Consider the following 265890-nt stretch of genomic DNA (forward strand, 5'->3'; position numbering starts at 1 on the left):
AGTATCTCGAAATATTTTGTTGTATAATTTTTTTAAATTCTTGGCGGGAATGGGCTTCCATACCTTGAGTATCAATTATAGACTATGGGCTACTAGAGATTGTGAAACCTTGGAGACTGAAATCATTGATAAATTAAATTATTTAGTAGTCTTTGGGTCACTTTTGAATGAAGCTATAGTTCCTCTGTGTTATAGAAGGCTTGCTTGCCAGGCTTATGTTTCCTTTGTACTGTGATGAATAGTGCCACCATGTGCCCATTAAGTGTTGCATCACCCTCCCTGAGACCTAAAGTAACTTGTGCTTCTGACATTCACAGAAGCCTGTTTACCTCTGCCATCTGAGTGCTGGCTTTTAAAGGAGGCTCTGTTTGTAAAGATAAGGGAATGTGTTTTCTCACCTGTCTTAGTTGAACACACATACTGTAAGTCAGGTTAAGCATTTAAAAAAAATGTTTACCTTTATTTAACTAGGCAAGTCAGTTAAGAACAAATTCTCTGGTTCAGGACAACATATTTTTATCTTGTCAGCTCAAGGATTTGACCTTGCAACCTTTCGATTACTAATGAAACACTCTAACCACTGGGCTACCTCTAATCACTGGTAAATCACTGGTAAACAATTACCACTGAAGAATTATTTTGTAATATTGTTAGGCCTGGTTTCCAGACACAGATCAAGCCTTAGTCCTAGACTAAAATCATGTTCAATGGAGAACCTTCATTGAACATGCTTTTTAAACAACTAAGAATTTTTTTCTATCTGTAACCTAAAGGGTTCTTTGGCTGTTTTTTATTTTTATTTTATTTTATTTCAGGTTTATTTAACCAGGTAGGCTAGTTGAGAACAAGTTCTCATTTGCAACTGCGACTCTGGCCAAGATAAAGCATAGCAGTGTGAACAGACAACACAGAGTTACACATGGAGTAAACAATTAGCAAGTCAATAACACAGTAGAAAAAAATTAATCTCTATATACAATGTGTGCAAAAGGCTTCTGATTGAGGTAGGCGAATAATACAATTTTGTCTGGCAGATTAACACTGGAGTGATAAATGATCAGATGGGCATGTACAGGTAGATATATTGGTGTGCAAAACGGTTGAGCAGAAAAGTAAATAAATAAAAAAAACAGTATAAAAACAGTATGGGAATGAGGTAGGTGAAAAGGGTGAGCTCCCTATAGACTATGTACAGCTGCAGCGATCCAGGCACTTTAGCTGCTCGGATTACTGCAGCTGATGTTTGAAGTTGGTGAGGGAGATAAAAGTCTTTCAGGGTTTTGCAATTCCCAGTCTGTCCCCATAGGAGATCCATTTGAAGAACCCTTTTGGGTTCCATGTACAACTTTTTCCACAGAGAGTTCTATATGGAACCCAAAACGGTTTACCGAGAACCAAAAATAGTTATCCTATGGGGAGAACCGTTTTGAATCCTTTTTTTTATAACAGTGTAGGCTTAATCTCTGTCCGGGCAAACCGTCCCTAAATGTTAAGCAAAGTGAAATATAAATAATAGGATGAGTAACAGGGTGCTCTCCAACCAGTTTCTGAGAAGAGAAGTGTGAGTAGGGGAAGTCTGAGTAATACCAAGAACAGGCTGCTCTGAAAATAGCTATATTGAATCAATTGTTGGTTTTCTTTCACCATAGTTATGGCAACTAGAATATGGGCCTACAGTACTAAGAGTATTATCGAGCATATAATATGCATCTCTCTCAACAGGTAGACCGATATTCAGTTGCTCAACATTCAGAGCCACAAGGCACAAATATATTTTTTATTTTATTAGAAATGTAATGCAAAGATTCAAAGATAGTAAGTTCCTGAAGCAAATCAAATGTACACTTTTCTTGATTTAAAATGTCATTTGTATTGTAACTTACAATTCAGCAACAAATGTTGAGTACATCAAGTCAGAAGCAAAAGTACACATAATTGTAATTGCATATACACATTGTGTTGCGCTGAAATTCCATGAGAACATTAACATAAAACCCTCCTCAAAGCAAACAGAGCTAAACATCATGGAAAACATGTACCTTATCAGACATCTTGTACATCATTTAAAAATCATATCAACAGTTTGTCCTCTGTAGCTCAACCTGGTAGAGCCTGACACTTCCAATGCCAGGATTGTGGGTTCAACTCCTAGGACCACCCATATGTGGAATGTATGCATGCATAAGTCACTTTGGATAAAAGTGTCTGCTAAATGGCATGTTTTTGACCTGGCAGGAGCTCACGAGAGCTACTGTAAGTACCAGCACAAAATGTTCTACTGCTTGAGCTCCTGTTCCTCTTGTAGAATATTAACTCAAGGGGCCTCCTGAGTGATGCAGCCATATAAGGCATTGCATCGCAGTGCTTGAGGTGTCACTACAGACCTGGGTTTGACCCCAGGCTGTGTCGTGACAGGGAGTCACATAGTGCGGCGCACAATTGGCCATCTGGGTGAGGGGAGAGTTTGGCTGGGATCTTCAGATGAGCTGTGTTTCCTCCGAACATATTGGTACAGCCGGGTTAAGGAGCGCGGTTTGGCGGGTCATGTTTCGGAGGAGGTATGACTCTACCGAGCCCGTTGGGCAGCTGCAGCAATGAGACAAGATCGTAATTGAAAAAGGGGGTAAAAAAAAAAGAATATTAGCTCAAAAGTATTGTGGAGATCCTGCACCTAAATTTAAACAGTACCGGCACCCTAAATGGGTACCGGAACCTGTGCTCTGGCTTGAAGACCGGTTCCTTTCTCATATTCATACATTGTATGTGGACTTTTCTGAGAAGTTATTCTACTGTTGCCACTTTGGCTAGTCATGATATGTCTCTTCAGACATGGGATGCGCTTTGCGAGTAGTTGCCAGAAGTGACTCTGAAACTTTTTCCCAACAAACGTGTAAAAGACAGGGCTCACACAACAGTAGAGGTATGCTATATTCCTAGTGACATACACAGCATGGTTAAGCACTTCAGAACACGGCTCAGAATCATCACTGGTGGAGATCTGGAGGGCCCTCAACAGAATTACAACATTGTATGGGGTCCAGCACACAAAAAACGTGAATATAATCACGGAAATCAGCTTGACTGCCCTGCGCTTCCCTCTCATCTGGGTTGACATGATTCGGACCGTGATTCTAACATAGCAGTACATGACCATAGCCAAGGGAAACAGGAAGAAGATCACAAACTGCTGATAGTAACCAACCAGCTGCCATTTTATCATGATCGCATTGGAGAAGCCCGTCTCCTCACAAAGGTATCCGTCACGAGGATCCTCCCGGACATTGTATAGAACCAACTCCTTGACACTGGCCAGCAGGCTGATACACCACACGACTGCCGAGGAGACACAGGCGTAGATCTTCCTCCTCCATTTGGGGGCGTTGATGGCATGGACCACAGCCAGGTACCGGTCAAAGGTCATGAGAGTGAGGAAGAGGATGGAGCTGTAGAATCCTATGAAGTACAAGCTACCCACTAGCTTGCACATGATCGAGTCAAAGATCCACCCATAGAGGTGGTACAAGGCCCAGAAGGGCAAACTGGAGGCGAACAGCAGGTCAGAGATGACCAGGTTGAGGAGGAAGATGTTGGTGATGGAAGTGAGCTTCTCGTATTTGTACATAATGCACAGAACCAGCCCATTCCCAATGATGCTTAGCAGGAAATTGATGGTGTACAATATTGGTGTGAACTTGGCTCCAAATCTGTTCACATCAGCTGTGGCACAAAGATTCACCAGTTTATCCACAACAAAGATGGGGTCTGTGTAGTTATAATCCATGTCATTTTCATCGCTGAACAAATCCAAGAAGTCTTTGTACTCCGCCATGGTTGTCAGTCTCTTAACCTGTTTAAAGGTTGTAAATATGTTTTATTTTCTGGTCTGCTATTATTAGTATTTGCAGATTGCAAGATAAACAGGTAGTTACACAATATTTAGCTGGTAAATATGCATTCATTTCTTTAATAAAATTAAGTAAATACAGAGAAACTACTAATTTTAACTACTTAATTTCTCAGTAAATACCCTACAATCTGCAAGTGGACTGTATACTTAAAGCGATACTTTAACAACTTACCAGTGTGACTTTTCTAGGTCCTGGTGTTGTGATTGTCAGAAAGGAAGTGTTGTTTTCCTGTTAAAGTGTCAATGCTAGTATAGTAGGTTGAAGCTTTGTGTGCGAGAGGTCTTGGTACTGCTAGAGATATGTGATCTACTCCAGCCTAAGAACCTCCCAAACAAGTGGCTGTCTTGACACTGTTCAATAGAGGAACCATATTCAAATGAGTAATAAATCGATTGTAACAGAGGATTCAACTACAAGACTACAACAGAAGTTTATTCAAAAAAGACTTCACAGTCAACAGTGTTTTCTCTGATAAGAAAATACATGGAGAAATGTATACATTTGTTTAGAAAATGTGGAAATCAAAATAAGAAAGTCAATTGAAACAGGCCAACAATATTTGAAAAGTATACTACAAACTGTATCAAAATAGCCCATTTGATATATTAAAACATATTGTGGGGAATAATAATAATAAGATAGATGGAAGTTAAATCAGGAAAAACTGTTCACTACAGACAGACAACGCATACTGACAGTAAACATGCTCGTTTCCATCCAGCAGGAGGTTCACTGAACACTGAGAGGAAAATGCAGAAGTTGTGTAACAATAAGCATATCTATGATGACTAGGACAATAAATATGTTTATACCCGTAGAAGTGAAGCAAATTAATGACTGACAAGCTTGATTGAAAAGGAAAATAAATTACTTATAAAAGTAATTTCTACATATAAAAAATATAGTACTTTGTAGTGAAGAGCTAGTAGTTTTAAAGTGAAAGACTTCTGATGCAGAGTCGTATGTTCCAAGTGTTGCTCTTGAACATACAGTAAATCATTTGGGAGAAAACTTTTTCACAATTGCTACCTGTCACTCCAGATCATGTTTAATGCTTTGGATCCAACAAAGAGGTAGTTTAACTAAGGCAGTGCAATTCTCATTGTAAGTTTCTATACCTCCTCGACACTGATAGACAGTAAAAACAACATTGTCACTCGGATATTATGAGCCAGTGATGGGGTAATAATATCCCTAATCCCCACTTGTCCTCATCACTTCTGCCTGTTCACTGAATTACCCCTGGCCTGAAGACAGTGTCAAACAACCCTGTTTGGCTGGATACCAATTTACGTCACTTTGTTGCCCTATATCCTCTGTTTCTTTATCTCAAGTTTGAGTGGATCATCCCACATGAAACAAAGGGTTAACTCACTCACTCCAGCAGCCCTTGATTTTTCAGTGAGCAGTCCTTGACTTAGTTAGTCTCAAAATGTCAAATTAAAATGTCCTGCTTTCCTTGTGAGGCCTAGAAGTTGGGTCCTTTGCTGTAGCGTTCCTCTCTGAGAATAGCCTGGTAGCAGGAGGTGGGGTCACATACGCCATTGGCCCCAGGAGGGCCACGCTTCCCTGGGATGCCGGGGATTCCTGACTTCCCTGGTTCACCTGGAGGCCCTGAGACACCGTGTCCGTCACTGCCTCTGGGCCCCTGGAGACCTGCAGAGGTGGAAGATAAAGACACAAAGAGTATAATTGTTTATCACATATCCCTGACAGCCACAGGGACAATCTACAGACTCCTACACATGTTGATCAATTGGTCAGACAGTATGTTGGTCAGTATTCAATTGGTCAGACAGTATGTTGGTCAGTATTCAATTGGTCAGACAGTATGTTGGTCAGTATTCAATTGTAGATGACTGGTATAAATTTGTTTGTGAAAACATGAATAGCATCACTCAACATTCCTACAAGAAGTGGGGGATTCTTACCTGCTGGGCCGGGAGGACCTGTCAACCCTGTGTCTCCATCTCCTTTGGACCCCTTTAACCCCATTGGTCCAATATCACCTGCACATAAGAGCATAGCAAAAACAGCTAGCAAGGTTACTTAATCCCAAAACCATGGAATTGCAATTTACATCAACAGCACTACATAGACTGAAGTCAAATTCTTTGACCGTCAATCCCTATAACCTACTGTGTTACCTTTGTGCCCATGAGGCCCCATCCGGCCTGGCTGTCCTGGGTAACCCTGTAAACCGAGCGTGCCAGGGTACCCTGGCGTTCCACTGTGGCCCTTGGGTCCGGCCGGGCCTGGCTCACCAGGTGGCCCCTTCACTGTCTCACACTGCCCACATTGACTTTTTGGTGCCATCATCGCCAGGAGCTGCGGCAGCTGATCTGGATAGGGAAAATTAGCATTTGTTGTGTATGCAGCACACAATACTAACTAGTCTTGTTTCTGTATTGACACAAAGTACATTGTTGCAATGACCAGTAAGCCAATGACATTTCTTTAGTTTGGAGCCAGATCCTAATTTTCAGGACTACTGTCGGTCTGTTATTGTGTAATCTCTCCAAGAGTGTTACGTGTCAAAAATAGCAACTTGTTCTGACACATGCCCAGACACAGTGATTAGGAAACCATGCACATTGCAGAGGATGCGCTTTTGTCACCAAATTGCAGAAATGAAATCTGCATTGGTGCGCTAGATCGAGGCGTGCTGCTGTACACATAGTTCAACAGGATACTACTGTATGCATATACCTACAGTTACCAACATAGTCACTATTTTGGAACGGCATAGATATGTGCACTTGGTGAAAAAACAAAACAATGGACGATTGCCTAAATTCCTAGCAAGCATTTAGAAGTTTATCATTTTTAACAGCTGAAAATCTTCAAGAATCCATACAACAGATAATGGTCATGCTCATGCCTCAAATAAAATAGCAGGAAACATACTCCGAAGAACATTAGCGCAAAGCGTCATCAAGTGGTCATCAGTTGGTGGCTTCCCCTGAAAGACAATACATTCACATCAGTATGCTGGTAGTTAATGAGCTGGTAATGACTCTATTGACATTTTTGGGCAAATGGCTTTGACTCGAGTCTAGAGGAACAGATGTGGTCAACTTACAGGTTTGCCTGGGTATCCCAGCTCTCCTGGTCGCCCTGGTAACCCATCTTGTCCAGGAGAGCCGCGAGGTCCAGCAGCTCCCATCAGACCCACGTCCCCCTTCCTCCCCTCCGCCCCTCTGGCTCCAGTATCTCCTGATAGGCCTTTCTAGTGGGGGACAACATCACAGCTAATTCAGTTGGTGTATTGTTGTATGTTTGCAATTGAATTCACTTGACTTTTGAAAGCAATGTCTGCATAGGATGGTGTCATTCTGTTTAATTGAATATGTTCAATGTGAAGACGAAGGGAGAATTTCCAAACCACATACACTACCATTCAAAAGTTTGGGGTCACTTAGAAATGTCCTTGTTTTCAATTAAAACATACATGAAATTAGTTGCAAAGGGAATAGGAAATATAGTCAAGATGATGACAAGGTTATAAATAATGATTTTTTATTTAAATAATAATTGTGTCCCAAAACATTCCTCTATTTGCAGAAATTACAGCCTTGCAGACCTTTGGCATTCTAGTTGTCAATTTGTTGAGGTAATCTGAAGAGATTTCACCCCACACAAGTTGGATTGGCTTGATGGGCATTTACGTACCATACGGTCAAGCTGCTCCCATAACTGCTCAATAGGGTTGAGATCCAGAGACTGTGCTGGCCACTCCATTATAGACAGAATGAATACAAGTTTACTGCTTCTTCCCTAAATAGTTCTTGCATAGTTTGTCACTGTGCTTTGGGTCATTGTCCTGTTGTGGGAGGAAATTGGCTCCAATTAAGCGCTGTCCATGGGGTATGGCATGGCGTTGCAAAATGGAGTATTAGCCCTCCATCTTCGAGATCCCTTTTACTCTGTACAAATCTCCCACTTTACTACCACCAAAGCACCCCCAGACCACCACATTGCCTCCACCATGCTTGGCAGATGGTGTCAAACACTCCTCCAGCATCTTTTTATTTTTTCTGTGTCTCACAAATGTTCTTCTTTGTGATCCGAACACCTCAAACTTCGATTCGTCTGTCCATAACACTTTCTTTTTCCAATCTTCCTCTGTTCAGTGTCTGTGTTCTTTTGCCCATCTTAATATTTTATTTTTATTGGCCAGTCTGAGATATGGCTTTGTCTTTGCAACTCTGCCCAGAATCCCAGAGTCACCTCTTCACTGTTGATGTTGAGACTGGTGTTTTGCGGGTATTATTTAATGAAGCTGCCAGTTGAGGACCTGTGAGGTGTCTGTTTCTCAAACTAGATACTCTAATGTACTTGTCCTCTTGCTCAGTTGTGCACCGGGGCCTCCCACTCTTTCTATTCTGGTTAGAGGCAGTTTGCGCTGTTCTGTGAAGGGAGTAGTTCACAGCGTTGTATCAGATCTTCAGTTTCTTGGCAATTTCTTGCATGGTATAGCGTTAATTTCTCAGAACAAGAATAGACTGGCGAGTTTCAGAAGAAAGGTCTTTGTTTCTGACCATTTTGAGCATGTAATCGAACCCACAAATGCTGATGCTCCAGTCTAATGAAGGGCAGTTTTATTACTTCTTTAATCCGAACAACAGTTTTCAGCTATGCTAACATAATTGTAAACGGGTTTTCTAATAATCAATTAGCCTTTTAAAATGATAAACTTGGATTAGCTAACACTACGTGCCATTGGAACACAGGAGTGATGGTTGTTGATAATGGGCCTCTGTACGCCTTTGTAGATATTCCATTAAAAAAACAATTAAAAAAATAAATAAAATCAGCCTTTTCCATCTACAATAGTAATTTACAACATTAACAATGTCGACACTGTATTTCAGATCAATTTGATGTTATTTTAAATGGACAAAAAAAAGGTGCTTTTCTTTCAAAAACAAGGACATTTCTTTTTATTTATTTATTTAAATTTTACCCCTTTTTCGTGGTATCCAATTGTTAGTAGCTACTATCTTGTCTCATCGCTACACTCCCGTACGGGCTCGGGAGAGACAAAGGTTGAAAGTCATGCGTCCTCTGATACACAACCCAAAGAAGTCACACTGCTTCTTAACACAGCGCACATCCAACCCGGAAGCCAGCCGCACCAATGTGTCGGAGGGAACACCGTGCACCTGGCAATCTTGGTTAGCGTGCACTGCGCCCGGCCCGCCACAGGAGTCGCTGGTGCGCGATGAGACAAGGATATCCCTACCGGCCAAACGCTCCCTAACCCGGACGACGCTAGGCCAATTGTGCGTCGCCCCATGGACATCCCGGTCGCGGCCGGTTACGACAGAGCCTGGGCGCGAACCCAGAGTCTCTGGTAGCACAGCTGGCGTCCAGCAGTACAGCGCCCATAACCACTGCCCCACCCGGGAGGCCACAAGGACATTTCTAAGTGACCCCAAATTTTTGAACGGCAGTGTATGTCTGTTTGTTTTCATAGATCATGAGGTTCTCATGAGAGAGTAGAGAATGCAGAACTGACTACCAGATACATTTCCCTTCCCTTCATCAGAATGTGTTTCTATTTGTTAGCATGATAGGACAAATCGTCTTTTAAATACACCTTCTGTACCATAGGTGCACTTTTCAATTGCTCATTGTACAACTGAGAAGTTACATTTGTAAATTGAACTTCGACCTATGTCAAATGAAAGGATAAAGTAGAACATGAACTCTCTAAGATGAAATGAATCCGATCAAACTAGTTAAACTCACCTCTCCTTTGCTTCCTTTGAGTCCAGTTTCTCCCTGCAGTGGCAATCATTCACAACATGAGGATGAAAACACTGAAATAAATGGATGGTCTAAAAGGCAGTATGAATATCCTTTAGTTACAGTATCATTGATGCATGCCTCCAAAAACAGAGTTAAGAGGTGAAAGGTTAAATGTTACATACATTTGCCCCAGTGTTCCCAGGAACTCCATTGTTACCTCTCTCACCCTGGAGATATAGGAGGGTAAGGGTGGTGATGAAAAACACCATTCAATGCTGTTGCTCATAATATAACATACATTTCAGATTTCTTGTATTGTATTATACCTGGCTTCCTTTGAGACCAGGTTCACCAGTTTCCCCCTGAAAACCATGACAGATATGTTATCTCGAGTCAGTCATATTATTATTTTTTATTATATGTATTTGTTTACAAATTTAACCTTTATTTAACTAGGCAAGTCAGTTAAGAACAAAATCTTATTTCACAATGATGGCCTACACCGGCCAAACCCGGACGAGGCTGGGCCAACTCTGCGCTGCCCTATGGGACTCCCAATCATGGCCGGTTGTGATACAGCCTGGATTTGAACCAGGGTGTCTGTAGTGACGCCTCTAGCACTGAGATGCAGGGCTTGTAAGTAAGCATTTCACTGTAACATGTGCACATGTGACAAATACAATTTGATTTGATTTAGACCGCTGCGCCAATTGATAACAGTTAATAAACCAAAAAGCCATACTCTACTCTAGTTAAGTTACTTTTGTAATGTAGTTTATACATAAGTACTTACTGAATCAAGCATATGTGAAAGTGTTTATCATTTTGTAATTCATTACCTTGTGACCTTTGAACCCTGGCAGTCCTCGGTCACCAGGTAACCCTTGAACCCCCTGCTCCCCCTCCAGTCCCTGGAGAATCAACAGGAAACCCATTCTTCATAATGGCTCCAACAAAACATAACAGTTCCACTACTGTATAACAATCATACATGTACAGTGGCTTCTGAAAGTATTATCCCTTGGCATTTTTCCTATTTTGTTGCCTTACAACCTGGAGTTGGGGGGATTAGTATCATTATTTGATGTACACAATATGCCTACTACTTTGAAGATGCAAAATAGTTTTTATTGTGAACCAAACAAGAAATAAGACAAAAAACAGAACTTGAGCGTGCATAACTATTACCCCTCCAAAGTCAATACTTTGTAGAGCCACCTTATGCAGCAATTACAGCTGCAAGTCTCTTGGGGTATGTCTCTATAAGCTTGGCACATCTAGCCACTGGGACTTTTGCCCTTTCTTCAAGGCAAAACTGCTCCAACTTCTTCAAGTTGGATGGGTTCCGCTGGTGTACAGCAATGTTTAAGTCATAAATTCTCAATTGGATTGAGGTCTGGGCTTTGACTAGACCATTCCAAGACATTTAAATGTTTCCCCTTAAACCAGTTAAGTGTTGCTTAGGGTCATTGTCCCACTGGAAGGAGAACCTCCGTTCCAGTCTCAAATCTCTGAAAGACTGAAGTGGGTTTCTCTCCAGAATTTCCCTGTATTTAGCGCCATCCATCATTCCTTAAATTCTGACCAGTTTTCCAGTCCCTGCAGATGAAAAACATCACCACAGCATGATGCTGCCATCCCTAGGCTTCACTGTGGGGATGGTGTTCTCGGGGTGATGGGAGGTGTTGGGTTTGCGCCAGACATAACGTTTTCCTTGATGGCCAAAAAGCTCAATTATAGTCTCATCTGACCAGAGTACCTTCTTCCATATGTTTCCATATGTTTGGGGAGTCTCCCACATGCCTTTTGTTTTCTTTAAGCAATGGCTTTTGTTCTGGCCACTCTTCCTTAAAGCCCAGCTCTGTGGATTGTAGGGTTTAAAGTGGTCCTATGGACAGATACTCCCATCTGCACTGTGGAGATTTGCAGCTCCATCTTTGGTCTCTTTGTTGCCTCTCTGATTAATGTCCTTATTGCCTGGTCCGTGAGTTTTGGTGGGCGGCCCTCTCTTGGCAGGTTTGTTGTGGTGCCATATTCTTTACATTTTTTAACAATGGATTTAATGGTGCTCCGTGGGATGTTTAAAGTTTCTGACATTTTTTTAGAACCGACCCCTGATCTGTACTTCTCCACAACTTTGCCCCTGACCTGTTTGGAGAGCTCCTTGGTCTTCATGGTGTCGCTTGCTTGGTGGTGCCCCTTGCTTAGTGGTGTTGCAGACTCAGGGCTCTTTCAGAACAGGTGTATATATACTGAGATCATGCACACAGGTTGACTTTATTTAACTAATTATGTGACTTCTGAAGGTAACTGGTTGCACCAGATCTTAATTAGGGACTTCATAGCAAAGGGGGTGAATACATATGCACACACCACTTTTCTGTTTAAAAATGTTTTGAATATTTTGAAACAAGTACATTTTTTCATTTCACTTCACCAATTTGGACTATTTTGTGTATGTCCATTACATGAAATCCAAATAAATGTCTATTTATATTACAGGTTGTAATGAAACAAAATAGGAAAAACGGCAAGGGGGATGAATACTTTTTCAAGGCACTGTACAGTCAAGTAGTTAGATTCCATCTTTGTGACAGAGAGCAAAATGAGCCACACACACAGAACATTACTTATTTCCTTTCCATGTACAGTAGTGCAATTTGTATGTTATTCTTCGGGGACTTCTACTTGTTAGTACTGAATGGCACAAGGCCAAAAGCACATGACCCATAGGTTTACAGCAGTAAAACATAACGATATGTATTGTGAGTTATAATGATGCTGAGAGATATGTCCCAATTCGAAGGCTTCTGCCCGAGGTGAATCCTGTATGGAAAAACCCAATTTGCAGCCACCAGTACTGAAATACTGTATATAGAGTTGAAGTCAGAAGTTCACATATACTTAGGTTGGAGTCATTAAAACTTGTTTTTAACCACTCAAAAAATGTATTGTTAACAATCTATAGTTTTGGCAAGTCAGATAGGACATCTACTTTCTGCATGACACAAGTAATTTTTCCAACAATTGTTTACAGACAGATTATTTCACTATATTACAATTCCAGTTGGTCAGAAGTTTACATACACTAAGTTGACTGTGCCTTTAAACAGCTTGGAAAATTCCAGAAAATGATGTCATGGCTTTAGAAGCTTCTCAAAGGCTCATTAACATAATTTGAGTCAATTGGAGATGTATCAGTGGATGTATTTCAAGGCCTACTTTCAAACCCAGTGCCTCTTTGCTTGACATCAAGGGAAAATCAAAAGAAATCCACCAAGACCTCAGAAAAAAAATTCTAGACCTCCACAAGTCTGGTTCATCCTTAGGAGCAATTTCCAAATGCCTGAAGGTACCACGTTCATCTGTACAGAAACAGGTACAAAAGTATTTATATCCACAGTAAAACGAGTCGACATAACCTGAAAGGCCGCTATAAAAAAAGCCAGACTACAGTTTGCAACTGCACATGGAGACAAAGATCGTACTTTTTGGAGAAATATCCTCTGGTCTGATGAAACAAAAATAGAACTGTTTGGCCATAAGGACCATCGTTATGTTTGGAGGACAAAGGGGGAGGTTTGCAAGCCGAAGAACACCATGCCAACCGTGAAGCACAGGGGTGGCAGCATCATGTTGTGGGGGTGCTTTGCTGCAGGAGGGACTGGTGCTTCATAAAATAGATGGCATCAGGAGGAAGGGAAATTATGCGGATATATTGAAGCAACATCTCAAGACATCAGTCAGGAAGTTAAATCTTGGTTGCAAATGGGTCTTCCAAATGGACAATGACCCCAAGCATACTTCCAAAGTTGTGGCAAAATGGCCTAAGGACAACAAAGTCAAGGTATTGGAGTGGCCATCACAAAGCCCTGACCTCAATCCCATAGAAAATTTGTGGGCAGAACTGAAAAAGCATGTGCGAGCAAGGAGGCCTATAAAACTGATTCAGTTACACCAGCTCTGTTCGGAGGAATGGGCCAAAATTCACCCAACTTATTGTGGGAAGCTTGTGGAAGGCTACCCAAAACGTTTGACCCAAGTTAAACAATTTAAAGGCAATGCTGCCAAATACTAATTGAGTGTATGTAAACTTCTGACCCACTGGGAATGTGATGAAATAAATCACTCTCTACTATTATTCTCTCTACTTAAAATAAAGTGGTGGTCCTAACTGACCTAAGACAGGGAATTTTACTGACTTTAAATGTATTTGGCTAAGGCGTATTTAAACTTCCGACTTCAACTGTATAGCATCTTTCACCTATCCCCAAACAGCTGAAAAATACCTACATTCAGTCCAGGTGTCCCAGGATGTCCTTCGGATCCACGTGCACCTTGGGCCCCCTACACATGTAGAGATGTGTTAACACACACATTAACACTCCCAGAACACACACAAACTACATCACGAAAAGCACATGTACATAACAGAATACATACACAGACAAAGTATATGCAGCTCAGACACACACCACACACACTCACTAAGGATAGGGGAAATGCAGTAGCGGCAAGAATTCACTAGTTACCTTTGAACCTTCAAGTCCGTAAGTTCCAGGTGGACCAATCGGACCCTGAAGACCCTGTACATGAGTGAAAATTCAGTTTTTAAAACAATGGCTTAATCATCTGTAAGGCATAATGAAATGAACCTCATGAAAATAATGTGATTTTAAATCATGTTAAATTCTGAGGACTAGACTTTATTATAGACCAAAGGCGAGGCAAATAGTTACTTTTATCACACCAAATGGTATAGGGACAAAAACAAATTGAAAGATACACAGAAAATAATTGGTGAAGAAAATGGTGAAAATGTGAGAATGATTTGAAATCACATGACAATACAATACGATGTCCTCATTGGCTTTTCAGTTCTTCTAAAGTGGTCATGTAAGCCACAAGTCGGATAGAAGAACCTCAGTTTAATTCAAGCATAGAGTTGCAATATCTTGACATTCCAATTGAGGGCAGCAAAGTTGAGGTTCAGCAATGACACTTAAATGTGCTGTACAGTTCCTACTTACACGTACATTCCTATTTTGTGGAGGATCTCACTCTGAATTTTGCAGAGGAGCGTTATGGAGCAGCAAAATAATTATTTAATTTTCAATAGAGTGAAAAGAAAAGAGAAGAAAATATGTAATGAACATCAAGCATACTGTACTTTCAGGTCCGATCCCTCACCTACCTCAGGTCCTTTTGGTCCAACCAGCCCCTCTTGTCCGGGTGGGCCTCTCTCCCCCTTGTAAAAACAAGGTCAAATCAAATGTATTAAAAAGGCATTTTATATTGTTTTCAACACACAGGGTTTTACATTTACTCTTTCACCGAATATTTCATTAGTCATTTGCTGTCTTAGGAGGCAAAGAGAATGTCATAATGACACAGAGGGTGAGCCAACCAAGTCATTGATTGCGCCATGGCCAACTACTGGATTATATTGTCTAAGTTTGATCTGTTTATTACCCGAGGTCCAGCAGGCCCCATCTGCCCGGGAAGGCCTCGGATTCCCTATGACGATTATGAAAAAACAGAGATATCACACTCAGGAGAACTATGAAAAAACAAAGGCAAATATCTACAGTCCCAGTCAAAAGTTTGGACACAGCTACTCATTCAAGGGTTTTTCTTTATTTTTACTATTTTCTACATTGTAGAATAATAGTGAAGACACCTAAACTATTAAATAACACATATGGAATCATGTAGTAACCAAAAAAGTGTTAAAGAAATATAAATATATTTCATATATTTGAGATTCTTCAAAGTAGCTACCCTTTTCCTTAATGACAGCATTGCAAACTCTTGGCATTCTCTCAACCAGCATCACCTGGAATGCTTTTCCAACAGTCTTGAAGCAGTTTCCACATATGCTGAACACTTGTTGACTGCTTTTCCTTCACTCTTCGGTCCAACTCATCCCAAACCATATCAATTGGGTTGAGGTTGGGTGATTGTGGAGGTCATCTGATGCTGCACTCCATCTCCTTCTTGGTCAAATAGCCCTTGGACTCATCAGACCAAAGGACAGATTTCCACTGGTCTAGTGTTCATTGCTCGTGTTTCTTGTCCTCCTGAAAGTCTCTTCTTCTTATTGGTGTCAATTAGTCGTTGTTTTCTTGCAGCAATTAAACAATGAAGGCCTGATTCACAAAGTCTCCTCTGAACAGTTGAATTGTGTCTGTTACTTGAACTCTGTGAAGCGTTTATTTGGGCTGCAATTTCTGAGGCTGGTAACTTGCAGCAGAGGTAATGCTGGGTCTTCCATTCCTGTGGTGGTACTCATGAGAGCCAGTTTCATCATAGCGCTTGATGTTTTTTGCAACTACACTTGAAACGTTTAAAGTTCTTGACAATTTCCGGATTGACTGACATTCATGTCTTAAAGTAATGATGGACTGTCATTTCTCTGTGCTTATTTGAGCGGATCTTGCCATAATATGGAATTGGTATTTTACCAAATTGGGCTATCTTCTGTATACTTCCCCTAGCTTGTCACAGCACAACTGATTGGCTCAAACGCATTAAGGAAAGAAATTCCACAAAGGAACTTTTAACAAGGCACACCTCTTAATTGAAATGCATTCCAGGTGACTACCACATGAAGCTGGTTGAGAGAATGCCAAGAGTGTACAAAGCTGTCATCAAGGCAAAGAGTGTCTACTTTGAAGAATCTCAAATATAAAATATATTTTGATTTGTTTAACACTTTTTTCGTTACTACATGATTCCATATGTGTTATTTCATAGTTTGTCTTCACTATTATTCTACAATGTAGAAAATAGTAAAAAATAAAGAAAAACCCTGTAATGAGTAGGTGTGTCAAAACTTTTGACTGGTACTGTATATCAATAAACATGTACAGTATCATTTCTACAGCTCAATTTCAGCACAGCTGAGGGTCTCTTACTGCTCTTGAAATATCCTGGAAACTGGAAGAAAGCTGTATCATGATGATGATGATATTGTGCACATGAAATTAGAGGCCCACTTTCTATTTCCAGTTCCCATGTTTACCCGGCTGGCAATGACCACAATATCAACCTAGTTTACAGCCAGTCAGAGCTTTCACCCATTATCTACAGTAAGTAATGACACTCATGGGACTTAGGGAGGGAGCCATGATGATGATTAAAGTTAGCAGAGAGGACAAAATAAACTGTTAGTTCCACTCCTCGTGATGCATTGCAGGATTTTACAGTTGTAGGATGGCTTGGCTGACTGGCTCATTAGGACTTTCATTCATTTTTCAATATAGTTAGATTTTACTTGATTTCCCCATAAACAGGAACATTGTAATTATGGGCAAAGTGGCACAGCAGAATGGCATCTGAGGGCACTGGCCACCACACCTAAGTTCAAATAGTATTTGTTTTCTTTCAAATACTTTGAGCTTGATTGGAGAATGGCATGCGAGGGCACTGGCTACATTAGCTACATGTCGAGCCACAGGGTTTCATGTTGTGCGAGAGCCAGACTACAGGCTCATACATTTTTGGGGAGTCAATATTTCATGGTATAATATTTATCAAACTCCTCTTGCTATTTTTGGTAAGCACATTAGTTGCTGTATCCATTTTCAAACAGAACAGCTTAAATTCAATGTTGTCTGTGAAATGCTAAAAAAAAACAAAAACAGGCTTGCATTGCATTAGACAGAGACCAGATAGACAAATACAGTTGTCAATATAATCGTCTATCTCCACCTGGTGGCCTTTCAGTGGTCTCTTTAAATAGGTGAAAAACAGGAAAGAACGTCCCAATGTTTACCTCATCCACCTCATTGAGGTGAGAGCTGGTAGTTACTAAAGTATTTTTGATTAGCCTCTAGGACTAGGTGTACTTCTGCATTAATCATTCATTTGATCCCACATAACCCTTGTTTACTCAATGGAGCAGTGGAGACTGGTGGGAGGAGCTATTGGATGACGGGCTCATAGTAATGGCTGGAATGGAAAAAATAGAATGGAGACCTCCCTGACCAAGGCCCTTCTCCCCCGATTACTCAGTTTGTCCAGGCAGCCAGTTCTAGGAAGAGTCTTGGTGGTTCCATACTTCTTCAATTTAAGAATGATGGAGGTCACTGTGTTCCTGGGGACCTTCAATGCTGAAGAAATGTTTTGGTACCCTTCCCCAGATCTGTGCCTCGACACAATCCTGTCTCGGAGCTCTACGGACAATTCCTTTGATCTCGTGGCTTGGTTTTTGCTCTGACATGCACTGTCAACTGTAGGACCTTACATAGACAGATATGTGCCTTCCCAAATCATGTCCAATCAATTGAATTTACCACAGGCGGACTCCAATCAAGTTGTAGAAACATCTCAAGGGTGATCAATGGAAACAGGTTGCACCTGAGCTCAATTTCGAGTCTCATAGCAAAGGGTCTGAATACTTAATTAAGTAAATAAGGTCATCTCCGTTTAAAAAAATATATATTTACAAAAATAAAAATAAATGTTTTTGCTTTGTCATTATAGGTTATTGTGTGTAGATTGATGAGGGGGGGAAAACAATTTTGTCCATTTTAGAATAAGGCAAAACGTGGAAAAAGTCAAGGGGTCTGAATACTTTCCGAAGGCACTGTACGCAGTATTTCCAAAGACTATGAAAGAGGAGACTGAATATTACATCATAGTGGTTCTCATAATATTTCTATGGTTTGGGATAAGGAAATTAAGGTTGTTAGAGATTAGCACTTAATCTTCTTTAGTAGAAACAAGGTAGTTAGTGGATGTAGGCTACATATGGATTACACACAGATGCTATCAGGTCTTTTTAGCAATTGGTCAAAATTATTTTTAGTGAAAGGTTTAACCCAAAGACAGATTCTGCCAAGATGGGTGTGGTTATTGGTGCTCCCTCAGCCAGCTGGTTCAGATTCTGGCCAGGGGCCACAGTACCACACTAAAACCGTAGCTGTATATATTACTCAAGGTTTTCATGCTCCTATTGTAGACAAGGAGGAAATGTGGCTTAAATATTTTTTTTGGGGTGGACAAGGTAGGGACAATGTTTATTATTTTGTGTTATATCAATGTGTATTTAAATGTTTCTGACAGGTGATAAGCATAGACAAATAAGCTTAGACATGTTTTTATGTTTAATCATATAAATAGTTTTCTATACACCAAGTGGGCGGCAGCGTAGCCTAGTGGTTAGAGCGTTGGACTAGTAACCGGAAGGTTGCGAGTTCAAACTCCTGAGCTGACAAGGTACAAATCTGTCGTTCTGCCCCTGAACAGGCAGTTAACCCACTGTTCCCAGGCCGTCATTGAAAATAAGAATATGTTCTTAACTGACTTGCCTGGTTAAATAAAGGTAAATAATAAAGGTAAAATAAATAAAATAAAAGTGTGGATCCTGGGGTCATGTAGCAAACATTGTGGTTGGATGAACACCACATTTGGAGACAAATCTACGCAAACACCATGACTATTTTGATCTAAAAGTCCTTAATGTCATTTTAGGTGACTTTATAAACGATCCATGGTTTTAGTGTATATTGGAAAAACAGAGTTGCTATGATCATTTAAAGGGAGCAGGGAGTGGATGAGGATGATGAGTAAATGGACTGGCTTAGTGAATGGTTCCAGCTTTTATTAAGAAATAACGTTTCATTTGAACAATGAAGACTCACCGGAACTCCAATCTGTCCATCACCACCATGAACCCCAACGTCTCCTTTCTCACCCTAAACATAATAAAACAGAAGTATGATATTCGCATACTTGATATACTCTGAAATAGCTACTGTAACATGTGAAAATATCCATTGAGCTTTGAGACAGATGACCGCCTCAAGTTGGGGGGTTTCCATACCCCGTCAGTGAGGTTTAAAACTATCACTCTTAACAAAAAATGTAACAAAAAAATGTATTCCAAATCCTCACTAACACAACATACACACTATTCATTTTCCAAGGTGAGTGTAGAGTGCAGCAGTAGAACAGAGTGCACGAGAGAAGAGATGCTCCTTCTCAAACTCATACACCTCCAACATAGGTTTATGATATAAACCACAGACCACAGTACACGCTGCTCAGTCAGGTTTTCAATAATAAAGGAGGTAAAGCAGGGAAAGCTGTGGGTTTATAGGTCCTGACACACAGAGGGCGGCTTTTGAAGTGCTTTGCCTTCCTGAACATCTAACAGGCACACGTGCGACAAAGAGCCTATCATTAGCAACATAAGAGGTCTGTATGATCTTATAAAAAGACATGGTAAAACTGTAATGGCTGTAAATATTGAGGATGACAAGTGTTGATTATGGCTTTCAAAATGTGTAACCAACACAGTGTGGGAGATGTTATCCAGAAAAGGAGTATCTACCGTCAAACTTATTGAATGCTCTTCAGTTTTAGCCATGCTAACTACATCTCTGCAATAATGCATGTTCAATTACATAAAAGCTCAGAAATTAAAACTGCAGCCAAGGCATGAAATCAAGAAAAACCCTGTTATCAAAATCTCAAATTACATAGCACCCAAAAATGCTATAATGAATACTGTATACTATATCACAATTACTCATGTGATTTGCCAAATTACAAGACATTAGTTAAATTTTTAAGACACTGGAATCCTATTTTGGAACACTCTTAGTAAAAAGGGTGTTGGATGTTGAATTGTGTTCTTGTCTTGTGTGTTTTAAATATAGCATTGATTACTGTACTCACATACAGAATGAACATGTTCTGGACAAGTTCACACAAGTCAGTCATCAAATTAACCTTTCATGTCAATACACGGAATCTATCTATTTTAATCTAAAATGTTGGTTATGCAAAATGAAAGTCTGCAAGACTGTTGAAAATGCTAAAGTGTATCACATCAATCACACATCATGGTCAAAACTTGATTGAGTATGATTCACTTACAGTGGGGAGAACAAGTATTTGATACACTGCCGAATATGCAGGTTTTCCTAATTACAAAGCATGTAGAGGTCTGTAATTTTTATCATAGCTACACTTCAACTGTGAGAGACGGAATCTAAAACAAAAATCCAGAAAATCACATTGTATGATTTTTAAGTAATGAATTTGCATTTTATTGCATGACATAAGTATTTGATCACCTACCAACCAGTGAGAATTCCGGCTCTCACAGACCTGTTAGTTTTTCTTTTAAGAAGCCCTCCTGTTCTCCACTCATTACCTGTATTAACTGCACTTGTTTGAACTCGTTACCTGTATAAAAAACACCTGTATACACACTCAATCAAACAGACTACAACCTCTCCACAATGGCCAAGACCAGAGAGCTGTGGAAGGACATCAGGGTTAAATTGTAGACCTGCACAAGGCTGGGATGGGCTACAGGACAATAGGCAAGCAGCTTGGTGAGAAGGCAACAACTGTTGGCGCAATTATTAGAAAATGGAAGAAGTTCAAGGTGAAGATCAATCACCCTCGGTCTGGGGCTCCATGCAAGATCTCACCTCGCGGGGCATCGATGATCATGAGGAAGGTGATGGATCAGCCCAGAACTACCCGGCAGGACCTGGTCAATGACCTGAAGAAAGCTGGGACCACAGTCTCAAAGAAAACCATTAATAGCACACTACGCCATCATGGATTAAAATCCTGCAGCACACACAAGGCCCCCCTGCTCAAGCCAGCGCATGTCCAGGCCCGTCTGAAGTTTGCCAACGACCATCTGGATGATCCAGAGGAGGAATTGGAGAAGGCCATGTGGTCTGATAAGACAAAAATAGAGCTTTTTGGTCTAAACTCCACTCGCCGTGTTTGGAGGAAGACGAAGGATGAGTACAACCCAGAGAACACCATCCCAACCGTGAAGCATGGAGGTGGAAACATCATTCTTTGGGGATGCTTTTCTGCAAAGGGGACAGGATGACTGCAGGATGGATGGGGCCATGTATCGCAAGATCTTGGCCAACAACCTCCTTCCCTCAGTAAGAGCATTGAAGATGGGTCGTGGCTGGGTCTTCCAGCATGACAACGACCCGAAACACACAGCCAGGGCAACTAAGGAGTGGCTCCGTAAGAAGCATCTCAAGGTCCTGGAGTGGCCTAGCCAGTCTCCAGACCTGAACCCAATAGAACATCTTTGGAGGGAGCTGAAAGTCCGTGTTGCCCAGCGATAGCCCCGAAACCTGAAGGATCTGGAGAAGGTCTGTATGGAGGAGTGGGCCAAAATCCCTGCTGCAGTGTGTACAAACCTGGTCAAGAACTACAGGAAACGTATGATCTCTGTAGTTGCAAACAATGGTTTCCGTACCAAATATTATGTTCTGCTTTTCTGATGTATCAAATACAGTACTTATGTCATGAAATAAAATGCAAATTAATGACTTAAAAATCATACAATGTGATTTGTAAGTAGGAAAACCGGCAAATTCGGCAGTGTATCAAATACTTGTTCTCCCCACTGTAGGTACTCCTTCCAAGATTTCTAATCTCTTCAAAGTATTGTGATTTTTCATGCACAGGAAGGAACAATGTTTCTCCCCGTGTGGAACGAAGCATTCTATTTGACATGGATGTTTAGGCAAGATTGTGCAAAAATTTGTATTCTTCTCTTGCTTTTGAGGCTGTGGCTTACTCTAAAGCAGGGCTCTCTAGCCATGTTCCTGGAGAGCTGGCCTCTTGTAGATTTTCAATCCAACCCTAATCTAGCGCACTTGATTCCATTATATTAACCAGATACTCCAGTGACCGCTCTATCAATTTAAACAAATATCTTCAAAAATGGAAAGCAGTCGGGAGGAGGCAAGACCATTCTAGCAAATGAGAGGGCAGAGACGCGTGGGAACAACAGGCACAACTCCAATATAAAGTGTTTTTTCTCAAAGTTGCCAGGATGTCACGTGACCTACTTATATCAGTACATTCATAACAACCTAAGCATTACGAAACATCTATTCAATCAAATAAGCCACACGTAGCAAATAAACCATTACATTTTTTGTTAACCAAAGTCAACACTCTCATTGAACTCCGTACAAAACCTCCTTAAGTGAAACAAACAAAAAAACTGCACCTGCTAGAGAAAACATATTTTGGGCCCAGTTATCCCTCACGCCTTGCCTCTTCCTCTCTGCTGATTCTAATAATTAGCTGGTTGATAATCTGAATCATGTTAGTTACAACTGAGTTTGGATTGAAAGCCTACAGGAGGGCCAGCTCTCCAGTGACAGGATTGGAGAGCCATGTTTTAGAGTTGGGAACAGCCTCAAAAGCAAGAGCAGAAAACCCATCTTTGCACAAACTTGCTTCATTCTTCATTCTACATGTGCGTGAAAAATCACAAGAACTTATTTGATACAGGACCTCACACCAAGCTGTTTTCTGAATTACAACAGGAATCCTTTGTAACTTAAAACTATGACATTATTTCCACACAACCATTTTTACTCATCTAGGATAGCAATTACCCAAAACTTTATGAGACTTCATCTGACATGTAACTTTCATTCAAGTTTTACATGGAATTTTATGCAAGCGTCTCAAAACATTCCTGTGCATTTTGATCCAAGTGTAGCCTGGTACTGATAGACTTTTTTTCCTATTGTTGTCAATGCAAGTACACTGGCTGGTTAAACCAAACCTCTCCGACATCTAAAGTATGGTGTGTCTGGTTTTTACAGCTGCTGTGTCCTGTGAGCTTCAGGACCGTGATTACAGACTGCAGCAGCCAAGCCCGCTGCAGAGCCATGCCGCACTGTGAAAACCCAACCCAATGAACAGGCTTTCATCTGGGCCACCACATCAAACCAGTCGGTTAGCTGATCATGCACTGGATCCAGACCAGCAGGCTAGAACTGGGGGTGGGACTGGGGATGGGGAGCTGGGCTGGAATAGCTGGGGTTTTGCTTGAAGAATTATTTGGGGACCTTGGCTTCTAATCCAAAATGAGAGGGAAGGTTGGGAAAAAATGTATATAAAAAAATACATATTTAGGACACATTTAGCTGATAATAAGCCAAGGAATTCAAAAAAAAGTATTTATTCAATGAATTTGAGCGAGAGGATGACCATTAGCCATGACAGTGACTCACTGCAATTACAAACTACACTCAAAATAATATGTCACTCCACCAAGATAAATATTATCTGTGTACAGAAGATTTTTACAGTTAAATCAAATGTTGGCATCCCTGGTGTTTTACAATTTCAGCAAACCAGTTTGAGGTTTCACTTGTACTTTTCATGGTTACAGTGCGCAAATGTCACATCCCTCACAAAACCGTTCCTTCTCCAATTGCCAGACGACACAAACATCTTACTAAGCCAAGACCTTTATCAAAGCTACTTTACGGGTAAGTGTGCATAGTTTAATAAGCCGGTAAATGGTAGGGTGTCACTAATTTACACCACTCCAAAAGGAAGGGACATGTTCCCTGGGCGATAAACAGATGCTGGGGCAGATGCAGAGCTCTGGAAATAGATTGCAGGAACAGAAGCCACGCTCCGCTCTGCAGCGCTCACCCCTCATTATAGAACACCAAACTCACGCCAGGCAGCGAGCCAGGTTACATATACTACTACTGGAAGCTGAAACGATCCTTTGTGTCCCTGGATCTCCTAGATCCACTACAGATCCAGCGCACACACCACAAAGTTCCCTCAGGAAAAATATACCTTTTAAGTCTAAGGCTAGTTTACTAGGTACTGATGGGCATATGAGTATTCATTGAATATAGCCTGCATTACAGTATGTAGTTGAAAGCATCATCAGTTCAACATCTAATTAAACACAGGGTTATAGGGTTTAGCTAAAAAAAGTAATTATCCACAAATGGGGTAATGAAATTATCCCCATTCATTAAAAAAATACAAAATAACTGAACATATATACAGTTCAAATCTGGGTAACCTGCTTCCTGTTCTTCCCAACCAAAGCAAAGAACATCAAATATACTTTAGTCAATGTTTACAAGTGAACTAACAATGTTCCTACCTCCCGCACGCACCACCTCAACTCTAGAAATAGCTTATGCAGACTTTCCGCCACCTAGACTAGCTTGTGGAAGTGTCTTTATATAGAACTCTGAGTGAAACTCTAACATTTCAAACCTCCTCCTATGGAACCACCAACTCCATAGGAAAAGGAAAGATTAACCACGAATATTCCCTCTGAACCCCCCCCCCCCAAAAAAAAAAAAACACAGATATCATCTCTAACAAGATGTCACATGGCTCGCAGTCCCTTGCATGTCACATCTGCCATCGCCTACAGACTATTCCATGTCACTTGTTTATGAAGGAATGTGAAATGAAATCTCAGCTCACCTTCACTCCAGCTGGTCCAACAAAACCATCCTTTCCTACTGGCCCTGTGTCCCCCTGCACAGAAAACAACATCATTTCAGTTATAAAATGCTGTATAGTAACCCCCGACTTCCCTCTGACCAACAAGCAAACTGATACGGTACTGTTGTCATTGGATGTTTTGTTGTACAGAATAGGGTTGGGCCAACATGATTAAATCAAATATTGTGATGTTTTATATTGCCGTTAAGTGCAAGACTACTCTATTTGAACTTTACAAATCAAAAAACTGTTCAGTTTTATACGTTAGGGCGTTGTGTTGAAAATGAAAATATGAAGTCTAAATGAATCAACTAAGCTTTATTTTTTTCGCCATACTGAGGTTATTTAATGAGAATGTGACTTTAATATAAATATAAGCATAAAAATTGCAGTCTGGAAGTATCTAGTCATTAACGGTGCAAAGTTATTAACAACGGATATCACAATATATTGTAGAAGAGGTCTCCTTAGATATCGCCCAACCCTAGTACAGGATAAATAGCACTTCTCATACAGCGAAGAAGAAAATGCTGTTGAATACCAGACAGTTCCACACCGTACACAGATATGAACATGAAGGTCAACATACATAATAGGTGTATACAAGCTTACATGTGGTCCATGCTCTCCTGGTGGTCCCTGAGCTCCTGCTTCACCTGGACTTCCCTGTACATATGAAAATGTTGGAGAAAAAAATGTCTGCATTAAAGAGTCAACAAAATATAGCACCACATTCAATTGCCATAAAATATTTCTGACAAAGTTTGTCTCTTACCTTTTCTCCTGCAATTCCTGTGGCCTCCAATTGAAGTTGTCTCTCAGGTCCCTACAATGGAAACAGTGTTTTAAAACCCTTGTCCATTTGCACCGCCACCATTATATGGTCTTTAAGACCTGACTCCCTCGGAGTATGTAGTGTGTTATTAACGTAGTCTGAGAATACGTCTATCGTCTACAAACACTAAATTAAACTGGATATTGGCATTTTGTTTTCATCATTCATGTCTACACTACTTGCACCTGCTTAGTAGTCTGCCTATTATGCTGGGCTGCTCCCACAGCCGTGTGTGTGTGTGTGTGTCTCTCTATAATTACACTTTATTAAAGGGTCATGACTCACTGTAGGTCCTGGAGGGCCAGGTCTGCCTTCAAGGCCTGGTGCTCCCGTGTCACCCTGCAGCCAGGATGAATCAGCTCAATCACAAAGACATGACCTCAATTCAAAACTACAGTAACATAAAGGCCCGGGGCCTTTAGATCTAATAGCGAAATCAAATCAAATTCTATTTGTCACATACACATGGTTAGCAGATGTTAATGCGAGTGTAGAGAAATGCTTGTGCTTCTAGTTCCAATCATGCAGTAATATATAACAAGTAATCTAACCTAACATGATGAGCCATACAAAGAACTATGTGATATGAAAATGATTTGTTACAGTATATTGTGAACCTATCTCATGATGCTTACTTTGGCACCATTGAGTCCTGCTTCACCCTTATGCCCTGGTATGCCCGCTTTGCCCTAAGTTGAATAATGAAACCAACATTACAAACACAGTAGCAGTAAGTATAATCAGCAAAATGCAGAAATTGTAGTGACATATATTTCACTCACATTGTTCCCATTCTTCCCGAGTTCTCCTGCCATTCCACGTTCACCTGGCTTCCCCTTCACGAAGAAAATTAGCAACAATTCATCAGAATCACCATACTGTATGATTGATCCTCATGTTTTGAAATGAGATATATTTAAGATAGATAGCCAGTACTCACAGGCTTACCGTCAGGACCAGGTGGCCCCTCCCTCCCCTTCTCACCTCGGAAGCCCTACAGGGTTCAAACAGACAAGCTATGAACTAGAGATTTACATATAGTCATCCATCTGATGGAGTTGTCATTTTGTTCTGTACAGCTGTTTTGTCATAAATCTCTCAATCAATTTATGATTTAATTATTTATGATTGAATTATCACCATAGGCCCAGGAAGACCAGGAAGCCCAGGTTTCCCCAGAGGGCAGTTACAGCTCTCCACTGCTGCAGGTTGTCTGTCCAGAGGACACTGGGAGCAGAAAACTATTTCATATAACAGGAACAACCCAACAAGTCTACAAATGTAATGTAATAATTACAATGTAATGTAAAGACAGACAACCAACAAACATACTCACCCTGTCATCCTCCTGTATAGAAATAAATAGAGAACGATAATGATATGAAGATGAAATTATCTTTGCCCACCCCCCCCGCCTTCAATAGAAACCTTCAGTGACATGTGGAAGTAAATTATGAGTCTCGTAGTTACAGTATCATTACACTCACCACAGAGTATATTTCACACGCTGTCTCTTTCTCACTTTGCTCTGGATCGCAGTAAAGCCTCAGTTTTTGTATCTCAATCTAAAGAAGGATTACAAGACGAACATAGTCATGTTACTGTGTCATTATAGTAAAAAAAGTTCATCTAAATATAGAAGCTCCCTTAAAATGAAAGCAAACCATTATTTATAAATTTTTGGTTGTTGCATTTCTTTAAGTTTCCACAACACCCATTGTTACTCACAGGAACAGTTGCTTCCATCTTGACCTTCTTGGCGACCTGTATCTTTCCTTTGATGTAGATGGGAAATACAGGTTCTAGTAGCTGCTCCTCTATCTGCATGTCGTCCAGGTAACAGATGATACGTCTGGGTTTAACAAGCAGCTTCAACTGGTGCCACTCTGAGTCAAAGAGTTTCTGTAGAAAAAGTTAAACTTGCTGAGTAGGTAACTACTATTTCAAAACATAAAGAACTGGTTTCCCCAGACATATTTAACATGCGTTTTAGTCCAGCACTAGGATTAATATGTGTCCAGGAAACCAGTCCAAAGGTGTTGGGGGTCGTTATGTCAGTGTGTTTCTATAGACCTTAATTCCTCTGTCATTGAAAATGACACACTGTTCTTTCTTGTTGACACTTGTGGTTGTGCTGGTGAAGATGACAGACTTGTCCAATCCATTGAGGGTCACAGCGAACTGTTTCAGCCCGTCCTGAGAGAGCACTCTGATCAGGTCCAACTTCAAATGGTTGGTGGGGCTCTTCAGGCGTAGAGTGGCCACAAACACATAGGAGGGAGGCAGACCCTCGGGGAAGATGGCCCTGGAGGATCAATAAAAATGGGTTATACTGTATGTAGAAGTGTGTTACAGAAATCTTATGTGAGCTTAAGGAGTTTACTGTCAGAGTGTGTGTGTGTGTGTGTGTGTGTGTGTGTGTGTGTGTGTGTGTGTGTGTGTGTGTGTGTGTGTGTGTGTGTGTGTGTGTGTGTGTGTGTGTGTGTGTGTGTGTGTGTGTGTGTGTGTGTGTGTGTGTGTGTGTGTGTGTGTGTGTGTGTGTGTAAACGGTCGGTCCCCCTACCTGGTGCTGTCGGTGAGGTCCAGTCGGGGGCTAAGCAAGTAGGAAGTCTCTGACATCAGCGAGCCCTGGACTTTCTTTGCTTTCATGTCGATCTGCATTCTGGACAGCAGCTCAAATCCCTTTACATTGGCTGTTCCAGGGATCTGCATTGGGCACACAGACTCTGAGAGAGAGACAGACAGACGTAGAGAGCAAGTCAGTTTAGACCACAGTTATTTCATCTTGGAGGTTTATGACACATGCACTGTGTATTATGGAAATGTCTCAAAATAAGCTATCTAAGCTATCATTAGCCTCAGGATCCCAGACTCACCCTCACACAGCTTCTGCTCCATGGCGTCTCGGATGTTAGCGATAGAGCTGTAGTCCTCAGCGTAGAGAACATATGTAGAGGGGGGATTGTTGGCCATGGACACCAGTTCGGTGTTGGTGATCTCGTTGCCCACGCCCACAGCGAACAGGATAATATTCTGGGCCTTGGCTTCCACGGCCGCGTCCACCACGTCGTCCTGGCTACGGCCATCTGTCAGCACCACAGCAATGCGGTTCCTGGCAGGCTGTGTGCGGTTGGAGGACGGGAAGACGTGCTGCGTGGCAAATTTGATGGCCCTGCCCGTCTGGGTGTTGCCCCCCAGGTACCCGATGGTGTTGATGGCGCTGACCAGTTCCTGGCTGCTCAGGTGTTTGCCCAGCGGAATCTCCAGACGGGGCGTGTCGCTGTACTGGACCACGCCCACCTGGGTGTGACGGGAGCTCACGTCAAAGCCTCTGGTGATATTGACCAGCCATCGTTTGGCCAAGTCAAAGTCTGGAGTGCCCACGCTGGAGGAACCGTCGATTATGTAAACCAGGTCGTTTGATGCTGTGCTACAGCCTGGAATCAAGGAAAGAAGAAATCTTACCCACCTCGCTGGCTAACGACATCAAAACCAGTCTTTATAAATATGTATTAATATGACAATATTGACATTATAGGCCTGTGTACAGTAGTAATATTAGTTAGAAATTGCAGGCACAATGTTAATCATTATCATTAATTGCAATACATAAAAATGTATTTACCCGCTTGAACGTCAACATCTTCCACTAAATGATCTCCCCTCAGATGTGGAAGGAACATCCATGTTAATACGGATCCTAATATCCATTTCTTCATTGTTGATCAACAGTACTGCAAAGTTCTCCTTGAATTAAATGAAGATGGAGGATACAAACTAAATGGCAAAATACATATTTTAGTAAATATGTAATAAGCTAGCAAAACATGATTAAGCCAATAATAGCAAAACATGTCAAAATGACTTTCAAAGTCCTATGCGATAAATTAATGTTATACCCAAAACTGCACATTATTTGTACATGTTTTGCAGGAATATCCATTTGACTTTTGCCCATTACTCCAGTACATTTTTAAGAGAAACTTTAACAATTGTTAAGACAGTTATCTTACCTTCACTCTTTACTCATCAGCTGCCAATATACCACTCATCAATGTAAATGCAAACAGTCCTGCAGTAACACAGCGCGTCTAGATTTACTGAAACAGGCTACTTACTCCCTGCTGTACAAGATGACAGGCTGTAACATAGCTAGCAGACATGAATAGATGTTCCTGGAAGCCTTTTTATACCAAACCAAACTGTGACGTGGACCTGAGAGTTCTCAATGAGAACCTAGTGGCTTTGGGTTGGGATGTGGATTATAGGGGAGTGGTTACACCCAGCCTCTGAAGCATGCTTGTCTGCAGCCACCTGAGAGAGGGACTGTAGCGTCAAATCTGTTGCTGAAATCATATGCTGCTTTATAGGTCAAATATACTTTCTTGTTTATCTGGTTCCATTTTGTGGAACAGACGGTCAAAAGCCCTTGCTGCTCAATCCAAAGCTCCCATTGTACATTGTGGTAGTTTAGCAGACACTCTTATCCAGAGCGACTTGGAAATGCTTTTTGGGGGATTCAGTTCATTTGCATGGCAAAGAGGGACTTTGGAATTAATTGCAATTCATCTGATCACTCTTCATCACATTCTGGAGTATATGCAAATTGCCATCATACAAACTGAGGCAGCAGACTTGGTGAAAATTAATATTTGTGTCATTTTCAAAACTTTTGGCCAAGACTGTACATATGGACGAGCAATGTCAGAGCAATACGGACTAAGATACAGTACACTAGTATAGAAAACAGTATATAGACATGAGATGAGTAATGCCAGTATGTAAACATTAAGTGACTAAGATACAGTAGAATAGTATAGAATACAGCATATACATATGAGTTGAGTAATGCCAGATATGTAAACATTATTAAAGTGAGTAGTGTTCCATTCCTTAAAGTGGCATGTGATTCTTAGTCTATACCAATTGATCACATTTTGGCTGAAATTTGTGAGTTACCTGGTAGTGTTTCATAACGCATTTATTCAAGACAAGAGTAGGTCTATACAGTGTTTGGTGTAATCTACTGAAGCAAACTACAGGGCCTGGTGGATTGTAATGAAATACTGCCATCTGTCGACAAAGATAAGAAAACTCATACAGAATAATTACAACCCAATTTATTTACATGACCTTTATCTGAGATATTGAATGTGAAAACTACATTGTGAGCAATATTGTGTGAATATATTTCAGTGAACTGCGCGTTTAACAGTTTCATGCCACATATAGCAAATATAATTAAATAAAATGTTATAGAACGGAATAATAATGTATTGAAACATTTATTTAAAAAAAAAACATGTTGTTAGCGTTCATGAGCGAATATAACTCGGGTGCAATGAGTTATCACCATTATCACCAGCTAATGAAAGTTGGGAGGGGTCAGCGATGCAATTTCGAGTGGTATAGTCATGAGCGCTCGTAAATATTACCGTTCTCCTAAACAGCAGGATATTGTTGGCAGCACGATCGCTGATTTTTGTTAAAACATTTTTTTTAAAGAGTCCCCCTGCAAAGACATGCTAGACTGGCAATAACAAATTTATTTTTTTACTTTCTAAAGAAATGCTGATATAAATAATACTTTTTATATTGTATGTCAAATTACCCATTTATTTGTTCAAAGGTGATTGCAGCCACCTTTGAAAAACGTCATTGATAATTTGATATTGTATTAATTTATACCAGAATTTCTTTAGAAAGTTTACACCAATACTGGTATGTTGACAGCTATCTTGTAAGCTATATTTAAATAAATATACGTTTAATAAAATACAATTATATGTCATTGAAATAACTCAATAGAGCCTGCAAAACTTAAATGAGTCACTTGTGCTGGGCATTGGGTTTAATACAATGTGCTGGTGACTCATTACTCCACCCACTCCATTCACTGCAATAGAATGTATATAGAATTACATATTTGTTTATAGAGAAAAATAATAATTCGTTGCAGCGGTAAAAGTGGGGTTGGGAATAATCAGTAGTATGGTCTGTAGAGTCCATATATGGTTTTATTTCTTGGGCAACTGATGTCTAAATAGCCAGCAGTACTTTTCACTCCACTCATTCCATTGGTCCCATGGTGTATTGCATTAGGACCAATGGTATGGCTGGAGTAGAAAGTGCTGCTGGGTATTTAGACCTCAGTCCCATAAGAAATGACACCATCTATAGATTCCATAGACCCAACTGAGTGATCCCAACGCCACTTTTACCTTGGCACATAGAATTGTTTTTCTCTATAAGCCTATATGTAATTTATAGGCCTGTAATGTATTGCATTGCAGTGAATGGAACTGGTGGAGGAGAAAGTGCTATTGGGCATTTAGACCTCAGTCCCCCAAGTAATAACACCACATATAGTAGATTCTACAGATCCTACTGAGTATTTCCAAAACCACTTTTACCTCAGCACATAGAATAGTTCTCTCTACAGCCCAATGTTGTGAACATAACAATATGAACATTGTATTTTCGATAGTGATCTTAAATGTTTTTAGAAGCATATTTGTAAATGCTTCCATAAAGTAATTATTGCATTTGCTTATAAGCACAATAAAAACAGACATTGATAAAAATGTAATATATAATGTGCTGGCTCCATGTTTCATGAGCTGAAATAAAATATCCCAGAAATGTTCCATACGCACAAAAAGGTGACTTCCCTCAAATTGTATGGACAAATTAGTTTACATCCCTGTTAGTGAGCATTTTATCCTTTGTTAAGATAATCCATCCAGCTGATATGCCTGGCATATCAAGAAGCTGATTAAACAGCATGATCATTACACAGGTGCACCTTGTGCTGGGTACAATAAAAGGCCACTCTAAAATGTGCAGTTTGGGGTAACACAATGCCACAAATCAATTCAAATTGTATTTGTCACATGCGCCAAATACAACAGTTTACCTTACAGTGAAATTATTACTTACAAGCCCTTAACCAACAATTATTTTAGAAGTTAAGAAAAACAGGAGCGTGCAAATTGGCATAATGACTGCAGGAATGTCCACCAGAACTGTTGCCAGAGAATTGAACGTTCATTCCTCTACCATAAGCGGCCTCCAAGTTCGTTTTAGATCATTTGGCAGTACATCCAACCGGCCTCACAACCGCAGACCACGTATTACCATGCCAGCCCAGGACCTCCACATCCGGCTTCTTCACCTGTGGGATTGTCAGACGCGGAGGCAGGTGGGTGCTCAGGAGTATTTCTGTAATAAAGCCCTTTTTGTAGGGAAAAACGAATTCTGATTGGATGCAGCTGGCTCCCCAGTGGGTCAGCCTGCCCCACCTATGGCTGTGCCCCTGCCCAGTCATGTGAAATCCATAGATTAGGTCCTAATTCCTTTATTTCAATTGACTGATTTCCTTATATGAACTGTAACTCAGTAATATCTTTGAAATTGTTGCATATTGTTTATATTTTTTATCAGTATAATGAGCTACATTGTAATGTTTAGAAATGAGGGCCTTTAATCTGAAGGTTTTCAATAAAGTACACCGTGACGTCATCGTTTATGCTGCTGGCAGAATACTGAAAGATTATGTAAAGTTCTGACACATTTGAATGAATTGATAATTGCTAACAAGTCCTGCCGAAAAGTTGATCATGCTGAGAATGAAGATTCCCATTCGAACGGCGGAAGGAGACCATACCGTCGAAGACGAGCAGGAAAATACCGATTGCAGCAGTCACACTATTGATTCGGTTCCATATTGTGGTGTGAGGTTCAAAAATTCAAACGGGGGAGTCATATCGCCAGTGGCAAATTGACAAGAAGGCCGTGTTTGAGTGGTTCGGCTTGCACCTCAGCCCAGCGAAGCGGATAGAGTTTATGTACGGACTACTTCATATGTGTCAACCACTTGAGATTCGCTTTTTGGGATCATGTCTTGAGGATCTTGCACGGAAAGATGTCCACGTTTTCCGGGACTTTATTTAGAGTTTATAGTCTCCGGGTTACGGCGTATTCCCGTGATTGACTGAAGTGCAGCTCGAGAGTGGAATTTAAGGTGGCTTCCTCATTTTACCACGTCTTCTTAGATTAGCTTCTTACCTACCTCACTCCTTATGGTCACAGGGCAGGTGAAAGTAGCTAACTCCTCTCATTGGCTTCCACCACATTTACTATCCAGTGTCATTAGATCATTACAGGTGAGGAAACGACAAGAAAGCCAGTGAAGGCACTGGTACTGTGATGAGATGAGATGCATCCCCTGGGGGCCTCAATAAGACTTTCTCGAGAGTTACTTTGACAAGAAGTATTATTAAACCACCCCTTTTTCTAAAATGTTACTGGCCACCTTAGCCATAGGAATGAACAGATGACGTTTTAATCAAAGTCTATATAGAATCAAATATTCTCAATTTCAGCCATCTTAGTTTAGATGGCATAATGTAGCAATTTATTTCTGGTAAATTGGGGCCAAATAATTGATGTAGGAATATGCTGTAATAACATGTACTGTGAATAGGCTTGTGGGGTCAGTAAAGAGGTTCAAACCTTTCATGCCAAGTAGTAATGCAAAGCACTGTTTCATTTCCAAGAACAGTCTTGAATGCCATGGCCATATGACTACAGACTACAGACTACAGACTGTGTTCATTGCGCTGTCACAAAAGGACAGACACCATAGACTTTGAATGAAGATCACTTTCTCAATTTGCCTTTAGGGCAATTCCACATTAATGAAATTATGCTGAGACTCTGATTTTTCAATTTAAAATGTATGCCAAACCAAAAACATTGATTTCAAAGTTTCACAAACCATACAACTCTATGCGCAATGACTAATTTGAACAATTTACACAGTAAAACGAACAAAAACATTTACTGGGAAACTGTGCAGATGCAAAGTTTGTTTACAGAATTGCAGTAAAATTTCCCTCTGTTATTCTGTTACCAAAGTTTGTATCACAGTTCTTTCTGTAACTGTGTTTTTGTAAAATGGTCAGTGGAAATTGTCAAAAGTAGTCCTTGTGTGTTGTATGGTTGGCTAAACGTTGAAATCAATGGTGTTGGTTTGGTATACATTTTAAAGTGAAACATCTGACTCTGTAATTCCGTTACCATGGAATTGCCCCTTGTGCACCAGGAGAATAGAGAGAGAGAGTTTATCTGGCTTTAGCAGACATTCTGGCCATGGCTACTGTGTCTTCTGTCATCTTGTCCACAGCAGCTAGCTACAGTAGCCTATATGAATGGGAACACCCAGCATTCTTGTTTATGATTGCATTGTGATCTAACTTTGCATTGTGTTGGCGAAACCTCTCTCTCTCTCTCTCTCTCTGTGATCCAGTGAAAAAGCCAAGCGTTTTAATGAGACACACCCTCTTGCTCATGTCTGGCTGGCTGACTGCTCTCTTACAGGGGCATTCTGTAATTCCGTCTTTTTATTTATCCGTTATTTTACCAGGTAAATTGACTGAGAAGACATTCTCATTTGCAGCAACGACCTGGGGAATAGTTACAGAGGAGAGGGGGACGAATGATCCAATTGTAAACTGTCTCTCCACATAATGGCTTGTCTTGGCTGGCTCTCAGCATAATAACTTGTCTCATTCAGACAGTTAGTTAGCCTACACTTTCCTGTGGATTGGCAGTATTTCTAATCCAAATGGAGATGATTTATGAATAGAAATGAAACTGAAAAGAGAGTTATTCTCAAAGCATGCTGTTAATGGAATTTCTAAATTCCTATATGGTTTATAGCCAAAATAAATTTCACACTCTCTCTAGTTCATTAATGAGGTGTAAGTTCATTAATTATGCATGAAGTAGATCGAGACCAGTCTTAAAAGCCAGGTAAGAGCGTTTAATTCCAGAGAGTACTAACCACATACACATATTTCCACAGGTTATAAACAGAAAATGACATCATCAGTTTCCCACACTCTCTCCGATTCTCACAATAGCCCAGTGTTTTTCAGGTCCAGAGATGTCTTCTACTCCTCTCATAAACCAGACATTCCAATCTGTCTAAAATATATCTTCTCCTCCACAAATGGTACATCAAGGACCATTCTTATCTGTCAGAAAAGATACATCATCTCTCTCCCTTAAACTGCCCGCAAGGTACAGACAATTAATTTGTTTTCCTTACATTTTCAGTAACAGCTTAACCAAGAGCCCATAGTATTAGAATAAATGGTTCTAATTAGAAATGTATACATAATTAATCATTTCAACTATAATTTCCTCCAACACATGCGGAGAGGAGAAAATTAGTATTTGTTCCAGTTGTTCAGTGCTGTAAGGGGGCAGTTGTTTGAAAGGTATTTGACTGTACTTGTGCAGGTGACATTGCAACTTGATTGGGGGAGAAAGCACAAATGCATACTAAACCATCAATCTCGTCACTTTCCTGGTTGCAGCAGAAGCAGCATGCCCTTCGAAGGGAGGATCTCAGCCCCAGGAGCACTGACATGGGTCAGTCGGCCTGCTGTATTCCCAATCGGCTCCCCAACAGGACATCATCCCAGAGAGAAGGTAGTCTCAATCCGGTTTGTCATTGTGTCCTCTGAGGACTCTCATTCCCATGTTGAGAGGAGTGTTCAAAGCAAGATGTATTTTATCCTAGTGCATTTGAGGTGAAACGAGACCCAAACTATCAGATATGATACAATAGACAGGATATATTTTAAATGATCTGTATTTTCTGTTCTACACATTTTTGTCATGGGGCAAAGAGACACATTTGCAAAATGTTTGTTTTTAAAGCAAATTTCCTGCAAAAAAATGTTTTTTTTTGTTCATGCAATATTTTATGCCCCATTGGCAATCTGTAGCTCAGGACCCCAAAATGTCAGTTTTATAGCTATTCTCATGCTATTTTACACATTTTGCCATGAGGCTGAGAGAATATTTTGCAGGTCGTTTTAAAGATAATTTCTATTGCTTATGATATGTTAATATACTATCTGGGGAGGGGAGTGCAGGGGAACAGCAATTAATTGCTCAAAAAAATAACCCTGGTCTTCTCTCTTCTTGCAGAAGTTCACATGGACAAGATTGTGCTAAAGACGATATCTTGGAACCGAGTAAACAGTGAATACGGTATTGAGGTATGTACTGTAGGTTCATGTTTGGACTCTGTGCCTTGGTATGTTATTTTCCTGTGTATTTTATTCTTATACATTTTGAGGCATACCTGCTGAAGGATCTAGATATACTTTATTTTTTATTAGGTGCATGTATGGTGGGCCACCAGATTACTTCGTGCTTCCTCCCATTCAAATGATGGCACTGACAAAACGTTTGTCCTGAGCTTCAGATTGTTCATGCAATATTGTATTTTTTTTCTCTGTAAATCATGCAACGTTCTCTTACAACATCTGGACAGGCAGAGTTCTAAGACTTTGCCTGTCCCTTAATCAATTGGCCCAGCGTCGTCCGCATTAGGGTTTGGCCGGGATAGGCCGTCATTGTAAATCAGAAATTGTTCTTAACTGACTTGCTTAGTTAAATAAAGGTCAAATAAAAATCAACAGTCAGGACTGTATGGCCAGGCATCATTATGACAGGCAGGACTGTGCTGAGGATGAGAGCAAGACAGAGAGCCAGGTTAAATAGGACAGCAGGAAGGATTGCGCCCTCCTAATCGCATGCTGTCCTCCGTTGCATGAGAACACAATCTGGTGGAAATATGTCCTAGCTCGTTTGCCACTCCAAAACATCTGCCGTGACTGTTTTTACAAGCCTGCGGCGGCAACATATCAGCCTGTAAAAACGTACGGTCTTCAATTTAGACTAGAGGGTTGAAGGACTTGAGGTTAGCTCCAGGATTTTACAGCACTGAGATGATAAGAGGGGTCATCTTGACTGCTTTCGCTCAGATAGCCGTAGTAGTAATAAAATAGACCAACATCTGACCAAGGTTGTCCTTATCTGTGGACTAGTCATGTAGCTTGTTGAGTAGCTAGAACAAACTATACGGTTCAAATCAGATCTGCGTTATGTGGATAGCAAGATGGGCTGTAATTGAGACGTCTGAATAACATCAGTTAAAGGAAAAGGACACAAACTATATTTTGGTATTTGTTTCATTTGTCCATTTTTGCATGTCACCAATCAAGTCTAAGATGTATGACTTTCAAAATACAGAAATGATCCCTGTATGATGCATTTTGTGTCGTGATGCAAAATAATCATTCATTAAATTTTTCTGCTTAGTCTGCTCTACAGAGACAGTGGTATTGAGTGTGCACTAGTGTGACCTGTGTGGAGGTGTCACTGATATGAATGTCTAGGCTAGATGATGATGGCCTATCTATGATGGATGGGCTGAAAGAAGTGAGGGATTTTTATATTTCCCTTGGTCTATGGGAAAGACATGTCTCAGTCGAGGGGATTGTGTCCAACAGGGCATAGATAGAACCGTGGTAGGGAAGTAGAAGGGTTTAATATGTTATTGAACCCTACTGTCTTAAAGCCTACTTGAAAATGATGCAGTTAAGAGGCACTGTGTTAGAAATCAACTGCCACGCTCTTGGCTGAAATGTGGAAGGGGACAGTGATAGCATGTTGTTGCCAGCCAGTGCTAGAAACACACACTAGAGAGGGGGGTGGCTTGCTGGGCACTGCCATCTGCTCCGCTGGGCATGGTGTATTAGTATGTTAAAGAGACGGGACCATGATCTTCAGCACAGGATGCACGTCACTCTGCCTGCCCTAGATGTCCAGGCTACTCTTCGTTGTGTTGTGAGAGTAGCCTGTACAACTAGGGCTGTGCTGAGGCCTACAGAGTTTTGTGTAAAACAATGCTGTGAGAGGTAGCCTAGGCTTAGTCTGTTTACTATGCCTCGGCTACCTCTCACGGTGCGTGCCACTGGCGATGTACAGCACTTTGCCGGACATGCTAGCTGTTTTCGGCGGCACATCATCACTTCAAACGCATTCCGTCGTGGTGTTATCGGTTGGCCTACTACTACTGGTAGTACCGGTAAAATGTAAGTTATGAATCATAAATCACCTGACACATTTTGATTTCATCAATCATTTTGAGTTCAAGTTGGTTGTCCAAAATACTATCAGCTTGCACTACATATTTCCTGATGAATGTCCTGATCTCTGGCCAGTCAATTGGTTAAATTACATTGTTGTTTCGTCTCTTAATCGCTTCTAATAGATCTGAAAATGATACAATAACCATTCATTCAACCGACTGTTTGTTTATAATGAGGGACGTCCCACGTTTTAACCTGGACACACAAATAGTAGGAATTTGCGCTGACTTCAGCCATGACTGCATGAGAGAGAAATGAAACCTCTGCATGTCGCCTGCAGGTGGGAGTGTGTGTTTCACTGTCCAATCCCAGGTTTGAACATGATCTGAGGCTGTTCGGTCTCTTGGGCATCAACTTGGGAAAGCCTCAAGGGAGAGCAGACAGTGCATTATAAACAAAGAGCCGCATATATTGGCCAAAAAATAACACATCTGATATATATATTTATTTTTTCGGTGTGTAGAGAAAAGTGAGGTGGGGCATCCGACAAATTAAACTTTGTCCGGCCTTACTGTTCTGGCTTGTTAAATTTGACGAAGAGCAACAGATTTGTCATATCCCACTTCAAGTTGTGAGTGCTTTTGCATTCACCTTTGTCAGATCAGGGATCATGATGAAGATGGAATAGGGTGCTGTTTGGGGACTCCACTCAGCCATTTGAACTGTTTCCCCTAGAATTTAGCGAGGGGGGTCTGGGAGTACCAAAACATTTTTGAGGCCCTTGTTGGCTGCAAAGACATTTAGCTTCTTTTTTTTAAGCGAATTTCTTGCAATTATACACATTTTTCCATGGGGCAAAAATGAAAAAAAATTTGAAGATTCACTATGCAGAAATCCCTCAGCCATTTCCTGGTTGCTAAAATTCTAATAGTTTGCCTGATTTCTGTTTATTTGATTAAACAAGCAAGTATAGTGTAGAGAATCATTGTACCATCTAAACTGCTGGGAAATATATTTTCCATAGCCAAAAATATTGTTACTCTGTGATGGACAGGGTAGAGTAGAGACTGCCAGTCTGTGAAAGAGCTGTTTTTAAATTGACACAATACCTCTTAGCAAAGGTGTCAGCTAGAGATTACATGCAGGAGCTTGTAGGGATTTGTAGTTTTGCATAGTCTACTTTGATGCTAATTAGTATTTCCAAATCTGAGAGTAAATAGAGACGACTACATTGATAAAAGTGACCTTGTCTGAGAGATTTACACGCTTATGAAAAAGTCGTGCCAAGGTAAGCCTACATGAAACACAGACTTTACTTTAAGTGGTTCTAAAATCCACTATGGGAAAAATGTATGATTGGAGCCACTTCCATATTTGACCGCTAGGTTATATGGGTATTATGACTCATACAGTGGTACTCTATTGCATCATGCTGTCAAAAGCAATGTATCGGATGTGTGTTTAGTAAAGCATACTTATGAGGTGATGTTGTCTCCTTCTCTTCCCCTCTTCTAGGTCCAGTGGTCTGACTCAACATGGACCAGAGTGACCAAGACTCACCATGAGCTGGGCGACTTCCTGTCCAAGGTACAAGAGAAAAAACACATCCCCATCAATAGATTATAGGCCTAGAATATACTGGATTTAATGTCAGGAGAAATGATGTCAGGAGAAATGAAATCATAAGGTGAATGCACCAATTTGTAAGTCGCTCTGGATAAGAGCGTCTGCTAAATGACTTAAATGTTAATGTAAATGTAAATCACACACTCCTCCATTTGTACAGAGAGGTCTCTAAATGTTGTCTTATAAAGGTCAACCCAGATGCTGTTTTTACTTTCCAAATGTTGTCATGTGTTTTCTAGTCACTGAATGCTCTGTGTGCCGGCTAATAGGACTAATGCTAATACTGTGACTTTCTGTATTCAAATGTATTTCTTCGTCTAGCTTTATGTATACCCCTTAATGTTGTATGTAAACATCATGAATATACAGTGGCAAAAAAAAGTATGTGATCCCTGGAAATACCTGCATTTCTGCATAAATTGGTCTAACATTTGATCTGGTCACAACAATAGACAAACAGTCTGTTTAAACTAATAACTCACAAATAATCATATGTTTTCATGTCTTTATTGAACACACCGTGTAAACACACAGTGCAGGGTGGGAAAAGTATGTGAACCCTTGGATTTAATAACTGGTTGACCCGCCTTTTGGTAGCAAGTGTTCACGTGCTTTTTCTTGCCACTGTATGAAGGTATATGATAACCGCTCATGATTCCCTGAACCCCATACAGAGGTCAACTGAGCCCTTTGATAACGGCCTGGTAAGGTTACTGGCCCAGGGATACCAGTATGAGCCCAGGGACCTGGAGAGGACACTACAGTGAGTTCCCCTCTTTGTTTGATCAGCACAAAGCGTAATTGGAAATCTCAACAGGGTTTTTATACTGTCAATACAAAAATATACACTGCTCAAAAACATAAAGGGAACACTACAATAACACATCCTAGATCTGAATGAATGAAATATTCTTATTAAATACTTTTTTCTTTACATAGTTGAATGTGCTGACAACAAAATCACACACAAATTATCAATGTAAATCAAATTTATCAACCCATGGAGGTCTGGATTTGGAGTCACACTCAAAATTAAAGTGGAAAACCACACTCCAGGCTGATCCAACTTAGATGTAATGTCCTTAAAACAAGTCAAAATGAGGCTCAATAGTGTGTGTGGCCTCCATGTGTCTGTGTGACCTCCCTACAATGCCTGGGCTCCTGATGAGGTGGCGGATGGTCTCCTGAGGGATCTCCTCCCAGACCTGGACTAAAGCATCCGCCAACTCCTGGACAGTCTGTGGTGCAACATGGCATTGGTGGATGGAGCGAGACATGATTTCCCAGATGTGCTCAATTGGATTCAGGTCTGGGGAACGGGCAGGCCAGTCCATAGCATCAATGCCTTCCTCTTCCAGGAACTGCTGACACACTCCAGCCAAATGAGGTCTAGCATTGTCTTGCATTAGGAGGAACCCAGGGCCAACCGCACCAGCATATGGTCTCACAAGGTGTCTGAGGATCTCATCTCGGTACCTAATGGCAGTCAGGCTACCTCTGGCGAGCACATGGAGGGCTGTGCGGCCCCCCAAAGAAATGCCACCCCACACCATGACTGACCCACCGCCAAACCTGTCATGCTGGAGGATGTTGCAGGCAGCAGAACGTTCTCCACGGCGTCTCCAGACTCTGTCACGTGCTCAGTGTGAATCTGCTTTCATCTGTGAAGAGCACAGGGCACCAGTGGTGAATTTGCCAATCTTGGTGTTCTCTGGCAAATGCCAAACGTCCTGCACGGTGTTGGGCTGTAAGCACAACCCCCACCTGTGGACGTCGGGCCCTCATACCACCCTCATGGAGTCTGTTTCTGACCGTTTGAGCAGACACATGCACATTTGTGGCCTGCTGGAGGTCATTTTCCAGGGCTCTGGCAGTGCTCCTCCTGCTCCTCCTTGCACAAAGGCGGAGGTAGCGGTCCTGCTGCTGGGTTGTTGCCCTCCTATGGCCTCCTCCACGTCTCCTGATGTATTGGCCTGTCTCCTGGTAGCGCCTCCATGCTCTGGACACTACACTGACAGACACAGCAAACCTTCTTGCCACAGCTCGCATTGATGTGCCACCCTGGATGAGCTGCACTACCTGAGCCACTTGTGTGTTGAATCAGTGTTGAATCAAGTGTAGTTTTTTTGTACCAATTCATAAACCATGTGCCATGGAATTGGTACATCAAATCTCCTCCCATATATTTTGCAACCTGTATGGTGCAGCTGTCAACAGTTTTGTCCTCAGATGAAACTGGTATATTTTTCTATTTATGCCAATTCCTTTCAGCCAATTTGTATCTTTAATATATGGCAGGCAAACACGTTCCCTAGCTTCTCCCTTGTCCACTTGCCTCGTCCATTGTTGTGGTCGTGCTGCAATCAGTTAGTTGTAAGTTTGTAACTGCATATGTGACATAACTCCTCCATTTCTATTCATAATGTCATTAATAAATATAATACCATGAAATAATGTTTTTGTTATTAATCAATATATTTGAGTTTAACCATAACATTTGTTGTAATATTTGTTATATCTTTTCTGGAGGATAAAACTGAAATTGTAACCAGCTTTGTATGGCTTGTTTAAGAAAGGCCGATACCTTAAGCAAAATTTCATTTTCAATTAGTTGGAAATGAGAAATTAATCTGTATGAGAGCAAAAAAGCCATTTTGAACAAAGGATGAGCTTTTCTTAATAATCTACTGGAGAACCATTTTGCGTTTAAGTATAACTTATGTATGAGTGAAGCTTTAACAGAGAGGTTTAAAGCTTTTAGTATTTAATCATTTTAACCCCCTAAACTCATATTCATTATGCAAATAGGCATGTTTAATTTTGTCTGGCTTAGCATTCCAAAAATAATGAAATATGTTTTGCTCATATGATTTTAAAAACAAATCCTCTGGAGTAGGCAATGCCACAGTAAACTGTGACAGGACCAAATAGTTTATTAATGGAATTATCCATAAATAGGCAAGTATTTACCTCTCCATGGTTGCAAAGTCTCTCTATGTCTGCAAGCTTTCTATTGAAATGAATTGTGGTAAGTTCATTTATCATTTGAGATGTGAAAACCAAGTATGATACTTGAAGCTCAAGCACTTTCCTGTTACCTTTTGTACATGTTGCTTTACTCTGAAGCCTCAATATTGTGCAGAAAGTAGAGTAGTCTACCCTCTAGTTATTGTCACCAACGCTTCCATAAGCTCCAGTGTTGTCAGTTATGGTGAAGAACCTCCGGCTTCACATATGTCAGAACCATAGAACCCAGGCAATGATATCTAGGTCAATGGTGAGGATGTCATTACCAGAGGGATTCGCTGGCCATCCTTTACAGATATGGATGGGATCACTTTTTCCACCCTTCCTCTCCCATTCAAGCCCCACCAGCACTTTGACTTCCCACTCGAAGTGTACTATAACCATACCTTGCTGTTTGATGTACTAGTATACAGCAGGTGATTGTACACATGAAATTTCGATTTCCAAGTCACCTTCTCTCCTTCTATCCCCCCCCCTCTCTACACTGTGACCGGGAGCTGTTTCTGTCAGCCCCAGCAGCCTTCAGGCAGAGACGAGAGGTCTGCAGGTTCCTCCTCCCCCACTGCAGCCACTGTAAGTGTCTGTGCCCCTGTCTCAGCCTTCAGGGAGGTGAGATATCATATGCTCCACTGACCTTTACAGGAATGCATGTCTACATCAACAATCCACATGATTGGTTAGGGATACCTTGGGACTCGGAGCACAATTACCCCTCTCTCTTCTCAAATAATTTGTATGTGGATTGATCTGGTCAGTTCCTAATGACTAATCGTACCAATGAACATCTTCTCAGTCATCCTAACTCCATATTTTTCACTTCCTTTGACAGCGCCCTGAACCATGTTTCAGTAGTGCTACCAGGGGACATGTTTAAATCCTCCAGAAATAAGATGCGCACTGCTTGGTGGCAAGCTTTGAGAATAAACCCAGCTTCACAGAGAACACTTCTCAGCATAGCTGCAGGGCCAGGAGGCTGTTTTACCACATGAAACCCCAGCCATTATAAATTGACTTAGTGAAATTATTATTGAGAAAGTTTCCTCAAGCATCCATTGCTGGTTGGTTTCACACAGCTGCATCAAATTGACCACAGAAATCCATAAACCAAGAGTGTATTTCTTTTGTTAGAGACGTGGAATAGCTGTGATGTTGTGTAGGCAGGAGGTCTCGTCGCTCATTCCCTAATATCTCACCATCCGGTCTCGCCTACCCAGATAACACAGTACCTCCTGGAAAGACCTGTAAGGCACCTGAGCACTTTAAAGAAGACTGCACTGAGCCATCCAGTCAGGACCATGGTGTGTGTGCTGTATGGTATTAGTTATATTGTCTTTAGGCAGAGTAATGATTTATTTAGCATGTCTATCATTCTTTGTGGGGTTGAAATGACACCGTATTTGTAAATGGCTATTTCATAGAGACAGATATTTGTTGCCTGTCGTTGAAGTTCACTAGTACTTCTCTCTCGTCATTCTCCTCTCCCTCACCAGACATAGGTTCTCACCACCTAAGGCATCAGACGGCGTGCAGCAGCAAGAGGCTAGGCCAGGGGTAAGAGCTCTATCTGTTCAGTCCAAGACTTGTGACCTTGTGTCTGATGCACTGATGGGTTATACTAAGAGGATCCGTGCTTTCACTTTACAGCACACTGATGACAAAGAGCAGCCAGAGTGAGAGCCAGAGGCCTGCTGTTCACGCAGAGCACAATGGAGTGATGGAGGAGGAAACCAGGCAACCCACATCAGGTCAGTCACACTGGCCTCTCCTTTCTATCTCTGGCCTGGCCATTAGAAACGCTGGTAGGTTGGCGGTGGAGGACTGTCTATGTCCAATCAAATCAAATCAAATGTATTTATATAGCCCTTCGTACATCAGCTGATATCTCAAAGTGCTGTACAGAAACTATGTGCTGTATACTGCTGACTGGCATTTGTTATTTTTTTAGTTTCGATAATACTCATTTGAATCTGTTTAGGGTGTTAAAAGACCTCCTCTCTCTTCAGAACACAGATGAGAAATGGGCTTTCACTCCAGAAAAAAAGAGCAGAAGAAGACCTGGTGGAAGGAGAAGTGATGGGGCTAAAGGCTACATCCCCAGCAGCTTCATCAGACCACAGTCAACACACATGACCAGACAGGGTGCCAGTAACAGGAAGTAACCAATGGGTGTGGCAATAGCCACCCTATTTGTTTTCCAGCTTAACAATTAACATTATAACAACATGTATGTTGTGTGTTCCTTTACCACTGTAGAGCCGGTCCAGAACAGGTATGGAGACACGTGGTCCGATAGCTCCAGTACTCCCTCCAGTCCCCAGCATGAGGCACATGAGAGCCTGGATAATGAGGACCTGGAGGACGAGAGAGGTGAGTGGCCCCTCTAAACCCTGTCTGCCCCCCTCTCTTTTCTGTCTGGAACTCATGGGGTTTAATCCTAGTCCTAAATAGCACTTTCATTGGAGATTCTCCATTTTAGTCAAGGACAAGGCTTTAACTGGTTCTGGGAAACCGGACCATGACATCGGAGTCTTTAGTGCTGTTGAAACTCAAGATGTCTTTTTAATGATAGCTTCTCTCCCCCAGACACTGCCGAGAGTTACTCAGACCACTCCGTCCAGGAGAAGAAGGCGAGTGATCACAGCAGAGGGGAAGTTGTAGCTACTGTACACGCTATAGTCCCTGTCCCCTACAGAGAAGAGACATCCTACACTGGCAGTCCCCTGAGTGTACACACTCTATCAATGACGGTCCAGAATGGGCGAACCATGCCAGACAGGACGGTCATGGTCACTCCACAGCCGGGGGACGGTTCACCAGCAGATGGGGCACTGACTGGGACCACCTCCGTGGTTCCTCAGGAGTCCATCCCAAGCCAAGCTTCCCTGGGAGACCCTGAGAGGCAGAGGCACGTGTCTGCCCCCCTGAGCTCACCTCAGCTAGCCAATGCAGGATCCAGCATGTACCTAAACCCCCAGTGTTATATGACCCCTACCAGCCCAGAGAGTAGAAGCACTAACCCCCATCACCAGCCCCCAATGAGCGCCATCAGTGTCATCCCCCTGACCTTCCACGTGTGCCCCCTGAGGCCAGCATACACCAGCACTGACCCAGCCTCCACCGCCACCCTACCCCTAGCAGCCTCTCTCCCTGACCCTAGCACCAGGACTCAAGCCCTGGCTGCGCCCACCAGCATACCCACCCCTACCTCCGTGACACCCTCCTCAGTGGCCACTGTCACCCCAGCTGCAATCAGCCAGGTTCAGGCCACTCTGCCCCCAGCCATCCCCACTCACACCCCCGGCCCCGTGGCCAGCCCAGCCCTGACCCTCATCCACAGCACGGCCCAGGGAGATGGTGCCTCTTGCAGCAGCTCTTGGGTGGCAGCAGGGCAGGCCCAGACCCAGCAGCAGGCCCTCCCTCCACAGCAACAGCAGATGAGCTGCAATTCCTGTGGTTGCCGTGGCAGCTGTGGTAATAGCCACTCTACCAGCCCCAACTTCTCCTTCCCTCCCCAGCTGAGGCGCCAGGTCTTCAGCAATGCCCACCTCCCTCTCTTCCACCTCCCATCCATGTGCAGCACTGGATATCCCAGCCACCGCTGCCAGGTCCAACACCAGAGCAACGCCACCACCCAGCTACCTTTCTACTCCCCTCCACCTCACACGGCCAACCCCACCTCCACGCCACCTCCACGCCACTCCCACCACATGCTGGCCACCCAGGCTGGTTACAACCTGCAGCAGATGGCAGCTGCTCCCTTCAACAGCTTCTACACGCCCATGTTCTCCTCGTTGGGACTGGGACTGGGCACGGGCACGATGAAGAGCAGTGCCAATGTCTCTTGCTATAACTGTGGGCTAAGCGGGCATTATGCCCAGGACTGCAAACAGCCCTCCATGGACGCCGGGCAGCAAGGTAATATTGGCCAGGCTAGTGGCAGAGAGAGGAGGTGAAGTCTCTCAGAGATTCCTCATCCTTAGTTTCAGCATAGGAAGGCAAAGCTTTATTTGGTAACCTGTTTGTTTTTTTGTCCACTGTGTTTTGCACTGTCCGACATTTTCACGTCTGAAGCTGGATTGTCTGAATGAGCTCTATTAAATACCCAGGCCAAGTGTTAAAACATGTTTTGATAGGACTGACTCTGAATCTGAAAGACTAGCATAGACTATGGACATCACATTTCTTTAGGTTACTTGTTAGGCACGCGACACTGACACACTCCTTTCGGCTGAAGTACATGGCCCCCCCACTTCTTTGAAGCAGACCAAACTGACTGACATGAGGGGACCAAGGCAATGCTTTGTTTCTCACTACAGTAAAGATTCCAGAAAATGTTTGTGGGTTGAGTTTTTCACCAATTGTATTACTTTGCAAATATCCAGACTTGTTTCTCAGCAGAGAATGGAATCCTGTATCATTCTCAGACTTTTCAGAGGACGGTGGTATTTTTCCCTGGAGACGAGTACAAGACAGGCTCACGTTTCCAGACTAGTCTATTACTTTAAAGAAAGAGAACCACGTCTTTTAAATGGTGTGGTGGTAAACTTGCATTTAATAAGGATTAATGGATTGACTGAAGGTTGTTATACACATTTCAAAGCAGGTCTTTTTAGTACTTTTCAATTAGTTTCTTACTTTTTTGTATTATCTCATAAGTGTTCAAAATGCAAGATACAGTTTCAAAGCAGCTAGTCGTTAACCAGCTAATTTTCATTTTATTCATGTGAGAACAAAATATGTGAAGAACCTAACGCTCTTATTTTTTGGGGATTGTGATAAAGCGGAGAAAAGATGCATGGTTTATAAGATAAAGTATGTATGACATAATTAGGTTTTTGACAGAATATGCTGACTGTACCATAAATACCCTGTATTTGATTTGTTTTACAAGCTAATGGTATTCCATTGGAGGGACATTTTGTACGAAAAAATGTGTTTTATTGCCGTTTGTTACCACTTGATATAATGTGAAGTGTGTATTAAATCAATCATGTCTCATTCATGATGTTAATGCTGCTGTTTGGTTTGTTTCCTGGGGGCAAAAATGCACTCATTTGTGTGTATGTGGGTGGGTCATGTCCCCAATGCTCTCAGGCAATGAGAGGACTCTTGTGGTTGTATCCCTTTAGAGTCTCTCCTCTAGGAAGAGATTTATTGAGGTCCAAATCAACCCCCCCACCACTAGCCACTTTGGAAATCTGAATGCATTGGATAGATTAAATCAATGGTGAAAGCTTTACCTGAGCTTGCCTTCTGATAAGCCAAGTGGAACTCCTGCCATATTGCCTTCACCTATACAATACTTCCTGATCTAAGGTTAGAGTTTTGGATTGGGCTACAGAATCAACGGTCCCTTGTCCTACCGCCATGCATGTACTGTACCTATTGAATGTGTGTCTCCGGCCTGTTTGTGTAGACGTGTCCAGCTCTTTGTTGCCAGAACGTGCCATATTCCTCCTTTCTCATGCAGCAAGGAGGTTGTATTATGCATGCAAGTGTATATTTGTGCACAGCAGTAAGGGGCTCACTTCACACACATACCTTACCTGTATGATTGACGACTATACAGAATAACTTCTGTATTAGAAAAAAGGTAACACGGTTGTTTGTGGGTTTTGAAAGCCACTCGTCTTTCACTGTTCGTTGAGGTGGATTGTTTTGTGTTTTCCACACACAGGCAAAAAATCTGTAAACTATTTGAAATTACATTTGGGTAAAATCACTGTTTTATAAAGTGGAACTTATCCTCTGTTTTTGTGTTAGCAGCTTTTCAGGGTTTTTTAAGCATTTTGTATTGGATTTCTAGTCTAATTTCTAGAGGCCTAGTTGTTGACTTTATTTTAATGAATATCTTTATTTTGATAAAGAACATTTTAACGTTGAGTGGAAAAATAGACTCAAGCTTGAGTTGTATTTGTTTAACTTCTCTATAGTTAAAGATGCTGTGCTGTAGATTAAGGTAGTGTTACCTCTGATGCGATGACTGTGTTACTAAATGTTAACATGTAGTTACTGAAAGGGAAGAATACAATAGTTCCTTCCTGTGCTAAATTAAGCTACCATCATTTTTTTCAGTTAAGTTGGTAGCAATCAAACAGCTAAGTTTATATATTTTTTATATGGGGAGAAACCCATACTATAATGAACAAAAAGAAGTGCAATTTCAAACATTTTAATGAGTTACAGTTCATATGAGGAAATCAGTCTATTTAAATAAATACATTTGGTCCTAATGTATGGATTGTACATGACTGGGAATACCGATATGCAGCCGTTAGTCAGATACCTTAAAAGAAATGGGCCTCAGTATATCGTCACAGTATTTCTGTGCATTCAAATTGACATCGATAAAATGCAGTTGTATTGGTTGTCCGTAGTTTATGCTTGCCCAAACCATAACCCCGTCGTCAACCATGGGGCACTCTGTTCACAACTTTGACATCAGCAAACCGCTCCCCCACACGATGCCATATACGTGGTCTGCGGTTGAGGCTGGTTGGACTCATTGCCAAATTCTCTAAAATGGCGTTGGAGGCGGCTTAAGGTAGAGAAATGAACATGACATTTTCTGACAACCGCTCTATTGGACACTTCTGCAATCAGCATGCCAATTGCATGTGCCCTAAACTTGAGACATCTGTAGCATTGTGACAAAATGGCACATTTTAGAGTGGTCTTTTGTCCCCAGCACAAGGTGTACCTGTGTAATGATCATGCTGTTTAATCAGCTTTTTGATATGTCGCACCTGACATAATCCAAGTGGATGGTTTATCTTGGTAATGGAGAAATGCTCCCTAACAGGAATGTAAAAAAAAATTGTGCACAAAATCTTGAGAAATAAACGTTTTGTGTGTATGGAGCATTTCAGGGATCTTCTATTTCAGCTCAGGAAACATGGGACCAACACTTTACATGGATTAATAATTTTGTTCAGTGTATATCGTGTTGGCAAAATAAATTCTTCAGTGTTTTTATCCTTTGAATATCTAAGGTATTTTCAGTGTTATCTCCATTGAACAATGCTTTTGACTATTTACTATTGTATTAATGTTTTTCACTTTACATTTACATTTACATTTAAGTCATTTAGCAGACGCTCTTATCCAGAGCGACTTACAAATTGGTGCATTCACCTTATGACATCCAGTGGAACAGCCACTTTACAATAGTGCATCTAAATCTTTTAAGGGGGGTGAGAAGGATTACTTTATCCTATCCTAGGTATTCCTTAAAGAGGTGGGGTTTCAGGTGTCTCCGGAAGGTGGTGATTGACTCCGCTGTCCTGGCGTCGTGAGGGAGTGTGTTCCACCATTGGGGAGCCAGAGCAGCGAACAGTTTTGACTGGGCTGAGCGGGAACTGTACTTCCTCAGTGGTAGGGAGGCGAGCAGGCCAGAGGTGGATGAACGCAGTGCCCTTGTTTGGGTGTAGGGCCTGATCAGAGCCTGGAGGTACTGAGGTGCCGTTCCCCTCACAGCTCCGTAGGCAAGCACCATGGTCTTGTAGCGGATGCGAGCTTCAACTGGAAGCCAGTGGAGAGAGCGGAGGAGCGGGGTGACGTGAGAGAACTTGGGAAGGTTGAACACCAGACGGGCTGCAGCGTTCTGGATGAGTTGTAGGGGTTTAATGGCACAGGCAGGGAGCCCAGCCAACAGCGAGTTGCAGTAATCCAGACGGGAGATGACAAGTGCCTGGATTAGGACCTGCGCCGCTTCCTGTGTGAGGCAGGGTCGTACTCTGCGGATGTTGTAGAGCATGAACCTACAGGAACGGGCCACCGCCTTGATGTTAGTTGAGAACGACAGGGTGTTCACTTGTCCCGGGTCAAATCCATTCTGTACTGTACAGTCACCAGCCAGAAGGTGGCAGTGTATGTCAAGTGTAGATATCAATGTTGTACTTGATGAGAACAGTATTTATAGTAGGAGCAGTAAGTTTTTATTTAATTTTTTATTTTGAGTCCAGGTTGAAAATAATACTGATCAGAAAGAGGGGTTTCTGTATTTCAACATTGCATAGAACTATGTCAATGTCGAGGAAGAAATCTTATTTCATCAGCATAGTAAAATGTGTAAGCCAGAGACATCTAGATATAACTAAGGCTATTACTTATTTCACTACATTGACAACAATTCAATGTAACAAGCAGAAAACAGAATCGTCCTGCCAACCATTTAAAAATGTATTCTGCATACCAAATGCATTGAGCATGCTTCCTCTGTCACTTAAATTCATCTGTTGTAGCCTATTTAGATCATGACTGAAGCCAGTGAAACCCTATTGACCAGACACAGTCTGTTAGCATTAGGAGATTTTCTTGTCAAAGCAAGGTTTTAGTAGCCAGCCATTGGCACTGTGTGTAAAGAAGAGTGGTGGATCAGTTGAGTGACTGATGACTCCGTGATAGAGCTGCCAGGGGCGCGTTCAGCAGGATGGAACATTCAGATAGAAATAGGCTATGTAGATCAAACATGCCTCTGACATGTAGAATAAAGAATCACATCAGCTCTATTCATGGCCTTTCTATCTGCAACGTTCGGTCCAGTAGTCTCGTTTGAACCCGGGGTGTATGTCATCCAGGGTTTCGGGTTGATGATGCGTGTGCCATGCAAGAGCACAGGCTTGCGTGCTCCAGTCAGCTGCAGCCCTGCATGGTCTTGTTTCCAGTCACAGCATGGCAAACGCAGCCCTCTCATTGGACCACACAGAAGCATATGGAGAAAACGGAAAGACATGTTTAGTATCCCCATCATACCTGATCCCGTATCAACTGTAAACTTCATGTTAATGTAACAGTATAATTTTAAACCGTCCCCTCGCCAGGGACCTTCTGCACACATCAACAACAGTCACCCACGAAGCATCGTTACCCATCGCTCCACAAAAGCCGCGGCCCTTGCAGAGCAAGGGGAACTACTACTTCAAGGTCTCAGAGCAGGTGACGTAACCGATTGAAACGCTATTTAGCGCGCAACGCTAACTAAGATAGCCGTTTCACATCCGTTACATTAAGTTTGGGACAACCTCATTTTAATTCTAATGGAAGTATACAAATGACACTTAAATCTCAATATCACAAAACTACCCGTTTCAAAACTAACACCAAACACAGGTTGGAGTGGGTGTTTCTAAGCTCACAGAGAGCCAATGGGACAGAGCCCATAATTATGAATGGTCACGCAACATTCTGATGGGATTAAGCAGGCCTCCTAATTGTCCCTAGAATTGTCCCTTTGCTTTGGCAAAGTGGGTGAGGTTATATCCTTCCTGTTTGGCCCTGTCCGGGGGTATCATCAGATGGGGCCACAGTGTCTCCTGACCCCTCCTGTCTCAGCCTCCAGTATTTATGCTGCAGTAGTTTGTGTCGGGGGGCTAGGGTCAGTTTGTTATATCTGGAGTACTTCTCCTGTCTTATCCGGTGTCCTGTGTGAATTTAAGTATGCTCTCTCTAATTCTCTCTTTCTCTCAGAGGATCTGAGTCCAAGGACCATGCCTCAGGACTACCTGGCATGATGACTCCTTGCTGTCCCCCGTCCACCTGGCCGCTGCTCCAGTTTCAACTGTTCTGCCTGTGGTTATTATTATTTGACCATGCTGGTCATTTATGAACATTTGAACATCTTGGCCATGTTCTGTTATAATCTCCACCCGGCACAGCCAGAGGAGGACTGGGCCATCCCTCATAGCCTGGTTCCTCTCTAGGTTTCTTCCTAGATTTGGCCTTTCTAGGGAGTTTTTCCTAGCCACCGTGCTTCTACACCTGCATTGCTTGCTGTTTGGGGTTTTAGCCTGGGTTTCTGTACAGCACTTTGAGATATTAGCTGATGTACGAAGGGCTATATAAATCCATTTGATTGATTGATTACTAACACCACTGAAAAACTGGCCCCACCCCTCCCCTGCAGCTGTCACTGTGGTTCCCCCCTCTCCTTCCACTAGGCTGTGCTACCCTACCCAGGGTGATGTGTCCCCTCTGGCTGTTTGTGCCTTTCCCCTTCCGCTGCTCGGTTAGTCACAACAGATAGCGTGCAGCCTGATTAAACATTTAGAGATATTACACAGGCAGGGAAAGAGGAGAGTACCCATACCTCTTAAATCAAGAGGCAGCATGCTGCAACAGTCACACGCAGAGAGGGAGCAAGATTAATGAAGATCTCGATCGTATTGTTGTGAGGAAGGATGCAGTAGGGCAGGCAGACAGGTGCTTCTGCAAAGTAATGTCTTAACTGAAGCTTTTTCACAGCAGGCCTCAAATGAGCTCGGCCAACCAATTCAGGGTTTCCATGTGTGAGTGCAGTGTACAGTAGTTTGGCATGTTTCAGCATGTTAACACCTCTCCCTGACAGAAGAGTAAATTAGGAAAACAGACTGACAGGGGAAAGGATTTATTTAATAGATGTTCTAACAGACATTCAGCATCACGCACAGACAAAGTTTCTTACTGGAACTATTTCTGTTCATTGTACATGGAGGGGTGGGTGGTGAGTCCCATTTCAGTAACAAAACCGCTTGTTAGTGTTCGACGGTTGTTTCATCAAGTATCATATCCTTACAGATCCTTAAGGACTACAGTCCAAGCCTTTCATTGGATGTCAGTGGAATCGGATTCACAAGTGCAAAAAGTGACAAATCTGGACTCTGTGATTTTCTGCAGTCTCTTTTCTTCGTGCCTTGTGAGCCGGGGTCGTAATCTCTAGGCACCAAACAAAAAACAACTGAAACAGGGAGGGACTATCCGAACTTGTCCAACAAGGAATGCTTGTTTTCGTTTTCTGTTGCAAAACATTTTGCTACGTTGTGCATGAATGTATACGACCCAGGTGTATCTCTCCAGACTGGTTATTTATTTCAGCAGTTTGTTGGCAGTGGCGGCCATAGAGGAGGACATGGAGGTCATGGTCACGGTGGGGACGGTGATGTCCTTGAAGATGGGCTGGGTGATCCCTGAGTAGGTAGGCTTATTCTGGTTCAGTGTCTCCATGATCATCTGCTTCATATCTCGGCTGGCATCCCCTCTCATCGCCAGTAAGGCCACGATGTGCTCCTCCCTATGGGCCAACAGAGGACAGACACAATCAGACACCTATGATAGCAATGGCTATCATAAAAAAATCTATAGTAGTAACGAAACATTGTATACGTCTGGAGTGACTTCTACTGCCAAAATTGTTCTATCTAGCCTGTGTGTTCAGTGAGGTATGATCTGACCTGATGTCAGGGTATTTGGACACCAGCGTGGAGACCTCCAGGTAGAGCAGGGTGGGGTCTGTGAGTTTGAACACCTCGGCTATAGCAGCGATGGCATCACACAGCCGGTCAGTCTCCTCACCCTGGAAGAAGACAGAGACAATAACTTAAAGCATTACAAACACACACTATATATACTTATTACTGTAACAGTGGATGAAATGATCAGAGAAGTAGTCTTCATTACATCAAATGACTGAAGGAATGAAACGTACAGTAAATCAAGAGTCAGGGAATTTAGGACTAATTCAGTGTTTCCCAAACCTGGTCCTACAGTTTCTTTGTAGCCCTTGACAAACACACCTCATTCAGCTCAATGAGTACTTGATGATTATTTGACTAGTTGAATCAGGTGTGGTTGTCCAGGGTTACAAAACACACGTGTACTGTTGGGGTCATGGAGGACCAGGGTTATAATTGACTAAAAAAAGGTATCAAGATGCCAGTGGTTTCTAATCCAGATTTCTTTAGGGGGGAAAAAATCTTCCAGTATCAAGTTGAAATAAAACCACTCACAGCAGTGAGTTTCCTGAAGAGGAACTTGAACTGCTCAGCCTCCTTAATCATCCTGTCCGCTCCCTCCCTCCTCTCATCTGCGTTCTTGAAGGTGATCCGTTTCTGCATCACAGCCTTGATGTACTCCACCACCACCCTGCGATGGGCCTCGCTGGTCATCTCCTAAACATATCACACAACACACTCAGTCACATACACAGGATGTACATGCCAAACTGCTCTCGTTATGGATTTCTCCATATCAATCAATCAATTGGCCAAGCCTTTAATTTGATATGATGATATCAATTGATTGATTTCGCCATGTACCGTATTGAAAGGCTTCTTGATCTTGGCGAAATCGTTGAAGTAATCCTCGACTGTCACACAGATCGTGTCCACTGCATGGGTCCCAGTCAACCACTTCCTGGTCAGCAACTCATTGAGATGATGCTGTAGAAATCAAAACCATGGAATGTTACCACAGAATCTACATTCAACATAACCGGATTCATGGCAAACATTCTGACAGTCTATAAATATTAGACTAAGTTCTGACCTCCAAATCTAGGAAGACTTCATCCAATAGAAACTGGCAGCCATCTTTGGCCACGTCGTTCAGGGTCTTCTCTATGGCAGCGTCATTCTGGGTGGGCTCCGTAGATTTAAAGTATTTCTTCTTTAGACTGTTAATAGACTCCCTAGGGGCAGAGGTATGGTTAGGTACACATTAGCCACATTAGGTTAGAGAGTGAAATATTTACAGAGAAATGTCAACGGGACTCACTTGAATGTATGACAGTTGTTTATAATGGCGATCATGTATTGGACGTAGCACTGAGGGAGCTGCCGGTCTCTCAAGTGGTCCTCCTTGTAGGCAATCGCCTCTTCCCTGTACCTGAACAGAAATACAAAACAATTGTAGATGTCAAATACAGTATATCAGGGATGGAATGCTTTGTAACGCACCTTTACTGCCATCAATGTAAACAACTAAACACGACACAATTACTAACACAACATTACGAAACCCTTGTTACCTGACGAGAAATGAATTCATCTGTTTTAAACAGAGCTTCAGGACCTGCTCTTTGAATGTCTCGTTGATCTGGGCTGCCACTTGGAGATTCTGCTCAAACATCTGATGAGGACAGAAGAACAAACATGTCAGATGATGACCCCCCTCCTCCTCTTCCAATAGACTTAAAGTACAAACTAGTGACTCACTGTAGTATTTATTCAGCCAATTCTAAGATCCCAATTTTGTTATATACACATTGTCTGGTATAGTCACCTTACTATAGTAGCAACTAGTCCACTTAATCTCTAACCCACAACTGGACTCAGGGTGATGTCCCAGAGAGGTGGATACTGGTTATACCTGGAAGACGATGGCAGGGAGGGTGGTCTGGTAGTACCCGTCTTGATCCGCCTCTGGTTCTGTCTCTTTAAACCAGTCCTTCTTGTCTGTCTCCAGAGCCTTGCGCAGCCAGCCAGTGATGTTGGACTGTTGAAGGGTGAGAGAGGGTCAGCCAGAGCCCTGTTAACTTTGTCTTTAACAATTCATGAAACATTTCATTAAAGGCGGATTCCCTTGTAAAGACTTCGAATGGCAAATCCAGGTTTACAGACGCGGAGACTGGGTTGTATATCTGACAAGAGCTGTCGTAGAGTATGTCACTGTAATCATAGTGTGTTGTCTGGACTTACAGTGAAGGTCTGCAGGTATTTGCTGAGCAGCTCATCCACCACCACCTGAGGCAGCAGAGGATCCATCAGGTTGATGTCATACTCTGTCAGCAGCTCTGGGTGACCCATCATCTCCTCACTGGAACAAACACAGTGGGGTGTGGGAATATTGCAAGAGAACCCTGACTGTACTATACTGTTCGTGGAAATTCATATGTTGCATGTGTTTTAACGTAACAGACCGACAGACAGACACACCATGACATGCTCGTACTCATACAGCAGGGTTCCCTAACTGGCAGCTGGCGGTTTTATTTGCCCCCCCAAGTTTTTTGAGCAAAACAATGTGGAATTTTTATTGTCTGACATTTTAAGACTGTAAAAACACCAAGAAATCAGCTCCAAGTGATTTTAATTTAAGACATCTGTTCCTGAGTATTCGCACGCATAATAGAGACGTGATTGTATACAAATGTAAGCAAGGTTTGAAATGACTATGTTTAAATCAAACATTATATCTGTTTGGGCTTCTTGCGGACAAATTGCAGTCTACAAATGTCTTGTAATTATGTTCCGTCCCCCCGACCATCCAGAAAAATATAAAAATTGGCCCGTGGCTGAATCTAGTTGACAATCCCTGACATATGGCAATGCCTGAATATAAATGATATACACAGATACCCAGAAATATAGGCTACTCACAAGCAGTCACACAAACACACGTACTCAGAAACACACACAAATTCACAGAAAATCAGAGTGAATATCTATAATTAAACAGCAGCAGACAAATTGGTGGTTGTGGTTTCCATGGTAGCCTAATGCACAGCAAGCTGATGCTCAAGTCATAATTGGATATAAGGCTAGTTCTTTGTGTTTTGAATGTGCATACATCACATCCCCAAGCTGTTCATTAATCTTTCTCTGTTCAATTCTGTTGTTGCATGCGATGTGCATTCCTTGGATTATCCACACCAGTTTTGCTTAAATCACATGCCATGCCCTACCTCGTGTGCCTGGGGACTTTAGCTTTAAATATTGAGTTAATTGCTCTTTGCAGCACTTACAAGTCCTTCCCATATAAGGAGAGTACAACAGTATTTCCGTGACTATATCCCTCTATATCATTTTAATGATTTTGACAGAGAGTGAAATAAGTTTCCTCTCCACAGACACATGAGGAGAGTGGTTAAAATGGTGCAGGCCAACATTTTTACAATGGGAATACCTCCTCCTCTCTCCTTAGTGTTCAACTCTTCACATTGTAAATTCAAACAAGATATTCCTACAATGGAATGAACGGTATAACTATGACAACAAGGTCTATAAAGATATTCAGCAGCCTAAACTGGTTGCAGCAGCACAGAGCTAAATGTACTACAACTCCTGCATATTGCACTCAGCTATGATTGGACTGGTGCCCAGTTATCACTGATGCGACAGCAGTCACAGAGATGGAAGATCAGAGCATCACCTGTATTCAAAAAGCGTGCTGATCTAGGATCAGGCTCCCCCTGTCAATATAATCTTATTCACTATTATCTAAAAGGCTAAACTGATCCTGTATCAGCACTCCTACTTTGAAACTGAATACGGGCCAAGACAGGATACCTTTTGTATGTGTTGAGGACCCAGGTGAGGAGGGACACAATTTCATTGGCCTCCAGGTCTTCTGCAGCCAGCTCCTGCACCCGCATGGACACGGCATTGTGGTAGAGCTTAAAGAATCTGTCAAAGGTGTTGTAGTGTGGTGGGAAGCACTGCACCATCAGGTTCTTCACCACAATCAGGTCGTCCAGTACGTACTTCCTGGTGATCTCTAGCAGTCTCACCATCCACATCTTGTCTGCCTCGCGCGTCACCGACTGGCTGCCCTCGATGCGTGTGGTGACTGTGCCTTCCAGCATTTCAAACATCTTCTCTTTCCAGCTCTTGGGCCGGCCCGGGGGGATAAAGCCTGTCTGCTTCTTGCGGTCCAGCATGCGCCGGTCGATCTTCTCCTCACGCTCAATGATGCGCACCACTGAGACCAGCATGGTGGGGTCGCGGCGCACCGTGCCCATGGCGCGCTGCAGCACCATCCACAGCTGCTTGGCCAGATCGTCAGATAGGCCCTGCACCTCGCCAAAGTAGTTGCGGATCAGGTTCATGTCGTGAGTGTTTTTGCTGTCCATTCGGTACTGCTCGTACATGAGGTCGTCCCGCGAACACTCCAGATCCATGAGTTTACGGTGGGCCTCTAGCAGCTCGGCCTGCTCAATCAGAACCTGGGTGTCTGCCACTATCTCAGGCACTGCACAGGAAGGTGATGATATACATTAATAATATATTGTAACAATAAAGTCAGTAATTACACAAATGCACAGCGACACAACAATAACAGTTTCTAATTAAGTAGTATCTCTGAGGTATGTAGTTGTGTAGCGTACCTGAAAAGATATTCTTTAAGTTCTCGACGGCTGAGGCAAGCTGACTGTGTTGGACCACGGCGTCTTTTACATCTTTGAGGTTTTCAATAGTGTTGATACTCTGCCTCCAGTCCTTACTAACGTCTGCCAGGGAGTTCTGGATGTCCTTTACATCCCCAAGGGCATTGTGGAGCTGACTGAGCCCTGTGCGAACCCCATCCAACTGGGACTGGATGGCAGCCTGGGGAGAGTGATACAGACCATGTAAGGTGCTTCAGGCCAGAGCCATGTACTTACAATAAATATACAGCTCTCATTCAGACAATAGTTAGGGCTTTATGAATAATAGGGCAGTACAGAATGTATTATATCTTTTTAGAGTCATAATTTTCTACCTTCAGTCGGGCTTCTACTGAAGCTTTCTTGCGGGCCTCTCGCCGGCGATACTGCTCCACTTTGTCCAACTGGTCTGAGCGCTGCAGCATCCCTGCCACTCTCTGCACGGCCGTAGCAACCGCCTCCCTGTTCGTCTCCTCCATGACAACGACGGCAAGTTGTGTCTATCAAAGATCAACATGTTCACGAAACTGAATTTTACAAGTTGTGATTACGACCAAAATGCTGAAAGGCCCTGTTGATAGGTCGACGACGTTATTAATCCGTTGGTACTAACAGTGTGTGGAGAGGGTGCTCATTGCATAGCAGGGTAACGTTAGCTAGACCAACAGTTAGCTAGCCTGCTTGCTCACGCTAGCAGCCTTGGCTACTGCTACTTAATATTGCTATAAAATGTTAGCAAAACGTTAGCTAGCTACTACAAGCTGGAAGCGAAGACAACTGTCTCATAAAATGTATTTTACTGGAGTACAGTAACTATTGACTACCTAGCAAGCAGCGGCCCATTTGCAATCATGGTAGGGTTGCCATCTAGCAGCCAAACTAGCTAAATGTAGCAAGACAACTAAGTTAGCTTGCTAACTAACGTTACCGAGGTCGACGAGAGGAAGGACACATACGGGCCATTAGATAAACACAACGCTATCCCGTGTACAAAACACGGGATAAACATTTTGTACACGGGATAAACACAAAACACAATATCTTACCAACTCCAATAATCGGTTTGAATAAGTAAGAAGTCGTTCGATTAATATGATATTAATTCCAACACTATCAACTGCTTTTCCTGGTTGACAGTTCCCGAGCGCCGCCCAGCTGACTGCAGTGCCCTCGAGAGGATCATCTGTGTGCAATTTTTGGCAGACGACGCAATTTCTCAATACTTCATTTTATGATCCCTTTGCTTTTTATACAAGTCAATCGCTACTATGTGTAGGCGCATACAATTGTTTTTATTTCCCCAACTGTACTAAGCACTAAATGCAGACAACATTATCATAATAAATAGCATTGCTTTCTAGACCGGCATCCAGCATCAATTAAATTCAATAGTCATCTAACATACAATTGTATTTTTTTTGGCACAGTGAAATTATAAAACAGATACTATTTCGTTTATTCTAACACTGATAAGAGTATTATCCGTTTTATGATATTATTGTGCTAAATAGTGTAATATTCTATGTTAGATGCCTATTGAATTGAATTGATATCCGAAACTTGTATGACTGTAATCCTTCCTGAAAAATGTAGCATTCAGTGCAACAAGCAGGCTGTTGTATCGATTCATTGTTACACTGTATTACTACAAATCTTTTATTGTTTCACTCATGTCGGGTTGGACTGGCCATCTGGGCAAATGCCAGAAGGGCTGGTCAATTTTCAGACCAGTAATAAAAAATACACAAATAAAAAGTGTTACCAAAAGTTGTTTAGAAACAAGTCTGCAATTAAAGTATTACAATTTGTAGAATAGCTTTGAAAGAAAGAAATTCATTTACAGATTTTTATTTTAAAAACAGCATAATAGAAATTGTAGAAATGTTGCAGCTATGCAGCTATGGAATATGTAAGGGAACATGTCATAATTTCACATACTGTATTTTTTTCAATCTTTTCAAAACATAATAAAACATTGGCTTCATAAAACAGAACTACAGTTCCTAACATTTCTTTTGAATGTACTACAATTTTACAAAAATGTACAAATATAACAATGGACCACAAACATAAATTAACAGTATTGCTGTGCAATACATTTGGACATTATTATGTTCAGATACCGCCTTAGACATTAATGTGTGTAAATAGCTGTTAAGTGACGCTTTGTTAAATCTCAATTTATAACACAAAAATGACAAACTCACTGTTAAAATAATACATTAATTCAACCTATCAAAGAATAATTCATTTAATTCACTTTTAACAAGCAACACCTGTTAATTGAAATGCAATCCAGGCGACTACCTCATGAAGCTGGTTGAGAGAATGCCAAGAGTGTGCAAAGCTGTCATCAAGGTAAAGGTGGCTACTTTGAAGAATATAAAATCTCAAATCTATTTTGATTTGAACACTTTTTTTGGTTACTACATGATTCCATATGTGTTCTTTCATAGTTTTGATGTCCTCACTATTATTCTACAATGTAAAAAAAAATAAAAGAAAACCCATGGAATTAGTAGGTGTCCAAACTTTTGACTGGTCCTGTAAATCTGAAAAAAAGTTCAATTTATCTTGTGTGTCTTATGTACAAAGTCCTTATTAAAACACCTCTCCTTGCTTCCATATATTTTTGCTTTGTAACACTGCTGATTACCTGAGATTAAATAACTACCCACCCTGCCATATTATGCATCAATACAATAAAGAAGCAAGGTGGTGCCCAGATGGTTTATGAGATTTTCCATTGACCTCATTGCATGTAGATATATGGGTTTTGTTTGTGTACAATATCATTCAATGCACAGTTGCGAATCATATTTCTCTGCAGGGGTATTTGGCTAATGTCATGTCCATTGTCAGACCAAGTAGGGGAGTCCATGGGTTCCCTTTTTATAGAGTGGACCAGATGATTCCTGAACTCGTAGTTCAGTTTGTTGTCTTGCTGTATGTAGCCTTTATGCTCCACAGTACCATTCCCATACACATTGCTGACCATACAGTTTGCTCCCTGACTGCTACACAGAGGGTCTGAGTGAGGTATCCTATGATCCTTCTGAGCCCTGCTCCCCACTGGGTATATGTATTTGTGGTATCCGTTGAGCGTTGGGCTCATGTTGGACTTGTTCCTTTGGCAGGTGGTGTATTGGTCATAGTAGTCAGCCTCCGACTTCACCTGTGGTTCTTCTGAGTAGGCCATGCTGTAGCGCTTCTCATTCCCCACCCAGGCTAGGTTGTGGGGCATGCCGTAGATGTTGCAACCGTTCTCAGAGTCAGAGTCCTGCTCTGTCTTTATGGCTGTTTCAGGCAACACCATGCCATTGTAACAGTCAAGATGGCCGCCCATGTAGTTGTTGTCTGCCTTCATGCCGTCCTCACAGAAGCTCTCCGCCTCTGGGCTGTGGAGGCCTCCGTACAGTTTGTTCTGAGAGGCATCCTGTCTTTTAGCGTGATATCCTGGAGACATCCTGTAAGCTCCAGACTTTCCCAGGTTGTTGTACTTGCCTTGTCTGCATGGTATGTAGCTGCTGCTGGGGCCCTTTCTTATGGTGGACCCGGTGCGGATGTCCCATGGATGATTCACGCTCTGAGCTTTGGGCCCACCACCCATGGAAGACAGGCAGAAGTTGATGGGCTCCTCCTGGGTGTAGTAACCATTGTTCCTATACCTGATGCCGTCTTTGGAGAGGGGTGCCCATGGGGTATAGTGGCAGGGGTCTCTGGTAGAGCTGCTGGACCAATTCAGAAGCAATAAGTCACTGCTGTCACATGAACCTCTGGTGTTTCGATGCCTCTTGTCACTGTGGGAACACAAACAAAGAGATGACAGACAGCATTCCTTTATTTAGGAAAATGGCTAAGGAAAATATATCCATGGTCATGTATGCATTATATAATCTTCTAGTTGTGTACATTTACAGTATGAAGTAGTAATTTGACTGAATTCAGCATACCCAGTGATTGGATTCTGAAACTGATGCTGTAATAAACATGTGTCTTAAATTGTAAATTGATTGTAAGCTGAATGCCTGTACATGCCTGGCTCCTTCAAAAAGTGTTTAGTAAAACCATGATATAGACACAGTATTTAAAAAAGAATGCTCACTGCTCAGCTCTCCCCATGCTCACCACTCCCACAGTACTGCTTACCTGTGCTTATCTGGTGTGGGGATGACGGGGGCCTTGTTCTTGTTCCTGATCGTCGTGTTCTTCATCTTCGGCTCTGTGATGGAGGGAATCATGAGGGGCACGGCCACACAGAACAGGGCCAGCTGGGGGGGCAGCAGTGCCCCGGAGTCTGTTTTTTGCTTCTGGCCCTGCAGGAACTTCAGGCTGCCCTGGAACTGCATGCTCTGCCAAACATTAAAAAATCAAACAATCAAAGTGAACTATAAAGCCCTTTTTATGTCAACAGATATCTTCACAGTATTTGTGCTTTACAGTAACAGTAACCTAACCTAGACCCCCCAAGGAGAAAGTGCACATACATTACTGAATAGACCAATCAGAACTGACTCCATACTGTGTGGAGCATAACGGTTAATGCCGTTTGTAAAAGAGTGGATATTGTCAGGTACTTGTGCGAGCCAAGGTACTCACTCACCAGGAAGCCTGAGGTGCTGTCCAGCAAGCAACGGACTCGGGAAATGAAACAGCGCGTGAGGAAGGAGGTGCGCTCTAGAGGAACACCGTCAGGCTCCTGGGCATGGAAGAGACTGCTCATCACAAGGTCATCACCTACAGGACAGCAACAGCATTTTTGTTAGTACAACCTATGTAATAAACACTCTACTTTAAATTTGTTTTGGTCTCCTAACCACCAATATTACAGTGAGGGGTTTAGGATAGTATTGCAAATTACAAATAAAATACAGTATCCTTTCTTTCTTTCTGTGTCTTGTATACAGCAACTAATGTACTAATCCCTTTGTCCCTCTACAAAATGGTCATGAATGGAAACTAATGTAAATGACAAGTTGCATGTGATCATGAGGGGCTTTCCTGCATCCTTTAGCAGTTCCACAGAGAGACAAAGGTTCTGTTGATGGAAATGACCTACACACCAATTCCTGTGGCTGAGTGCTGGTCCAGGGAGGCCCCCTGGGGCCCGGGGTTCATGGCCCAGTGGAGTTGTCTTCTGAACTCCTGCCGCTCTTCCACATGGATATAATCAAAAACATTCTGGTGCATCACATCCGTCTACGGAGGAGAAGAGGGAGAGGGGAGGAGATGGGAGGAGAGGGGAGGGGGAGGGAGAGGGGGAGGAGACGGGGAGGAGAAGAGGGAGAGGGGAGGAGTTGGGGAGGAGACATGGGAGGAGATGGGGAGGAGAGGGGAGGAGAAGAGGGAGAGGGGAGGAGATTGGGAGGAGAGGGGAGGAGAAGAGGGAGAGGGGAGGAGATGGGGAGGAGACGGGGAGGAGAAGAGGGAGGAGATGAAGATGGGGAGGGGAGGGGAGATGGGGAGGAGAGGGGAGGAGACGGGGAGGAGATGGGGAGGAGAAGAGGGAGGAGATGGGAGGAGAGGGGAGGAGACGAGGGGGAGGAGGGGGGATGGGGAAGAGGGAGGAGAGGGGAAGAGATGGGGAGGAGAGGGGAAGAGATGGGGAGGAGAGGGGAGGAGAGGAGAGGGAGGAGATGGGGAGGAGAGGGGAGGAGATGGGGACCATCAAACATTAACCCCCAGTTACCCGTCCATTGTGGTTGGTCAACGCATTGACCTCCCCACTTAACCTGTGTCACGGTCGGGTGAAACACATCTATAGTCAGACGCAATGGAGGTTTCTAGACAGACACCGCAAGTGTTAGCCTGCAGCGAGCCCACTGAGAACTTAACTCTTCTGTTTTTCGGTTTCCCACCGCTGACCAGAAGGGTGTGGGAGGGAGGGAGGACCTTCTGTGACAGACTCGGTTCAATCAGCATCCCTCCCTCTATGTGGGAGATCTTGATTCTAAACATGGCATAAACTTTTTTTTTCAAATAATTGTTTTTGTAGAGGAAAAGCTTAGATGTGAAACGGAAAGTCAGAATGTATAAAGAGCTTGTAACTGTGCTGTCATCATTACTGAGTGTGTTCAGTCATTTCAAACTGCTTTGTTTAACTGTTTGCCAGTCAAAGATCTATAAATGATGATTTAAATCAATAAAACTGAGGAGTAAATAGTGAAAGCATTAAGTAATGACTTGTATACAATGTGTATCACAGCAGGGTAATTGGTGACAACAGTTGAATCGGTGAGGGATGAGTTATGACTCCCTGCAGTTTGCATGTATAATATAGATTCCGACCTCCCCTCTCCTCAGTTAGTGGGATGATGGGTGGCCCTCCTCGCTGCCTTGTTTGTGCTTTGCGTGACACTAGAGCTGCTTGCATGAGGACAGACGCAACACTATCCTGATGAAATACCCTGCAACCCCAGCCCACACTTGTAATACTCTCTGTTCATAAAACGACAGACTCCCACTAATATATTCAACCTTCCCATAATATCTGCTTCTTTTGCATGCAACGCTTTGAACACTTGCCCTGTGAAGCGCCCCGCTTGTTGAACACACAGCAACACCATCTCAATTCCCATCAGAGGAACGATCACTGTCTCTTTAGTCTCCTTCCCATGTTAAAACCCCAGCTTTAATTAGGCCTTATAGAAAGCTATTCACTCAAAAAGGACAGTTACAAACTTGCAAAGTAAATTAAATGGAAACATTCCAGCTGTTTGCTTCTAGAACAAAATACATGTTGTTAAAATCCAGTGAACTACACAATTGGCTATTTTCAACTTTTGACATGGTTGGTCATATGAATCTTTTTCATTCAACCACAGTTTGATTTCTGTTATGTTTAATTTAATTACTAAAAGGGCATGGCCTTGTATTAAAAAACAATTCTATGTCAATTTTGTTATGTTTTCTATTGTTGGTGGTTTACTATAAAACAGTTTTACAATGCTGTATAATGTTTCCTCAGAATGTAATTTTATATGAAAGGCTTGTACCATGGTACTGTACTTCAACTACATTTATTACGGCTTGATTGATCATTGACCCTCAGTAGCAAAGTGAATTCTGATTTATCATAACTTTGAGAATACAAGGTGTGATTGAAACATACCTGATGAAAGCCCAAGTAGTCCACAATGGAGGTGGAGGTGTAGAAGATCAACCCATCTGTGCTCACCACCAAGGCAAACCCAGTCAGGGACTAGAAGAGACAAGAGACAGACCCACATGTTAATACACAACGGCATTAACAGTCATGTTAAATGTCTGAACATGAATTCAGGATATCATCTCTTTTAATTGAATCAGAAAATGTTCTGTATATTTGTCCTCTGTATTTCTTATACTTTTCCAACACTTTCAGTATTACCAAAGTCAACATTTTGTTTGCCTTAAAACTTAAATAATAAATGTCATTCATATTGTATGTGTGTACTAAGAACACACAGGGGATAAACTTCAGTTGCACTTGATTGATGAGTAGTTTGTTGATAAATGTTTATTTCCGATAATGAATGGATATCGGAATGAAACATACAAAATCTTCTCTTCATGCCTCCTGATTTGAAGATAAAAACAGGGAGAACGGGAGGAAACTACACACAGAGTTCCTCATTGACATCCCTGTGTTGGCTGGTGCTGGAGCTGATGTGTTTGACATTGTCGTGACTCTGGCCTGCTCCTTGGCAGGCCCTGTCACCTCCCGTCTAATTCAAGTCAGCCCAGGTCAGCTGGGCCCTCTTTTCCCACTCACTGGTGTGATACTGACCTAACCGTGTCACCATCTTCATTCAACAGCATCATGGTCGGCTGCTTTGGTGTCACGCTATTGTGGGAGGGGAGGGCGGGAGTTCAGGCAGGGCGGGGGTTTGGGGAGGACGGGTATTCTGAGACACGGAGGGCTGAGGGTAGTTCCGGGCGGAGGGTTGGTCTTACTCATCATCCAACCAGCTCCACTTTTGCCACGATATCATCAAGACATGTTCTAAACCTCAATAATCAATGTGGCTAAATTCAACTTTGTGTCATTTTTTCATTCAACAATTGTATTTATTGTGTCTTTTAAGAAAAAACACAGTCAGGGCATACTGCATTTAATTCTGTTTAATGAACATGTTGTATTTATGGTTTGTTAGTCTTAAGATAGTCTTTCACCAACTGGCATATCCCTCAGTTTACGTGCTTCTACACCTGCATTGCTTGATGTTTGGGGTTTTAGGCTGGGTTTCTGTACAGCACTTTGAGATATCAGCTGATGTACGAAGGGCTATATAAATACATTTGATTTGGACACAAGACTATGATGTCCCATTCCTTTCTGTTTTCCAGCCCTATCAGTACTCTCATCGGTGATCTCTTGGGAGGACAAACCACAACCTGACCCTTCTGCTCCACTTTGTCTCACCTCCAGTAAGAGGTCACTCTCCACCACGCTGCTGCTGGTCCCCGAGGTCCCCATGGACAGGCTCTCTTTCCTGGTATCCTGGTGGTTCACAGGCGACTCCATGATGTGCTTTCTGCATGGCTTCTCTTGGATGGCTGGATGAGAGAAAAAAAGACAACTTTCAAGGGACTAACAGGTTTATTACTGTAGATGTGGAGTGTATGATAAGTAATTAAAAAAAAAAATCCTTTACCTCCCTTACCTCACCTCATTTGCCCACATTGTATATAAACTTATCTTTCTACTGTATTATTGACTGTATGTTTGTTTTACTCCATGTGTAACTCTGTGTTGTTATATGTGTCGAACTGCTTTGCTTTATCTTGGCCAGGTTGCAATTGGATAATGAGAACTTGTTCTCAACTTGCCTACCTGGTTAAATAAAGGTGAAATAAAAATGTAATATATATCAGACGATTAGGGTACATTAAAAAAAGTAACATTCTCCATTCCAAAAGAACAATTCTCACAATTCAGATTTCAATTCATACTGATATGAACTCATTACTGCAATATGCACACACAGAGAGGCAGTACAGTACACACACACTGTGGTGACATGTTCCTAAAGGGTTCATATTTTTTAAAACTTTTTTTTTACAGCATCATTTCCTATCTCCCTTTTTCTTCAAGCTATGATTAAAGGGTGTGTGGATCCTGCATTCTGTGTCCAGAGAGAGGCAGTGTTTACACCTGTCTCCCTGGGAACCACAGAGGAGAGAGAGGCAGTACAGTACCAGGCTGCCCCTGCTCCTGCTCCGCTCTGCTGCTTCCCTGTGCGGTGGCATCTTCCGGACGGCAAGGGAGGGAGAGCACAGAGCAGAAGTGACTGTGGCCAGAGTGCGTGTGAGAGTCCCTGCTGTCTGACAGCCTTTGCGTGTTCACAGCACAAAGATACAGTATATTCACCAATGGCACAAGGGGGTCAGGGAGGAAAATGGGCGGGGAATTGGCCCCAAGCCACCTCATTAGCGTATTCCCACCCTCCTGGCTCCCTGGCTGCCCCCTCCATGACTAAACCAGGAAATCCAGGTCAGGATCACTAGAGAGAGGAAGGAAGAAATGGATAGAGAGAGAGGGGGAGAGAGAGGGAGTAGGAGCAGGCTGGCTGACTGAGGTGACACTGTCACGCAACTAAAACGTCTGTCAATCTCCTCCATATCCCTAACAGTGGTCTGGCGCCTGTTCAAGCCATTGCATGTAAGATGGCAAGCTACATTCGCCTACAAAGAATTTCATAATACCTACAGCTGTTAAATATTGATGACTGCTAACTTACACAGAATTCTCTGCCTAAACATTAGGCCCACAATGCAACTGAAACAACATACCTAGTAGATGGGATAAATAATGCATGCCGTTACATTTATATGTATAGTATTACATACAAACATACGCTGTCAAGGTAATAACTAAGACTGTGGGAAATCCATGGCATTATTCCTTATGGAATTGTGCAAACATCATGTCCTTTAGTTGATATACCTTTTAGCATCAACAGTCTATACTGCATGCCATGACAACTGCATTGGTGAAAGCATGGATAACATGGAAATGCACTCTATCAATTGTATTATTTCTACTTTTAGGAGTGAGCTAATGGAGACACCCACAAACACATGCACGGACATGAGCTAACACACACACGCTTGGTGGCAGGCACGCACACACACACACACACACACACACACACACACACACACACACACACACACACACACACACACACACACACACACCCCTCCGGGGATTATATGAAAAAAAACCTGAATAGTAGTAATAGCAATCCAGCCATCCCCTATTGGTCGGAAACAGCCAGCATATGCTTTGCTGGGAATTACTACAGACAACTTGGTATGTTTCATAGAAGGCACATTCAATATCATTTCCACTCACAATGGATGTTAATGCTCACTTACAACAAAGAGGTCACAACTTATATGAGGGCAATGATGAAGAGCACGCACATCTTTGCCCTTCCTAAGATAATGATACCGCATACAGTACAAAGCATCTGAGCCTCATCTGGAAGAACCAGTGAAAACAAGAGAAAATTGTATGCACAATATATTCCAGTTAGATTACCACTGGTTTGACATTTCCACATTCAGACAAACTGCTTGAACTGACCACAGGAACTCAATGGGAGAGGTGCCATTGTTACAGTCAATGATCATTACGCCTCAATCACAGCGGATCCAGTGAAATGTAAACACAAGCTTCCTTTAATACACATGCCCTCAAACACACAATGAGTCATTCATATTTGCTTCTGTTGTCCTCACAGTCACAGCAAGGGCAAGGCATGAATCATTCAGATGACGTTTCATTCTTTAATCATGTTTACTGTACTCTTCCTTCAGAGGCTTGTGATGAGTGTCTACTGTATCTGTTCTAGATGTTGTTTTATTCAGTAGGTTGTATGAGATGAACACTAAGCACTGCTTGTGACTGTATACAATAAGTATGATCAAATGGATCATATGGAGGGAGTGATCTTTGTCAAAGGTACACACGCATTGTTACACGAGATGGAGAGGAGCCATACTAGTTAACTAGGTATGCCCAAAAATGGACCTATTACCATCAACCGAAGAGTACATGGTGTGCTTGCTAGTTCTTAATACACTGATGTGTTTACAACGGAATCCACTAAAGTGGTTCTGGTTTATAACCACATCACAGCACCAATCACTCTTCATCGGGAGACTGAAGCTTTTGAAAGTACACCCAAATTGACTTTGACATTGAATCGCCTGGATGCTATTCCCTCTACTCCACGTAGTTTATTCTCTCTATAGCTTGTCTCGTGGCGTGATTCAAGCAGATAGAGTTGACTTCATCGGTCTGCCTGTGACACGATTTCTAATGAATGTTCCCTCCACAGTCCATGGAAATCCGACTCATCACAAGGATTCCTCATGGGATCGGTTGCAGGGCAAATCAGCACGCTAATCCAGGCCATGATTTCATTATCACGTGCTCCAGTTGGAGGTTTGGCTCTCCATTATCAATACAAACAGCAGCTTTCATCACGCAAGCCTGAAGGGGGGATCTGGGAGTGGTGCGTGGGGGTTGGGGTAGGAGGGGTAGGGTTGCTGCTGGATGGATCCCAGCATCCACCACACTACACATCACCTTTAAGGCCACAGAATATCCCACCAACCCAGCAATCAGGCAGAGGCATGATGGAGGGAGGGGGAGGGAGAGATATGACGGGGGAGGGAGAGATAGAGGGAAGAAGGGATGTGTAGCTGTGGAGGGGGAGGAACGACCGACTGAAGATAGAGTCAAGCAGTGGCGAGTGGCAAGCCAACAGTTACCTACCACCACTCACATCCCCAGCCATTCCTTGTGTTCTGTCCATCACTCCCAGGCTGTGGGGAGTGGGCACGGGCAGGCAACCACTGCTTAGGACTTCAGAATAGCATGACATATACAGTACCAATCAAAGGTTTGGAGACACCTACTTAAACAAATCTAAATATATTTAACATTTGAGATTCTTCAAAGTAGCCACCCTTTGCCTTGATGACAGCTTTGCACACTCTTGGCATTCTCTCAACCAGCTTCACCTGGAATGCTTTTCCAACAGTATTGAAGGAGTTCCCACATATGCTGAGCACTTGATGGCTGCTTTTCCTTCACTCCGGGGTCCAACTCATCCCAAACCATGTCAATTGGGTTGAGGTCGGGTGATTGTGGAGGCCAGGTCATCTGATGCAGCACTCCATCACTCTCCTTCTTGGTTAAATAGCCTTTACACAGCCTGGAGGTGTGTTCGGTCATTGTCCTGTTTAAAAACAAATGATCAGTTCTTGCAATAATATGGACTTGGTATTTTACCAAATAGGGCTATCTTCTGTATACCACCCCTACCTTGTCACAACACTGATTGGCTCAAACGCAATAAGAAGGAAATAATTTCCACAAATGAACAAGGCACACCTGTTTATTGAAATACATTCCAGGTGACTACCTCATGAAGCTGGTTAAGAGCATGCCAAGAGTGTGCAACGTTGTCATCAAGGCAAAGGGTGGCTACTTTGATGAATCTCAAATATAAAATATATTTTGATTTGTTTAATTAACACTTTTTTGGTTATTACATGATTACATATGTGTTATTTCACAGTTTTGATGTCTTCACTAGTATTCTACAATGTAGAAAAAAATAATGAACATAAAGAAAAACCCTGGAATGAGTAGGTGTGTCCAAACCTTTGACTGGTACTGTAAGTCAAACGACTGTAGCTAGCAATAGCATCCATGTTAATGTTGATGTGATGCTGCCTTGGAGGAAATAGCAGGAAAACGAATTATGCACTTGTGTTAGGAAGTTCCAATATTAACACAGTCTTAAAGAGGTACAGTATCTATGGCTGGATGTTGTACTCTTATTTGGCAAAATGTCCCTCTGGTGACTCTTGACATGGGATGGTCACTGCTGCTATACTGGCAGACTCTCACCAGAAACAAAAGAGGACAAAGTCAATTGTCCACAGACCATAAAAATGAAGGAATTGTTATTAGTGGACCAGACTTAATTCAGCTGAATGTTAACATGGTGAGACTGTTGAGGTCAAACTAGAAAATGTGAGAATACAAACCACCCATTTAAAGATGTTAAAAGCAAGCTTGGATCCCACAGTTTCTGTGCCAGGAATTAGTGACACGTTGACTGTGTCTGAAAAACAATACCATCCTTTATATATGAATATTGAAGCGGTTGTAAGATTGTCTGAGCGGTTTGCTGAGTAGCAGAAGAATCCTATTGTCTACCATCAGACAACGGACCCCTCCCCACTAGCTTCAACTATGTCATTGCTGACCTGAGCCAACACCCCAGAATAGTTCAAAACTACCTGGCGATATAAGAATAGCGGATTTGGAAACTCAAAAGTGTTTTGTTCTTTGGGAATAAGTCAAAGAGGAAAGAAATAGAGAAGAAGAAAAAAGAGATAGCGAGCAACATCATTGCATGACTATTGCCTCTGCTGTACCAGTGTGAGAGAAACAGAAGAATGTGTGGGTGTGATTTCACCTGTTTTGTGTCAGCTGAGTAAATACTTCCTATCAAGAATGGGGAGAGGAACAGAAAATAACAGAGCAGGGAATTAGTAGGTAAAAGGCGGGGAAGAGAGTGTGAAGCTGTGGGACTCCCAAAGCGTGCCGTGTAAATCCTTCCCCTGCACGGAATCCCAGGCGTTGCGTGAGGGGGGTTCCGGCGGCTCCCGCTCCTGCTCTCCTCCCGCCTGGCTCTGAGCGTGCTCTCTTTCAGTAACATCCCAACACTGTTCTGTGGTGTGCAGCATCACTCCACAACAGGCCCTGACAGGGTCACTGAGGCCTGAACACTTCAGGTTAAAAGCCTGCGGTGTGACAGACCCAACAGTGTTCAGACGTTTTAATCTGTCACCCTCATGGCACTCAACGCCTGTGCTGTGTTTCCGAGCCCAAATGGGGAGAATTTCACAGCAGACAATGGCTCATATACTGACACATATACATACTGTAATTTACACGCAATCCACTGACTGGAGCCTGGGCAGCTTTCAGTGCTTGACTGGAAAAACATGGTGGGGAGAATCTTTAAATCTGTGCTCTAAAAGGAAAGCAGATGTCTGCTACTTCACACATTGACACGGAACACATGAAAACAAAAGGTCCATAAACCGAGCTTCATTACCATGAGGGGCATGCTGCACATCCAAATGCCGTATCTTTTTAAATAAAGAGTCTAATACAACAAGAATGTTTTCAGTTATAGAGCCGTTGTTGTAATAGTGAGGACAGGTAGTTGTAAAAATACTCAGAGGACCACTAAGTAATGTCGCTGAACTGAAGAATTGCACAGTTCATTGTTAATTTCAACAATATCTTAATTTGTGGTTGAAAATATTTTTTTCCCACAGAAAAAGTTTTGTTCCAAATACACATTCCTTTCTCATATACTGTATCTGGCCTGATGCAACAGCTGTCCGACTCTGACATGATATATATACCTACAGCATGAAAGCTACAAAACTGTATCTTTATCTTTTGATTTAGTAAAGAATATATTGAAAAGGACCAACTCTCTCTCTCCCTGGGATACACTGCTGGGGCTGTTGTTGATGGGAGATGCCATGCTAATCAAACCCAGACACTCCCCTGACAGACAGTCAACGTTACATTTACAACCAGATGTCTGTTTATGCAGGGGAAATAGTGTCGGTGGGAATGGAATGACAACACTGCCCAAATGCTCTGGTTCACGATCTTTTTATAAAACAACATATTTTTGTAATATTATAAACATGAGAATTACAAACACCAATCTCAGATGTCAGAAACCATGGTGATTGGACTAACATTGACCATCATAATGACTCTTTACCTCCAAACTTTGAAGGGGGAAAAAAACTCTCAATTCTGGATTCAAGGCAATCATTTTAATCCACTGACAATGAATCAAGGAGAGCAACGAACACCTACCCCCAAAATAATGCCTTTGTAAGTTTTGGAACTATTAGTGATCTAATTTGCTTATGTAATCAGCTTTTGAGCTATAGCCAACCAACTATGTGTAGAATTACCCAAATGATATACCCTCAATTCCATTCCACTTTCAAAATCAGTCTTCAGAATTCCAGGCCAGCAGGCCCTCGTAGTTGTTCCATTAACTATATATAATGCCATTGTTATAGGTTTTATGTTTGAGAGACAGCCATTTAGCCAAGGAGCAGATTGCATAAAAGCCAAGTGACATCATGGGAGTCATAAAGAAGAGCCGAAAATAATCTTGGTTTGTGTGTTGTTCTGTATGGTTGCTTGCATGCAAAATAAAACAGAGCACACAAAAAAGAAAGCCGGGGTTGAGTAGAATGTGTTTTCAATAAGTATTTGTAGCGCCTTGCATTAAAGGTCCAATGCAGCAGTTTTCATCTCAACATTAAATCATTCCTGGGTAAGTACCTTGCTGTGATTGTTTTCAATTAAAATTGTTAAAAAGAAACTAAAGTAGCTTCTCAAGCAATTTTGTTTGGACTGTCTGGGAGTGGTCTGAGTGGGGAGGGGGAAACTGAACTAACTGGTGATGTCACCAGGCAGGCCAAATCTCCATCCCACCCAAACAGGCTATAAATTCAGGCCGGGTCTTTTCAAACAGCTTCTTATGCTAAAAGGGCATTATCATAATTTTCACAATATTGTTCCAACCTCTGTTGAGTGAAAAAAAACCCAGCAGCGTTGCAGTTCTTGACACAGTCAAACCGGTACACCTGGCACCTACTACCAAATCCCGTTCAAAGGCACTTACATTTTTTTTGTCTTGCCCGTTCACCCTCTGAATGGCACACAAACACAATCCATGTCTAAATTGTCTCAAGGTTTAAAAATCCTTCTTTAACCTGTCTCCTCTTCATCTACACTGATTGAAGTGGATTTAACAGGTGACATCAATAAGGGATCATAGCTTTCACCTAATCAATTTATGTCATAGAAATAGCAAGTGTTCCTAATGTTTTATACACTCAGTGTATATAAATCACAGGAAAAATCACATTGTTGACTGCACTGGGAATTTAATCAAATCCAACATAAAGCCACTGACCTTTAAAGAGCGACTGCCCCTGAAACCAACTAATCTCTTGAAAATGGCCAATGTGGCATCGATATGAGTCAGAAACCTTTATTCTAGGATCAAAATTGACTAAAAAGTATAAATAAAATAATTTTGGTATAAAGTCAGACTTGTTTAAAACAGTTTGGAACCTCAGTGCGTCACAACGAGTAAATTAAGGATGGGTTTGGATTACAATAATGTCAACAAATCATGCTGCCTTTTGCCTAACTTCACGTGCAATTCGCACCTCCGCCCTCTTTGCGTCCCTTCATTAAGTAGGGCTCTGTTGTTTCATCGCCCCCAACGCATTCAAAGGTCACGGGCGTTTGAGACTGAAAAGCCCTAGCTATACCACAGAAGAAAAGAAAAATACTCAACTGACCACTCTAACAATGAAAATAAATGTTTTCAAAAATGGAAGGCAGTTAGGAGGAGGCAAGATCAGGCGGGGCCATTCTAGACGAAGACAGGGCATATCAGTACACTTGTAACAACTTAAGCATCACAAAACATCTATTTGATCAAATAGGCCACACGCAGCAAATAAGCCATTACATTTTTTGTTAACCAAATTTGACACTCTCATTGATACCTGGGTCTTATTCACATGGGTGCCCTGATTACAGCAATGCAACAATCGAACACAATATGAAACAAAACAGCAATCAAATGACAGCAAATTACCTTTGAATAGGTCAATAGCCTACAGATTAATATGAGCAAAACGCAATTGCTGAATTTATGTAGATATTCTACACTAAGTGTTTTGTTAACTTTCAAATGTAGGAACAGATCCATGTAGAATAAACCCTTTACATAATACCATAGAAGCAGTGTTCTACTAGTACACCGTAGCAATGTGCACCTTTCATTGTCATTGCCAGCCAATACAGATACTGTGCTACCGCCATTTTGTCTGGTGGTAATGGGGCTACCTTTGCAAACATGTCCGAGTGGTGTCCCATATACAACAGGAGTTCCCTGATCCTGGTGCAGAATACACAGGGTTTCTCCCTCCCCATATTGACTGATACCATTACATTGACCTTGTCACGCTGTCTTGTCAGACCCAGTTGTAAGTATAAAACAGCAAGATTTATCTCAAAAGATTGTCATACAAACCAGCAAATGTAGAGGCTAATAACAATTGCCCATGAGCATTTCTCTCTAAAACACATCTGCCAGTATAGTAATGAGGTAGAGAAGTGAATTAGACAAGAGGAATATGCAGCTGCCAAGCATAAGCAATGCCATGACTAATGCATTCAGACCAGAGCCTTTAATTCTTTAATTTCATTGGCTTGGAACATGTATACAGCAGTACTACACAAAGCAAAAAAGTCTGGGTGGCTACGGAGGGGTAAAACGTATACGAAATAATGACATCATGGACACCAAATAAATATATCAACCTTCTAAACGCTGACTTAACTACGCTATAAATGTCATAGAAAGCTTTTAAGAAAGGTACAGTATAATAACTCACATTGAAGTCAATGGAGCTTCCTGCTCCATACCACCTCTAGACTGGGTATGTGAATCAATCTTAATTAACATCTGTAAAAACATATGTCCTGGTCTCTGTGTAGTGCTGTAAAGGCAATAAGGGTCACTCATTTCTGCAGGGCTGGTCTTCTACTCGTTGCACTGATCTACAGATCGTTTTCATAACCGTTTCTGAGGTCAGAACCCAGTCTGCTGCAGTCACGCAACTGCTCGGCTGGTGAGCTTAACTATACCACTACTACACGAAGAGCTTCTTAAAGAGACCGTGTGACAACTTCCTAAGAGGCTAAAAGTCATTACTCAGTCACAAGTAGTTACAGTACTTACCTGTATCAGGAGGGCTCTACTGTTACTAACATTGTGAGGTTTTCCTCCTCAATGGCTCTAAGAGCAAACATTTTCACCTCTCGTCCTTGTATTTTTGAGTGATACCTTTGTATCAATCACTGGGTTTTGTGAGGTGAACTGGATGAGAGGCAGGGAGGAGGTTTTCATTTCTAGGACTGATTTGCAGGTTAGTGTCTTTCGTCATGAATCTTGTTCTGGAGGCAGCTCTGCAGTGGTCACTAGCTGGCACAGACACAAAGTCGTAAAATCTGATTTTAAACCTAAACATAACCTTACATTTTTTTTCCTTCATTTTTACAATATATCCCATTTTTACTTTGCAGTTGGCCCATATAGCAGAAATCACTCAGTTCTGCCTACAGGACTAGACCCATCCCAATAAACGTCAACATGCGACATTTCACCCTTGCTGATTGACATTACTGTGAGTAGCTACTACAGTAATGCGAGTCTTCAGAGGGTCAGTGTAAGGTGCAGAGGAGAGGATAAATAAGCTGCAGAGGAGAGGATAAATCACTGGGAATCTCAAGAAGAGTGGCGCAGCGGTCTAAGGCACTGCATCTCAGTGCTAGAGGCGTCACTACAGACCCTGGTTCGATTCCCGGCTGTACCACAACATTGATTTGGAGTCCCATAGGGAGGTGCACAATTGGCCCGGCATCATCCGGGTTAGGGTTTGGCCGTCATTGTAAATAAGAGTTTGTACTTAACTGACTTGGCTAGTTAAATAAAAGGTTAAATCATTTTTTTTTAATCTAAAAAATAACGAGTAGCCTATATAAACATCAGTAAAGTTACTTGAGGAGCGAAATCTGAAATCTAAATAAGAATACTTACTTTCACAGCCATGTTGAACCTACATCTTATGAAATTATATCATTGTTGTTTACACATTACCGTAACTACCATAATATACCTACCAAATTTAAAAGCTTAATTTAACTAATTAATTCAACTCAATTGTTACTGCCTAAATCCCCAGTCCGAGATCTTATCTTTCAGTTTTCAGGGGTTTGTTCACGTCGAGACATATGGTGCTGTCCTGCAGTCTGCAGATGGACAACGTATCCCTAGTAATGGTAGCTCTTCCAACACCAATTAGGTTACAGGCCAAAGTAACACCCAAGCTGATGGAAGCAATTGTGCGTCTGTCTCACGAGGGCGCCAGAGCTGGTGAGAAGTTTAGCTATCATCTTAGTTCTAACCCCTAGATTAAAAGAGAGAGGGGGGGGTCATTAATAAACACACTGTGTTTTCTTATGGCCCTGTCACGCAGGGCTGTGTGTGCTAGCTATGTTGTGCCATGAAATCATGTCTAGTGCATTGATGATCAACGACAGTACTGCTATAGACAAAGCATGGAGTGTGAGTTCACATTAAAATAATTTGGTGACAATAGCCTTTGTGGGGGTGGGGGGGGGGTCAGAGATTACGTTCTTGAGTCGATAAAGTTGTATATGAAGTGACAAGTGGTAGAGTGACTAGTCCGAAGAGCAGTTGGATTTGTTGTAGAAAAGCATGTCCGTTGAAACACTAGAAGCCCTGAAGATGGTATTCTACTACTGTATGCTATTACAGAGGGTCAACCCCTGTCATCTTCACTTTTGAACATTTGTCTATTTCCATTAACATACATTTGTTGTCGTGCTGCTTCCATTGTTATCATGCCAAAATGCATCACAATATCAGTGGTGAAAATGCTTGTTAAGAGGGTGTGATTAGAGATTAAGCTGATGGAATGTTTTTTTATGATCTGATGTCACATTAAAAATCACAGTTTAGACAAAAGGGCTTGTGCCAAATCAGTTAGCACTGCAGTCTCTGTGCAAGAAGACCAAGAGTAGTGCCCCTGCCTTATGACATATTGGGGTCACTACCTCACGCTATTGCGTGCAGACAAATCAGAATATATTTTCACTCCGTGAATATCGCCTTTGAGCTGATTGAACACTTTAACCGATACTCTGGTGACTGAATATCAGTCAAAAGCAGTAAGAATACAAAAAATACATTCACTGGATCAAACATACTGTACATACTATATGACATAATATGACATCTGTAAAGAATGATACTCATTTTTTATGATAATAATTATGTGGTACAAACAGAACAAGCTAAATTAATTGTACCCTTTTTCTAAAAACAAATGAAGTGAACAATAGCTTTCTGGATTAAGTGTAACAACAAATGGGATTTGAGAAAAGCTATATGATTGTAAATGATCCTGGCCCATATTAGAATCAGGAGTTAATTGCTTGGATCCATTGGAAGGAATGTTTCTGATCCGTATTGAAAAACAGTCTATTCAAACATGATGACTAGAAACAAGAGAGAACTGGAATTTCCCCGATCTGCACGCAAGCTGAAGGGAATCTGCCAGAGAAGCTTTTGCAGCTGCCAAACAGCAGTGTAACACTCTGCCCTCCAGTAAACATGGAGATGGAAGAACTCAAGACCTCTTCTGTTTACTGGTTCCATTTTAGCCCCTTGATGATAAACATGTAACTGGAATGGGAAATAAGGACCTGTAACCAGACTGCAGTGTGAAACACTACAATTCAAAGCATTCACAGTACTTACACCAAAAGGTTTTACATTAAAGTAATGCTTTCTCATTGGTACTTCAAAATGTGCCTCTCTTTGTACCAACTGTATAACATTTCAAAACCCTGTCACTCATCACTCTCAATGGCATTAAATCAAACCTAGGACATTTTCTGCATTTCCCTATGAAGACTATGTACATACAGTGTGTTTCCAGAAGAGCATTTAAAGGTTATGGACGATTACCCAGTCTACCTCTCTTGCTTTCACGTGGTCAAATCCACTCACCTGGCAGCGCCTCAAATACAGATTAGCTTCATTTTAATTACTTAATTTGGCCACATCTGGGATATAATTCCCTGAAAGTCGGATCTGATTCAACAATTTAGGTACAGTATATAATTATTTGATTATAACCAATTCAAATTGTGTTTACAATACGTGATAGATCATAAACAAAATAAAAAAATAATCACATTTGAAAGCCATCATTCATATTCACACACAGCATCCTCCTTGTGTCATGTGAAGGCATCAGATTCCGACCAAGCAAAGCTGATCTATAAAACTCAACATTGTGGCATAGTGCACTTGATGAGCCCTGAGGGCGGCCCCGAGCCTTGCCAGGGAGCAGTCACACGATATACTCAGGAGAAAGTGGAGCATTCATTAACTCTCTGATCTGACTATGCCTTCCCTGACACTTTCACTAGTGCACAATTACTCCCTCATGTGCTGGAGCACATCACAGCTTCCTAATATCTTTCATGATCATTTCCCCCATTACTCTGTATTCCACAGAAATACACTGTCATGTCGGCTCATGGAAATCAAACAGGCAAGTTAGCTGGCGTTGACAAGACGCTCAGCATACATCAAGCTTCAGGTAACACTTTAGGAACAGGCAGCATGGAAAATGACATTATTTCTATGGACTTTGGGGGATTCTTATGAATCCATCACATCCTTTTCTAGTCTGATCAAAGAGAAGCCTTTTCATGATGAATGTGCAACAGGCAGTATCAGAACCATGGTATTATTTACCATTGACACTGTGATCCTACCTGCAAGGACACATACCTGAAACCACAGTGAGCCATGTAGTTTCTACTAGTTCTATCGTTTTATATTGACGATTTAGTCATTTAGCAGGTGCTCTTATCTGGAGCGACTTACAGGAGCATTTAGGTTTAGGTGCCATGCGCAAGGGCACATCCCATGCTCAGTGATTCAAACCAGTGATCTTTCGGTTACTGGCCCAATGCTCTTAACCGCTAGGCTACCTGCCACCCCATCACTTTACCTGCCCTTTTATAATTGAGCTCACTGCAATGAAGTGAAGTGCATGCCTCAATCCCATTACCCACTCTGTGAGCTTATTGCGATCAGCAGTGAAGACCGTACAAGAGTGCGTGATGTCTAAATGGGCCTGATGAATGGAACCTGGCAAGGGGAACCACAGCTGCTGACAAAAAGGAGGAACAGTACATAGCACAACTTGTACTGCACACCCATTCATAAGGCCATAGGGGTTTACAGCGTTATTATGCTCCTGTGTGGCTAAGTTGGTAGAGCATGGTGCTTACAACGATTCCCGCTGGGACCACCCATACATAAAAATGTATGCACACATAATATATATAAATAATATGCACACATGACTAAGTCGCTTTGGATAAAAGCGTCTGCTAAATTGCATATATTTAAGCAATAAGGCCCGGGGGGGTGTGGTATATGGCAAATGTACCACGGCTAAGGGCTGTTCTTAGGCACGTCGCAATTAGGATTGCCTGGATACAGCCCTTAGTCGTGGTATATTGGCCATATAACACAAACCCCGAGGTGCCTTATTGCTATTATAAATTGGTTACTAAAGTAATTTGAACAATAAAAAGAAATGTTTCGTCATTCCCGTGGAATACGGACTGATATACCACGACTGTTAGCCAATCAGCAGTCAGGGCTCGACCCACCCAGTTTATAATATATGATATATCCTTATACAGTATCCTTTAAAAGAACAGCATCGATCCCCTTTACTCACACACTGTGTCAGCTGAATGAGATACGTCATCAAGATTATTCACAAATGTACTAAGCAAATAGCACACAAAATGAGAGATGACTGAAAAACAAGAAAACCACAGTTCTGGCACACATCCTGTGTTAGTGGTGTAACAGCTACAGCATTGTCTCAGGCTGTAGCTGTAAATAACATCTGCTCTAAACTTGAAGGTTTGTAGGGTGCTAAAAACCTATAAAAAAAAACAACCACCTGTTGAAACTGGAATATATTCTTGTGTTTGAGGGTCAAATCTTAACCAATATTTGTAGTGGTTCATTTAGTCTTATCCAGGGGTCATAAAATCAGACTTGGTGATCAACTCGGGGAGTTGAGTACTGGGTGATCAAATTTGAGCATAATTGTGCCCGACAACAGTCCAACAATAGTGTTGGGACAACAAAGGATTTCGCTCTGATGCATGCTGTGCTCTCAGCTTGTCCTTGATGGACCAAAATATTTAGTGGTTTGGGGTCTGCCACTCACGCCTTTTGTTGTGCAGTGCCAATCTACACAATTATTGACATGAGACTATTCATGCAAAGATACCCACCAGCTCCAGCATGTCCACAGAAAGAGACAAGCTCATTACATCCCTAATGAGGGAAAATGCTTTCATATTTGTTTTCTGTTCTGCTGTAACTGTAGATGGGAGATTTAAATTGGACAGTACAATTACTTTAAGTTTGTAGCTATTGATATTAGTGAAAAGAGCAGAGCTACTAATTTCCGTCATTAGATAGCATATCTTTCCTTTTTGTTCAAAACAGGTAAGCTACCTCCAGTATGAGCTTTGCCTTTGATGCAATTCAAACCTTTAAAGATGTACAGTATATTTCAAATAAGTCATAAATAGCTGATGGCTGACACCTCGTTTAACATATATGGCCATTTGAGTCAAAACCTGTTCTGAATCAGATAATACAATTAAATAAACACATGTAGCAACACCACCTTGACCTAACATATTTAATTACAGAAGGGACTGGAAATGACACAGAAAAAAATAAGAAGGTACATTTAACCAACATATAAGTATATTGCAATAGTTCATATAGGCTACCAGGCATGTTAATCCAATACAAACTGGCTGAATGATAAAGGGTGCCACAGTGGCATCATGCATGCATGGGTAAAATATCGGTTTGGTCATGTTTTCCACTTTCATTTTCTCAATGTAGTAAACCTTGTCAAATACGTAGAAAAGTAGGACAGAGGTAGGAGTGTGCATGGTGAAAATATCAAAAGGCTCGTGATGTCTTGTATGCCTGCTGTAGCGGTCCATGAGATAAACAGCAGAGCACATGAAGAACCTAGTTCAGCACTACTTCAGAAACGTCAGCTCTTATCTAATGACCATCTAGCTATCTGAATGTGTTACACCCAGCCTGATGATTCATACCACCCTTCTACTTTGATCCATGTGTGATAAATAACATTCTTTCAGCTGTCTAAATGTTGTCTAAAATGTTGTCTAAATGTTCTCGTTAATAATGTTAACAGAATTATAGCTTCATGACAGGGAAACAGCACTAGGGTAAAGTGGATGTGATGCAACTCAAGTGTACAAAACAATATTTTCATTATAAAAACAAATAAACTTTGTAAGGTTGTGATAATGAATTGCACAGTACTGTATGCATATGATATAGAATGTACACTAGTGCACCATAAAGTGTGACATCTAATAAACAACAGATCCTGCAGTAAAAATAAATAATTTTCATACTACAGTGTAGGTTGTAATCTTAGCATTCAGGGCCAAAACCCGCATGCTCGCTGTCACGATAAGGTGTAACTGCTGTCACGAGAGACTGTATAGGGTGTAACTGCACCACATGGGGACGCTGTGCTGTCTGTACCTTGAAAGAAGCTTTTGACCCGGAGGTAGCTGACGCTGAGGCGCAGCACTGAGAGCTTGTCCAGTTTGGAGATGATGTCTGGGGTGAAGGGTAGGAGACTGGCCAACCGCTCCAGCTCTGCATTCAGACGGTCACGGTGCCTCTTAGACGGGTTGGTCTTCTGGCTGGCCGCTGTCTGTTTTCTGTCGGATATAGAGACAAATCATTTAGCAAGGTTAATTGATGTTATGAAAAAGAAACAATCTAGGAAGTATTAGATCAATCTCCTGAGGGCAAAAATACAGTGCTATTTCCCCAATGATGACTGGTTTATTCAATAAGCAAGCATGCATTAATGACATATAGTCTCCTCTGGTATATTAATCAATAGTTTTTGGAACCTGTATCATGTCTAAGGGGATATTTTGAGAATGGTTAGGGGTGGTCTGTGGGGTCTGAGAAACAGTCAATTCCTTGAGTAAAAAGTAAAAACAACAATGACTAAATAATGAAGAGGGAAAGCCTCTGTAGCTGTAGCTAGCAGGTCCTTCAACAGAATAATGCTGAAGAGACAAATGCTCACAGATGAGCATGAACTATATCAAATAAACTGGTATAACAGGTGTACTGTACCAAATCTTACTCTCCAATGTAATAATGTAAATACATGGTATTAGTACCACAATTCAAAGTGTCACCAAATACCCTTGAAAATAAACACAATATAACAATGAATGCTTTTGGGTTTGGTGCTCTGTTTAAATTGTAGCCTATGTTTGAACATAAATTATTTTTGTCAATTAATTAACAAATGTGTGGAATGTCTATCAATGCCAGACTTTAAACAAGGTTACTGTCATTATAGAATATATTTTTGTTTGCACATGTAACCAACAGGTATGCATTTCATGTGAGATGAACTACTAAGCTCAAATAGGTTGATTCTAAGAACTCATGACTACTATTGTGTTGTCATGTGTTACTGCCATCTTAGGTCTCTCTTTATGTAGTCTTGTCCTGATGTGTGTTATGTCCTATAATTGTATTATATATATATATATATATATATATATATATATATATATATATATTAATCCCATCCCCCATCCCCACAGGAGGCTTTTTGCCTTCTGGCAGGCCATCATTGGAAATAAGAATTTGTTCTTAACTGACTTGCCTAGATTAATACAATTTTTACATTTTTATTGAATGTAGTAACAAGTCACTTTTGTACAATTTTGCACATGTCAATTAGAATCGTTCATTCATGATCAGTAGTGTGCAACAGATGAGAAATAGATGGTTGCATTATTCCAATCATATAGCTGGATAAGATAGGTCAATTATGATTTAATTAATCAAATAAAACATTCAATACATAAGTGACAATATCTGGTAGTGGTACTCAACTGTTTTGGGATGGGCTTCCTTCTCTTCCTCCCAGCATATAAGCAGTCCCCGGGTGGAATCATCATCTGAGTCAATTAACATGAATGCATTACTGGTCTCAAGAAGACAAAACTTACACAAAGGGCATATTATGATAAAGAGGTCGCAAGTCCCCTTCAAGCAACAATACGGATTAGTGTTTCATATTTATTCATTCATCTATCACAATAAACAACGGCAAGAGCTGCCACAATGAAAAAACTAATTTAGCATCCCGTTATTTCACAACACCCGCATACCTTTGTTTACATTCCGGGACCAATGGCATAATAGCGTGGAAAAGTGTTATGCGTAGTAGCCTAAGCGTAGGCATAGTAAACCATCGATTCAAGGGAAATGACCTTTGCTGATAGATTTTTGAAATTAACACATCTACTAGCAAACATATTTTATACAAATGTAACAACTCACCTAAAGGCTGTTCCAATCAATTTACAAATCAAAGTTAATAGGCAGTCCTCAACCGTCTAGAGCCCCGTAAATGTATAATTTGTGAATAAAGTTTAACAAAAAGAACTCAACTAGAGGCATACAATACAGCTCTCAGTAAATGTGCTTTATCAGTCGGCGGTCTTCTTGTCAGGGATGTGGTTGATGTTATATACCCGATTGGGTGGCGTTAAATTCCAGGTGGCGGATTCATCCCAATGACCTGGCATGCCCTTCGCACGCAACTCTCCGGGATGCTCTTCAGGACTGGGACCCACAAGCAGTTTCGCACTTCTCAGAGTTTAAGCCAGTGAGCGAGGGTCTCTTATTGTGGATATTAATTTAATATTTACATATAATGGAATACGTTCATTTACAAACGAAATAGTATTAATGTAGGTTATATCCACCATTAGCATTCATTTTGACGTTTGGAAAGGAATGGAAAGAGCCACAGCAATTTTCCGTGAAGGACAATAGCCAACATTTTCATGTTCTCACATTTAAAAAAGAACATTCACTTTCCTACGTAGCGAAGGGTACAAGACACCAAATTAAAAACAGGGTGAGTAGCCAATTGTTCTGGAATAAATATGTAAAAATTGTCATTGGATGTGCTACTGTAGCCCAATAATGTACTAATGGAGAATAGAGTCTATGGGCTAGTGCTATTGTAGCCAATGTAAACGAACTTTGTTAAACATAACTTATTTAAAATAGTGTGTATGCATCTAGGCTATGCTAAAGTATATTCAATGTATTGCATCGTGGAGATCAAACGAGGGGGAACAGTAGAATTATGCCTAAACACTGCATGAATGGCCCCAGAATTAGGGTCAATGGGTTCTTAATAAGACAAATCCTTCATAAAAAAATAAATACAAAAATAATGTTATTCAGTGTGTAATATTCTGTCATCAATAAGAAAATATAATTTTGTAGTAATACTTCTTTAGAACCAATGGCAATTCATGACAAAAAATGCTAATATTCTTGCATATAATAAAACCGCTCCCCTAAATGTCCCACTGACATGAGCATGAACCATTGGCCTGAACTCTGAGCCACCAGTACAATGATAGGGGAAAGTGCACCATTTAGTGAGCACCACGCACTGCAAAAAATATATTTATTGAAATGCATAGACATGAGCAGTATGACAAGTGTTCAATGTTTTTTTTAATAGAAAGTCAATAGCAACATGCCAGCAAAACAAGTTGACAGTAGGCTACTGTAGCTGCAATCACAAATTACTTACAGATAAGCCTGAGTTCAATTACTTCCACGATATCTATGGCTGAGGTGGACCCTACCTAATCTTCCAGGATGTAATTGGGGTTGACCACTAAGAAGGGGTCCTCTTCGATGACAGGTTCCTCTCCCTCATCACTAACTTTCTTCAGCCCAGTCTTCGTTAACTCTATGATAATGTGGTCCTATAATGAACACAATACAGAGCATGTCACTCACCAATTTGACAAAACACTTTCGTTGTCAGATCAAAATCAGAAATGTTCTTCAAACAGTCAAATATTTTCTGGTCTTGGTGTGTCTTGTTTCCAATGCTTTACTTACATAATGGATTAGTCTGTGAAGCACTTTCTCTATAAGGTTCTTCTTGGCAACCAGCTCAGCTTCTGACTCTATCTCACTCTCCATTTCTTTCAGGTACCAGTTAATCAGCTCGCTCATCTTCAGTGACGACTCATCAACTAAGAATGAAACATTTGTTAAACCTTGGAAAAACTAGTATCTTTTTGAATTCATGACATTAAACAAAACTTTGCAAAGTAACATTTCAGTTTGTTAAAATGGTGAATCTGCAGTTGCTACATCTATTTTTTGACTTAATGATATATACTTCAAGAATCAATGCGTGTATAACTTAGAAATGCCTCATGAGCTTAATTCCATGTCACCCCATAAGAACCCAAAATATAAGCTTGTTTTACTACAATATTTCTAATATATTAGAGTAGACAAACACTATATCCTGAAAACATTGTTAATCTATATTTTTTCTATCTATAGATAATTTCTTAATCTTGGTCGGTCAGTCCTTGCATCCATAGCTATTTCTATGAATTCCGAGAGTGGTTACATTTCTCCAGCCCCATCCCTCAGCCTTTTACCAAAACAGTGGCAGGATGGAGCTTTGTTATTATTTCAACTGTAGATGGCCCCTTTAAGCTCTTACCATCTTCCATCTTCTGCATGTGAAAAACAATGAGGTTGGAGACTCTTCTGTACTCAGCAAAGGTCATCTTGAGGGCAGGCTTGGCAGTGCTGGTCTTCTCTGGTCTGCCTGCCCCATGCTCTGTGTCCATAGCCTCCTCTGCATGATTGCCATTAGTGCCCATCATGTCATTCTGATCTGGAGAGTGAGGGTGGCAATTTAATGTATACGTGTATCACTTTCAATAAATATATTATTGCACAAAGGTGAAAGTGACCATTTCTTACCATTCATTTCCCCATCGTCTTGTTCCTGGTCGAAGTTGATATCTGGGGAGTCGACGCGGATGACAGACTTATTCAATAGCCGGAAGGCCTCCTTAACGTGTTTGGGATGCACCTTTAAATAAGTCCAAATAAAAGGGTGAACATGTGTTGTACAGTCTATTTAACTTCAGATATCAGGCAAGCTTATTCATTACATGAGCAAAATTGCTGAACCACCTCTTACACAAACAACCATAATTATTAGCTATTAGCTATATATATGGGGATGTATACTTCAGTAGTAGGTGTCTGACCAACCTCATCTGAGCAGTAGAGCCTGGCCATGCCCTCAGATAGTCGGAGCATGCTCTCTAGCTGCCTGACGGTGATACGCCAGGCTGACTTGGTGCTGCCGCTGCTGTCCCGCTGACGCAGACGCTTGTACTGGTCCACCACAAACTCTTTTGCCTCTGCTGTGATCTGGGGTCAAAGTGCACCACACCAACGACAGGGAACAGAAAATATGTTACGGTAGGTAGGTCTTACTGAACGCTGCATCTGGGCGGAAGGGTAGCCTAGTGGTTAGAGTGTTGGACTACTAATCGGAAGGTTGAAAGTTCAAACACCCGAGCTGACAAGGTACAAATCTGTCGTTCTGCCCCTGAACAGGCAGTTAACCCACTGTTCCTAGGCTGTCATTGAAAATAAGAATTTGTTCTTAACCGACTTGCCTGGTTAAATAAATAAATACAAATCTAAGCAGCCCAACACGAGGAACACAAACATAGGGAAATAACCTTTGGTTTAAACTGCCGAGCAAACAGTATGTATCTCTGTATCTCATCAGTGGCGTAGACTCGCTCCACAGACTCCATGTTTCTAAAGTGCAGGTCTACGATACGCCTGGCTATGGCATAATCTGTCACCTAGACCACAAGAAAAAAGTGAAAATGCAAAATGTGTCAAGTTTCCAAAACATACATTTCCATTCAATATGGGCTTACTGTAGGAGTTGAAAAAGTTAGTGAAATCCTCCATTTTCTCTCTTACCTCATTGCACTCATCAATCAGAATGAAGAAGAGGTCAAATCTGGACATGATGGGTGCTGACATGTTGACGTTCTGTTTCAGAGACTTAGAGCGGTTGTATCTCCCGTCGATGGGGTTAGCAGCCGCCAGGATGGAGGTGCGAGCATTCAGAGTGGCCTGAACACAACACAGTCAAACAGCTCACAACTCAAACCACTGTTACTCCCTCTGCACTGAGTAGTAATAAGTATTGCAGAATTATAATTATAAGAAATAAATTGTGTACAGCTACAGCCCTATTCCCACATAGCATACCTTCACACCAGCCTTAGTGATGGAGATGGTCTGCTGTTCCATGGCCTCGTGAATGGCTACCTGGTCTTTCAGGTCCATCTTGTCAAACTCATCAATGCAACAGACTCCCTGTGGATGTTGATAACAGGACAAAGTTAGATCAAAGCGCACAGTGCCCCCCAGAGGACATATGAATGAACTGAAACGCATAAGATGGCTGTCCCGTACTAGAACACAATGCTTACGTTATCCGCCAACATGAGGGCCCCAGCCTCGATGACAAACTCATGGGAGTCCTCATCTTTCACTACAGCTGCCGTCAACCCGGCCGCGCTGCTGGCTTTCCCACTGGTGTAGACTGCCCTGGGCGCAAAGTCCTCCACGTGTCTGAGGTAGGGCATACCACACACATCCAGAGTTAAACACCAACCTTTACCCTCAAAACATCCACACCACTCCTGCTTCCATCATGTAGTAGGCTACATTGCTATGAGGAATAATGAGACCTCCAGAGACTAGCAACACAGGCTGTGCAATACTAGTAAACAACTCGAAATGCTTCTGTTAAAGCTTTTTATTTTTCAAACTGGTTTGAGTTCAATTTCAAATACAACATATGTAGGTTATACAAATAGGGTAGTGCTTGGTGATTTACTTTAGGAACTGGCTCTTGGAGGTACTGGGGTCCCCAACGATGCAAACATTAATATCCCCCCTCAGAGAGGTGCCCTCCATGGTCGTCTTGCCAACACCGCCAAAGAGCATCAATAGGATTCCACGCTTGATCTCATTATTCCCTGAAATAGTTTCTCAGGTTAGGCTGTGCATTTCAAAACAGATGTTTTAACAGTTTACAAGACAAATCTATTCAATTTCCACACCATGGATAGTGGGGAAGAGGCTGGTGCAGAGGTTGTGGTAGAGGTTCTTGTCCTGACTCATCTCAAACACTTTCTCCCACTCCTGAACAGTCATCTGGTTCTTCACACTCTCTGCAGTCTGGTCTTCCTGTCGTAGATCTTTACCACCAAACTACACACAGGAACACAGTTTGTGGTTTACAATACATAGTCTCTAGATCCATCTCCCTCGCTAGAGGCATCTTCCCATGTTAAATACATTTTAAATGAATCTAAATAAATGTTTAACTAATGGAGAAACCTGAGGGTTAGTGGGGGCCACGTAGCAGGCTAGGAAGGCCAGTCTGTAGGACAGATCCCTGACACCTAGAGCCTTCAGTCCCTGGATCCCATCTGCATCAAAGCCCTGCCTCCCCCCAGTCACTCTGCTGCTGGTCTCTGCCCTGGTGCCTGCAGCGCATACATGGAGAAAGTACAGGGGAGAATGTTACTATTATGCACCATCGCAATGGTTTTTATTCAGGGTCAGGTATGACTTTGACCCTCAGAAGGCCATCTTGTGTGTATGAAAAGCCATGGTGTGTGGAGGGAAGTTCCTCACCTGACACAGCCAGGGCAGCGACATCTGGTACGACGATCAGTGTGCCGGTGAAGTCACAGCGGTCCCCTGCCTGAGCCATCTCCACAGCCTCTGCCCTCAGGATCACCTCCACACTGCGGGGGATGGAGCCACGAGGCAGCTCCGCCTGGGTCTCCTGGATACGCACCTATATGAACACCCATGCATACACAATTAGAGCCCTGATATATCATGCTATGGTTTCCTTGTCTGCTGGAGGGTCAATCTGGCCTGGTGGACTCATGCAGTCCAACCTCTTCGTACCTTCTGAAAGTCCACAAAACGGGACTTGTTGGGGTCCAGCATGAAGTGACGTCGATTGGCACAGACTGGGTTCTTACAAATGTTGGGCAGGGTGTATTTAAACTGCTGCTCAACATCTTTCATAACGGACTGGCATTCCAGACACAGGAAGGTACCACTGACCAGCTCAGGGTGCACTGGGTGTGTCCTCACCACCTGGCCACTGATACGCAGTAGGGACCCGATCCGGGCCGTGGAGAGCTCTCGGATCCTGTCAAGGGACAATACAATCAATTTAACACTTAAGGTAAGTAATAATGTCATTAAGTGTAATGTATTCAGAGAGATCTGGTTCAGTAGTTTGATCATTACCTTTGTCTTGATGGAAAGTCAGAGAAGGCCACATAGAACTCTTTGGCTACTGGCATGTTCCCATGATCTCTTGCAAAGTAACGGACTGCTCTGCATAGGAATGGGTATACCCTGGGGATGACAAAACATGGACAAGTAGCAGGTAGCCTAGTGGTTAGAGTGTTGGGCCTGTAAATGAAAGGGTCGCTGGTTCAAATAACCAAGCCAACAAGTTAAATTCTGTCAGTGCGCCCTTGACTAAGGCACTTAATCTTAATTTGCTCCAGGGGCACACTACTATGGAAGATACTGTAAAACACAACATTTCACTGCATCCATCTGGTGTGTGAAAATGAAACATCAAATGTATTCCCTTCGTGGATTGATTGGACAAAATTGAAATGTTTAGTAACTTGCTGGTTCAGTGGAGAATTAGAATGAGTTTTTTGGCCAGACCTACCAAATTAGAATTTCAATTACCTGTAATACTCCTCCTGAATAGTGGTAGCTAGTTGCTGATTGAAGTGCTCAATGTTGGTGAAGTTTACAGTCAGTGTGTTTCTCTCTGGTCGAATGAGCTCCTCAGCATCAGGTTGATACAAAATCTCCCCGTTTGTGTCCTGAAACCTGTGTGTAAAAGTGAGGGGTGAGTTTACGCATTGATTATCACTCATATTAAGCACTATTATTGGGCTCGTCCAAACAACTTACTCCTCCAAGAACTCAAGAAATAACTTCTGACATTTTTCTGAAAGGTCATCTTTTACTGAAACTCCTGCAGTGCTGGTCTCAGCTGCAGACTCCATCCTGAAAAATTATGACAGTTCTATCGATGGAAGAGGGTATTTCGTTTGCCAACCTCCCCTGCAAGCTGATGGAGAAACAATGCACACAGGTGTGCCATCGAGTATAATTGGTATTTATCTCCGCCAACAACTGCACCTCTTGAGGAGAAAAAACTCAAGCTGCGTTCACACAGGCAGCCCAATTCTGATCTTTTTTTCACTAATTGATCTTTTCATATCAGATGTTTTTCAGAGCTGATCTGATTGGTCAAAATACTAATTAGTGAAAAAAATATGAGAATTGGGCTGCCTGTCTAAAGCCTTGTTCACACTGGCAGATTGAAGTGACTCAAATACTATTTTCCCATATGAAAAATTATATAATATAATAATAATTTACTCAACTTCTATAGAGCTGTTCATTACAGTGCTTGAAAAAGCAAAACAAACAATAATCAAACAATACAGATATATGATCTGGAGTCGAGACCATGTTTTTCAGACAGAGTTAAACGTTTTGAGTATTTCAAGCCACCAACAGAGAGTCAATACTGACAAATACATTATTTTAACATGTACATGTATTTATGTGTATGTAAATTACAGATATTTAAATATATGTTTGAGCCTTGTGTATGATACCTTCAGAAACTATTCACAACCCTTGGCTTTTTCCACATTTTGTTGTGTTACAGCCTGGATTGGATTACATTTAGATTTTGTGTCAATGGCTTACACACAATACCCCATGATGTGAAAGTGGAATTATGTTCAGAAATCTTTACAAATGAATTAAAAATGAAAAGCTGAAATGTCTTCAGTTAATAAGTATTCAACCCCTTTGTTATGTCATGCCTAAAGTTCCTTAGTAAACATTTGCTTAACAAGTCACATAAGTGGACTCACTCTGTGTGCAATAGTGTTTTAACATGATTTTTGAATGACTACGTCATCTCTGTACCCCTCGCATATGTAAGGTCCCTCACTCGAGCAGTGAATTTCAAACACAGATTCAACCACAAAGACCAGGGAGGTTTTGCAATGCCTTGGTAGATGGGTAAAAAAAATAAAAAGCAGACATTGACTATCCCTTTGAGAATGGTGAAGTTATTGTTTACACTTTGGATGGAGTATCAATACACCTAGTCACTACAAAGATACAGGTGTCTTTCCTAACTCAGTTGCCAGAGGGGAAAAAAACAGCTCAGGGAGTTCACCATGAGGCGAATGGTGACTTTAAAACAGTTACAGGTTTAATGGCTGTGAGAGGAGAAAAATGAGGATGGATCAACAACATTGTATAATGAACAGAAATATAAATGCAACATGCAACAATTTCAAAGATTTTACTGAGTTACGGTTCATATAAGAAAATCAGTCAATTGAAATAAATTCCTTAGGCCCTAATCTATGGATTTCACATGACTGGGAATACAGATCTGTTGGTCACAGGTTCGTAAAGTATTCAGACCCTTCACTTTTTCACATCTTTGTTACGTTACAACTGTCGTGACTTTACTTTCATTAATCTGATGACTGTTATTTATTTAATCCGCTAACTATGTTTAATTGTTAGCTGATTAAATTAATCATGTAACAATAAACTCATTAGCAATTTGGGGCACCACGGAAGAGGTTGTTTAAAGAATTAAACTCTAAAGGTCTTTACCTATCACATCCATAAAACAGTCAAAGTATTAATCATTACCTCTTATCTTATCATTCCGAACAGTCGTAACCATCTTGGATCTGCAAAATCCCCAGTCTCACTCATAATTCAGTATTACACAAATCAGTTAAATGATTTATTTACTAGCTAGGGTGCCAACGAAATAATAACACAGAATACACACACACACACTTACTACATGAGACAAAGGTCCCTAGCGGATTGACACAATATAGCATTTTACCCAACGACATAGAGCGAGAGAGAGAAGAAGACACTTATTGTCGACATTCTATAACTATTCTCACATTAATCATATACTTTGCACACAAACCGTTTGGAAAAAGAAATCATGAATGTATATATGTGTGGTTGGCTTTGTCCGTCGTGTTGTCCTGAACAGAGCTACAGAGTTCACTCTTAAAACTAAATCACGTGGTAAACCGTGGGGTGTTGGGTTGAGCGTGCAGAGATTGACACAGAGATAGGGAGGTTTTTGTCCGCAAAAACAACTTTACTATGACAGACCCCCGCCACCATCCTTTTCCCGTTTCTTCCTACCTCCCATGCATGCCTCCCCAGGTCCCTCCTCCACAGTGCCTGGAAGACAGGGCAGTGTCGACCGAGGAGAATGGACACGAGTAGGTTAGAAACAGCTCCCACATGCATCTGGCACTCCCCATTTATCCAGGACGAACTTGTCGAGCATCGGGAGGGACGTTACTTTCGTCAGTAGCCAGCCCATGGTCAGGCGCACCAGGTCGCTCATCTGAGCACGGGGGGAGAGGTTGGGGTCAAAGGTCCAGTCGTGGACCAGTTGTGCACGGCGAGTGAGATTGAACCCATAACGGCTCAGGATCTCCCATTTGAGTACCTCATAATTCGCGACCTGGTCAGCATTCAAATCAAAGTAGGCCTTCAGGGCCTTCCCAGAGAGGTAGGGTGCCAACAGGCTGGCCCACTTGGACTTGGGCCATCCTTCCTTCCTCTCGAAGGTGTACAAATGCGACTCCATGTTATCTTCCTCCCTTAGCTGAACCAGGAACTGATTCGGGCCAGACTCCTGAGCCCCCCAACCTTCAACTGGGCTACCTCCGCTACCAGTCTGTGGTTATGTTGTTGCTGCTCTTCCAGTGCTTGCTACTGGAGAGCCTGTTGCTTCTGCTGGCTGAGGATAAACTGAGCCACCAACTCCTCCATGGTGATCTCCGTACGCTCGACCCCACGGTACCCAAAGCTACTGAGACGCCCGCATTCTCCGCTATATGTGGTAAACCGTGGGGTGTTGGGTTGAGCTTGCAGATATTGACACAGAGACAGGGTGGTTTAAGTCCGCAAAAACAACTTTACTATGACAGAAAATAAACATAACAAAGAAAATCACTTAAGTTTGGCTCGGTCCTTCTTCTCTACGTTTGCTCGGTGTCAATCTCCCCCCATTCTCCCTTGCAGTGTGCCACAGTGCTCCTTTTATTTGGCCTCCACAGCTGGTTGGCACTTTCCCCTAATTACCTCCATTTGGAGCTGTCCATGTCGGGGTGCCCAGCTCCCGTTCTCCCAGCAGAGAGAGACAACTTTGCCTCACGTACCTCACGTACCATCCCCTGGGGTAGACCTCCTGGGATACCACACACATTACTATCTTAACAAAAATATTCTAATCATTTGTCATATTATATGCACAACATTTTGGATGAAAACTTGACAGATAAAGGGGATTTACTTTTCAAGGGGATACTTTTCAAGTTACAGTATTTCCGTTATACAGTTTTTAATAACATCACAATATGAAAATCAATATTACATTTGTTTTCCATAGTTCCCCACTGACCATTCTCCACATTGTTATGTTAGAAATATTGTTCCGTTATTCAGTTTTTGGATATTAAAGTCTAGTTACATTTACGATCGAGTGTGAGCTGTCAACCCAGCAGTTCCCTCCTTACCCCTCTGCGGGTGGGAGAGGGTTTGGTTATTGTCAACCATTGCCAAGCTGATCTAAGTCATTTGATCCTCACAGGACAGTCATGACACAGCATTATTCTAAAATGGATTAAATTGTTTTTTCCCTCATCAATCTACACACAATACCCCATAATGACAAAGCAAAAGCAGGTTTTTATAAATGTTAGCAAATGTATTACAAATAAACTGAAATATCACATTTACATATTCAGACCCTTTACTCAGTACTATGTTGAAGAACCTTTGGCAGCGATTACAGCCTCAAGTCTTCCTGGGTATGATGATACAAATTTGGCACACCTGTATCTGGGGAGTTTCTCCCATTCTTCTCTGCAGATCCTCTCAAGCTCAGTCAGGTTGGATGGGGAGCTGCACAGCTGCACAGCTGCACAGCTATTTTCAGGTCTCTCCAGAGATTTTTGATTAGATTCAAGTCCGGGCTCTGGCTGGTCCACTCAAGGACTTTCAGAGACTTGCCCCAAAGCCACTCATGCATTGTCTTGGCTGTGTGCTTTGGGTCTTTGTCCTGTTGGAAGGTGAACCTTCACCCCAGCCTGAGGTCCTGAGCGCTCTGGAACAGGTTTTAATCAAGGATCTCTCTATACTTTGCTCCATTCATCTTTCCTTCGATCCTGACTAGTCTCCTAGTCCCTGCCACTGAAAAACATCCCCACAGTAGGATGTGGTTTCCTCCAGATGTGAAGCTTGGCCTTCAGGCCAAATAATTAGTTTATGGTTTTGTTAGACCAGAGAATATTGTTTCTCATGGTCTAAGAGTCCTTTAGGTGCCTTTTGGAAAACTCCAAGTAGGCTGTGTCGTGTCTTTACTATGGATTAAATGATATGACATGCCATTTTATAAAATCAATTCTCTGTAATTAATATTACCTGATTCAACTAATCATGTAAATGTAATTAACTAGGAAGTCAGGGCACCACGGAATAATGTTTATAGAGTTGTCTTCCGAACAAACTCTTAAAGACCTGGTAATCTTTTATGACAATAGCAGTCAAATTAATCGTCACCTTAATCATCACGTCATAATCATCACCTTATTCTCATCTGAACGACGTAAAATTCTTGGTTACCTTCACGAACCCTGGCTAACAAGTTGGATCAGCAATACAAATTTGGTTTAATTATTTATTTACTAAATACCTAAATAGTCACACAGAATTACATATACACAGGATGGAACATTGATGACTAATTATGTCATAAAAGAAAATGTCCCTAGCGGACAAACCCGATATGACAGCTGGTTACACAAAGAAAGGGGGTTGGGTTTGAATGAAAGAGCGGGAAGACTGAGGAACAAAGGGATTGGGTCTCTATCTGACCTTATAAAGCTATGCTATCGTAAATACAGAATCTTATGTATTATAAATAACCGCCCATTCGGAAAAGGAAAATGCAAGAAGTATATTTACTCTGAGCTGCGCTTCGATAGATTGGTCAGAGACGGAAGGCTGGGTTGCTCAGCAAAACTCTCCCTTGTCCTTTGAATAATATTTCTGGGCGGATACGTTGTAGTCTGTCGTCATGTCGTTGAACGGTTACGTTGTAGTACCCTGTCGTCGTGTGGTAGAACGGATACATTGTAGTACCCTGTCATTCTGAAGAGATTGTCCGTCCTTTCCTAGGCCATGCACATTTACAGCTGCTGCTGAAAACTCGACATCTAGGATGTAACACTTCTTTAGTGAATAAGAGTACAACATTCATTCTAAGTTGCCATATTAAGCTCATACTATATTCTGGCTGGTATAGTCAAAATGAATCCTTCCAGCCTGGCGATCGTCACCTCCATGTTGAAATTAGCCCTTTTAAACGTATGGTCACCAGTCCTCACGTCGTCGGGAACACAATGTTAATTACGTAAGGTTGTAGTTGATATTAGCCCTTTTAAATGTATGGACATCAGTCCTCACGTCATCGGGAACACAGTGTTAAATTCGTAAGCTTGTAGTCGTTCAACCATTCGCAAGGCTGAGGTTGGCTTAGTCCACTGTGAATTGGGTCACGGGGGCTCTTATAGAAATGTAGAAAAGGGGTTGGTTCATCATTTCCAACCAATGCCTATTCACGTGAGTGTGGCCACTGAGTGAGCATATTTTACTTATGAAAACAATTCTCTAATTTTAAAAGATAAAATTACTTTTCATTTTTTCACAAATAGTTTCATATTTAAACATTTAAATTGCACAACAATTCCATGTGAATCTGATAACTAGAATGTGTAGACTTTCCACGATACAATTTATGTCGTCCTATCATCAGTAATAATGTCTCCGACGACAACTGATCTGACATCATATTTTTTAAGTACTAACAGATACTTTCAACTGGTTGGATTATCGAAATATTACTCCGTTCCCAAACTTTTGATGTTACCATACTCTCTCTATGTTAACAAAAGGCTTTCCAAGAGTCCATTCTGTGGAGCAGAGAGAGAAAAGGGAGAAAGGTATTTGTCATGACAGCTCTCATGTGCCTTTTACTTAGGAGTGGCTTCTGTCTGGCCACTCTACCATAAAGGCCTGTTTGTTGGAGCGCTGCAGAGATGGTTGTCCCAGCTGAGCAGGTGTCCACATACTTTTGGTTATTCTCACATCAACTCAATGATTAAACTTTTACATGCAAAACATCACTTAGTGAACCTAACACCTCGATCACACCGGCAGTGTCAGTGGGTTTTGGTACACCAGAAGTACATAGATTTCTAATGGAACGCTGCGTTTGCATTGCAGCATTGCTTTGCAGAAGCAGTTGCTGTGTGTTCTCTGTGGTGTATACATTTGATTTATCGAACGTATGCATCAAATTGTATACATAGACGACTTGACAGAAACGGTAGCAGAAGGTGAATTTTGAACTTTTGTTGCACATGCATCCAGATAATGTGTCGTACCCTTTTGCGCAATAACGTAATGCTGTAGGTGTGGTCGAGGTGTAAAAGGCGCTGCATGTTCAATCCAATGTCCTGCATTGGCCGTGCAGCATTTATGGTGATATGGCCACTGCAGAATTCAGGGCATTCATACTTCTTGTGCTTCGCTGAGCAGCGCAGAGCTGTTGTGAAGGAAGTTGTCAAGTAATTGAGTTTGTGTTTATACAGGACCTCCCACCCTCACCTACCGTCAACCAACCTTGTCAATGGAGAGCCATACGGAGCCACCATCCCACCCTCAGCCTGGACTGTCTTCCCGACAATGCACACCTTAACAAAGAGGCAATCCCTACCTTGTCAGGACGTTAAAGGATTGCCAGTCCACCTCACCCCACAGGAGCAACAGAACAGCCACCAACTCTCTGAGACATATCAAACACTCCTTTAGACCTGCATCTGGTGGTGGTCTATCCAGGTCCACCTCAGCACTGATCTACCAGACCAGGCCCGCCTTAGCACAGCTCAACTAGATCCGGCCCATCACAACACATCTCTACCAGACCTGGCCAATCACAGCACTGCTCACCCAGACCCGGCCCATCACAACACAACAGAGCTCAACCAGACCCGGCCCATCACAGCACAGCTCAACTAGATCCGGCCCATCACAACACATCTCTACCAGACCTGGCCAATCACAACACATCTCTACCAGACCCGGCCCATCACAGCACAGCTCTCTCAGATAAGGCCCACCCCAACATTAGGGTCTGGCAAAACACTGTTGAGGGTAGTGCACCACATGATGCAGTCCACCCCATGTATCATTCACATCATCAGCCCTCATATTCTGAGAGTTTGGAGCTTCACCAGCCACACTGCCCTCCACACCACTCTCCTCAAGTCCCCCCACAACCTCCCTCCCAGGCTAATTTTGGTTACTCTCCCTACTCCCATCCCCAGGACAGGCCTGGGACACTCCTTCCCCCTATGGCAGCCCCACCCTGCAACAGGAGCCACACCAAGGCCTCCTGTGCACACTCAGAATAGAGCATTGGCAGCCATTCCGATCCCTTGCAGCAGCTCCACTCCCTTGGCAGGAGCTTCAGCTGGGTGGACAGAGCTCTGCCAACACTGCTCTCCCTGTTCCCGCCCCAGCCACTGCATCCAGCGACTTGAAGGAAGTCTGTCAAATGCTCAGTCTACTCTGCTCTCACGTGGTTGGCATGGACCTTGGCCAAGTCTCAGCTCACTCAACAAATAGCTGCAGATGACCCTATGCTCTTATGGGAATGCGCTGAATACCCCCTCTGACTTTAAATATTGTAGGGGGCTTGGGCTAATGCACATACATGTGCAAAATCTGATTTAAAAATGGATACAATTGACATTTGGTTACAGGACTCATTCTGGTTCTCTCTGAAACATTGTTAAATGGTTCTGTATCTGATGAAGACATTGAAGTAAATGATTCTAATGAATTTAGATGTGACAGATTGCAGAAAGGGGAGGAGTGGCCATACATGTCAAATCTAATTTGATGGTGTTCCAATCTTTAAATATTTCTGTTCGCAAGAAATTTGAGCTCCTGGTTATAGATGTGTTCATAAACAACATTTTGGAAAACAGTAAATGCACAGAAGTGTACAAATTCTTCTTCCCTGCCTAAGAAAGCTCTGTCTGACTCTGGCATCATAACTGAGAAGAATGGAATAAGTGCTGCTTTTAATCATCATTTTATCTTGGCAAGCTATTATTTGAGAGAAATGGTGCTTTAATTGACCCTGGTCATCGAGGGCTCTTCCTTCTGCCAGCCTCTAGCTGACTCAATGGTTAACCTGTCAACTTCCAGTGAATCTTTGTTTTCATTTCTACAATTTACTATCTGTCAACAACCCTCATCAAATATTCAAAAAGGATTACAATAATGACATGTATCCACCAATCCAAAGAAAGGATAGGTGGGGGCTAGACAACCCGCCGTGGCTAACAACTCCCATTGTTAGGCCAGAGGCATGCATCTTGTCAGTATATCCATAATCTTTGGTGATAGTAAGCACGAGCACCACCACTGCACACACACCCGTATTTACTATGACAATAGAATAGCCATGTCAGCAAATGACTACTGTCTGAACAAACAGAAATCTGATTTGGTCACTTGCTGTTTGGATAGTTAGTATTCAAAAACAGGTTTGAAAATAAAAACTGATTTGAGCATTAAGACCTGTGTGAACAAGGCTTTAATGCCGCCAAACAGTCATCCAAATGTATGTTGAAATGGGTCTGCATTCATACAATAATTAAAAACGTAAAAACTAATAGCATTATGATAGGCTAAATTAAAATGTTTATTATTGAAATAGGCAAGAGAACCCCAAGATCCAATCTCATACATTTTCTGCCTGCATCCTGCCTACGATGTGAACGTTTTCAGTGATTTAGGCTGTGTTTAGACAGGCAGCTCAATTCTGATTTTTTCCCCCTTCCCTTTCTCAAAAATGTGTCTGACGAATCAGGAAAAAAAAACCTGATGTGATTGGTCAAAATACCAATTAGTGGCAAAAAAAATCTGAATTGGGCTGCCTGTAAACACAGCCATTAAAGTACATTCTGATTAAAACTGATCATGGGAAAGTAGCAACCTTCGGTTCTAATACCCACACAATACATCTTGTTGACAAGCTTTACAGTTTACAAATGAATGGCAATGAACAGCTAAGTAGGTCATTCATGGATTGTATCATCAAGAAACCAGCAATGATCTATAATATCCAGGGCTGTGTTTAAACAGGCTGCACAGTTCTGATATTTTCTCCCTCTAATTGGTTTTTTGACCAATCACATTAGCTCTTTTTCACGACCAATTAGTGAACATAGATTAGAATTGGGATGAGTGTGTAAACATCTCAGCCCAAAGTTCACATCATCTTTGAAGGAATAAAAACCATCAGAGGGAATACAGAAACCTTTCATTCTTATTTACCATACATTAAAAAAAAGTGAACCACACTATACAAATGTTTTTCTGGTAGCTGGTAACGATGCAGATTACACTTCTAAGGGCCTTTGTCAAACACAGATCGCTTTCTGGAAGTGCAGCTAAAATTGCACTCATCTTTTTTTTTTAAACATACGTTCATAATTTGCTACTGCCACATAAAGCAGCAGTGTCTTAATAGCTTCTCATCTATTACGTCTTTTTGCTTCTTAAATGCAGATAGGCAGTAGCATGCAACCCTCGGTGTGAAGGGTTTTGAAGAGTTTTTTTTGTATGTTATTAACTTTGCAAGATAAAAGTAAAGAGGTAAAGGTCTCTGTCGATATTTACATATCAAAATGTATCTGTCGATCCTGAGCAGTTCAGATGGGATCTTCAAACAAACACTGGGCGAGCAGCTATCCCATAATGTCAGAGTTTAAAGGGAAGTCCAGCTTTCGCAACCACCTTGATGATGATTGACAACTTTTTTCTTCTTTTTCTCCTTCTGTGCTCGCATTCCTGACAACATTGGCCAAATGTCAAAAGGAATGATGTTAATTACTCAAAAGACAACTTTAAAAAAAGAATGGAGGGAGGGTGGAGAACAATGAAAAGGTTTTAAGCCAAGTAGCTGTAAGTGTCTTTCTCTCCGTCGACACGCTCCAGGTACTCCTTCTCAATCAGGATGTCGATACATTTCTGAAAGACAAAAAACATACATGACCATTACTAACATGGCACATGTTGCATACAGAAAGTGGTTTCCATAAACTTACAGGAGTATAGATTTGTTACATTTCTGAAAGACAAAAACAAGCACGTTCCTACCATGGCAGACGTTGCATTTACAGTATGTGGTTCCAAGAAATCCTCTGGGGTAAGGTAAATTTCCATCTAACGTGGCCTAATTTACGGCATAATTTACCTTGATGACGGGAACTCTTGGTTTAAACCTGGATGACAGCTGATTCAGCACCTCTGCCAGGAGTTGCTGATGTTTTAGCACTTTGCGCATCTTCATGATTCTCACAATGGCAGCCTACAGCAGGGTAGAGAAAGAGAGAACACAGCAGGTTTAGACCAAAATGATCCTAGGTGAATATTCTAGACCAGAGAGGTTGTTTGTGACCGCTAGACAATAGACAGATTTTTATAGTGTGAGTTAGATCAGGGGAAAAAATAGAATAGCATGATGTACAGTGTACCTGTATTAACAGTTTCCTGTCCTCCTCTATGTTCTTGTGAGTGGTTTCCTGCTCCTGCTTCTGCTCTGTCTTCATTGGCACGTTAATGTTCACCCGAAGTTTTTTGCTGTATAGATTCAAATCAAAATATATCAGCAACAGTTCATGGAATCTATTAAAGTACAGTAACAGCACGGCAATTTGGAATATCTGGTTCCACAATTTGCAGGTTTGTGACCTATTGAATACATGGTGTGTGTAATGACTCACTTTTTGTATCCCAGGAAGAGTTTTATTAAGGTGTCTGGTTTGAACTCTACTTCATCCACATTTGCATTCTCATCCTCCAGGACCTAGACAACAGAACATTGCTTGGGTCAAAGTTGAAATCCACAGTGCAGAATAGTTAATTGATGGCTCCCCTAGCAACTAGAGTTGTTTGGTAGATTATCTGAAAATAAGAGGCATAAAACCTACCAGCAATTTAGACTTCAACAAGATTTGCAACACCTGCACCAAAATGTCCTGGTGAGAACAAAAACAAAACAGGCAATGTATAAGGCAGATAGTGGGTTGTTGCTTTCAGCTTATACACATAGTATACCAAACATTAGGAACACCTTCCTAATATTGTGTTGCACCCCCACCTCCCCCTCTTTACCCACGGACCAGCCTTAAATTGTTTGGAGCATGGACTGTACAAGGTGTCAAAAGTGTTCCACAGGGATGCTGGGCCATGTTAAGTTGACTGGATGTCCTTTGGGTGGTGGACCATTGTTGATACACACGGGAAACTGTTGTGCGTGAAAAACCGAGCAGCGTTGCAGTTCTTGACTCAATCCGGTGCGCCTGGCATCTCCTACCACACGCCGTTCAAAGGCACTTAAATATTGTCTTGCCCATTCTCGCTCTAAATGGCACGCATACACAATCCAGGTCTCAATTGTCTTAAGGCTGAAAAAAAAAATCCTTCTTTAACACATCTCCTCCCCTTCATCTACAATCAGTGGATTTATCATCAATAAGGGATCATAGCTTTCACTTGGATTCACCTGGTCAGTCTCATGGAAAGAGCAGGTGTTATTAGTGTTTTGTATTCCCATCAGAGCATAAGGTCTTCCTTTGAAAGACCATCCATCAAAGAGAATAGACTCTCTGTCTGTAGCCAACTAGATAGCGTTGAGTTGTCAGTACTCACTATCTTGATCTGTGTGCTGTCTGCGAGCTGCTGCACTGTGTAGACATCCTCAGCATTGTACTGCAATAGGATGGCCATCTGGAAGGTAGAAGCCTGGGAGGACAGGAGGAGCAACAGGGAGTACGTCAAAACCATTCAATAGTAGAGGATACCATGACAACTCCGCTCCATGCATATTGTTGATTCATTATTTTTTTATTGTTAAATAGTCAGCACACACCAGTATGTTTGTTCAACAGTGATGGTTGTGAGAGTCTGAGAGGAAATATTCATATTTTATCTGATCAGACAACACCTATAATCACCTGCAGAGTGTATCTGTTCTTAAAGCAGTTGGTGACCAGCTCTCCTTTGGACAGGTGGTAGAGCCAGGTCAGCTTGCGCCCGCTGTGTCTGCTGGCGTAGAAGGCAGTGAACCTTTGGTAACTCCTCTCCAGCTGAATGAGGGTAGGAGAGAAGAAAAGAGAGAACAGTGAGTAAAACAGTGATCAATGTCAGTAAATTGGGTCACTGTGGAGGGGATCAGTTAGTCTCTCACCTCAGAGGGCAAGGCAAATGTACAGGACTGCTGGAAGGGCCAGGAACCAGAACTGAGGACCTGGATGCTGAAGTCCACTGAGACGCACACACACAGAAAACAGATTAACAATCTTCCTATAATAGTCATTTGTTTCAATGTGATTTTTTAAACGTTTGATTGGGAAAAACCAGGGCCCTACTAAATCAATCCAGGTTTCCGAGATTAAGAAACTCATTTCTGTCATCACATAATGAATCCCAGAATGGGGGACAAGGTACCACCGCATATCAGAGTCACAGACAGATATACTCACAGTCCAAAGGCTCAGAGTTGGTGAGGTGCTTTTTAAATTGTTCATTTAGGTCTTTGCTGACTCCGATGTCCTGGAACATGCGTTGGAGTTTGGAGGTGTACTCGAAGCCGCACGCTTGCTGTTGGGAAAGAAGGCAGGACATGCCATTAGGACAGATTATCCCAGGTAAAACACAGTCCAAAGACTGAGCAACCAGAGAATATCTAACAGATTTGTACAATAAACAAACTGCACAACTCTAGTTACCAATCACAATGTAATGTCAATATCACACTGAAAATGCCAAATTGAAAACATGGTCATGAGTAGGTAAACAGATTTTTTGTGATATAGTACCTTTAGTTTGGAGATCATACTGGCTTCAGCATCATCACTGGCGCTGTTCTGATGGACTAACCGCTTAGCCAGCATCTTGGCATAGAACTTCTGGAACACATCTTTGTCCTCTATGTACTTAAAGACCACCATCTAGGGAAGAGAACACACAAGAGTTAGAGAGTTGTGAATAGAGACTACATCCCGTAAACCAACTAAAATGCAACGCCGGGCTGAAGGAGGGGGAGGAGATTGGGTCTACAATGGAAGGCAGCCAGTGCAGAAGCTCCACTTTTCATCCTGTCGACTCCAGGCAACCAGATAATGTATAAAATGCAGTACCAGTGTGGCAGCTGAGAGAAAAGCAGTCCAACTCACCACTTGGTTTAGTGTGTCTTCTAGCTCTGCCTCCTCTGGGTTCTTTGAGCTGTGCAAAAAAAGAAAGAAAATAATTCAATTTAAAAATCAGACATCCTGCTCTTGTATGTTAGCAGTGTCTATTAAAACCACAAGAAGAGTAGACGTCGTATTGACTCTAGTCAATGTGAACCATTTCAGAACAAATGTCCATAGTAATACTGGAGTGCTGGCTACTGGTCTCAGGCGTACGTAGACTTGAAAATCAAACTGTGGTTCTGAGTTATGCATTAAGTGAATGTGCCAGAGCAGAGGCACACCTCTTCTTCAGCAGAGAGTCACAGTATCTAGCCAGCAGCTCTGGGGATTTGCTGGATGACTGCACCATCTTGGTCACAGCATTGTTGTTTATGAAGCGTCCACAGGCCTGTGAAGACAAAAAAAATGGGTGTTCAAAGTTAACAAAAACAACAACAGTAAGTGTGTGTGTGACAAAATGTCTAACACCACACAATATAGTAAAATATGAACATACCTTGTCCAGAGCAGCAACAAAACCAGCATCGTTGTTGAACGCTGACATTACTAAAGCATTATACTTCTTGTGGACGTCTAAGATGGTCTGGACATACATTTTGGGATCCTGTGGTGAAATAAATGAAAACAAAGTCAAGGAACACTCAAGTGAACTGGAGAAAGGACTGTCTCAGATTATTCTAATAAAGATGTGAACCGGTAAAACCCAACGCGTACATTTAACTATTAAATCCATTGTCGTTCTTACATTGAGAGCTGCTTCTCCACACTTCTCTATCGCAGCAAGGCCCTGGTTGTATATGTGCGTCTCCAGGAGTTTCTTCAGCTCTCCCAATCCATCAGTGATCCGGGACACCAAATTGTACATCCGCCCAAGGTCTACAGACAGAGAATGGTGATGCATGTCACATGCTCCAAACACTACACTGAAATGCTTACATACAAGCCCTTAACCAACAACGCAGTTCAAGAGTTAATGAAATATTGACAATGTATTTATATAAATATATATAAATGTATCAATCAAAAAGTAAAATAAATGTACATAACAATAACAAGGCTATATATAGGGGGTAACGGTACTGAATCAATGTGCGGGGGTAATATGTAAAGTGACTATTGATAGATAATAAAACAGTGAGTAGCAGCAGTGTAAAAACAAAGAGGGGGACGGGTCAATGTAAATAGTTCAGGTGGCCATTTGATTAGTTTAGTTGTTCAGCAGTCTTATAGCTTGGGGGTAGAAGATGTTAAGGAGCCTTTTGGTCCTAGATATGGCGCTCCGGTACTGCTTGCCGTGCAGTAGCAGAGATAACAGTCTATAACTTGGGTGACTGAAATCTTAGAGAATTTTTTGGGCCTTCCTCTGACACCGCCTAATATACAGGTCCTGGATGTCAGGAAGCTCGGCCACAGTGATGTACTGGGCCGTACGGACTACCCTCTGTAGCGCCTTACGGTCAGATGCCGAACAGTTGTCATAACAGGCAGCGATGCAACAGATCAGGATGCTCTCGATGGTGCAGCTGTTGAACATGAGGATCTGGGAACCCATGTCAAATCTTTTCAGTCTCCCGAGGGGGAATAGGCATGGTTGTGCCCTCTTCACAGCTGTGTTGGTGTGTTTGGACCATGATAGTTTGTTGGTGATGTGGACACCAAGGATATTGAAACTCTCGACCCGTTTTACTTCAGTCCCATCAATGAGAATGGGGGCCTGTTCGGCCCTCCTTTTTCTATAGTCCACGATCAGCTCATTTGTCTTGCTCACATTGAGAGAGGTGTTGTTGTCCTGGCACCACACTGCCAGGTCGCTGACCTCCGCCCTATAGGCCGTCTCATCGTTGTCGGTGATCAGGCCTACCACTGTTGTGTTGTCAGCAAACTTGGAGTCATGCTTGGCCACGCAGGCGTGGGTGAACAGAGTACAGGAGGGGACTAAGCACACACCCCTAAGGGGCCTCAGTGTTGAGGATCAGCGTGGCAGATATGTTGTTGCCTACCCTTACCACCTGGGGGCAGCCAGTTAGGAAGTTCAGGATCCATTTGCAGAGGGAAGTGTTTAGTTCCAGGGTCTTAGCTTAGTGATGAACTTTTGTGGGCACATGGTGCTAAATGCTGAGCTGTAGTCAATGAGCAGAAATCTCACATTGGTGTTCCTTTTGTCCAGGTGGGAAAGGGCAGCGTGGAGTGCGATTGAGATTGCGTCATCTGTGGATCTGTTAGGGAAGTATGCAAATTGGAGTGGGATTAGGGTTTCTGACATGGTGTCGATGTGAGCTATGACCAGCCTTTCAAAGCACTTCATGTCTACCGACGAGAGTGCTACAGGGCGGTAATAATTTTAGGCAGGTTACTTTCACTTTCTTGGGCACAGGGACCATGGTGGTCTGTTTGAAACATGTAGGTATTACAGACTCGGCCAGGGAGAGGTTGCAAATGTCAGTGAAGACACTTGCCAGTTGGTCCACGCATGCTTTGAGTACACGTCCTGGTAATCTGTCTGGCCCCACGGCTTTGTGAATGTTAACCTGTTTAAAGGTCTTGCTCACATCGGCTATGGAGAGCGTGATCATACAGTTGTCCGGAACAGCTGGTGCTCTCATGCATGCTTCAGTATTGCTTGCCTCAAAGAGAGTATAAAAAGGCATTTAGCTCATCTGATAGGCTCGCCTCACTGGGCAGCTCGTGGCTGGGTTTCCCTTTGTAGTAATTCATAGTTTTCAAGACCTGCCACATCCGACGAGCATCAAAGCCGGTGTCGTAGGATTCAATCTTAGTCCCGTATTGACGCTTTGCCAGTTTGATGGTTCATCTGAAGGCATAGCGGGATTTCTTATAAGCATCCAACTTAGTGTCCCGCTCCTTGAAGGCGGCAGCTCTAGCCTTTAGCTTGGTGCGGATGTTGCATGTAATCTATGGCTTCTGGTTGGGAAATGTACGTACGGTCACTGTGGGGAGGACGTCATCGATGCAGTTATTGACGAAGCAGGTGACTGAGGTGGTATACTACTCAATGATGAATCCCGGAACACATTCCAGTCTGTGCTAGCAAAACAGTCCTGTAGCGTAGCATCCGCGCCATCTGACCACTTCCGTATTGAGTGAGTCACTGGTACTTCCTGCTTTAGTTTTTGCTTGCAAGCAGGAATCAGGAGGATGGAATTATGGTCAAATTTGCCAAATGGTTGGCGAGGGAAAGCTTTGTATGTGTCTCTCTGTGTGGAGTAAAGGTGGTCTAGGTTAGTTTTTCCTCTAGTTGCAAATGTGACATGCTGGTAGAAATGAGGTAAAACTGATTTAAGTTAGCCTGCATTAAAGTCCCCGGCCACTAGCACCGCTTCTGGATGAGCATTTTCTTGTTTGCTTATGGCCTTATACAGCAGTTGAGTGTGGTCTTAGTGCCAGCATCGGTTTGTGGTGTAAATAGACAGTTACAAATTATACTTATGTGAACTCTCTTGGTCTACAGCTTATCATGAGGTATTCTGCCTTGGGCAAGCATTACCTCGAGACTTTTTAAATATTAGACATCTTGCACCAGCAGTTATTGACAAATAAACACGATCCTCGTCATACCAGAAGCCAGCCAGCTCTATATTATCTGCATCGTCATTCAGCCAAGTCTCGGTGAAACATAAGATATTACAGTTTAATGTCACATTGGTATGATAGTCTTAATCGTAGATCTTCAGTTTGTTTTCCAATGATTGCACGTTGGCCAATAATACAGAGAGTAGTTGTGGTTAGGGTTGCAAAGGGTTGGAAACCTTTCGGGAAATTTCTGGAATTGTTCCAAGCCAAGGAATTTGCGGAATTTTTCTTAAATTCATCAATTTTTTTTTAGCTTATAACAGCGAACCTTTTTTGTGGGATACACAAGGCAATTCTAACTCTTGTGGCATATTTTGCTTAAACTATGGAATTGTAACCCTCTGCATGCACAGTGCACTCTTCCATTCACATGTACAGCTGATTCTCAAGATCTTGCACCCTAATGAGATGCTATGGAGCCCACACTACTACACTGTTTGAGCCAAGCACCACATGCTTTATGGTAAGTTTTGAAACACAATACTGGGTGGGGTGAATTTATTTGATGACATACATGATTTTTTGTGTTAACTAGTAAATAGTAGCCTACAGCAAAGTGTGTTTAAATCATTTCTAACTTGTTAACAATTTCTGCTAGTTAGTTCTTGCTACCATGTGGGTTTTAGCTTGCTTGAGTCTGCCAACTGAGGAAAGTTAATTCACCTGTTTCCAAACGCGTTTCATTTTAAAACATTTATCTTACAAAGGAGTTGTTTAACTTCTTAAGGTATAGGGGGCAGCATTTTCACTTTTGCATAAATAGCTTGCCCAATTTCAACTTCCTGCTACTCATGCCAAGAATAGAAGATATGCATATTATTAGGAGATTTGGATATAAAACACTGACGTTTCTAAAACTGTTTGAATCATGTATGTGAGTATAACAGAACTTATGTAGCAGGCAAAACCACGAGGACTAACCATTCAGAAATATATTTTTTTGAGGTCTTTGTCTGTTCAGTGAGTTCTCATTGAGAAACTATATTTCTTCGGCACTCGTTTGCAGTTCCTACCGCTTCCACTGGATGTCACTAGTCTTTGGAATTTGGTTAAGGTTATTCCTTTGTGCAATGAAGAAGTACGGCCATCTAGGAACTGGGTAACACTGTTGAGAGTTGCCCAAGACTTGAAAAGTAGCGTTGGTTTGTTGTCTTCCTGTATTGAACACAGATAGACCCGTCTTCAATTTGATCGATTAAAAAAATACCTAAAGTTGTATAACAAAAGTAGTTTGAAATGTTTTGGCAAAGTTTACAGGTAACTTTTGAGATATTTTGTACTGATGTTGCGCAAATTGGAAGCTGTTTTTTTCTGGATCAAACGCACCAAATAAATTGACATTTTGGATATATATGGACAGAATTAATCGAACAAAAGGACCGATTGTGATGTTTATGGGACATATTGGAGTGCCAACAAAAGAAGCTCGTCAAAGGTAAGGCATGATTTATATTTTACTTCTGCGTTTTGTGTAGCACCTGCAGGGTTGAAATATGCTACTCTCTTTATTTACTGTTGTGCTATCATCAGATAATAGCTTCTTATGCTTTTGCAGAAAAGCCTTTTTAAAATCTGAAATGTTGGCTGGATTCACAACGAGTGTAGCTTTAATTTAGTATCTTACATGTGTGATTTAATGAAAGTTAGATTTTTATATCATTTTATTTGAATTTGCCACGCTGCATTTTCCCTGGCTTTTGGCCAAGTGGTACGCTACCGTCCCATATCCTAGAGAGGTTCAACTAACTGTATTTACCTGTACATGGAATTGTATTTTTTATTTATTTTTACTCCATATTTTCGTAATCTTTATAGGAAAATGCCTCGGGCACTATCTGATGTATGGAGTCATTTCACTGCAGCTAATGTAGAAGGAAAAGCTGTGTACATTTGCAAAGTCTGTACCAAATCATATGTGAAGAATGCAACAAAGATGCCGAATCATCTGGCCAAGTGCATAAAGTTCCCTCAGTGCTCACAACAAGAAACCTCTGACAAAAGTCCCTCTACTTCTATTCCAGGTAAAAATGATGACTCCGACACGTTATCGATAGCAACAGCTCATGGTCCTCCTGGAATCAGAAGTTTTTTTACTCAATGGAGGAACGTAGTCTGAGAAATGCTGATGAATGTCTTGCTCGAGCTGTGTATGCAATTGGTTCACCTCTGATGCTCACAGGTTTATATATATTGGAAAATAATTCTGAATGTTCCTCGCCCAGCATACCCCTCCAACCAGACATGCTTTATCTACTCATTTGCTGGATGCAGAGTTCAAGTGAAAGTCAAGCAAATCATAGAGAAAGCAGACTGTATTGCAATCATCTCTGATGGGTGGACGAATGTTCGTGGGCAAGGAATTATTAACTACATAATCTCTACTACCTCATCCAGTATTCTACAAGTATTCTACACCGGTAGAGACCAGTGTGTCTGTTGTCCCTTGTGTCTGTGCTCTTGTAGAATACTGGATGAGGTAGTAGAGATTATGTAGTTAATAATTCCTTGCCCACGAACATTCGTCCACCCATCAGAGATGATTGCAAGTCATCAATGACCCATCAGGAGCTGAAGGCAGTCATCAATGACCCTTGGATCACAGAAGGTATTTGCACTGGTGACAGACAATGCTGCGAACATGAAGTCTGCTTGGTCTAAAGTGGAGGAGTCTTACTCTCACATCACACCCATTGGCTGTGCTGCTCATGCATTGAATCTGCTCCTTAAGGACATCATGGCACTGGAAAAAAAAGAAGTGCCTTTCAGCAGCAGGAACAGAGACTGATAAGGATAGAGGGAACAATCAATGAATGGAGCCAAATACAGGCGAATCCTTGATGAGAACCTGCTTCAGAGGCATTTCACTGTACTTGTGCATGTGACATTAAAACTTGAAACCGTCCTCAGACTGGGGTGAAAATGTACTTTCCAACAGGACAATGACCCAAAGCAATGCTTGAATGGCTTCAGAACAAGAATGTGAAAGTCCTTGAGCCAAAGCCCAGACTTAATTCCCATTGAAAATCGTCAGAAAGACTTGCTGTTCACCGCCACTCCCCATCTAACTTAACAAGAGCTTGAGAAAATCTGCAAGGAAGAATGGGAGAAAACCCCCCAAATGCAGATGTGCAAAGCTAATACAGACATACCAAAGACTACTCAAACCTGTAATCACTACCAAAGGTGCTTCTACAAAGTACTGACTCAGTGGTGAAAATATGTATGTAAATGAGATCTGTATTTAATTTTCAATAAATTCTAAAAACATGTTTTCACTTTGTTATTATGGGGTATTGTGTGTAGATGGGTAATTTTTTTATAGATTTTATCAATTTTGAATTAATGATGTGGAATAAATAAGTGGGTATGAATAATTTCTCAAGGCAAAGTATAAATGTACGAAAAGTACATAAAGCACAAATCTAGCAACAGCAAAAAGGCATGTCTGGCTGGCAATTGCCATTTGGACTCTCATCCATACCTTCATTTTTGTCAGCGTCCAGAAGGTTCTGGAACTCTGTGTGGAAGATCTCCAGGTGCTTCTCGATGAGCACCTGCTCACACTTGCGGGCCAGCTCGTCCTGCGTGCTCTCATGCAGGTACACCTGCACCCTCCGCTGCTCCTCCAACAGACGCGCCTCAGCCTGAGACAGAAGGAGAAAGAGAGCCGAGTGAGAGATTCTGTACATTTTTACACTAAACAAAAAGGCTACTGATACATCTATTTGGCTCAATATACTGGTTTCATAACCCACCTTTTTCATGTATTCAGTAACTGGATTTTGTTGCAGGAACTCTGTGCTCTCTCGTGTGTAAAAGCGCTCGGTGTCCGCCAAGAACTGAGTCTCGAAATACTCTTTGTAGACTGACAACGTGGGGCCTTTGGCAAAGGCATCATCCTCATTGAGACCCAACTCAACTGAAAGACACACAACCTCCACTGTCAACCAACATAATTTCAGAACCATGACATCACATATTGGTTGAACAACACACCATTAAAATATGCCAGGACCTACCATAGGACTGGACGACTCCACTGATAAGCCTAGTGTTGATGGTCTCTCCGTTACGTTCCTTCTCAATGAGCTTCAATACAGCATTTGTGACCTTAGTTGGGGGGGTGGGACACATTTAGAATCATGCCTTCAACAAAATGTATCGTAATCAACTAAGACTGGGAATAACTTTTCCACAGCTAATCCGAGCGGATACTCACTTGTTTATTCAAAGGTCTGAAAAGGCATTCTCTCCATGTCACCAACGCCAGCTGAAAGGAGAGGAAAGGATGAGGCAATGCATACAATTGAGAAAACCATTTAAGAATATAAGATTTAGGTTAACACAAAAACCACAAAAAAAGTTGTCTTACGGAATAGATTTCATATATCCCTTTGCGCCCCTCGTCACACTCGCGGCGGACCCAGTGCCGGTTGAGGTAGGCACAGATACCATTCAGCACTTTGCTGGAGAATCTGTAGTCTTCCCACTGCTGTGTGTAGAACTTTAATACACTCTCATCCATCAGGTCTTCTCCGTCCTGCAGATGATGGGGACATGAGTGATATTTCCAGTGGCAAGAAAAAGTATGTGAACCCTTTGGAATTACCTGATTTCTGCATAGATTTGACATAAAAATTCCCCTGATCTTCATCTAAGTCCCAACAATAGACAAGCACAGTGTGCTTAAAGTAATAACACACAAATTATTGTATTTTTCTTGTCTATATTGAATACATCATTTAAACATTCACAGTGTAGGTTGGAAAAAGTATGTGAACCCCTAGGCTAATGACATCTCCAAAAGCTAAATGGAGTGAGGAGTCAGTTAACCTGGAGTCCAATCAATGAAACAAGATTGGAGATGTTGGTTTGAGCTGCCCTGCCTCGTAAAAACACTCAGAATATTTGAGTTCGCTATTCACAAGAAGCATTGCCCGATGTGACCCATGCTTCAAACAAAAGAGATCTCAGAAGACCTAAGATGAAGAATTGTTGTCTTGCATAAAGCTGGAAAGGGTTAGAAAAGTATCTCTAAAAGTCAGTCCACGGTAAGACAAATTGTATAGAAATAGAGGAATTTCAGCACTGTTGCTACTCTCCCTAGGAGTGGCTGCCCTGCAAAGATGACTGCAAGAGCACAGCGCGGAACACTCAATGAAGTTAAGAAGAATCCTAGAGTGTCAGCTAAAGTCTTACAGAAATCTCTGGAGGATGCTAACAGCTCTGTTGACAAGTCTACAATGCATAAAACACTAAACAAGAATGGTGTTCATTAGAGGACAGCATGGAAGAAGCCACTGCTGTCCAAAAGAAACATTGCTGTATAAGTCTGAAGTTCACAAAAGAGCACCTGGATGTTCCAGTAGTAAAACAATTCTGTGGACAGATGAAACTAAAGTTGTGTTGTTTGGAAGGAACACACAACACTGTGTGGAGAAAGAAAGGCACAGCACACAAAAATCAAAACCTCACCCCAACTGTAAAGTATGGTGGAGGGAGCCTCATGGTTTGGGGCTGCTTTGCTGCCTCAGGGCCTGGACAGCTTGCTATCATCAACATAAAAATGAATTCCCAAGTTTATCAAGACATTTTGCAGTAGAATGTTAGGCTGTCTATCCACCAATTGAAGCTCAACAGGAGGTAGTTGATGCAACTGGACAACAACCCAAAAGAAAGAAGTAAATCAACAACATAATGGCTTGAACAGAAGTAAATACACCTTCTGGAGTGGCCCACTCAGTCCTGACCTCAACCCGATTGAGATGCTGTGGCATGACCTCAAGAGAGTGGGTCACACCAGACATACGAAGAATATTGTGGAACTGAAACAGTTTTGTAAAGAGGAATGGTCCAAAATTCCTCCTGACCGTTGTGCAGGTCTGATCCGTAACTACAGAAAACTTTTGGTTGAGCTTATTGCTGCCAAAGAAGGGTCAACCTGTTATTAAATCCAAGGGTTTGCATGCTCTTTCCAAACTGCACTGTGAGTGTTCACACAGTGTGTTCAATAAAGACATGAACAATTATAATTGTTTGTGTGTTATTAGTTTAAGCAGACTGTGTTTGTCTATTGTTGTGACTTAGATGAAGATCAGATAATATTTTATGACCAATTTATGCAGAAATCCAGGTAATTCAAAAGGGTTCACATATCACTGTAGTTAGAGATAAGCATGCAAATGTTGTAGGACATTTGATATGCTTCCTTTTAACATTTACTGGAAGGGCTAATGGAGAATTAACTAGCAGGCCAATTCATTTAATCGATTCATTGACCTCAGTCCATTTAAAAAAGGCACAGAACAGAGCATTACCTTGAGCAGGTTGGTCAGGTAGTTCTTGAGGAACTCCTTGAGTCTCTTGTAGAGCTCCAGGCCCACAAACTGGGCCCCTCCTGGGGTGGGGGCCTTTTTGGAGGGCTTGGATGGAGGGGGCCCTGCCCCACGGGCCTGATTGGACTGATGCACACTGGTACAGTAGTTATAAACATGTCTGGGTGGTGGGTAAAGGCAACAACATAAATGTAGAAACTTAAAATACTGACAATGGATTATCCCAAATATGCTTTAAACTGAGGAAAACCTGTGCTGGTGTCAGCCATAAAAACTGCCCTTAATAAAGAGACACACTTGGAAGCACACAGTCAGAGAAGCCTGGGAGTGTATTTATGTGGAAGGATACGTGTACAGTTCCATATATCGTGATTTGGCCATGCTCTGTCTGGTGTACACCTGCTGTATTCCTGCTCGCAGGTCATCCCAGATCTGGTCCAGGCCAATCTGCTTGAGCCCATGAGGGTTCTGGCTTCTGTTGGATGACATTGTCTCTTTGCTTGTTGTTGCTCTCCTCTCAGATGCTCCGTCTTCTTTTATTGCTTGTAATGAAACCGTCAAGAGCTACTCCTCCATAAGGTGATAAAGAGAGAGGTCACAATGTAACACAGAGACAAGGTGGGGTCTTCTCTTTGGAGTGGCAGACGATCTTGGAAGACCCCCTTCAAGTAGCAATCAGGAGAGCATCCTGCCAAGAAACCTGCAAACAAACACATTGTAAGAAAGGAGAAAACATTGTATAAGTCACATAGCACAGGCCCCGAAGAGTAAGAAAAAATCTTGCATTGTAGAATTTTGGGATTGCAATAATTGATGTTGACATTCAATTGAAAAAGATCATTACCTGGCTAGAAAAAAAAACATGCATTAGGATCTAGCTCATCAATATTTGCACTTGAAACTGCTTCCATTGTAGACTACAGTACACAGCAAAATGATTGGAATAGTTCCCCTGCCATATAAATCTGCTATCCAGGTGATAATGTATGACATATTGTTAGAAATTAGTCTAGTGAGTGTTATATTGACTCCAGCCTCCCCTTGATCAAGACCCAACAGCTGGGCCTGTGATCTGACCTTCACTGGTCCTGAATACTGTAACTACATTAGTGTCAGTGAGTGTCTGCCCACCCCAGTGCAGCCTGGCTGGGGGAATACGGCTGACTGGATTTGGCTTTCCTTCAAGTGGAAACCTAAACCCTACTGCCCTCGGCTTCTGTTGTTAAACCTGTGCAGGGTAGGCAGGGCTGATTTCCGGCATGGAGCAGGAGATCATTCAAGTGATATTGAATAATACATTGAAGGTAGAGAAATCACAAAGAAAAAATATATAATTTAAGAGTAGACAAGAGCGCAGAATTATGTTTTCAAGATGAGGCCTAACCTGACCTTGTTTCATTACATGTTTATATGTAAATATGTTAACTTGGATTCTACTAAGTCTTAGAATACAACCATAGACATAAAATACACAAGGGGTATGCAACCCTGGTCCTGGAGCAGGCACTTCATGTTTTTGATTTAACTGATCTGGAAGACCAGGTGTTTTGAATGTAGGCAATCACTGAACTGATCATTTAGTTAAGTCTAGTCGGGGAAAGAATCCTGCGACACTTCAGGAACAGGTTTGCCTACCCCTGATATGGGCTAACCAAAGTGGATATAACGATATCCTTGGATACTAAAGTAAAAAATATCTTATGCGAATACTGCAAGTATTGTGCATGAATGACAAACATGAGATGGTAAGATAAGTTTGGGGCTAATTGTTAAATAACCAACTGTTCAAGATAATTACCATTTCAGTCCAGGCCCAAGTATTCATCAATTTATCACAGGGACAGTGTTGTCACTAACCAAGGCAAAAGATGCAGATTAAGCAGCAAACACACTGAAAAGAGGAAGCTACAACGATAGGGACAGTATATTTTGCCAAAATGATTGCCACTGAGTTGGTGGCAAACAATCTTTGAGGCACTGTAATGCCTGGCTTGCAATCCGACATTACATACCTATTCTCTGTATATTGCTAGCTAGCTTTTTGTTATTTGCAAAACCTAATATTGATAGCTAACTAGTCCAAGGCAATATCTTGTACATTAAAATATGAACTTTCTGGCAATGCTAGCTACTACACCTGTAGTCCCCTTGCCAAGGAAGCTTCTGAACTTTACATTCCCTATCTAGCTTTGTCATGCCATGGCTAAACGTGAACTATTAACCTGGTTAGTGGTGCAGTGTAAGCAAACGTAGCAGTTAGCAATGTTTTTGACTAGCTGACATTAGCATTACATTTGCTAGGTGTACTGTTAGCTAGCTAGTAACTCAAACCAAATAGTCGATAATACAAACTGCACATTTGGATTGGCAAACGTTATAACCAACTTAGCTAACATGGTATTAGCCAGTGAGCTATCAGGGTAACGTTAGCTAACTACCGTGAGAAATGAGGCCTGTTCAGGCGCAACGCGAGAGCTAACTTAAGCTACCTGACCACAGAAGCCAATTAACGTTACGGATAAACAGCCAGGCAGTGTTCTCTGTATAAATACAACACACAAGTGTTCTGTTTTTTTTATAACTAGCTAGCTAGAATAATATTCAAGTTCACTGGTGATTTCTCGTTATGCTTAGCTAGCCAGTCAGTTTAGCTACTGTACTAGCTAGCTGACGTTAGCTTACCATCGTGTAGTGCTGGTTCTTGGCTCCAAATGAAACAAAACAGTACCAATTAGAACAAAATATTACGTTTTTAATCTGAGTAAAGTATTGGAATACTCCTTTTCAAAGACACATACCCGTTTCCCTCTAAATGATTTACTTTTCACTGCCACAACAATAGCTGCGGCAGTGCATAGAAATAACACTTTACAAATGTGTTTGCAGAAAGATGTCCCATGGAATTTGAGTGGAATTTAAAGTTCCGGACACGCACGGCTGATTATAATGGACATACTGCATGTTGTGCATGGAACAGCACGATTTGTGAGAAGGTCAAGGTTCTAATGAAAACTGATTGATAATCATGTATGCCACTGCAACAAACAATTTGTCGTTACTTTCTGAAACATCCTACAATTAATGATATTAGTATTGGTTTTATGCAGGGCTGGCCCCAGCCAAAAGTGACTTTAGGGCCCCTCATTTTAGGAATTCAGTCAGGTCTTAACTTACTAGTGAGAGTAAGAATGCAAAAAAAATGCAATTCTGACATTTGGTTGTGTATCAGCATTGTTTTGTTGTCAGTCACTCAATGAGCCATGTCGGCTAACACTTTTTAGATTGGTAAATTAGTCTAGTCAGCAATCTAAATTTAGTAATCATAGCCAAATGCACACTGGGCACGTTGGTCACTCTCACTCAGATAATGTATTAACATGGTATAGGTCATGGCAAACTGTGTAGAATTGCAGGAAATTTGCCTTAGAACCGGAAAAAAAACAATTAAAATCCCCTCAATAGTAAAATAGCTAGAATTGTAGGAATTTTTATAAAATTGCAACATTTTCTCATTGCCCCATGGCAAAATGTGTAGAATTGCAGAAAACGTGTTACTTTTAAAGCATGTTTTTCTCCACTGTCAAGAGGGGCCACTAAAATGTTTTACTGTGAGGTGGGGGCCCTCCCAACCAAATCTCACTTAGGGCCCCCAAAAGGCTAGGTCCAGTATAGTTTGACGGACCAGGCTAGTGTCTACCATAAATGTCAGGGAGAGGAAGGTTCTGATGGGGAGGCATCTGATGATAAAGCAACCACACTCTTTGTATGGCAAGGCTTGTTTAATGATTTATATTAAGACAAAATCACATTACGTATGCAATCTCAAGCCTAACATACAATACTGAACATAAGTAACAAATTAAATGCATTTTGGGGGACATGATCTTAAGCCACTGTAAAAGACAATTTTTTACAATTAGTTTTTCACACAGAATTAAAGAGAACTGCCATTTAATTGTAATGAAAAATTAAAATATTATAAAAAGGCTTTTGCACATCATCCCTCAAACATACAAAATATTTCCATGTAATTCATGTAAAATATATTGTACTGCAATGTGGTACTGTTTTAGTTTACATATCATGCTGCTAATGAAAGTAAAAAATTGTAATAAAACGCCAATTGTTAATTTGACAAGTGGTTATCAGCAACATAAAAAGTGTATTATCCATTATCAGTATGCGATAATATTGAAGTGTTAGTCTGATGTGAGCTCATGCTTTGTCATAGTGTTGCTCTACAGTAATTGTCCTCTGATTATTTTAGCTTACAAAATAGTAAGCTTTGATACAGTTGCAACTTGACTATTACCACATATAGTTTGTGATATTCAAATGAGCAAAACTATCTGAAGCACAATAAGCCAAACTGTACCCTTGTGAGATGCAGAGGGTTTTGTGTGGAATCATAATAGCCTACATGACAAAATATCAACAAACAATGAAGCAATTACCAAATAATAAGTGGTGCAAAATTGCTGTGGGCATGTGGAATGCTGACATGTAAGGAGGCATGCCTTCAGTTTGCAGAATGCTGTTACAGCCTTCAGCAGTAACCGCTAATAATTGTATGTTCATTGCAAAGGTTTTCATTACTCTCTCTCATGCTGTCTACATTCCCCTTAGCCTCTCTAATCCCCCAGTTCTTGTCTTCTGCTCAACCCACATGATGTGAATATGAGCATCTTAACGTGGGAAAGGCTGACATAGAAAGCATACTTGAGTCTTGTTGGCACTTGTAAGAGAGAAACGTTTAATATTGTGGGGCATTCTGAAAATAAGAAAATGAAAATTAGTAGACATTAAACCTCACTGTACTCTAACAATCATATACAGTAAAATATTACATAGTACCACATGATGCCAACAAAGCCATACAAGTTCAGGTATTAATTAAGAGCGTGTATACAGTTGTGGCCAAAAGTTAAGAATGACACATTCATTTTCAATGTCTGCTGCCTCAGTTTGTATGAGGGCAATTTGCAGATACTCCAGAATGTTATGAAGAGTGATCAGATGAATTGCAATCAATTGCAAAGCCCCCCAAAAATGTCCACTGCATTTCAGCCCTGCCACAAAGCTGACATCATGTCAGTGATTCTCTCGTTAACACAGGTGTGAGTGTTGACGAGGACAAGGCTGGAGATCAATATGTCATGCTGATTGAGTTCGAATAACAGACTGGAAGCTTCAAAAGGGTGGTGCTTGGAATCATTGTTCTTCCTCTGCCAACCATGGTTACCTGCAAAGAAACATGTGCCGTCATTGCTTTGCACAAAAAGGGCTTCATAGGCAAGGATATTGCTGCCAGTAAGATTGCACCTGAATCAACCATTCATCTGATCATCAAGAACTTCAAGGAGAACGGTTTAAATTGTTGTGAAGAAGGCTTCAGGGCGCCCAAGAAAGTCCAGCAAGCGCCAGGACCGTCTCCTAAAGTTGATTCAGCTGCAAGATCAGGGCACCACCCGTACAGAGCTTGCTCAGGAATGGCAGCAGGTACATGTGAGTGCATCTGCATGCACAGTGAGGTGAAGACTTTGAGGATGGCCTGGTGTCAATAAGGGCAGCAAAGAAGCCACTTCTCTCCAGGAAAAACATCAGGGACAGACTGATATTCTGCTAAATGTACAGGGATTGGACTGCTGTTGACTGGGGTAAAGTCATTTTCTCTGAGGAATCCCTTTTCCGATTGTTTGGGGCATCCGGAAAAAAGCTTGTCCGGAGAAGACAAGGTGAGCGCTACCATCAGTCCTGTGTCATGCCAACAGTAAAGCATCCTGAGACCATCCCTGTGTGGGGTTGCTTCTCAGCCAAGGGAGTGGGCTCACTCACAATTTTGCCTAAAACACAGCCATGAATAAAGAATGGTACCAACACATCCTCCGAGGTCAACTTCTCCCAACCATCCAGGAACAGTTTGGCGATGAACAATGCCTTTTCCAGCATGATGGAGCACCTTGCCATAAGGCAAAAGTGATAACCAAGTGGCTCAGGGAACAAAACATAGATATTTAGGGTCCATGGCCAGGAAACTCCCCAGACCTTAATCCCATTGAGAAATTGTGGTCAATCCTCAAGAGGTGGGTGGACAAACAATACCCACAAATTCTGACAAACTCCAAGCATTGATTATGCAAGAATGGGCTGCCATCAGTCAGGATGTGGCCCAGAAGTTAATTGACAGCATACCAGGGCGGATTGCAGAGGTCTTGAAAAAGAAGGGTCAACACTGCAAATATTGACTCTTTGCATCAACTTCATGTAATTGTCAATAAAAGCCTTTGACACTTGCAATTATAGTTCAGTATTCCATCTGACAAAAATATCTGAAGACACTGAAGCAGCAAACTGTGAAAATTAATGTCATTCTCAACTTTTGGCCATGACTGTAGTGTATCACTGTCCATGGGGACAGCTGAACTTAAGCCATGTTCTTTCATTTTCCTTTTAGCAAATAGCAACCATCATAAATACATCCCTATTGGCCTTAGTGTTTCAAGGGACAGTCAGTGGGCCCATAATGAAATAGTCTAAAACAGAAGGCTAAGTGGCTGAACCCTGAAGGCACATTGGGTTAAGCCAGATATTGTCATTTCTATAACTGATATGCTTGTTTGTGCTATAAACCTTTTCATAACAATATCATAGCAATTCCCTTACAAATGTCCCCAAATGTGAACCTGTCATCTCATACCAGATTACAATCTTTCCAGGAAGAACCATCACGTAGCAAGACTGGGCAAAACAGATAAAGCACGCTGAATAATTTGGTACAAAAAAAATTTGGCGAGATAAGACACATTTGTGAGGAAATACAAGTGCTACTGTGTGGAATGGTGCAATGAAGGGATGCCATAATCTTGAAGCATGCCATTGTATTATACACAAAGGACTGCAGTGCAATCAAATTAGCACATTACAATACAATGTCAATGTCTGACATAAACCTTAGTTTTGTGTTTTTTTAAACTGTGTAGGCATAGTCTTGTCTCATTTGGCAGCAAAGGAAATAAGTATACAGTTTGTGCTTGACCCACTAAATGCAGGCATAAACATCTCTACAATCAAAGCTCAAATCATTAAGACATATCAACTGTAATGCAAAAATAAATAAAAAAGTTAAATAATTTCATCTCCCCCCATTCTCAGTTCAGTGGATGCAGTAATTGAAATAATGGCTCCATGTGAATGACTGATATCATGTTGACAAAACTCCTCACTCAATGTAAATACATTATAGACAAGCCAGCCAAAGCACAAATCTAGTCCAAGGGGACATCTCCCTAGTCCACAATGACGCATCATTCATCCCTCATCAAAGAAAGCCTTGCCTTCACACAGCGAAGAGCAATGGGCACACCTCTGCCCAGTACCAAAATGTGAATGTCCAATTAGATGAACCACTCCTTCTTGCTCTCATCAATGGTTTCTGTGAAGGCGGGGTCATTGACAATGATGGCTGCATCGGCACAGTCCGCAGACTCCGCCCCTTTGGCCTCGTTGGTGTGGTAGGAGCCCTTGTGACGGAACATATGGCGAATCAGGAACACCAGGGTGCAGAGGATGGTGAAGATGACCACAGCAATGATACCTGCAAGTACAACGGACATTGAGGAACATGACCTTTAAAAACATCAACAACCCTGTATAGTCAGCGAGTTGGTTACTGCTCCTACTCACCTCCGATAACTGCAGAGTTCTGATCAACTCCATCCCGGCTGACTCTTTCCTCATTGAATGGGAATACAGCACCAGCTGAAAAAGTAAACAAAAACAAAATCTCAGCTACAAAATATCTCCGCCCCAAAATAATCCAACAATGCTAAAAAAAAAATGTAAATGCTGTCACATGTTTTAGAGACAGAATATGTCAATTGTAAACTGGCACACTTTGACATCTATTAAAACAACTGGACAGGAGATGTACACTGAGTATACTAAACATTTCCATGACCGACTGACCAGGTGAATCCAGTTGAAAGCTAGGATCCCTTATTGATGTCACTTGTTAAATCCACTTCAAATCAGTGTAGATGAAGGGGAGGAGACAGGTTAAAGAAGGATTTTTAAGCCTTGAGAGAATTGAGACATGGATTGTGTGCCATTCAGAAGGTGAATGAGCAAGACAAAAAACACAAGTGCCTTTGAACGGGGTATGGTAGGTTTGTGGCAAGAACTGCAACGCTGCTGGGTTTATCACACTCGATAGTTTCCCGTGTGTATGAAGCATGGTCCACCACCCAAAGGACATCCAGCCAACTTGATACAACTGTGGGAAGCATTGGAGTCAACATCAGCCAGCATCCATTTGGAACACTTGACACCTTGTAGAGTCCATGCCCTGACGAATTGAAGCTGTTCTGAGGGCAAAAGGGGAGGGGTACGCAACGCAATATTAGGAAGGTATAGCATGCAGTATATGCACAGTATGTGAGTCTATGGGGGAAGTAGGAGTGGGCTCAAGAGTCAAAAGTGGCAGTCTACTTTTTTTTCTTTCAGCTGACATCTCTGTGGGCACTAGTCCATTTGAGTGGATCCTGCAGAATCTGTGCAAATGCCCCCCCCAAAAAACAACAACATTTTAGTCATTTAGCAGATGTTCTTATCCAGAGGGACTTTTAAAATTATATTTCTTACATTCAGTCATCTAACAGAGTCCCATCCAGAGAAGCAAACGACAGATCTTCCACAAGGTAAAAAAATGGGGACCTGAACCAGAACTATCAGGTCGACCGATTTTAATTAGGGCCGATTTCAAGTTTTCATAACAATCGGAAATCGTTATTTTTGGGCGCGGATTTGCCGATTATTATTATTTTTTTACACCTTTATTTAATCTTTATTTAACTAGGCAAGTCAGTTAAGAACACATTCTTATTTTCAATGACTGCCTAGGAACGGTGGGTTAACTGCCTCGTTCAGGGGCAGAAAGACAGATTTTCACCTTGGTCAGCTCGGGGATCCAATCTTGCAACCTTACAGGTAACTAGTCCAACGCAATAACGACCTGCCTCTCTCGTTGCACTCCACAAGGAGACTGCCTGTTACACAAATGCAGTAAGCCAAGGTAAGTTGCTAGCTAGCGTTAAACTTACCTTATAAAAAACAATCAATCATAATCACTAGTTAACTACACATGGTTGATATTACTAGATATTATCTAGCGTGTCCTGTGTTGCATGTAATCTGACTAAGCATACTAAGCGTATCTGACTGAGCGGTGGTAGGCAGAAGCAGGCGTAAACATTCATTCAAACAGCACTTTCGTGCGTTTTACCAGCAGCTCTTCGTTGTGCGTCAAGCATTGCGCTGTTTATGACTTCAAACCTATCAACTCCCGAGATGAGGCTGGTGTGACCGAAGTGAAATGGCTGGCTAGTTAGCGCGCGCTAATAGTGTTTCAAACTTCACTCGCTCTGAGCCTTGGGGTGGTTGTTTCCCTTGCTCTGCATGGGTAACGCTGCTTCGATGTGGTGGCTGTTGTCGTTGTGTTGCTGGTTCGAGCCCAGGGAGGAGCGAGGAGAGGGACTGAGGCTATACTGTTACACTGGCAATCCTAAAGTGCCTATAAGAACATCCAATAGTCAAAGGTTAATGAAATACAAATGGTATAGAGGGAAATAGTCCTATGATAACTACAACCTAAAACTTCTTACCTGGGAATATTGTCCTCCAATCGGTATCGGCATTGAAAAATCATAGTCGGTCGACCTCTACTATCAGCCCTCGGACTAAGCCCCCAACTGCCAGGTCAACAGACCACCAGCCCTCCAATTTATTTGTTGTTATTCTGTCTCACTGTTCAAATAAACCTACCATTAAAATTATAGACAGATCATTTCTTTGTCAGTGGAAAAACGTACAAAATCAGCAGGGGATCAAATACTTTTTTCCTCCACTGTATTTCAACTATGCTGTGATGTTTAACATACAATTTGAATCTATCTAATCGAATAGAATCCAGAGTGCGAGTTGAGGATAAATACTTTTACTAAGAGTATTAGTAATTGACTGACCAGATCTCTCAACAATACTATTTCCAAGGTCAATTTTTGATAAATGTTATGCATTTTCAGCCATTCCTGAACCTGAGACCAGAAACAGGTTACCTAAGTGCAATACCAAAACAAATTGTCTATTGATTCTGTATCCTCACAACAAAATCTGCAGGGCTGCGATGATTGATTCTGTGCAATAATTCTGTGCAATAATTTTAGCTGAAAAGCATGAAGTCTTGAATCTTGCATTGTTTTATATATCAACTCATACACCTTGTCCATGGAATCGCTACATAAAAAATATCTTCCCAGCGATTTACAATTAAGAGCTTGGTGGGACAACCACATACAGTGGTGAGAACAAGTATTTGATACACTGCCGAGTTTGCAGGTTTTCCAACTTACAAAGCATGTAGGTCTGTAATTTTTTTTATCATAGGTACACTTCAACTGTGAGAGACGGAACCTAAAACAAAAATCCAGAAAATCACATTGTATGGTTTTTAAGTAATTAATTTGCATTTTATTTTTTATTTTGGTACAGTAACCTTTGTTTGCAATTACAGAGATCACATGTTTCCTGTAGTTCTTGACCAGGTTTGCACACACTGCAGCAGGGATTTTGGCCCAGTCCTCCATACAGACCTTCTCCAGATCCTTCAGGTTTTGGTGCTGTGGCTGGGCAGTACGAACTTTCAGCTCCCTCAAGATTTTCTATTGGGTTCAGGTCTGGAGACTGGCTAGGCCATTCCAGGACCTTGAGATGCTTCTTACAGAGCCACTCCTTAGTTGCCCTGGCTGTGTGTTTCGGGGTGTTGTCATGCTGGAAGACCCAGCCACGACCCATCTTCAATGCTCTTACTGAAGGAAGGAGGTTGTTGGCCAAGATCTCACGATACATGGCCCCATCCATCCTCCCCTCATTACGGTGCAGTCGTCCTGTCCCCTTTGCAGAAAAGCATCCCCAAAAAATGATGTTTCCACCTCCATGCTGCACGGTTGGGATGGTGTTCTTGGGGTTGTACTCATCCTTCTTCTTCCTCCAAACATGGCGAGTGGAGTTTAGACAAACGCTCTGTCTCATCAGACCACATGACCTTCTCCCATTCCTCCTCTGGATCATCCAGATGGTCATTGGCAAACTTCAGACAGGCCTGGACATGCGCTGGCTTGGGCAGGGGGACCTTGCGTGCGCTGCAGGATTTTAATCCATGACGGCGTAGTGTGCTACTAATGGTTTTCTTTGAGACTGTGGTCCCAGCTCTCTTCAGGTCATTGACCAGGTCCTGCCATGTAGTTCTGGGCTGATCCCTCACCTTCCTCATGATCATTGATGCCCCATGAGGTGATCTTGCATGGAGCCCCAGACCGAGGGTGATTGACCGTCATCTTGAACTTCTTCCATTTTCTAATAATTGTGCCAACAGTTGTTGCCTTCTCACCAAGTTGCTTGCCTATTGTCCTGTAGCCCATCCCAGCCTTGTGCAGGTCTACAATTTTATCCCTGATGTCCTTACACAGCTCTCTGGTCTTGGCCATTGTGGAAAGGTTGGAGTCTGTTTGATTGAGTGTGTGGACAGGTGACTTTTATACAGTTAACAAGTTAAAACAGGTGCAGTTAATACAGGTAATGAGTGGAGAACAGGAGGGCTTCTTAAAGAAAAACTAACAGGTCTGTGAGAACCGGAATTCTTACTGGTTGGTAGGTGATCAAATACTTACGTCATGCAATAAAATGCAAATGAATTACTTAAAAATCATACAATGTGATTTTCTGGATTTTTGTTTTAGATTCGGTCTCCCACAGTTGATGCTTTGTAAGTAGGAAAACCTGCAAAATCGGCAGTGTATCAAATACTTGTTCTCCTCACTGTATCTCAGTCATAGTAAGTACATTTTTCTTCAATAAAGTAGCTAATCAGCAAAATCAGAGCTAGGAGGGGAAAAATCAAGTACTGGTTCACGAAATACTTTGTTTTTTGTTATTTTCACAAACACACATGTACACACACACAGTAGTGCAGGGATCGCAGATGCCTCTTACAGGGAGCTTACAAATGCTGATTTCTCACCTTTGGAGCACTATGCAAGGCTAAGATCAAATGATAAAAGGATTGTCACTCTTATTCTAATTTTTCATCTAAAATTCTATTTGTCTTTTACTATCAGTGGTGTAAAAATCAATAACTGAAAAGATCAACCCACTACTACCATTAGGCCTAGCTGTAAGATAATTGAACTTGTTAATATTAATCCTTACCAAAGCAGTAGCACTAAAATGACTTCTGACCTATTGAAACCTCACATATGCCTCCATAGGTTAAACATACAGCATAGTCACTGAGAGATGGAGTTTCATACCCTAGTACAGAGCAGACCATTCTCAGAGCAGGCAGGAGATGGATCTTGTGTTTCCCAGCAATATTTCTCATGTATCTGGAAAAGCTCACCCAGGATCAATACACTGACCCAGTAATAACCACCCTGTAGAGCTATCCGCAGGAGCTAAACAGCACATGGGTTTAAATGGTACAATAGCTGGAGGAGAAGAAAAATACCACCATTAAATATAACGGCTTGACGTTACAATGAAATATCAGATCTCTTTGGAGAACTGAGTGGACCGCTGGTGCTGCCAGTTGACTGCTGACAATTCATCTACTATACACACTAACGGCCTTACCGTAAATACGCAGTATTCAAGATGATGGAACAAGACGTAAAACCACAAGAATAGAATCCCATGACACTGTATGAATAAATGGTTCCATTGGCTGGACAATCAAAGTAGATAGATAAATACACAATGATTTACTGTACCTGAGTCCATGTGCCAGGGATCGTTGGCAGCAGCCATTGGTGAGATGGTGAGAGGAGACGCCCCACAGTTTGACTCCACTAGAATGCCCTGGGTGGTCACCGGGGCGACGATGCCAGACCTCAGTGCTGCCTTCAGAGGGGCGATGTTGTTGAAATGAACTCTGGACAGACAGCCCACAAACCCTGGAGTGTTGTACTTCTCTATGAGGACTGGGTCAATCTGGCCAGTTTCTGATCAAAACCAAGACAAATTAAATTAAAACATAACAGCAGTTCTGGATTAGATAGGAGTTCTTCCTTATGGTATCCCTGTCAACCTAGGTGAAATGTATAGACCTTGAGTGTATCAGTGCACAGTAGAGCCACAGCTCCACTTGTGTGGAGCTGCTGACTGATTCTATCTGACCACTTAATACTGGTCTACCACCACGATGCACTACTACTCAGCACACTGCAATACTGTAAACCTCCCCAGTTTGATTTATGTTCACTGGAATCTAGCCTCTGGTTGGTGATCCTGTATTCCCAATCCCTAGTCTCCCACTACATGACAGACAGGCAGCTACTGTACAAGCTCCTACTGCAGACATAGACTCCCAATAGACCAGGGAAAACAAAGTATCCAATTCTACTGCAATACAGTATTCTCCAAAGGTGGCAAAAGAAGAAGAATTTCACAATTTTAAGGTTACATGTAAGAAGGATGTTTCATATGCCCCCGGGTTAAAAAAAAAATACAAAACACATCCTGTTTGGAACATTAGCCATGCATTGTGCCATTCATGATCCCAATACCTACAGGAAGAAAAGTCACCATCTTAAACCAATGATAAAACTACAGTGGCAAGGTATGTTAAAAGCAACATAGGCCTACCCTACAGTATATCCTGTATAGGAAATGCCAATCTAAAACAAATCTTACAACCACAAATCACAAGGTCAAGGTTTACAATAAGTCTCCCCAATACCTATGTATTTAGTGTAGTTACAGTTATGTTGTTATCCAAAACACTATGCCACCTCAAGTTAGTCAAATACAGAAGAGTAGTACCTTTATGCCCTGTTGTCCTCCCTGAATGTAGTGATGCTTGTTCTGCCTCTACCTTGCAGACCCTCTATCCACAGCACAAGTCCTTGCCTTATACAGTGCTACCACTGGCCGCGGTACACCTGTCCATGATCGTCTGTACACCTGTCCATGTCCATGATTGTCTGTACACCTGTCCATGTCTATGATCGTCTGTCTATGATTGTCTGTCTGTCTATGATCGTCTGTCTGTCTGTCTGTCTGTCTGTCTGTCTGTCTGTCTGTCTGTCTGTCTGTCTGTCTGTCTATGATCGTCTGTCTGTCTGTCTATGATCGTCTGTCTGTCTGTCTATGATCGTCTGTCTGTCTGTCTATGATCGTCTGTCTGTCTGTCTATGATCGTCTGTCTGTCTGTCTATGATCGTCTGTCTGTCTGTCTATGGTCGTCTGTTTGTTTGTCTGTCTGTCTATGGTCGTCTGTCTGTCTGTCTATGGTCGTCTGTCTGTCTGTCTATGGTCGTCTGTCTGTCTGTCTATGGTCGTCTGTCTGTCTGTCTATGGTCGTCTGTCTGTCTGTCTATGGTCGTCTGTCTGTCTGTCTATGGTCGTCTGTCTGTCTGTCTATGGTCGTCTGTCTGTCTGTCTATGGTCGTCTGTCTGTCTGTCTATGGTCGTCTGTCTGTCTGTCTATGGTCGTCTGTCTGTCTGTCTATGGTCGTCTGTCTGTCTATGGTCGTCTGTCTGTCTGTCTGTCTGTCTATGGTCGTCTGTCTGTCTGTCTGTCTATGGTCGTCTGTCTGTCTGTCTATGGTCGTCTGTCTGTCTGTCTATGGTCGTCTGTCTGTCTGTCTATGGTCGTCTGTTTGTTTGTCTGTCTGTCTATGGTCGTCTGTCTGTCTATGGTCGTCTGTCTGTCTATGGTCGTCTGTCTGTCTGTCTATGGTCGTCTGTCTGTCTGTCTATGGTCGTCTGTCTGTCTGTCTATGGTCGTCTGTCTGTCTGTCTATGGTCGTCTGTCTGTCTGTCTATGGTCGTCTGTCTGTCTGTCTATGGTCGTCTGTCTGTCTATGGTCGTCTGTCTGTCTATGGTCGTCTGTCTGTCTGTCTGTCTGTCTATGGTCGTCTGTCTGTCTATGGTCGTCTGTCTGTCTGTCTGTCTGTCTGTCTATGGTCGCCTGTCTATCTGTCTGTCTATGATAGTCTGTCTGTCTGTCTGTCTGTCTGTCTATGTTCGTCTGTCTGTCTATGGTCTGTCTGTCTGTCTATGATCGTCTGTCTGTCTGTCTGTCTGTCTGTCTGTCTGTCTGTCTATGATCGTCTGTCTGTCTATGGTCGTCTGTCTGTCTGTCTGTCTGTCTATGGTCGTCTGTCTGTCTATGATAGTCTGTCTGTCTGTCTATGATCGTCTGTCTGTCTATGGTCGTCTGTCTGTCTGTCTGTCTATGGTCGTCTGTCTGTCTATGGTCGTCTGTCTGTCTGTCTGTCTATGGTCGTCTGTCTGTCTGTCTGTCTGTCTGTCTGTCTATGATAGTCTGTCTGTCTGTCTATGGTCGTCTGTCTGTCTGTCTATGGTCGTCTGTCTGTCTGTCTGTCTATGGTTGTCTGTCTGTCTATGGTCGTCTGTCTGTCTGTCTGTCTGTCTGTCTGTCTGTCTGTCAATGGTCGTCTGTCTGTCTATGGTCGTCTGTCTGTCTGTCTGTCTATGGTCGTCTGTCTGTCTGTCTGTCTATGGTCGTCTGTCTGTCTGTCTGTCTGTCTGTCTGTCTGTCTGTCTGTCTGTCTGTCTGTCTGTCTGTCTGTCTGTCTGTCTATGGTCGTCTGTCTGTCTATGGTCGTCTGTCTGTCTGTCTATGGTCGTCTGTCTGTCTGTCTATGGTTGTCTGTCTGTCTGTCTATGGTCTGTCTGTCTGTCTGTCTATGGTCGTCTGTCTGTCTGTCTATGGTCGTCTGTCTGTCTGTCTATGGTCGTCTGTCTGTCTGTCTATGGTCGTCTGTCTGTCTGTCTATGGTCGTCTGTCTATGGTCGTCTGTCTGTCTGTCTGTCTATGGTCGTCTGTCTGTCTGTCTGTCTGTCTGTCTATGGTCTGTCTGTCTGTCTGTCTGTCTGTCTGTCTGTCTGTCTGTCTGTCTGTCTGTCTATGGTCGTCTGTCTGTCTGTCTGTCTGTCTGTCTATGGTCGTCTGTCTGTCTGTCTGTCTGTCTGTCTGTCTGTCTGTCTGTCTGGTCGTCTGTCTGTCTGTCTGGTCTCTGTCTGTCTCTGTCTGTCTGTCTATGATCGTCTGTCTGTCTGTCTGTCTGTCTGTCTGTCTGTCTGTCTGTCTGTCTGTCTATGATCGTCTGTCTGTCTATGGTCGTCTGTCTGTCTGTCTGTCTGTCTGTCTGTCTGTCTGTCTGTCTGTCTGTCTATGATTGTCTGTCTGTCTGTCTGTCTATGGTCATCTGTCTGTCTGTCTGTCTATGATAGTCTGTCTGTCTGTCTATGATAGTCTGTCTGTCTATGGTCTGTCTGTCTGTCTATGGTCGTCTGTCTGTCTATGGTCGTCTGTCTGTCTGTCTGTCTGTCTATGGTCGTCTGTCTGTCTGTCTGTCTATGATAGTCTGTCTGTCTGTCTATGGTCATCTGTCTGTCTGTCTGTCTGTCTGTCTGTCTGTCTGTCTATGTCTGTGTCTGTCTCTGTCTGTCTGTCTATGGTCGTCTGTCTGTCTGTCTGTCTATGGTCTGTCTGTCTGTCTATGGTCGTCTGTCTGTCTGTCTGTCTGTCTGTCTGTCTGTCTGTCTGTCTGTCTGTCTGTCTGTCTGTCTGTCTGTCTGTCTGTCTGTCTGTCTGTCTGTCTGTCTGTCTGTCTGTCTGTCTGTCTGTCTATGTCGTCTGTCTGTCTATGGTCGTCTGTCTGTCTATGGTCGTCTGTCTGTCTATGGTCGTCTGTCTGTCTGTCTATGGTCGTCTGTCTGTCTGTCTATGGTTGTCTGTCTGTCTGTCTATGGTCGTCTGTCTGTCTGTCTATGGTCGTCTGTCTGTCTGTCTATAGTCGTCTGTCTGTCTGTCTATGGTCGTCTGTCTGTCTGTCTATGGTCGTCTGTCTGTCTGTCTATGGTCGTCTGTCTATGGTCGTCTGTCTGTCTGTCTGTCTATGGTCGTCTGTCTGTCTGTCTGTCTGTCTATGGTCGTCTGTCTGTCTGTCTGTCTGTCTGTCTATGGTCGTCTGTCTGTCTGTCTGTCTGTCTGTCTGTCTGTCTGTCTATGGTCGTCTGTCTGTCTGTCTGTCTGTCTGTCTGTCTGTCTGTCTATGGTCGTCTGTCTGTCTGTCTATGGTCGTCTGTCTGTCTATGGTCTGTCTGTCTATGATCGTCTGTCTGTCTGTCTGTCTGTCTGTCTGTCTGTCTGTCTGTCTGTCTGTCTGTCTGTCTGTCTGTCTGTCTATGATCGTCTGTCTGTCTATGGTCGTCTGTCTGTCTGTCTGTCTATGGTCGTCTGTCTGTCTGTCTGTCTATGATAGTCTGTCTGTCTGTCTGTCTATGGTCATCTGTCTGTCTGTCTGTCTATGATAGTCTGTCTGTCTGTCTATGATCGTCTGTCTGTCTATGGTCGTCTGTCTGTCTATGTCTGTCTGTCTATGGTCGTCTGTCTGTCTGTCTATGGTCGTCTGTCTGTCTGTCTGTCTATGATAGTCTGTCTGTCTGTCTATGGTCATCTGTCTGTCTGTCTATGGTCGTCTGTCTGTCTGTCTGTCTATGGTCGTCTGTCTGTCTGTCTGTCTATGGTCTGTCTGTCTGTCTGTCTATGGTCGTCTGTCTGTCTGTCTGTCTATGATAGTCTGTCTGTCTGTCTGTCTGTCTGTCTGTCTGTCTATGGTCATCTGTCTGTCTGTCTGTCTATGATAGTCTGTCTGTCTGTCTATGATCGTCTGTCTGTCTATGGTCGTCTGTCTGTCTATGGTCGTCTGTCTGTCTATGGTCGTCTGTCTGTCTGTCTGTCTGTCTGTCTATGGTCGTCTGTCTGTCTGTCTGTCTGTCTGTCTGTCTGTCTGTCTGTCTATGATAGTCTGTCTGTCTGTCTATGGTCGTCTGTCTGTCTGTCTATGGTCGTCTGTCTGTGGTCGTCTGTCTGTCTGTCTGTCTGTCTGTCTGTCTGTCTGTCTGTCTGTCAATGGTCGTCTGTCTGTCTGTCTGTCTGTCTGTCTGTCTGTCTGTCTGTCTGTCTGTCAATGGTCGTCTGTCTGTCTATGATAGTCTGTCTGTCTGTCTATGATCGTCTGTCTGTCTATGGTCGTCTGTCTGTCTGTCTGTCTATGGTCGTCTGTCTGTCTATGGTCGTCTGTCTGTCTGTCTGTCTATGGTCGTCTGTCTGTCTGTCTGTCTGTCTATGATAGTCTGTCTGTCTGTCTATGGTCGTCTGTCTGTCTGTCTATGGTCGTCTGTCTGTCTGTCTGTCTATGGTTGTCTGTCTGTCTATGGTCGTCTGTCTGTCTGTCTGTCTGTCTGTCTGTCTGTCTGTCTGTCTGTCAATGTCGTCTGTCTGTCTATGGTCGTCTGTCTGTCTGTCTGTCTATGGTCGTCTGTCTGTCTGTCTGTCTATGGTCGTCTGTCTGTCTGTCTGTCTGTCTGTCTGTCTGTCTGTCTGTCTGTCTGTCTGTCTGTCTGTCTGTCTGTCTGTCTGTCTATGGTCTCTGTCTGTCTATGGTCGTCTGTCTGTCTATGGTCGTCTGTCTGTCTATGGTCGTCTGTCTGTCTGTCTATGGTCGTCTGTCTGTCTGTCTATGGTCGTCTGTCTGTCTGTCGTCTGTCTGTCTGTCTATGGTCGTCTGTCTGTCTGTCTATGGTCGTCTGTCTGTCTGTCTATGGTCGTCTGTCTATGGTCGTCTGTCTGTCTGTCTGTCTGTCTGTCTATGGTCGTCTGTCTGTCTGTCTGTCTGTCTATGGTCGTCTGTCTGTCTGTCTGTCTGTCTGTCTGTCTATGGTCGTCTGTCTGTCTGTCTGTCTATGTATGTCTGTCGCTGTCTGTCTGTCTGTCTGTCTGTCTGTCTGTCTGTCTATGGTCGTCTGTCTGTCTGTCTATGGTCGTCTGTCTGTCTATGGTCGTCTGTCTATGATCGTCTGTCTGTCTGTCTGTCTGTCTGTCTGTCTGTCTGTCTGTCTGTCTGTCTGTCTATGTCGTCTGTCTGTCTGTCTGTCTGTCTGTCTGTCTGTCTGTCTGTCTATGGTCGTCTGTCTGTCTGTCTGTCTATGATAGTCTGTCTGTCTGTCTGTCTGTCTGTCTATGGTCATCTGTCTGTCTGTCTGTCTATGATAGTCTGTCTGTCTGTCTATGATCGTCTGTCTGTCTATGGTCGTCTGTCTGTCTATGGTCGTCTGTCTGTCTATGGTCGTCTGTCTGTCTGTCTGTCTATGGTCGTCTGTCTGTCTGTCTGTCTGTCTGTCTGTCTATGATAGTCTGTCTGTCTGTCTATGGTCAGTCTGTCTGTCTGTCTATGGTCGTCTGTCTGTCTGTCTGTCTATGGTCGTCTGTCTGTCTGTCTGTCTGTATTCTGTCTGTCTGTCTGTCTGTCTGTCTGTCTGTCTGTCGTCTGTCTGTCTCTGTCTGTCTGTCTGTCTGTCTGTCTGTCTGTCTGTCTATGGTCTGTCTGTCTGTCTGTCTATGATCGTCTGTCTGTCTGTCTATGATCGTCTGTCTGTCTGGTCGTCTGTCTGTCTATGGTCGTCTGTCTGTCTGTCTGTCTGTCTGTCTGTCTGTCTATGGTCGTCTGTCTGTCTGTCTGTCTGTCTGTCTGTCTGTCTGTCTGTCTGTCTATGTAGTCTGTCTGTCTGTCTATGGTCGTCTGTCTGTCTGTCTATGGTCGTCTGTCTGTCTGTCTGTCTGTCTATGGTCGTCTGTCTGTCTGTCTGTCTGTCTGTCTGTCTGTCTGTCTGTCTGTCTGTCTGTCTGTCAATGGTCGTCTGTCTGTCTGTCTGTCTGTCTGTCTGTCTGTCAATGGTCGTCTGTCTGTCTATGGTCGTCTGTCTGTCTATGGTCGTCTGTCTGTCTGTCTGTCTATGGTCGTCTGTCTGTCTGTCTGTCTGTCTGTCTGTCTGTCTGTCTATGGTCGTCTGTCTGTCTGTCTGTCTGTCTGTCTATGGTCGTCTGTCTGTCTGTCTGTCTGTCTATGGTCGTCTGTCTGTCTGTCTGTCTGTCTATGGTCGTCTGTCTGTCTGTCTGTCTGTCTGTCTGTCTGTCTGTCTATGGTCGTCTGTCTGTCTGTCTGTCTGTCTGTCTGTCTGTGGTCGTCTGTCTGTCTGTCTATGGTCGTCTGTCTGTCTGTCTGTCTGTCTGTCTGTCTGTCTATGGTCGTCTGTCTGTCTGTCTATGGTCGTCTGTCTGTCTGTCTATGGTCGTCTGTCTGTCTGTCTATGGTCGTCTGTCTGTCTGTCTGTGGTCGTCTGTCTGTCTGTCTGTGGTCGTCTGTCTGTCTGTCTGTGGTCGTCTGTCTGTCTGTCTGTGGTCGTCTGTCTGTCTGTCTGTGGTCGTCTGTCTGTCTGTCTGTCTGTCTGTCTGTCTATGGTCGTCTGTCTGTCTATGGTCATCTGTCTGTCTATGGTCGTCTGTCTGTCTATGGTCGTCTGTCTGTCTGTGGTCGTCTGTCTGTCTGTGGTCTGTCTGTCTGTCTGTGGTCGTCTGTCTGTCTGTGGTCGTCTGTCTGTCTGTGGTCGTCTGTCTGTCTGTCTGTGGTCGTCTGTCTGTCTGTCTGTGGTCGTCTGTCTGTCTGTGGTCGTCTGTCTGTCTGTCTGTGGTCGTCTGTCTGTCTGTCTGTCTGTCTGTCTGTCTGTCTGTCTGTCTATGGTCGTCTGTCTGTCTATGGTCATCTGTCTGTCTATGGTCGTCTGTCTGTCTGTGGTCGTCTGTCTGTCTGTGGTCGTCTGTCTGTCTGTGGTCGTCTGTCTGTCTATGGTCGTCTGTCTGTCTGTCTATGGTCGTCTGTCTGTCTGTCTGTCTGTCTGTCTGTCTATGGTCGTCTGTCTGTCTGTCTGTCTGTCTGTCTGTCTATGGTCGTCTGTCTGTCTATGGTCGTCCGTCTGTCTGTCTATGGTCGTCTGTCTGTGGTCGTCTGTCTGTCTGTGGTCGTCTGTCTGTCTGTGGTCGTCTGTCTGTCTGTGGTCTGTCTGTCTGTGGTCGTCTGTCTGTCTGTGGTCGTCTGTCTGTCTGTGGTCGTCTGTCTGTCTATGGTCGTCTGTCTGTCTATGGTCGTCTGTCTATGGTCGTCTGTCTGTCTGTCTGTCTATGGTCGTCTGTCTGTCTGTCTGTCTATGGTCGTCTGTCTGTCTGTCTATGGTCGTCTGTCTGTCTGTCTATGGTCGTCTGTCTGTCTGTCTATGGTCGTCTGTCTGTCTGTCTGTCTGTCTGTCTATGGTCGTCTGTCTGTCTATGGTCGTCTGTCTGTCTATGTGTCATCTGTCTGTCTGTCTATGGTCGTCTGTCTTTCTGTCTGTCTATGATCGTCTGTCTGTCTGTCTGTCTATGTTAGTCTGTCTGTCTGTCTATGATCGTCTGTCTGTCTGGTCGTCTGTCTGTCTGTCTATGGTCGTCTGTCTGTCTGTCTATGGTCGTCTGTCTGTCTGTCTATGGTCGTCTGTCTGTCTGTCTATGGTCGTCTGTCTGTCTGTGTGTCTATGGTCGTCTGTCTGTCTGTCTGTCTATGGTCGTCTGTCTGTCTGTCTATGGTCGTCTGTCTGTCTGTCTATGGTTGTCTGTCTGTCTATGGTTGTCTGTCTGTCTATGGTTGTCTGTCTGTCTATGGTCGTCTGTCTGTCTGTCTGTCTGTCTGTCTGTCTGTCTGTCTGTCTGTCTGTCTGTCTGTCTGTCTGTCTGTCTATGGTCGTCTGTCTGTCTATGGTCGTCTGTCTGTCTATGGTCGTCTGTCTGTCTGTCTGTCTGTCTGTCTGTCTGTCTGTCTGTCTATGGTAGTCTGTCTGTCTGTCTATGGTCGTCTGTCTGTCTATGATCGTCTGTCTGTCTGTCTATGATAGTCTGTCTGTCTGTCTATGATCGTCTGTCTGTCCATGGTCGTCTGTGTGTCTGTCTGTCTGTCTATGGTCGTCTGTCTGTCTGTCTGTCTGTGGTCGTCTGTCTGTCTGTCTGTCTGTCTATGGTCGTCTGTCTGTCTGTCTGTCTATGGTTGTCTGTCTGTCTGTCTGTCTGGTCTGTCTGTCTGTCTGTGGTCGCTGTCTGTCTGTCTGTCTGTCTGTCTATGGTCGTCTGTCTGTCTGTCTGTCTGTCTGTCTGTCTGTCTGTCTGTCTGTCTGTCTGATCGTCTGTCTGTCTGTCTGTCTATGATAGTCTGTCTGTCTGTCTATAATCGTCTGTCTGTCTGTCTGTCTATGGTCGTCTGTCTGTCTGTCTATGGTCTCTGTCTGTCTGTCTGTCTATGGTCGTCTGTCTGTCTGTCTGTCTATGGTCGTCTGTCTGTCTGTCTGTCTGTCTGTGGTCGTCTGTCTGTCTGTCTCTCTATGATCGTCTGTCTGTCTGTCTATGGTCGTCTGTCTGTCTGTCTATGGTCGTCTGTCTGTCTGTCTGTCTGTCTGTCTGTCTGTCTGTGGTCGTCTGTCTGTCTGTGGTCGTCTGTCTGTCTGTGGTCGTCTGTCTGTCTGTGGTCGTCTGTCTGTCTGTCTGTCTGTCTGTCTGTCTGTGTCTGTCTGTCTGTCTGTCTGTCTATGGTCGTCTGTCTGTCTATGGTCGTCTATCTGTCTGTCTGTCTGTCTGTCTGTCTGTCTGTCTGTCTGTCTGTCTGTCTGTCTGTGGTCGTAGTCTGTCTGTCTGTCTGTCTGTCTGTCTGTCTATGGTCGTCTGTCTGTGGTCGTCTGTCTGTCTGTCTGTCTATGGTCGTCTGTCTGTCTGTCTGTCTATGGTCGTCTGTCTGTCTGTGTCGTCTGTCTGTCTGTCTATGATCGTCTGTCTGTCTGTCTGTCTATGATCGTCTGTCTGTCTGTCTATGATAGTCTGTCTGTCTGTCTATGATAGTCTGTCTGTCTGTCTATGATAGTCTGTCTGTGTCTGTCTGTCTATGATCGTCTGTCTGTCTGTCTGTCTGTCTGTCTGTCTGTCTATGGTCGTCTGTCTGTCTATGGTCGTCTGTCTGTCTGTCTATGGTCGTCTGTCTGTCTGTCTATGATCGTCTGTCTGTCTATGGTCGTCTGGCTGTCTGTCTGTCTATGGTTGTCTGTCTGTCTGTGTGTCTATGGTCGTCTGTCTGTCTATGGTCGTCTGTCTGTCTGTCTGTCTATGGTCGTCTGTCTGTCTGTCTGTCTGTCTGTCTGTGTGTCTATGGTCGTCTGTCTGTCTATGGTCGTCTGTCTGTCTGTCTGTCTGTCTATGGTCGTCTGTCTGTCTATGGTCGTCTGTCTGTCTGTCTGTCTGTCTGTCTGTCTGTCTGTCTGTCTGTGGTAGTCTGTCTGTCTGTCTGTGGTAGTCTGTCTGTCTATGGTCGTCTGTCTGTCTATGGTCGTCTGTCTGTCTGTCTGTCTATGGTCATCTGTCTGTCTGTCTATGGTAGTCTGTCTGTCTGTCTGTCTGTCTGTCTATGATCGTCTGTCTGTCTGTCTATGATAGTCTGTCTGTCTGTCTATGATAGTCTGTCTGTCTGTCTATGATATTCTGTCTGTCTATGATCGTCTGTCTGTCTATGGTCGTCTGTCTGTCTGTCTATGGTCGTCTGTCTGTCTATGGTCGTCTGTCTGTCTATGGTCGTCTGTCTGTCTGTCTGTCTGTCTGTCTATGATAGTCTGTCTGTCTGTCTATGTCTGTCTATGGTCGTCTGTCTGTCTGTGTGTCTATGGTCGTCTGTCTGTCTGTCTGTCTGTCTATGGTCGTCTGTCTGTCTATGGTCGTCTGTCTGTCTATGGTCGTCTGTCTGTCTGTCTGTCTATGATCGTCTGTCTGTCTATGGTCGTCTGTCTATGGTCGTCTGTCTGTCTGTGTGTCTATGGTCGTCTGTCTGTCTGTCTGTCTGTCTGTCTATGGTCGTCTGTCTGTCTATGGTTGTCTGTCTGTCTATGGTTGTCTGTCTGTCTATGGTCGTCTGTCTGTCTGTCTGTCTGTCTATGGTCTGTCTGTCTGTCTGTCTGTCTATGGTCGTCTGTCTGTCTGTCTATGGTCGTCTGTCTGTCTGTCTGTCTATGGTCGTCTGTCTGTCTGTCTGTCTATGGTCGTCTGTCTGTCTGTCTATGGTCGTCTGTCTGTCTATGGTCGTCTGTCTGTCTATGGTCGGTCTGTCTGTCTGTCTGTCTGTCTATGATCTGTCTGTCTGTCTATGGTCGTCTGTCTGTCTGTCTGTCTGTCTATGTCTGTCTGTCTGTCTGTCTGTCTATGTTCGTCTGTCTGTCTGTCTGTCTATGGTCGTCTGTCTGTCTGTCTATGGTCGTCTGTCTGTCTGTCTGTCTGTCTGTCTGTCTGTCTGTCTATGATAGTCTGTCTGTCTGTCTGTCTATAATCGTCTGTCTGTCTGTCTGTCTGTCTATGGTCGTCTGTCTGTCTGTCTGTCTGTCTCTGTCTGTCTGTCTGTCTATGGTCGTCTGTCTGTCTGTCTGTCTATGGTCGTCTGTCTGTCTGTCTGTCTGTCTGTGGTGTCTGTCTGTCTGTCTATGGTCGTCTGTCTGTCTGTCTGTCTGTCTGTCTGGTCGTCTGTCTGTCTGTCTATGGTCGTCTGTCTGTCTGTCTGTCTGTCTGTCTATGGTGTCTGTCTGTCTGTCTGTGGTCGTCTGTCTGTCTGTCTGTGGTCGTCTGTCTGTCTGTCTGTCTGTCTGTGTGTCTGTCTGTCTGTCTGTCTGTCTGTCTGTCTGTCTATGGTCGTCTGTCTGTCTATGGTCGTCTATCTGTCTGTCTGTCTGTCTGTCTGTCTGTCTGTCTGTCTGTCTGTCTATGGTCGTAGTCTGTCTGTCTGTCTGTCTGTCTGTCTGTCTGTCTGTCTGTGGTCGTCTGTCTGTCTGTCTGTCTATGGTCGTCTGTCTGTCTGTCTGTCTATGGTCGTCTGTCTGTCTGTGATCGTCTGTCTGTCTGTCTATGATCGTCTGTCTGTCTGTCTGTCTATGATAGTCTGTCTGTCTGTCTATGATAGTCTGTCTGTCTGTCTATGATAGTCTGTCTGTCTGTCTATGATAGTCTGTCTGTGTCTGTCTGTCTATGATCGTCTGTCTGTCTGTCTGTCTGTCTGTCTATGGTCGTCTGTCTGTCTATGGTCGTCTGTCTGTCTGTCTATGTGTCTGTCTGTCTGTCTGTCTATGGTCGTCTGTCTGTCTATGGTCGTCTGGCTGTCTGTCTGTCTATGGTTGTCTGTCTGTCTGTGTGTCTATGGTCGTCTGTCTGTCTATGGTCGTCTGTCTGTCTGTCTGTCTGTCTGTCTATGGTCGTCTGTCTGTCTGTCTGTCTGTCTGTCTGTCTGTCTGTCTGTCTGTCTGTGTGTCTATGGTCGTCTGTCTGTCTATGGTCGTCTGTCTGTCTGTCTGTCTATGGTCGTCTGTCTGTCTATGGTCGTCTGTCTGTCTGTCTGTGGTAGTCTGTCTGTCTGTCTGTGGTAGTCTGTCTGTCTATGGTCGTCTGTCTGTCTATGGTCGTCTGTCTGTCTGTCTGTCTGTCTATGGTCTGTCTGTCTGTCTATGGTAGTCTGTCTGTCTGTCTGTCTGTCTATGTTTGTCTGTCTGTCTGTCTATCTAGTCTGTCTGTCTGTCTATGATAGTCTGTCTGTCTGTCTATGATATTCTGTCTGTCTATGATCGTCTGTCTGTCTATGGTCGTCTGTCTGTCTGTCTGTCTATGGTCGTCTGTCTGTCTGTCGTCTGTCTGTCTATGGTCGTCTGTCTGTCTGTCTGTCTGTCTATGATAGTCTGTCTGTCTGTCTATGATAGTCTGTCTGTCTGTCTATGATAGTCTGTCTGTCTGTCTATGATAGTCTGTCTGTCTGTCTATGATAGTCTGTCTGTCTGTCTATGATAGTCTGTCTGTGTCTGTCTGTCTATGATCGTCTGTCTGTCTGTCTGTCTATGGTCGTCTGTCTGTCTATGGTCGTCTGTCTGTCTATGGTCGTCTGTCTGTCTGTCTATGGTCATCTGTCTGTCTGTCTATGGTCGTCTGTCTGTCTATGGTCGTCTGGCTGTCTGTCTGTCTATGGTTGTCTGTCTGTCTGTGTGTCTATGGTCGTCTGTCTGTCTATGGTCGTCTGTCTGTCTGTCTGTCTGTCTGTCTGTCTGTCTATGGTCGTCTGTCTGTCTGTCTGTCTGTCTGTCTGTCTGTCTGTGTGTCTATGGTCGTCTGTCTGTCTATGGTCGTCTGTCTGTCTGTCTGTCTGTCTATGGTCGTCTGTCTGTCTATGGTCGTCTGTCTGTCTGTCTGTCTGTCTGTCTGTCTGTCTGTCTGTCTGTCTGTCTGTGGTAGTCTGTCTGTCTGTCTGTGGTAGTCTGTCTGTCTATGGTCGTCTGTCTGTCTATGGTCTGTCTGTCTGTCTGTCTGTCTATGGTCATCTGTCTGTCTGTCTATGGTAGTCTGTCTGTCTGTCTGTCTGTCTATGATCGTCTGTCTGTCTGTCTATGGTAGTCTGTCTGTCTGTCTATGATAGTCTGTCTGTCTGTCTATGATATTCTGTCTGTCTATGATCGTCTGTCTGTCTATGGTCGTCTGTCTGTCTGTCTATGGTCGTCTGTCTGTCTGTCTATGGTCGTCTGTCTGTCTGTCTATGGTCGTCTGTCTGTCTATGGTCGTCTGTCTATGATAGTCTGTCTGTCTGTCTATGATAGTCTGTCTGTCTGTCTATGATAGTCTGTCTGTCTGTCTATGATAGTCTGTCTGTCTGTCTATGATCGTCTGTCTGTCTATGGTCGTCTGTCTGTCTGTGTGTCTATGGTCGTCTGTCTGTCTGTCTGTCTGTCTATGGTCGTCTGTCTGTCTATGGTCGTCTGTCTGTCTATGGTCGTCTGTCTGTCTGTCTGTCTATGATCGTCTGTCTGTCTATGGTCGTCTGTCTATGGTCGTCTGTCTGTCTGTGTGTCTATGGTCGTCTGTCTGTCTGTCTGTCTGTCTATGGTCGTCTGTCTGTCTGTCTCTGTCTGTCTATGGTTGTCTGTCTGTCTATGGTCGTCTGTCTCTGTCTATGGTCTGTCTGTCTGGTCTGTCTGTCTGTCTATGGTCGTCTGTCTGTCTGTCTATGGTCGTCTGTCTGTCTGTCTGTCTATGGTCGTCTGTCTGTCTGTCTGTCTATGGTCGTCTGTCTGTCTGTCTGTCTATGGTCGTCTGTCTGTCTATGGTCGTCTGTCTGTCTATGGTCGTCTGTCTGTCTGTCTGTCTGTCTGTCTGTCTGTCTATGGTCGTCTGTCTGTCTGTCTGTCTGTCTGTCTATGGTCGTCTGTCTGTCTGTCTGTCTGTCTATGGTCGTCTGTCTGTCTGTCTGTCTGTCTGTCTGTCTATGGTCTGTCTGTCTGTCTGTCTGTCTGTCTATGGTTGTCTGTCTGTCTGTCTGTCTGTCTGTCTATGGTCGTCTGTCTGTCTGTCTGTCTATGGTCGTCTGTCTGTCTGTCTATGGTCGTCTGTCTGTCTGTCTATGGTCGTCTGTCTGTCTATGGTCGTCTGTCTGTCTATGGTCTGTCTGTCTGTCTATGGTCGCTGTCTGTCTGTCTATGGTCGTCTGTCTGTCTGTCTGTCTGTCTGTGGTCGTCTGTCTGTCTGTCTGTGGTCGTCTGTCTGTCTGTCTGTCTGTCTGTCTGTCTGTCTGTCTGTCTGTGTCTGTCTGTCTGTCTATGGTCGTCTGTCTGTCTATGGTCGTCTGTCTGTCTGTCTGTCTGTCTGTCTGTCTGTCTGTCTGTCTGTCTGTCTGTCTGTCTATGGTCGTCTGTCTGTCTGTCTGTCTGTCTGTCTATGGTCGTCTGTCTGTCTGTCTGTCTGTGGTCGTCTGTCTGTCTGTCTGTCTATGGTCGTCTGTCTGTCTGTGTTTGTCGTCTGTCTGTCTGTCTATGATCGTCTGTCTGTCTGTCTGTCTATGATCGTCTGTCTGTCTGTCTATGATAGTCTGTCTGTCTGTCTATGATAGTCTGTCTGTCTGTCTATGATAGTCTGTCTGTCTGTCTATGATAGTCTGTCTGTGTCTGTCTGTCTATGATCGTCTGTCTGTCTGTCTGTCTGTCTGTCTGTCTGTCTGTCTGTCTATGATCGTCTGTCTGTCTGTCTATGATCGTCTGTCTGTCTGATCGTCTGTCTATGATCGTCTGTCTGTCTGTCTGTCTGTCTATGGTCGTCTGTCTGTCTATGGTCGTCTGTCTGTCTGTCTATGGTCGTCTGTCTGTCTATGGTCGGCTGTCTGTCTGTCTATGGTTGTCTGTCTGTCTGTGTGTCTATGGTCGTCTGTCTGTCTATGTCTGTCTGTCTGTCTGTCTGTCTGTCTGTCTGTCTATGGTCGTCTGTCTGTCTGTCTGTCTGTCTGTCTGTCTGTCTGTCTATGGTCGTCTGTCTGTCTATGGTCGTCTGTCTGTCTATGGTCGTCTGTCTGTCTGTCTGTCTGTCTATGTTCGTCTGTCTGTCTATGGTCGTCTGTCTGTCTGTCTGTCTGTCTGTCTGTCTGTCTGTGGTAGTCTGTCTGTCTATGGTCGTCTGTCTGTCTATGGTCGTCTGTCTGTCTGTCTGTCTATGGTCATCTGTCTGTCTGTCTATGGTCGTCTGTCTGTCTGTCTATGGTCGTCTGTCTGTCTGTCTATGGTCGTCTGTCTGTCTGTCTATGATCGTCTGTCTGTCTGTCTATGGTCGTCTGTCTGTCTGTCGTCTGTCTGTCTATGGTCGTCTGTCTGTCTGTGGTCTGTCTGTCTGTCTGTCTGTGGTCTGTCTGTCTGTCTGTCTGTCTGGTCGTCTGTCTGTCTGTCTATGATCGTCTGTCTGTCTGTCTATGGTCGTCTGTCTGTCTATGGTCGTCTGTCTGTCTATGGTCGTCTGTCTGTCTGTCTGTCTGTCTGTCTGTCTGTCTGTCTGTCTGTCTGTCTGTCTGTCTGTCTGTCTATGGTCGTAGTCTGTCTGTCTGTCTGTCTGTCTATGGTCGTCTGTCTGTCTGTCTGTGGTCGTCTGTCTGTCTGTCTGTCTATGGTCGTCTGTCTGTCTGTCTATGGTCGTCTGTCTGTCTGTGATCGTCTGTCTGTCTGTCTATGATCGTCTGTCTGTCTGTCTGTCTATGATCGTCTGTCTGTCTGTCTATGATAGTCTGTCTGTCTGTCTATGATAGTCTGTCTGTCTGTCTATGATAGTCTGTCTGTCTGTCTATGTTAGTCTGTCTGTGTCTGTCTGTCTATGATCGTCTGTCTGTCTGTCTGTCTGTCTGTCTATGATCGTCTGTCTGTCTGTCTATGATCGTCTGTCTGTCTGATCGTCTGTCTATGATCGTCTGTCTGTCTGTCTGTCTGTCTGTCTGTCGGCTGTCTGTCTATGGTCGTCTGTCTGTCTATGGTCGTCTGTCTGTCTATGGTCTGTCTGTCTATGGTCGTCTGTCTGTCTATGGTCGTCTGTCTGTCTGTCTGTCTATGGTTGTCTGTCTGTCTGTGTGTCTATGGTCGTCTGTCTGTCTATGGTCGTCTGTCTGTCTGTCTGTCTGTCTGTCTGTCTGTCTGTCTGTCTGTCTGTCTGTCTGTCTATGGTCGTCTGTCTGTCTGTCTATGGTCGTCTGTCTGTCTGTCTATGTCTGTCTGTCTGTCTGTCTATGGTCGTCTGTCTGTCTGTCTGTCTATGGTCGTCTGTCTGTCTGTCTGTCTATGGTCTGTCTGTCTGTCTATGGTCTGTCTGTCTGTCTATGGTCTCTGTCTGTCTGTCTATGGTCGCTGTCTGTCTGTCTGTCTATGTCGTCTGTCTGTCTGTCTGTCTGTCTGTCTATGGTCGTCTGTCTGTCTGTCTATGATCGTCTGTCTGTCTGATCGTCTGTCTATGGTCGTCTGTCTGTCTGTCTGTCTATGTCTGTCTGTCTGTCTGTCTGTCTATGGTCTATGATCGTCTGTCTGTCTGTGGTCGTCGTCTGTCTGTCTGTCTATGGTCGTCTGTCTGTCTGTCTATGGTCGTCTGTCTGTCTATGGTCGTCTGTCTGTCTGTCTGTCTATGGTTGTCTGTCTGTCTGTGTGTCTATGGTCGTCTGTCTGTCTATGGTCGTCTGTCTGTCTGTCTGTCTGTCTATGGTCGTCTGTCTGTCTATGGTCGTCTGTCTGTCTGTCTGTCTGTCTGTCTGTCTGTCTGTCTGTGGTAGTCTGTCTGTCTGTCTGTGGTAGTCTGTCTGTCTGTCTGTCTGTCTGTCTGTCTATGGTCGTCTGTCTGTCTGTCTGTCTATGGTCGTCTGTCTGTCTGTCTGTCTATGGTCATCTGTCTGTCTGTCTATGGTAGTCTGTCTGTCTGTCTGTCTGTCTGTCTGTCTATGATCGTCTGTCTGTCTGTCTATGATAGTCTGTCTGTCTGTCTATGATAGTCTGTCTGTCTATGATCGTCTGTCTGTCTATCTGTCTGTCTATCTGTCTGTCTGTCTGTCTATGGTCGTCTGTCTGTCTATGGTCGTCTGTCTGTCTGTCTGTCTGTCTATGATAGTCTGTCTGTCTGTCTGTCTATGATCGTCTGTCTGTCTATGGTCGTCTGTCTGTCTGTGTGTCTATGGTCGTCTGTCTGTCTGTCTGTCTGTCTGTCTGTCTATGGTCGTCTGTCTGTCTATGGTTGTCTGTCTGTCTATGGTTGTCTGTCTGTCTATGGTCGTCTGTCTGTCTGTCTGTCTGTCTATGGTCGTCTGTCTGTCTGTCTATGGTCGTCTGTCTGTCTGTCTATGGTCGTCTGTCTGTCTGTCTATGGTCGTCTGTCTGTCTGTCTATGGTCGTCTGTCTGTCTGTCTGTCTATGGTCGTCTGTCTGTCTGTCTGTCTGTCTGGTCGTCTGTCTGTCTGTCTGTCTGTCTATGGTCGTCTGTCTGTCTGTCTGTCTGTCTATGGTCGTCTGTCTGTCTATGGTCGTCTGTCTGTCTATGGTCGTCTGTCTGTCTATGGTCGTCTGTCTGTCTGTCTGTCTGTCTATGATCGTCTGTCTGTCTATGGTCGTCTGTCTGTCTGTCTGTCTGTCTATGGTCGTCTGTCTGTCTGTCTGTCTGTCTATGGTCGTCTGTCTGTCTGTCTGTCTGTCTGTCTGTCTATGGTCGTCTGTCTGTCTGTCTATGGTCGTCTGTCTGTCTGTCTATGGTCGTCTGTCTGTCTGTCTGTCTGTCTGTCTGTCTGTCTATGGTCGTCTGTCTGTCTATGGTCGTCTGTCTGTCTATGGTCGTCTGTCTGTCTATGGTCGTCTGTCTGTCTGTCTGTCTGTCTGTCTGTCTGTCTGTCTGTCTGTCTGTCTATGGTCGTCTGTCTGTCTGTCTATGGTCGTCTGTCTGTCTGTCTATGGTCGTCTGTCTGTCTATGGTCGTCTGTCTGTCTATGGTCGTCTGTCTGTCTATGGTCGTCCGTCTGTCTATGGTCGTCCGTCTGTCTATGGTCGTCCGTCTGTCTATGGTCGTCTGTCTGTCTATGGTCGTCCGTCTGTCTATGGTCGTCCGTCTGTCTATGGTCGTCCGTCTGTCTATGGTCGTCTGTCTATGGTCGTCTGTCTGTCTGTCTGTCTATGGTCGTCTGTCTGTCTATGGTCGTCTGTCTGTCTGTCTGTCTATGGTCATCTGTCTGTCTGTGGTCGTCTGTCTGTCTGTGGTCGTCTGTCTGTCTGTGGTCGTCTGTCTGTCTGTGGTCGTCTGTCTGTCTGTGGTCGTCTGTCTGTCTATGGTCGTCTGTCTGTCTATGGTCGTCTGTCTGTCTATGGTCGTCTGTCTGTCCATGGTCGTCTGTCTGTCCATGGTCGTCTGTCTGTCTATGGTCGTCTGTCTGTCTATGGTCGTCTGTCTGTCTGTCTATGGTCGTCTGTCTGTCTGTCTGTCTGTCTGTCTGTCTGTCTGTCTATGGTCGTCTGTCTGTCTGTCTGTCTATGGTCGTCTGTCTGTCTGTCTGTCTGTCTATGGTCGTCTGTCTGTCTGTCTGTCTATGGTCGTCTGTCTGTCTGTCTGTCTATGGTCGTCTGTCTGTCTGTGGTCGTCTGTCTGTCTGTCTGTCTGTCTGTCTGTCTATGGTCGTCTGTCTGTCTGTCTATGGTCGTCTGTCTGTCTGTCTATGGTCGTCTGTCTGTCCATGGTCGTCTGTCTGTCCATGGTCGTCTGTCTGTCTGTCTGTCTATGGTCGTCTGTCTGTCTATGGTCGTCTGTCTGTCTGTCTGTCTGTCTATGGTCGTCTGTCTGTCTGTCTGTCTGTCTATGGTCGTCTGTCTGTCTGTCTGTCTGTCTATGGTCGTCTGTCTGTCTGTCTGTCTGTCTGTCTGTCTGTCTATGGTCGTCTGTCTGTCTGTCTGTCTGTCTATGGTCGTCTGTCTGTCTGTCTGTCTGTCTGTCTGTCTGTCTATGATCGTCTGTCTGTCTGTCTATGGTCGTCTGTCTGTCTATGGTCGTCTGTCTGTCTGTGGTCGTCTGTCTGTCTATGGTCGTCTGTCTGTCTATGTCTGTCTGTCTGTCTATGGTCGTCTGTCTGTCTATGGTCGTCTGTCTGTCTGTCTGTCTGTCTGTCTATGGTCGTCTGTCTGTCTATGGTCGTCCCGTCTGTCTATGGTCGTCTCCGTCTGTCTATGGTCGTCTGTCTGTCTGTCTGTCTGTCTGTCTGTCTGTCTGTCTATGGTCGTCTGTCTGTCTGTCTATGGTCGTCTGTCTGTCTGTCTATGGTCGTCTGTCTGTCTGTCTGTCTATGGTCGTCTGTCTGTCTGTCTGTCTATGGTCGTCTGTCTGTCTATGGTCGTCTGTCTGTCTATGGTCGTCTGTCTGTCTATGGTCGTCTGTCTGTCTATGGTCGTCTGTCTGTCTATGGTCGTCCGTCTGTCTATGGTCGTCCGTCTGTCTATGGTCGTCCGTCTGTCTGTCTGTCTGTCTGTCTGTCTGTCTGTCTATGGTCGTCTGTCTGTCTGTCTATGGTCGTCTGTCTGTCTGTCTATGGTCGTCTGTCTGTCTGTCTGTCTATGGTCGTCTGTCTGTCTGTCTGTCTATGGTCGTCTGTCTGTCTATGGTCGTCTGTCTGTCTATGGTCGTCTGTCTGTCTATGGTCGTCTGTCTGTCTATGGTCGTCTGTCTGTCTATGGTCGTCCGTCTGTCTATGGTCGTCCGTCTGTCTATGGTCGTCCGTCTGTCTATGGTCGTCCGTCTGTCTATGGTCGTCCGTCTGTCTATGGTCGTCCGTCTGTCTATGGTCGTCTGTCTATGGTCGTCTGTCTATGGTCGTCTGTCTGTCTGTCTATGGTCGTCTGTCTATGGTCGTCTGTCTGTCTGTCTATGGTCGTCTGTCTGTCTGTCTATGGTCGTCTGTCTGTCTGTCTATGGTCGTCTGTCTATGGTCGTCTGTCTGTCTGTCTGTGTGTCTGTCTGTCTGTCTGTCTGTCTGTCTGTCTGTCTATGGTCGTCTGTCTATGGTCGTCTGTCTATGGTCGTCTGTCTGTCTGTCTATGGTCGTCTGTCTGTCTGTCTGTCTGTCTGTCTATGGTCGTCTGTCTGTCTATGTCGTCCGTCTGTCTATCGTCTGTCTGTCTGTCTATGGTCGTCCGTCTGTCTATGGTCTGTCTGTCTATGGTCGTCTGTCTATGGTCGTCCGTCTGTCTATGGTCGTCCGTCTGTCTATGGTCGTCCGTCTGTCTATGTCTGTCTGTCTATGGTGGTCTGTCTGTCTGTCTGTCTGTCTATGGTCGTCTGTCTGTCTATGGTCGTCTGTCTGTCTGTCTGTCTATGGTCATCTGTCTGTCTGTGGTCGTCTGTCTGTCTGTGGTCGTCTGTCTGTCTGTGGTGTCTGTCTGTCTGTGGTCGTCTGTCTGTCTGTCTATGGTCGTCTGTCTGTCTGTGGTCGTCTGTCTGTCTGTGGTCGTCTGTCTGTCTGTCTATGGTCGTCTGTCTGTCTATGGTCGTCTGTCTGTCTGTCTCTGTCTGTCCATGGTCGTCTGTCTGTCTATGGTCGTCTGTCTGTCTATGGTCGTCTGTCTGTCTGTCTATGGTCGTCTGTCTGTCTGTCTGTCTGTCTGTCTGTCTATGGTCGTCTGTCTGTCTGTCTGTCTATGGTCGTCTGTCTGTCTGTCTATGGTCTGTCTGTCTGTCTGTCTGTCTGTCTATGGTCGTCTGTCTGTCTGTCTGTCTATGGTCGTCTGTCTGTCTGTCTGTCGTCTGTCTGTCTGTCTGTCTGTCTGTCTGTCTGTCTATGGTCGTCTGTCTGTCTATGGTCGTCTGTCTGTCTATGGTCGTCTGTCTGTCTATGGTCGTCTGTCTGTCCATGGTCGCTGTCTGTCTGTCTGTCTATGGTCGTCTGTCTGTCTATGGTCGTCTGTCTGTCTGTCTGTCTGTCTGTCTATGGTCGTCTGTCTGTCTGTCTGTCTATGGTCGTCTGTCTGTCTGTCTGTCTGTCTGTCTGTCTGTCTATGGTCGTCTGTCTGTCTGTCTGTCTGTCTATGGTCGTCTGTCTGTCTGTCTGTCTGTCTGTCTGTCTGTCTGTCTGTCTGTCTGTCTGTCTATGGTCGTCTGTCTGTCTATGGTCGTCTGTCTGTCTATGGTCGTCTGTCTGTCTATGGTCGTCTGTCTGTCTATGGTCGTCTGTCTGTCTATGGTCGTCTGTCTGTCTATGGTCGTCTGTCTGTCTATGGTCGTCTGTCTGTCTATGTGTGTCTGTCTGTCTGTCTGTCTATGGTCGTCTGTCTGTCTGTCTGTCTGTCTGTCTGTGGTCGTCTGTCTGTCTGTGGTCGTCTGTCTGTCTGTGGTCGTCTGTCTGTCTATGGTCGTCTGTCTGTCTGGTCGTCTGTCTGTCTATGGTCGTCTGTCTGTCTGTCTGTCTGTCTATGGTCGTCTGTCTGTCTGTCTATGGTCGTCTGTCTGTCTGTCTATGGTCGTCTGTCTGTCTGTCTATGGTCGTCTGTCTGTCTGTCTGTCTATGGTCGTCTGTCTGTCTGTCTGTCTATGGTCGTCTGTCTGTCTATGGTCGTCTGTCTGTCTATGGTCGTCTGTCTGTCTATGGTCGTCTGTCTGTCTATGGTCGTCTGTCTGTCTATGGTCGTCTGTCTGTCTATGGTCGTCTGTCTGTCTATGGTCGTCTGTCTATGGTCGTCCGTCTGTCTATGGTCGTCTGTCTATGGTCGTCTGTCTATGGTCGTCTGTCTATGGTCGTCTGTCTGTCTGTCTGTCTGTCTATGGTCGTCTGTCTGTCTGTCTGTCTATGGTCGTCTGTCTGTCTGTCTGTCTATGGTCGTCTGTCTGTCTGTGGTCGTCTGTCTGTCTGTGGTCGTCTGTCTGTCTGTGGTCGTCTGTCTGTCTGTGGTCGTCTGTCTGTCTGTGGTCGTCTGTCTGTCTGTGGTCGTCTGTCTGTCTGTGGTCGTCTGTCTGTCTGTGGTCGTCTGTCTGTCTGTGGTCGTCTGTCTGTCTGTGGTCGTCTGTCTGTCTATGGTCGTCTGTCTGTCTGTCTGTCTGTCTGTCTGTCTGTCTGTCTGTCTATGGTCGTCTGTCTGTCTATGGTCGTCTGTCTGTCTATGGTCGTCTGTCTGTGGTCGTCTGTCTGTCTGTGGTCGTCTGTCTGTCTGTGGTCGTCTGTCTGTCTGTGGTCGTCTGTCTGTCTGTGGTCGTCTGTCTGTCTGTGGTCGTCTGTCTGTCTGTGGTCGTCTGTCTGTCTGTCTATGGTCGTCTGTCTGTCTGTCTGTCTGTCTGTCTGTCTGTCTGTCTGTCTGTCTGTCTGTCTGTCTGTCTGTCTGTGGTCGTCTGTCTGTCTATGGTCGTCTGTCTGTCTATGGTCGTCTGTCTGTCTATGGTCGTCTGTCTGTCTATGGTCGTCTGTCTGTCTATGGTCATCTGTCTGTCTGTCTATGGTCGTCTGTCTGTCTGTCTGTCTATGATCGTCTGTCTGTCTGTCTGTCTATGATCGTCTGTCTGTCTGTCTGTCTATGATAGTCTGTCTGTCTGTCTGTCTATGATCGTCTGTCTGTCTATGGTCGTCTGTCTGTCTGTCTATGGTCGTCTGTCTGTCTGTCTATGGTCGTCTGTCTGTCTGTGTGTCTATGGTCGTCTGTCTGTCTGTGTGTCTATGGTCGTCTGTCTGTCTGTGTGTCTATGGTCGTCTGTCTGTCTGTGTGTCTATGGTCGTCTGTCTGTCTGTGTGTCTATGGTTGTCTGTCTGTCTATGGTCGTCTGTCTGTCTGTCTGTCTGTCTGTCTGTCTGTCTGTCTGTCTGTCTGTCTATGGTCGTCTGTCTGTCTATGGTCGTCTGTCTGTCTATGGCCGTCTGTCTGTCTATGGTCGTCTGTCTATGGTCGTCTGTCTGTCTGTCTGTCTATGATCATCTGTCTGTCTGTCTGTCTATGATCGTCTGTCTGTCCATGGTCGTCTGTGTGTCTGTCTGTCTGTCTATGGTCGTCTGTCTGTCTGTGGTCGTCTGTCTGTCTGTCTGTCTGTCTGTCTATGGTCGTCTGTCTGTCTGTCTGTCTATGGTCGTCTGTCTGTCTGTCTATGGTCGTCTGTCTGTCTATGGTCGCTGTCTGTCTGTCTATGGTCGTCTGTCTGTCTGTCTATGGTCGTCTGTCTGTCTGTCTATGGTCGTCTGTCTGTCTGTCTGTCTATGGTCGTCTGTCTGTCTATGGTCGTCTGTCTGTCTGTCTGTCTGTCTATGGTCGTCTGTCTGTCTGTCTGTCTATGATAGTCTGTCTGTCTATGATCGTCTGTCTGTCTGTCTTTCTGTCTGTCTATGGTCGTCTGTCTGTCTGTCTATGGTCGTCTGTCTGTCTGTCTGTCTATGGTCGTCTGTCTGTCTGTCTGTCTATGGTCGTCTGTCTGTCTGTCTGTCTGTGGTCGTCTGTCTGTCTGTCTGTCTGTGGTCGTCTGTCTGTCTGTGGTCGTCTGTCTGTCTGTCTATGGTCGTCTGTCTGTCTGTCTGTCTGTCTGTCTGTCTATGGTCGTCTGTCTGTCTGTCTATGGTCGTCTGTCTGTCTGTCTGTCTATGGTCGTCTGTCTGTCTGTCTGTCTATGGTCGTCTGTCTGTCTGTCTGTCTGTGGTCGTCTGTCTGTCTGTGGTCGTCTGTCTGTCTGTCTATGGTCGTCTGTCTGTCTGTCTATGGTCGTCTGTCTGTCTGTCTATGGTCGTCTGTCTGTCTGTCTATGGTCGTCTGTCTGTCTGTCTGTCTGTCTGTCTGTCTGTCTATGGTCGTCTGTCTGTCTGTCTGTCTATGGTCGTCTGTCTGTCTATGGTCGTCTGTCTGTCTGTCTATGATCGTCTGTCTGTCTGTCTGTCTATGATCGTCTGTCTGTCTGTCTGTCTATGATTGTCTGTCTGTCTGTCTGTCTATGATCGTCTGTCTGTCTGTCTGTCTGTCTATGATCGTCTGTCTGTCTGTCTGTCTATGATCGTCTGTCTGTCTGTCTGTCTATGATCGTCTGTCTGTCTGTCTATGATAGTCTGTCTGTCTATGATAGTCTGTCTGTCTGTCTGTCTATGATAGTCTGTCTGTCTGTCTATGATAGTCTGTCTGTCTGTCTGTCTGTCTGGCTGATAGTCTGTCTATGATCGTCTGTCTGTCTGATCGTCTGTCTATGATCGTCTGTCTGTCTGTCTGTCTGTCTATGATCGTCTGTCTGTCTGTCTGTCTGTCTGTCTGTCTGTCTGTCTATGATCGTCTGTCTGTCTGTCTATGATCGTCTGTCTGTCTGTCTGTCTGTCTATGATAGTCTGTCTGTCTGTCTATGATAGTCTGTCTGTCTGTCTATGATCGTCTGTCTGTCTGTCTATGATCGTCTGTCTGTCTGTCTATGATCGTCTGTCTGTCTGTCTATGATCGTCTGTCTGTCTGTCTATGATCGTCTGTCTGTCTGTCTATGATCGTCTGTCTGTCTGTCTATGATCGTCTGTCTGTCTGTCTATGATCGTCTGTCTGTCTGTCTATGATCGTCTGTCTGTCTGATCGTCTGTCTATGATCGTCTGTCTGTCTGATCGTCTGTCTATGATCGTCTGTCTATGATCGTCTGTCTGTCTGATCGTCTGTCTGTCTATGATCGTCTGTCTGTCTATGATCGTCTGTCTGTCTGATCGTCTGTCTATGATCGTCTGTCTGTCTGATCGTCTGTCTATGATCGTCTGTCTCTCTGATCGTCTGTCTATGATCGTCTGTCTGTCTGTCTGATCGTCTGTCTATGATCGTCTGTCTGTCTGTCTGTCCGTCTGTGATCGTCTGTCTGTCCGTCTGTGATCGTCTGTCTGTCCGTCTGTGATCGTCTGTCTGTCCGTCTGTGATCGTCTGTCTGTCCGTCTGTGATCGTCTGTCTGTCCATCTGTGATCGTCTGTCTGTCCATCTGTGATCGTCTGTCTGTCAGTCAGTCAGTAGGTCCATTTACCTCTATCTGCCTCGCTGCCAGCTAGTAGTCTATTTGTCTTCCTGCCAATACATCTATCAATCTCTCTGTTTGTTTTCCTGTGTGTATACCTGTCTGTCAGCCTGTCTATGTACCTGCCAGGGTGTCTACGTGCCTACAGCCTTGGTTAGCCAGCGAGCTCTGAATATGAATGCACCCCGAGTGATTCAGTCCACCTCCTTTCCCTACCTTCCTCACAGCCAGACCAGAGAAAACATGGAGAAAATATGATGTCATGGATCAGTGAACTAATGCATTCACCGCACAGCTCAGAGAAAACCTGGATGTGCGTACAGGAGTGCAAGATGGGGGATCAGGATCGGGCCTCTGTGCTCCCTCCCTCCCTGAGGATGATGTCAGAGATCGGTGGGCCTGTTGTTAATTTATTCACAGAGTGCAGCAGCAAAGCACTCCAGAGAGTCGTAAGGCTTTACAAGCCAGGCAGAATGGGGCATTCTACTGTTCTCAGAACAGGACCAGTGTACCGGTGTCTGACTCCTGCTGACACAGTACTGCTCCCTCCCACCACATCACATTCTTAGAGTTCCTATTCCATCCCTCGTCTGGTTACAGAATACTGTTGTGTGCTGCAGTGGTGTGGTACTACATCAGTCAGATTAAGACCTAGACAATATGGCCACTAAAATACACGTACATGATTTTCTGTCAAGGCAACATCACCTTTACCATCTATATTGATACCCTCATTACATATGTTAATACACCTGGACTAAACCAGGACTCATCACTTTTTAGCCACGGATGGGCAACACAAATTATGGTTCTGTTTTTTTATCAGAACACACAGAACCAAAGTCCTAAAATGACTTAGGGGCGAATTCTAAGAGATCTGTACACATACCTCTGATGGCATTTATTGTATTTGCACTACAGTAATACATGGATTATATCTGCACTTACCAAAGACTTTCCCCAAGAATATGGTCTTGACCAGGTTGAACTGAGTGTCAGAGTCATCAGGCAGAGTGTAGCTGACTGGGGGGTAATGATCCAACTGGAAAATAATACCATATGGTCCTGAATCATGATGTATTACAGTCAGTTATAAACCCAGTTCAGCTGTACTGTGTTATTACTGCCCCCTAGTGGTAGGCTTTAGAAAAAGTGTGCTAATAGCACAATGCACTACACACCATTTCCACAGACAAGGTGGGTCAGGTGTGTCAACAGCCTAATGCAGTCAGAGGACAGCACACTCTCACTGAGAGTGGTGTCCTCCCCTCCTGAGAGCACTAGTCCTGCCGTTCAACTACTTAATGAAGTGCTTTATCTATAGTCTATGTAGCTATCAATCAGCCTAATGTAGTCAGAGGACAGGGAAAGGTTGTATTTCGTTGGATTTCATGACGTCAGCAAATCTCCCACTGAGAGCAGTGCCCTCCCTGGCACAAGTAGAACATTAAAGTCCAACCTTTCAACTGCTTGATAAATTGTTCTTTAAATAAAGCTACATTGGTATGATTTTTACCTGCTGCCTAACGTAGTCTTTTTTTTGCTGTTGGAATTTCATGACTTCAGCAAATCCCACTGTGTGTTAGATCAGCCTTTGTGACAGGGGGACACTAGGGTCATACTGGACCTGCTTTATAGAGATATAAAACCACATTACTGTCCTCATTATTATCACCTGCAGCCGTACGTTCCTCTCCTGCCTGGAGATGTTGATGTGGTGGGGCTGCCCGTTGGCCATGTTGCGCTGGTCCAGGTCGATGGTGAACGGCTCCCTCAGGCCTCCCAGGCTGTAGCGGATCTGAAGTGTTCCTGACAGAGGGAGATGGAATGGACAGTCAGTCCCAATGTTCCATCACCATCGTAATTCATATGGTTGTCAGTCCATATTCTGATACTCTTACCATGTTACTAAGCCTATCACACTCAAGTGGAAATTGTATTTTAAAATTACGCTTTACATTGCCAAATACTAAATTGACTATCACTCTCTCTTTCTGCTTTTTCAGTGAAATATGTATGTGCCTGGGACCATGCCCAACCTGTGTGTTGCACTATATAATTAGCTATTGAGCTAATTTACAGTACATTCTGTGGTTCTTTGCTGACAGAGTCATTAACTTCACCCTCCAAGCATTTCAAACCCTATAAACGGACGGCCAGGGTTGCTCTCTTGTTCTTTCAAGCATTTCAGACCCTTTGAGCAGTTTCTCTCTCACCATTGTTTCTGAGCACCACAGCCAGGTAGTCCTGAGTCCTAGAGCTGATGTACACCAGGATGCTCGGGGCGTTGGAGGTGCTGAAGCTGAACACCAGCTCCTCCTGGGTCAGGTTGCCCTCCGTGGGCAGCAAGGGAGACAGGCTCTTCACATCCCTGATAGCTGGAAGGCCCCTCTCGGGAAGGAAGTCGTAACGAACGAGTGTTCCACTCTCGAAGTAGCCGCCCACATCTAATACACACAGGAGACATTTGGCAGCGACACAAAACATCAGCAGAAGTTTGAGAGATTGACAAGCGTATCGATATTAGCCTCCCTAAAGCACCGTGTAAAGTTGAAAAAAAAACACCAGGACATATTCAGAGTTACTATTCTCTCACACGACTGTGACTGTATTTTACCTTCAGTGCAGAAGGGCCCGTCATACGCCGTTAAGGTGCAGTCACATGAGTAACCGTTGTATTTCTCCATGCACTGGCCACCGTTTCTGCAGTGCTGCCCGTAGCTGGTGCAGTGGCCAGAGCAGCCAGGCTTGACCCCTGGGGTGACCTTCGCCCTCTCTTCCAGGTCAAGGGTCACACCGTTCATCTTCAGGGCACGGATACATCCTAGGAACCCCCTCTGGCCACCCGATGCACCTGAATGACAACGTTTATGACAAGAAGTTGTATTAGGTATTTTGGTTTACAACAACTTATGTTACAAAGTACACTTCTGGTAAAAAAAAACAAAAAAACAGGTAAACTCATGTTTTCATTTTTAGTTGTTGAAGTTATGGAATTGACATCCTTATACCTTTTGACATTGTTGTTGTGTGCAATGTGAAAACTGCGTGGGCCTGTATCCAACAGTGCAGCCTGTATAAGTCGGGTCATAACACCATGAGCTGAGCAGCAGTAGTCTAACCCACATAGACATATAAACCGGATCATCATTACGCTATGTGGTGGGAGGCAGGTAGGCAGGATATCTTACCCACGTAGAGCTGGCTGTATAGCTCCAGGCGGGTGTGACCCTGTGGGGGTGCAGGGCGAACCTCCTTGTAGTGCCCATCCAGCTGCAGCACAGCTTCCTTCACATTGCGCTCAGCCACCACCCTGTGCCACTGGTCATCATTAAGAGGAGTGGACGACCTCACACTCAGCTCCACCAGACCGTTGCCCACATCAAAGGAGAAGGACACAAGCGTGGCAGCTGGGCAGGAGGTGAGAAAGGGCAAGGAGTAAGATAAGGTTTAGGGTGCTGCCAAACAGGCTTTGGATCGTCAGAAGTGGAGGTCTTGTATCTGCCTTATGAGCAGGTGGGCACAAAGAGGATAAGTAAGTAAGAGTCTAAGTAAGTCATTTTTGGTGAGAAACAACTTAATTAAGGAGGTGGAAATGTGTCAAGGAGGTAGTTTTAGAAACACGGATTAGGCTTTGGGCTATACAGGAGATTTGAAAGATCTTGGTCTGTTTCGGAGTGGTTGAAAAGCTAACAAGCATTTTTACCAAAATGGAATTCTGCTTATATACAGTGTTGACTTTTCCCATGAATGCGAAGGAAACTGTTGTATAATTTCCGTTGCTGTTGAAATATCCTTGTTGAAATCACGATGACTTCAAAATAAAAATGAATGACACTATGTATAATTCACAGCTCTGAAAAACTGATCACTTTCTAGATGTGTATTTGACAAGTACCTATCAGCCAACACTTATAAATGCGTAAAGCAGACAAATACTTCAGGGAGCAGTGAGATGGCGCTCCCTTTCACAACGACACAGTTCTCTCATTTCCCCGTCTATCATCATTGACTTTATTGAAACCCTGTTGACAGGTATCATCATACCCCCCTGTTGGGTCCAATTCTACAGAGACGTACGTTACATACTGACAACTTGTCTAATCACCCAACACCCTGTCCGATTGCTTAATCCACATAAATCAGACTCCAGGCTGCCATCGAGTAATGAGATTTCACAGCGATGGTGATTGAGCTCTTTTCCACTTACCAGGGGGTCTCACCCTGGACCACATTGGGAGAATCATTATTTGATTTTATTTCCCAACCGACTCAATAGATCTATATTAAAAAGGGAGCTGTCTGACTGCATTTGTTCTCCATTCAGAGCATGTACTGAAGCGGTGGAGATGACATGGAGCCTTGTCAATCATAGATCCACCTGTTCAGAGCAGATGCTTGGCCTGCAGGACTGGCATAGAACATTCTGAAGCTCAGAGAGGAATTTGAGTGAAGCCAAGTCTCATTAAAACAACTGCCAGTGCCAAGCTCTAAAGAGAAATTATAATGTGTACCAGTACTCAAGAGTGTTTAAAACGGTTTAAAATATAAAAGCTCACCAGAGGCTTAGTAAATCCATTTCCCTTGGCAGACTAATACTATACCTTGTGAATATTAAAATGGGGGGGAAAATATTGAATATGAATATATATTTTTTTAACAGAATATTGTCTGTCTCTGTCTCCAAAGAAGAGACTGTGTTTCTTCAGAGCAACTGAATCACTAATAATACTGCTCAAATATTGGCAACGCATTGCACCAAAAGATGGCGTCAGTAAAAAGCTTCAAACCTGCCAGAGAAGAAGGGTCAGAAACAATAACAATGGGTTCTGAGGCGACGGAAGCAGCTCAAAGATATTTCTGACCATTGATCTTTCCCAGCGGAAGGAAACTGCTCTCCTACCAGCTCACAAATCATGCTTAAATGTCACTGGAAACCAATTTCATCTAACAATACCATTTCCAAACAGGGTTCCCACTGTGCTGGTGAACTTTAAGTTAATACTGACTTCTAGCCATTTCTAAGTGGAGATTTCTAAAGCACTGAAGTTGAATATAAGCTGAGAGAAGTATGGACTACGATCGATGAGATGGATGGCAGCCTTTATGGAGAGCCCTAGAGGTACCGTGGGAGGTTTCACCTTCACAATGTTCTCAGACTGAGACTCTACAGTACACACACACTTGTCCCCCAAAATTCAATCTACCATCTTGTTACAGTCCCCAAGAGTTGACTGAGAAGCTGTACTAAGAACTGAATGGTAGCTCTCAGGGAACATGGCAGGTGACAATTGCTTAGTGGCTGGTGGTTTGTTTTTAGTAGGAGCACGAGATTCTTGTTTTGTGGCCACAAGACAGACAAGATACTTGTTATATAGTGGAAAGTCAAAGTCGATATCTACTGTGAATAAGCCTTATCAACACTGTCCAAAACCACAGAATTTATACTGCATCTATACATTATATATTGTAATGGGCTAATTTTTTGCAGATGTTGACCCAGAGCTTTGATATTGCACTGCACAGACACACATCCATAATATAAGTCTACAGGTAGTGTATATCGACCTGTTACTGAGTAGTGGTATACTCACCTTTTAGTTCCAGGCGGATGAAGTCAGCGTTGCCAAGGTTCTCCAGAAAGACGCCATAAGAGGAGGAAGTCTTGAAATAGAAAGAGATGTCAGCACTGGTCTCTCCTTGGAAGGTAGGGAAGTGCAGGTAGGATCCAGGCGTGTTGAAGGATGCTGCGTTCCAGTAGTTACCTGGGAAACAGACAGGAAACATGAATCACTCAATGTGCATTCTAGTCATACAAAGCAGAGAATAATGGCCCAAAATACTAACATAGGTGTGGAAATGATAACAAACTCACCATCTCCTTGACAACGCAGTGGACCCACAGTCAATTTAGCCTCCGAGCCAGCACGATTAGTGTCACCAACCACCACCTGACTCACAGGCAAATGGTCTTTATATACCAGAAGACCAGCGTCCTCTCTCCTAAATTAAAAATAAATCAAATATGTGAGATACAGAGGAATATTTTCACTACAAAAGGCACAACAGTAAGATTGTAGCACAAAGCAAATGTTACAATGTATTATGTCTTGATTAATTTCATGTATGACATTTCAGGATAACTAGATTATAAAACTACATTTTAATACTGTAACATCGAATCTATGGTCTTGTTCAGTCACTCACCAGCGCGTTTGGTCAGCGTCACAGTTGCAGTAGTACTTGGGGTTGGTGCAGTTCCTCTCGATTCCACAGGCACACTTCTGGATCCCTGGGCCTGAACCACCCCAGTAAAAATGCCTCTCATTGGCCCTGCCAACCCACCATGTCAATGGAGAGCCCTCTGCAAAATAACAACAACATGAATCAGCACAGAACTTACCAACACAACAACACACTCAATACATAAGCATCACGCCACAATATGTGTGTATATCTACAGTAAACAAATGACCATAGATAGTCTAAGCAGTTTTTTTTTTCATGTACTCTTCTCTACTGGTACACAGACAATAACATGCTACCGTTGTTGATGTCAACCTCGCGTAGCAAATAGCCTTGAAACTGAGATGAAGAGGCTATTGATGCCTATACTGCTTATGTTATGTGCAGTCCTATGTTTAGATCCTTAAACAAGTGTAACCAGCTGATCCATTTTCCTTCACTCTATTTGACACTTTACTTTTTAATTGATTGAGACAAGCTTTGTGGTCTATTAATCAGCTATTCCTCCTGCTTCCACACCAACAGCAGCACAGACCGATAGTGTTATGCAGCACTCCAGGTAATCAAAAATGACTTGCTCTAAGGAACGGGAAAATAACTGGCGTGAGGAATCACATCAAGTGGAAATGTCTGTTTGTATAGATGGACAAACAAGATCGTTTATCAAGACAAACACACTCCGGGGCATTTGTTCTTGTTCAACATCTCCACCGTGCTTGTGTAGTCATACTGACTACTGTAGGATCACTGAACAACTCGTGTGTTTTGCTGTTTACAATGTGAATTATGCTTTTGAATTGCAAGTAGTCAAACAACAGGCATGCTTAACAATAAGCAGTGGGAAAAGACAATGTCTACACAATGGTAATTTGGGAAAGACAAGAAAATATTATTTCATTTGCCATTTTCTATCTTGTCATTGTTACTTATCAGCAGCACCTGGCTGAAGTTTCCCTCCAGTGAATGACAAATAATAATTGTATGAAAAAATAATAATTGGCTGGTAGTACATTATTGAAGGGGTCTGGTATCAAGCCACTGACAGTGAAATATTTACGCAATGTTTGCATCAATGGGGAAATAATAGTTGAAGGACAATGGGACCACTGTTTCTAGCCACAGGGGTGGTCTGTTCAACACATGCCTCAGAAATCGGCTAAAAAAAATTCAGTAAAAGCCAAGGGGACACAGAGTGAGGCGGTGAGGCTCCAGGGAGAGAACAAAGGCTGTTACAAAGGCTGTTCCCCTGCAAGGTATCCATGTTCCACACTGGTCCACATGCAGGGGAGGGAGGGGGGGGGTGAAGAGAGGGAGATGGAGAGAGAGAGACAGAGAGAGGGGGGTGGATGGAGAGAGGAGGGTGGATAGAGAGAGAGATTGAGGGGAGCAGCATGGACAATTGTGGGGTTCTGGGTATTCCCTGGCTATAGAGTAATCAATAATTCAGGTTCTTTATGGTGATGAGAAGGGAAATAGGCTAAGCTGAGGGCCTGGAGGCCAAGTGTCTCCCGTCTGTGTGAGGGGAGAGAGACAAACCAGCAGCGGTGAAACTGGGAGGTAGAGTAAGCTTCTATTCCTCAATACTGGATGAATGGGCACCACTGAGGCCAACACAATAAGACTACCAAATGAGGGAGAGGTACTACCACCGACCAGCAGCTCTGACCAGGAATTTCTGACACCTAGTCTCTTTCAGCTCACTGATCCTGCCAACCAACACGCTCCCTTTCACCATGCTAAACGGCTGTTGAGCAGCAAGGTGTACAGAGCTCACCAGAACACTAATGATGTGTGGGTTTTATCTGTCAACGTCTCCAGTCAGTCAGGCCCCTGTCTCAGATCCTAACACATCCAAAGGACATGATGGAAGCTTGTTATGCTGCTCATATACACCGACTGATCCACAAATCAGTGTCTACTCTAGAGGCTGGGAGCTGGGGCTACCCTGCTGCTGACAAAACCTCAGGCTCAGAATTCTATGGACCCTCATGGGGAACGGATGTTGCTTGATAACGCCAGATGAGATAAAAATCAAACAAGGTAAAAAAAATAAAACACTACATTGTTGGATGAAACTGACAAGCTTTTAGGTTCTGTGGCTGTCATGGAATTTCAGTTATAATGTTCCCTATGGTTGGCTTAAGGGAATAAACCAGTTCCATTTATCACAGGTCGTATTTCTCAGAGCCACTGCAATAAACGCTTGGCTCAATTCTATGAGTAATGACAAGGGATGACAACTGCTGTGTCGCTGTCTAATGTACGCCAGCTTGTCCCTGTCTAATGTACGCCAGCTTGCCCCTGTCTAATGTACGCCAGCTTGTCCCTGTCTAATGTACGCCAGCTTGTCCCTGTCTAATGTACGCCAGCTTGTCCCTGTCTAATGTACGCCAGCTTGTCCCTGTCTAATGTACGCCAGCTTGTCGCTGTCTAATGTACGCCAGCTTGTCCCTGTCTAATGTACGCCAGCTTGTCCCTGTCTAATGTACGCCAGCTTGTCCCTGTCTAATGTACGCCAGCTTGTCCCTGTCTAATGTACGCCAGCTTGTCCCTGTCTAATGTACGCCAGCTTGTCCCTGTCTAATGTACGCCAGCTTGTCCCTGTCTAATGTACGCCAGCTTGTCGCTGTCTAATGTACGCCAGCTTGTCGCTGTCTAATGTACGCCAGCTTGTCGCTGTCTAATGTACGCCAGCTTGTCGCTGTCTAATGTACGCCAGCTTGTCGCTGTCTAATGTACGCCAGCTTGTCCCTGTCTAATGTACGCCAGCTTGTCCCTGTCTAATGTACGCCAGCTTGTCCCTGTCTAATGTACGCCAGCTTGTCCCTGTCTAATGTACGCCAGCTTGTCGCTGTCTAATGTACGCCAGCTTGTCGCTGTCTAATGTACGCCAGCTTGTCGCTGTCTAATGTACGCCAGCTTGTCGCTGTCTAATGTACGCCAGCTTGTCGCTGTCTAATGTACGCCAGCTTGCCTTCACATCTCGTGAAACACTTGCCAAATCAAATAGATTATAGATAGAGTATAGAGTATTCTTAGAGTATTCTTATAGAGTATTAGAGTATAGAGTATTCTTCACGTGTAGCCATAATGCTAATAACAATCGGCTAAACAATCTAGCAACACCTAAATGGACATTCATCAATAACAAACACTGGGAAGGGGAAAGAGAAGACAACATATTATTGCCATTTTCTCTCTCCAGATGCCTAAATTGCTGTGTCTTTGTTGGAAAGGATACTACAGTACTGTCCAATAGAAACAGATCCATAAAATATTCTCAGATGTACACAACAATTAACATACAAACACAAATATCCTCTTTACCTGGCGTATTGAGCAGTCGAGACATTCGGCAGGCGTAGGCAACATGCTGTTCACAGTACTCCGCACTGCCCATGATGGCTGTCACCTGTCGTAGGGAGAGAAAAGAGGGTTTAAGCAATGCAGAATGCATAACATTTAGTAATATTAGTGGAGCTGAGTGAAAATACAGCGAGAACATCTTTAATAAAAACGTAGCTAGCTAGTGTCTTCGGCTGTAACATCAAAATACATAGAAAATACACATCTGGTTTCTCTAGACAGAAAATATAGAGTTTCTCAATTGAGTATTGTTTTTTTTGTATGAAACTAGGCTTAATGCGGGTCCATTAAACCCACTGATAAAATACAGATTTCTTTCCCATTGAGATGGTTCCTTCATGAACGATTCAATGGGTGAAGATGTCATAAGGTCATACGGTGACCTGCTCTGTGGACATGTTGTAATTGAGCTGCAGCACAGCCTTCCCCTCCAGGTCTGAGCCAGTCACTGAAGTCTGGGGAGACAGGTTGTTTCTCACTGTCGTCCAGACCTTGTCATCTGCAACACACACCGTCAACAGCACCATCAACAAACCAGTCAGCCGTGTACAATATTTACAGGGGAATAATTCAATGTGGGTCAGCCATCAATGCAGTCAAAACTGGTTGCAATGACATCATTCCAACCAGATACCAGATTTGGTTGTAATCTGGTTATAATGATGTCATTTTAACATGATTGGCCCACTGGGATGGGACAAAATCAGACGCAGAGATGGTTTCGTTGATTTTCATCTTGGGTCTTATTGAGAGGTGCTCTTACCAGTCATGTTGCAGTTGACTTTGAAGGGGCCAACAGGACCACTCCCATCAGGGTCGATCCAGTACGTGCCAGATGTTTTACCAAGGTGTTTGTATTCCTCACAGGACTGTTCATACACGGCTGGATACACACGCGAGAGAGGAAACCACGTGTATTATGAAGCAGACATTGCAGTAGAATGACTTATTCATCATTACAAATCCAAGTGTTTCCCCATTTGTAAGGGAGGTGATTAATGTGCAAAAATGTGACTGACGTTTCAGGTGGGTCCCTGAGGGCATGAATAATGACAGACCATAGATGAAGATGTCTTGATAGGCTAAGGAGGAGGAAGGGGAGGATACCTACAGGTATGGCATGTAGCCCCGGTGTATCCTGTCCCGTTACAGGAGCAGCTGAAACTATCCCAGGTCTGAGAGCAGCGGCCTCTATGTTCACAGTGGTTAGGGACACATCTGTGTGGGGGGGGGGAGATCATTCTCACATGAAGAAGAAGAAGTGACCTCTAATTTAACTACTTTGACCTTTGCGAAACTACAGATGGGTCAGAAGAGAATAGATAGGACAACATAGGAAGAACTTTCATAGAGTGCATATTTCAAATATAATTTACGCTAAAAACATTAATTGGAAATGGATGGACACAAATTCAACAAGAAGACATCTAATTGAAATACGTTGACCTTTGTGAGACAACAGAGGATGTTACCGTGCTGTCGCCGTGTCATGACAGTAATCAGTCAACACACGGTGCTGTGAGGACGTTCGTGACCTTGGTTTCATGTATTTTTGATACCACTTCATGGTGAACGTTAGGCTGTATCACTGTACTCTCTTAGTCCATGACCAGTGCAGGACCTCCTTAAACCTGCTGGTGTGATCAAAGGGCTGTGGTAACATGGAGTTCCCTTTGAAGTTAGTTCAACTCCCCCTACTAGCATAGTTTAGAATGACGATTTCATCACCGCAATCCTGTACATTTACGCAGGGCAGAGATGTTGGAACGTTCCTATTTAACGGGAGAGAAAATCTGGTGTATCGGATAACCTTGGCCATAATAGATCAGTCAAATGAACAACACATCAAGAGTATTCAGCCATAAATGGATGTATCATATGTACATATTACACAAATGTCCCTAGAACAATAATCTAGTTTGATTTGACTAAGGACGTTAAAGCTGAAAACAAATCTGGATGACCGTCCAGAACTTTTTTTTTACGGTCTTGAAAATGTCTTCCTCTGACATTTCAAAGAGTGTCGTTAACAATTCCAGCACAAAAGGTTGGAATAACAGGATCTCCAGTTTGACTCCTAATCACTAACGGAGAATAAGAAGCAGAGATAAGATTCCATTTATGAACCAGAACCATGTGTTGGAGTGAACCAACACACTGTGAGAATACCTTTAATGTGCTTATCTTGATAAGAATGTAAGCGCATGTCCAAATTCTCCAGGCGGACTGAGTAACCTTTTGCTAAAATTGCATTTCCATATCTCGGGAGAAGCAACAGAGCTTTTCCACTTCATTGTTTTGATGAGTTTTGCATTGGGGATGTGTGCCTGTTTGGCTGTGTACACAGGCATTTACCAGCAGGAGCACAGAGATTGCACACCAAGACATCCACTAGCAAGCCTTGTGTGATCCTCTGATCCCTGCCTCTCGCAGTGTCGCTGTGTGAGATGCTTTCTTGATCTTGATGGGCCACCTACCGTCTTTATGAAAAGGCTGTGTAATGCATGCCCATGAGCAACCAGCCCCTCAGGTAATGTCGCAGTAGGTTTTTATACATTCACTTTCGTGATCAACATCAAAGCAAAAAGGCTGATCAAGCTCAATAAGATCTTTGGGGAATGGTATAGAATATTACCTGTCTATGATGGCGCACATATCCAGGCTGACATTCTCAAAGGTTCCCATGTTGCCTTGCTCTACCGCCACCAGGTCAGCTCGCTGGTCGTCCACGTGGATCAGTTGCATGCAGCCCTGGAAGGAGCGCTGGGCAGGGGGAGTGTTGGTACGCAGGAAGTAGCCTGCATGAGGACAAGAGGGAGAAAGAGTTCCAAAGTTAACCATATGATCAAGACAGAGCTTTCTGTTTGAAAAGTCAACTCTAGAGACACATTACAAGTAATAAGCAACAATAATTCTGAGTGTTGTGTTTTGGTTTGAATCATTAGGGAAGAGTTTCATTCAATATTTAAGACGCTGTCTTGGAGGAAACATCTTCAAAGGCTAACAAAACACAAAGAAAACAAAAAGGCAACCAATCAAAAGCAACAAAGAGGATTTTCTTACAACGCATGCCATCAAACACATGTACTGTACACACAATAAATCACAAGACTGTTTGTCAGACTGAATTATAGAAATGTCATCATGAATAAGGAAGTAACAAGCCCGTTATGAGGGTTTACACATTATAGACCAGGGCCTGGTTTCCTAAAAGCATTTAAAGGGTATGCTCATCGTCAGAACCGTTGTAGGCGCATCGTTAAATCTCAGAGCTTGTTCCTAAAACCACCTTCACTGAAGTTGCACTTGAAAGCGCTTGTTATTTAACGCCTCAGACCACTAGTTGAACAGCTAAGTGTGTTGTCACTTTACACACACAAGATCTCCGCTAAACATAGAATAAAGATGTCTCTCTGTGACCGCAGATAACTTCAGAACGAAGTTGACTACAAATACAAAGTTGCAAATGTCTTTGAAATTGTTACAAAGAAGCAAAAGATAATACCATGCTTCAAATAAAAACAGAGATGAATGCAGTATTGAATACAGTAGGCCTAGACTACATAGGACAATATTGAAATCATATTAAAATCTATTTAATGTTCATTCCATTGAGTTCTATTTTGCTAACTGTTGGCTGTCAAATGTTTTCCTTCATATTTAATATGTAACAACATGTGCCAAATCTGATGATAGTTTATGATATGATATGATCTGCCAAATCTACGATAGTTTAGTATTATAGGGTAGGCTAAGCATTGGAATAAACTGTCTCAATATTTGCAGCCGTATAGGCAATAATTCTAATGTGAATGTAAAATGTGAATGAAGAAATGTGATCTGATATCAGCGCTGTTTCAATCCTATCAATATAAAAACAAGCTTGTACGAAAGGGAAAGTTTTCACTACGAGGTGTTTTGGGAAATGCCTCTGAGTTCGTTATAGTAACGATGCATTGTGTTTTAACGATGCATCGCAGGGTGAGATATGCCAGTGGGACGGTAGGCCCCTAAATGGCAGGTAATCCAAGAAAGACGAGTAGGCGGCCACTACATTGCAACAAACTTTAGTGAACTGTTTACAGAAAATATTGACAAAATAATACATATAGGAGGAGCAGTCAGCAGTGCACATCAGGATTACACAACGGCAACACGTTTCGACTTCTAGAATCTTCCTCACGCTGCCTGAAAGATGCCAACGAGAAGTCGAAACGCGTTGTATAATGCCTTCTGCTCCTATATGTACAATTTTTAGGCTATTTATATTCAATTGGGAAGTTTTCGGCGGTCACAGAGGGAAAGATAAACATCTTCATTCTATATTCAGCAGATATTTCCTGTGTGTAAAGTGACACAGGAGGGCAAACGGTGATTTAACGATGCACTCAGCTGTTCAACAAGTGGTCTGAGGCAGGCGTTAGATTAGAAGCGATTTGAAGTGCACCGTTAATAAAGACGGGTTTGGGAAACAGCTCGAGAATGTAAAGATGCTCCTACGAAGGTTCTAACGATGAAATAAGCCTTATTATGCTTTTGAGAAATCGGGCCCAGAGCCATACACCTGTCCAGTATAGAGCTATATGATTCTGTTATAGACCATCTGTGTAAATACCTCCAAAGTAGTATTGGCCCCCTGTTCTAATCTGAATGGGAATGACCGTTCTGACCGTGGACGCCTCGTCACCATCGATGGTCAGCATGGCGCAGTTCTCCAGAGCATGGAGATAGACGTTATGCCACTGGCCGTCGTTGAGCCCCGAACCTTAACAGTGACCACAGACCGAACAATATGGCTTCATGAATCACAGTGAAGGTGGGTGATAAGCAGACAACTGCAATTACTGAAACTTCAGAAAAACAACAATACATTCTGAAAAAGACTATGATATACAGATCTGTTTGGTATTCCCTCTCTTTACTAAAATATCCTTCTTAAATATGAAAGAACTTGACTCTAAAGTTCAGAAATAACTGAAATGTTATGTTGGCAACTGCATGTTATGGCAAACACTAGATTGAGAAATGGAGACAAACACTACGAAACAACATGACCATGGACCAAGTAGCTACGGACTCGACTAAAGTGAGTTTAGAGTCACTACTAACATAAATTTGCACCTGCAATGAGAAACTGTCTAAGCATATGAAGAAAATATTCAATGTCAAAAAAATATAAACTGACTGAACTGGGCAAACATGTGGAAGAGGCTGAATCTGGCTTAACCCTTAAAATCCCACTGTACACTTTTCTGACAATCTGAAACGGTCCACCCACATAGACAGTATGGTAAAGAAGGCGCAACAGCGCCTCTTCAACTTCAGGAGGCTGAAGAAATTTGGCTTGGCATCTAAAACCCTCAAACTTTTACAGATGCACAATTGAGAGCATCCCTTCGGGCTGTCTCACCACCTGGTACAGCAACTGCACTGCCCGCAACGGCAAGGCTCTCCAGAGGGTGGTACGATCTGCCCAACGCATCCCCGGGGGCAAACTACCTGCCCTCCAGGACACCTACAGCCTCCGATGTCACAGGAAGGACAAAAAGATCATCAAGGACATGAACCACCCGAGCCACGGCATGTTCACCCCGCTAATATCCACAAGACGAGGTCAGTACAGATGCATCAAAGCTGGGACCGAGAGACTGAAAAACAGCTTCTAAATAGACTGATAAATAGCCATCACTGGCAGGCTTCCACCTGGCTACTCAACCCTGCACCTTAGAGGCTGCTGCCCTATATACATATACTTGGAACCACTGGCCACTTTAATAATGGAACACTAGTCATTTCAATAAAATGTAAGTAATGTTTACATACTGCTGTGCTCATCTCATATGTATATACTGTATTCTATTCTACTGTATTTTAGTCAATACCACTGCTTAATCTAATATTTACATATTACTTTTAGATTTGTGTGTATTGATGTGAATCATTTTTAGGTACTACTGCACTGTTAGATACTACTCCACTGTTGGAGCTAGGAACACCCGCAATAACATCTGCTAAATATGTATATGTGACCAATAAAATGTGATTTGATTTGAATGAACTGCATAGACTAGAACAGCCTCTTAACAGACAATGTAGCACAGATGGGTCACTGGACCATTGAACTGTTTAGGCAACTGAAATGAGGTGAAGATGGACTATTACACCCCACCACATCAAAGACACAAAAGAGAAAGATAAGTGTTAATGCCTTCAATCACACACCTATTGAAAAGACAATCACAGTACCACTCAAGCGATCTGTCTAAATTAATAACACTTTAATGACTATTGGCTATGTAGCTTAAATGGCAACCCATTCATTTGTAGGCTATAGACATGATCTATTTCTTTAAGTAACGAACTGACAAGGGAACAGGACAACATGATGATTGCTATGATCTGAAGAAAAAAAATTGGAATGTTCCCTTCGCAGACAGGCTATAAATGCCTGAGTAGATGGGATGAATTTAAATAGCCAAATATGAAAAAAAACTGGGAGAGATAAAATGTTAGAGCCTAAGACGCTGAAATTGTAAGCACGCTGTACTTTTATTTCCGTTGTTTTCTCTCTCTCCTTTCCTTACTTTTACTATTTAATTTTGCCCAATTAAGGCATTGATATATGAATAGAAAAATACAGCACCAGTCAAAAGTTTGGACACACCTACTCATTCAAGGGTTTTTCTTTATTTGTACCATTTTCTACATTGTAGAATAATAGTGAAGACATCAAAACGATTAAATAACACATATGTAATCATGTAGTAACCAAAAAAGTGTTAGATTCTTCGATGTAGCCACCCTTTTCCTTGATGACTGTTTTGCACATCAGAGGCATTCTCTCAACCAGCTTCACCTGGAATGCTTTTCCAACAGTCTTGAAGGAGTTCCCACATATGCTGAGCACTTGTTGGCTGCTTTTCCTTCACTCTGCGGTCCAACTCATACCAAACTATCTCAATTGGGTTGAGGTCGGGTGATTATGGAGGCCAGGTCATGATGCAGCACTACATAAAAAATCCCGTACACAGCCTGGAGGTGTGTTTTGGGTCATTGTCCTGTTGAAAAACAAATGATAGTCCCACTATGCGCAAACCAGATGGGATGGCGTATTCGTTGCAGAATGCTGTGGGTCATCCGTTCACCTACTCTGCGTCTCACAAAGACACCGTCCATTGCTCGTGTTTCTTGGCCCAAGCAAAGTCTCTCCTTCTTAGTGTCCTTTAGTCGTGGTTTCTTTGCAGCAATTCAACCATGAAGGCCTGATTCATGCAGTCTCCTCTGAACAGTTTATGTATTTTTCTCTCCATTTAACTAGGCAAGTCAGTTAAGAACAAATTCTTATTTACAATGACGGCCTTCCCAGGACAACACTGGTGCCAATTGTGCGCCACCCAATGGGACTCCCAATCACGGCTAGATGTGATGCAGCATGTATTCAAACCAGGGACTGCAGTCACGCCTCTTGCACTGAGAAGCAGTGCCTTAGATCACTGCGCCACTCGGGAGCCCAGTTGATGATGTTGAGATGTGTCTGTAACTTGAACTCTGTGATGCATTTATTTGGTCTGCAATCTGAGGCTGGTAACTCTAATGAACTTATCCTCTGCAGCAGAGGCAACTCTGGGTCTTCCTTTCCTGTGGTGGTCCTCATGAGCCAGTTTCATCATAGCGCTGGTTGGTTTTTGCGACTGCACTTGAAGAAACTTTCAAAGTTCTTCATGTCTTAAAGTAATGATGCACTGTCGTTTTTATTAGCTTATTCGAGCTGTTCTTGCCATACATAATATGTAATTGGTCTTTTACTAAATAGGGCTATCTTCTGTACAGCACCCCTACTTTTTTTTCTTCAGGTGGTGGATCAACTTTAATATTGTGGATAGATTGTTGCTTCCATCAATGTAATTGTCTGCATCATTTCCAATACCCCATATATTTTTAGGGTTAATATATACACTGCTCAAAAAAATAAAGGGAAGACTTAAACAACACAATGTAACTCCAAGTCAATCACACTTCTGTGAAATCAAACTGTTCACTTAGGAAGCAACACTGATTGACGATAAATTTCACATGCTGTTGTGCATATGGAATAGACAACAGATGGAAATTATAGGCAATTAGCAAGACACCCCCAATAAAGGAGTGGTTCTGCAGGTGGTGACCACAGAAAACTTCTCAGTTCCCATTCTTCCTGGCTGATGTTTTGGTCACTTTTAAATGCTGGCGGTGCTTTCACACTAGTGGTAGCATGAGACGGAGTCTACAACCCACACAAGTGGCTCAGGTCAGTACATCAGGAGACGTGGTCAGGCGGCATGGAGGCGCTAGGAGGGCAACAACCCAGCAGCAGGACCGCTACCTCAGTCTTTGTGCAAGGAGGAACAGGAGGAGCACTGCCAGAGCCCTGCAAAATGACCTCCAGCAGGCCATAAATGTGCATGTGTCTGCTCAAACGGTCAGAAACAGAGGGCCTGACGTCCACAGGTGGGGGTTGTGCCAGAGACACCAAGATTGGCAAATTCGCCACTGGTGCCCTGTGCTCTTCACAGATGAAAGCAGGTTCACACTGAGCACATGTTACAGACGTGACAGTCTGGAGACACAGTGGAGAACGTTCTGCTGCCTGCAACATCCTCCAGCATGACCGGTTTGGCGGTGGGTCAGTCATGGTGTGAGGTGGAATTTCTTTGGGGGGGCCGCACAGCCCTCCATGTGCTCACCAGAGGTAGCAAGACTGCCATTAGGTACCGAGATGAGATCCTCAGACCCCTTGTGAGACCATATGCTGGTGCGGTTGGCCCTGGGTTCCTCCTAATGCAAGACAATGCTAGACCTCATGTGGCTGGAGTGTGTCATCAGTTCCTGCAAGAGGAAGGCATTGATGCTATGGACTGGCCTGCCCGTTCCCCAGACCTGAATCCAATTGAGCACATCTGGGACATCATGTCTCGCTCCATCAGACTGTCCAGGAGTAGGCGGATGCTTTAGTCCAGGTCTGGGAGGAGATCCCTCAGGAGACCATCCATCACCTCATCAGGAGCATGCCCAGGCGTTGTAGGGAGGTCATACAGGCACGTGGAGGCCACACACACACTACTGAGCCTCATTTTGACTAGTTTTAAGGACATTACATCAAAGTTGGATCAGCCTGTAGTGTGGTTTTCCACTTTAATTTTGAGTGTGACTCCAAATCCAGACCTCCATGGGTTGATACATTTGATTTCCATTGATCATTTGTGTGTGATTTTGTTGTCAGCACATGCAACTCTGTAAAGAAAAAAGTATTTAATAAGAATATTTCATTCATTCAGATCTAGGATGTGTTATTTTAGTGTTCCCTTTATTTTTTTGAGCAGTATATATATCTATATACACACTACCATTCAAAAGTTTGGGGTCACTTAGAAATGTCCTTGTTTTTGGAAAATAAATAAATAATTGTGCCCATTAAAATAACGTAAAATTGATCAGAAATACGGTGTAGACATTGTTAATGTTGGAAATGACTATTGTAGCTGGAAACAGCTGATTTTTTATTGAATATCTACATAGGTATACAGAGGCCCATTATCAGCAACCATCACTCCTAGAAAACCAGTTTGAAATTGTTAGCACAGCTGAAAACTGTTGTTCCGATTAAAGTAGCAATAAAACTGGACTGCTTTAGACTACTTGAATATCTGGAACATCAGCATTTGTGGGTTCGATTAAAGTCTCAAAATGGCCAGAAACAAAGCACTTTCTTCTGAAATGTAAATATTTATTTTTAAATTTACAATAATAATATTATTTTTGAAGGCCCTTGTAAACGAGAACAGTAAATTGGCACACAAGCAACTAACAGTGTATGGAGGTGTATGCTCAATACAAAATTATAACTAACTCCTCATAGCTCAGCCACAAAATTGGAAGAGACAATTGATGAAAGAAGAAATGTAAGAATTAGTGTGCCGCCCAATAAAAATCATAAATGGCTTAGTATAAATAAATACAAAATATTTGTTAAACTTAAAGTCTAAAGGTTTGACAGCAATACAGTTGGTTTTTTGTTTTCTGAAATCCTTGGCATCAGGTCAATGAACTGCCGTATAGTGCCTTCAGAACTATTCACACCCCTTGACTTTTTCCACATTTTGCTGTTATATTGTGGGATTAAAATGTATTTAATTGTATTTTTGTGTGAATGATCTACACAAAATACTCATGTCAAAGTGGAAGAAAAATACATATAATAACCCCCCGCCCCACTAATATAAGTATTCAACTCCCGAGTCAATACATGGGGGAAAAAAAGCGATTAGAGCTGAGTCTTTCTGGGTAAGTCTCGAAGAACTTTCCACACCTGGATTGTGCAACATTTTCCCATTGCGCTTTTAAAAATTCTTCAAGCTCTGTCACATTGGTTGATCATTGATAGACAAGCAGATTTAAGTCCAAACTGTAACTCAACCACTCAGGAACATTCACTGCCTTCTTGGTAAGCAACTCCAGTGTTTTAGGTTATTGTCCTGCTGAAAGGTGAATTAATCTCCCAGTGTCTGGTGGAAAGCAGACTGAACCAGGTTTTGCTCTAGGATTTTACCTGTGCTTAGCTCTATTCCGCTTATTCTTTTATCCTGAAAAACTCCAGAGTCCTTAACGATTACAAGAATACCCATAACATGATGCAGCCACCACTATGCTTTAACATTTTTATTCTGTACAGGCTTCTTCCTTTAAACTCTGTCAATTAGATTAGTATTGTGGAGTAACTACAATGTTGTTGATCCATCCTCAATTTTCTCCCATCACAGCCATTACACTCTGGGACTGTTTTAAAAAGTCACCATCCATGAGCGCTTATCTTCCTCTCTGGCAACTGAGTTAGGAAGGACGCATGCATCTTTGTAGTGACTAGGTGTATTGATAAACCATCCAATGTGTAATTAATAACTTCACCATGCTCAAAGGGATATTCAATGTCTGTTTATTTTAAAATTGTACCCATGTACCAATAGGTGCCCTTCTTTGCGAGGCATTGGAAAACGTCCCTGCTCTTTGTGGTTGAATCTGTGTTTGAAATTCACTGCTCGACTGAGGGTCCTTGCAGTTAATTGTATGTGTGGGGTACAGAAATTAGGCAGTCATTCAAAAATAAAGTTAAAACACATGCAACGTATTATGTGACTTGGTAAGGAACTGTTTACTCCTGAAATTATTTAGGCTTCAACCCCATAACAAAGGGGTTGAATACTTATTGACTGAAGAAAAATTAAACATTCTAAAAACATAATTCCACTTTGACATTATGGGGTATTGTGTGTAGGCCAGTGACAACAAATCTCAATTAAATCCATTTTAATTCAGCCTGTAAAACAACTAAATGTGGAAAAAGTCAAAGCGTGTTAATACTTTTTGAAGGCACTGTAAAACCAAAAATTGGCAGGCACATACAAAAATACTGCTCAATATATGGGGCATTGAACAGTCAGCATTGTTCAGACACGAGGAAACAGAATCATTAGAACATATTTTCTGGTACTCTCCATTGGTGTCTCGCTTTTGGAGTCTGGTCCAGGAATGGTTGTTATGTCATAATATCAGGGTTCTGATGGACCTGCAAACTGTATTGTTCGGGGATCCGAAAAACCACAATCAGTCAATAGGAAATATCATTATACTCTCGGGTAAAGTATTTATTTTTAGGGCAATATCGGTAGAAATGTTACAAATAGGAAGGTAAGACATAGTAAAATGGAGAGATGTATGGCAAAAGTAAATAGTAAAATGGCATTACTGGATCTGTGGACATCAAAGGGTTGGAGTTAAAATTAAAATTGTATTTATTTTTTATTCCACCTTTATTTAACCAGGTAGGCTAGTTGAGAACAAGTCCTCATTTACAACAGCGACCTGGCCATTGCTCGCCGTGCGTGAAAATCCAGCACTTCAAGAAAAAGGAAATTAGGAATATATGTATAACTATTGAACTACAGGTATCGTAGATGTGAGCAAAATAGCTGTAAGTAGCAGTAGAAATATTGCTGTATGTTAGTTTACTCCAATTAGGGTAGATGATGGTAGGGGAGGAGGAAAAATGTATAGAGAAAATAAATTATGCAAGCAATGAAATTTACAGAACCTTCAATCTATCTGTAATATTAAAGACAAAAATAAAAACATATACAGGGCCCAACAGACAGGGCCCAACAGACAGGGCCCAACAGACAGGGCCCAACAGACAGGGCCCAACAGACAGGGCCCAACAGACAGGGCCCAACAGACAGGGCCCAACAGACAGAGATTCAGCTACAGAACACCCTCCTGGGGAGAGCCTCCCCAGATCGATAGAGAGAAGCAAGGGAGGGGAAGGTCTTCAGACTAAATTAACAGGTCTACTGTAGTGCATCAGCCAGCATGGCAGTACTAACGGGACCAGGGCTTTCCAACCCTGTTCCTGGAGATCTACAGTCCTGTAGGTTTTCGTTCATACCCTAATCTAGCGCACCTGGGATTGAATTGAAAACCGACAGGAACAGGGTTGGAGAGCCCTGAACTAGACCCTACCTGAGGAGATGTCTATGCGCATGTTCTTCTTCTGGGTAACGTTGATGTAGACAGTGACCTTCCCCTCGGTGAGGCCCACCTCCACCACACCGTCGGCCAGGGCCGTGTAGAGGAGCAGACCGCTGGGGTTCCATGTTCGGAAGGACAGGCTGACCGACAGGGTGTCACTGTCCGACAGCCCCGGAAGACGCAGGAAGCTGGTGGCGTTGAAGAACAAGGGGAAGGAGTGTGTCTCACTGCAGGAGAACGTCAGGTTCCTCTAAGGTGGATAGAAAGTAGAATAGTACATGGGTCTACAAGTTAGGGCAGCTTTTCCTTCTTGACTTTAGCAACAACAAAAATGTTATTCACACAACGTATAAACAAAGCTAGGATATATTTAGCATATATACAATTTTTTTAGGTGCTTTTTAGATAGCAAACAGGTCTATAAATTAGGGCAGATTTTCCCTGTTTATTTAAGCTCAAGACGTTGGCACAACCATATAAACATAGTTCGCATATATTTTCCATAAGAGGCGCATCAGAAAACCTAAGGTGCTTTTTAAATGTATATTTTGCGGTTTAATGCACGAGAAAATGCAAGCGCCTGTATTATTTCAGAGCGACACAGAAAATCACTCATCATACAGCAGCACTTGACAAAAAACTATTTTGGCTTCTCTTATCAAAGCTGACCTTTGTCCCTCTACTTGTGCTGAACACAAAGCAATTCAACACCAAGGAACATGCTCACAGGAAAACTAAACAAGCTAAGAGGCACATAAGAAGTGAAATCAATAATGATGGTTGGATCCATACTTCAGCACAGTAATGGCTCACACACCATCACATACCATTGACAACTGAGCAGTAATTGTCCTGTGCTAAACGTTGAGGACCTCTGGAGCTTGACACATGTAGTGGGTTCGATCTCATTGCATGGAATACTTTTTTATTCAACATTTCCCAAAGGAAAAGAAAAACGACACGTAATAAATATTTTTGCATCTTTGCTAAAATGAATTTAATGCTTTAAATGTATTCCAGAGATGCATGTACATACATTTGCATCTTTGCTCATTTGCATGCCTGACAATATTCCAGAAATGCATGGCTATGACATCTAGTCTATAGGGTGGCCAAAGTGGTTCCTAATTCGGCTTCGTAAATGATGTATTGATCAATGGAGAATTTTTTTTTGGGGGGGGGCACCAAGCCAAAACTTAACCAGTGATTTTTTTAAAAAACCTTTTGATTTCTCAATTTTAACATTCTGTCATAAAGAGCACATGTACAACTTAATAAAAGACATGTCCCATCTCAAGAGGCTTTTCTAATAATGTTTTATTTGAGTTAGTTATCGATTTACACAAAAACACAATATGTCAAAGTGTAGGTCTAGATCTTGCGCTTCCAATGAGTGGTATTATATGGCTCTACAGTGGATGGTTTACCGGTGTTATGCTGCATTCGTAACCAAGTGGGAAGTGGGAATTTACCACATAAGGGGAAAAATCCATTTGAACAGCCCTCCAACTGGTAATTACTAGTTAAATCAGCCATGAATCCCCATGGAAGCTTGTTGTATTTTTACCACAAAAACATAGTTAGACAGGCAAGACATTTTTTATCTATGGGTTGACGTGTTATGCTTGACCCGTTCAGATTTCTACCACAAAACACCAGAAAATGGCCAAAAAGACTATCATTTCACTATTACTGTAGATGTTCAATATTTATTTTCAAATAAATATTTTAAAAGGAATAGTTTCACCATATTAAAGAGTTTAGTTTGAGTAACAGGCTTGACCGTAAAATGAGAGATAGTGATTAGATGAATTTATGTCTAAGTAAACTAATCACACTAAATGAATAAAATAATCTTCCCGAAATAACTTTGTCAAAGCAACAAAATAACAAAGGCTAAGCCATGATTGTTTGTAATGGGACATGCCAAGAGATGAGTTCGGATTGGTCTGCCATGTAGCACGCTTCTGTCTATAACATTTTTATTTATTTTTTTATTTTACCTTTATTTAACCAGGTAGGCAAGTTGAGAACAAGTTCTCATTTACAATTGCGACCTGGCCAAGATAAAGCAAAGCAGTTCGACAGATACAACGACACAGAGTTACACATGGAGTAAAACAAACATACAGTCAATAATACAGTATAAACAAGTCTATATACAATGTGAGCAAATGAGGTGAGAAGGGAGGTAAAGGCAAAAAAGGCCATGGTGGCAAAGTAAATACAATATAGCAAGTAAAACACTGGAATGGTAGTTTTGCAATGGAAGAATGTGCAAAGTAGAAATAAAAATAATGGGGTGCAAAGGAGCAAAATAAATAAATAAATAAATAAAATACAGTTGGGAAAGAGGTAGTTGATTGGGCTAAATTATAGGTGGGCTATGTACAGGTGCAGTAATCTGTGAGCTGCTCTGACAGTTGGTGCTTAAAGCTAGTGAGGGAGATAATAGTTTCCAGTTTCAGAGATTTTTGTAGTTCGTTCCAGTCATTGGCAGCAGAGAACTGGAAGGAGAGGCGGCCAAAGAAAGAATTTGTTTTGGGGGTGACGAGAGAGATATACCTGCTGGAGCGTGTGCTACAGGTGGGAGATGCTATGGTGACCAGCGAGCTGAGATAAGGGGGGACTTTACCTAGCAGGGTCTTGTAGATGACATGGAGCCAGTGGGTTTGGCGACGAGTACGAAGCGAGGGCCAGCCAACGAGAGCGTACAGGTCGCAATGGTGGGTAGTATATGGGGCTTTGGTGACAAAACGGATTGCACTGTGATAGACTGCATCCAATTTGTTGGGTATTGGAGGCTATTTTGCAAATGACATCGCCAAAATCGAGGATTGGTAGGATGGTCAGTTTTACAAGGGTATGTTTGGCAGCATGAGTGAAGGATGCTTTGTTGCGAAATAGGAAGCCAATTCTAGATTTAACTTTGGATTGGAGATGTTTGATATGGGTCTGGAAGGAGAGTTTAAAGTCTAACCAGACACCTAAGTATTTGTAGTTGTCCACGTATTCTAAGTCAGAGCCGTCCAGAGTAGTGATGTTGGATAGGCGGGTAGGTGCAGGTAGCGATCGGTTGAAGAGCATGCATTTAGTTTTACTTGTATTTAAGAGCAATTGGAGGCCACGGAAGGAGAGTTGTATGGCATTGAAGCTTGCCTGGAGGGTTGTTAACACAGTGTCCAAAGAAGGGCCGGAAGTATACAGAATGGTGTCGTCTGCGTAGAGGTGGATCAGAGACTCACCAGCAGCAAGAGTGACTTCATTGATGTATACAGAGAAGAGAGTCGGTCCAAGAATTTAACCCTGTGGCACCCCCATAGAGACTGCCAGAGGTCCGGACAGCAGACCCTCCGATTTGACACACTGAACTCTATCAGAGAAGTAGTTGGTGAACCAGGCGAGGCAATCATTTGAGAAACCAAGGCTGTCGAGTCTGCCGATGAGGATGTGGTGATTGACAGAGTCGAAAGCCTTGGCCAGATCAATGAATACGGCTGCACAGTAATGTTTCTTATCGATGGCGGTTAAGATATCGTTTAGGACCTTGAGCGTGGCTGAGGTGCACCCATGACCAGCTCTGAAACCAGATTGCATAGCAGAGAAGGTATGGTGAGATTCGAAATGGTCGGTAATCTGTTTGTTGACTTGGCTTTCGAAGACCTTAGAAAGGCATGGTCGGATAGATATAGGTCTGTAGCAGTTTGGGTCAAGAGTGTCCCCCCCTTTGAAGAGGGGGATGACCGCAGCTGCTTTCCAATCTTTGGGAATCTCAGACGACACGAAAGAGAGGTTGAACAGGCTAGTAATAGGGGTGGCAACAATTTCGGCAGATGATTTTAGAAAGAAAGGGTCCAGATTGTCTAGCCCGGCTGATTTGTAGGGGTCCAGATTTTGCAGCTCTTTCAGAACATCAGCTGAATGGATTTGGGAGAAGGAGAAATGGGAAGGCTTGGGCGAGTTGCTGTTGGGGGTGCAGTGCTGTTGACCGGGGTAGGAGTAGCCAGGTGGAAAGCATGGCCAGCCGTAGAAAAATGCTTATTGAAATTCTCAATTATGGTGGATTTATCAGTGGTGACAGTGTTTCCTATCTTCAGTGCAGTGGGCAGCTGGGAGGATGTGTTCTTATTCTCCATGGACTTTACAGTGTCCCAGAACTTTTTGAGTTAGTGTTGCAGGAAGCAAATTTCTGCTTGAAAAAGCTAGCCTTGGCTTTTCTAAATGCCTGTGTATAATGGTTTCTAGCTTCCCTGAACAGCTGCATATCACGATGCTGTTCGATGATAATGCAGAACGCCATAGGATGTTTTTGTGTTGGTTAAGGGCAGTCAGGTCTGGGGAGAACTAAGGGCTATATCTGTTCCTGGTTCTAAATTTCTTGAATGGGGCATGTTTATTTAAGATGGTTAGGAAGGCATTTAAAAAAAATATCCAGGCATCCTCTACTGACGGGATGAGATCAATATCCTTCCAGGATACCCCGGCCAGGTCGATTAGAAAGGCCTGCTCGCTGAAGTGTTTCAGGGAGCGTTTTACAGCGATGAGTGGAGGCCGTATGACCGCTGACCCACTACGGATGCAGGCAATGAGGCAGTGATCGCTGAGATCTTGGTTGAAGACAGCAGAGGTGTATTTAGAGGGGAAGTTGGTTAGGATGATATCTATGAGGGTGCCCGTGTTTAAGGCTTTGGGGAGGTACCTGGTAGGTTCATTGATAATTTGTGTGAGATTGAGGGCATCAAGTTTAGATTGTAGGATGGCTGGGGTGTTAAGCATGTTCCAGTTTAGGTCGCCTAGCAGCACGAGCTCTGAAGATAAATGGGGGGCAATCAGTTCACATACGGTGTCCAGAGAACAGCTGGGGGCAGAGGGTGGTCTATAGCAGGCGGCAACGGTGAGAGACTGTTTTTAGAGAGGTGGATTTTTAAAAGTAGAAGTTCAAATTGTTTGGGTACAGACCTGGATAGTAGGACAGAACTCTGGAGGCTAACACCGCCCCCTTTGGCAGTTCTATCTTGTCTGAAAATGTTGTAGTTTGAAATTAAAATTTCAGAATGTTTGGTGGTCTTCCTAAGCCAGGATTCAGACACAGCTAGAACATCCGGGTTGGCAGAGTGTGCTAAAGCAGTGAATAGAACAAACTTAGGGAGGAGGCTTCTAATGTTAACATGCATGAAACCAAGGCTATTACGGTTACAGCAGTCGTCAAAAGAGAGCTCCTGGGGAATAGGAGTGGAGCTAGGCACTGCAGGGCCTGGATTCACCTCTACATCGCCAGAGGAACATAGGAGGAGTAGAATAAGGGTGCGGCTGAAAGCAATAAGAATTGGTCGTCTAGAACGTCTGGAACAGAGAGTAAAAGGAGGTTTCTGGGGGCGATAAAATAGCATCAAGGTATAATGTACAGACAAAGGTATGGTAGGATGTGAATACAGTGGAGGTAAACCTAGGTATTGAGTGATGAAGACATGAGCTGGCCAGTATGTGTAGGTAATTCGGTAAACAGTGCTTTTTTAAAAGATATCACATAGTAGAATTGCAAAAGTGTTGCTCTCCACTTTCTGGAAGACAGAGTTTTGAAATGAGTGAAATGCCCTGTGGAATTAGAGTATGATAGCTAGGGAGAAAATTCTGCCGTTTGATTGCAAATATGCAGAGGGAGTCAAAAAAAGAGAACACACAGAAAGCTGTTGTATAGAACACCTGTCTCCAGATTACATCTTCAAACTAAGGGCAACCATGGCATCCGTGACAGAGAGGAAAAAGCGTCTATCCATGTACACGGGTAAGATAGTCTAGCTAGCTACATTTTCAGAAATTACACGTTTCTAATTGTCAGAAAGTAATTTTCCTTTAAAGTTAAAGCGTACTGTTTGGGTAGCTAGCTAACTTTAGCTGGCAGTCTCGATAGCTAATGTTACGTGTATGATGTGTGTAGTAATATTATTTGTATCGCAGAGCCATTTTCATTGCTAGTTAACATTGAACCTGGTTGGTTAGTTACCTGCAGATTCATGCAGGGTAGTAACGTTATGAGTTGGGATTATGGTTCACTGTTTAGCTAGCTACATGTCTAAACGAAAGACTCCAATATGCAAGTAACCATTTCAATAGAATGTTAATGATGCCCCAATCACCGCCAAGCCTGTCTCTCCTCTCTGGGGAGGTTCCCATTGCTTGGAAGGCAGCCATGGTGCGTCCTTTATTTAAGGGGAGATTAGGCGGATCCTAACTGTTCTAGGCAAATATCTATTTTGCCCTGTTCATCAGAAGTGTTGGAAAACACTTGTCAATCAACTGACTGGCTTTCTTGATGTCTACAGTTCTCTCTGGTATGCAATATTGTTTCTGCTCAGGTTATGTATGTGTCACTGCAACCTTAACTTCTTCGAGATAGGGGGCGCTCTTTTAATTTGATTTTGTCACGAAAAGATGCTCGACTATGCATGTAATTGACAGCTTTGGAAAGAAAAAACTCTGACATTTCCAAAACGGCAAAGATATTATCTGTGATTGCCCCAGAACTAATGCTACAGGTGAAACCAAGATGAAATTTCATACAGGAAATGGTCCAGATGTTGAATGCCCTGTGTTCCAATGTCTCCTTATATGGCTGTGAATGCACCAGGAATGAGCCTGCACTTTCTGTCGTTTCCCCAAGGTGTCAGCAGCATTGTGACGTATTTGTAGGCATATCATTGGAAGATTGACCATAAGAGACTACATTTACCAGGTGTCCGCCCGGTGTCCTCCGTCGAAATTATTGCGTAATCTCCAGCTCCATGCACGTTTCCAGGAGAAAGTGTACTGCCACGAATGATTTATCATCGATAGATATGTGAAAAACACCTTGAGGATTGATTCTAAACAACGTTTGCCATGTTTCTGTCGATATTATGGAGTTAATTTGGAAAAAAGTTTGCGTTGTAATGACTTAATTTTCTATTTTTTTCTTACCCAAACGTGATGAACAAAACGGAGCGATTTGTCCTACACAAATAATCTTTTGGGAAAAACTGAACATTTGCTATCTAACTGAGAGTCTCCTCATTGAAAACATCTGAAGTTCTTCAAAGGTAAATGATTTTATTTGAATGCTTTTCTTGTTTTTGTGAAAATGTTGCATGCTGAATGCTAGGCTTAATCAATACTCTTACACAAATGCTTGTTTAGCTATGGTTCAAAATAATATTTTGAAAATCTGAGATGACAGTGTTGTTAACAAAAGGCTAAGCTTGAGAGCAAATATATTTATTTCATTTCATTTGCGATTTTCATGAATAGTTAACGTTGCATTATGGTAATGAGCTTGAGGCTATAAATAGGATCCCGGATACGGGATTGCTCGTTGCAACAGGTTAATTCCATGTGTAACAACTCTGTGTTGTTGTTTGTGTCGCACTGCTTTGCTTTATCTTGGCCAGGTCGCAGTTGTAAATGAGAACTTGTTCTCAACGAGCCTAACTGGTTAAATAAAGGTGAAAAAAAATAAAAAAATAAACCATCCTTTAGTCTGGAAATCTTTGGTTGTTCACATGTGAATCCTTAAAGAGATGGGTGGGGTTAAGACTTAAGAGGGTGTGAACGATGCTGAATGGGTGTAGAGAAAGAAGTGGTTTACCAAATAATTCAATGGCCATTTTCTCAAAAGTGAGGTTACAAGTTTATCAACTTTCAAAGCAGAATTACTTTCCCATTGTTCTTCAACTGCGGTGTATGATATACAACTTTCTAGCTTGGAGTCTCTACTTTTATCCAATGTAAAAAACATAATTTCAAATGTTGCTACATAAGACCGAAACGAGCCGGTCGGTCACATTTTCACAATATTATTCCGACCTCATAGTATTGAAATATATACAAAACATTTTTAAACTGCACTAGGCCTTTAAATACATTCCATAATATATGTTGTAATTTATTTAAAATGTATGAATGAAAATGTTTTTATACATTATTTGGCCAATTTAAAATATTTCACGTGTATCCTAAAATATTTTTAAAATGTTTCCATATAGGATGACTTCTAAGAAATGTATTTGTTTTCTGTCATAATCACCACAAGGTAAGAGTATCTTCTCTTCTGATTTATGCTACAGTGAGTGTACTGAGATACACTATACTGTTTTATTGTAGTGCCTCAGTGAAAAAGGATCATTATATTGAAGTGAGGTGTTGCAACACTGGACGTTTCAAGTAAGTAATCACAAATACATGGCTGTTCTTACCGTTTATGTTTTCAAGGCAAACCAGTGAATCCAAAACCACCTAGAAAAGATGCTACTCAGATGTTTTGTACATGTCAGAGAAAGGTTCTTACAAAACTTGAAGTATCAATTTTCTTCCTCTTGACCAGGTTGGTAATGTTATCTCCGTTGTAGGTGATGCCCTCCATGCAGCCAACAAAGTTCTCCCTGCCTCCCGAGCTGGGCTTGGCAGAGAAGGGCATGCCTCCAAAACTGATCTAGAGGACACAGAAGGAGAAGAGGAAAAGGGGTCAAGTATTATTTGAAGAGGCTCTGCAGCAGGAGCCACACCTCAGAGCAATTTGTCGCTTTGAATCAAATCAATACAGCAGCATACATCCCTTCAGAGAGTATATTGGTTTTCACTTGTGCCTGATTGCATTAATCTCCACTTTATAATGAATGTATGTATGGTGTTGTGGTTTTTTACTTCTCTTTCCCTGCGGAGCCAAAGTAATTTCCTTCGGTATCGCACACCGATAATTACACAGACAAACCTAAAAGCTGAGCTTTGTACACACAGGGGAGCCGCAGTACAGAGAGAGCTTGCTCCGATTTGGCATCTGTGAACTAACACATCTTCACACAGACCTCTGAGTAACCTGACTCACAGGAGCCAAAGGATCTAATTAAATAATCTCTCATAGCCCCTCTCCTCGTAGAGATAGGGAGGTATGTGAGGAAATGAACCAGAACAATAAACAATACAACTTTATTGGGAGGGTTGTAGAAACTCACCGCATATACAATACAATTAACCAAGACAATATACAAACTATATAGGATTGGAGTCATTAAAATTCCTGTTAATTTAGAAAGTAAATCAAATTTAAATTTCATATTTTCCTAATTGAAAAGCATTGAAGAAAATGTTAAATTTCAGTGTATTGAACATTTTTATGGAATTGACCCCAACCCTGATAGGGAGGGAAGCAAAAAGAGTAACCACTAAGACAATACACAATAAAACTGTGGCCTACCTCATAGTCCAGGTCAAGATGATCAAATTCCCCGTTGGTGCGGAAGTGCTGCGTGTGGCGATCCAGGGTAAAGTTGACATTCCGTCGGTACCGCTCGATAATTACGGAGTGCCAGTGGTCATCATCCAATAAACTTCCACTTGTCACGGAGGTGTGCCCGAGGATGGAACCATACTGATTGCTGCCTGAAGTTTACAAGACATAAACAGATTGAATTCAAGAAAATGCTTAAGGCGACATTTTTCCTATAAACAACAGTCTGACATAGTGAGATAACATTTTACAAATGCTAATTTGTGTAGAATACTGTGATGAATAATTATCTTTCTGACAACAACTATTACTGAAATCCATCAAATAAAAACTGAAGATGATTAATGCATAAGGGCCAGTCATATCAGCAAATATGCAGGAATTGTATCAAGTTTCATCAACTGCCGTAAGTAATTGCCATAAGAAGCTATATTAACAGTGACTACAGTACACTACAGTAGGTGTGCATCCATATGGCACTCTGTTCCCTATATCTTGCACTATTTTTGACCAGAGCACTATGGACCTGGTCAAAAGTAGAGCACTAAATAAGGAATAGGGTGCCATTTGGGACGCACCCAGATATCCCATAGACAGGATCGGATAATGGTCCATTACCCAGGTTGATCATGAGCAGTAGTTTGGATCTCTTCAGCTCCAGGCTGATATAGTCTCCCTGCTGTCCCTCCCCATGCAGGAGCACACCGTTACTGGCCGTGGTTTTAAACTTCAGGGAGATGACATCCTTCAAGATCTTCATCTTCTTCATCTTGAAGCGGTAGGATATCACACCCTGGCCTTCGAAGTTGATCACATCTGCCCCTGAGGTCACCGAACAGTGATAAAGGTTACAGAGCTTAATATCCCCTCTACTGTCCTGTGTCAAGGCTTTTGACATTAAAGGTAATGTGAGTGTTAATGAGAAGAACCTATAGTCCTTTAGAGATCACCTACTGCAATCACAAGCAATATCAAAAAGGTGAGGCAGCTTATACGGATTTCTCTTTTTATAATTGGAGGAAAAGAACAACTGGAGAAAGCGGGAGAAATGACTGTCTCTAATACATATAACCATGGCTGCAAAGTAAGCTTGGGCAGTATCCAGATTGTCATACCTTCATACTGACCTTGTGCCATATCGGGATATCCGGTAATACCGGCACTGAACACAAGCAAGGGGCGCTATTTTCAAACACCACTGACTCTGTAATCCGAAGATTAGCATTGCTAACAAGTACATGATAAACTCCCATAGAGAATGCCATCTAAATGCTAATGAGTGCATTATACAGTCTCTGACCTAATGTATTACGACATTCCAGCTCATAAAGTTATACAAGTAACTAAAAAATACTACAGTTTGCTGCCAGCACAAAACAAATATTAGATAGCAAGGCTTTTAATTTAGGAGGGGATTCTCTGCTGTTACCAAGTGAAGCTTGATTTTGGAAGAAGCTAACCCCTTAGTTAGCTCTCGAAAGCTCTGGGCGGCATTCTGACTTCTCCCTAAAAATGTTCAGCCATTAGCTTTATGAAATTTAGTCTCCGACTGGCTCATGTGTACTACAATCCCAATGCGGTTTTAAAAAGTTTAGAAATTTCAACAATCATCGCTGGCTTTTGAAACACATGGCCTTATCGTTCATCAGTGAGAAAGAATCCTTCAAATAAAAAAAGATACTTACTGTAGCAGTTCTGCACATATCCATACAGCCATGGGTGCCTCCATCCGACCAAACTACACTTCAGCTACACTTCCCGAGTTATGCTTACACACAGTTGTTCAGAGCACGCCAGTTAGCATTAGTACAGGTGGTCACCTCTTTGTCTTCTGTCTGATTTTCGTAAACATGCGCTGTAACAATGACTTATGGCCGTGTGAGAACACTAACTCTAATCCTATCAAGGTGTGTATCAATTTAGTTTTGTATTTTTTATTATTTCTTGCTGATATTTAAGATAATGTCCTTATTCTACCTGAACAGTACCGCAAGCGATGCGTGTTAATCTTCAGAATGAGCGTCAGGACTCTTAAACAAAACTCCCCCGAAGAGATGACGCCTTCGTCCAATGACTTATGTGTAATGGAATGGAACTGAGAGTCATAATCAAGGGCTAACCACTTAGCTTAATAGCTACTAAATTAGCAAACCAAATGCACAACTGTAGAGCATAAAGCACATTTTAGACAATTAACTTAATAGTCATAAGATATCTAGCTGGCAAACAGTTTGTTGTGATCTCCATACTGTAACTACCTGGTGCGTGCTGCACAAGAGTGAATGACTCCGGTCTCTCATCGTTCTGTACTTGTAAACAAACACCACCTGAGTGGGGACTACCGGTAAGCTTCATTATGAAAAGTTATGTGACAGGTGAAATGAACAACGCAATCTTCTTTACTTAAAATTGCTACAAATATTAACATGTATTAAAAATATACTTAGAAGAAACCGCTTCAACGGTATTGGCGTTATTGAAATACCCCGGTATACGGTATATAAGCCTACTTCAAATACTTTCCTGTCTGTTGAGATGTGCCAGCCTATGTGTCTTTAGACAACAGCATGGCATTGTGATATCACCCTGTGGCAACTTTCTCCTTTCAAAAGGTGCTTTCATCTCTTTACCCGGTCTGACAGTCGGATACATCTATTTGCTGTTCAATCTTAAGGGCATGGATGGAGTATTCGCAGTCAGGACTAGTGGCCAGGGGGAACTAGACTGTTCAATTACTAGGGCAAACAAGTTTCTCCTGGTCAGTTTTTCCTTTCTATCAGTTTCTACAGTGTGTAATACAGCATAGGATGGACACGATGAAGGGTGGTGTGGCAGGTGAAAGCTTTGAGGAAAGAAATTGATCAGTAAAGCGTGTTTTTCTGGAGTATAAGGTAACAACAGAAACCAGCCAAGGTAAACAGCCGTTCTCCATCTCCTACTCTATCAAAAACCTGTAGCTGTGTGAATGTCGCTGTTGGTACATAGATCAGTAATGTAATTATGTAAACTCAATTAATCTACATTACTGAGCATATTAATACACCCACCTGACAAATATGATATGATACCAAGATAATTAAAACCTTCAGTATTACATATTAATACACCCACCTGACAAGCCCATATTGGCCAACACCTGATTATTCTCATATTTTCTTCATGTTTTGAATTAAGAGATTCCTTTATGTTCTTCTGTTAAAAGGATGTTCGCATATACTCTCTCTTGTACAGTAGAGTGAGATGTGCATGGATGTACAGTACCGTACACTCACAGTAAGAACAGCCATAGACTTCCACTCTCAAGCCGATCCTCCCCTCCTCGCTCCACTCCAGTGGGATGATGCGGACGTAGCGTGTTATGATTGCATGCTGCAGATCATGGCGGACCACACTCTCGCTGTTGGAGTTGCCTGAAAATGCCTTGGAAAGCAAACAGAAACATAACCTTTAGGTTCCACATTTTGAAGCTAATTACTGTTCATGGGGAGCATTTCAGATGGTGTGTGATATTATTAAAAGTGCCTTAATAATGAAATAATAATACAGAATCATAATGTGGACCAGTAAATAATATGCTGTTCATTTGTCTGATGTGAGTTTGATAGGCAATACCAAGGAATTCCTATAGGGGCTTCCCGGCGCACTCGTTACAAGCGACTTGAAGCCGAAGCTACATCTCTGTGTGATTTATTTCTATATTTCCCCCTTTCAGGTATGAATGCGATTTAATATATTTGTTAATGTCAGAATGTTAATTAGTCACAGCAAAGATGTTTAAAGCATTCAAATGTGTTATTTGTATGTTTAGACCACGTCAAAATGAGCCGTTTTGCTAGCTAGCTTGCTAGAAGGATGCTCACTTACGAGGTGACTTCGTGATCAGAGCGTGCCCAAGAGAGATAAGCACAGCTCCTGTGTGTGTGGTTGGTGAATGGGAACAATGGAACATTTTCAGAAAATGTGAATGTTGTTGTAATCTAAAGCACTAAATATGAATTCATTCAAGGTTATACATGTTTTTGTTATTAGGAGGAAATTTGCATGCTGATAGGAATGAATCCATACAGTATCTAATAAATATAGGAACAGTATATACAAGGATAATCAATGTGGATAATCAATGTGGATAATAAATAGTGGAATACGTGATGCATTTCATTGTCAATTTAAAGAGCGATAATAAAGGATTAATCAAGCCATTGCAATGTATAAATGAGACAATATTGGTTTATTGAACAATTGTAACAGTAATTTAAAGAGAATATTTTGTGCATTTGTAAAAAATTATATATTGTACCTATGTAAATGGTTAATGATTTTATATGAAAAACACTCATTACAAGTGACTTGAAGCTGAAGCTACATCTGTGTGATTTATTTCTATATTTCCCCCTTTCAGGGGTATGACAGGTGCACAACCAAAAGGTTTGTAATCCTAAAAAACGGAAATGAATTACTTCTGGTTCGTTCAGCAATTGCTATGGGGAAAATTCATGGGGAAAGAATAGGGTTTTGGGATAAATGCCCGAAAATAAGGTCTGAGATGAACACAGGCTTAGGAGATATTATATGTTTTGTTCTGAGGTAATATCAGTCAGTCAACATGACCTTGCTGTACAACATTATTCCCCCTCCACTCATTATCCCCCTCCACTCAATATTTTTGTTAAACAGAAAACCCAGACATATGGCAGCAGATCCACAAGGTCTGCCATGAGAGGTGACTGTATAGTTCCCCTAAGGAAAAGCACCTTTAGTAAATCTGCATTCTCTGTGAGAGCTTCCCATGTCTGGAATACACTGCCATCAGACACACATAACTGCACCACATATCACACTTTCACAAAATGCTTGAAGACCTGGCTAAAGGTCAATCAGATTTGTGAACATGGTCCCTAGCTGTGTGTTGCCGCTTTCCATGTTGTCTGTAGCTTGTGAGGTGTGGAAACACTTTGTTGCTTTTATGAATTTTGTCTTGCTGCTTTTTGTTCTATGTTGCTCTGTCTGTATGCTATGTCTTGCTTGTCCTATGTTGCTATGTCTATGGTGCTATTGTCTATATTGTAATTGTTTTTAATAACCTGCCCAGGGACTGCGGTTGAAAATTAGCCGGCTGGCTAAAACCGGCACTTTTACTGAAACGTTGATTAATGTGCACTGTCCCTGTAAAAATAAAATAAACTAAACTAAACTAAACCTTCATTCATTATGAAGCCTTTTATGTGCTTTTTTTATTACATACAGTAAATGCTTAAAGATTTACAAAAAGTGATGTCAGCTGATGAAGATGATCTCATAGAACAAAATGTATAAAACCTCCTAAGCCTGTGTTCCCCACAGACCTTATTTTCGCCATTTATCCAATAACCCTAGAACAACATTTTCCCATAGGATTTGTTCAACAAACCATGGCGTTAGTGCCTACAAAAATACACCATTACTATTGCTCACTTTAGGCTATAATTATATTAACAAAGTACAAACATTTAGAAATGATTGTTGATTAATAGGCATTTCTGATACACGAATGACAACTAACACACTCACCCATATGTTGCCATCTTGCCGATATGGTCTCCAGTTCTTTCCTGTATCACTGTAGAGGAGTCTGTACTGGGTTGTCCAATCAGAGCTGCTGTACCGGCCCTGTGTGGCAATGAAGGTGACTTGCTTCCTGGTGCCCAGGTCCACCTGCAGCCACTGGTAACGGTCAGTGTCCCCCGGAGACCAGCCTCCAGCACCTGAGATGAGAGAAACAATCAAACCAGCAACCATCAGTATCCTCTGCTTCTATGTGGCAAAACATATGTGAGTGAAGTGAATGAGACTGCAGCTTAAAATAATCAGAAGATAAAAATATTGAGAGGTTACGCTTTCATTCGGAATTATTTGAGTTAATACCTCCTCTCCTGTTGAGCTTTGCGTATCCAGCCCCATATCCACCAGAGTACACTGAGGAGCTGGTAAAAGCTGTGTGAGAGAGTGGTGTGGCCAACACTTCATCACATTTCCCTGGAGGGCAACACAAAACACAAGATACAGACAATGGAGGAATGAGTCATCGTCCCATAAAATGACACTTCAGCGTGTTTTAACAATGTTTTTGATTAAGTTCTTTTCTTCCTTACAATTGTATTTTACATTACTGCTCCTTACCATAGACAGGTTTTTGTAGAGAATAGCACGTGATGTATTTTACCATTCACATCCTTGTCTATAGCAGGCCCGTGGTGGTAATGAATGGAAGCAAAGGCCATTCAATATAAGTACAATATGAATACTGGCAAGGCCAATTTCTGTCTGGTTTGGTTATTATTGAACACGTCAATAACAAGACATGAATAGCTTTGAAAAATAAATCAAACGTTCAGCCTGTCATGTTCCTGGTAGACACACTCAATCTTGATGAATAACTTTTAATAGATCAAATCAAATGTTATTAGTCACATGCGCCGAATACAACAGCTGTAGACATTAAAGTGAAATGCTTACTTACGAGCCCCTAACCAACAATGCAGTTTGAAAACAATATGGATAAGAAATAACAGTAACAAGTAATTAAAGAGCAGCAGTAAAATAACAGTAGAGACAATATACAGGGGGGTACCGGTACAGAGTCAATGTGTGGGGGGCACCGGTTAGTTGAGGTAATATGTACATGTAGGTAGAGTTATTAAAGTGACTATGCATAGATGATAACAACAGAGAGAAGCCTCAATGGCAGGAAGCTTGGCCCCGGTGATGTACTGGGCCTTACGCATTACCCTCTGTAATGCCTTGCGGTCGGAGGCCGAGCAGTTGCCATACCAGGCAGTGATGCAACCAGTCAGGATGCTATCGATGGTGCAGCTGGAGAACCTTTTGAGGATCTGAGGACCCATGCCAAATCTTTTCAGTCTCCTGATGGGGAATAGGTTTTGTTAAGCCCTCTTCACGACTGACTTGGTGTGCTTGGACCATGTACGTTTGTTGGAGATGTTGACACCAACTTAAAGCTCTCAACCTGCTCCTCTGCAGCCCCATCGATGAGAATGGGCATGTGCTCGGTCCTCCTTTTCCTGCAGTCGACAATCATCTCCTTTGTCTTGATCACGTTGAGGGAGAGGTTGTTGTCCTGGCATCACACGGCCAGGTCTCCGATATAGGCTGTATCGTCGTTGTCGGTGATCAGGCATGTCAGGAAGTCCAGGATCCAGTTGCAGAGGGGGATGTTTAGTCTCAGGGTCCTTAGCTTATTGATGAGCTTTGAGGGCACTATGGTGTTGTTCGCTGAGCTGTAGTCAATGAATAGCATTCTCACATAGGTGTTCCTTTTGTCCAGGTGGGAAAGGGCAGTGTGGAGTGCAATAGAGATTGCATCATCTGTGGATCTGTTGGGGCGCTATGCAAATTGGAGTGAGTCTAGGGTTTCTGGGATAATGGTGTTGATGTGAACCATGACCAGCCTTTCAAAGCACTTCATTGCTACAGACGTGAGTGCTACGGGTCGGTAGTCGTTTAGGAGGGTCGCTTTAGTGTTCTTGGGCACAGGGACTATGGTGGTGTGCTTGAAACATGTAGGTATTACAGACTCAGTCAGGGACAGGTTGAACATGTCAATCAAATCTAATTTTATTTGTCACATACACATGGTTAGCAGATGTTAATGCGAGTGTAGCGAAATGCTTGTGCTTCTAGTTCCGACAGTGCAAACCAGAAGCCATGAAGACACTTGTCAGTTGGTCAGCGCATGCTCGCAGTACACATCCTGGTAATCAGTCTGGCCCTGCAGCCTTGTGAATGTTGACCTGTTTAAAGGTCTTACTCACATCGGCTGCAGATAGCGTGATCACACAGTCTTCCAGAAAAGCTGGTGTTCCATACGTTTCAGTGTTTGCCTCGAAGAAAGCATAGAAGTAGTTTAGCTCGTCTGGTAGGCTCGTGTCACTGGGCAGCTCTCAGCTTTGCTTCCCTTTGTAGTCTGTAATGGTTTGCAAGCCCTCTGACGAGCATCAGAGCCGGTGTAGTACGATTCGATCTTAGTCCTGTATTGATGCTTTGCCTGTTTGATGGTTTGTCAGAAGGCAAAGCGGGATTTCTTATAAGCTTCCAGGTTAGAGTCCCGCTCCTTGAAAGTAGCAGCTCTAGCCTTTAGCTCAGTGTGGATGTTGCCTGTAATCCATGGCTTCTGGTTGGGGTATGTACATAGAGGTCGACCGATTATGAGTTCAACGCCGATACCGATACTGATTATTGGAGGACCAAAAATGCCGATACCAACTAATTGGCCGATTTTTTTTTTTAATAAAAAAAATGTATTTGTAATAATGACAATTACAACAATACTGAATGAACACTTATTCTAACTTAATATAATACATCAATAAAATCAATTTAGCCTCAAGTAGATGGAGAAGTGTTGGAGAAGAATGTAAAAGTGCAATATGTGCTATGTAAGAAAGCTAATGTTCCTTGCTCAGAACATGAGAACATATGAAAGCTGGTGGTTCCTTTTAACATGAGTCTTCAATATTCCCAGGTAAGAAGTTTTAGGTTGTAGTTATTATAGGACTATTTCCCTCTATACCATTTGTATTTCATTAACCTTTGACTATTGGATGTTCTTATAGGCACTTTAGGATTGCCAGTGTAACAGTATAGCCTCCGTCCCTCTCCTCGCTCCTCCCTGGGCTCGAACCAGCAACACAACGACAACAGTCACCACATCGAAGCAGCGTTACCCAAGCAGAGCAAGGGAAACAACCACCCCAAGGCTCAGAGCGAGTGAAGTTTGAAACGCTATTAGCGCGCGCTAACTAGCCAGCCATTTCACTTCGGTCACACCAGCCTCATCTCGGGAGTTGATAGGTTTGAAGTCATAAACAGCGCAATGCTTGACGCACAACGAAGAGCTGCTGGCAAAACTCACAAAAGTGCTGTTTGAATGAATGTTTACGCGCCTGCTTCTGCCTACCACCGCTCAGTCAGATACTTAGATACTTGTATGCTCAGTCAGATTTATATGCAACACAGGACACGCTAGATAATATCTAGTAATATCATCAACCATGTGTAGTTAACTAGTGATTATGATTGATTGTTTTTTTATAAGATAAGTTTAATGCTAGCTAGCAACTTACCTTGGCTTACTGCATTTGCGTAACAGGCAGTCTCCTTGTGGAGTGCAACGAGAGAGAGGCAGGTCGTTATTGCGTTGGACTAGTTAACTGTAAGGTTGCAAGATTGGATCCCCCGAGCTGACAAGGTGAAAATCTGTCTTTCTGCCCCTGAACGAGGCAGTTACCCACCGTTCCTAAGCAGTCATTGAAAACAAGAATGTGTTCTTAACTGAATTGCCTAGTTAAATAAAGATTAAATAAAAAGGTGTAAAAAAATAAAATAATATACATATATTTTTTAAATCGGAGCCCAAAAATACAGATTTCCGATTGTTATGAAAACGGGAAATCGGCCCTAATTAATCGTCCATTCCGATTAATCGGTCGACCTCTAGTACATACGGTCACTGTGGGGATGACGTCATCGATGCACTTATTGATGAAGCAAATGACTGATGTGGTGTATTCCTCAATGCCATTGGAGGAATCACAGAACATATTCCAGTGTGTGCTAGCAAACCAGTGCTGTAGCTTAGCATCTGCTTCATCTGACCAATTTTTTTATTGACCTAGTCACTGGTGCATTCCTACTTTAATTTTGTGCTTGTAGGCAGGAATCAGGAGGATATAATTATGGTCAGATTTGCCAAATTGAGGTCGAGGGAGAGCTTTGTATGCGTCTCTGTGTGTGTGGGGTAAATGTGGTCCAGTTTTTTTCCCTCTGGTTGCACATTTAACATGCTGATAGAAATTTGGTAAAAGGGATTTAAGTTTCCCTGCATTAAAGTCCCCGGCTACTAGGAGTGCCGCCTCTGGGTGAGCGTTCTCTTGTTTGCTTATGGCAGAATACAGCTCATTCAATACTGTCTTAGTGCCAGCCTCTGACTGTTGTGGTATGTAAACAGCTAGCCTCTGACTGTTGTGGTATGTAAACAGCTATGAAAAATACAGATAAACTCTCTAGGTAGGTAGTGTGTTCTATAGTTTATCATGAGATACTCTACCTCAGGCGAGCAATAGCTCGAGACTTCTTTAGATATCGTACACCAGCTGTTATTTACAAACATACAATGGGCGGCGGGCTGTCTTACCAGACGCCGCTGTTCTATCCTGCCGGTGCACCATATAACCAGCCAGCTGTATGTTGATAGTATCGTCATTCAGCCACGTCTCCGTGAAGCATAAGATATTACAGTTTTGAATGTTGGTAGTTTAATCTTCCGCGTAGGTGATCTATTTTATTGTCAAAAGATTGCACGTTTGCTAGCAGAATGGAAGGAAGTGGGAGTTTATTCAATCGCCTAGGAATTCTCAGAAGGCAGCCCGCCCTCCGGCCACTTTTTCTCCGCCTCCTCTTCACGCAAATCACAGGGATCTGGGCCTGTTCCCAAGAAAGCAGTATATCGTTCGTGTCAGCCTCGTCAGACTCGTTAACCCGTTGAGTGTAGGGGGCAGTATTTAGATTTTTGGATGAAAAACGTACCCAAATTTACCTGCCTATTTCTCAGGCCCAGAATCTAGAATATGCATATAATGGTCAGATTAGGATAGAAAACACTAAAGTTTCCAAATCTGTCAAAATATTGTCTGTGAGTATAACAGAACTGATATTGCAGGCGAAAACATGAGGAAAATTCAACCAGGAAGTGGCCTCTATTTTGAAAGCTCCATTGAATGCCTTGCCTCCATTTAAAGGGATATCAACCAGATTCCTTTTCCTATGGCTTCCCCATGTTGTGAACAGTCTTTAGACATTGTTTCAGGCTTTTATTTTGAAAAAACGAGCGAGAAAGATCACATCGCGTCAGTGTATAGCTGGGTGTCCCAGCTATTGTGTCTCTCTCTCCTATTGACGAAGCTAAAGTCCGGGTTGATATACACTGCTCAAAAAAAATAAACACTTAAACACAATGTAACTCCAAGTCAATCAAACTGTGCACTTAGGAAGCAACACTGATTGACAATACATTTCACATGCTGTTGTGCAAATGGAATAGACAACAGGTGGAAATTATAGGCAATTTGCAAGACACCCCCAATAAAGGAGTGGTTCTGCAGGTGATAACCACAGATCACTTCTCAGTTCCTATGCTTCCTGGCTGATGTTTTGTTCACTTTTGAATGCTGGCGGTGCTTTCACTCTAGTGGTAGCATGAGACTGAGTCTACAACCCACACAAGTGGCTCAGGTAGTGCAGCTCATCCAGGATGGCACATCAATGCAAGCTGTGGCAAGAAGGTTTGCTGTGTCTGTCAGCGTAGTGTCCAGAGCATGGAGGCGCTACCGGGAGACGGGCCAGTACATCAGGAGACGTGGAGGAGGCCGTAGGAGGGCAACAACCCAGCAGCAGGACCGCTACCTCCGCCTTTGTGCAAGGAGGAGCAGGAGGAGCACTGCAAAATGATCTCCAGCAGGCCACAAATGTGCATGTGTCTGCTCAAACGGTCAGAAACAGACTCCATGAGGGTGGTATGAGGGCCCGACGTCCACAGGTGGAGGGTTGTGCTTACAGCCCAACATCGTGCAGGATGTTTGGCATTTGCCAGAGAACACAAAGATTGGCAAATTTGCCACTGGCGCCTTGTGCTCTTCACAGATGAAAGCAGGTTCACACTGAGCACGTGACAGAGTCTGGAGACGCCGTGGACAACGTTCTGCTGCCTGCAACATCCTCCAGCATGACCGGTTTGGCGGTGGGTCCGGTTTGGCGGTGGGTCAGCCCTCCATGTGCTCGCCAGAGGTAGCCTGACTGCCATTAGGTACCGAGATGAGATCCTCAGACCCCTTGTGAGACCATATGCTGGTACGGTTGGCCCTGGGTTCCTCCTAATGCAAGACAATGCTAGACCTCATGTGGCTGGAGTGTGTCAGCAGTTCCTGCAAGAGGAAGGCATTGATGCTATGGACTGGCCCGCCCGTTCCCCAGACCTGAATCCAATTGAGCACATCTGGAACATCATGTCTCGCTCCATCCACCAACGCTACTTTGCACCACAGACTGTCCAGGAGTTGGCGGATGCTTTAGTCCAAGTCTGGGAGGAGATCCCTTAGGAGACCATCCGCCACCTCATCAGGAGCATGCCCAGGCGTTATAGGGAGGTCATACAGGCACGTGGAGGCCACACACACACACACACACACACACACACCCTTTATTTTTTGAGCAGTGTATAATCGATTATATATTGAAAAAAACAACCTGAGGATTGATTATTAAAAAAAAGTTTGATATGTTTCTTTGAACATTACGGATACTATTTGGAATTTGTGTCTGCGATGTCGTGACCACTCGCGCCTGTGGATTTCTGAACATAACGCGCCAAACAACATTTGAAGATCAAAAGGTAAGCGATTTAATTTATTGCTTTTCGTGACCAATCTACTTTGCGGCTTGCTGTTTGTAATTTTTTTTTCTACTGAGAGAGATGTTCTTACATAAATGCTTGGATAGCTTTCGCCGAAAAGCTTTATTGAAATCTGACACACCAGGTGGATTAACAACAAGCTAAACTGTGTTTTGCTATATTGCACTTGCGATTTCATGAAAATTTAATATTTTTTGTAATTTAATTAGAATTTGGCGCGCTGCAATCCAGCTGATGTTGACGTAAATGATCCCGCTAATGGGATGGGTGCATCAACAAGGTAAAGGGAAAAAAGGATTCTGCCCGTCCGTGGTGAGTAATCTCAGTCCTGATGTCCAGAAGTCATTTTCGGTCATAAGAGACAGTAGCGGCAACATTATGTACAAAATAAGTAAACAAATAAGTTAAACAACGCAAATAAAGTGTGCCAAGAAACACAAGGTGACGTCATCACACAGCATACGTCATCAGAGCACAACAGAACATTGTACTGTCTACACTTGGTTTGTTGTTTATATTAAATATGTTTCATTCAAATGATTTTTGCTGCTAAGGATTCCACAGCGCGGTTATCCTTTACGTCTGGGACTGCAAGTTTGTGTTCCATTCTTTGTGTGGATTCCGGGAGGGCTAGCTGGCTGTACTACAGACACCTGTCGTCGTCATGAGAAAGACTTGTTATCTTTTCGTAAAAGAACTGTTTGCAGTAAAGAGCCAACCTGGATACTAAGGAGATCCCGAGGGATATCGACGAGTACCAACAGCTTTACGCTATGGGGGAACAACATACTCCCATCATGGAAAGATCCGACTACCTCACAAAATAACTTTAACCCCCCCCAAAAAGTTGAATCTAGTTTAATCTACAGACACGGACAATTTACTTACCATTGATGTAGAGGCTAGTGCTCTGGCTGGAATCCATGCAACACTGGAAAAGTTGTGTGAGGAGGTAGCAGGGTTGAGGGGGAGTTGAGTTTAGCCAGAGTGAAATTCTCATTCTCCAAGTAGAGAACAAGGCACTCACAGCCAAGGTAAAAATCAACGATTCCAAAATGGTTCCAAAAAAGTTGCTAGTAGACATTTTACATTACATTTAAGTCATTTAGCAGACGCTCTTATCCAGAGCGACTTACAAATTGGTGCATACACCTTATGACAACCAGTGGAACAGCCACTTGCATCTAAATCTTGTTGGGGGAGAAGGATTACTTACCCTATCCTAGGTATTCCTTGAAGAGGTGGGGTTTCAGGTGTCTCCGGAAGGTGGTGATTGACTCCGCTGTCCTGGCGTCGTGAGGGAGTTTGTTCCACCATTGGGGGCCAGAGCAGCGAACAGTTTTGACTGGGCTGAGCGGGAACTGTACTTCCTCAGTGGTAGGGAGGCGAGCAGGCCAGAGGTGGATGAACGCAGTGCCCTTGTTTGGGTGTAGGGCCTGATCAGAGCCTGGAGGTACTGAGGTGCCGTTCCCCTCACAGCTCCGTAGGCGAGCACCATGGTCTTGTAGCGGATGCGAGCTTCAACTGGAAGCCAGTGGAGAGAGCGGAGGAGCGGGGTGACGTGAGAGAACTTGGGAAGGTTGAACACCAGACGGGCTGCGGCGTTCTGGATGAGTTGTAGGGGTTTAATGGCACAGGCAGGAGCCCAGCCAACAGCGAGTTGCAGTAATCAAGACGGGAGATGACAAGTGCCTGGATTAGGACCTGCGCCGCTTCCTGTGTGAGGCAGGGTCGTACTCTGCGGATGTTGTAGAGCATGAACCTACAGGAACGGGACACCGCCTTGATGTTAGTTGAGAACGTCAGGGTGTTGTCCAGGATCACGCCAAGGTTCTTAGCGCTCTGGGAGGAGGACACAATGGAGTTGTCAACCGTGATGGCGAGATCATGGAACGGGCAGTCCTTCCCCGGGAGGAAGAGGAGCTCCGTCTTGCTGAGGTTCAGCTTGAGGTGGTGATCCGTCATCCACACTGATATGTCTGCCAGACATGCAGAGATGCGATTCGCCACCTGGTCATCAGAAGGGGAAAGGAGAAGATTAATTGTGTGTCGTCTGCATAGCAATGATAGGAGAGACCATGTGAGGTTATGACAGAGCCAAGTGACTTGGTGTATAGCGAGAATAAGAGAGGGCCTAGAACAGAGCCCTGGGGACACCAGTGGTGAGAGCGCGTGGTGAGGAGACAGATTCTCGCCACGCCACCTGGTAGGAGCGACCTGTCAGGTAGGACGCAATCCAAGCGTGGGCCGCGCCGGAGATGCCCAACTCGGAGAGGGTGGAGAGGAGGATCTGATGGTTCACAGTATCGAAGGCAGCCGATAGGTCTAGAAGGATGAGAGCAGAGGAGAGAGAGTTAGCTTTAGCAGTGCGGAGCGCCTCCGTGATACAGAGAAGAGCAGTCTCAGTTGAATGACTAGTCTTGAAACCTGACTGATTTGGATCAAGAAGGTCATTCTGAGAGAGATAGCGGTAGAGCTGGCCAAGGACGGCACGCTCAAGAGTTTTGGAGAGAAAAGAGAGAAGGGATACTGGTCTGTAGTTGTTGACATCGGAAGGATCGAGTGTAGGTTTTTTCAGAAGGGGTGCAACTCTCGCTCTCTTGAAGACGGGAGGGACGTAGCCAGCGGTCAGGGATGAGTTGATGAGCGAGGTGAGGTAAGGGAGAAGGTCTCCGGAAATGGTCTGGAGAAGAGAGGAGGGGATAGGGTCAAGCGGGCAGGTTGTTGGGCGGCCGGCCGTCACAAGACGCGAGATTTCATCTGGAGAGAGAGGGAGAAAGAGGTCAGAGCATAGGGTAGGGCAGTGTGAGCAGAACCAGCGGTGTCGTTTGACTTAGCAAACGAGGATCGGATGTCATCGACCTTCTTTTCAAAATGGTTGACGAAGTCATCTGCAGAGAGGGAGGAGGGAGGGGGAGGATTCAGGAGGGAGGAGAAGGTGGCAAAGAGCTTCCTAGGGTTAGAGGCAGATGCTTGGAATTTAGAATGGTAGAAAGTGGCTTTAGCAGCAGAGACAGAGGAGGAAAATGTAGAGAGGAGGGAGTGAAAGGATGCCAGGTCCGCAGGGAGGCGAGTTTTCCTCCATTTCCGCTCGGCTGCCCGGAGCCCTGTTCTGTGAGCTCGCAATGAGTCGTCGAGCCACGGAGCGGGAGGGGAGGACCGAGCCGGCCTGGAGGATAGGGGACATAGGGAGTCAAAGGATGCAGTAAGGGAGGAGAGGAGGGTTGAGGAGGCAGAATCAGGAGATAGGTTGGAGAAAGTTTGAGCAGAGGGAAGAGAAGATAGGATGGAAGAGGAGAGAGTAGCGGGGGAGAGAGAGCGAAGGTTGGGACGGCGCGATACCATCCGAGTAGGGGCAGTGTGGGAAGTGTTGGATGAGAGCGAGAGGGAAAAGGATACAAGGTAGTGGTCGGAGACTTGGAGGGAGTTGCAATGAGGTTAGTGGAAGAACAGCATCTAGTAAAGATGAGGTCAAGCGTATTGCCTGCCTTGTGAGTAGGGGGAGGGTGAGAGGGTGAGGTCAAAAGAGGAGAGGAGTGGAAAGAAGGAGGCAGAGAGGAATGAGTCAAAGGTAGACGTGGGGAGGTTAAAGTCGCCCAGAACTGTGAGAGGTGAGCCGTCCTCAGGAAAGGAGCTTATCAAGGCATCAAGCTCATTGATGAACTCTCCTAGGGAACCTGGAGGGCGATAAATGATAAGGATGTTAAGCTTGAAAGGGCTGGTAACTGTGACAGCATGGAATTCAAAGGAGGCAATAGACAGATGGGTAAGGGAGAAAGAGAGAAAGACCACTTGGGAGAGATGAGGATCCCGGTGCCACCACCCCGCTGACCAGAAGCTCTCGGGGTGTGCGAGAACACGTGGGCGGACGAGGAGAGAGCAGTAGGAGTAGCAGTGTTATCTGTGGTGATCCATGTTTCCGTCAGTGCCAAGAAGTCAAGGGACTGGAGGGAGGCATAGGCTGAGATGAACTCTGCCTTGTTGGCCGCAGATTGGCAGTTCCAGAGGCTACCAGAGACCTGGAACTCCACGTGGGTCGTACGCGCTGGGACCACCAGGTTAGGGTGGTCGCGGCCACGCGGTGTGGAGCGTTTGTATGGTCTGTGCAGAGAGGAGAGAACAGGGATAGACAGACACATAGTTGACAGGCTACAGAAAAGGCTACGCTAATGCAAGGAAATTGGAATGACAAGCGGACTACACGTCTCGAATGTTCAGAAAGTTAAGCTTACGTAGCAAGAATCTTATTGACTAAAATGATTAAAATGATACAGTACTGCTAAAGTAGGCTAGCTGGCAGTAGCTGCGTTGTTGACACTACACTAATCAAGTCGTTCCGTTGAGTGAATAGCACTACAGTGATGCTAATCTGTGTGCGTTAGCTAGCTCCTGGGCGAATAGCAGTGAAGGCTACGTTAGGGCGACGAGATACGATAATTATGCAATTATCTCTGATACAAGGACGGCTATGTAGCTAGCTAAGAAGAATTGCTAAGATTAGACAAATCAACCGTTGTACTATAATGAAATGTAATGAAAAAGTTATACAACCTGCAGAGCGAAGTGCGAATGCGACCGCTCGCTCCAACCGGAACCGGTTGGAGCAAAGTCGTAGCATGCGTGAAAATATATTTTTTCCGGTGATTCCTGAGGACACATCCAATAGTCCAGAGGGCGTGATCAGAGAATTCATGCAATCTGCCTTGAAACTTCGTATAGAGACTGTAAAGAAGGTGGCTTTCTACTGAGTACACACACTTGTAGCCCGGAGCGACAAGACCATGGGTCTCCAAACGATCATCGCAAAATTTCAACACTACCAACAAAAGGAGCTGATCAAAAGGAGGGGAAGGGAGCTTAAAGACCGGGACCAAATTCGGTCTCAATTACCAATTTCCAAGGGAGATAAACAAACATCATAAGAGACTGTGTCCGGTACAAAGGCAACAAAGGGAGAAGGTTAAGTGTGCCTTTATCATTGTGGACAAACTCTTTACAGATGGGACAGCTATTCCGAGACAGCTCCATAACACCATGGCTGTACTAAATTCTACAGGGACTTCAGGTTACAAAAAAAGAAAGTATGAGAACTATAAAAATACCTGAACATCATGAAGTGGATATGAACACACACGTACTCAATTACATGCTCGCTTACACATATGGACTTATACACACACACACCTGATCTCGCAATCTTCTCTCACTCTCTCTCTATTGTAGAGAACTGTTTTATAATTTAATATGTTTTTTATAATTTAATATGTTTTTTATAATTTAATATGTGTTTTATAATTTAATATGTGTTTTGTTTGTCTATCTTTTTTTATGTATTTGTCTACAAGTTTATATATATTTAAACAAGTAAGGGGAAGATATCAGAATAGGGACACTGGGGAATAATAACATATTGTACGGAATACATTTGTACTGTAGTAAAGCCGTCTCTAGAGTAACGCAAGGTCTCGTTCATGATTCGTTCCGTGGTCCTTCTGTAGCTCAGTTGGTAGAGCATGGCGCTTGTAACGCCAGGGTAGTGGGTTCGATTCCCGGGACCACCCATACGTAGAATGTATGCACACATGACTGTAAGTCGCTTTGGATAAAAGCGTCTGCTAAATGGCATATATTATGATCATGTGAAACGTCAATTGCTATGAAAATGCTGGGATGTGTTTTTCAATGATGTTAAAGGTAATTATGATGCAACTATGACTGTGATATGATATGGATTACAATTATCATCATGAATATTAAGGCTATACGCACTACATGTTACACACATAGACACTCACCCATGCAAATTGGCAGAATTATTATTTATTTAGACAGCACACAGTCTTACTCTTATTGCAGACCTCGTACACACTCACTAAATCACATCCAATATCATACTCATCAACCTACTCAGATTTACTACACACATATCTTGTCTCAATGTTCTAACATCTGTGGTATTGGCTCAGAGGCAAACAGGCAAGGGAATAAAACAAATATTGCTCAAACCTATTTCTTAAATTCTAAATATCAGACATTTGAAAGCTCTAATTTTGACCGTCATAATACCTCTGATGGCAGTAACTTTACAAGCACTAATTATGGTCAATTTAGACTGAGAATAGTATCTAGTTATGGTAAGGGGTGAAATAAGTATAGCCAGTTATAATTGTAACGGTTTAGCTGATTATTAAAAAAGAAGATCCGTCTTTACGTGGCTAAAGGAAAAGGAATATAACATACTGTTTTCATGAAACTCACTCTACATCCGTAGATGAAGTTGTGTGGAAAAAGGAATGGGGTGATGAAATAATTTTCTGTCATGGACAAAGGAACTCAAAAGGTATGATGATATTAATTAACAAGAATTTCGATCTCAATGTGCAAATAGTCAGGAATGATTCGTAAGGAAGGTGGATCTTTTTGAATATGAAAGTGGACAAAAAAAAAAGATTTGGCTCATTAATCTATATGGTCCAAATCAGGATGATCCATAAGTCTTCGAAAACATTTATACAAGTTTATTGAATTTACAGGCAACAAATTAATTATCATATCATTATGGTAGGAGACTATAACACAGTGTTAAGTACCTCAATGGACAGTAATCACTCGACAAACTACCATCACAGTGCCCTTAAGGAACTCACAAATATTATGGGCACATTAGAAATAGTGGATATTTGGAGACTAAAAAATCCCAACCAAGTGAGATATACATGGAGGAGACTTAATCAAGCTCGTCGTCTTGACTACCTTTTTGCCTCTTTCTTGCATCAAAGGTTAAAAAAGTTTTAATAGGAGACAGAATGCGATCGGCTCATCATCTAATTGGCATTCACATAACTCTTATAGAGTTTCCAAGTGGACGGCGATATTGGACATTTTATCAAAGTTTACTGGAGGACAACTTATTTTTAACTAAGACAAAATAATTTATAACTGAATTTTTCCAGTATAATATAGGTTCAGGAAATCCCCTTATTGTTTGGGATACCTTTAAAATGTACCTTCAGGGGTCATTGTATTCAATATTCATCAATAATAAAAAGGCCGTTTCTGGCTAAAGAGACTAACAAGGGAAATCAATGAACTAATGTTACAGGTAGATAGCAATAAAAACGATACTACAGAGATGCAAAATAAGTTAGAGGAAAAACAAAAAGAACTTGAGGAACTTTTTCAAGAACGATCTAATGTAATCTATTACAAAAATAAAGCAAACTCGATGGAATATGGAGAAAAATGCACAAAATTCTTCCTGAATCTCCAGTACAGGAACAATTACAAAAGAATTTGCAGAAACTTGTTACTGTAGACGAAATCATCGATGATTCTCCAAATTATATTTTAAAAGAGGAAGCTAACTATTTTAGGCAGATGTTCTCTTTTCAGTCTTATCCTCTCCCACTGAATGAAGATCTCAGGTACAGGAATGGCTGAAAATGCATAGCATTGATCTATTATTGACCCTAGAAATATTCCTTTTATGAGATCTGGAGAGACCGGGTCAGTCAATTACTAATATACTAATACTCTTAGTAAAAGTATTTATCATCAACTCGCAATCTGTGGATTCTGTGATCTGTGGATGCTGTGATGTTTAACGTACAATTTCAATCTAATCAAATTATTAGATAGATTGAAATTGTACGTTAAACATCACAGCATAGTTGAAAGATATATGTTACGTAGAAACTCGAAGAGGGTGGCCAGCAGAGATAGGTGGGATGGGCTGAGGGAAGCTGGGGGTTGGGATGTGGAATTGTAGACAAGTGGGAGTGGAGTTGCTGTGCGGGAGATGGTCAAAGATAAACGTTTTTTTTAAAAATCACAATAAAACAGAATATGTTTGAATGACACTGATGGGCAGTGTTTTTACAGCTAATGCCGGGTTGCCTGAGGCTGATGCCGTGCAGGTGTTTGAACCCTTGCATATATACACACACTATCATTCTAATAAACGCATACAAGAACACATATACATGTAATAGTGCCTGAAATGCACACAAAATTATACAATTGGCATTGTTGTTATGATTTTAGTTGTCTCTTGTGTATTTTTCTTTCTTCTCTTTAGTTCATTCTCTTGGTTGTTGGTACATTGGGGGTTCTTGGGGGTGGGGAATGGAATTATTTGTATTTTTTATTTGTATTTTTTATTCTTGGGGGGACTGTAGGAGGGGTCTCAAATGGTTGAGGGACAGCTATTGGGGGGGATCTGGGAGGGGTCGGGTTCACATTTTTCTTGAGCAGGGCATTGACCCTGGATGCTTCTGTGTGTCGCTCTGAATGGGAGTCTGTTGGATGACTGGTATGGTGTAGTTGTTGAATGGGAGTCTGTTGGATGACTGGTATGGTGTAGTTGTTGAGCGGCTTCACTGCAAGCATATTGTATGTTTCGGATATTCCATAAAATAAGATAAAATACTTTTTTTTTTTAAACAATGAAAATAAAAAACAAACAAAAGACACTATCTGTTGGGGGCACATAAAACATCTGCCTTCTTCTCAGGCGCCATCTTATTGTCTAAGAGACTAACAGACTCCTAGTGTAACTTTTGCCAATGGCTCAATATTGCTTGGCTACAGAGGTCAACGGTAAGAATTCGGGGCTGCATTTCAAAACTCACTGCACACTCTACAATCTCATTAACTTACAGGCTTCCAAATCAACATGCACCATGCACTCATGTTTAATTGGAGCTGCAGAGGTCAACATAATTTCCAAAAGTTAATTATCACTCTTGAATCTGTAGCCATAAGCCAGATACATTTAATAGACTTCAAAAGCAACGTTATAGACTTAAGGAAAGGTTTCACTGCTCCTTTACTAACAAACTATGACATGTAGATTGAGATTTTAGCGATGTGGCTACCTCCCACCAAATGTGTTATAGAGATACTCTCTGAATAACTCCGCTGTCTACATTCCTGAGGTTTCCCTAAACAACAAACCGACTGCTTGGCAACTGCTTGGTAAATAATGCGAGAATATCCAATATCAAATTGACTTGGATAAAAGGCTTTGCGTGATGTAGTGCATTCAAATGTACTTTTTCGCTTAATTTTTCATATACCAAATAAAAATCTAAATGTTCAATGCGTTTCCATTGCATGGAAATTACACACGGCTGAAATGTGGTCACTCTTACCGATAGTTAAGTCACAAAAACTGTTGCGTTTACAGCAGATGTGTCTGGTTTAGGCGTGTGCGCTCTAGCCAGCAAATGCAGTGCGGGTATAGCAGATACAGTGTGGGTAGGGTAGTCTACATGATGAGAATATTTTAGTTGTCAAAAGGCAGTCAAGCCTCGATCATCATGTCTCCAGAATAAGACCCTCGATATTTATTGGAAAGGAGCATCAAGATCGCTGTGCACTTTCACCACCCTGTGAAGTTCATAAGATATTTCATCTGTGGCCTAATAAACTGTATGGTTTCACGAGTCATAGTGGGAGGACCACACACAATATCATCGCGTGACTCCAAGTTTACTTCGATATGATGGTTATTATATCAATATTTGCACATAGCGGCGTTTCCACCACCATTTCTTGTATACTTAATTTGACTGACACAAAAAGATCCCACCATGTCCAACAAACGTGTCGGCAATTTATAAAATATATTTATTTTATTCTATATGAGTTTACTCACATAAAAACTGGATGGAAACGTCATTTATGACACTAGACAAGGACCAATGTGATTGTGGACATCTGAATCACCTACAGTAAGAATGTTGCTGGACCACTGAGTGCCTAAGGAGTTATATTGATTGTTTGTTACTTTCCCTTCATTTGCCTCAATTAACATTTAACAGAAAATTGCCTCCATCAAAGTGTCTGCCCAGACTGACAAAGGAATGCTTTTTGTTTGATAGAAATGCAAAACAACAAACACATAATTTCCTCTTTGTATTTTGACAGGTGGAGATGGAATGTGTAGCCCCTCACAACAGAATAAAGATATCCAGACAACAAACACTTTCTAAGACCCAAGAAACCTAATAATTATTTGTGGATGAAAATGTTGAAACACACTGCCATGTTATAGAAAATACCCCACTGCTTTCCAAGACAGATTTTGTCAACAACGTTTTGAGAGCAGAACTTGAAAGTGGAAGAACTTCATCACAATACTGTAGCTTTGGCATTACGAAAGTTTTCTATACACCAGATTAGGTCATACACCGAGTGTTGACTGAGTTTTACTCATCATCTGTGAGCAAATATTGTGCTGTATGCACACCCACCCACCTACCCCCACACACACACACACACACACACACACACAAGTCTTGTATCATGACCGTCTGTTGTAGTGAGATTGTCCCAGATGGTTGAACATACATTAAGTGAACCAGATGAATTCCTTGGCGCATAAAGGCATGGCTTAGATGCTGACAGCTCATTTCTCAGACTGCTGTTCATCTACTGTAGCTGTGGGCTGAGCCCAGATCTCCCCATCTCTGATGTAGACAGTCCAATGTTATTGATTTGGCAACAGAGCCTAAGTGCAGTCTCCTGTGATAGCCTCATTTCTGCTAAGAGCACAACGAAGAGCTTCAATATCAGCAGCAGCAAGGCCCACTCTCATCATGTCTAGGACTGGCAGTACACATTTTCCTTAAACATAGGGAGAATCATTCCAGCAGCCTTGTGGCTATAGTAGCACAACATTAACAAACATTGAGCTTACATGAAAACAAATTAATTGAGCGCGATGACTACAGGGGAGCTAATGTTTCAAAATGGCCACTGGATATTCTGTACATCAGCTCGTTTTCCTTATTGGTAATTTCTTGTCTAACAGTGCATGAGCTGCTGAGTTTTGTTTTAGTGGAGAATAGGCAGTTTATTCTATTTACATCACATGGAACTCGGCCTATATTACCATATCTATCTACACAAAACATTAGTAGTAATGTGGTTAATGGTGACTATAGCCACACGCCCACTAGCTATCATCAAGCTACGCCTAAGGCTTATAGTCAGACACAACATTTCTTCATTTTATGAAGCAATTTAAAACCGGAAGACTCCTAAATATTCAAGACAATGTTGATGGGGATAGGCTAATGAATTGGGTCCACCATGTAATGCTCCTTTAATTTGTTGATGACCCATGTCTTTTTGCTGCGCCAAGGTCAGTGACAATGGTAGAGTCGCTACAGTAATACACTGAGAAGTGTGGCATGTTAATCAGACCGCTCGCTCGCCCACAGAAAAAATACTTCAGTTTACTATGGAATACTATAGTACTTACTATAGGATTCTGTAGTAAACTGTAGTATACTGTAGAATCCCAAACTACACACTGTACTATCCCTTGATCATGGGTAGTACTTACCTTAGAATGTTGTAGTATACTATATAATTCTATACTACCCACTGTAGTATCCCTCGATCATGTAATGCTTACTATGATATAACTAGTATACTTTAGTGTTCACTATAGTGTTTAATGGGCATGACTGTAGAACTGTATAGTGTAGTATTCAATGTAGTGTTTTGAGGACATGACTGTAGTATACAGTAGTATTTACTATAGTGCTTTTCCGGACATTACTAGGATACTGTAGTGTCTTTGTGGATAATATGACTAGTATATTGTTGTAACTAGAGGTTGTTGTTGTATTAAATCGGAATGAGCGATTAATTAGGGCCGAATTCAAGTTTTCATAACAATCGGAAATCTGTATTTTTGGGCGCCGATTTATTTATTCATTTAAAAAAATCGGCCGATTATAATCGGTATCTGCTTTTTTTGGTCCTCCAATAATCAGTATCGGCGTTGAAAAGTCATAATCGGTCGACCTCTAGTTGTAACACCTGCCAACTAGGTTTGACTAAAATGGCACAACTACCAGACTATACGAGTTACTGTTTAATGAGGGGAACATCTCAACCAGACCAGAACATAAGACACCGGTTCTTGACAGACCACCTATTGAGTTGGGTCAACAGTTCTAAGCAATACAATGGACCAGACAACACTTTGCTCTACTCAGACAATCATAAATACTTAGGACTTCAAGTCACATATCATTTCATCAAAGAGGATAATTAAAATACTTTGCATATTTATGATTGTATGATTGCCTAGTTAAAAAAGAAGTTCACCTAGCCACTATCTGGGTATGTATTACTGGTTGTCTGGTTATTGTTGATTATTTATACTTGTAAAGCCAAAATGAACTGCCGGTTGGTTTTTAATCTTTGTACCGAATTCCTTGCTCTGTGACATGGATGTGGGGGAGTGCATCGTGGCAGGTTTGCCCTTAACCATCTCTATAGTCACAGGAGGACAGAGGGCACTCTATAAAATTCTATGGCAAGGTATTTATACGGGCATGTTCGAAAGTGCCTCTTTTCAATCCGGGTCCTTCACCCAGACAGAGCTGAGTAGTTGAGCGCGACAAACAACTCTCACAAAGAACAACCAGTACGTGTCATCGAAATGTGAGTACAAGCCTTTCATCTTATAAAAGAGGACTCTCTCGCCATTGTTTGTTTTGTATAGTTGATTTCGGCCACTAATGGCTGCGAAATGCTAACGGCTCAGTCACAGTTATTTTCAATTGACTGTTCTCTTTGGTACTTGTAGTGTTAATAGACACATGCTTATAAGTTTTGCACTTTTTGTGCATTGCCTTTTGATATGCTAATTAGGCTTAATTTATGGCTATGCTTGCTACTTTTGTTGGCTTTATATTGTTTGTTATGCATGTAGCCATTGATTAAATGATCCTGCTACTGTATAACTTCGGCCTAACATGCAGCATGCCACTGCACCTTTTTCTGAAGTTCATTGTTGACTGCTGCTATATTTATGCATAGTTTTCCAAATATAAATGCTTATTGCATATTGTCAATGATTATTGACATTAATGGACAATTAATTATGTATATTCATTGCGGTTATGGCATGTTATTTGTACCTTGCCGTTTCTCCTTTTTAGATCAACCATATTCCATACAAAGCCAACCAAGTCTCAAGACCAGTCTCAACTGTCAATCATTCCATGTATCATCTCAGTGCCTGAATCTATAAAGCCTCAAACTGAACTGAATTACTGCCTCCGCCTGCTCTTCAACTGGAGTCCCACAGTAGATGGGCATCACCAGAACTCTCCCCTAAACCTCAATCGTTACAATCTTGTAACTGAAGTATATTGAGTGACCAGATAGGAACCAAAGGTTTTGTCAGTGTTTCCCTCGGAACCCTTATTATGGGAGGACATGCAGGGAATGTATAAAAGCACCCCTTAGTCTGCAAAAACACTACAATAAATACTGCAATATACTAGTCATATCTGCAAAAACACTCAAGTCTGCAGAAACACTAAAGTGAATAGTAAATAAATATAGTAATACTACAGCATATAGACAATAGTATAATACTGGAACACAAGTACTGTGTTGTAAAGTATTTGTTACATGTTAAATGCATTGCAGGACAGGACAAGGGTCCAATTCATGCACTTATCAAGAGAACATCGCCCGCTGATCTGGCGGTGTCACTAAACACATGCTTTGTAAATTGTTGGAGTGTGCCCCTGGCTATCTGTATTACGATTCTTTTTTTACTAGAAAATAGTGCTGTCTGGTTTGCTTAATAGAAGGAATTTCAAATTATTTATACTTTTACATTTGATACTTAAGTATATTTTAGCAATTACATTTACTTTATATTTAAAATCAAATACTTGCGTAATACGACTTGCGTAGTATTTTACTGGGTGACTTACACTTTTAATTGAGTATTTTTTTAAATTAAAGGTACTGTATCTTTACTTTTACTCATGTATGACAATTCGGTACTTTTATACCACTGCATAAATCATGGGTTAGATTCAATATGTCACTGTGGAGCTTGACTTTCTGGGCCTTATTAGCACAGCCAAAGCCGTGACTGCAGCTGAGCTGTTATTGGAGCATGGCCTCCGCTTAAACTAATGGAATGGCATGTTTTGTCACCTCCAATGTATGTGTTCAATCACATGGATCTATGCAGCGGTACATAGGCTATGTACATTGACCTTGTTCAAAGATTTTCCTGCGTCAAACTAGGTAGCTATTGTATTGATGGTATTCCAGAGAGGCAGAGAGAGTGGAAATTAGCTGTCTATAGGCTTCTGTCCTTCTCTTCCCCTGTTATTTTTCAACAATGAGTGAATGGCACTGATGCCACACGTGCAGACAATACTAAACAGTACAGTAGGTCCTTGCAAAGCCAATGAGTGTCGTAAGGACACTTGCTCACAGGATTAATATAAAAGTAGAAAAAGAAAGTGTTGGAGCAGATTTAATTCACTATATCAGCAAATGAAGCTCTAAGAATAATTATTCTCAGTGGGACCATTACTGTACTTTCATTCTGCTGTGATAATGAATTAGCTACTACTCATTGAGCACCAAGTCTTAGCTCTCTGAGCGGAAATGTATTCTGCTGGGAAGTTTGATCGAGTGATGTTTGAATGTTGAACTGTATTGTAGAACACATTAAAACATCAGAGAACAGGGATACCAAATTGAAATGTGGCAGCAAATCACACTTTGACACATTTTTATTCACGGTGGGAGCAATTCTGCTTCAAATGACATATTGCTCCGTTACATGTCAGTCAAAATGACATATTTACATTTCCTTGCCTTTTTAGATTAGTTTGAACAAAAGCAACAAGCTTTCAGAAGCCATCCCTGTGAGATTTGCAGAGAGTAACCAAGCATCAAATTAAACACGCTCCTTCTACCTACTGCTGTCCTTCAAAGGAAATGGGTATTTTTGAGTGTTTAAATAACTCTCAAGATGAGGCTCCTTAACACCACAACGCTAGATGCACAAACACCACTCGATCATTGCCAATTTAGACACAGGACTTTATTTGCAGGAGTGGTAATATATTTGTTACATCTGAATTCAGTAACCGCTGCTATATAGGTGCTGTATACTGTACCTACAGTTGTTGGAATGTCTACTTTGAGTGGATGAGGCCAATTCTTCTGCCAAGGAGTTCAAGTTCGTCCAGAAGGCAAGGTCAGTACAGGTGCATCATCACTGGGACAGAGACAGAAGCTGTTTTTCAATCTCAAGGCCATCAGACCGTTAAATAGCCATCACTAGCCGGCTACCAGTTACTCAACCCTGCACCTTAGAGGCTGCACCCTATATACATGACGTGGAATCACTGGTCACTTGAATGTTTACATACTAACATACTCATTTCATATGTATATACTGTATTCTGTTCTACTGTATTTTAGTCAATGGCACTCCGACATTGCTCATCCTAATATTTATATATTTCTTAATTCCATTCTTTTAGATGTGTGAATTGTTAGATATTACTGCACTGTTGGAGCTAGGAACACAAGCATTTCGCTACACCTGCAATAACGTCTGCTAAATATGTGTTTGTGACCAATAAAATGTTATTTGATTTACGGGTGATATTCTGTCAAAGAAATGGATGTGACATTGATCAATAATGGATGCCTTCTAAGAACTGGAATAACCAGGAAAATAATTCTGTTAATATCGCAGACATAAATTGGGTGGGTCTAAACTTAATATGAATTCCTCCTCGATAGTAATGCAGGTGGAGATATCAGTGAATATGAGTCTGAATGGATATGAGGAGAGGGGAATCAAAAAGCTCATTTAAATAGAGAAATATGATAAGATTTATACCAAGTACAGTCATCTCATTAAGTATCTCAGATCAGTGGTTCCCGATCTGTGGGGCGCAGGGGGGCACCATAGATTTTGTTGTAATGTGTGAGTCATTCAAATATCACATGAACACATTAGACATGGCAAAATGTATAGAATTGCTAGAAAATTTGCTTTAAAACAGCATCATTTTCTCTGCACTCCATGACAAAATGTGTAGAATTGCTAGAAAATTTGCTTTAAAATAGCATCATTTTCTCTGCACTCCATGACAAAATGTGTAGAATTGCAGGAAATAAGCTTACAGGTAAAGCTGTAAAACCTCTCTCCACCAACAAGAGGCGTGATAACAGTTTGAGTCATGAATGTGGTAGGTGCGGAATGTTCCCCAATACTGGAAGGGGGACCTGAGTTAAAAAGTTTGGGAACCCCCGTCTTGCAAGCTCAATGAATGTTTTCTTTCAGTTATCATTTATTTTGCCCCCCATCCCATACTAGATGTGAACTCCAAAATAAATTCAAACTATAATTACCATCTTCTCATACAATTATCTGTATGCATCATTTAACTATCTATTAAACACACAAGAATAGACAAAATAGCCCACTTCTGCATCACATTAAACCACTATGCTGCTGCTACAGTATGAAAAACATTTGGTTTAAAATGTGCAATAACAAGGGGACAGTAATTAATGAGACAGATTTTTGTTTACCAGTAAACCAGAGCAGTTGCTTTAAAGGGAGTTCTGTGCCTAAAGATCGGTGTCAGAGACATGGTTAGTCCCATATGTACCTCCTTAGTTTAGAGGCAATGGGGCCACACTCAAACACACTCAACTATCCCCACCATAGCATAGATACAATGTTTCAAACAGGATTATGTTTAATACGGACCCAACTCATACTGAACACAGCAGCTACAGTTCAACATCATTGTGCATGCTATATTTGATCCTGGATTTCATACAAGGCCATGTTTTTGGATAACTATTTACAGCAGGAGCTGGCTTTAAGTTAAGCCCCTGAAGCTTGTGGTAAACAAAGGTATTCAATTTCCACTATTTAGCTAACTCAACTGGAGCTAATTACAATAAACATATATTTTTTACAACCTCCCTAAAATGATGATGTTAAAAAGTTTCGATTTTAATCTCAGATTTCAGTGTTGGGAGTCATCTTGGGGAGTCTGACTGACTGACACTCCATATGTTGTGAGTTAATACGGGTGATTACTTTTGTTGTGAACGCTGTCAATTATGCCTCTCCAACCCACAGCCCCATCAAGTGGTAATGACTGAGCTAGGCTTTGAATGGCTCCCTCCTTGGCTCCCTCTCTTTGTTCGACCCAATCATACTGAACACAGCATCTGCCCGCACTGCTCACAAATGAATACTAATTTTTTTACGAAAAACATGGTCTGTCAAAAGCTGGTGATCTGCTGCCTGAAAGCGGGTGCATGAGTGTTTCTTTTTTAACCTCCTCTTGCTGGGACCCAATGATTCACTTCACAATCACACACAGAGAGTTATGACCAGCAATCAGCCATGGCAAGACATTGTGACTGGGAGTGTGTTTCCTACAGTTAACCCCCCCATCTCAATCCAAACAACAATGTGATAAATGTGTAATAATTTCAGATATGCATGTATAGAGGCCATGCGGCCAACCTGTCTCCATATGTGCAATGCCAGTGACAGTGGAATAACGGACATATTTTACTAGAGATTTAATGTGGTATTGTTATTTTGGGAGCTGATTTGGGGTAGGTCTTTGTTCTGAAGATGTCCACCAAGAGTGAACAAAAGGAGGATCCTGGAGAATGGGGGGGGAGGGTCACGGTAAGGGTCGTCACATGTTTTGACAAATGATGGTGGCAGGTGTCCAGAATCTTAATGAGCTTTCTCATTTGCCTAACAGAAAAACACCAATCTAGAGGTTCATTCTCAAAAGGGGATATGCAGCAAGATTATTATCTGTAGACGCAATCATTATTCCCCTACCTACATGACCCACGCAGCAGCTTCAGTTCAATACTATTGTTAACATTTAGTTATTTAGGGTCACTGGACACAAGTATAAATTCCATACAGCATTTGTAAGGAGTAGTCTCTCTTTCAGACAGTAGAAATCCTCTCTTTTGTGCCATATGTTTATTGTACAGTCCATTGCAGGTATTTATGCCTCAAATATAAATGATTCCTTTGTTTTTAATAGTTCGTTTGGTGAACTAAAGAGAGACCTGATTTGTTTTGGTCTATTCCCTATGGCTTCTCTATGCAGGTCTTTGAGCTACCTTAGTGAGGGTTGACTGGGTTCATTTTTCAATTGGATTTACTTATTTAATTGGCCAAATTGTATTACTCAGATTTGAGATTTATTTAAATCCTTTAGCCAGGGAAAGTACATTGAGCCTGATGAATTAAGTGATTATTTCTAAGATTTAATTTCTTGGGTGGAAAAATAAAGAATTTAAACTATACATTGCATTTTTTATTGATCAATCCACTTTTTTAAAGGTCCTGAACAGTCAGTTTGAAAACTACTTCTTCTCTAATGCCTAACTACCAGGAAGTTTGAAAAGACAGGCTGAGTGGGTGGAGAACTTATAGAGCTTGCCTTGACTGACCAGCTCTCTGAAACACCAATGTCAAGCAACTTGGTTGCAATGCAGTAAAATCATCTCAGGCTAATTTGGTGATACACAAAGCAACTCAAACAACACTCAAATTGCACCTATGATATCATTATTTTCATTATTATATATATATTTTTTTACATGTATCTTGTGATGCGGTTCACAGCAGCATTGACAGATATTGACTTGACAACTACATCAAAGTTTTGAACAACCCTTCCCCCCCCCTTTTGTTCCATGCTGTCTGAAGACCTAGCTAGCCAGTAACTAGCTAACACCTGACACAGATGAAAGGAGAAACATATATACTGAACAAAAATAAAACACAACATGCAATCATTTCAAAGATTTTACTGAGTTACAGTTCATAGAAGGAAATCAGTCAATTTAAATAAATAAATGAGGTCCTAATCTATGGATTTCACATAGTGGGCAGGAGCAAAGCCATGGGTGGGCCTGGGAGGGCATATGCCCACCCACTGGGGAACCAGCCCCAGCCAATCAAAATGTCTCTCCACAAAAGGGCTTTATTACAGACAGAAATACTCCTCAGCACCCTAGAGTGTGGCCCCATTGCCTCTGAACTAAGGAGGTACATATGGGACTAACCCATTTTCAGGGATAATTTATTTTAGCTCATGAAAAATGGAAACACTTTATATGTTGCGTTTAAATTTTTGGTTCAGTATAAGTATCTTTGCCATAGATTAATAGGGTAAACTTTGAATTATATTTGCTGACCCCCTACAGTCAAATTTTGGCACCAGTGGAGTTGCTATCTAGCTAGTATATAAACCACACCCCTCTGCAAACACACCTTCTCCAATGTTGGTTAAAAGGCAGTACTTATTTCAATCAGGTAAGAGAATATCATGTTACCATTGGTGTATTAAAATGAGTTAAGGTGATGTCACCTTGTCCTCTTAATAGTGAATCCAAGTGTTTGACATGGGGGAGGGGACCAGTAACTTCATGATCAATTTTATCAATGTAGAAGCAACAGTAATTTTTCATACTTTGGTTATCATACTTTGATCTGGTTTCCTTCAAATAACTAATTTCATGAAAATCATGATTGACTGTTCATGACCTTTAAATGGAATCTTACTGTAGGAAATCATTGACACACAAATGTGACACGTGGCCACAATGAGTCGGTCTTTATTTCCCAGTCATTACAAATACCAAGAGGTCAACACAGAGACATCAATGGAAGTAAAGGGTGATTGTCCCCTGGCTTCCCTTCTCATTAGGCAGGTTTCCATTGACCCAGGTTTATTCGACAAAAGCAATGTTGCAAAAATAATTGTGTCGTGTAATGGAAACAGCAGATACAGGATACATTTTCTAACGATATACATTTTTATCTGTTCGACATGGATGGATTTGTACGGCTGAAATGCGGTCACTCTTACCGATAGTTAAGTCACAAAAACTGTTGCGTTTACAGCAGATGTGTCTGGTTTAGGCGTGTGCGCTCTAGCCAGCAGATACAGTGCGTGTATAGCAGATACAGTGCGGGTATAGCAGATACAGTGCGGGTAGGGTAGTCTACATGATGAGAATATTTTTATTTGTCAAAAGGCAGTCAAGCGTCGATCATCATGTAGTTAGTTAGCCATTAGACATTTGGATTGAAATGTAGAGTGGAGATGTATAGTTGTGGTGACATCACATGCCCCGCGCACCTTCAAAATTATTTGGAAATCATACTTATTGCGACAAATGTGAATAAATTATGATTTACAAATCATTTTCAAGGTGCGCGGGGCACGTGATGTCACCACAACTATAAATCTCCACTCCACATTTCAATCCAAATGTCTACTGCTTGCAAAATAAAACTACAAAAATGTCTGGTGGACATTCCTGCAGTCAGCATGCCAATTTTCTGCTCCCTCAAAACTTGAGCCATCTATGGCATTGTGTTGTGTGACAAAATGCACATTTTAGAGTGACCTTTTATTGTCCCCAGCACAAGGTGCACCTGTTTAATCAGCTTCTTGATATGCCACACCTGTCAGGTGGATGGATTATCCTGGCAATTAAGAAATGCTCGCTAACAGGAATTTAAACGAATTGAGAGAAACACGTTATTTCAGCTCATGAAACATGGGACCAACACTTTACATGTTGCATTTATATTTTTATTCAGTATAGATATATTGGTTAAATAATGACTTTGCTTGTACAGATCTTAATGTTTAACAGTTCCATTTAAAGTTAATGTCACATGGGACCTGCACTCTCACCCAGCCATCATTACAGCTGTGTCAATCCAGTTTATTTTATGCCTGCTATATTGGCTTAGACTAGTTTAGAAATAAAGAGTAAAGCACGCAGAGAACTTCCTAAAACACACGCTGTTACGATAGCTATCCTTCATATGTATGTATGTACGTTAAATATCAGGCTTAATTAACTCATGACTTATCACAGAATAAAACGACAGTATGTGTTCTGATCTATACCGTTAAAATAGCATTTTTGAATAAACTTTTTGGAGACTTAAATGTGCCTTCAGTAAAAATAAACTATATTGCAGTACACTGTAATAAAAACCGCATCTCCCGAAACAACTGCAGAAACATGTATCAAGGGGAAGATTATTTTGACACAGACCAAACGTAGCCTATACTGTAGCCTGCCATTCAGAATCATCTATTGGATCTCCGAACGACACAAGGAGTCAGGTCAAATGTAGCCTAATAAGCAGCATAGCCCCATCCCCATAAATAAATACAAAAACAGACGATAAGCACTAAAAACACTGAAAACACCGGTATAAGCACCGAAAACACCGGTACTCTTCTACTGCCATGTGTTCCAAGCAGGACTGATGCCGAAGTGTTAAACACTTTGACGCATAACACTCAGCCTGCAATGAATGCCCTGGTCCTTGTCCTGCACAAGACGGACACAAAGCAACGAAGCTCAGGACATATAGTGTGTGTTAGCCTACTCACTGGATGTTGAAGATGCTGAGCTGAGGCTGCTGATGCAACTGAAGATCCAGAGCAGTAATGTTAGCTCCGGTCCAGGAAGCATCTTCAATTAGACCTTGAAACAAAGAAAATTGTGTCAAGTTGTTGTTTTCCGTTGCCTATGGATGCTTCGTATAGTAACCCGCCTCTCTAGGCGGAAGCAAGCTGAAGACAGCTATCCAGATAGGGCTTTATTAGCTATATAGAAAGTGGCTGCTACCAAGCAATGGCTCGCTTACACGCTGGTGCGCATTATTCGCTACCTCTAGTGTCACCCAGCAAAACTAAACACTTGACAAAAACGGTCCTCTTTTTCAAAGAATATCCTCACGAACCATGTTTTTTCAGTGCACTGCCCCATTAGCTCTAACTGCATTGAGGAATACTCGCTTGCTAATTATGACCGGACAAACAGAGTCGCCGCTGTTCAGGTACTGAATTGGAAATAGTCTTGTTGTTCCCCTTTATTTCAGTGATGGTACGGTCCACCAAACATACACAAGGGGACACGCGTCGGTGAAATAAAATTAAGGCGGAGAACATTTTACTCTGCCACATATAACATTTGGTCCAAGTCTAAAAGAGTTAAGCATACATTGTTATATTTTCAGAACTGTATATGCTACATTTAGTGTTGCATCATTACGTTTCACTCTGTACAGTATTAAATGAAAAATAATTGTTACTTCTTTAACTTTTTGCAGTGTTGATCAGTAGGCCTATTCTAGAGTTAATTATTTAGAGTAATGTTTACTCACAATATAATTGCAAGAGTTAATTCAACTCCTCTGGAGTCAAACAACACGATATTGGGGGTTACATTGCCATTGCCTGATTTTAAAACAGTTAAGAATTCAATGGCTGTAAGGAGAAAATTCGAGGATAGATCAACAACATTGTTGTTACTCCACAATAACAACATCAATTACAGTGAAGGAAGAAGGAAGCTTGTACAGAATAAACAATATTCCAAAATATGCATCCTATTTGCAATAAGGCACTAAATAAATACTGCAAAAAATGTGGCAAAGAAATTCCCTTTTTGTCCTCAATACAAAGCATTATGTTTAGGGAAAACCCAATCCAACACATCACTGAGTACCACACTACATATGTTTAAGCATGGTGGTGGCTGCATCATGTTATGGATATGATCGTCATCGGCAAGGACTAGGAAGTTTTTGGGGGAGGTAAAAATAATCGGAATAGAGGTAAACGCAGGCAAAACCCCAGAGGAAACCCTGGTTTCCAACAGACACCTTGAAACAAATTCACTTTTCAGCAGGACAATAACCTAAAAGACAAGGCCAAATATACACTTGAGATGCTTACCAAGACGACATTGAATGTTCCTGATTGGCCAAGTTACAGTTTTGCTTAAATTGGCATGAAAATGTAAATGTAAAATCTATGGCAAGACTTGAAAATGGCATTTAAGCAATTATCAACAACCAACTTGACAGAGATTGAAGAGTTGAAAAAAGAATAAACCTTTTCTTAAAATGTGATTATAAACCTAACCACAATTCTAACTTTATGCCTAATCCTCATCTTAAATTAAGACCACAAATAAAATAGTTGTTATCATCAATATTAGTCCATTTTGACTTTGTGGCTGTGGTAACTAGTGGAAACCAATCTGTAGTCCTATCCATTTCAAATATATATATATATATATTTAACCTTTATTTAACTAGGCAAGTCATTTCAGAACAAATTCTTATTTACAATGACGTCCTACCCCGGCCAAACCCTAACCCAGATGACGCTGGGCCAATTGTGCACCGCCCTATGGGACTCCCAATCACGGCCGGTTGTGATACAGCCTAGAATCGAACCCAACACTAAAGGACACCAATAATAAGAAGAGACTTGCTTGGGCCAAGAAACACAAGCAATGGACATTAGACCGGTGGAAATTTGGAGTCCAAATGGGAGATTTTTGGTTCCAACTGCTGTGTTTTTGTGAGATGCGGTGTGGGTGAACAGATGATCCCTGCATATGTATGTCCCACCGTAAAGCATGGAGGAGGAGGTGTTATGGAATGGGGGTGCTTTGCTGGTGACACTGTCTGTGATTTATTTAGAATTCAAGACAAACTTAACCAGCATGACCACCACAGCATTCTGCAGAGTTACACCATCCCATCTGGTTTGGGCTTAGTGAGACTATTATTTATTTTTCAACAGGACAATGACCCGACACACCTCCAGGCTGTGTAAGGACTATTTTACCAAGGAGAGTGATGGAGTGCTGCATCAGAAGACCTGGCCGCCACAATCCCCTGACCTCAAACTAATTGAGATGGTTTGGGATGAGTTGGCCCGCAGAGTGGAGTAAGAGCAGCCAACAAGTGCTCAGTATATGTGGGAACTCCTTCAAGACTGTTGGAAAAGCATTCCAGCTGAAGCTGGTTGAGAGAATGCCAAGAGTATGCAAAGTTGTAATCAAGGCAAAGGGTGGCTACTTTGAAGAATCTCAAATATGAAATATATTTTGATTTATTTAACCATTTTTTTGGTTACTACATGATTCCATGTGTGTTACTTCATAGTTTTGATGTCTTCACTATTATTCTACAATGTAGAATATACTAAAAATAAAGAAAAACCCTTGAATGAATAGGTGTTCTAAAACTTTGACCTGTAGTGTAAGTATTCACACCCCTTTGCTATGACACTCCAAATTGAGCTCCAACTTCCTTTGATCATCCTTGAAATGTCACTACAACTTGTTTGGAGTCCATCTGTGGCCAATTCAATTATTTGGACATGATTTAGAAAGAACACACCTGTTTTATACGGTCCCACAGTTGTCAGAGCAGAAACTATACCATGAAGTCCAAGGAATTGTTTTTATAACTCCAAGATAGAATTATGATGAGGCATATATTTGGGGAAGGGTATAAAACAATTTGTAGTGTTGAAAGTTTCCAAGAGATTAGTGGTCATTGGAAAATTGAAGAAATACGGAACTAACCAGACTCTGCCTAAAGCTGGCCGTCAGACCAAACTGAGCAACCAGGCAAGAAGGAACTTGGTCAGGGAGGTTATCAAGAACCCATTGACCATTCTGGCATAATTACAGAGTTCCTTGGCTGAGATGGGAGAGCCTGCCAGAAGGACAACAGCACTTCACAAATATGTGCTTTATAGGAGAGTGGCCAGATGGATGGCACTCCTGAGAAAAAGAGGCACATGACATCACGCCTTCGCAAAAAGGCACTTGAAAGACAGAGCATAAGGCAAAAGATTCTGCGGTCTGATGAGACAAAGATTTTACTCTTTGGCCTGAATGCAAAGGGCTATGTCTGGGGGACAGTTTTACACCATTGTTCCCGTGAAGCATGCTATGGGGATGCTTTTCAGCAGCAGGGACTGGGAGACTGGGAAGGATAGAGGAAAGATTGAATGGAGCCAAATACATTCAAATTATTGATGAGAACCTGCTTCAGAGTTCAAAACGACAGACCCGGGGACGAAGATTTACGTTCCAACAGGACATTGACCCAAAGCATTCAGCCAAAGCGATGCTTGAATGGCTTCAGAACAAGAATGTGAAAGTCCTTGAGTGACCCAGCCAAAGCCGAGACTTGAATCACATTGAAAATATGTGGAAAGACTTGAAGATTGCTGTTCACCGCTGCTCCCCATCTAACTTAACAGAGCTTGAGAAAATCTGCAAGGAATAATGTGAGAAAATCCACAAATCCAGATGTGCAAAGTTGATAGACAGACAGACCCAAGACGACACAAAGCTGTAATCGCTGCCAAAGGTGATTCAACAAAGTATTGCCTCAGAGGTGTGAATACTTATGTAAATTAGATTTTTTTTGTATTTCATTTTCAACAAATGTTCAAAAAAATAAAACATGTTTCCACTTTCATTATGGGGTATTGTGTGTAGATGGGTGAGACAACAAAATGTGGAATAAGTATTTTGGGTCTGAATACATTTATCTGGACACTGGATGAAGTCCGCCTAAATATTTTTGTTTCATTTTGTTAAGACACTCCAGGGCTGGACATTTTGTAGATTGTGGATAAAGACTTTTTCATATTTCTATCTGTAAATCGCAAAAAAAAAGTGTGCAAAATGCATTTTAGGTGGATTTCTTGATAAATGTAATCTAGAATAAAAATTGGACAACATATCAACAATTCCCTACGTATGAATCTGGAGAATATTACATTTACATTTAAGTCATTTAGCAGACGCTCTTATCCAGAGCGACTTACAAATTGGTGCATTCACCTTATTACATCCAGTGGAACAGCCACTTTACAATAGTGCATCTAAATCTTTTAAGGGGGGGGGGGATGAGAAGGATTACTTTATCCTATCCTAGGTATTCCTTAAAGAGGTGGGGTTTCAGGTGTCTCCGGAAGGTGGTGATTGACTCCGCTGTCCTGGCGTCGTGAGGGAGTTTGTTCCACCATTGGGGAGCCAGAGCAGCGAACAGTTTTGACTGGGCTGAGCGGGAACTGTACTTCCTCAGTGGTAGGGAGGCGAGCAGGCCAGAGGTGGATGAACGCAGTGCCCTTGTTTGGGTGTAGGGCCTGATCAGAGCCTGGAGGTACTGAGGTGCCGTTCCCCTCACAGCTCCGTAGGCAAGCACCATGGTCTTGTAGCGGATGCGAGCTTCAACTGGAAGCCAGTGGAGAGAGCGGAGGAGCGGGGTGACGTGAGAGAACTTGAACACCAGACGGGCTGCGGCGTTCTGGATGAGTTGTAGGGGTTTAATGGCACAGGCAGGGAGCCCAGCCAACAGCGAGTTGCAGTAATCCAGACGGGAGATGACAAGTGCCTGGATTAGGACCTGCGCCGCTTCCTGTGTGAGGCAGGGTCGTACTCTGCGGATGTTGTAGAGCATGAACCTACAGGAACGGGCCACCGCCTTGATGTTAGTTGAGAACGACAGGGTGTTGTCCAGGATCACGCCAAGGTTCTTAGCGCTCTGGGAGGAGGACACAATGGAGTTGTCAACCGTGATGGCGAGATCATGGAACGGGCAGTCCTTCCCCGGGAGGAAGAGCAGCTCCGTCTTGCCGAGGTTCAGCTTGAGGTGGTGATCCGTCATCCACACTGATATGTCTGCCAGACATGCAGAGATGAATATGTCTAAGGATAACCCCGCAACATGGTGTATGCGGATGCTTCTGACGATGAGAAAAAGTCAGACTTTCTGGAAATGTCAGTTAAAGACAAGTAAACTGAATTTAGACTATCAAACAGTAATTTCGACACAATCACCATCTCTTCAAAGTATATTACTACATATAGTCCTGTTTGTAACATTCTCTATGAAATGGGCCTTTACATGATGCGCGATTCAATGCAGTTAGCTTAGAAATTACGGATGGATGTTTAAAAGTGCTTACAATTCATGACATATGTAGTATAATAAATTAACGAAAATATCACTTTATCAACTGACTTTTTTGTTGAAAATACAGTCGTAGCCAAAAGTTTTGAGAATGACACAAATTTTAATTTTCACGAAGTCTGCATGATGGCAATTTGCATATACTCCAGAATGTTATGAAGAGTGATCAGATGAATTGCAATTTTATTTGTAAACCTTTATTTAACTAGGCAAGTCAGTTAAGAACAAATTATTATTTTCAATGATGGCCTAGGAACAGTGGGTTAACTGCCTGTTCAGAATGACAGATTTGTACCTTTGTCTGCTTGGGGGTTTGAACTTGCAACCTTCCGGTTACTAGTCCAACGCTCTAACCACTCTTTATCATGCAAATTACCTGAATCCCAGAAAAACATTTCCACTGCATTTCAGCGCAGCCAACAAATGGACCAGCTGACATCATGTCAGTGATCTCTCGTTAACACAGGTGTGAGTGTTGTTGAGGACAACGCTGGAGTGCACTCTGTCATGCTGATTGAGTTCGAATAACAGACTGGAAGCTTCAAAAGGAGGGTGGTGCTTGGAATTATTGTTCTTCCTCTGTCAAACATGGTTACCTGCAAGGAAACACGTCATCATCATTGCTTTGGACAAAAAGGGCTTCACAGGCAAGGATATTGCTGCCAGTAAGATTGCACCTAAATCAACCATTTATCTGATCATCAAGAACTTCAAGGAGAGCGGTTCAATTGTTGTGAAGAAGGCTACAGGGCGCCCAAGAAAGTCCAGCAAGCGCCAGGACCGTCTCCTAAAGTTGATTCAGCTGCGGGATCGGGGCACCACCAGTACAGAGCTTGCTCAGGAATGGCAGCAGGCAGGTGTGAGTGCATCTGCACGCACAGTGAGGTGAAGACTTTTGGAGGATGGCCTGGTGTCAAGAAGGGCAGCAAAGAAGCCACTTCTCTCCAGGAAAAACATCAGGGACAGACTGACATTCTGCAAAGGGTACAGGGATTGGACTGCTGAGGACTGGGATAAAGTCATTTTCTCTGATGAATCCCGTTTCCGATTGTTTGGGGCATCCGGAAAAAAGCTTGTCCGGGGAGAACAAGTGAGCGCTACCATCAGTCCTGTGTCATGCCAACAGTAAAGCATCCTGAGACCATTCATGTGTGGGGTTGCTTCTCAGCCAAGGGAGTGGGCTCACTCACAATTTTGCCTAAGAACACAGCCATGAATAAAGAATGGTACCAACACATCCTCCGAGAGCAACTTCTCCCAATCATCCAGGAACAGTTTGGTGGTGAACAATGCCTTTTCCAGCATGATGGAACACCTTGCCATAAGGCAAAAGTGATAACTAAGTGGCTCGGGGAACAAAACATTGATATTTTGGGTCCATGGCAAGGAAACTCCCCAGACCTTAATCCCATTGAGAACCTTTGGTCAAACCGCAAGAGGCGTGTGGACAAACAAAAACCCACAAATTCTGACAAACACCAAGCATTGATTATGCAATAACGGGCTGCCATCAGTCAGGATGTGGCCCAGAAGTTAATTGACAGCATGCCAGGGCGGATTGCAGAGGTCTTGAAAAAGAAGGGTCAACACTGCAAATATTGACTCTTTGCATCAACTTCAAATAATTGTCAATAAAAGCCTTTGACACTTAAGAAATGCTTGTAATTATAATTCAGTATTCCATAGTAACATCTGACAAAAATATCTAAAGACACTGAAGCAGCAAACTTTGTGGAAATTAATATTTGTGTCATTCTCAAAACTTTTGGCCAAGACTGTACAAAGATTAATGGATCAAAACACAAACAAAATCTAAAAATGTGATAGTAGATGCAAAAATGTAAACTTTGCCTGTGATGCCTGGCCTTAAAAGTAGTCAGTCCCAATCAACTTCAGTTATCAACACTAACTCCAGAAAGTGTATCACTCTGTTGAGGGTTAAGAACTCCAGTAGAGTAGTGATTTAAACTCATTGAATTACTGTGTATACCCCTATTCCTATATATCACGCTCTTCCTTTCCATAACAACACAGCTACAGTTTAAGTCGGAAGTTTACATACACTTAGGTTGGAGTCATTAAAACTAGTTTTTCAACCACTCCACAAATGTCTTATTAACAAACTATAGTTTTGGCAAGTCGGTTAGGACATCTACTTTGTGCATGACACAAGTAATTTTTCCAACAATTGCTTAAAGACAGATTATTTAACTTATAATTCACTGTATCCCAATTCCAGTGGGTCAGAAGTTTACATACACTAAGTTGACTGTGCCTTTAAAAATCTTAGAAAATTCCAGAAAATTATGTCATGGCTTTAGAAGCTTCTGATAGGCTAATTGACATAATTTGAGTCAATTGGAGGTGTACACCTGTTTATGTATTTCATGGGAAAATCAAAAGAAATCAGCCAAGACCTCAGAAAAAAAAGTGTAGACCTCCAGAAGTCTGGTTCATCCTTGGGAGCAATCTCCAAATGCCTGAGGATACCATGTTCATCTGTACAAACAATAGTACGCAAGTCTAAACACCATGGGACCACGCAGCCGTCATACCGCTCAGAAAGGAGACGCATTCTGTCTCCTAGAGATGAATTTACTTTGGTGCGAAAAGTGCAAATCAATCCCAGAACAACAACAAAGGACCTTGTGGAGATGCCACTCAGCAAGGAAGATGCCACTGCTCCAAAACAACCATAAAAAAGCCAGATTACGATTTGCAACTGCACATGGGGACAAAGATCATACTTTTTGGATAAATGTCCTCTGGTTTGATGAAACAAAAATAGAACTGTTTGGCCATATTGACCATCGTTATGTTTGCAAGATGAAAAACACCATCCCAACCGTGATGCACAGGGGTGGCAGCATCATGTTGTGGGGGTGCTTTGCAGGGACTGGTGCACTTCACAAAATAGATGGTATCAAGGGCCTCCCGGGTTGCGCAGTGGTCTAAGGCGCTGCATCGCAGTACTAGCTGTGCCACCAGAGACTCTGGGTTCGAGCAAAGGCTCTGTCGCAGCCGGCCGTGACTGGGAGGTCCATGGGGCGATGCACAATTGGCCTAGTGTCGTCTGGGTTAGGGAGGGTTTGGCCGGTAGGGATATCCTTGTCTCATTGCGCACTAGCGACTCCTGTGGCGGGCCGGGCACAGTGCACGCTAACCAGGTCTCCAGGTGCACAGTGTTTCCTCTGACACATTGTTGCCGCTGGCTTCCGGATTGGATGCACGTGTGTTAAGAAGCAGTGTGGCTTGGTTGGGTTGTGTTGTGTTTCAGAGGACGCATGGAAAATCTGGAAAACCTTTGTCTCGCCCGAGCCCATACAGGAGTTGTAGTGGTGAGACAAGATAGTAGCTACGAACAATTGTATAGCATGGAATTGGGAGAAAAAGGGTGAAAATGAAACAAAAAAATGATATATATATATATATATATTTTTTTTTTAAATAGATGGCATCATGTGGAAAATGATGTGGATATATTGAAGCAACATCTCAAGACATCAGTCAGGAAGTTAAAGCTTAGCTGCAAATGGGTCTTCCAAATGGACAATGACCCCCAGCATACTTCCAAAGTTGTGGCAAAATGGCTTAAGGACAACAAAGTCAAGGTATTGGACTGACCATCAAAAATCCCTGACCTCAATCCTATAGAAAATGTGTGGGCAGAACTGAAAAGCATGTGCAAGCAAGGAGACCTACAAACCTGACTCAGTTACAACAGCTCTGTCAGGAGGAATGGGCCAAAATTCCCCCAACTTATTGCGGGAAGCTTGTGGAAGGCTACCTGAACCATTTGACACAAGTTAAACCATTTAAAGGCAATGCTACCAAATACTAATTGAGTGTATGTAAACATATGACCCACTGGGAATGTGATGAAAGAAATAAAGGTTGAAATAAATCATTCTCTCTAATATTAGTCTGACATTTAAAATTCTTAAAATAAAGTGGTGATCCTAACTGACCTAAGACATGGAATTTTTACTAGGATTAAATGTCAGGAATTGTGAAAAACTGAGTTTAAATGTATTTGGCTACGGTGTACGTAAACTTCCAACTTCAACTGTATCTCTGAATTATAGGCTACTCGGAATGATTATGTTGAGTCGTCGGCACTCAGTTATTTCCATTACTAATGTGCTATTTCAAGGAATTATTTTTAACATAGCCTTCTACTGAAACGACATAAACATGTGTAGATAGCACATAACTAACAACATCTACTGCGTTGTAGTCTGGAGGCCACAGCTATAGGCCTAGTCTGTATACAAAGAGATTAATACTATTAAGGTGTTAGGAATAATAGTCTCGTCTTGTACTTCTTCCAGTGCCATAGAATAATCACTAATGTGCAGGACAATTCAAATTTTTATGTTTGATTTGTTTTTGCCTCAGGTTTTCATCCATTATCCATGAGTAATTTAGTCAAACAGTGGATGCACACACTTCAAAGAAAACTACACTAGCCTACTCAATTTTGACTTTTTTTTACCTCATCAGATCATTAAACTTGTCCGAATGATATACTATATGACTAGAGAAGTCCTTTGTGTTCAAATGTCTGTCTCACTGGAGAAACCTAATGTGTAAAATACACCTGTGGTAGTGAATGGATGAATGTTAATCTTCGAAGTGTGATCTTCTCTTCCCTGTGCCTGTCAACCACTTGTATGACCTCATCTGAATAGAAATCTAATGGCATTTTATTTGATGGGGATATTTTATATTGGTCTTTTCCACACCGTTGCTCTGAAACCCCACCCTATGGCGATGTGAAAGACAATGCAACCTCAGAATCAACAATTCATACTTGGAGATGATTTTCATAACATGAAGCTTACGATTTTACTCACCTCTTCAAAATGTAATCCATACAGGTTTCCCTTCTGGTAAAATAAAAATATATATATTTTCACTCACACTAGGCTTTGAACCTTTTCACACCACGTTACAAATTAATTTCCTTCTGCCTATAAATATAAAGCTCTACTTGTTTTCCTCATGTGTGTTGCATTATTTACAGCAGTAAAATGGGAGGAAAATCCAAGCCATAGAATGTGGAACACACAGGTTCACATAATACTCCTTTAGAATTCCCTAGAGATACTCACTGATTCTGCACTGTACAGAGAGGTCATGTTTTCTGCTAGCCTTATAAGGGAACAAGGTCTACACAAGTGAACATAGTAAATGGAGAAAGGTTAAGTGCAGCAGAAGCTTTGCAAGCTTATCTTATCTGACTATGATATGAAATTGTGCAAAACAAACTGAGCCTGAATAACATGGGAGATTAAATGGAAAACAGGAGATAATGAACTTTATTTAATCAGTCCATTCAGAATCAGATCATGGAAGACAGTATCAGTCATTCCTTACAGGAAATGTAACAAATAATGTGTTAATCAAAACAATATGCCAATGCCAACGCCCTAGATCGAAGTTAATATTTTCTGTGATTTAGAGGAAATAAACACATGAGATTTGATATCTTATTAATCCAAATTTATTTACAAAGCAAACAAATATGAACTGAAGATAATTATAATATAAAAAAAATGTTAACACTTTAATCCCATGTCCAGTTGCAGGTAGTTAATCAGCCAGGGGAGATATTCAACCACCACTGCAAGACAAAATTATATGAATTAATTGCAAAGTCATTCATATAAAAAGCAATCTCCATTGAGGAACACTGCCATCTATCATCATTGTGCAGTGGTTGATTAACAGTAATAATAGGCTATTATCGATTAATACTTACACAATGATGTTGTTGATTGGGATGTGGATGAGTTTGACGAAGAAACCAATGAAGCCCATGATTGCAAAACCTATCGCTGTGGCCATGGCAATCTTTGAGAATTCTGAAATTAGAAAGAACAAAGTTTAATCGGATTTTCCATGGCCAAATTCAGATAGCTGCTACATTGCAAAGTTAGGTCAATCAGGGGCTAACAAATCATAAAATAAAATGTACAATATTGTTATTGTAAACAATATATGAATTTGAACAGTCAACTGATTAATAAAGCAGAAAGAGTGATAATGATCTATAATACAGAGAAATATATGCCCAGTCAGTTCAGTGCATCTATACCACAGCATGCTAGTGAGAGAGGCTTGTGAGAATACCTCAAATGTAAGTACATTTAATTACCTGTACAAGGGTGTTTGAGTAAGATATCAGCCCTTCACAACAGTCAATCATGTAGGGGTCAATTCATTATAAGGATATCTATGATATAGGATAGATTACCTTTTCTGTCTGGCTTGGTACACCTCTTCACAAGCCTTATGGAGTCCTTCACAAACTGTCGACTGGGCTCCACAAATTGCATTACCTGGTCCATGTTGAAAAGGTTTTTGTCCTACGGGGGTGGGGAACAATAAATAAAATGTATAAATAAATGTTTATTTAGCAGCCTATATACATATAATACAGTATAAGCTTTTAAAAATGTGTTTTAAGTAACGTTAGCCTACTACACCAGTGTAACCCTCCAGTCCACTATACTTCGGGCTTGGGTAAATGTTTCAAAACACTGATTTGTAACAATGTTTAACATTTCGTGAAGACAATGTAATACTCGTGTTACATTGTAGCTGATAGTGCTACTCTGCCAATGAAAGTTACATAACACTGTAACGACTGTTCTTCTTAATACAAGGTAAAGACATTACAATGCGCGACTTGATGCAACTTTAAAATAACACTATTAACAGAACAAAAATACATCCGTAAATTAATCTGATAGGGCAATTCTAGTTCACTTACCGGAATATTTAGACACGTATGTTCTAACTCGAAAGCTGACGTCGACTTCGTGTAAATGCGCAAAAGATTGTAACCCGGATGGGATTAGGAAGGATGACGCGGACTCTTGGTGCACGCAAACAGGAAAAGTGGCGCCAAGTAAAGTTTTTGGTTGTCACAGCCACAAAATCGACATTGGCTATATCGTAACAAAAATATTATGAAAACAAAACGTAGCCTTTTGGTCTTAAGGTTAGGAGCAGGCATAAGGTTTAAATCGGATTTAAAAAATTAAAAAATGTAAATAGTCGGGTTTTCTGACTTTGTGGCTGTGGTAACTTGCGACAACCATTTTCTTGGGGTATAAACCTTCGTCTCTTGACTGGGCTACAAACCTGTACTTATTATGAATAAACTAACCTTAATGCCTAGGAATGGTTAGGCTACATGCTCCCCTGATAACCTCAAACTGGAGTCGGTTGCTAGTGAATGCTCAGTAATCGAACCTGACGAGAGTGAGGATGATTAAGCCTATTGTACCTGCTGCTACAGGTGTGGTGAAGTCTCCCGAGCCTCACCACCTGAGATGATTCTGCCCCAGTGGGAGAACGATTTTTTTTTAGAAATTGGATCACTGCTTTTTGGCCACCAATATGTGTTTACCAAGCCATTTGGAGGAGGTTGATCTTCCGCACTAATACGCATGCTCTCAAAGATAACCCGGATGCAATCTCTGCCACCATAATAGCAAGCGTAGGGTGTGGTTTAAAATGGCCCCACCGTGCCCGTGATAATGTCGAATGTCTTAATAATGTAGCCTACATATGTGAACATAATGCTCAAAAAGAAGAAAGGACATTATTAACTGTTTAAAAACAATCATTTTATTGTGGTAAGCAGTTTGTGTGAATACAATTCAAATCCCCTCCTGCCCAGATAGGATTTTTTTTAAATCAACATAACATATTTTTTAAAGGTCCGCCCTCATGCAGACCCAGTTAAATTGAATATAGATCCACTTATTTATTCCCCTATAATATATGGAAATCCATTTCTAGACGCAATCATTCAAGCATAGGCATTGAAGCAGTACGCGATTGATTGCAGTCACTCACTCACTACATAGCAGCAAGGTACTGCAGATGGTTGTCTTATTTCACAACAGTGGCAGCAGTTTCAGAAAAACCATAATTTAAGACCTTGAGTCATTGTTTCTATACATGTCCAGTACAAAAGATTCTGTATACACAGTGCTTGACTTGGGCCGGAGCCAGAGCCAGAATAATGCAAGAGCTTACCTGGGTTGAAGCCCCTGGGTCCAGGCCGGTGGGGGGCACAAGATGCAGTAAAAAAAAAAAAAAAAATTAAGGTAAAAAAAAAAAAACACAATTATACATATATACAGTATATGGTAGGGGGCCAATGTGGGTTACTGGGGGGCCATGCCTTGATTGGGTAATTGGTTAATAAAAAATATGATTAAAATGGTCCTTCTGTAGCTCAGTTGGTAGAGCATGGCGCTTGTAACGCCAGGGCAGTGGGTTCGATTCCCGGGATCACCCATACGTAGAATGTATGCACACATGACTGTAAGTCGCTTTGGATAAAAGCGTCTGCTAAATGGCATATATTATTATATTATTATATTATAAAATAAATGCATAATAAATAAATGTGACTGATACGTATTTGTTTGTATTTTTTTTTATCTAACCACAGGATCCAGCTCTCAATGTTCAAAATACACCAGAGAGCATAATTCAGCCACAGAGGATCAATAGTTTTTTTTAAATAACTGTTGATTACATTTTATCACAAGTGCATACAGGTAACTGCCAAAATAAAGGAAACACCAACATAAAGTGTCTTAAAAGTGAGCTGCCAAAACAGCTTATTAAATGCCCGGAGCTGTCCGGACCGTTGTACCTGCATCCACATTTTTGGGGAAATGGGTAGCAGCTTCTCTATAAAACATAGTGGTCTATCACTGGCCCGGATTCACACACAGCATCAAAAAAAGGTTGATCAAAGTGGAATGAAGGTGGGATCTACATTGAATCGCAATGGAGGCTGGTGGGAGGAGCTATAGGAGGACGGGCTCATTGTAATAGCTGGAATGAAATGTATGGAATGGTATCAAACATATGAAAACCACATGTGCGTTCCATTAATTCCATTTCAGCCATTACAATGGGCCCATCCTCCCATTGCTCCTCCCACCAGCCTCCACTGTAATGGAGTGGGCATTCATATCCTGGTTCCGCTTTGTTCAAGTTTATTTGCTGCTATTCTGTGAATCCAGCATGCCAGCCTGGTTCACATTACATAAGCACTCTGTTAAATTGCACTGGATGTCATGCATTTCAATGGAGACGTCCACAACAGAGTGGAAATGCAACGCCACCCTGTGGTTGAAGGCTCCATAGCAAGACGAACTGGGCATAATAAAGCCAATTTATGTTTGATCCAAAAATGTGTTCGGAGTGTATGGAGGGTGTGACGCAATTGCTGAGCCCCCGGAGGCATGCAAAGGCCAAATCAAGCTCCATAATACATTCCAGTGTGCCTACCAAATTTTGTAAAAGGCTTTGCATTTACTGCGATACGGCCTCAGCAGAAGCGCATTTATACTTCTTGCCTTCGCTGAGCAGAGCTGTTGTGAAGGAAGTTGTCAAGGAAGTAACTTTGTGTTTATACCTCCCGCTCCCACCTACCGTCAACCAATCAACTCAATGAGGAGCTATACAGAGCCCTCTGCAATGTTACAACATTTGGGATACCCACAGTGATGCGGTATAGAGCTCAATTTGACCTTAAATTGTGTCACCCACTCTGACCACATTTTCAGAACAAGCATAAATTGGCTTTTTATGGAGCTCAATTGGCCTCTGCATTCCTCCAGAGGCTCTCTAATTGTGTTGTCCTCAGTCCAACCAGAGGCCGTTGAAGAACAAGAAGTTACCAAAGCACAGAAGAAAATTAAAAATTGTTTCTTGAATGAAAAGGTCATATTCTGCAATCTCCCCAAATAAAGGCGATCTCTGATGAGAGACAGTCTCTCTCTCATTTTGCGTTACAAACACTTCACTTGTCCTTTCAAAGGGCAAGACTTTGTGAAATAAAATGTCACGATGTAAACGGAGCAGAATGAAATTTGAAATTGCACAGATTGAGAATGTCATGGATTTTAATATGGTGTTTTGCTTTTTAAATACATTATCAATGCCTTAAAAGGGCAATCAGCAGTTGCTACATTAGTTTTTGGACTGGCTACCCATTGATTTTTGACAAATATAATTGATAAATCCCTCATGAGCTTATTTCAACTGTCGTACCCCATAAGAACCCAAAATATACACTTGTTTTACTCCAATGTTTGTAAACAAAGAAAATATAAACAAACACTATGCAGCCTCAACATAGTTAAAAGTATAATTTGGATATCATGGGTGGTCAATCCTTGCATCCATAGCTATGTGTATGAATTTGAGAGTGATTACATTTCTCCAGCCCCTCCCCTCAGCTTTTTATGGAAACAGGGGCAGGGAGGCGGCATTGTTATTGTTTCTTCTGCTGATAGCAGCTTTAAAAATCGACATAGCAGCCAGGATCAGAATTAGGCCTACCCTTCAGCGTGTTTCTGTGTGCTGTGTATCATCTGCATGTGTGCCAGTGAGAGTGGGGCGTTGCCCGAGAAGAGAGAGAGAGAGACCAACCAAATAATGAGAAAACAAAACGATAATTGCTTGACACATTGGAAAGAATGAACAAAAAAACAGTGCAAATTAGAATGCTATTTGGCCCTAAACAGAGAGTACAGAGTGGCAGAAAACCTGACCACTGTGACTGATCCAAACTTAAGGAAAGCTTTGACTATGTACAGACTCAATGAGCCTTGCTATTGAGAAAGCTACGTGCACACTGCCCACAAAATGAGGGGGAAACTGAGCTGGTCTTCCTAACCTCCTGCCAAATGTATGACCATATTAGAGACACATATTTCCCTCAGATTACACAGACCCACAAAGAATTCAAACACAAACACAATTTTGATAAACTCCCATATCTACTGGGTGAAATACCAGTGTGCCATCACAGCAGCAAGATTTGTGACCTGTTGCCACAAGAAAATGGCAACCAGTGAAGAACAAACACCATTGTAAATACAACCCATATTTATGTTTATTTATTTTCCCTTTTGTACTTTAACTATTGGTTACAACGCCATATACAGACATAATATGACATTTGAAATGTCTTTATTAATTTGGAACTTCTGTGAGTGTAATATTTACTGTAAATTGTTATTGTTTATTTCACTTTTGTTTATTATCTACTTCACTTGCTTTGGCAATGTCAACATATGTTTGGCAATGTCAACATATGCTGCACCTTCCTTCAACGGCCGTGACAGAACTTCCCACCAACAACGGACCAAGCAGCGTGGTAAGGAGGAGCAGCGTGTCCATGATTCATGGACTCGGGAGGAGATCCTGGACGGTAAAGGACTCTGGAGGCAGGCTGGGGAGTATCGCCGTCCACAGGAGGAACTGGAGGCAGTAAGAGCAGAGCGGTAGCGTTACGAAGGGACTCGGCTAGCAAGGAAGCCCGAGAGGCAGCTCCAAAAAATGTTTTGGAGGGGGCACACGGGGAGTGTGGCTGAGTCAGGTTGGAGACCTGTCATGCCCTGACTTTAGAGATCCTTTTTATGTCTCTATTTGGTTTGGTCAGGGTGTGATTTGGGGTGGGTATTCTATGTTCTATTATTTGTATTTCTATGTGTTGGCCGAGTAGGGTTCTCAATCAGGGACAGCTGTCTATCGTTGTCTCTGATTGAGAACCATACTTAGGTAGCCCTTTTTCCCACCTGTCTTTGTGGTAAGTTGACTTTTGTTTATGGCACATAGCCTGTAGCTTCACGGTTGTTTTCGCGTTTGTTGTTTTGTTGGCGTCATTTTCTATAATAAAAGAAAATGTATGCTCACCACGCTGCACCTTGGTCCACTTCCTTCAACGGCCGTGGCAGCGAGATTGTAGCTCTTGTGAAAAGTGCCAATGTTAAGTACCATTATGACACCAGGCATATTAAATTCAATCAGATGTATCCCCTGAACACGGACGTATTAACAAACAAGACTAACCAACTCAAATCCCAATATGAGAGGTCGACCAAAGTCCTTGCCAATTCCCTGACAGCCCAACAACGTGTTCACTGAGGTTAGCTTGGGTTTTGGGAAAACACCAAAAAACATTTTCAGATGCTGAGATGGTAAAATGATGCATGTGTGGAGTTGCTGACAACTTCCTTGAAGATAAAAAAAAAGAGATGAGGTAAGGGAAAGATCAAACAGATCCCACTGTCAGATTCCACAGCAATGAGGGGAACTGAAATATTTATTGGCTGAAGATTTAACTTCACAATTGATGAGGCCATTCAGAATGCACCATGCATTTCATTAGCTGTGAATGAATCAACAGATAACACTGATAATGCCCAGCTTCTGGTGTTTTTCAGATTTTATAATGAAACAAAGAAAGGAATTCTGTGAGGAGCTGTTGGGCTTAACACATCTAGAAGCACACACACACGGGGAGAGGATATTTATGAGGCCATCAAAGGGATGGCAAAAAGGGGGAAAGATCTGAAGTCAGTGGTCTCCATCACCACAGATGGAGCTCCAGCCATGACAGGAAGAGGGAGGGGACTGGTTGCACGTTTTAAAGATGACCACCCTGGCCTGACATTATATCACTGCATCATCCATCAATCTGTCCTGTATGCCAGTCTGGGAAAATAGTATTCTGCGGTCATGACAACTATGATGAAACTGATCAACTTTTGAAGAGCAACATCATCTCTACAACATCGCCTGCTACGAGGCATTCTGACAGAGGCCAATGGCAGTTTTGATGACTTACTACTAGCAACAATGTAAGATGGCTCAGCAAAGGCAGGGTTTTGAAACGCTTATGGGCCATTTAGGAGGAAATCAAAACTTTCTTATCAGAGCAACTCAGTTTTCTGACCTTTTTGGAAGATGAGAAGATGGAAACAGTTGCATTTCTGACAGAGATTAGATCATATCTTAATCAACTGAATGTTAAGCTGCAGGGACGGTTAAACACAGTGTGTGATATAATAAGAGCAGTCCAGGCTTTCCAGAATAAATTGGAGCTTTTCAAGAATGATCTCCAGGGAGAACGTGTCCATTTCCTCAATCTTCTGGTACAAACGCAGGGAGATAAAGATGTTCCCAACCATGTAGATTTCATCCAGAAGCTGATTGATAACTTCAAGGCTCGCTTTGATGACTTCACTGTTGGAAGAGAACTGCTGCTGCTTCTTATTACATTTTTCTATTTATTCTGATTTATCTGGGGGTGAGGCAGCACCCACAGCACCACTACTTCCCACGGCTATATTGGGTGAGATGGTTTAATTAAAAAGGCATTAATCACAACGTTGTTGGTTGGAGCAACCATAAAATCTTTATTGCTCCTTTACCTTGCATCACAGAAGCTGGGCATTATCAGTGTTATCTGTTGATTCATCCACAGCTAATGAAATGCATGTGACCAATGTGACAAAGTTGTCAGTAGAAGAAAAACAGATCTTCAGATGGGTAGATGTTACATCACAGAAATGGAGTTGATAGAGCTGCAAGAAAATGTGACTTTGAATGTGCAGGCTGGTGATTGTGACCCTTTTATTTTCTGGGGAAAGATGGTGCCTGCAGCTGATGTCCCTGTGCTCAAGAAACTGGCACTATACATCCTGACCATTTGGCTCCACATACAGCTGTGAATCAGCCTTCTCCACAATGAACTTTATTAAAAACAAATACCGCACCTGGCTCACCAATGAACACCTGCACCAGTGTCTCAGAGTGGCTCTCACACCATTTGTGCCAAAGTGCAATGCCTTGGCAGGAGACAGAAAGTGTCATTTCTCTCATTGATGCAATGGCAAGGCCCAGAGTGACTTATACAAGAAAATTGCATGGCCCACAGTGGTATTCTGTGCATTCAGATTATGTTTGTTAAGCCGTTCTTTGTTCTCCAGAAAACATGCACTTTGTTATTATAATACAAAAAGTCCATTCAAGGCCTATGGTTCAGAGTGCACTTTTTGCATAGACAATTATGCAACCACTTTTGTTCTTCAGCAATGTTAAATTCGAAAGATGTTGTAATTCATTCAAGTTATTCGTCTCATTTAATTTATTTAATGTATTTAATGCACATTTTATATAACGTCATGTTTCCTAAGTTGTAGACAACTATGTTTGTTACCACAGCGCTGATAAAGGACGATATCCCTCCGGACCTTTGCCACCTAGGATATTTGTGTCACTGGACCGTCTCAAATAGTAGTTGAGCACCCCTGCTATAAAATAATGATAGACTAACTACACTGAGTGTACAAAACATTAGGAACACCGTCCTAATATTGAGTTGCAACCCCTTTTACCCTCAGAACAGCCTCAATTCATTGGGGCAGGAATTCACAAGGGGTCGAAAGCGTTCCACAGGCATGCTGGCCCATGTTGACACCAATCCTTCCCAAAGTTGTGTCAAGTTGGCTGGATGTCCTTTGGGTGGTGGACAATTCTTGATGCACACGGGAAACTGTGTGTGAAAAAACCCAGCAGCATTGCAGTTCTTTACACACTCAAACCAGTGCGCCTGGCACCTACTACCATGTCCCTTTCAAAGGCACTTAAATATGTTGTCTTGCCCATTCACCCTCGGAATGGCACACATAATCCATAGCCGTGTTTGAATACTCATATTAACCATACTATTTATGATGTAACTTGAGTATATAGTATGCTTATTGGTCATAGTATGGATATAGTTAGTATGTCAAAAGTTCCCAGATGTCGTACTACATTCGCCAAAATACGAAGTATACAAGCAGTGGATACTGTTTCCGTGCTTTTAGGGCCCATAATTAAATCTTCAGAAAATGGGTGTGGCTTCAAAGTTTTCAGATTTGAAGAAAATGGCCGAAAATATGTAGCCGAAGTCCGACAACAGATTCACAAATTCATTGCGTTAACTAATTATGACAAATGTTAAGAACATGTTCAGCAATGGAATAAAGTAATGACTTTTCAAATAAGTTACATTACACGTTATCTTTGCTGACAATTTGTTTGCTACGCTATCCTTACGAGCCACAAAAACTCAGCAAAAATAGAAACGTCCTCACTGTCAGCTGTGTTTCTTTTCAACAAACTTAACATGTGTAAATATTTGTATGAACATAACAAGATGCAACAACTGAGACATAAACTGAACAAGTTCCACAGACGTGACTAACATAAATGGAATAATGTGTCCCTGAACAAAGGGGAGGGATCAAAATGAATTAACAAAAGTAACAGTCAAGATCTGGTGTGGCCACCAGCTGCATTAAGTACTGCAGTGCAGGTCCTCCTCATGGACTTCACCTGATTTACGAGTTCTTGCTATGAGATGTTACCCCACTCTTCCACCAAGGCACCTGCAAGTTCCCGGACATTTCTGGAGGGAATGGCCTTAGCCCTCACCCTCTGATCCAACAGGTCCCATATTGCTCAATGGGATTGAGATCTGGGCTCTTCGCTGGCCATGGCATTCCTGTCTTGCAGGAAATCACACACAGAACGAGTAGTATGGCTGGTGGCATTGTCATGCTGAAGGGTCATGTCAGGATGAGCCTGCAGGAAGGGTACCACATGAGGGAGGAGGATTTCTTCCCTGTAACGCACAGCGTTGAGATTTCCACGGACCTTTCACCTCCAAATCGATCCCGCTCCAGGGTACCGGCCTCGGTGTAATGCTCATTCCTTCAACGATAAACGCGAATCCGACCATCACCCCTGGTGAGACAAAACCACGACTCGTCAGTGAATAGCTCTTTTTGCCTGTCCTGTCTGGTCCAGCGACGGTGGATTTGAGCCCATAGGCGACGTTGTTGCCGGTGATGTCTGGTGAGGACCTGCCTTACACAGACCTACAAGCCCTCAGTCCAGCCTCTCTCAGCCTATTGCGGACACGGACAGTCTGAGCACTGATGGAGGGATTGTGCGTTCCTGGTGTAACTCGGGCAGTTGTTGTTGCCATCCTGTACCTGTCCCGCAGGTGTGATGTTCAGATGTACCGATCCTGTGCAAGTGTTGTTACACGTGGTCTGCCACTGCGACAACTATCAGATGTCCGTCCTGTCTCCCTTTAGCACTGTCTTAGGCGTCTCACAGTACGGACATTGCAATTTATTGCCCTGGCCATATCTGCAATCCTCATGACTCCTTGCAGCATGCTCCGTTCCACAGGTGCATGTTCATTAATTGTCTATGATCCATTGCACAAGCATGGGAAACAGTGTTAACCCCTTTACAATGAAGATCTGTGACGTTATTCGGATTTGTACTAATTATCTTTCAAAGACAGTGTCCTGAAAAAAGGCTGTTTCTTTTTTTTACTGAGTTTAGCATATCATTACAGCAGTATGTACCGGTATGTTTGCTAGCTACCTAACGTTAGTTGGCTACTAATACATTGAACTTGACAGTATATTAACATATATGCTATGTAACTACCCGATTTGTATTCACTTGATTATGCACGTCATGCTTAGCTAAATGGTATAGTCGTTGTGCGTTCTCTATGGACCTTGTTAATTCGGGTGCGTTCATCTGAATAACTGGTAACGCTCAACACCCGTTGAACATGGCCGGTGTCAGTTAACTTTGGCAAAAAAGCGTTAAATTGTTGCCAGCAGCATGAAAACAGCCTAAACAGCTCTGCTAGGGCGAGTAAAATGGTCAGAGTGAGGTTCTCTCTCATTTGTGTCTGAAAGTAGCTAGCAAGCTAGCCAGTTAGTTTAGGTGCTTGACTGCTGTTGTAAGGTCTGAACGCTTGGATCAACCCTACTGTCGGCCAGATCGTCCAGTGTGCACTCAGAACGATCCAAGAGCGAAACGCTCTGAATTTATGAACTGACAATCTGAAAAGCTCTGAATTTACGAATGCCCAGAGCGCACTATGAGTGCTCTCTGGCACTCCAGATTAAATTTACGAACACACCCGAAGTCATAAAGGATCTATCTAGTCATTTGTTATTCTAACAAGGGGTTGCAAAGCAACAGCATCAACTTCAGGTAGACAGGCGTAGCTCTAGTACGCGCAACTGAAAGGATACTGTTAGTATACTAAAATTAACCAATAGTATGGGTATTCAAACACAGCTGATGTCTCAATGTTTAAAGAAGGTGGAAATGTTATAGCTAGTGTAATTAATAGAGAATATAACACAAAAGATAATACAAAGAAAATAACATTTGTTTTTTGTTCCATCATCTTTGAAATGCAAGAGAAAGGCCACAATGTATTGTTCCAGTTTAGGCACTGTTTAGATTTTGGCCACTAAATGGCAGCATTGCATGTGCAAAGTTTTAGACTAATCCAATGAACCATTGCATTGCGGTTCAAAATGTTGTATCAAGTTTGCCCAAATGTACCTAATTAGTTTATTGATACATTTTCATGGACATAAGTGTGCACTCTCCTCAAACAATAGCATGGTATTATTTCACTATAATAGCTACTGTAAATTGGACAGTGCAGTTATATTAACACAAATTTAAGCTTTCTGCTCATATCAGATATGTCTATGTCCTGGGAAATGGTCTTGTTACTTACAACGTCATGCTAATCATATTAGCGCATGTTAGCTCAACCGTCCTGCAGGGGGACACCGATCCTATAGAGGTTTTAATTAACAGTGCAGTTATTCTACTTTGTGGGGGGTTAAGTGCCTTGATCAAGGGCACAGCGACAGGAGCTAGTAGGGCTACATGTGATCGGAGACCAGCAGCCTTCTAGTGTCAATACCACATTTATGCTGACTTTTTCCATGTAGGCTACATAGAGATGCCACCAATTAATGGTCATGGAAATTTGGTTAAAAGTCATGGAAAAGTTATGAAATTCCATCTGTCAAACTGAGTATGAACCCTTAACACTGAATAATCAGGTCTCTATAACATAGGCTAATGCAATTTGGGAATTTCTGTGTACATAGTCTAATGGACCAATTTCATCCCAAGTCAAGCTCTGCGTATACAGCATTCATATTCATAGTATGCATAACAATAGTATAACTATAGATTCTATAGTATAACCTATTGTGTAAGCATTCAAGGCATGCACTTTTCAAACAATTGACATATTCTAGCCTATCTATAATGATATTCAAGGATGATGTTCAGTCCCATGTTATCCCAAGCATTTGGCAGCTGAGTTCCCATAGTTTCTGAGCCATCTCATCATCCATGGCAGCCCTGGTACAGCTGGAGGGTTTACAGTCACTGTGAACAATGCAAATACAATTCAGTAACAAATAATATGTGTATCATATACTAAATATCTTATGTAAACCTAGGATTTATCTAAAATGTCACTGTGGTCTAAAAACCAATTCCCTTCATTGTGTGATTTCACCTGTAATATCCACCGCTCTCTCTCTCCAGCTCTGGCTCCACAGCACAGTAGATGGAGGTCTGGGCACCTTGTACAATAGTTTTGGTGAAAGGTCTGACAATCTTCCAGGATATCAGCAGAGCTAAATTCATGTGTCTCTTCAGCTCAGTCCTCACTATACCTGGATGGACTGCATAAACTGTCACTCCAGTGTCTAACAAATGAAAAATGGAAGTAGAGAATCAAACCTCTTCTAAATAGTGCAGTTATCACATATTACCTTTTATCTTACCGAATAAGCACAAAATAACAAGATTTAGGGGACTGGATCAACAATCTCATAAAACAGTAATTCTTGGATGTTTGAAAAAGAACAGCAGTGCTAGAAAGTTTATTAGTGAACAAGATAAGACATTCTAAGAAAAGTGTTATCGTTAAACTAGCCAATGATGCAAAACTTCTATGATGAAAAGCCAGCCAATCTTGCAAAGCTTCTATCATAAACCGCAGTGTTTTCAATGCAGTTTGTTTTGCTTGCCCAGGTCCACTGATAATGTCAACACCAATATGGGAGAAAATAAAATGTAACACAAACCTTTTAGTCTCTTGGCCAGGGACCGTATACTCAGGATGTTGGCTAATTTGCTCTGTCCATATGCTCTTCTGGAGTGGTAGCTCCTCTCACTGTTGATGTCCTCTAGCTGTATCCAACCCCATTTGTGAGCCATGGAGGACAGGTTGATGATTCTGGCTGGTCTGGATCTCTTTATCAGATCAATCAGCAGGAAGGTGAGCAGGAAGTGACCTGAAAGACATGATATTCTAACATGCTACTCTACAGTAGATTTCTTATACAACGTATTACTGACTAATATTGTCATAGGGTAACAACTATAGCCTATTTGTATATCTTCCTTTGTGTTAGGTTGCTCTGTCTCACCCAAATGGTTCACTCCAAACTGCATCTCAAAGCCATCTGCGGTCTTAGAGTATGGACACATCATGATCCCAGCATTGTTGATAAGAATGTTCACTTGTTTCTCCTCTGAAAGAGTATTTCCAAATAAAAAAAGTAATCACTGAAGTTAAGACTGATTGTGTTTTGTATTATATTCCATATTGTATTTCTACATTAGACAAAGTCATCACATTGAGATTATAAAGAGATTGGACGAGTGACAAGTCTCTACGAACCCCTGTTGATTAACTCTGCAAATTCTCTAATGGACTTTGTGTCGGACAAATCCATCTTTCTGGTCACAATGTTGGGGTTTCCAGATTTCTCAATGATCTCTCTCTGTGCCGCCTCAGCTCTGCCCAAGTCTCTGCAGGCCAAGATTATCCTGCCCCCTGATGATTATAGAAAAATGTCGGAGTATATGTCAAGTATGTACAGTTTATGTCAACAAACATGCATCATGCTACCCATCCTTTCACCACAACATGGTGGTACATGTACTGTATACTAACATGCTGGTGCAAGTGTAACGGATGTGAAACGGCTAGCTTAGTTAGCGGTGGTGCGCGCTAAATAGCGTTTCAATCGGTGACGTCACTTGCTCTGAGACCTTGAAGTAGTGGTTCCCCTTGCTCTGCAAGTGCCGCGGCTTTTGTGGAGCGATGGGTAACGATGCTTTGTGGGTGACTGTTGTTGATGTGTGCAGAGGGTCCCTGGTTCGTGCCCGGGTATGGGCGAGGGGACGGTCTAAAGTGATACTGTTACACAAGTGCACTTACCTCTCTTTGCCAGGTCCATTGCTGTCTCTTTGCCAATGCCAGCATTGGCTCCAGTAATGATAACCGTTTTGCCATCTAGTCTTTCACTAGAGGACCACTGACCACAGAGAATAGCTCTAGAGAAACATAGGAACACGTGTGATTGTGAGCAGATATAGTAAAAATGACATATGTTGCTAAATCAGACCTGGAATAAGTAAAGCTTTTAAAATGGTTTTGATACATTTCAAATAATACTTTGGAGGTGTAACCCCCCTTAATTATGTTGGATCACTGTCCTACATACTGAGCTGGCAGATGATGTCCAATCAATGCAGCAACCTGAGCCAAGTAAAGCAACATTCACATAAACCAACAACAGAATGAGTAGAGTAGAAGAGCATGCACAGCCTACCTTATTGTATAAATGTTTGACATTCTAGAGCTGTTGGCTGCCACACAGACTCCCTACCGTGTTGTCTCACAGCATGTCCTTTCTCTAAAGAATTACACTAGTTGAATTGCTGATCGAGTAAGGGTGTAGTGTATGCTATGTTAGAGTTGAGGACGGGATTATTGTAGTGGGTCGGATTGGGGTTGTAACAACTAATCCTAGATAATCTGCTAACGTTCTGCCACATGATCCAATCAGGATCAGCAGGAGCCTGTGCATATAACAATTTCAATACATATCAGCAATTATTGAACACTACTGAGATCTGATTTTAGACTGCATGTTGAAGCAATCATTTCTTTTAGAAAAAAATGAAAAGCAAAAAAATACTATTTTGAGAACATTGAGATGACGATACTGAAAAGAGAATTTCACAACGTAACATACTGTACCATTGATAACGTACTATGAATGAGAAAAGTTTATTAATATTGTTTTGACCTATAAACGCAACACTCTTAAAACTGGAAAGGTTCAAGTGAATACCAGCTAGAAAGAATGGCTATTTGAATGAAGAGAGTTGCACTAATATCCCGTGGGCAGATTCTGCATGTACAGCTGACCAAATTACGCAGGATTTTACTTCTAGGTTAACCGAGAATAGGGTTGTTCTAATCCTGAGACAAACCGCAAAACAATCTTTTTTTTTTATTACACTCAGGAATGCAGAGGGACAATAAACATATATTTGTATGTAGGAATATTTGTCATGATTTATGAGAGTTATGTAATATGAGCTGATGTTTCGGGCATTAACTATTTAAATAAACATGCTTCTTATTATTGGATAGTTGAATAAGTACAAAATATGATTAATAAACTGATTAACTTGATCAGAAGATACTGCTATTACTTTCCAATGTTATTCTTTTGGAGGTTTGTCTCTCCATGTCTTTTGATGACGAACAAGACTATTACAGCATCTAATAAAACATTGTATTAGATCTAGCCTATTGTAGACAAAATATTAAATAAATAGTATCTGGACTTTCCTAGTTTAGTTAAAAACCTGACCAACAACACCATCTAGTGGTTAACATAATTGCTATAGTGTTTTAGTTATAGTTAAATGAATCCCTAAGAAACAAACAAGTAATAAATATGCTTTACACCACATTATAAACTGGGTTGTTCGGGCCCTGAATACTGATTGGCTGACACGTGATAAACTTGACACCTGTAACAACGTAATGTATTCGGCACAAAAGCTTGCACAGGATAAACTAACATCACTTTGTCGGGCAAAGACTCAACATCAAAACTCAAAAGAACAGACAACGACTCTTCTGTTTCACCACTCACGCCACCCTGTCTGAGTAGCACCAAACGACGAGCATCACAAACACTGGGAATCTTTCCCTTCAGTTGGTCAGCTTTCACATTTACCTCTACCCCAGTAATCACTGCATTCAATGGCGCCCTTTTCTTGAGAGCAAAACAATTCACATCTCTTGACCCCATTCGCTTAACGCGGAGTGCCTGCTCCCTCTGACCAGCAGAAACACAAACAATTATCACAAGACCACTTCTGGTTACCCTCACCAATTTCACAGCACCCAACTCTGTTTTCACAGCACCCTGAAACCAAAAATGGATCAGCCAAAAGGCAAGGGTCCACTTTTTCCAAAAACTTCACTCCTACTGTCACAGACTCATCTTTATCCTGATACTTCCTCCTCATTCACTTCTATTTCTCCTCCTGTCTTCAAACCATCTCCCTTTTTTAAACAGACTCAAGCTTACCCTCTTTCTCCCTATCTGTCGTAGACCTCTCTTTTTCCCTCAATTCCTCAGTCTCCTTATGATAATACTGCACTTCTCCTGACATACATCTTGTTCTTGCCTTCTCAAGGGACGCCATTTAACCAGCTGTCACAATCTCCATACAATCAGCACCCCTCAGGATCTATCTTTTCCAACTGTCCCTCTAGTTTTATACCGTGGCATTATTGAATACTAATTTCTGACTGGCTTGAAGGGCATTCTAGAGCGTACATTATTGACCTAAAACGCACGTTATATCAGCACGGTAGAATTCAATGGCTATAGTTCATTCTTACTTGTTCTATGTTTGAGCTGCTTTTGAAAGCAAAAGTCGAATAAAAAACATTATTGGCATTGTTGAATTCGATGTTCATAATAGCAAGACAGGACTTATGGTTTGCTTAGCTAAACTAGCAGGTCTGTTTGTTTGGATACCAAGGCAAATACTGTAGCTACGGTATATAGTAAACTTGCTAGCTACTTCAGTGGATGTGGAAAACATTTCTAACTGCAAATGAACACATTTATAGTGGTAAATGTGTTAAATTATAGCCATGGTATAAAAGGGGGTAATCAACTCGAGGCTCTATGCATTCTCTGGAAAATAATGTAACTCTGTGGAAGGTGCTAGAGCCCCGGGTTGATTATATAGAGGTTGTGACTGGCTAGCTAGAAAGCAAGGGATAAGAATGCCCAACCATGAAGCACAGGGGTGGCAGCAACATGTTGTGTAGGTGCTTTGCTGCAGGAGGGACTGGTGCACTTCACAAAATAGATGGCATCATGAGGCAGGATAATTATGTGGATATATTGAAGCAACATCTCAAGACATCAGTTAGGAAGTTAAAGCTTAGTTGCAAATGGGTCTTCCAAATGGACAATGACCCCAAGCATACTTCCAAAGTTGTGGCAAAATGGCTTAAGTACAATAAGTCAAGGTATTGGAGTGGCCATCACAAAGCCCTGACCTCAATCCTATATAAAATTTGTGGACAGAACTGAAAAAGCGTGTGCGAGCATGGAGGCCTACAAACCTGACTCAGTTACACCAGCTCCGTCAGGAGGAATGGGCCAAAATTCACCCAACTTATTGTGGGGAGGCTACCCGAAACATTTGACCCAAGTGAAACAATTTAAAGGCAATGCTACCAAATACTAATTGAGTGTATGTAAACTTCTGACCCACTGGGAATGTGATAAAATAAATAAAAGTTGAAATAAATCATTCTCTCTACTACTATTCTGACATTACACATTCTTAAAATAAAGTGGTGATCCTAAGGGACCTAAGACAGGGAATTTTTACTAGGATTAAATGTCAGGAATTGTGAAAAACTGAGTTTAAATGTTTTTGCTACGGTGTATGTAAACTTCCAACTTCAACTGTATGTACCTTTCAAAATATTTCCCCTAATGTTGTGCAACTTGCAGAGCTACCTTCTCTTTCTCTATATATTTATTGTTGCTTCATTCCTTCCTGGATTTCAACAGTTAAATAAAATAAATGTATTGTCCTTATCTTCATCATCGTAACGATATAGAATAAGATGCAGATGGATATCACTTCTCTTCATGTATATTGAATGGTTATGGGTCTGAATAAATACCTGCTGTATTCTATCACCGTCACGGTTCTCTCCCTGTGAGTTATATTAACTGCTGTATTAACATTTCGCAAACAAGAACTTGCATCCTGCTTGGAATAGTCTATTAGCATAAGAAATGCATAAGAAACACATTTTTCAGCAAGCTATTCTAGTCTAGCTTTTCCGGGGACTCCAAGAGTTAAGGAGCGTTTTCTTAGGAGAGAGGCCAGTGGAGCGCAGGTTATTTTGTGCAAGAGACAGAGGCTATATAAGACTGCCAGTAAGATTGCACCAAAATCAACCATTTATCGGATCATCAAGAACTTCAAGGAGAGCGGTTCAATTGTTGTGAAGAAGGCTTCAGGGCACCCAAGAAAGAACAGCAAGCGCCAGGACCGTCTCCTAAAGTTGATTCAGCTGCGGGATCGGGGCACCACCAGTACAGAGCTTGCTCAGGAATGGCAGCAGGTAGATGTGAGTGCATCTGCATGCACAGTGAGGTGAAGACTTTTGGAGGATGGCCTGGTGTCAAGAAGGGCAGCAAAGAAGCCACTTCTCTCCAGGAAAAACATCAGGGACAGACTGATATTCTACAAAAGGTACAGGAATTGGACTGCTATTGGACTGCTGAAGACTGGGGTAAAGTAATTTTCTCTGATGAATCCCCTTTCCGATTGTTTGGGGCATCCGGAAAAAAGCTTGTCCGGAGAAGACAAGGTGAGCGCTACCATCAGTCCCGTGTCATGCCAACAGTAAAGCATCCTGAGACCATTCATGTGTGGGGTCGCTTCTCAGCCAAGAGAGTGGGATTTCTCACAATTGTGCCTAAGAACACAGCCATGAATAAAGAATGGTACCAACACATCCTCCGAGAGCAACTTCTTCCAACCATCCAGGAACAGTTTGGTGACGAACAAGGTCTTTCCCAGCATGATGGAACACCTTGTCATAAGGCAAAAGTAATAACTAAGTGGCTCGGGGAACAAAACATCGATATTTTGGGTCCATAGCCAGGAAACCCCCCAGACCTTAATCCCATTGAGAACCTTTGTTCAAATCTCAAGAGGCGGGTGGACAAACAAAAACCCACAAATTCTGACAAACTCCAAGCATTGATTATGCCTGAATGGGCTGCCATCAGTCAGGATGTGGCCCAGAAGTTATTTGACAGCATACCAGGGGCGGATTGCAGAGGTCTTGAAAAAGAAGGGTCAACACTGCAAACATTGACTCTTTGCAACAACTTCATGTAATTGTCAATAAAAGCCTTTGACACTTATGAAATGCTTATAATTATACTTCAGTATCCATAGTAACATCTGACAAATATCTAAAGACACTGCAGCAGCAAACTTTGTAAAAATTAATATTTGTGTCATTCTCAAAACTTTTGGCCACGACTGTATAGTGAAAGTCCCCGCATACGTACTGATTTAAAACCAACGATATTTGCGTGATAGGCTGTTTTAAAACTTTGCAGCTGCAATTAAATTAAATTAAATCAGCAGATTGAGATATGTAAATTAGATGTGCATTGTTACTACATGATTCCATATGTGTTATTTCATAGTGTTGATGTCTTCACTATTATTCTACAATGTAGAAAATAGTCAAATAAAATAAATGACTTGAATGTGTAGATGTGTCCAAACGTATGACTGGTACTGTACTTTACTAGAAATTTGATGAACAGTGAAATGAGATCTCCACACATAGTAGCCACACACAGGAAAACTCTTGTCATTGTAGTCAATAATTATCCAACTGTACCACCTGACAGGTCGTATCTGCATACCAATGACTACTGGAGAGGCCAGTTCTTCGGTGTGTATGCAGCCGGTGAGTACTCTGAAACGGACAACCTTATGTTATGTCAAAGTTATGACCATGTGTTTCTCTCGTGTTGCTTCAGAAGAGGGTCTGCTGAATTTGTGTTTCTATTTATTCAGATCTTGTCTGTTTTACTATATTCTCACGTATTCCCTTTGCCAGATCTCTTTATTGGGCTTTTCAGACGACTTAGATCTTGACTGTTATTTGTCAGTGCTGTTTAGCTATGTACAGATTCTATGGGTATGATAGATCAATGTCCATTTTGGATGCAATTTGAATAGAATTGATGGAGAGAGAGAACGATTGTGAAAGTGCCCGCATGTGCAGTAATTTAAGGTAACAATATTTGCGTGATATGCTGTTTTAAAACTCTGCAGCTGCAATTAAATAAAACAAATCGCCAGATTGAGATACGTAAATTAGACCACATTCAGTCTTTATATTACTGCAACAAATGTAGTCCTACCGTTCATAAGAAAAAAAGTTACCCTGATGAGATGATACATGCATTATGCGCTGTGCTCTATACTGAGATACGCTGTCTGTCCCCACCCTGAGCTTTGATGATTGATCATACAGATAGCAGAGAGTAGGCCGGGGTCCATAGAGAAGACAGATTTAGACATCACATATCATTTAACAGTTCCATTTCACGTCATGCTGTTCATAGAAATAATTTATTTATTTATTATTTATTTTATTTTTTTATATATTTTTTTGCAGATATTTATCCGGAATAAGGGGAGTGGGTTTGGGTGGAAAATCTCCGTACCCCGGTTGCTATTCAAACCTAGTTAGGGTTATGCCAAGATTAGGATAAGGGTTGTGGTTGGAGTTAAACTGGAATATGGACATGAAGCTAGGGTTGTGGTTGAGGCAAGGGAAAGTGTTGAACCCGGGATGTGGACATGAAGCTAGGGTTCGGGTTGTGGTTGAGGCTAGGTTTGAACTGGGATGTGGACATGAAGCTAGGTTTAGGGTTGTGGGTGAGGCTTAAGTTAGGGTTGAACCAGGATGTGGACATGAAGCTAGGGTTAACCCTAGACCTAACCTTAGTTTATCGTACTTTTAACTTGTGTTTTAACTTCTCTTTGGACCCGTAAAGTGCTGGAGCTTGGTTTCACCTGGCTCTCACTTTGACCCAAGGTGCAGGAGCCGGTTCCAGGTAACATATTTCAAAATCATTTATTGGTGCAGAAAAGAGAACTGAAAACAATGAACTGAAACACCTTTATGATCTACACCATCACTAAATGGAAAGTCAACAAATACCCTTTAATGCTCCTCCCACTGATAACGTATGGACTGGAGAAGCCCCTTACACTTCTTGATTTCTTTGTATTGCCTTTAAAAATGAAATGGTACTACATATATCTACACAATTCAAAATTGAAGACGTTGTGCGAATATGCTGTGCATACAGTACAATTGATGCAATGTTGGAAATAACTTTTATGCAGTACCACCAATAGCTAAATTAAGCCGGTTTACAAAGGCAATACAAAGGAATCAGGAAATGTTCTGGGCTTCTTCAGTTCATGCTTTATCATTGGGAGGAAAACGTAAGGGTATTTGTTGACTTTACATTTAGTGATGCTGTAGATTAGAAAGGTGTTTTAGTTCCTTATTTCAGTTCTATATTCTGCACTAATAAAGGATTATGAAATATGTCTCCTAAGATAAAGACGAGTGTCTCAGTGTCATGATCTACATAGCATGTTGGGTACCTTCCTGGCAGACAGATTTACTGCATCCAGAGACTCCTGCTCCTGCTCTCAGTAAATGGTAAATTAGCATTGACAATATATATAAACCCAAAGGGAATTACTGTAACCTTATCTTTGATATTCAGCCAATATTTGCTTTCATGTCTCGCCTGTCAGTCATAGGAAGTATTTGGTTATACTTCCGCCGTAGATAAATTGATCTACAGTCCCAGTCAAAAGTTTGGACACATCTACTCATTCAACTGTTTTTATTTATTTGTACTGTTTTCTACATTGTAGAATAATAGTGAAGACATCAAAACTATGAAATAACACATATGGAATCATGTAGTAACCAAAAAAGTGTTCAACAAATCAAAATAGATTTTAGATTTTACATTCTTCAAAGTAGCCACCCTTTGCCCTGATGACAGCTTTGCACACTCATGGCATTCTCTCAACCAACGTCATGAGGAATTATTTTCCAACAGTCTTGAAGGTGTTCCCACATATGCTGAGGACTTGTTGACTGCTTTTCCTTCACTCTGCGGTCCAACTCATCCCAAACCATCTCAATTGGGTTGAGGTCGGTGATTGTGGAGGCCAGGTCATCTGATGCAGCACTCCATCACTCTTCTTCTTGTTCAAATAGCCCTTACACAGCCTGGAGGTGTGTTTTGGGTCATTGTAGTGTTGAAAAACAAATGATAGTCCCGCTAAGCGCAAACCAGATGGGATGGCGTATCGCTGCAAAATGCTGTGGTAGACATGCTGGTTAAGTGTGCCTTGAATTCTAAATAAATCACTGAGAGGGTCACCAGCAAAGCACCCCCACACCTCATCCTCCATGCTTCACAGTGGGAACCACACATGCAGAGATCGTCCGTTCGCCTACTCTGCGTCTCACAAAGACACGGCGGTTGGAACCAAAAATCTCAAATTTTGACTCATCAAACCAAAGACAGAATTCCAGCGGTCTAATGTCCATTGCTCTTGTTTCTTGGCCCAAGCAAGTCTTTTCTTATTATTGGTGTCCTTTAGTAGTGGTTTCTTTGCAGAGATTTGACCACTCAGTGAAGCATTTATTTGGGCTGCAATCGGAGGCTCGTAACTCCAACTGACTTATCCTCTGCAGCAGTGGTAACTCTGGGCCTTCCTTTCCTGTGGCGGTCCTCATGAGAGACAGTTTCATCATAGCACTTGATGGTTTTTGCGACTGCACTTGAAGAAACTTTCAAAGTTCTTGAAATGTTTCGTATTGACTGACCATGTCCTGAAGTAATGATTTACTGTCCTTTCTCTTTGCTTATTTGAGCTGTTCTTGCCATAATATGGACTTGGTCTTTTTTTAGCAAATAGGGCAATCTTCTTTATACCATCTCCCTACCTTGTCACAACACAACTGATTGGCTCAAACGCATTAAGATGGAAAGAAATTCCACAAATGAACTTTTAACAAGGCACCTGTTAATTGAAATGCACCCCAGGTGACTGCCTCATGAAGCTGGTTGAGAGAATGCCAAGAGTGTGCAAAGCTGTTATCAAGGCAAAGGATGGCTACTTTGAAGAATCTAAAATCTAAAATACATTTAGATTTGTTTAACAGTTATTTTGGTTACTACATGATTCCATATGTGTTATTTCATAGTTTTGATGTCCTCACTATTATTCTACAATGTAGAAAATAGTAAAAATAAAGAAAATCCCTTGAATGAGTAGGTGTGTCCAAACTTATGACTGGTACTGTACTTTACTAGAAATCTGGTCAAATCTATCAGCTACAAGCCACATGCAGGAAAACTCTTGTCATTGTAGTCAATAATTATCCAACTGTACCTCCTGACAGGTCGTATCTGCATACCAATGACTACTGGAGAGGCCAGTTCTTCGGTGTGTATGCAGCCGGTGAGTACTCTGAAACGGACAACCTTATGTTATGTCAAAGGTATGACCATGTGTTTCTCTCATGTGTTGCTTCAGAAGAGGTTCAGCTAAATTTGTATTTCTATTTATTCAGATCTTGTCTGTTTTACTATATTTTCACGTATTCCCTTTGCCAGATCTCTTTATTGGGCTTTTCAGACGACTTAGATCATGACTGTTATTTGTCAGTGCTGTTTAGCTATGTACAGATTCTATGGGTATGATAGATCAATGTCCATTTTCTATACAGTTGCCTACAACAGTATTTACATACTGTACTATTGACACTTTTACTTCCACCGCCTCTTATCTTCTACATTCACATTTTGGTCATTTAGCAGATGCTCTTATCCAGAGCCACTCACAGTTGGTGCATTCAACTAAGGTAAGACGACCACCTAACTAACCAAACAGTGAATTTATAAGCATACTCTTTGTATCTAAATAATAGTGTTAAATGTCTTACTTCAAACTTACTCCTTATTTAGCATTTCAGAGACCCAAGACGAGAGAATGGGGAATGAGAGCAATACATCTTGCGACAACATAGATGACAATGTCATACCTAAATCATACAGATATGCATTGCTGTCAATATACACTATAGTGCTTATTGGAGGGATCATCAGCATGTCCCTCATGATCAACAACATCAAGTTCAACGCCTGCTCGGTGACCACCACAGCCGTCTTGAACCTGATCATGGTCCACATCCTCTTTCTCCTGACTGTGCCCTTCCGCCTCTATTTCTATGCGGCCGGCGAGTGGCATCTCGGTCCTAACTTCTGCAAGGTGGTCAGTGCCATGATCCTCGCTCACATGTACCTAGCCTTTATCTTCTACGTGATAATTCTGGTGATCCGCTATCACGACTTCTTCAGGAGTTCTAAGCAGGTGTTCTACAGGAGGCTACATGCCGTGGGGGCCAGTGCTGCAGTCTGGGGCCTCATTCTAATTGTGGTGGTCCCTTTAACTGCTGTGAAATATGGATCATCTACAGACAGTAACACAACCACCAGTGACAATCAGTGCTTTAACTTTGGAGGGGTTTTTGATGAGGAACATGCTGTAGCTGTGCTGAACTACATCCTCAGTGCTCTCATCATCATACTTACATTAGCCCTGGGCTGTTGTCAGATGTGTATTCTGTGGTGTGTGTACAGAACTCACAGGGCGATGATCTTCTCGCAACAGGAGTTTTGGGCTCAGATCAAAAGTATTTTCTTTATGCTGGTCATTATAGTATGCTTTGTTCCATACAATGCATTCAGGATTTACTATGTGAGTAATTTTAATGCCAATCTCCAGGTAAAGAATGAGATTGCTCTCGCCGTCACAACATTCAGCTGCTTTGACATGCTGACTTTTATAGGGAGAGGGTCGTTCAGACCCTGTGATACAATATGCTGTGTACCATGATTATCAATGCTGATTATTGAGTCAAATATTATTCTATTTGCACCTTATTTGCACCATGTTAACCAAATGTACAAAACTACAGTGCATAAAACATTAGGAACACCTGCTCTTTCCATGACATAGACTGACCAGGTGAATCCAGGTGAAAGCTATGATCCCTTATTGATGTCACCTGTTAAATCCACTTCAATCAGTGTAGATGCAGGGGAGGAGACAGGTTAAAGAAATATGTTCAAGCCTTGAGACATGAATTGTGTCTGTGTGCCATTCAGAGGGTGAATGGGCAAGACAAACTATTTAAGTGCTTTTGAATGGGGTATGGTGGTAGGTGCCAGGCGCACCGGTTCGAGTGTGTCAAGAACTGCAACGCTGCTGGGTTTTTCACGCTCAACAGTTTCCTGTGTGTATCAAGAATGGCCCACCATCCAAAGGACATCCAGTCAACTTAACACAACTTTTGGAAGTATTGGAGTCAACATGAGCCAGCACCCCTGTGGAACGCTTGCGACACCTTGTGGTCGATGCCCAACGAGTTGAGGCTGTTCTGAGGGCAAAAGGGGGTGCAACTCAATATTAGGAAGGTGTTCCTAATGTTCTGTACACTCAGTGCATATACTTTGATATCCTTCAAAGTGAGAGTTATAACTCTTCTCAAAGGTAAATTACTCATTATAGCACTTTCCTAAGTAGGATATGATAATGCCATTTAGCAGATGTTTTTATCCAAAGCGACTTACAGACATGTGTGCATACATTTTACATATTGGTTGTCCCTGGAATTGAACCCACCATCTTGGCATTGTGGACACCATGCTCTACAAACTGATCAAATCTGAAAAGACAAGAAAACAAACAGTGGAACTGTGTTTATTGTTAACTCAACTCCACATTGATGGGTTTGTACATGTTAGCTAAACTGATTCCTAAATAACCACTCACCTAGTGTGTCATACTGTTACATTTACATCTATTTCATGCTAATTTTGTAACATACTGTAACATGTAACATGTAACATGTAACATGTTGATAAATCATGCAATCTTTATATTTTTTACAACTACATTTTCAATTGAATCATATCTTTGATTAAAATGTTCCTCTTTGTTTGTTCAATGTTTCTTGTGTTCACAGTTCCCTCCCTTTTGGGAAGACATGTCCATATTATTTAGAAAGGAATAATATAATTAAGCAATAAGGCCATAGGGGTTCGGTATATGGCTAATATACCATGGCTAAGGGCTGTTCTTGTGCACAACGTAACATGGAATGCTTGGATACAGACCTTAGCCATGGTATATAGGCCATATACCACAAATCCCTGAGGTGCCTTATTGCCATTATAAGCTGGATACCAATGTAATTAGAGCAGTAAAAAAAATGTCTGATATACCATGGCTGTCAACCAATCAGCATTCATGGCTTGAACTACCCAGTTTATAATAAGAATGAATCTACATCGAATGACTGCAATTAGTGCAGAATCACATTAGTGGAAACCAAGTCTGTTCTCAGGGCAGGCATGGATGTAGATAAATATGTTTGAGTGGCGTTGAGACTATTTTTGCATTTTAGCTAACCCTTTCCTAACCTTAACCTAATTCTCCTAAACCCGCCACGTTAATTATCCTAATTATGCATGTTCTCCTAACCTGCTGCGAAAAGTTACTTATGCTAGTCAAAACCGGCAGACCTGCCGTGAGAACAGTCTTGGTTTCCATTAATGCGATACTGCTCAATCATTGAAAACGCTCATCAGCTACATTTTAAAGCATTACATAGCAGGAGTAGGCATGCACAGTTCATAATGGGCGGCAGGGTAGCCTACTTGTTGGACTTGGACTTGTAACCGGAAGGTTGTGAGTTCAAACCCCCGAGCTGACAAGGTACAAATCTGTCGTTCTGCCCCTGAACAGGCAGTTAACCAACCCACTGTTAAATAAAGGTCAAATTAAAAATTAAATTAAATTTAAAAAATGAAGTGTTGCTTAGCTTCAACAACAGCACTGCAAACTGTTACACTAACTTGCCATAAAGTATTGGTTGCTGCATCTGTGGTCGACATCAATAGTGATACAGTCTCGGTTGAAAAATACAACTCCAAACAAAGCACACAAAATGTATAAAATAGTGAAAGTACATTGCAGAAGTGTATAAAGAAACACTGCACAAATTAGGATGCTGACCTAAATAATGCCGATATCAGACGTTTTACATCCAAGGCAGCGGTGTTCAACATAAACCTGTGATCAGTGATATATATTGTATAACATATGCACTTATTTTAGGGTCCAAACAATAAAAATGGGTCCCTGTCTGGATATTGTTTCTGAAGGAAGTAGGAGATCACAATTACTGAACTCCTTTGACGCTACAGCAACCCCATTTACTACAGGCCAATTGTACAATCTACTACCTGGAGTTTATTTGCTTACTTACAGGCTCTAACCAACAGTGCAAAAAGGTATTATGTGAACAATAGGTAAGTAAATAAATAAAAACAACAGTAATATGACAGTGAAAAATAACAGTAGCGAGGCTATATACAGTAGCGAGGCTATAACAGTAGAGAGGCTGCATACAGGCACCGGTTAGTCGGGCTGATTGAAGTGGTATGTCTATGTAGATATGGTTAAAGTGACTATGCATATATGATGAAGTGAGAGTAGCAATAGCGGAAAACAGGGGTTGGCGGGTGGCGGGACACAATGCAGGTAGCCCGGTTATCCAATGTGCGGAGGCACTAGTTGGTCAGGCCAATTGAGGTAGTATGTACATGAATGTATAGTTCAAGTGACTATGCATACTGTATATGATAAACAGAGAGTAGAAGCAGCATGAAAGAGGGGCGGGGGGGCACACAATGCAAATAGCCCGAGTAGCCATTTGACTACCTGTTCAGGAGTCTTATGGCTTGGGGGTAAAAACTGTTGAGGAGCCTTTTTGTCCTAGACTTGGCACACCGGTACCGCTTGCCATGTGGAAGTAGAGAGAACAGTCTATGACTGGGGTGGCTGGCGTCTTTGACAATTTTTAGGGCCTTCTTCTGACACCGCCTGGTGTAGAGGTTCTTGGATGGCAGGCAGCTTAGCCCCAATGATGTACTGGGCCGTACGCACTACCCTCTGTAGTGCCTTGTGGTCAAAGGCCGAGCAATTGCCGTACCAGGCAGTGATGCAACCAGTCAGCATGCTCTCGATGTTGCAGCTGTAGAACCTTTTGAGGATCTGAGGAGCTGTTTCAAATCTTTTTAGTTTCTGAGGGGGAATAAATCAAATCAAATCAAATCACATTTTATTTGTCACATACACATGGTTAGCAGATGTTAATGTGAGTGTAGCGAAATGCTTGTGCTTCTAGTTCCGACAATGCAGTAATAACCAACAAGTAATCTAACTAACAATTCCAAAACTACTGTCTTATACACAGTGTAAGGGGATAAAGAATATGTACATAAAGATATATGAATGAGTGATGGTACAGAGCAGCATAGGCAAGATACAGTAGATGGTATCGAGTACAGTATATACATATGAGATGAGTATGTAAACAAAGTGGCATAGTTAAAGAGGCTAGTGATACATGTATTACATAAGGATGCAGTAGATGATATAGAGTACAGTATATACGTATACATATGAGATGAATAATGTAGGGTATGTAAACATTATATTAGGTAGCATTGTTTAAAGTGGCTAGTGATATATTTTACATCATTTCCCATCAATTCCCATTATTAAAGTGGCTGGAGTTGAGTCAGTGTGTTGGCAGCAGCCACTCAATGTTAGTGGTGGCTGTTTAACAGTCTGATGGCCTTTAGATAGAAGCTGTTTTTCAGTCTCTCGGTCCCAGCTTTGATGCACCTGTACTGACCTCGCCTTCTGGATGATAGCGGGGTGAACGGGCAGTGGCTCGGGTGGTTGTTGTCCTTGATGATCTTTATGGCCTTCCTGTGACATCGGGTGGTGTAGGTGTCCTGGAGGGCAGGTAGTTTGCCCCCGGTGATGCGTTGTGCAGACCTCACTACCCTCTGGAGAGCCTTACGGTTGTGGGCGGAGCAGTCGCCGTACCAAGGGGTTAATGCAGCCCGCCAGGATGCTCTCGATTGTGCATCTGTAGAAGTTTGTGAGTGCTTTTGGTGACAAGCCAAATTTCTTCAGCCTCCTGAGGTTGAAGAGGCGCTGCTGCGCCTTCTTCACGATGCTGTCTGTGTGAGTGGACCAATTCAGTTTGTCTGTGATGTGTATGCCGAGGAACTTAAAACTTACTACCCTCTCCACTACTGTTCCATCGATGTGGATAGGGGGGTGTTCCCTCTGCTGTTTGCTGAAGTCCACAATCATCTCCTTAGTTTTGTTGACGTTGAGTGTGAGGTTATTTTCCTGTCACCACACTCCGAGGGCCCTCACCTCCTCCCTGTAGGCCGTCTCGTGGTTGTTGGTAATCAAGCCTACCACTGTTGTGTCGTCCGCAAACTTGATGATTGAGTTGGAGGCGTGCGTGGCAACGCAGTCGTGGGTGAACAGGGAGTACAGGAGAGGGCTCAGAACGCACCCTTGTGGGGCCCCAGTGTTGAGGATCAGCGGGGTGGAGATGTTGTTGCCTACCCTCACCACCTGGGGGCGGCTCGTCAGGAAGTCCAGTACCCAGTTGCACAGGGCGGGGTCGAGACCCAGGGTCTCGAGCTTGATGACGAGCTTGGAGAGTACTATGGTGTTGAATGCCGAGCTGTAGTCGATGAACAGCATTCTCACATAGGTATTCCTCTTGTCCAGATGGGTTAGGGCAGTGTGCAGTGTGGTTGAGATTGCATCGTCTGTGGACCTATTTGGGCGGTAAGCAAATTGGAGTGGGTCTAGGGTGTCAGGTAGGGTGGAGGTGATATGGTCCTTGACTAGTCTCTCAAAGCACTTCATGATGACGGAAGTGAGTGCTACGGAGCGGTAGTCATTTAGCTCATTTACCTTAGCTTTCTTGGGAACAGGAACAATGGTGGCCCTCTTGAAACATGTGGGAACAGCAGACTGGTATAGGGATTGATTGAATATGTCCGTAAACACACCGGCCAGCTGGTCTGCGCATGCTCTGAGGGCGCGGCTGGGGATGCCGTCTGGGCCTGCAGCCTTGCGAGGGTAAACACGTTTAAATGTTTTCCTCACGTCGGCTGCAGTGAAGGAGAGTCCGCATGTTTTGGTTGCAGGCCGAGTCAGTGGCACTGTATTGTCCTCAAAGCGGGCAAAAAAGTTATTTAGTCTGCCTGGGAGCAAGACATCCTGGTCCGTGACTGGGCTGGTTTTCTTCTTGTAGTCCGTGATTGACTGTAGACCCTGCCACATACCTCTTGTGTCTGAGCCGTTGAATTGAGATTCTACTTTGTCTCTATACTGACGCTTAGCTTGTTTGATAGCCTTGTGGAGGGAATAGCTGCACAGTTTGTATTCGGTCATGTTACCAGTCACCTTGCCCTGATTAAAATCAGTGGTTCGCGCTTTCAGTTTCACGCGAATGCTGCCATCAATCCACGGTTTCTGGTTAGGGAATGTTTTAATCGTTGCTATGGGAACGACATCTTCAACGCACGTTCTAACGAACTCGTACACAGAATCAGCGTATTCGTCAATGTTGTTATCTGACGCAATACGAAACATATCCCAGTCCACGTGATGGAAGCAGTCTTGGAGTGTGGAATCAGCTTGGTCGGACCAGCGTTGGACAGACCTCAGCATGGGAGCTTCTTGTTTTAGTTTCTGTCTGTAGGCAGGGATCAGCAAAATGGAGTCGTGGTCAGCTTTTCCGAAAGGAGGGCGGGGCAGGGCCTTATATGCGTCGCGGAAGTTAGAATAACATTGATCCAAGGTTTTTCCGGCCCTGGTTGCGAAATCGATATGCTGATACAATTTAGGGAGTCTTGTTTTCAGATTAGCCTTGTTAAAATCCCCAGCTACAATGAATGCAGCCTCAGGATGTATGGATTCCAGTTTGCAAAGAGTCAAATAAAGTTCATTCAGAGCCATTGATGTGTCTGCTTGGGGGGCAATATATACGGCTGTGATTATAATCGAGGAGAATTCTCTTGGTAGATAATGTGGTCGACATTTGATTGTGAGGAATTCTAAATCAGGTGAACAGAAGGATTTGAGTTCCTGAATGTTTCTGTGATCACACCATGTCTCGTTAGCCATAAGGCATATGCCCCCGCCCCTCTTCTTACCAGAAAGATGTTTGTTTCTGTCGGCGCGATGCGTGGAGAAACCCGCTGGCTGCTCCGCCTCCGATAGTGTCTCTCCAGTGAGCCATGTTTCCGTGAAGCAAAGAACGTTACAGTCTCTGATGTCCCTCTGGAATGCTACCCTTGCTCGGATTTCATCAACCTTGTTGTCAAGAGACTGGACATTGGCGAGAAGAATGCTAGGGAGTGGTGCACGATGTGCCCGTCTCCGGAGTCTGACCAGAAGACCGCCTCGTTTCCCTCTTTTACGGAGTCAGTTTTTTTGGTTGCCGGCTGGGATCCATTCCGTTGTCCTGGTTGAAAGGCAGAACACAGGATCCGCTTCGCGAAAATCATATTCTTGGTCGTACTGATGGTGAGTTGACGCTGATCTTATATTCAGGAGTTTTTCTTGACTGTATGTAATGAAACCTAAGATGACCTGGGGTACTAATGTAAGAAATAACACGTAAAAAAACAAAAAGCTGCATAGTTTCCTAGGAACGCGAAGCGAGGCGGCCATCTCTGTCGGCGCCGGAAGTTATGCATAGGCTTTGTCGTGCCCTCTTCACAACTGTCTTGGTGTGTTTGGACCATTCTAGTTTGTTGGTGATGTGGACACCAAGGAACTTGAAGCTCTCAACCTGCTCCACTACAGCCCCGTCGATGAGAATGGGGGCGTGCTCAATCCTCCATTTCCTGTAGTCCACGGTCATCTCCTTAGTCTTGGTTACGGTGAGGGATAGGTTGTTATTCTGGCAGCACCCGACCAGGTCTCTGACCTCCTCCCTATATGCTGTCTTGTCGTTGATCAGGCCTACCACTGTTGTGTCATCTGCAAACTTAATGATGGTGTTGGAGTCGTGCCTAACCATGCAGTCGTGGGTGAACAGGGAGTACAGGAGAGGACTGAGCACGCACCCCTGGGGGGCTCCAGTGTTGAGGATCAGCATGGCATATGTGTTGCTACCTACCCTCACCATCTGGGGGCGGCCCGTCAGGAAGTCCAGGATCCAGTTGCAGAGGGAGGTGTTCAGTCCCAGGATCCTTAGCTTAGTGATGAGCTTTGAGAGTATTATGGTGTTGAACTCTGAACTGTAGTCAATGAATAGCATTCTCACATAAGTATTCCTTTTGCCCAGGTGGGAAAGGGCAGTGTGGAGTGCAATAGAGATTGCATCACCTGTAGATCTGTTTGGGTGGTATGCAAATTGGAGTGGGTCTAGGGTTTCTGGGATAATGGTGTTGATGTGAGCCCTTACCAGCCTTTCAAAGCACTTCGTGGCTATGGACGTGAGTGCTACGGCTCTGTAGTCATTTAGGCAGGTTGCCTTCGTGTTCTTGGGCACAGGGACTGGTGATCTGCTTGAAACATGTTGGTATTATAGACTAAATCAGGGACATGTAGAAAATGTCAGTGAAGACACCTGCCAATTGGTCAGCACATGCCTGGAGCACACGTCCTGGTAATCCATCTGGCCCCTCAGCCTTGTGAATGTTGACCTGTTTTAAGGTCTTACTCACGTCGGCTACGGAGAGCGTGATCACACAGTCGTCCAGAACAGCTGATGCTGTCATGCATGCCTCAGTGTTGCTTGCCTCAAAGAGAGCATAGAAGTGATTTAGCTCATCTGGTAGACTCGTGTCACTGGGCAGCTCGTGGCTGTGCTTTGCTTTGAAGTCTTTAATAGTTTGCAAGCCCTGCCACATAAGACAAGCGTCGGAGCTGGTGTAGTACGATTCAATCTTAGCCCTGTATTTATGCTTTGCCTGTTTGATGGTTCGTCGCAGGGCATGGTAGGATATCTTATAAGCTTCCGGGTTAGAGTCCCGCACCTTGAAAGTGGCGGCGCTACCCTTTAGCTCAGTGCGAATGTTGCCTGTAATCCATGGCTTCTGGTTGGGGTATGTACGTACAGTTACTGTGGGGACGACGTCCTCAATGCACTTATTGATAAAGCCAGTGACTGATGTGGTGTATTCCCTAATGTCATTGGAAGAATCCCGGAACATGTTCCAGTCTGTGATAGCAAAGCAGTCCTGTAGTTTAGCATCTGCTTCATCTGACCACTTTTTTATAGACCGAGTCACTGGTGCTTTCTGCTTTAATTTTTTGCTTGTAAGCAGGAATCAGGAGGATAGAGTTGTGGTCGGATTTACCAAATGGAGGGCGAGGGAGAGCTTTGTATTCATCTCTGTGTGTGGAGTACAGGTGATCTAGAATTGTTTTCCGTCTGGTTGCACATTTAACATGTTGATGGAAATTAGGTAGAACTGATTTAAGTTTCCCTGCCTTAAAGTCTCCGGCCACTAGGTGCGCCACCTCTGGGTGAGTGGTTTCCTGTTTGCTTATTTCCTTATACAGCTGACTGAGTGCAGTCTTAGTGCCAGCATCCGTCTGTGGTGTTAAATAAACAGCCACGAAAAGCCTAGCTGAAAACTCTCTAGGCATGTAGTGTGGTCTGCAATTTATAACAAGATACTCTACTTCAGGCGAGCAAAATCTAGAGACTTCCTAAGATTTCGTGCATCGGCTGTTGTTTACAAAAATACAAAGACCGCCCCACCCTCGTCTTAACGGAGTGTGCTGTTCTATTTTGCCGGTGCAGTGTATATCCCGCTTGCTGAATATCCACGTCCTCATTCAGCCACATGTCCTCATTCAGCTGCAACACAGTGAGAGATATAGTAAAAAAAACAATGGTGATAGCGCTTTGTATTGAAACATCATGGCTACATCTCAAATGGCACCCTATTCCCGATATAATGCACTGTTTGACCAGGGGCTATACGAATCTGGGTCAAAAGTAGTGCACTATAGGGAATAAGCACTATAATGTAGCAAATGAAATAGGAACATTTGAATGAATAACTAGGTTGGTTGATGTTTAGTTGAGATAGGCTAAGCGGGAGATCCCTGGAATCTGTGTCAGTGGAGCTTTGGAGGATATCATGCAGTTCAACTAGGCTATTCTGTCATCACTGACATGTTCACATAGCCACTCTTAAAACAAGGAAACACAAGTGTCATTCACAACACTGAAGAAATAGTAGTGAAAATATGTACCACATTGACTTGAATGTCATTACAATCAGCAATAAACTAAATTATAATATTTTGTATGCTTGCTAGGCCTTCATCAGTTATAGCTACATCACTGGGATGGAGGTCATAAAGTGTGAATGAGTTATATTGACTGGACTGAAAACCTTTGCTGGGGAAATAAAAGGTGCCACGGTGATCATTTTTTAATGATCTGTAGGTGATATTGTAAAATTAAATCAATGAATAGAAAATATCACTATAATACATTTCATTCAAACAGATAAGGAAAATGTGCGCTCGCTGCACACATTTTTAGGCTTGTCTATAGCAGATGATGCACATCTTTCATCCATCATTGGTACTCACAAAAGACCGCTTCAAACATGATCAGGATTTCTGATGCGAATCACGTCCTTTGAAAAATACAGTGCGCAGTATATATGCGGTGCCGTCGATGACATAAGCCCTATTTGCACAGGATTAATTTTACTGGGGGAGATATGTGCACTAGGACAAATCACAACATTCTTTATTTAAGTCCCATCCAAATCTGCCATGTCAGTCATTTTTATACTGAACAAAATAATAAAAGGCAACCTGCATAAATGTCAACAACTTTCAACGTCAGCAGTGAAGAGACGACTCTGGGATGCTAGACTTCTAGGCAGAGTTCCTCTGTTCAGTGTCTGTGTACTTTTGCCCTTCTTAATCTTGAATTTTTATTGGCCAGTCTGAGATATGTATTTTTCTTTGCAACTCTGACTAGAAGGCAAGCACCCGCCTCTTCACTGTTGACGTTGAGACTGGTGTTTTGCGGGTACTATTTAATGAAGCTGCCAGTTGAGAACTTGTGAGGCGTCTGTTTCTCAAACTCGACATTCTAATGTACTTCTCTTTCTATTCTGGTTAGGGCCAGTTTGCGCTGTTCTGTGAAGGGAGTAGTACACAGCGGTGTACCAGATCTTCATTTTCTTGGCAATTTCACACATGGAATAGCCTTCATTTCTCAGAACAAGAATAGACTGACAAGTTTCAGAAGAAAGTAATTTGTTTCTGGCCATTTTGAGCCGGTAATCGAACCCACAAATGCTGATGGGCCAGATACACAACTAGTCTAAAGAAGGCAAGTTTTATTGCTTTTTAAATCAGGACAACAGTTTTCAGCTGTGCTAACATAATTGCAAAAGGGTTTTCTAATGATCAGTTACCCTTTTAAAATGATAAACTTGGATTAGCTAACACAGCGTGCCATTGGAACACAGGAGTGATAGTTGCTGATAATGGGCCTCTGTACGCCTATGTAGATATTCCATAAAAATCGGACGTTTCCAGCTACAATCGTCATTTACAACATTAACAATGTCTACACTTTATTTCTGATCAATTGGATGTTATTTTAATGAACAGAAAATGTGCTTTTCTTTAAAAAACAAGGACATTTCTTGGACATGACCCCAAAAACAAGGACATGACCCCAAAAACAAGGACATGACCCCAAACATTTGAACGGTAGTGTACATGACTAACATTCTCTAGTATTACTAGTCCTGTGCGAATAGGGCTATACTCTGGTTGCAGCCAGCCAGCCGTTGTTAATCGATACCGGCATCTACCTTGAGTAGCTTAATCTGTCATCCTCTGACTATAAAATCCTAGCTGCATTTTTGAGGGAGTGA

At 42.5% G+C, this 265890-nt stretch overlaps 11 protein-coding genes across 16 annotated transcripts; 2 read left to right on the forward strand and 9 right to left on the reverse strand.

The window, feature by feature from the left end:
- Positions 1-1758: 1758 nt before the first annotated feature.
- Positions 1759-4219, reverse strand: LOC118402053 (C-C chemokine receptor type 8-like). Its single transcript, XM_035799908.2, has 2 exons — positions 4080-4219; positions 1759-3847 (listed from the first exon to the last, which is right to left on the reverse strand). Exon 2 carries the CDS (start codon positions 3827-3829, stop codon positions 2696-2698), a length of 1134 nt encoding a protein of 377 aa, XP_035655801.1. The 5' UTR covers positions 3830-3847; positions 4080-4219; the 3' UTR covers positions 1759-2695.
- A 94-nt stretch (positions 4220-4313) lies between these two features.
- si:ch211-106n13.3 (vWFA and Collagen domain-containing protein) lies at positions 4314-29958 on the reverse strand. The gene is made up of 29 exons (XM_052476914.1): positions 29799-29958; positions 29411-29532; positions 28662-29222; positions 28349-28511; positions 27859-28090; positions 27514-27687; positions 27269-27350; positions 26926-27026; positions 26726-26779; positions 26568-26621; positions 26421-26474; positions 26071-26124; positions 25726-25776; positions 25563-25616; positions 24930-24983; positions 19310-19363; positions 15135-15179; positions 14857-14910; positions 14195-14248; positions 13956-14009; positions 10502-10573; positions 9989-10024; positions 9845-9889; positions 9663-9695; positions 6991-7137; positions 6816-6870; positions 6056-6250; positions 5840-5917; positions 4314-5564 (listed from the first exon to the last, which is right to left on the reverse strand). The coding sequence occupies exons 2-29, from the start codon at positions 29502-29504 to the stop codon at positions 5377-5379; spliced, it is 2892 nt and encodes a 963-aa protein (XP_052332874.1). The 5' UTR covers positions 29505-29532; positions 29799-29958; the 3' UTR covers positions 4314-5376.
- On the forward strand, positions 29919-48576 carry LOC118402531 (zinc finger CCHC domain-containing protein 2-like). The gene is made up of 11 exons (XM_052477353.1): positions 29919-29928; positions 33524-33735; positions 33840-33950; positions 36171-36285; positions 36790-36860; positions 40257-40328; positions 41042-41130; positions 45115-45139; positions 45398-45533; positions 45648-45761; positions 45978-48576. The coding sequence occupies exons 1-11, from the start codon at positions 29919-29921 to the stop codon at positions 47345-47347; spliced, it is 2325 nt and encodes a 774-aa protein (XP_052333313.1). The 3' UTR covers positions 47348-48576.
- A 5186-nt stretch (positions 48577-53762) lies between these two features.
- On the reverse strand, positions 53763-60511 carry exoc3 (exocyst complex component 3). The gene is made up of 13 exons (XM_035799913.2): positions 60339-60511; positions 59628-59792; positions 59254-59473; positions 58436-59117; positions 56846-56963; positions 56517-56642; positions 56176-56276; positions 55923-56033; positions 55695-55836; positions 55466-55588; positions 55157-55318; positions 54602-54723; positions 53763-54441 (listed from the first exon to the last, which is right to left on the reverse strand). Exons 2-13 carry the CDS (start codon positions 59769-59771, stop codon positions 54237-54239), a joined length of 2256 nt encoding a protein of 751 aa, XP_035655806.1. The 5' UTR covers positions 59772-59792; positions 60339-60511; the 3' UTR covers positions 53763-54236.
- A 613-nt stretch (positions 60512-61124) lies between these two features.
- On the reverse strand, positions 61125-86533 carry LOC118402058 (aryl hydrocarbon receptor repressor-like). Its single transcript, XM_035799915.2, has 9 exons — positions 85506-86533; positions 85056-85120; positions 83667-83848; positions 67697-67830; positions 66404-66493; positions 64356-64491; positions 63896-64029; positions 63442-63644; positions 61125-63092 (listed from the first exon to the last, which is right to left on the reverse strand). Exons 2-9 carry the CDS (start codon positions 85118-85120, stop codon positions 62045-62047), a joined length of 1992 nt encoding a protein of 663 aa, XP_035655808.1. The 5' UTR covers positions 85506-86533; the 3' UTR covers positions 61125-62044.
- Positions 86534-86682: 149 nt separating this feature from the next.
- mcm6l (MCM6 minichromosome maintenance deficient 6, like) lies at positions 86683-92306 on the reverse strand. Its single transcript, XM_035799914.2, has 17 exons — positions 92073-92306; positions 91842-91988; positions 91383-91493; positions 91032-91281; positions 90750-90915; positions 90450-90598; positions 90170-90320; positions 89944-90085; positions 89534-89675; positions 89310-89417; positions 89016-89171; positions 88763-88891; positions 88284-88445; positions 87987-88098; positions 87721-87897; positions 87099-87235; positions 86683-86959 (listed from the first exon to the last, which is right to left on the reverse strand). The coding sequence occupies exons 1-17, from the start codon at positions 92165-92167 to the stop codon at positions 86837-86839; spliced, it is 2457 nt and encodes an 818-aa protein (XP_035655807.1). The 5' UTR covers positions 92168-92306; the 3' UTR covers positions 86683-86836.
- Positions 92307-101004: 8698 nt separating this feature from the next.
- LOC118402059 (cullin-1-like) lies at positions 101005-118410 on the reverse strand. 5 transcript variants are annotated; one of them, XM_035799918.2, is made up of 23 exons: positions 118305-118410; positions 118189-118211; positions 115856-116206; positions 115489-115666; positions 113544-113711; positions 113391-113441; positions 113191-113281; positions 112927-113090; positions 112653-112815; positions 106326-106456; positions 106077-106184; positions 105862-105968; positions 105563-105611; positions 105206-105337; positions 104870-104987; positions 104575-104651; positions 104342-104473; positions 104037-104129; positions 103316-103363; positions 103109-103191; positions 102860-102965; positions 102580-102693; positions 101005-102353 (listed from the first exon to the last, which is right to left on the reverse strand). In XM_035799918.2, exons 3-23 carry the CDS (start codon positions 115993-115995, stop codon positions 102273-102275), a joined length of 2334 nt encoding a protein of 777 aa, XP_035655811.1. In that variant the 5' UTR covers positions 115996-116206; positions 118189-118211; positions 118305-118410; the 3' UTR covers positions 101005-102272. The 5 variants fall into 5 exon arrangements, with proteins under 5 accessions (XP_035655811.1, XP_035655812.1, XP_035655810.1 ...); XM_035799919.2 differs by having other exon boundaries at positions 118189-118206; positions 118305-118402; XM_035799917.2 differs by adding an exon at positions 117305-117358 and having other exon boundaries at positions 118189-118394.
- Positions 118411-119270: 860 nt separating this feature from the next.
- On the reverse strand, positions 119271-219391 carry LOC118402060 (contactin-associated protein-like 2). Its single transcript, XM_035799922.2, has 25 exons — positions 218931-219391; positions 191085-191195; positions 190731-190924; positions 188456-188603; positions 185802-186005; positions 185151-185335; positions 184245-184388; positions 175916-176174; positions 167982-168131; positions 166002-166164; positions 164478-164584; positions 164130-164249; positions 163750-163865; positions 163328-163412; positions 159962-160118; positions 159630-159757; positions 159349-159519; positions 156946-157164; positions 156372-156608; positions 155971-156201; positions 155430-155563; positions 154703-154796; positions 128328-128558; positions 123190-123264; positions 119271-123100 (listed from the first exon to the last, which is right to left on the reverse strand). Exons 1-25 carry the CDS (start codon positions 219010-219012, stop codon positions 122901-122903), a joined length of 3945 nt encoding a protein of 1314 aa, XP_035655815.1. The 5' UTR covers positions 219013-219391; the 3' UTR covers positions 119271-122900.
- A 10434-nt stretch (positions 219392-229825) lies between these two features.
- Positions 229826-231797, reverse strand: LOC118402061 (protein transport protein Sec61 subunit gamma-like). Of its 2 annotated transcripts, none has more exons than XM_035799924.2 (4): positions 231633-231797; positions 230595-230706; positions 230100-230202; positions 229826-229961 (listed from the first exon to the last, which is right to left on the reverse strand). In XM_035799924.2, exons 2-4 carry the CDS (start codon positions 230686-230688, stop codon positions 229952-229954), a joined length of 207 nt encoding a protein of 68 aa, XP_035655817.1. In that variant the 5' UTR covers positions 230689-230706; positions 231633-231797; the 3' UTR covers positions 229826-229951. The 2 variants fall into 2 exon arrangements, with proteins under 2 accessions (XP_035655817.1, XP_035655816.1); XM_035799923.2 differs by lacking the exon at positions 231633-231797 and adding an exon at positions 231114-231572.
- An 8747-nt stretch (positions 231798-240544) lies between these two features.
- LOC118402063 (retinol dehydrogenase 12-like) lies at positions 240545-244831 on the reverse strand. The gene is made up of 7 exons (XM_035799927.2): positions 244693-244831; positions 244299-244414; positions 243756-243911; positions 243502-243606; positions 243157-243366; positions 242583-242775; positions 240545-242449 (listed from the first exon to the last, which is right to left on the reverse strand). Exons 1-7 carry the CDS (start codon positions 244713-244715, stop codon positions 242347-242349), a joined length of 906 nt encoding a protein of 301 aa, XP_035655820.1. The 5' UTR covers positions 244716-244831; the 3' UTR covers positions 240545-242346.
- A 9010-nt stretch (positions 244832-253841) lies between these two features.
- LOC118402062 (probable G-protein coupled receptor 141) lies at positions 253842-257801 on the forward strand. The gene is made up of 2 exons (XM_035799925.2): positions 253842-253928; positions 254032-257801. The coding sequence occupies exons 1-2, from the start codon at positions 253885-253887 to the stop codon at positions 254960-254962; spliced, it is 975 nt and encodes a 324-aa protein (XP_035655818.1). The 5' UTR covers positions 253842-253884; the 3' UTR covers positions 254963-257801.
- Positions 257802-265890: the final 8089 nt, after the last annotated feature.

The sequence above is a fragment of the Oncorhynchus keta genome, chromosome 23, assembly GCF_023373465.1.
Source record: "Oncorhynchus keta strain PuntledgeMale-10-30-2019 chromosome 23, Oket_V2, whole genome shotgun sequence".
NCBI lineage: Eukaryota > Metazoa > Chordata > Actinopteri > Salmoniformes > Salmonidae > Oncorhynchus > Oncorhynchus keta.

What these genes read in the sequence shown, in the direction of transcription:
- LOC118402053 (XM_035799908.2), bottom strand. Translation starts at nt 3,829, where the DNA reads ATGGCGGAGTACAAAGACTTCTTGGATTTGTTCAGCGATGAAAATGAC.
- si:ch211-106n13.3 (XM_052476914.1), bottom strand. Translation starts at nt 29,504, where the DNA reads ATGAAGAAATGGATATTAGGATCCGTATTAACATGGATGTTCCTTCCA. An exon ending in AGATGGAAGCAACTGTTCCT is followed by an intron (nt 27,351 to 27,513) that starts GTGAGTAACAAT and finishes ATCCTTCTTTAG; the next exon opens with ATTGAGATACAAAAACTGAG. An exon ending in CAGGAATTGCAGGAGAAAAG is followed by an intron (nt 25,617 to 25,725) that starts GTAAGAGACAAA and finishes TCATATGTACAG; the next exon opens with GGAAGTCCAGGTGAAGCAGG.
- LOC118402531 (XM_052477353.1), top strand. An exon ending in ACGTTTTCCGGGACTTTATT is followed by an intron (nt 33,736 to 33,839) that starts TAGAGTTTATAG and finishes ACGTCTTCTTAG; the next exon opens with ATTAGCTTCTTACCTACCTC. An exon ending in GGACCTGGAGGACGAGAGAG is followed by an intron (nt 45,762 to 45,977) that starts GTGAGTGGCCCC and finishes TCTCTCCCCCAG; the next exon opens with ACACTGCCGAGAGTTACTCA.
- exoc3 (XM_035799913.2), bottom strand. Translation starts at nt 59,771, where the DNA reads ATGGAGGAGACGAACAGGGAGGCGGTTGCTACGGCCGTGCAGAGAGTG. An exon ending in AACAACTGTCATACATTCAA is followed by an intron (nt 55,837 to 55,922) that starts GTGAGTCCCGTT and finishes CTCTGCCCCTAG; the next exon opens with GGAGTCTATTAACAGTCTAA. An exon ending in TCAAGAAGCCTTTCAATACG is followed by an intron (nt 55,319 to 55,465) that starts GTACATGGCGAA and finishes TGATATGTTTAG; the next exon opens with GAGATGACCAGCGAGGCCCA.
- LOC118402058 (XM_035799915.2), bottom strand. Translation starts at nt 85,120, where the DNA reads ATGATGATTCCACCCGGGGACTGCTTATATGCTGGGAGGAAGAGAAGG. An exon ending in GGTCAAAAGCTTCTTTCAAG is followed by an intron (nt 67,831 to 83,666) that starts GTACAGACAGCA and finishes TCTCTCATCCAG; the next exon opens with CCATCCAAGAGAAGCCATGC. An exon ending in CCCACACCAGATAAGCACAG is followed by an intron (nt 63,093 to 63,441) that starts GTAAGCAGTACT and finishes GTGTTCCCACAG; the next exon opens with TGACAAGAGGCATCGAAACA.
- mcm6l (XM_035799914.2), bottom strand. Translation starts at nt 92,167, where the DNA reads ATGGAGTCTGCAGCTGAGACCAGCACTGCAGGAGTTTCAGTAAAAGAT. An exon ending in GACTTTCCATCAAGACAAAG is followed by an intron (nt 91,282 to 91,382) that starts GTAATGATCAAA and finishes GTCCCTTGACAG; the next exon opens with GATCCGAGAGCTCTCCACGG. An exon ending in TGATTGATGAGTGCAATGAG is followed by an intron (nt 88,892 to 89,015) that starts GTAAGAGAGAAA and finishes CTTGTGGTCTAG; the next exon opens with GTGACAGATTATGCCATAGC.
- LOC118402059 (XM_035799918.2), bottom strand. Translation starts at nt 115,995, where the DNA reads ATGTCATCCAACAGAAGCCAGAACCCTCATGGGCTCAAGCAGATTGGC. An exon ending in GGACGCTGACAAAAATGAAG is followed by an intron (nt 106,457 to 112,652) that starts GTATGGATGAGA and finishes CTCTGTCTGTAG; the next exon opens with ACCTTGGGCGGATGTACAAT. An exon ending in CTCTTCCTGGGATACAAAAA is followed by an intron (nt 102,966 to 103,108) that starts GTGAGTCATTAC and finishes GAATCTATACAG; the next exon opens with CAAAAAACTTCGGGTGAACA.
- LOC118402060 (XM_035799922.2), bottom strand. Translation starts at nt 219,012, where the DNA reads ATGCTTCCTGGACCGGAGCTAACATTACTGCTCTGGATCTTCAGTTGC. An exon ending in ATCTTGACCTGGACTATGAG is followed by an intron (nt 184,389 to 185,150) that starts GTAGGCCACAGT and finishes TGTGTCCTCTAG; the next exon opens with ATCAGTTTTGGAGGCATGCC. An exon ending in CGGGCCCTTCTGCACTGAAG is followed by an intron (nt 156,202 to 156,371) that starts GTAAAATACAGT and finishes TGTGTGTATTAG; the next exon opens with ATGTGGGCGGCTACTTCGAG.
- LOC118402061 (XM_035799924.2), bottom strand. Translation starts at nt 230,688, where the DNA reads ATGGACCAGGTAATGCAATTTGTGGAGCCCAGTCGACAGTTTGTGAAG. An exon ending in TACCAAGCCAGACAGAAAAG is followed by an intron (nt 230,203 to 230,594) that starts GTAATCTATCCT and finishes TTCTAATTTCAG; the next exon opens with AATTCTCAAAGATTGCCATG.
- LOC118402063 (XM_035799927.2), bottom strand. Translation starts at nt 244,715, where the DNA reads ATGTCAAACATTTATACAATAAG. An exon ending in GTTTGGAGTGAACCATTTGG is followed by an intron (nt 243,367 to 243,501) that starts GTGAGACAGAGC and finishes CATGTCTTTCAG; the next exon opens with GTCACTTCCTGCTCACCTTC. An exon ending in CCTGGCCAAGAGACTAAAAG is followed by an intron (nt 242,776 to 243,156) that starts GTTTGTGTTACA and finishes TTCATTTGTTAG; the next exon opens with ACACTGGAGTGACAGTTTAT.
- LOC118402062 (XM_035799925.2), top strand. Translation starts at nt 253,885, where the DNA reads ATGCTCTTATCCAGAGCCACTCACAGTTGGTGCATTCAACTAAG. An exon ending in AGTTGGTGCATTCAACTAAG is followed by an intron (nt 253,929 to 254,031) that starts GTAAGACGACCA and finishes CTCCTTATTTAG; the next exon opens with CATTTCAGAGACCCAAGACG.